The 271,216-nt window shown below is 47.6% G+C and overlaps 5 protein-coding genes across 16 annotated transcripts; 3 read left to right on the top strand and 2 right to left on the bottom strand.

Moving 5' to 3' along the window:
* Positions 1,027-29,127, bottom strand: CHURC1 (churchill domain containing 1). 2 transcript variants are annotated; one of them, XM_013978294.2, is made up of 4 exons: positions 28,973-29,127; positions 22,187-22,322; positions 19,529-19,599; positions 1,027-1,116 (listed from the first exon to the last, which is right to left on the bottom strand). In XM_013978294.2, exons 1-4 carry the CDS (start codon positions 29,090-29,092, stop codon positions 1,042-1,044), a joined length of 402 nt encoding a protein of 133 aa, XP_013833748.1. In that variant the 5' UTR covers positions 29,093-29,127; the 3' UTR covers positions 1,027-1,041. The 2 variants fall into 2 exon arrangements, with proteins under 2 accessions (XP_013833748.1, XP_003128688.3); XM_003128640.6 differs by lacking the exon at positions 1,027-1,116 and adding an exon at positions 10,239-12,621.
* Positions 2,526-6,510, top strand: GPX2 (glutathione peroxidase 2). The gene is made up of 2 exons (NM_001115136.1): positions 2,526-2,902; positions 6,089-6,510. Exons 1-2 carry the CDS (start codon positions 2,681-2,683, stop codon positions 6,437-6,439), a joined length of 573 nt encoding a protein of 190 aa, NP_001108608.1. The 5' UTR covers positions 2,526-2,680; the 3' UTR covers positions 6,440-6,510.
* SPTB (spectrin beta, erythrocytic) lies at positions 59,675-201,429 on the top strand. Of its 4 annotated transcripts, XM_021099376.1 has the most exons (37): positions 115,215-115,529; positions 115,879-115,974; positions 120,772-120,970; positions 141,043-141,194; positions 142,878-143,051; positions 144,288-144,379; positions 144,758-144,838; positions 145,138-145,253; positions 145,678-145,790; positions 146,565-146,752; positions 148,890-149,007; positions 150,955-151,113; positions 152,277-152,579; positions 153,312-153,462; positions 154,321-155,221; positions 156,860-156,997; positions 160,894-161,650; positions 162,414-162,616; positions 162,712-162,802; positions 166,864-167,010; positions 168,745-169,008; positions 169,387-169,593; positions 170,009-170,098; positions 175,646-175,924; positions 177,355-177,485; positions 178,431-178,635; positions 178,948-179,322; positions 180,937-181,181; positions 182,348-182,486; positions 182,949-183,033; positions 183,957-184,153; positions 184,455-184,504; positions 185,260-185,338; positions 195,261-195,520; positions 197,758-197,931; positions 198,187-198,229; positions 198,370-201,429. In XM_021099376.1, exons 3-37 carry the CDS (start codon positions 120,823-120,825, stop codon positions 198,535-198,537), a joined length of 7,023 nt encoding a protein of 2,340 aa, XP_020955035.1. In that variant the 5' UTR covers positions 115,215-115,529; positions 115,879-115,974; positions 120,772-120,822; the 3' UTR covers positions 198,538-201,429. The 4 variants fall into 4 exon arrangements, with proteins under 4 accessions (XP_013833744.2, XP_020955035.1, XP_013833745.2 ...); XM_013978290.2 differs by lacking the exons at positions 115,215-115,529; positions 115,879-115,974 and adding an exon at positions 59,675-59,886; XM_013978291.2 differs by lacking the exon at positions 115,879-115,974.
* Positions 203,150-249,670, bottom strand: PLEKHG3 (pleckstrin homology and RhoGEF domain containing G3). Of its 8 annotated transcripts, none has more exons than XM_005666312.3 (19): positions 249,422-249,670; positions 219,309-219,695; positions 217,665-217,762; positions 216,205-216,274; positions 215,904-215,950; positions 215,650-215,800; positions 215,427-215,558; positions 215,004-215,186; positions 214,698-214,790; positions 214,353-214,439; positions 214,074-214,107; positions 213,642-213,734; positions 210,909-210,998; positions 210,421-210,459; positions 209,954-209,973; positions 209,133-209,489; positions 208,556-208,669; positions 204,987-206,376; positions 203,150-204,533 (listed from the first exon to the last, which is right to left on the bottom strand). In XM_005666312.3, exons 2-19 carry the CDS (start codon positions 219,654-219,656, stop codon positions 203,800-203,802), a joined length of 4,080 nt encoding a protein of 1,359 aa, XP_005666369.2. In that variant the 5' UTR covers positions 219,657-219,695; positions 249,422-249,670; the 3' UTR covers positions 203,150-203,799. The 8 variants fall into 8 exon arrangements, with proteins under 8 accessions (XP_005666369.2, XP_005666370.2, XP_020955039.1 ...); XM_005666313.3 differs by having other exon boundaries at positions 219,309-219,732; positions 249,422-249,636; XM_021099380.1 differs by lacking the exon at positions 209,133-209,489 and having other exon boundaries at positions 249,422-249,666.
* LOC102158547 (translation initiation factor IF-2-like) lies at positions 247,396-250,403 on the top strand. The gene is made up of 4 exons (XM_021100073.1): positions 247,396-247,457; positions 248,923-249,162; positions 249,313-249,852; positions 250,171-250,403. Exons 1-4 carry the CDS (start codon positions 247,396-247,398, stop codon positions 250,223-250,225), a joined length of 897 nt encoding a protein of 298 aa, XP_020955732.1. The 3' UTR covers positions 250,226-250,403.

The raw sequence follows: 271,216 nt of genomic DNA, 5'->3' as shown, positions 1-271,216 counted from the left end.
TACTCTGGGGTCCAGAGAATGTTTGGAGGTAAGGACGGAAGAAGGAAGGAGTAAAACAAGGCCTTAGGCTACAACGGTAGCCTAAGATATCTAAACTTGCACCGTCCAATGCACTTAAAACACTTCATGGGAACAATCAGACAATCAATCTGTGTGAGATAAGGAAGGTGATTATCCAAGTTCAACAGATAAGGAAACAGTGTCTAGGAGCCCCAAGGAACAGTGGCAGAGTCATGGATGGAAAAGGACCAACCACAACTGAAATCTCTGAACAGGAAAGCCTGACATCTCTATTTAGAAAAATCTCTACATGCAATTCTCATTTGTGGCCAGAGTTGAGAACCACTGACCTAGGCATTTTGCCTACTAAGCTAGTGCAGTTTCCAGAACAACTACTGTCCCTGTGGAAAGCCATGTTAGTACACGTCCAAAGTTATAAGCTTCTGGAAAGTGGACCAGTTTGAAGTAAAGTTGGAGACAGGTATTTTAGGGGCACTGCAGCAATTTTATTCAATTGGGAAAGGTGAAAACCTGAGTAGCTCAAAGTGTCCTGGGTTGCCCCTGGAGAAAAGGGGTGCTGTGTACGTAAGGAAGAGGGCACCCCAACTCTTCAGCTCAGGAACTTCCCCAGTCTTCCTGAAGAGGGGTCCCAGAAGGGCAGCCAGTAGAGGCATCCAGAAGAGTCCCCAGGCATACTAGGGAAGCACTTGGCATGCGGGTGAAACTGGCAATTTCACGTTAAAATTTATCCCACTGTCAAGGCCAAGTTCTGACTCAGAGTTTTGGGAGGGACATTTATTTGCTTTTTTGAGGAACTCCACCCAATCTCAGCAGGGGACACACTTCACTCTGCATTTCCTGCTGCCTCTTCTACTGAAGAAAGATTCCATTTCCACTTAGGTAAGGGAGGCTTGTTTTTAGGGAGTAGCCAGTTGAGACCGATGTGTTCCCGCGCGTTGCTATAAACAGCCACACACAGGCTACAAAAGACAGAAAAGCTGGGCGCTCCCTGAAGAAAACTTCCTCCATCTTCTCAACAAATCAGATCCTCAAGACCAGCTGCTCCCCAACCTGGCTATTCTTTGTTCTAGGAGACAGTTCCCAGTGGACATGTACCTGTGAAAGCACCATCTAGTAAACATTTGCATTGTTATTGAAATTTCACTCTCAAATCCCAAAGCCAGGTAAAGCCTAATCGCCAGCTTTACGGATGGAGAAATCCAGGCATTTTAAAAAAACACACACAGACAGAAACCTTATTTGTTGCTTTGGTGAATGTTTAAAAGAATGAAGGTCTTTTTAGTTTCTATGGGCTCCCAGTGCTGTGCACCCACAATAGCCCTTAACAGGTCCCCAGATGTCCAGCAATACACTGCATGCCGCTGTTGAAAACATTGTGGGTGGCCTAGCTGGGTCTAGAACCATAGCAGCTTTGACTCTGTGCACACTTTCTTCTGCAGGAATGACCAGCACAAGCCCCTCTAGAAAGTCTTTAGGACTGGGCTTTTGTCTGAGAATAGGTAGGGGCAGCTCATGCCGAGTTTACCTACCTTCTCTGTGACTCCTCTCTGTTATCCCAGCCACAACCGACTGCATGCTCATGACCTTGTGGGGGCGGGGTGTGGGGCATTAGAGGAGACGGTACAGTGCAAGGGATGGGACAAGTACCATCACTCACTGAAAGACTTCAAGACAAACACAACTTTACCTCTGTAGCAGGATGCAAGGTGAGGCCCTGAAAGCCATTATTTTAGAAAAATCACACACCATCCTCCTAAAGTTCTCTTTGATTTTGTGCTTGTGGAAAGCAATGGCCAAAGAGAGAAATGTTGGGGAGTTCCTGTTGTGGCTCAGAGGGTTACGACCTTGCTAGTAACCCTGAGAATTCAGGCTGGACCCCTGGCTTCGCTCAGTGGATTAAGGATCTGGCATTACCGTGAGCTGTGATGTAGGTCACAGATACGGCTCAGATCTGGTATTGCTGTGGCTCTGGCATAGGCTGGCAGCTGCAGCTCTGATTTGACCCCTAGCCTGGGAATTTCCATATGCTGCAGGTACAGCCCTAAAAAGCAAAACAAAACCAACCAACCAACCAAACAAAAACCCAAAACAAAACATCAAGCCAACCAAATAAACAAAGAGAAATGTGAACAGTAACATGTACATTTCAACGGCAGTCTGAGTTGAGGTGTCATGCACCTAATTCTCTTCCTCATCTTTCAGCTCTCCACAGACGCTGACCTCTCAATTACACAATTCAGAGCTCAGCACTCAACAGGTACTCAGTAAATGTCTGTGCCAACTCAAAACCGCTTGCCGGGGCAAGTAAGAGTCAATCCTGCATCCCTCCCTCCCTTTTTTCCTCCCTGCAGACCTTTGGGGCTCTGGTTTCCTGCAAGCAGTGAATTATTCATGTTCACGTCTGCCCAGCGATATCACATTGGCCCTTCCTAGGTTGCCAGCAAGGTGGGGCAGGGAGGTGGCTTTGTTGAGTCTGTAAATAGGAGGAGCAACCTTGCTCAAACAGCACTTACAGGTGGGTGGCTGCTTTTGCTAAGTCATCCTGGGGATGCTCAAAGCCCCACTGTGAAATTCTTCCTGGCTCCTCCTTCCTCATTCCCACTTTAATAGACCCTCAGGTACGCTCACACCACTCTGCCACTCACTCTGCACTTCCACCATGGCTTACATTGCCAAGTCCTTCTACGACCTCAGTGCTATCAGCCTGGACGGGGAGAAGGTAGATTTCAACACATTCCGAGGCAGGGCAGTGCTGATTGAGAATGTGGCCTCGCTCTGAGGCACAACCACCCGGGACTTCACCCAACTCAACGAGCTGCAATGCCGCTTTCCCAGGCGCCTGGTGGTTCTTGGCTTCCCTTGCAACCAATTTGGACATCAGGTGAGAGGTCCCTGGTATTGTACCCAAGGATCTGGGTTGCCATAGTTCTAGTGGGCTAAGGGGACGGGGAGGAGGACTGTGTGTGTAGGAGTGTCTGGAATCATGGGGTATGTTTTGTTAATCTAGGTCTTTAGGTGCCTGTGACTGCCAGGGGGAAGTCTGCATGACTCTGTGATAAAACACTGAAGATGGAGCTTTTTATGGTTTCTTAACTTTCCGCTACACTCCATGAGGGCTGGTAGCAGGTCTGCTTTTCTCTCCATTGTCTTCAGTGCCTAGGGTAGAGAAGGCACTCACTAAATATTTGTTGAATGAATGACCAGAGAAAATAAAAGATCAAGAAGCAAACTGGGATTGAACTGACTCAGATCTTTGTTCTCACTAGACTTGGTTCTGCTATTTAATGGCTCTGTGCCCTAGGAAGAATCGTTCAATTTTTGTTTTAGTGTCTTCATCTACAAAATGCGGATAATACCACTTATCTCACTGTAGTATTGAGAGGTTGAGGGGATAAGATCTACAAAAGTAATTTGAAAAATAGAGTAATACCCAAATGCAAGCAACTTTATTATTTAGATGGAAAGGTTTTGCTTTTTTTGTTTTGTTTTGTTTTTGCTTTTTAGGGCTGCACCTGTGGCATATAGAGGTGCCCAGGCTAGGGGTCCAATCAGAGCTACAGCTGCTGGCCTACACCACAGCCATAGCAATGCCAGATCCGAGCCTCATCTGCAACCTACACCACAGCTCATGTCAATGCCAGATCCTTAACCTACCGAGTGAGGCCAGGGATCGAACCTGCAACCTCATGGTTCCTAGTTGGATTTGTTTCTGCTGCGCCACGATGGGAACTCCAGAAAGGTTTTGTTTGTTTGAGATCAGCCAAGTGAAGAATGAATTTGGGGGAAGGCAAAGGATTTGCAAAGCGCACGTGGCTCCTCCGGGCACCACATGCACCTGTGTGTCTCTGATTAATGGGTCAAGTTGTTATACATATTCAGCCTACACACCTCAAGTTATCTTTTAGGGATTCTTTATTTTCATTTATGATTTTAAGAGCACAGGCAAGCAGAATGTCCCCAAGTGAACCCTTCATACATAATCCCTTTGGTTCAATTCACAGTGGCAGGAAGGCAAAAAAGATTAGCAGAGATAAAGGCAGGAAGGCCAAAGTGTCATTGGCTGGGACAAACCTGAGCCCAAACTATTAGTGCTCTCAGTGTTTCTTCTCTGTCTTCAGTTCTGTTTCTAGGCCTGACCAGGGCAAGAGAGATAGAAAGGGCAAAACCGCTTCAGAGGTGTCTCATTGGCTCTAGAGTTGCACCCAGCCATACGCCATCACTTCAGGCTAGCGGGTTGCTGGACAGAATCCACAACCTACTAGTAGCCAGCCAGAAAGCCATTTGCATTAGGAGATAAGATGTCTAATAGGATCAACTCTGGGCTCAAGATGTCAAGATGGCCTGAACTGACTGTACTAATTGGTTCTAGTAGGTCAGAGGCAGGAACTTTTTCCCAGAAGGAGATATCTGATTCTTAGACTTGGGGACGGGGATGGGGGGACGGGGATGGGGTGGGGTTGGGGTTGGGGATGGTGGTAGCAGGGAAAGGTAGACAACAAGGGTCTCCATGGGCCTTTGGGGGTTGTCGGGGATGGGGAATGCTAACTGGGGAGAGGACAGTGATGGCAGAGAGGAGGAAAGGCAGGTAACAGGTTGAGAGCTAAAGCATTCTAGCTGAGTATAGCGAGTGAGTGTGAGGTACAGGAGCCTAAGTGAAAGGAATGATTTTTGTTTGTTTGTTTTTGTCTTTTTGCCTTTTCTAGGGCCGCTCCTGTGGCATTGGAGGTTTCCAGGCTAGGGGTCTAATTGGAGCTGTAGCTGCCGGCCTACACCACAGCCACAGCAACGTGGGACCCGAGCTGTGTCTGCAGCCTACACCACAGCTTAACCCACTGAGGAAGGCCAGGGATCGAACCCGCAACCTCATGGTTCCTAGTCGGATTCGTTAACCATTGCGCCACGACGGGAACTCTGAAAGGAATGATAATTATGTATTCACAACTTTGGCCCTCAACACTGATTTCCTTAACCTCCCCTTCCCCTGCCCTATTCCAAACCCTAAACCCTCCATCCCATTTAATTCATCCCTGTCGGTCATAAACTAATTCCATTTACAGCACATTCATCGTTGTCTATAACCTACTTTGCCTTTATGGCACCTGAAAACTAGACTTCCTTGAATGGGGTTTTCCTTCATCAAAGCTTCCTCTTTCTTATAACTCAGATCTAGGACAAGGCAAGATGAAAGGAAGAAGCTATAAATCCCCTTCTTCTAGGCCTCAATTTCACCTTTAATTAGAGGAGCTGAATAGGACAGAGGCCAAGACTATATTCAATACTCACTGGGTAATTAGAAGCAAGAGAGGCCAAACCAGGGAGAAGGAAAAGGAAGGTGGTGGCAGGGTGTATGCATGTGTACGTGTGTGTGGGGGGGCGGTAAGTAGAAGGAGGATTCTAGCCCATATGACCTGAGCCTCCTTTCTTTCTGCTACCACAAACTCAAGGTTCCTTGGAGCCTCAGACAGATACCTAAGAACTGCTCAGGGAAGATCAGAGAGGGAAGCAACAGCTCAAAAGTGCTCAGTCCTCAGTACAAGAACAGTCAAGCCAGGATCTATAAGAACTTTCAGAAATGGCCTAGCAAACCATCAAACAATAGCTGTGAGAGGGAAAACTGCGAGTCAAGAGTAGGGCAAAGCAAAGGACAAGAGAAGGAACAGAGGTTAAAAAAGAAAAAAAAGGTACAGGAGTTCTCATTGTGGCTCAGTGGTTAACGAATCTGACTATGAACCATGAGGTTGCGGGTTCCATCCCTGGCCTTGCTCAGTGGGTTAAGGGTCCAGCGTTGCCGTGAGCTGTGGTGTAGGCTGCAGACTCAGCTCAGATCTCGCGTTGCTGTGGCTCTGGTGTAGACCAGCCGCTACAGCTCCGATTTGACCCCTAGCCTGGGAACCTCCATATGCTGCGAGAGCGGCCCAAGAAATGGCAAAAAGACAAAAAAAAAAAAAAAAAAGGAAACAAAAAAGATGCATAGAATGATCCTGGGCCACAAAGGAGGGTGAAAGACCTGTGGATCCTTCACTTCCCCCTTCCCTTGTCCAAACTCTGTGTCTCTTTCCGCCCCCAGGAGAACTGTCAGAATGAGGAGATCCTGAACAGCCTCAAGTACGTCCGCCCTGGGGGTGGATTCCAGCCCACCTTTACCCTTATCCAGAAGTGTGACGTGAATGGTCAGAATGAGCATCCTGTCTTCGCCTACCTGAAGGACAAGCTGCCCTACCCTTATGACGACCCGTTTTCCCTCATGACTGATCCCAAGTTCATCATCTGGAGCCCTGTGCGCCGCTCAGATGTGTCCTGGAACTTTGAGAAGTTCCTCATCGGGCCAGAGGGGGAGCCCTTCCGACGCTACAGTCGCACCTTCCCCACCATCAACATCGAGCCTGACATCAAGCGCCTCCTCAAAGTTGCCATATAAACACTGACCGCTCAGCACACAGATCTCCTACTTCCTCCTGCCCCTGAGTATCCATCCTTAGCATTCAGTGTGCCCTCAGAACACTGAGCTGGACCCAGGCTTTCCCTTGAGATCCGTCCCCTTCATCAAAGAACCTTGCCTTTCTGGTCTGTTTCCTTCCCATCCCTCCAACCTTCTTGTTGGTGATTCAACCCGGGGACTCTGAGACCTGGGTGGGCTCTGGGCTGTCACAGAATGATGGCACCTTCCTAAATCCATATGGGAGGTGTTTGAGAAGTGTGAGGGGCCTGGAGCCAGCCTGCCGGCTGAGTCCAATAAAGGGTGGGTGTGGAAATGGTCGGGCTCTTTGTGTCTTCTTCCTTGACAGAGATGGGGGGATGGTTAAAAAAAAAAAAAAAAAAACTACGTGCAGGGACTGAGGGGCTGGCAGCACACAAGGCTAAGGAGAGGGAGGCACTGATCCAGGGGACACCCAATTACTGTCTGGAAAGTAGGTTCTGGTCAAGGTCTGCGATTGGTCATAGGCTGAGTTTTGGGAAATGTGAATTGTTTTATTACTTACGGCTCTTCTCTAGAACTGGGGAAAGGAGGTGATATCAAGAGGGTGTGGAGGGGCGGAGAAAAGACAGAGGGCCCTTTGAAGGAAAGCCCTGGGAAGTCAGAGGATTGCAGTCAGGAAGAGGCACTCTCACTGTGGGTCCTGGGCTGACTAGGATCTTGAGAAATGTTACCTGCACCTTGAGAAGCTGAATTTGGTTCTCTTTTACTGACAGTAGTGGTGTGGAGGGTACAGTTACTGGAGCACAAAGAGCATTTTACCCCTTTCCCAGTTACGGTGTGGAGAAATGTTTGTTTTGGATCCTTTGTAAGGTTGACTCTCCCTCCTTTTTAAAGTTCATGTTCCACTCTTGTCTTTCTCCAGCTCACATATCCACAAGTCCAGGAACAAGACAGACATGTTTAGGCATGAATGACTGATTTCATTTCTTTTTCCATGGGGGTGGGGATGGGAGAGGGCCTCCCTTCAGACATTCAGACTGTTCATAACCTGCCAACATGACAGCTGTTCTCTCTGAGAACAGAGTTCTGCTGGATGGCTTTGCAAGAATGGACGATGTCCCGGATCCCTCATCTGGTTCAGGCACACTCCAAAAGCACCACCAAGGCCAGGTCCTATCATGCTCTAGAAAAGATACTTCCTGATAGGCCACTGCCCTCTCACTTTGTCCTGCAAACCTCTTCCTGGTAACTTCTCATTTTGCCTTCCCTTCTCTGACCACTATATGGAATATTTCACTTCTTTTCATTGAAGCCCTGAAGGGCCAGTTCTTCAAATTGGGCACACTGCTTGAGCACCCCAATGCTGAGGGGAAAATGCTTCTCCTATGATACTCCCCGTAACCGTTCTCCAAGGACTTGCCTCATCTGAGAAGTAAATGTGGAATAGAGGTTAAGGATCCCCACGGTCTGACCTTCTACTAAATCTATGGCACCGATGGGGCTTTCTTTCAAAATGGTAACCTGAGTGGTACAGTGGGAATCCCCTGGCATCCTTCTGCAGGCCGCCTGCTAAATTAGGCTGCCCTTAACTTGACTCTCGAAAACTCAAGCCTTTCAAGATTCCTACTCTTAGAGCCAACAACTAGGTTATAGGTTTTGGAGGACAAGACCAAGCACTGATTTTAAAGCAATAACTGCAGCGATAAAGTGCTTCCTTGAAGAAATAAAATACAGAACTCGTGTGGGATACTAGTATGATTTTTTCCTCATCTTTATAGTGTTATTGCCTCTTATGACATCCAATGGCAGAACCAGCTATACCCGATGTTGGCAGTATGCCACAGGCAACTTAGGGGCTGACGTGCCAGAACAATGGGTTGGGTCTTACCCAGGAGGCTCAAATGGAGGGAATAATTTAGAGACTCCCAAAGGAATGGGGATTACAGTCCAAGTCATTTTGCAGAGAGAGTCATAAGCGGCCATAATGCTAGGAAGAGGGCTCCTCACTTGGACAAGGGGAAATGCTGTTTGCTCCAGATTGACTCAGGAAGGACCAGAGAAGGTGGGACTGGAGGAAGAACTTGTTTTACAAGGACATTTTGTTTTATTCAATCCTTAGGTGTGCTGTTGTTAAAATGAAGACAAATGGGAAATTGTTTCCTTTTGTTTATTTCTCACCTTGCCTGTCCCTTTTACATCATCCAAAGTATCAGCTTATGATTATAAACAGACAAGGCAAAGCTTCATATATAATCACCCACTTTCCTAGATCAACAAAATCTTTTAATCAAATGTCCCTAGGGGCACTCAGGAAGTAAGAAGTCTCATAAACAAGCTTTCCCAGAAGTGCTGGGATAATACTACTCGACTTAGAGGAGGGACAGAGAGAATTATTTCTCTGAGGACTTCTACCAAAAAAACAGGACTCGGAATAGGTGATTTTAGGGGGCCAAGACACACAGACTGAAATGGATGAGTATGTCATGATTATGTTCCCACAGCTGTATCTCCTTAAGCCAAACCCTTACTGATGATTTCAAGCCTGATGATTTCTTATAATCTCCATCACAACCGTCATCCAAATTACCATATACTATACTCACACACTGCACTAAGTACTTTCTATATATTAGGTTCTTTAATCCTCATACCAACCCTAGGAGGAATTTTTCTCTCTATTTAAAGAGAAGGTAATTGAGAAAGACACCTTTCAAAGACAAAGGGCTAGTAATTAAACTCAGGTCAGTTTGTCTCCAAAGCTTCTGTTACTAACCATGACACAACCATGCTTCCTTCTATCTCAGAGCTGCTCCTGTACACAGCACTGCATAACTTAATGATGCTTTCGCTTACATTATATCATTTGATTTAAAAACACTGTGAAGGAGTTCCCATTGTGGCTCAGTGGGTTACGAGCATGACTAGTTCATGAGGATGTGGGTTTGATCCTTGGCCTCGTTCAGTGGGTTCAGGACTTGGCGTTGCCGTAAGCTGGGGTGTATGTCCATAACAGACACAGCTCGGATCCCGTGTTGCTGTGGCTGTGGTGTAGGCTGGCAGCTGCAGTTCTGATTCAAGCTCTAGCCTGGGAACTTCCATATGCTGCTGGTGCAGCCCTAAAAAGCAAAAGCAAAAACAAAAACAAACCTGTAAATGAGGCATGATTGCATCTATTTTTCCACTGAAGAAACTGAGGTACAGATGGAGTGACTTACCCAATGTCCCACCATGAGCAGGTGATAAAGCTAATTTCAGACCCAGGTCTGTTGATTTCCCTTCTACCCAACCACAGCATATCGCACAAGAGAGACTTGTACTTCAATCAAGAAACACACGTTCTAAAATTGAGAGCCTCAAATTCAGTCAAGTAATCTGCTCTTGAAACAAAAGAATGAAACTGAAAGGATTCTCATTACACTGAAATAAAGAACAGTGACTGTAATATTTCTTAGTGATGACTTATAAGTAACAAACCATATCTGGTTCTGCCCAGACTATATCATATGTCAATTAATTAGTACTGGGAGAACCCAAGACCATCCGAGGAAGACAAAGCTAGCTAAGACGACACAACAGGAAACATGCTTAGCTTTGAACTCTGAGACCCTAATTAGGTAGACCCCATATCTGTATATCATGGAGCAGGGAGAGAAAAAATGAGGTGCCAGGGCAAGTTCACGTTGTCCACTACAGCTACAGGTGATTTCTTCTCCTTCTTGTGTCTCAGAAGTGGAAGTAAATAAGACCAATGCTTTTGCCTGGTTCCCCTTTACTTAGAAAAATATGGATGCAGTAGAACTGAATTCAAGAAGTCTTTATTCTATTAGGTCCATGAAGAATTCTAGAAGATGATAAAGGAAGTATTGCAAAACATAGTAAGTACAATGTTGGTTTAATAATAATGAAATATGTGGATAGGATCTTATGTTTAAAATGTTTGTAATACATAGTCCAAAAGAGATAACTATACATTCTGCAAGAGATGAGGATATCAGGAGGGGCATATAAAATCATACTTTTGAGCTCCCAAATGACTAAATTGGAAGTACTAGCAAACTCCAAGAAGGGACAATTCAGAGACTATAACAGGCTTAGTGCTGCTATTTAAAGTAATGAAACATTTTCTCTGCCTTCTGGATGAATTTCACAAACGATTTCCTCAGCAGGTCAGATATAGATTTGCAGAAAGTGGAAAACATTTTCCAGGAATAAACAACTGATCCCTAAGGAACAGCTGTCTTAACTTTTCTGAATAATAAATCTTGGTCTGACATGCCTAGATTCCCCAGAGTGCTGTCACTGATTCTCAACCTCTTCCTAACCTTGCCAGACCCGCCCGGATACTTCACGTGTACTGAACACTACTGTCAAGAGGGAGTCACTGTACTAACTGTGTGACTGGAGTCAGTTACTTAATTTCTTTGTGCCTTAGTTTCTCTGGCTCTAAAATTGGGATGACAATAGTACCTACTTCAGGGAATTGTTAATGTGGATTAAACAGGTGCTTAAAAAGCCCTTGGCACTTAGTCCTCAGTAAATCTCAGCTAGTATCATTATTCCTATTACATAATAAAGCTTTCCCTTGATATCAACAACTGTGCTCACTCAGTTCAGAATGTCTGAGATATAAATAGGAAACAATTTTGTTTTTCATGCCTGACCCTTAGGTTTTGATCTCAGAATAAGAACTAACTGAAATTATCTCATTCTATCTAGTACTTTACAGGGCTTCCAAAGCATTTTATGTTCAATATTCACTTGGATCTAACAATACCATGAAGGAAGTAGGATATCAAGTTTTATTAGCCCAATTACAGAAAGGGAACAATAAAGTCCACAGTATGACTTGCTTAATGGTCATACTGCTACCAAAGGGCAGAGGCCTGAATACCAAGGTTTACGACACCCAAACCGGTGTTCTTTCAACAACGCAAGGTAAGTTATTCTAAGATCCCTCTGGAGCAACTGCAACCATTCTATTTATTTCTACTAACTAAAGTCCACACTTTATTTAGATTTCTCCAGTTTTTACCAAGTGTCCCTTTTCTGGCACGGTATCTCATTCAAGACACCACATTATATTTAATGGTCATGTCTCCTTGGGCTCTTTTTGGCTGTGAGAGTTGCTCAGACTTCCTTGTCTTTAATGACCTTGACAGTTTTGAGGAATACTTGTCAGGTATTTTCTTCAAGTGGGATTTCTCTCCCAACAGGGATCTGCCTAATGTTTTTTCTCAGGATTAGACTGGGGTTATGGGTTTTTGGAAGACCACAAAGGCAAAGTGTCATTCTCATCACAGGCACATGCTATCAACATGGCTTACCATCAATGTTGTTCATCTTGATCACTCAGCTAGTGTGTGTCATATATTTCTTTTTCCCACTTTCCATAATACACTCTTGGGAAGGAAATCACCATGCCAACCCACACTTAAGGAGTGAAGAGTATCTACACACATTATTTGGAATTCTTTTGCATGGGAGAGTTGTCTATTCTCTCCAATTTATGTATTTACTCAATAATTTATATCCATATAGACTCATGAATATTTATTTTATAGTTTCGGTTATAATCCAATACTACTTTATTTTCTTGCTCAAACTTTTCCAACGTCGGCCACCGAGAGCCCCTTCAGCTGGTTCTCCTGTCCCTCTGACATACTCCCAAACATTGTGACTGTTCTTTTGAGCACTTCCCTTTTTGTGACTCAAGATACTCCAAGCTCATCTTTCACATTTACTGCCCCAATCCTAGACTCAGTCATTCCCCTGAGGAGTCCTAGTTCCTCTTATTGCAACCAAGATATGGGCACTAGATGTGCTCTCATCCTAGTTCTTTTTCAGCCACCTAACCTCTAACAAAGACACTTCATTCTAGCTGCACTGATGCGCACTGAGAACCTTAGCAGAAGAGCTCAGCTCTAGAGAACAATCCCCTAAATTACTTTTTCTTTCAAAGAATAGGTAAACCTAGGCAGAAAAAAACAATATGCACATAATTTCCATTACAAACTAGGTTAGACAAACCATGAGGCTTGCTGGATGGTAAACCAACACAACACCGTTACAAGAGAACTGCAGAAGGATCCTTAGAATAACAGAGTCATTTGTCGGGGGTCATCGGGAAGAATACTGATAGTATCTTCGGCTTTACCACATAACAGACACAGCATGGTATACTCCTAGAACAAGACAAAGTGCATAATTACCTTGAGGAACCGGGAGAAAGATGCTTCATAACTTTCTCTGGTAAAGCTGATCTCTATAAATTGTCATGGATATGCTGTCTGTACATTAGCTCAATTTCTTCAACACCTATAAGCGATGTCTTAGGTTTAGTCTGTGTAGCCCAGAGCCTTTTATTTATATAAACTGAATATATGCTGATGCTCTATTTACTATGTATGCAAGATTGTCATCTTGGATGCAAACTAGTATGTGTGGTCTGGATAAACAATGAGCTCCTACTGTACAGCACAGGAAACTATATTCAATATCCTGTGATAAACCATTATGGGAGAGAATGTGAGAAAGTATACATATATATAAGTAAAACTGAGTCACGGCTGTACAGCAGAAATTAACATTGTAAATCAACTGAACTTCAACAAAGTAAAAATAAATACATTTTTAAAGAAAGAATGTCATCTTGGAAATGCATCACTATTTCTTGGACTTAGAAAACACACATATTGGGCTTAGTTAGGGCTGCTATCTGAAGTAATGAAGCAATTTGAGTGTGGGCCCCTAACAAATTCTTGTGCTTAGAGCTGTTCCCTTCTGGGATATTCAACACTAACATGCAATAGAAATGATTTTTTTTTTTTTTTTTTTTTTTTGGTCTTTTTGCCATTTCTTGGGCCGCTCCCGCGGCATATGGAGGCTCCCAGGCTAGGGGTCGAATCGGAGCTGTAGCCACCGGCCTACACCAGAGCCATAGCAACGCGGGATCCGAGCCACGTCTACAACCTACACCACAGCTCACGGCAACGCCGGATCGTTAACCCACTGAGCAAGGGCAGGGACGGAACCCGCAACCTCATGGTTCCCAGTCGGATTCGTTAACCACTGCGCCACGACGGGAGCTCCAGAAATGATTTTTAAAACAAAAAAAAGGGAAAAAATTTCCAAACCCAAAAAGCTATTTTTATCTACCCAAGAAAAACAATTATGTATGTTTAATCCACTAGTATGTCATGTCTCATATTTAGATAGTTCTATGGAATTTGATCTATTTAAGGAATTTTATGTTTCTTAGGCTTAACAAATATCCAGACTGGTGATAGAAAATATTTTGTTTTAGGCAAAAATCCTCCGGGCAAAGTTCTGTTCTTAGAGCTATTCCTTTCTAGAACATTTACTATGGTCATAAATTATAGAAATATATTGGGTTTTTTTTTTGTTTTTTTTGTTTTTTATTTTTTTTGTCTTTTGTCTTTTTGTTGTTGTTGTTGTTGTTGTTGCTATTTCTTGGGCCGCTCCCGCGGCATATGGAGGTTCCCAGGCTAGGGGTTGAATCAGAGCTGTAGCCACCGGCCTACGCCAGAGCCACAGCAACGCGGGATCCGAGCCACGTCTGCAACCTACACCACAGCTCACGGCAACGCCGGATCGTTAACCCACTGAGCAAGGGCAGGGATCGAACCCGCAACCTCATGGTTCCTAGTCGGATTTGTTAACCACTGCGCCACGACGGGAACTCCCCAATATATTGTTTTAAACCTTTCACTTAAAACCTTTTTATCTTCGTTAGGAAAACAAGCATCTATATCCAGTATATTGGTATTTCTACACCTGATGTTGAGATTGCTGGCTGTCTGGAAATTGATCAATCAAGGCACTTTGTGTTTCATGGGTCTAAAGAGTTACCAGAGACAGGGTCATGGAGATAAACAATGACAACAGGGCAAAGATGCAGAACCGGGCAACTGCCTTTCCACTTCCTGCTAGAGAGTTCAGCAGATCCAGCTGTTGTAGGGGAAAGACTATTTCTTAAAGACCACATTTAAAGCCTACACACACAGTAGAAATACAGGCTAGAGCTCAGCAAACAACTATGAGTCTCAGGACTCTAAAATGAAAATCCACTCTCTCTGAGGTTTTACAGCTTTCAAATCTTCCTGCTTTCACCCACCAGACACTATTAGTAAGATGTCAACCTCTTACTGGAAATGGAGAAGGAAAAAGTAATAAAATAAAAAATGGGAAAATGTGTGAAGCTAGACAGATATTTGAGTTTTCAACCAATCTATCCATTGACAAGTTTTTATTAAGTGCCTAAAGGCTCTGCAACGTGCCAAGGGACTGGCAGACATGGGAGAAGACAAGGACAAGGTCTAAGCTTAAAAATTTAGAGTCTAACTTGGTAGAAACAACGAAAAGCTAACACATGGTATAATCTGGAAAGACTATCAAATCAGTGAGACTGATTACACCTATTATCTTTAATTTATAGGCAGTCTGGAATCCAAATTTATTGTATGTCAGTTGTTTGGAATTCAGAAGCAGTTTCCCACAGAAATAATGTTATGCATGGCAGTTAAGGTTCCCAGGGAAATCCAGGGAGTCTTTTAAATTTATAGTGCACAAGTACTATAGAATCTAACCACATATAGTCGTGCTTGTGTGGGAAAGTATGTCTAGAATTCTAACTTGGGAGGCCAAAAACATATTTTCCTGTGCTACTAGGAATATGGTGGGATCAGGACACATTTTGTCAAAACCAGCCAAGTCAGGAGAATCAGAATTCCCTCCAGTCATTCCTGAAGACCCTCAAAATCTCTACCTGGGCAAAGCCTGAGGGCAGAGATTTGGAAGGAGAGACGGAGTGGGTGACATCACTTTAGGCATGATCAGATCCTCTGTTTTACAATTTTGAGGGTCCCATGGGCCTTTTTCCTCTATCACTACCTGTTAACTCTGAACCTCAATCCTTTCCTTCTCTGGTTGACAGAGGAACATAAAGCAGTCAAGCAGTCTCAGTTTCTCTCGTTTCCTGAGGCAAATACATAGTCCTTTTAATGGGTTTTCAGGTGATACTAAAAAAAATACAGGATAATGGAGTTTCTGCTGTGATACAGTAGGTTAAAGATCCAGCATTGTCCCTCCAGTGGCCCAGGTTGCTGCTGAGGTGAGGGTTTGATCCCTGGCCTGGCATAGTGGGTTAAGTAGGTCACAGCTGTGGTTCAGACTTGATCCCTGGCCCAGGAACTTCCAAATACCATGAGTGTGGCAAAAGAAAAAAAAATACAGAATGTTTATAATTTTTTTTTTTTGTGCCATTTCTTGGGCCGCTCCTGCAGTATATGGAGGTTCCCAGGCTAGGGGTCAAACTGGAGCTGTAGCCGCCGGCCTACGCCAGAGCCAAAGCAATGCGGGATCTGAGCCGCGTCTGCAACCTACACCATAGCTCATGGTAACGCCAGATCCTTAACCCACTGAGCAATGCCAGGGATCAAACCTGCAATCTCATGGTTCCTAGTCGGATTCATTGACCACTGAGCCACGACAGGAACTCCAGAATGTCTATAATTATTTATAATTTATTTTCCATTCAAACTTTGTATTTATGTCTCTACCTTCCCCCGTATTCTTGCCATCAGAAAATCTTACTTTGTTTAACAAAGGTTTTGCTGAGTCTGGGACTAACATATACATACTACTATGTATAAAACAGATAAACAACAATGACCTACTGAATGGCACAGAGACCTATATCAATATATTATAACTGATAACGGAAAAGAATCTGAAAAAGATTCTCTTTCTCTCTCTATATGTATGTGTATATATATATATATATATATATATATATATATATATATTGCTGTACACCTGAAGCTAATATAACATTTGTAAATTAACTATACTTCAATAAAAAATGGCTAAAAATAAAACAATGGTTTTGTTAAAAATAAATTTGTTTAAAAACAGAATCCTGGAGTTCCCGTCATGGCTCAGTGGTTAATGAACCCAACTAGGAACCATGAGGTTGCGGGTTCGATCCCTGGCCTCACTCAGTGGGTTAAGGATCCGGCGTTGCCATGAACTGTGGCATAGTTCGCAGATGCGGCTCGGATCCCGAGTTGCTGTGGCTGTGGTGTAGGCTGGCAGCTACAGCTCCGATTGGACCCCTAGCCTGGGAACCTCCATATGCCATGGGTGCGGACAAAAAGGAAAAAAAAAGAAAAGAAAAACAGAATCCTTATCTTTTAGAGATATGTACTGAAATATTTATGGAAATAGTAATAAATTGGGGATTTTCTTCAAAGTAATCCTATGTGGGGAATGTGGAGATAGTAAGGCCAAATAAAGCACTGTAACAAACAAAACAAAACAAAACAAAACAGAGAAAAAACAAAGGAAGAGTCAAAGTGACTTAAAAAGAAAGAAAAAGTCTAGCACTAAGGACCCCAAAGGACAAAGTGCTTCAAAAAGACAATGATTAACAAAATCAGATCCAGAAGAGATGTTAAGAGAGCTATGAACTGAGGCAAGTTCACAGGATTTGGCTACATTACAGGAAATCTATGAGAGAACAGTTTTAGAAAAAAAGAGGAAACCAGTTTGTCACTGGTTTAGAGGAGCAGAGGGGGTAAAGAGCTATTTAAGTAAAGAAACAAAAGGAAGGAGAGAGAAGATTAGAGAATGAATCAAAGACATAGCCACATAGCCAAGTGAAACAAAAGGACTTTATTTTTAACAAATAAAGAACTAGGCCTATTTAAGGTAAAACTGCTTTAAGTCCCACAGAGAAAAAGAGGATGCTAGAAAGAGAAGATAAGATGAGATTTCTGAGGAAATGCAGTGGGGGTAGCAGCAGAGAGGAGGAAATTAAAATCTCTACAGTAGGAGGGAAGGGAGAGAGACTAAAGTTGTGGCAAAGCTATGCATGGTGTGCAAGAGAAGAGTAGTGAGGAATGAGAAAGGAAGGCGGGCCAGCCCGGTGAGAACCTTGGAATGGGGAGCCTGGGTATTATACTGTGGCTATGGAAAGGCCAATGAGGTAGTTGGAAAGCATGGTTTTAAGAAAAAGAATCGGGGGGGGGGGGTGTAAGTTAGGAGTTTGGGATTAAGATATACACACTACTACATATAAAACAGATAACCAATAGGGAACTATACTCAGTATTTTATAGTGACTTATAATGAAAAAGAATATATATGTATATGTATAACAGAATCACACTGCTGCACACCTGAAACTAACAGAACATTGTAAATCAACTATACTTCAATAAAGAAAACTAAGCTGATGGCAGAATATAGAATATGGGTGGGAGGGGGAGTGGATGTTGGAGAGAGAAGACTGGAAGAGAGTCCAGCTTAAAAGAGTTTTTCCAAGAGTATTCCACCCTATCCAGGCATTGTTACTACAGTCAACTTCCCTTACCTTCTTCCTACCCCAGAGGAATTTCTAGGTAGCTTTGAAAATGGCTAAGCTCAGTCATAAAGGAAAATCAGTGTGACTTTGGTCTCATGGTGGTGATACACAATGGCTCAATATTGCCATTGCCTGCTCAATAAGCAGGCAATGGCAATATCCACTTAGGGACTCTAAAAAGCTCACAGGAGCTTCAGGAACTTCTAGAAAATAGCTATAAGCACTCCTTCCTCCCATGAACAGATAAGCCCCTGACATGCTTATTCTCCTTTCTGGCCACTACTCATTTACTGAGGTCTTGATTTTGCCCCAAGTGACAACTATCATATAAGTATCTTTGAGGCATAATATTTGGATGCTGAGGAGACGTGGTTACGATGTTGTTTAAGATTAATCACAACATATTAGATTAGATTCTGACAGGTGACTAGTGCCTTCATCCACATTAAAATGAGAATGAATGAAGAGTTCCCGTCGTGGCTCAGTGGTTAATGAACCCAACTAGTAACCATGAGATTGCGAGTTCAATCCCTGACCTCGTGCAGTGGGTTAAGGATCCGGCATTGCCATGAGCTGTGGTGTAGTTCACAGACACAGCTTGGAACCCATGTTGCGGTGGCTCTGGTGTAGGCCGGCAGCTGCAGCTCCAATTCTATGCCTGGCCTGGGAACCTCCATATGCCATGGGTGTGGCCCTAAAAAGACAAAAGACAAAAAAAAAAAAAAAAAAAAAAAAAAAAAAAAGAAGACAGAGAGACTGAATGAAAGTGGTTATACTATTTTATAAGATTCTGTTGTAGAAGATTCTATCACATAAATTATAGCACTAACCCAATATGAAGGACTAAAAAAAAAAAATTCCCCTGCCTGTAAAAAGCTCTTACCTAATATTTATATCCTATGGATGAACATGTAGTTCACACTAAATAACTTGAAAGTAGAGGCAGGGAGGGACAGACACAGGTGAGTGTGTCCCTGAGCTTTCCAATCTGTCCTTGGCTCTCCCTCACTATTCAGCTTTTCTTCCTGACCATCAGACCTGTGAATCTTCAGCAACTTCAGGCCTACACCAGCCTGCAGGATTTTGTAGACTTCCTCACATGCTCTCACAATGGTATAAGGACTAATCCTTATAATATATTCTTATTCTCTACCTTTATAGTGGTTCAGCTTCTCTCTTCCAACCCTGACAAGCCTATCTTGTCATTTCACTCTCATCAAGTATATTAAAATGTCTTAGCACAACTGAGACTACAGAGTTGCTCAACTCCACATGCCTACTGGGGAAATAGAGATAACTTCCTTAGCACAGTTTCCATGCTTAGCAAGGATGGTGGCAGTGGGCAGGCTAACACTTAAAGCCAACAACTGTGCAATCACATAACTGGGTGGAGAAAAAAGGGGCATGATGGTAACCTCCTAAGAAGTCATAAAGTACTAGCTTTTTATAAGCAAAAATGACAGGACTGAGATATCATTTGTAAGACATGTATTGTGCTTTGTGACTCTGTGACGACAAGTTTGAATGGATCTACCCACATCTAAAATATCTCTCAACTTACACAGGTAGAAGACAAGGTTGGTCTCCTCTAGTATTTGCTAGCACTTCATTTACGAAGACTGTACCTAGATTTTTCAAGAGTATTTTTATTATCCCCCTTCCCCACAATAACATACCAAATAACGGACCCGAAATTCTATATTTACCTGAAATTCATCCATGATACTGAACGTATACTCATGCCTGGCTATGACATGATGACAATTCTTACACAGATCTGCCGAAAAAGAGAAATATTTAAATAATTAAGTCTTGGAAGGTGTCTTAAGACAGTAAAATTTCTATTCTTTTTTTTTTTTTTTTGCTTTTTAGGGCCGCACCTGTGGCATATGGAAGTTCCTAGGCTAGGGGTTGAATTGGAGCTGCAGCTGCCAGCCAACACCACAGCCACACCAACGAGGGGATCTGAGCAGCATCTGCAACCTATACCACAGCTCGTGGCAATGCCAGATTCCTCACCCACTGAGTGAGGCCAGGGATTGAACCTGCATCCTCATGGATTCTAGTCAGATCTGTTTCTGCTGTGCTATGAAGGGAACGCCTTAAAATTTCTATTCTTAACACGGCATTGCTTTAAAAGAATCTTAACTCTGTCATATTTAACACAGCGGGAAACCCATATCTACCTTTTCTCCCCCTTTATTTTTTAACTCAATGAATTTTATTACATTTATATTTGTACAATGATCATCACAACCCAATTTTATAGCATTTCAAACCCCCAACTCATCCCCCCACCCCCCAACCCATATCTACCTTGATAAGAAATCCAAAATCCATCACACAGCAATACTATATCATTAAGGTCCTGAACTCAGAGACTAAATGCGCATAAATTAATTCTCACTGAAAGCTCTCTAAGGTAATCAATTAAAAGATATGTACATGTTTTATGGGAGTTCCCACTATGGCACAGTGGAAATGAATCTGACTAGTACCCATGAGGATGTGGGTTCGATAGGTGAGTTAAGGATCCAGTATTATTATGGCTGTGGTGTAGGCTAGCAGCTGGAGCTCTGATTCAACCCCCAGCCTGGGAACTTTCATATGCCTAAGGTGTGGCCCAGGGGAAAAAACAAAGCAAAAAACAAAACAACAAACAAAAGATATATACATGTTTTTTAAACTAGCTGGACCTATTTATGTAAAACCTTTTATTCTCAGCAATACTAGAAATTGTGCTACTAACTAATCATAAACAAAAAGCCAATGCTAGACATTAAAGTGAAATTAGGAGTTCCCGTCCTGGCTCAGGGGTTAGAGAACCCGACTAGCACCCACAAGGATGCGGGTTTGATCCCTGGCCTTGCTCAGTGGATTAAGGACCTAGTGTTGCCGTGAGCTGTGGTGTAGGTCAAAGATAAGGCTCAGATCCCACATTGCCATGGCTGTGGTGTAGGCCAGCAGCTGCAGCTCTGATTGGATCCCTAGCCAGGAAACCTCCATATGTTGTGGATGCGGCCTTAAAAGACAAAAAGACCAATAAATAAGTAAATAAATAAAGTGAAACTAACAGTTAATAAAACGCTAATAAAAACATATAATAACTATAATTTACTGAGTGCTTAATGTGTGCCAGATACCATTTTAAATACTTTTTATCTGTCCATTCACTTAGTCTTCTCAACTCAAAGAGGTAGATACTATTGTTATCACCTTCCTAGGGATAAGGAGACACAGGTACACTGGGTAACTGAGAAGACTACCGAGCTAGCAAGTATTGGAACCAGAATTCAAACCCAAGCTTTCTAGCTCCAGAGCCCTTGCTCTTGACCACTGTGCTTTCCTACATGGAACAAAATAGAGTTTAAAGGGGTATCTGTTAAAACAAAGAAAATGATTCTTCTCATTTAGAACCTTTTTCCATATGTCTTTCACTTCTTTCAAAATATCATTATTTGCACATTTATTCCTCATATATATTCAAAACCAAAAAAAAAAAAAATCCAAAAAAAATAGGGGACAAGCAAAAAGGAAATTCGAACAGTTTAAATAGTCGCCACGATCTCTGGGCACTAAAGTAAACATATACTTAATTTACTCATAGAGATTCTCAGTGCCAACCTCAGAACTGATTTATTTTTTATTATACGAAGTCATTTATTTGATTTCCCAGTATCAGGGATGAGGAACAGCATATGAAGGTAGCCTATTTACAGCAGCCAAGGAAAAAAACTATAGACTGACCGTGAAAAAAGAAACAAAATGCTATAAAAGCAGAATCAAGACTGAAAAAAACCATACTATCCCAGGATCACTTAGTATAAGGCAAACATAAGCCCTAAACACTTTAATAGCTGTGGAGGCCATCATCATATTATACTATAGTAGAAAGTGAAAATTCACGTGGATGACTCTAAGGTTGAAAAAAAAAAGTCCCTCTATCTTGTTTCAGAAGCCATAAAGTCTTTAAAAATAAACAGGAGAGGAGTTCTCTTGTGGCACAGTGGGTTAAGGAACCAGCACTGTCATTGCAGTGGCCCAGGCTGCTGCTATTGTGTGCGTTTGATCCCTGGCCCAGGAACTTCCATATGCAACAGGCATGCCCCCCACTACCCCCCAAAAAAAACCCAGAAGAAAAGCTCGTGCCTGAATCATAAGCTTCAATTATCTGCAAAAGTCATTTATGTGGAATATCTGATGATGCTAGATTAATGAGGTATTCTTTCTGTTTTCCTCTTAAAAAACTAACTAGTAACTGTATTGCAATATGATATTGGAATAGACCTCATAATATTTTGCACAACCTAAGTCTCAAAAGCTGACACCTGCTAACAGACTTGGATGGAAAGAAGGCTACTTACGATCATAGGTAACTATTTCTTCTCCATCTTCCTCTTTGAAAGATTTGTTTGTGATCAGCATAAAATCCCGCTTATTGCATACTGCACAGCCTGTAAAGTTCAGCAAGAAAGATCCATTCTCCAGGCAGATGTTACCCTAAAATATGAAAAGCAGGCATTTAATTTTCTTATATTTCAAAATCCTTGGTGAAAATGATTAACAGACTTAAAATATCTAAAGGCAGGAGTTCCCGTTGTGGTGCAGTGGTTAACGAATCCGACTAGGAACCATGAGGTTGTAGGTTTGATCCCTGCCCTTGCTCAGTGGGTTGAGGATCTGGCGTTGCCATGAGCTGTGGTGTAGGTTGCAGACGCAGCTCGGATCCTGTGTTGCTGTGGCTCTGGCATAGGCCGGCGGCTACAGCTCCGATTAGACCCCTAGCCTGGGAAACTCCATATGCCACAGAAGCAGCCCAAGAAATGGCAAAAAGACCAAAAATAAATAAATAATTAATTAAAAAAAAAAGAAAACAGAACTAAAAAAAATTAAAAAATTAAAAATTTAAAAATTAAAAAAAAAATTAAAAAAATGTATTCCAAGTTCCAAATAGCCAAGTTAATATATATATATATATATATATATATATATATATATATATATATATATATATATATCTAAAGGCAAAAAACATGGCCAGAATTTACTTGTTTGAAGTACACCAAGCAATTTTTTTTTTTTTTTTGTCTTTTGTTTTTTTAGGGCCCCACCTATGGCATATGAAGGTTCCCAGGCTAGGGACTGAATAGGAGCTGTAGCTGCTGGTCTACACCACAGCCACAGCAATGCCAGCTTCGAGCCACGTCTGTGACCTACACCACAGCTCACAGCAACACCTGATCCTTAACCCACTGTTCGAGGCCAGGGATCAAACCTGCGTCCTCATGGATACCAGTCAGGTTCGTTAACCACAGAGCCATGACGGGAACTCCAACACCAAATAATTTTTTAAAGGACTAGCTCTCCTGTAGAAGTATGAGTCACGTAAATAAAACTGAAGCAATGTTAGAGCTGTAAGTCCCTGAGGGCTGCAACTGTGTTTAAAAAAGAGGACTAAATGCAAATAGATATTTAGAAACAACTTAATGAGGTTTTAATAATTTAACATGTGAAAAGGAAAAAAAATTAGAAAAATCTGATAGTCAATAATATGAAATGAGCTATCTTGGTATAAAACCAAGATGAAAATCCAATCAAAATGGAAACACTGAGCCAATGATTAAAAATATCTTATACACTGTGATGCTCAGTTGACTGGTGAAACAGCATTTTCTCAAGCCTTAAAACTACCACAAAATAAACAAAGAAAAATAAACTCTCAGCTCTATGGATGTCAGTCCTTAAGGTAAGTTCTATAATTCATCAGATTGACACCATGCATTTAAGAGAAAAGGTTTTGTTTGTCATTAAGAAACTGTAAATAACATATGCTCCTGGCTCAAGGGAGGTCATTCTAAAGGCTTATGAATAATTGTTCAGAACTGAAAGTCACTTTATCAGCAACCTAGTTCAACCTCATTTTTTAACTGACATGTAGCTGACTTAAAATATTATATTAGTTTCAGGTCTACAACATAATGATTCAATATTTTTACAGGTAATACTCCATATAAAATTATTATATAATATGGGCTATATTTCCTGTGCTGTACATTACTTCTTATAACTTATTCATTTTATTCTTAGTAGTTTGTACTTTTTTTTTTTTTTGTCTTTTTGCCATTTCTTGGGCCGTTCCCATGGCATATGGAGGTTCCCAGGCTAGGGGATTTCATTGGAGCTGTAGCCACCAGCCTATGCCAAAGCCACAGCAACGTGGGATCTGAGCCGCATCTGCAACCTACACCACAGCTCACGGCAATACCAGATCCTTAACCCACTGAGCAAGGCCAGGGATCGAACCTGCAATCTCATGATTCCTAGTCAGATTCTTTAACCACTGCACCACGATGGGAACTCCAGTAGTTTGTACTTCCTAATTCTCTCCCACTCCTCTCCTCTCTGGTAACCACTAGGTTGTTCTCTGAATCTGTGTTTGTTTCTGGTTTTTTTTTGTTGTTGTTTGTTTCTGTTTTGTTTTGTTCATTTGTCTTACTTTTTTGGATTCCACATATAAGTGAAAACATACAGTATCTGTCTTCCTCTGACTTACTTTGTTAAGCATAATGCCCTCCAGGTCCATCTATATTGTTGCAAATGGCAAAATCCCATTGCTTTTTTTTAGGGCTGCACCTGAGACACATGGAGGTTCCCAGGCTAAGGGTGAAATCAGAGTTGTAGCCACTGGCCTACACCACGCCATAGCAATGCAGGATCCGAGCCACATCTGTGACCTACATCACAGCTCATGGCAACAAAGGATCCTTAACCCACTAAGTGAGGCCAGGGATTAAACCCACAACCTCATTGTTCCTACTCAGATTCATTTCCGCAGCGCTGCGATGGGAATCCCCTCCCCCCCCCCCGCCCCCGCCATTGCTTTTTAAGGATGAGATATATATATATTGTCTTTTTGTTCCACTTGTCTGTGACAGACACTTGGGTTGCTTCAACATCTTAGCAATTATAAATAATGGAGCTGTGAACACTAGGGTGCATATATCTTTTTGAATTAGTTTTTTGTTTTCTTCAGATATATACCCAGAAGTGGAACTGCTGGATCATTGTAGTTCTATTTTTAATTTTTTTTGAGGAATCTCCTGTTTTCCACAGTGGCTGCAACAATTTAATACCCACCAACAGTATACTGGGGTACCCTTTTCTTCACATCCTCACAAACACTCACTTGTGATCTTTTTTATAAAATAGCCATTCTGACAGGTGCTATCTTGTCATTTTGATTTGCATTTCCCTGGTGATTAGTGATGTTGAGCATCTTTTTATGTGCCTGTTGGCCATTTCTTCTTTGGAAAAATGCCTACTCGTCCCCGTTTTTCAATCAGGTTATTTTTTTAAAATAGTAGTTCAACCTCATTTCTGACCAACAAACAAACTGAGGTATTTTTAATAGTTAATGTGACTAAAAACCATTCAAATCAATGCCTGACACTCTAATTTAAACATATAACTAGCTTACACTGATTATTTCCCTCTGATTAATCTAAATTTCTGCTATATCTTTATATTGCTATTGCAATTTTAAGAATTTTAAAGCTGAAACTTGAACTATATGAAATATAGGTTTCATTTCCAGTTTGATGTGGAAATATTTTATTACAGTTTTGTGCCTGATTAGTTATTTTAGAAAATGCAGCAGAGTTCTAGTTCCAACTGGTTTGCTAAATGCTTTTCTGAATGAAAAAAATTTGGTTCACAGCTGAGCAAAAAAAATTTGAGTTCTGAAAATGAGTATGGTTCATTTCCAATTTGATTCATGATTGAGTTCAAGTTCTTGGTGTAATATTACAAGCAAATGGGCTGGAGCTCTGTTAGAAATTTTCTAGCCTGTGCAAGACATCTACCATAAAACCCCAGAAAATCTTATGAAACCAAAGATAAATCTACTCATTCTGCATTTAGACCTACCCAACATACTAGACCATTATTTTTCTCTGCCAAATTTTTTAAACAAGTGGACTATTCTTGCTACCACCTCTTTAGTACTTTTCCCTTTGTTAGACTCAAGCAGAATGGCTTCTGCTCTTAATGCCTTAACAATACTGCATGATTTCAAATAATCCCAGAGTTAGAAGGATCCTTGATTTCAAGTAGTCAGTTTTTACCAAACAAGAAGAGTTCAATTCCGTTCCATTTTTAAAAATCTGTTAGAAAGTTCATCATGATTCAAAGTCTGCAATCCCCTAATATCCACCCACTAATTATTTCTATATCTGCCTTCTGAAATTTCAAATAAAAGCTCAATTCTTCCTCATGACAGCCCTCTAATTAGTTTAGAACAGAAAAAAAAAAATCAGAGAAAAGTGCTTCAGGCACTTTCCTAGTTTTCCAATCACCTGAATGCTTTACTCTTCTCCTTATATGTCTATTTTCACTTCTCATATTACTTTATTCCTTGAATCTCAGTTTTGTGTGTTGTTTTTTTGTTTTGTTTTGTCTTTTTGCCTTTTCTAGAACCGCTTCCCTTGGCATTTGGAGGTTCCCAGGCTAGGGGTCCAATCGGAGCAGTAGCCACAGGCCTATGCCACAGCCACAGCAACTCAGGATCCCAGCCGCATCTGAGACCTACACCACAGCTCATGGCAACGCGGGATCCTTAACCCACTGAGCAAGGCCAGGGACCAAACCTGCAACCTCACGGTTCCTAGTCGGATTCGTTAACCACTGCACCACAATGGGAACTCCTGAAGCTCAGTTTTTGATTCTGGTTGATTCTCTACATTCTTTCCCTAAGAGAACAAATCCTTTCTATTTTGATACTTTTATTTGGCTGACTTATCTATTTGAACTTCTTACTCAAACTGCTATCCTATATTTTCTTTTTTTGTCTTTTTGGTATTTCTTGGGCCGCTCTCGCGGCATATGGAGGTTCCCAAGCTAGGGGTTGAATCGGAGCTGTGGCCACTGGCCTATGCCAGAGCCACAGCAACGCGGGATCCGAGCCGCGTCTGCAACCTACACCACAGCTCACGGCAACGCCAGATTGTTAACTCGCTGAGCAAGGGCAGGGACCGAACCCGCAACCTCATGGTTCCTAGTCGGATTCGTTAACCACTGCGCCACGACGGGAACTCCTTTTCTTTCTTTCTTTTTTTTTTTTTTTTTTTTTGCTATCCTATATTTTCACTTGACTCCTGGGATGTTACATTCTCAACTTCAGATGAAACATGATAAAAACAATCTGATTATCTGCCTCCCCAATTTTGGTTCTCCCTCCCATATGGCTCCAATTTCTGTAGTGATACTTCCACATTTCCCAGCTGCCTAGACTGAAAAGCCTGAGATCATTGACAGCTCCCTCATCTTTCCTCCTACATTAAATTGGTTGAGTCCTGTTAATTCCTTGAAATGAGGTCTTCATTATCTCATGCCTACACTACTGTCGCCATTTGGCTCCCCAAATGCTCTGTAGCATTCCCCCTAATCCCAACATCACAACATATAACCATAAGATTCATTTTCCTAAATAGCAGATTTCAGAATCATTTCCCTATTCAGGTTTTTTGGATGGCAGCCCAGTGCCTAAAGTGTAAAATCTAAACTTCTCAATATAATTTTAAAGTCTTTTGGTAGCTCTGCTCTTAAAAATCCAATCTAATTTCTTTTTTTGTATGTTTGTTATTTCACTGTTACTTTCATTACTCATTCACTCATGGTGTTCCCTCCTATGACTATATCACATTTTTCCAGTCTACAACCACAAATAACACTCTTATGAACATTCTCATACAAGTCTCCAAGATCATACTACATACATGCCTTTATTTGTCTAGAATAGAAACTGCCAAATCATTCTGCATGCATATCTTTAACTTTTTTTATAATACTAGAATTTCTTCAAAGAAGTTGTACCATATGAGTGTTTATGTTACGTATACAACCTTTCCAAACACTAATTACTACTCAAAATATCAGAGACAGAAGCAATTTTCTACCTCCCAACCAGTATGAGAATCATTCTAGTTATCCTGCCCCCTAGCCTTCAGCTCCTCCTTTCCTTTTCTACCCTAGTCACAACTATCTTTCAAGTCTCAAATGAAGTCCACCTTTCTTTTAAGAGAACAGCGGTATCACTTACTGCTCTCCCCTTTCTCTAAACTTAAATAGGATTTATGTACTGTACTTGTCAGTTTTTGTTAATCACATTCTCCTGTAAAATATCAGCTCTCCAGCAACACGGTAGCTGCTTTTTTTTTTTTTTTTTTTTTTTTTTTTGGTCTTTTTGTCTTTTTACCTTTTCTAGGGCCGCTTCCTAGCATATGGAGGTTCCCAGGCTAGAGGTCTAATCGGAGCTGTAGCCACCCACCTGCGCCAGAGCCACAGCAACGCGGGATGCCAGCCGCGTCTGCAACCTACACCACAGCTCAGGGCAACGCCGGGTCCTTAACCCGCTGAGCAAGGCCAGGGATCGAACCTGCAACCTCATGGTTCCTAGTCGGATTCATTAACCACTGCGCCACGACGGGAACTCCTGCTTTTTATTTCTTACATGGTATCCTTTTCTGGCCTAGCAAGGTACTAGCTACATACATATAAACTGTTCAGTAAGTACACCTGGAATGAGAGCAAGCAAGCTTAGCAACCTCCTGAGCTCCAAAGGAACAGAGATCTAAAAGAAAGTAACACTCCAGAAATCTGAATTCTACTCTTGCTTCTCATACTAACTAGAACGTGAACTCTGGCATTAGTTTCCTAATGCAATCTCCTCTCCAGCCATTAGTTTCATCTGCAAAACTGGGTTAGAACGGATGAGCTCAGAGGTCTCTTCCGGCGCTAGAATTCAGAAAGAACAATGAACAAGCTTGAGAATAAGACCAGGGTAGGGGTGGGGGTGTCCTTCTGTTGTCGACTGGTTGTAGTTGGGGTTTCATTTTCTTTGTCCCCTGGAGCTCAAGAAAAATGGGGTGACGGCTGATATCAGTCGCCAAAGAAGGGATCAGCGGGAACCAACAGTTTCAGGCCGTCTCCGCTGTCAGGTGCCTAAGTACAGCTACCGGGTCACTGGTTGGGGCGGAGCGGCTGAGTCCGCCCAGCGCCCTGGTTTTTTAGGAAAGACCGGCCGGAGGAGTGAGAAACCTCAGGGGCGATCACGGGCCAAGGGCGCAGGAGGTTCTAGGTGCCCACTCGCTCACCCTGTTGGGATATTCCTTCTCCACACAGTCCCCACACATCGCGAAGCAGTTAACAGGGAACGTCCTCCAGTGCTTCCGGGAAGAGGAAACCTCGCGAGAGCACAAAGAAGGTTGACGCATGCGCCCAGAGTACAAGACCCCGGAGTATTTGGTCCCGGGAACCAATTCCAAGTCTCCGCCCTTTAGCAACTGTTGTCAGGGCAGGGAGTGGTCTCCAAGACAACAATCATAGGCAAGGAGTAGGACTTGAGAAACCTTCCAAGAAAGAGGATGGGACCGTGGACCCTCTGGGGGGAAGGAGAAGGGACTCTTCAACTGAGCAAAGTTCAAATAGACGCCTTCCTGAGTCTAGGCTGACAGAGGACAAGTCACAGAACACAAGAAAGGGAATTCTTTCTCATTGCCTTGGCTCACATTTATAAAGTTGAAATTGTAATTTGGATACTTTTCCATACCATTTCTTAGGGGCAGTGAGAGTGATAGTTCAGATCTTGGCAGGTGAATAAGCAGTAAGTGAAGTGTTTGGCAAGAGGCATTTAAAGCTCTGCAGAGAATCTCCTAAAAACACAAAATATTAATAATCAATGACCATCCTAGAATCTTCTGGAGAACGTAGAGATGGGAAACGTGTTTCTGTCTATGTGTCTTTCCTTTTCGGATGAGGAAACCAAGGACAAGTGGAAACCAAATGGTTAAACGTCTTGCCTAAGATGACAAAACTACTCAGTAGTCAGCCAGGACTAGGACTCAGTTCCTACCCTAGGTTCAGCACCTTTTTAATGCAGTAGCCACATGTGGCTATAAAGCACTTTTTTTTTTTGCCATTTCTTGGGCCACTCTCATGGTATATGGAGGTTCCCAGGCTAGGGGTCGAGAGTCAGAGCTGTAACTGCCGGTCTACGCCAGAGCCACAGCAACACAGGATCCGAGCCGCGTCTGCAACCTACACCACAGCTCATGCAACGCTGGATCCTTAACTCACTGAGCAAGGGCAGGGACCGAACCCGCAACCTCATGGTTCCTAGTCGGATTTGTTAACGGGAACTCCCTAAAGCACTTTTAATGTGGCAGATTTGAACTGAGATGTGTTGTGAGTACATCCTGCACACTAGATTTAGAAGACTTATTATGTAAAACGTTTTAAGGTATTTCATCAGCAATTTTTTTTTTTTTTTGTGCTGCTAAGGGCGAACTGGAGCAGCAGCTGCCCTCTTACACCACAGCAGGCCAGATCCTTAACCCACTGAGTGAGGCCAGGGATGGAACCCACATCCTCATGAATACTAGCTGGGTTTGTTACTGCTGAGCCATGACGGGAACTCCTTCATTAGTAATTTTTATATTGATTACATGTTGAAATAGTTTGGCTAAATACAAATGTATTATTAAAATTAATGTCATCTGTTTCATTTTAATCTGGCTACTAGAAAATTGAAAATTCACATGTAGCTTGCATTATATTTCTACTGGACAGGGCTGGTTTATGCAGTTGTCTTTCAATCCATTTTTAAATATGCTGTTTGTTTTTAAAGTCTAGTGCTGACTTAATTTTGCTAACCACCATATCTATTCTGTTCAATGCTATAGACGTTTGTCGGGTGCCTTCACTGTGCAAGGAACTGTGAGGCCAACAGGAAGATGAAAAAGACATTGTCCTTTCCTATTCTCCAGGTAGTCACAGTAGAGTCTGAGAGAGAAAATTAGCACAAATACTTATAGTTACTGCTAGATTGTGGTATAAGAGCACAAAATGGAGAAACTACTTCCAGGTGGGGACTGGAAAAGAGGAATTTGAGCCTTGAAAAATAGTTAGGATTTCAAAAAGCAGAGAGTTTCAGTATACAAATTTCAGGTGGACCAATGCAAGGAGTTTGGATTTTACTCTGTAGGTAATAGGGAGCCACTGAAAGTTTGAGCAGGAGAATGATAATAAAGCTGTGGTTTAGTAAGATTATTTTAGCAGCATTTCATTGGGACTGATGGGAACTGGAAGAAACTAGACATGGAAAGGTAGACACTAACAAGAACCACAAGAGGGAGATGTATAGCTTTCTGCTCATCACTAATAGAAAAAATGTATGATTAATAAATTCAATAAATAAAAAATTACACTGTAAAGATCTCAAAGAGTATGTTCTTTGGCGTGAAATGATTTCACTTTCTGAGGCATGACAATCTACATATTTACCACCATTTTTTTACCTTCCCAGAGTGATATAGTGTCTTGTTACTAAAAAGGTCATGGGAGGAGTTCCCACTGTGGCTCAGTGGTAACAAACTCAACTAGTATCTCTGAAGACGTGGGTTTGATCTCTGGCCTCGATCAGTGGGTTAAGGATCCTGAGTTGCCGTGAGCAGTGGTGTACGTTGCAGACAAGACTCAGATCCCACGTGGCTGTGGCTGTGGTGTAGGCTGGCAGCTGCAGCTCTGATTCGACCTCTAGCCTGGAAACTTCCATATGCCGGGGGTGCGGCCCTAAAAAGACCAAAAAAAAACAAACAAAAAAAAAACAACAAAAAAAGAGCAGGGGAATAAAAAGGTCATCTAGTTCTTAGGCAAAAAATTTGAGCGCTAATGGTTATGCACTCAGTGAAGTTCTCCATTCAAATTTGTGTATGTCCAGGGAAGAGAGGCAGCATATGAGACTGGTGGGAGGAGGTGAACAGAACCAGAAAATAAATAAAGTATGATAATGGCAATGGGAACATGAAAGTCTCTGAGGTTGACGGGTGGAAGAAAGGAAAATAAAGGCTGCAAAGCAGAAGGAGATTAGCACCTAAAGGGAATAACCAAGTAGGGTGTAAATAAACAAAAAATGTTTCAAGTAAGTTTTCTCTTGTATTAATTATATAAAATAAAGTTTGCAGGAACCATTTAAGTTTTACATTCTAAATACCATTTTCTCTGAGGTAATACCCTATTCATAGGAGAATTTAACAAACATGTGATGCTAATAATGTATATCAAACATACACATGTGTTGCAGTTTATGGTGATATTATCTCTTGGTAAAAGGAATCCATTTAGGAAACTCTATCTTAAAATGGTTCAATTACATATGCTAAACTACATCCCTGGGGCAAGATTAAATTTTCCCCTTAAGAGTGTGGTTTGAATCTCTTTTTAACACCCTCTTTCTAGTACCTTTTTTCTTTTCCCTTTCATGATGCCTAAAGGTGAGAGGCTGCAAGGATGCAATGCTCAGCATAGGTATTCCTGTCATCCTCCTTTAAAAGGAGGAACACTGGAGACTTTATGGTTCCAAAGGCAGACTAATTTCACAGTGGTGGGGGGACCCTCATTTCCAAGCAGAAGCTCATCTACTTGGTGAAGGTATGTGTTATTCTTTTCATTGTTTCAAGTGAAGTGTGAATAGGAGTGCTTGTCTTTCTTTTTTGCTTTTTAGGGCTCCACCTGCAGCATATGGAAGTTCCCAAGCTAGGGGTCGAATAGGAGCTACAGCCGCCAGCCTATGCCACAGTCACAGGAACGCAGGGTCCAAGCCGAGTCTTCAATCTACACCACAGCTCACAGCAACGCTGGATCCTTAACCCACTGAGCGAGGCCAGAGATTGAACCCGCATCCTCATGGATCCTAGTTGGATTTGTTAAGGGTTGATCCACGAAGGGAACTCTGGGAGTGGTTTTCTTTATTTATCTGGCATCACTTGCCAGGGATGAGTGAATTAGCAGTAATTCTGAGTGAACCCAGGTGAGCCTAATTGAGGGCAGAGCCTCTGAAAGTTCAGGGCTGGCCTTTTCTTTCTTTCTTTTTCTTTTTTTTCCAGTTCAGTGGCCAAGTTGGACTTTCTTCCCTTTAGGGTTCTCATAGCTATTGGGGTTGCAAACCCCAGCTTTCAAACACATGGCATTAAAAAGCAAAGGAATAGCTACTGTTGCCTTTTGATTCTGTTTGCTCCAGCGCTCCTCATTTTCCTCTCACATACAGATGATCATTTCCATGTGCAATTTTCATGATATATGTCACATTCTCTGATGTAGTAGCCTTTGGAGAAATATTATCTCTCAGATCTTACATGGATTGGGGTGGATTTAATAATCAAAATGTAGCTGGGTTTTAGATATGCTTTTCTTTTCTTTTGTTCTATTTCTGATGTGTGCCCCAAGGATATAGTAAGACTCAGAGCAGACTTTTGTTCTCTACTACCCATATTGGCTCTGAGAGGTGGAGTTTGGAATTTTCAGATAAACCAAGGGAGTAAGGAGGAACGGGAAGCCAGGAGGTTCCTGTTTTATCCTGGAAAATGGCCAGCAGAGGGAGGGCTTGCTTCAAGGAAATTAAGGCCCCAAATCCTTGAAAAGAGGAGTTTAAAAAAAAAAAGAAAAAAGAAAGCAGTTTCTGTCATGGCGCAGCGGAAACAAATCCGACTAGAACCATGAGGTCCCTGGCCTTGCTCAGTGGGTTAAGGATCTGGCGTTGCCGTGAGCTGCGGTGTAGGTCGCAGACAAGGCTCGGATCTGGTGTTGCTGTGGCTGTGGCATAGGCTGGTGGCTACAGCTCCGATTAGACCCCTAGCCTGAGAACCTCCATATGCCTCGGGTGCAGCCCTAAAAATACAAAAAGACAAAAAAAAAAAAAAAAAAAAAAAAAAAAAGAGGAGTTTCGACTTGGAATAGAGAAGGTGTACATAGACTCTGCAAGGTATGCTTGGGAAATAGCATAATAAACTTAACATTTTATTTTATTTTTTTTGCTTTTTAGGGCAGTGCCTGCCAACTATGGAAGTTCCCAGCCTAGGGGTCGAATCAGAGCTATAGATGCTGGCCTACACCTCAGCCACAGCAATGCCAGATCCAAACCATGTCTGTGACCTGCACCACAGGAATGAGTCCTTAACCCACTGAGCAAGGCCAGGGATCGAACCTGCGTCCTCATAGATACTAGTTGGGTTCATTACTGCTGAGCCACAACAGGAACTCCTAAACTTGAAATTTTAGATTCCAGTCTTAACTGTACCTTAATAACAGTAGGGCCACAAGCAAGGTGCTTATTGACTGGGCTTCACTGTTTTTATCTGTAAAATTATGACAATAATGCATATAACTACCTTGTAGAGTTGCTTTATGAAATGATACACAAATGCTTTAGATATAGGAGTGTATGTGCATGATTCAAGGGTTCTAAGAAAAATAACTCTGGCCATAAGCATAAGGTGGTAGAAGGGAGGATAATAAATTAGGAAAAGGGGATTAGCAACGACTAATGTGTGACTCTGTGTCTGGCTGAATCAGGTAACATGAGACTGTGTCATTCAATTTGTGCATGATGGCTGGTGTGCACTTGAAAAGACTGAGCAAGGGAGCTCCTATTGTGGCTCAGTGGAAACAAATCTGACTAGTATCCCTGAGGGCACAGGTTCGATCCCTGGCCTCACTCAGTCGTTTAAGGATTTGGCATTGCCATGAGCTGGGGTGTGGGTAAGCAGCTACACTTCTGATTTGACCCCTAGCCTGGGAACCTCCATATGCCTCGGGTGTGGCCCTAAAAAAAGAAAAGAAAAGATTGAGCAAGCATGTTGGGTTGGAGAAGAGACTGTGGGGGAAGAATTGTGTTAGGGAGAGAGGCCATAGGAGATGGAGAAAGAGCAAAAAGACTCCTCCAGGAAGCAATCTTAGCAAGGTACCTCAAGGCAGAACGAGGCAGGAGCCTTGGGTGTAAGTGCTACTTTGGGATCATACCTAGTCAACAGAAATCAGAAATAGGGACCTCCTTTTATGTCACTTTAGAAGCTCCATGACTCTCTATTGCCTTCAGGATAAAGACCAAGTTCCTTGGAGTTCCCTTTGTGGCTCAGTGGCTAACAAATCCGACTAGGAAGTTGCGGTTTTGATCCCTGGCCTTGCTGAGTGGGTTAAGGATCTGGCGTTGCGTGAGTTGTGGTATAGGTCGAAGATGCGGCTCGGATCCCGAGCTGCTGTGGCTCTGGTGTAGGCTGGCAGCTGTGGCTCCAATTCAACCCATAGCCAGGGAATCTTGTATGCCGCGAGTGCAGCCCTAAAAAAATAAAATTGGCCCCAGTCTACTTCTCTCACCTATTGTCTTTCGCCTCTCCTCCTCTCCTTTTGTTGTCCTTTCCTTGTCATCATGTCCCATTTGTAGTCTCACCAATCTTCTCATGGCCCTAATCACACCACATTCTTCCAAGCTTCTCCTATTTTTTTTTTTTTTTGTCATCGCTGTTGTTGTTTTTTTGCTTTTTAAGGCCACTTTTGTGGCATATGGAAGCTCCCAGGCTAGGGGTCAAATTGGAGCTGTTACTGCTGGCCAACCACAGCCAAAGCAATGCAGGATCTGAGCAATACCAGATCCTTGACCCACTGAGCGAGGCCAGGTATCAAACCCAAGTGCTCATGGATACTAGTTGGGTTTGTTACTGCTGAGCCACAATGGGAACTCATTCTCTATTTTTTTGTGTGTTGCTCTCTCTGCCCAGAACGGCCCTTTCTTTTCCTGTTGAAGTTACGTAAATATCAGTGTCTCAGATATGATTCAGACTTTACCTCTGCCACAGAGACTGGATATTAGTTTCCTATTCTCAACTCCTATATGACACTTAATTCATCCTTCTATCATGGAAGGCACAGTCACCACTTGACTTTGAACTTCTTGAGAATGATGCTTGTTTACAGTTTTTAGCATTATGCCTGACACGTAATGGGCGCTCAGTAATTTTTTTGATTGGCTGCAGTAGTTGAACATGTAGTTTCACCCATCCCACCACCTTATCCCCAAAAGCAGCCACCATTCCACCTGTCTCATTTAGACTTCACTCTGTTTACTCCAGGTCATTTACTTTCAAAGGTTTTAAAATTTGAAAAGGAAAACAGATTTTTTTTTAGAACAAGTTTTGGTTAAAAAAAATTGTTTTCAGCTTAATATCCTTTTCTTCAATTACTCACCAAGTATTTATTGCTAAGTCCTATCTTCATGCTGTGCCCACTAAATGGAAGATTCTGCCTAAGGAACAAATGACTCAACGAGGAAAACAAAGTACCCTAATATCATTCTATGTAACACCTCATTGCTCTAGGCAATGATCTGTAAACTTAGTTTGTCACCTCATTCCTGGAAGTTTAGCAACATCTTCCTGACTTATTCTGCACACTACTTTTATTCTATTTTATTTTTTTGTCTTTTTAGGGCCGCATCCGCAGCATATGGAGGTTCCCTGACTAGGGGTCTAATTGCAGCTGTAGCTGCACAGACTACAGCATAGCTACAGCAACGCCAGATCCAAGCCACATCTGTAGCCTATACCACAGCTCATGGCAATGCCAGATCCTTGATCTGCTGAGCAAGGCCAGGAATCGAACCTACAACCTCATGGTTCCTAGTCAGATTTGTTTCTGCTGTGCCACAATGAGAACTCCACTTTTTCTTTTATAGTAATTAGATCTCTGATGGTTTGTTGACTTGGGTTGAAGGGGGTAGGTGACTCTTCTAATAAGTGTGATTTCTTGGTCTTCTGTCACCAATTCATATAATACTTCAGACGCCTACATCAAACAACTTTCTATCACAAAATTTAAAATGATGCTCAAAATGTAAATATACCTAGAAGAAGTATTATTATAACATCAAAGCTCAGGGATTTAGTTTGATTCAGTGCACATAACGTTTGGAGTACCTGTTCCATGTCTGCCTCTGAGCAGCTTATAGTCTAGGGGGAAAGAAAAAACAATGATCACAATATAGTGTAATAATTGTTCTCAGGGATGCCACTGGGGCAGATATCTCAGCCTGGGAGAAGCTGGAGAGAGAAGGTACCCAGTGTCAGCAAAGATTTTCCAGAGGAGTTGATATTTCGTTTGATTTTAAGAATTGGTGGACATTAGGGGCTTTTAGGCAAGGTGTTCTCGAGACAGGGGAACAACAATGTTGTTCAAGGCACAGAAACAAGGGAAGACAAGTTTGCAAGACTAGTGTACAAAGTAGGTAGCATTCAAGTGAAGGATAAAGTTTTGACCCTTTGGTCAAAGGAGGCTGACTTCGTAATTTTGCATAATGCAGCCCTGGTGGAAGTTAACATGCAATGAATTTTTATTTTATTTTTTATTTATTTATTTTTTTGGTCTTTTTGCCTTTTCTAGGGCTGCTGCTGTGGCATATGGAGATTCCCAAGCTAGGGGTTGAATCAGAACTGTAGCCGCAGGCCTATGCCACAGCCACAGCAATGGGGGATCCGAGCCGCGTCTGCAACCTACACCACAGCTCACGGCAATGCTGGATCTTTAACCCACTGAGTGAGGCCAGGGATCGAACCCGCAACCTCATGGTTCCTAGTCGGATTTGTTAACCACTGAGCCATGACGGGAACTCCAACATGCAATGAATTTTTAAATTGCTCAGTCTCTTCCTAATGTATATCAGCATCACGTTTTCCACCAAAGTGGTTGTGTGGAGACACGGAGATGTGAATTCACATTCTAGCTCTGGCACTTATTAGCTAGGACATGTGGATGGGATAATTAACTTCTCTATGCTTTTTTCCTCATTTGCAAACTGGGAATACACCTACCTTACTGAGTTGCTGTGAGAATTAAAGGAGATAATTCACTTAGCAAGGGGTCTACTATATGTACCAAGTATTCAATAACGTTAGCTATGTTGGTGCAAATGAGTCCCGAGAATCTAATAAAGATATAAGAACAAGTGGGTGGTAATCAAGGTATGGTAATTAACTGCAGTCCCAGAGAACCCCAGAGGTAGAAGGACCAGAATTTATCTAATATAGAACTCTGCATCTAAGAAGATCAGTGCTGGAGTTCCCATCGTGGCTCAGTGTTTAACGAATCCGACCAGGAACCATGAGGTTGCAGGTTCGATCCCTGGCCTTGCTCAGTGGGTTAAGGATCCGGTGTTGCCGTGAGCTGTGGTGTAGGTCGAAGATGCAGCTCAGATATGGTGTTGCTGTGGCTCTGGCATAGGCCAATGGCTAAGCTCAGATTAGACCCCTAGCCTGGGAACCTCCATATGCTGCAGGAGCGGCCCCAGAAAAGACAAAAAATAATAAGATCAATGCTTAAACCAACAGTACTTGGCCATGCCTGCTACCAAAGGCCCTAAATATATCTGAGGAAAGGTGGAGTGGGGGGATAGAACAAAACAGAATCTCAAGCAGAATGAAGGGAATGAGAGATTAAGGGGAAAGGAAGCAGAAATATCAGACTAAGGGGATAGGAAATAGATTTCAGTGGCACGTCTGCCATTAGTTGTGTATTTCTGGCTTAAATTTTCCAAAGCAGATGGTGACTTTATTTGAGATAATGAAACGAAAGGTTTGGGAACTCTAAGAGGTCATTTATTCAATACTCCCAGAGAGGTCTAGGTATAAAAATATCCTAAGCAGAAGGAAGAAGGGTGTCTCTGGGAATGTTTAGGAGTCTTCTTTTCCAAGGACCTCGTCCTCAAACTCTGGAGAACATTTAGAGACTCCCTAGATAAATCATTGTGTTTATTAAGACTGCTGATGTCAGTCAGGAGGGGCTCAGAGACTGCTTCTTGATAGAAGGGAAAATGTTAGGCCAGAGGTTTACAGATTTTAGAAAAGTAATCCAAGGCAAACTTCCTGTATCATTTCATGTAAAAACAGATGAATGTTGCCTGCTTGGCAGGAGGCATTTTAGTAAGACCCAAACCGTCAGTAGTTTGAATGAAATGGTTTTCCTTCCAGGAGCTTTTCCACATCCCCCCATGGCCCTGTGTGATTTTTTTTGTTTGTTTTTTGTCTTTTTGCTATTTCTTTGGGCCGCTCCTGCGGCATATGGAGGTTCCTAGGCTAGGGGTCTAATCGGAGCTGTAGCCACCAGCCTACACCAGAGCCACAGCAACGCGGGATCCGAGCCGCATCTGCAACCTACACCACAGCTCATGGCAATGCCAGATTGTTAACCCACTGAGCAAGGGCAGAGACTGAACCCGCAACCTCATGGTTCCTAGTCAGATTCGTTAACCACTGCGCCACGATGGGAACTCCCCTGTGTGATTTTGACTTGATGCTCTTTGGTAACATGGCTCTCCAAGTATTTACTCCTCAGAGATGATTCTGTCCTAATTATTTCTTTCCCACATGTCTTTCATTTTTCAGTTTGTGTTCTAGTTTATTTTTGGAGCCTATCATGACCACTTGCTGCCTTTTTCTGTTCTTAGGTCTCCTTCCTTTTCCTCCTTTGGTTGTTGGGCATTTAGCAGGAATGATGCTAAACCGGGGCCAGATGTTAATTAAGCAAAACAAGTCAAGCAAATCAAAAATATTTGGTTTCAGGTTAGTTAGTCAGAGCAGCATGTTCTTTGATGTGGGGTTTTATCTTGATGTGAGTTACATAAGGCCTCCGGTTGGGGCTGTCAGCTTTCTTCTCTGTGGCATCATGACAGTGCAATGGGAAGCAGATGCTGTCAGGGTAGAAGGCAAGGACACTCCTTGCAGAACCATGTGACAGCCCTCATCAAAAACTTGAGAAAACTTTGTTTTTTGTTTTTGCTTTTTAGGGCTACACCTGTGGCATATGGAAATTCCCAGGCTAGGGGTCAAATCAGAGCTGCAGCTGCTGGCCTACAACACAGCTCATGGCAACGCCAGATCCTTAGCCCACTGAGCAAGTCCAGGGATTGAACTCTCATCCTCATGGATACTAGTTGGATTGGTAACCTGCTGAGCCACAACGGGAACTCACTGAGGAAATTTTTTGATGTAAATATCTCTTTCTAGGAACACAGAATTTTGTCTTCCTGCCAGAATAATAATTGGGTGAATTTACTGCTTTTGAAAGTTCATTCCTAGCCCAGGTTTTACTCACTCCTAAATAACAGTGAAGATATCATCATGATAAAAAAAACCAAAACATTTTATTTTATTATTTTTTGGCTATACCTGTGGCACGTGGAAGTTTCCAGGCCAGGGATCAAATCCATGCCACAGCAGCAACCCAGGCTGCTTAGATGACAACTCAGGATCCTTAACCTGTTGCTCCACAAGGGAACTCAAAAAAACCCCTAATTTTTATTTTTATTTTTATTTTTTTGCTTTATAGGGTCTCACCTGCGGCATATGGAGGTTCCCAGGGTAGGGGTCGAATTGGAGCTACACCTGCTGGCCTATGTCACAGCCACAGCAACGCGGGATCTGAGCAGCATCTTTGACCTACACCACAGCTCACTGCAACGCTGGATCCTTAACCCACTGAGCAAGGCCAGGGATCGAACCCGAAACCTCATGGTTCCTCTACAGATTCGTTTCTGCTGAGTCATGACGGGAACTCCAAAACCCCCCAATTTTTAGAATTTATTATGTTCACCAGGCACCAGGCGAACAAAGAGGGACAGTACATGATTTGTGCTCAGAGGATTTACTGTCTTGAGGAGACAAGGCATGTACACTTAAATACAGACATATATTTTAACAAACAAAACCTGCTGGACAATACACACTGAGTGCCAAAAGAGTAACATAGAAGTCACTGATCATATGCCTCATTCCCAGCTTGTTATCCCAGGGTAATTGTGCCCCCTGTAACTCTCAAATATCACAGTTTTTGGGGGGAGTTCCCATTGTGGGGCACCAGAAATGAATCCAACTAGTAACCATGAGGTTGTAGGTTCAATCCCTGGCCTTGCTCAGGGGGTTAAGGATCTGGTGTTGCTGTGGCTGTGGTGTAGGCTGACAGCCATAGCTCCAATTGGACCCCTATCCTGGGAACTTCCATATGCCTCAGGTGTGGTCCTAAAAAAAAAAAAAGTCACTTTTTTTTTAGGGTCACACCTATGGCATACAGAAGTTTCCAGCCTAGGGGTGGAATTGGAGCTTCAGCTGCCAGTCAGCACCACAGCCACAGCACAGGATCTGAGCCAAACCTGTAACCTATACCGCAGCTCATAGCGACACCAGATCCTTAACCCACTGAGGGAGGCCTGGGATCAAACCTGCATCCTCATGGATACTAGCTGGGTTCATTACTGCTGAGTTGCAATGGGAACTCCCTCAAATATCACAGTTTAGATGGTAACTTGTACCTTATGTACAGACCAGTGGTCTAAGAATTAAGGAGAGGGAGTCCTTATCTATGGCTGAGGCAGTTGGTAGGGAGTTCGTGGAGATAATAGATCTTGAGCTTGGCTTTGAAGGAAGAGTTAGGGCAGATGCAAGAGGAGAAAGTTCTACAGGAGAATATCAAGGGTGAAGGGATCACAGTGGATGTGGGAATAAAGACAGCCAGGGCCCAGCTCCAGGGGACACTGTTCACCTTATTTCTCTGTGAATGATGCCCTTTCGGTTGTGCAAGAGTTGGCTCTAAGGGTATGTCTTACTGGAAGAATGATTGAAAGATCACTGCAGTAGAAGAGAATTTGTGTGGAGGATTTGAATAAGGTAAGAGTAGAAACAAGGGAAGAACAACAGAATGGAGTTCCCTGATGACTTAGCCGTTAAGGATCTGGTGTTGTCACTGCTGTGGTGCGGGTTCAGTCTCTGGCCTGAGAAATTCCACATGCTGTGAGAGGGCAAAAATATTTTAAAAATGTATATGAAAAAGAAAAAAACAGTGGAGGATATTAAATGCCAGATTAAGGTTTTAAATGTTATCCTGTGGTGGGTTGGAATTTATCAAAGAGTTCTGATACTTACAACAAAATTGTTTTAGAAGATTAATATTCCCAAATAAAGTGTTCAGTGATTGAAAGAAGGACTGGCTTCCCAAGTGTTGGAAATACCCGAGAGAGATGGTAAGAGTCTTAATAGCCTCATTAGAAAGGAATATGAGGAGGTAGTTCCTGTCGTGGTGCAGTGGTTAACGAATCTGACTAGGAACCATGAGGTTGCGGGTTCAATCCCTGGCCTCTCTCAGAGGGTTAAGGATCCAGCATTGCCATGGGCTATGGTGTAGGTCCCAGATGCAGCTCGGATCCTGAGTTGCTGTGGCCCTGGCGCAGGCCAGCAGCTACAGCTCTGATTAGACCCCTTGCCTGGGTACCTCCATATGCTGTGTGTGTGGCCCTAGAAAAGATAAAAAAAAAAAAAAAAAAAAAAAAAGAAAAAAGAAAAAAAGGAATATGAGGAGACAGACTTGAGTTTGCAAGGACAGGATCAGTAGCTGTTGGTAAGTGGCTAACTGTGCAAGGAGAGGGAGCAAGAGTGACTCAAGAGGAGTCACTGGTAATGGTAATGAATCCAACTAGTATCCATAAGGACAAGGGTTCAATCCCTGGCATCACTCAGTGGGTTAAGGATCTGGCAATGCTGATGAGCTGTGGTGTAGGTGGCAGAAGTGGCTCAGATCTGACATTGCCGTGGCTGTGGTATCAGCTGGCAGCTGTAGCTCTGATTCGACCCCTAGCCTGGGAACTTCCATATGCCACAGGTGTGGCCCTAAATAGCCAAAAACAAAAAAAAAAGAGTAACTCAAGATTTAAAACTTAAGTACTGAGAAGAGGACAGAATCATTGATGAATGTGGTGGAGTTTCAAGAAGTTTTGTGGGGCATAAATGGGCTCTCCTCCAGACATGAGGAGTTGGAAACATTCATTTGGAAGTATGCAGCACAAAATATTAAATTGGAGCTTAGGGAGTTCTCTTGTGACACAGCGGGTCAAGGATCTGGCATTGTCACTCCACAGCTTGGATCACTGCCATGGCACCTGCTGGATCCCTGACCTGGGGACTTCCACATGTCATGGGCATGGCCAACAAAATGGAACTGATGGAGCTGAGGTAAGTAGTTATGGCTAGAGATATGGCTTTAGGAATTCTATGGAGTGTTGAGTAATTGAATGAAAAAATTTTCTCCTTCAAGATCATAAAGAGTAGACAGCCCAAATTATTACTTTGGTTGTAATTATGTTTTGTAGCGTAGGAAGGAATATGACTTGCCAGGGTAGCAGAAGAGAGATCCCAGAGGTAGCAGGAGACAGGACAGTGTGTAGCTAAGAGGACAGAAAGAAAAGAAAGTTTCAAGCTTGGGAGGTCAATTTATAGAGCCACATGTTGGTCAAGGAGGAGGACAAGGAGGACTAAGACCGAGAAAATTCATAGTTTTTGGTGGTCAGGATGAGTGGAAGAGATTAGGTCCAAAGAACCGTATGGTTCTTTGGAGTGAATGCATTTGTTGTGGTTATAGAAATGGGCTCCATGTTATAAGGGTTACGGGATGAGAGATGGTGATTCAAGGGACATAATAAATAATGGCTGATCTTCTGAGAAATTTGGCAATAAAGGGAGGGGAAAAAATGATGAAAGTTCAAGGATTAGCCAGGATTAAGGAAGGATTTTTCGACATATGATAAGGAATTTATGTTCGATGTTAGACTGTAGATAGGGCTTTACTTGCTTAGAATAAATTCCGATTTTTAAAACTGCTTACAGTACCTTTCTCCTTCTGAATTCAAGCAAGAAGCTTACCAGAGCAAGGGAGGAAGAAAATATAGATAGGAAGAGAACCGATAAAGAATGCAACAATTAGTTATCAACAAGTCTTAAAATGGACCTAATCTCTTCCACTTAGCTGGAGCGCCTTTCTGCTTAGGCAGAAACTGTATGTATCTATGGCTGGGGCAGACATTTAGGCTAGGAGAGGACATCTCTAAATACAGAGGTTTGTTTTTTGAGGGTTCTTTTTCTTTTTCTTTTTCAGCTGCACCCACAGCATATGTATGGAAGTTTCTGGTCCGGTCCAGGGATCAAACCTGCACTGCCACAGAGACAATGCCAGATCCCTAATCTACTGTGCCATAGTGGGAACTGAGGGTTCTTTAAGTCCCCCAGTCAACCTCCAGTTAAAAAACCTTCAGTGGTCTACTAATGTCATAGCCTGACATCCATCCTGCTTTCTACTTCCTCAGCCACCATCCTAATTCAGGCCCCCAGTACTTCTCACCTTGACGGCTCTAATAGCCCATCTCCTGCCTCTCCACTCCAGCTATCCTACACACTGCTGGCAGATTAATTTCCTCAAGCACAGCTCTGATCCTATCTGTGCCTTGCTTAAAAGCCTTCAACAAATTCCCATTGTCCACTGAATTAGGCACTGGCTCCTCACCTTGGCTTTTAAAGCCAGCCACAGTATGGCTTCGACTTACCTTTTCTGTCTTAATTTCCTTATTTTCAAACTGATTTACTGTCATGAAAAAGAGGGAGTTGCTTGGTCTTTTTATCTGGAGTAGTGCTCTGAAATTTCTCTATGAAAGAACAACACGGTCTTCTGGAAGGTAGAAGAAGGTATGGGGGTCAGTTTTCATGTCCTGTTTTTTTGTTTGTTTTTTTAGGGCTGCACTGGTAGCATATGGACATTCCCAGGCTAGAGGTTCAAACTGGAGCTGTGGCTGTGGCCTAGGCCAGATCCTTAACTCACTGAGTGAGGCCAGGGATGGAACCTACATCCTCACTGATATTAGTCTGGTTCCTTACTGCTGAGCCACAGTGGGAACTCCCTTCATGTCCTGTTAAATGTGATCTTGATGTCTGACCCCTCCCCCAGATATTTTGTTTGTAGTTTGTATAGGGCATATATCAAATTCTGCATAATTATGGAGTCACTTGTGTGGTTCTCCTATGTCTACCCTACGAGAGTGAATTCAGTCTGAGGACAAAGACCGTATGTCCTCATCTTTGATCCCCTCCAGGGACTAGTACTATGCCTTGCACTAGGGGTATTTAATACATTAAAAAAAAATCCCTGGTTATATTGAAAGGAGATTGTAGATCTTTAAATAACTCGGCTTTGACCCACCACCACTCACACGTACTACCTGTTCCTATGAAAATGCAAATGTTTTTACTTTTCATGTAGCAACTGTTATGTCTTTTACATGACCATAGGGATGTCATATGTTGGGTAATAAATAACTGGAAGATAGAAATTTTATTATTTAACCTTGTGTATATGTCATGCTCAATTTAAGGATTTATGTACGTAGTTCTTAATAAATCTTTTCTAATAATAATTGTAATGACAGTTTTGTGTGCAGAGGGTTATTTTTTTTGCCCATGCCCATGGCATGCAGAAATTCTGGGGCCAGGGGTTGAACCCACACTGCAGCAGTGACCCGAAACACGGCAGTGAAAATGTTGGATCCTTAACCCACTGAATTATGAAGGAACTCCCCAGAGGGTTATTTATTTATTTTTCTTTTTAGCGCTGCACTTGTGGCATATGGAAGTTCCTGGGCTAGGGGTCGAATTGGAGCTGCATCTCCTGGCCTAAACCATAGCCATGGCAATGCAAGGTCTGAGCCACATCTGCAGCCCATGCTGCAGCTCACAGCAAGGCTGGATCCTTAACCCACTGCATGAGGCCAGGGATTGAACCTGTATCCTCATGGATACTAGTCGGGTTTGTAACCTGCTGAGCCACAACGAGAACTCCAGAGGGTTATTTTTTTAATCAAGTGTTCTTTCTTTTTTTGCTTTTTAGGGCCGTACCCAGGGCATATGAGGGTTCCCAGGCTAGGTGTCCAATCGGAGCTGTAGCTGCTGGCCCACGCCATGGCCATAGCAACTCAGGATCCCAGCCATGTCCGTGACCTACACCACAGCTCACGACAATGCCAGATTGCCAACCCACTGAGCTAGGCCAGGAATTAAACCTGAATCCTCATGGATCCTAGTCAGGTTCGTTAACCACTGAGCCATGATGGGAACTGCTCAGTGACATAAAATTATATCATTTTCAGGTATACAACATAAGGATTCAATATTTGCATATCACATATATATATATACAAGGATCTGGTGTTGCCATGAGCTGTGGTGAAGGTTGAAGATGAGGTTCGAATATGGCGTTGCTGTGGCTGTGGCAAAGGCCAGCAGCTACAGCTTTGATTCAACCCCTAGCCTGGGAACTTCCATATGCCATGGATGTGGCTCTAAAAAGGCAAAAAAAAAAAAAAAAAAAAATACAGTATTTGTCTTTCTTTGTCTGACTTATTTTACTTAGCATAATGTACTCAAAGCCCAACCATATCACCACAAATGGCAAGATTTTATTCTTTTTTTTTAATGGCTGAATAATACTCCATTGTATATATGTATATACCACCTTTCTTCACCCACTCATCCATTGATGGACCCTTATATTGTTTTCATATCTTGGCTATTATACATTGGTTTGCATGTATCTTTTTGAGTTAGTGTTTTCATTTTCTTTGGGTAAATACCCAGTGGTACTAAACAGTGAAATTCCTGGATCATACGGTGATTCTATTTTTAATTTTTTGAAGAACTTCCGTAGTGTTTTCCATAGTGGCTATACCAATTTACATTCCCATCAATAGCGCACAAGGGTTTTTTTACATCCTCACCAATACTTAGTATTTCTTGTCTTTTTTGCTAATAGCCATTCTAACAGGTGTAAAGTGACATCTCATTGTGGTTTTGATTTACATTTTTCTGATGATTAGTGATGTTGAACATCTTTTCATATACCTGTTGGCCATTTGTATGTCTAGAGTTCTTAAACTCAGAACTGTAGGTAAAATTTTGTATGAAAATATCCCTTTTCTCTGAGGAGAGGGTCCATAACTTCTACCAGGTACTCATAGGTATCTATTATTGAGAAAAGAGTAAGAATAATTGTTATGAATCAGTACATCTGTAGAAATATTTTTGCTTTGTCCCCATTCATTTCTTTTTTTTTCTTTTTAGGGCTGCATCTGTGGCACATGGAAGTTCCTAGGCTAGAGGTCAAATCAGAGCTGCAATTGTCAGCCTATACCGCAGCCACAGAAATCATATCCGAGCTGCATCTGCGACCTACGCCTCAGCTCATGGCAATGCCGGATCCTTAACTCACTGAGAGAGGCCAGGGATTGAATCTAAATCCTCATGGATGCTAGTCAGATTCTTAACCTGCTGATCCACAATAGGAACTCCTCCCCATTCATTTCCTGCAAAGGAATTATTAAAACATCAGTAGTAGTTCCACAGACAATAGAACCAGTATAGATAGAATCGTTTAGAATATGTCTGATGTTGCTTCTAAACCTCTACTCTGTCCCCAGTTATGCTAAGTGTCTTGCCTTTGTCTGGATTGAAGTACTGAGTAAGGTAGCCCCAGACTTGGTGTAAAAGGACTTCATCATCTGTCACGTGCATCATCTTTTTCTCTCCTTTTAGCATTAGGAGCCCTCTGCAGTTTTCACAGGAGATTTTTTTACCCTGATGCTCACTATCAAAATTCCCAAGTGATCCCTTCTCTCTTATTCCAACACTTCTGGCTGACCCCACAGCTTTGGTTAAAAGTTTGTTTTAAGAGGAATAAAATCTCTTCTAATAGGCCCAGTCTCAACACTAGATCATTAGCTTTTCCTGGTGAACTTTAGAAAAAGGAAGTGGGAAGTAAACTTTTGGCTTATTATTAAAAACCTGTTTCCTGCTTAATTTTCTGCAAAGGCACTCTCTCTCTCTCTCCCTGATTATTAATGATTTTTCTATGTCTTCCTCCTTTTTCTCTTATTCCCTTTGAGATTCATTTCCCCTAAGTGACTTAATTTAGTTAATGTTCTCATTAGTGCAACTTCTACTCCAGCAGACTTCCTGGGCTTTCACATCACCGAGTTTCCATATGATAAACTCCATTAACAATCTCTGAACATTCAGGAAAAAGGAAGCAGTCACTTAATTCAATGGGCTCTACCTCATTTGCTCCCATCTTCTGATCTAACATTCTTGGCCCTCTTGTAGCATCTTCGGCAGATAATTCCATCAGCAAAAAATTAGGGCTGAGCTGCGGCATCAAAGCTGATGGCTGAACAGATTCATTTCCTAGTAGGTACTGTCCATATACATCATTGGTATAAGTAAAAAAAAGTGTTTTTCAACCCAAGGAAGGCACAATCCCTTAGAGAGATTTTTAATGCCATTTTTCAAATAGTGATGTAGATTTGTTCTGATACACTCATCTTTTTCATCCAATCTCCAAGGCTTCTCCAGACATGATTAGGAGCAGAGTATCATCTGGGCTATAGAATCAAAACACTAAACTAACCACAACAGACTATTTGATCTGACAGTCAAATAGCAATGTTTCTCAACCTTTCTCAACCTTTATTGTACATTGGAAGCAACTGGGGAGCTTTAAAAAAATTGACACTTGGGTCTCATCCCCAAAGGCTCTGATTTAATTGCTCTGTGGAGGCAGTGAGGATCTTAAAAAAGCTAATATAGGACAGGAGTTCCTGTTGTGGCACGGCAGGAAATCTGATGAGTATCCATGAGGATGAAGGTTTAATCCCTGGCCTCGCTCAGTGGTTAAGAATCCGGCATTGCCGTGAGCTGTGGTGTAAGTGGCAGACTCAGCTCAGATCCCGCGTTACTTTGGCTGTGCCATAAGCTGGCAGCTACAACTCTGATTTCGACCCCTAGCCTGGGACCTCCCTATTCTGCGAGTGCAGCCCTAAAGACTGAAAAAAAAAAAAAAAAAGCTAATTAGGACAAACAGGCAAAGTTGAAAATCAGCCCTCTAAAGTAATCAATAGGACTTATACAATCAGCTTCAATCAATGAAGACAAAATAGTGCCATCTTCATGATGTCATAATACTGCTGTAAAACAGTAGAGGGCAGAGTTGACAAATTTATACAGAGATAAATTATGTACAGATAATAGGAAATAGCAATTAGTAGTGTAATCTTTGCATAATCTAACATAATCTAATGTAAACATTGTATTCTGTGGTCATCTACTGTCATAAAGCTTTCATTTACTGCTAAAGCCAAATTACTTTTTGTATGTTGGAATTTACTAGGAAGCCCCTTAGTGATGCCTGATCAATAGTGTCATGATATAATTTGTGCATTTTTGAGAGTGCAAAGGAGCACTATTAATGATTTTGCCAGGACAAGTGTAAACCAGGATTGTCTTAGGTAAGCTGGGACATATGGTGACCCTTGGTCACCATGTCTTCTATGGGATCCAGGAGAAGAACTAGAATCTGTAAAATGGCTTTACTAATTAACCAGTAGTAACCATGTGCTTATGCTGATTATTAAGTCTTCAGTATTATTTTATGTATATCCACCTATCACTGTTTATGTACCGTGGACAACTGAACAGAAACCGAAGAGGTCTTTTTAAGTATCAGGCATTATACAATCTAGTTGGGAAGAGAAGATTCATACATGAAGCTGCTCTGGTAAGTAAAATACAAGAACCTCAAAAATTCTTTCAGGAAGCAGAATATGATTAATAAAAGAAAGATTAAATAATTCATAAAAGCTATCCTTGGAGTTCTTGTCGTGGCTCAGTAGTTAACAAACCCCAATTGGTATCCATGAGGATGCGGGTTCAATCCCCGGCCTCACTCAGTGGGTTAAGGATCCAGGATTGCCCTGAGCTGTGGTGTAGGTGGCAGACACGGCTCAGATCCCATGTTGCTGTTGTTGTGGCATAGGCTGGCAGCTGTAGCTCCGATTCGACCCCTAGCCTGGGAACCTCCATATGCCACAAAAAAATACTATCCTTAGTATAAGTTGGCTCTCTTTGACTTGAAGTGATTCCGCTTACAGTTTCCCACCATGGTCCCTGCATACCTCCGGAACTGCCAGCAGGCAAAGACAGTGGACTTCCAGAACTGCTCATGATTTGAACCTTAGAAATTCTCTTCCTTGTGAGCATAGCTCCTCTCAGGTGCCCTCTCTAGCTCCTGGAGAGTGAAGTTCTATAACCATTGACCCCAAATTGAATCAAGGAATTTAATTTTAGTCTCGAAGGCATGACACAACTGAGGACAAGCAAGTAATATGGAACTAGTCATTTAAGTTGGCAACAGAGGGATCCCTCAAGTTGAGCACATCCAAAGCTGAGCCCCTGAGATTCTCCTGCTGGGTGTGGCAGCCATTGATGTACTACTTTTTGAATGACAGCTGCAGTGCTGACCTGTATTTAACTTAGGATTTCCCACAGGATTTGGTTTTTTTCTTACCAGTTTTCAACTTGGGTCAATAGTTAACTTGTCCTTAACTATTTTGGGTTTAGGAAGTTTATTCTTCCTCCTTTGCTGACTCAGCATGTAGGAATCCCTCATCTACCTTCTAAGTAGTTCTGCAATTTTTCTCAAAACTGAGTGATAGTTGATAAATAGCAAAATTGATTAGGCAACCTCAAGAAACTCAGATAACTAAAGACAAGTTAGTAGAGAACACAAAATTATGAAATTAATCCTCCTAAAATGGTTAGGCTTGGATTGGACCCAATGGCCAATTTCATGGCTTGACAAATCTTCCCACTGTGCAAGGGGTGGGCTGGTGAGGGAGTGAGCGTGGGTTGGTCAAATTCACCTCCAACACGTGATGACTGAGATAACAGAGCAAGAGACATCAGCTGTGCCTAATTTGTGTAACAAGAACAGCTTTTTACTTTCATATTTATTTCACTATCTGAGTTATTGATGAAAATATTCAGGCATTGTTTTCCTTCAGTTCACTGCTCTTTTGTTCTTGCCCTACCTCTCTACGCTATCAAAACTTGCTCACAGGAAAGAATCTAAAAATTGCCACTTACGTTTAACTGCATTTTCCCCAAATTGAAAATAATTTCGTTGTTTATTATGAATTCTATAATTATAAACAACCAAACATTATAGAAAAATAGAGGTGGAAGGAAGAATTACTCTTCATCCCACCATCTAGAAATAACGAGATTTTTAGGACTAGCCTTCCTTTATAAAGTGCTTTTTTTCTTAGTCAAATAGAAATTATTTGAAGGCTACTTAAAAAAAAAAAAAAAAGCTAAAACAGTAGGGAGTTTCCATTGTGGTGCAGCAGAAACGAATCCAACTACTATCCACGAGGATGCAGGTTGAATCCCTGGCCTCCCTCAGTGGGTCGGGGATCCAGCATTGCCATAGTGTAGGTCTCAGACAAGGCTTGGATTCTGCGTTGCTTTGGCTGTGGCATAGGCCGGCAGCTGCAGCTCTGATTTGACCCTGAGCCTAGAAACATCCATATGCCACATGTGCGGCCCTAAAAAAGCAAAAAAAAAAAAAAAAAAAAAAAAAAAAAAAAAAAGCAAAAGCAAAATCACAGTATGTCATGACATCTTTCCCTACCAATAAATACAAAACCACATCACAGGGCGTTCCCGTCATGGAGCAGTGAAAATGAATCTGACTAGGAACCACAAAGTTGCGGATTCTATCCCTGGCCTCTCTCGGTGGGTTAAGGATCTGGCATTGCTGAAAGCTGTGGTGTAGGTCGCAGACATGGCTGGGATCTGATGATGCTGTGACTGTGGTGTAGGCCGGCAGCTACAGCTCTGATTCGACCCCTAGCCTGGGAACCTCCATATGCCGCAGGTGCGGCCCTAAAAAGCAAAAACAAACAAAAACAGCAACAACACCCCCCCCCAAACAAAACACAAAAACAAAAATCACATCACAGGTATTCCCTGGTGGCCTAGTGGTTAAAGGGTCTGATTGTCACTGCTGTGGCATGAGGTTCAATCCCTAGCTCAGGAAATTTCACATGCCACACGTGTGGCAAAAATAACCAAAACATGCCACATCATCACTTAACTGGTTACATAGAATGTCTATGTGTATGTATACACTATTCTTGATTTCATCAATTTCATCGTGATGAACATTGAAGTAAAATGTTCATCCAAAAGTTTTTCCTTTAGGAACATTATTGTAACGAACACCTAGTATGTTCGTAGTATAAGCTGGAGCTGAAGGAATCCTTAGAGTCCGATGCCATCATTTTGCAGAAGAAAAGGTAAGGCATAGAGAGGATAAAAGGGAATAGAAACCAGGTCTTTGCCTCTACATCCGCTGACCATTTCAATTCCCCCTACTACCATCTTTTTTTTCTTTTTTAAATGGTTGGCTATTAAAGCGCCATTAAGTGGCACTGATTTTTTCTTACTCCAGTAGCCAAAAGGCTGTATTTTAAAAGCTAACTCTTCCCAAGGTCATTTGCATTTAGTGTTGATTGTTAGTTATAGAATAAGTCAGCAGATTCATATAAATAAAATATATAAAATCCTTGGAATGAGGGCAGGGAATGCCTCCAGTACTTAAAATCATATGGGGCAAGCTCCTGCTTCAGTATTTGGTAGAGGTGAGGAGTGGGAGTAGAGAAATAGGTCAGGGCAGTTGCTGGGGTCAGTGATGGAATACTGATGCTCATTCGGCTTTGAGATCCTTCCAAAAGAAGGGTTGAAAGCATTCCCTTATTTCAGTTTCTGCCATGGAAGGTCCAGAGCTAGACATTTACTTAAGTGTATTTTGATGATTAAGATGATGAATAGAACAAGAAGGATAGAGTTGTTATTTGCACATGCTCAGCATACTTGGGGGCTAAATTCTCAATCTAATTATCGACTTAAATATTAGTCTATGATATAGATCATCTACACTAAATATCATGGGGATCTGTTAATTAAGAAACCCATGAGACACTGCTTGCTGGATAAATAACTCTTTCATAAGAAGAGCTTTGGAATGCTATGTGATTAATGGAAAATTACTTGAACTCTGAGTTTCTTGGTTTCTTTATCTAGCAATGAGGATAATGATAGCAATTTACTTCATGAAATTGAATAAAAACGATTATATGGCATTTGGGCAAAAGAAAATGATAAATAATCTTTTAAAAATAAAATTTGCGATACACAAAGGAAAATGAAGAAAAATGATGTTTTTGATAAGTACCAGTTATTCTAGAAAATAAATCATGTTTGAGTTGAATCATAGTTTCCTGTAGACTTTAAAGCATTCAAGAAATATTCAAACAGAAGTTGAGCAGCTGCAGAAATATCCCACAGAATAGAAAATGAGATGAATCTGCAGAGGTAATGGAATCTTTTATTGCAGTATCTTTCCAAACTTTACTGAAAATTTCCCAAAGGTTTTGGTTAATAGTATGTAGAAAATTTTGTAAATTTGGAAACTGCTCACTAACAAAAGCAATTAACAAGATCATTTATGCTGGCAATAATTATCACATAAACACAAAATTGTTTAATTGGTTGAATTGTTAGCACTCTAGCTGTCATTCCTTGTTGACAAACTTAAAGTTTTAAATTATATTTTCTCTCCTTGATTTGAGTTCCTGGCTTGATTAATATTTATAAAGGAAGAGAACAAAGGTTTCAGCTTTACCCACTCTTGATTGGCTCCACGCAGATTATCCACTTTGTGGAGTACTCAGGATAGAGCAAGCTAATGTCAAAACAACATCAACCCACTGCTTATAATGCTTTTTGATCCACCTTCCTACATTCTTAATCCTGTGTGCTCAAGGCTTTGGCAAATTGGAGCTTGGCTTGGATTGGGGCCACTGCCCAAGGATGAAGTCTGAAAATGGCCCTGAGAGAATGGAACAAAGTCCACATAGGTGAACCATCACTATTGTATTTGCTATATCTCATGAATGAAACACTGGAAAATGGAAGGCACCTGCCCCCATAGGTGAGTTTGGTAGTGGGTGTGAATGTAAAACCTATATAACTGACTCTATTTCTTTTTGTTTTGTTTTGTTTTCACCATTTCTTGGGCTGCTCCCTTGGCATATGGAGGGTCCCAGGCTAGGGGTCCAATAGGAGCTGTAGCCGCCGGCCTACGCCACAGCCACAGCAATGTGGGATCCCAGCCGAGTCTGCAACCTACGCCATAGCTCACAGCAACGCTGGATCCTTAACCCACTGAGCAAGGCCAGGGATTGAACCCGAAACCTTATGGTTCCTTGTCGGATTCGTTAACCACTGAGACACAACAGGAACTCCAAACTGACTCTATTTCTCATTCATAGACAGTAATTAAGTGCAGATATGTCAAGATGGGCTGAGGAGCTGGTGAAATTCATGCACAAAGATTGCCAATTATGTCTCAGAGAATGTGAATTTTCTTAAATAACTTTACTCAAACATAAAGTGATTCTCCTAAAATAAATCACAAATATATAGTTAAGTCAAATAGAAATGACCTTGGGGAGTTCCCTGGTGGCTTCATGGGTTAAGGACCCAGCATTGTCACTGCTGTGATGCAGGTTCAACCCAAGGCCGGGAACCTCTGAATGCCATGGACTTGGCCAAAAAAAAACCCTGAACCCAAGAAACAACCAAAAAAAAAAAAAAAAAAAAAAAAACAAACCTGAAATGACCTTGAACTACCTGTTTCTTGGCCTCCAGAATTGAAACTCTCTTTTGTTTCCATGATTCGTTTGTCCATTAATTCACATATTCACTCACTCACTTGTCAGGCCTTTATCAAGTACATCTGTGTGGTCAGGAACTGTGCTAAGTGCTAGGAAACTTAAAACTATATCCTGAAAGCAATGGGGAGCCATTGGATGATTTAAAGTAGCAGAGTGACATGATCGGATTTCCTTTTTAGAAAGTGTACTTTGGCTACTACGTAGAAGAAGAATTGAAGGAGAGTGAAACTGGGCGAGCAGCTAGAAAGCTTACAGAAGCAATTCATGTTCAAAGAGACGATACCTGGGTTATGGACTGAATTGTGCTCATCCCTCCCCCCAATCCCCTATGTTAATTCCTAGGCCCTAGTAGCTCAGAAAGTGACCAGACTTGGAGATAAAGCTTTTTAAGAAGTAATTAAGATAAAATGAGGTCATACGTCCAGCCCTCATCCAATATGACTAGTGTCCTTATAAGAAGAGATTAGGGAGTCCCCTGGTGACTTAGTGGTTAAGGATTTGGTGTTGTCACTGCTATGGCTCAGGTTTGATCCCTGGTCAAAAAAAAAAAAAAAAAAAAGATTAGGATACAGACACACAGAGGAAAGGCCATGTGAAGACAGAGGGAGAAGACGGCCACCTATGAGCCCAAGAGAGGGGCCCAGAAGAAACAATCCTGCCAATAACTTGATCTCAGACTTCTAGCCTCCAGAACTGTGAGAAAGTAAGTTTTATTGTTCAAGCCAGTTTTTGTTGTTTAAGCCAGTTAAGTTTGTTGTTTACCTAGTCTGTGGTATTTGTTACGGAAGCCTGAGCAAACTAATACAGCCTGAACAAGGCAACTTCAGAAGAGCACAAGCACCTTCAGACACTAGCTTATCAGCACACCCTAATATAAACCTTCTGTTACATCTGCACAAGCTCACATCCCTTAGGTAATGGAAAAGCTTATCCTGAAGAGGGAGGAAGGCTCAGGCACAGCTATAGAAGGAAAAATACTCCTCCATCCCAAAGCCTGGTTAGTGCTTCCATGCACTGATGGATGACAGGGTGTAAGGCTTGCTCTTTTGCTTCTTTCCATTATTGGTGGAGGGAAATTTGAAATTGGCGCCACTTGCTCCTTTAGAGGGTGGTCAGTTTGGTATTGACACACTTGCTGCCGGCTTTCAGATTCCTTCCAGGGACCATTCTGTTTGCGGCCTGGGAACGGGAAGTTTGGTTCTCTATCCTCAGCGCCTCCATATTGTGAATGGTGGGGTTTTCCAATGTGTCCTGCTGCTGCTTTGTTTTTGCAAGTTGTGGAGGCTGTGTGGTTGCCTTACATGTTTCCAGAAATGGAATGGAAATTTTATCTTAGTTTTATAAAATGCATCTCTTGGTGACAAGGTAAAGGAAACGCATTTTGAGCTATAGGTGCTAGATTGAGGTTTTCTGTGCATTTCTATGAGTTCTTGATTTTTCCACTGTTAGCAGGGAATTGAGTGAGTGGAACATTGGGCAGGATCAGGCTTATTTGATTTGGCATTTCTGTGAAGTAGCTTTCTGATACAGGTTCATTTCTAAGTCAAGGCAGTTTTTCAATTTCAAACAACAGGCTGTGTGATTCAGTAAAAATAATTTTAATGACTAATTTAATTCAAAGCATGGGAAGTTTAATCGGTATTTTTGGTTTATGATTTAATTTTGTTCAAGTTCTTGGGATTTATAAATAAAATCATAAACTTTAAAACCATTCATAAAATTGTAAACACTCTTAAAATTTTCATCCTGCTTACAACTGCTTTTACTGAATTTGAAAATTCATATTTTTCTTCAGCTCTGAGAAATTTTATTCTACTTTCTCCTTATCTCGTCTAGTCTACTCTCTCTTTTTCTCTCCTTTTGTAACTTCTATTAGAGAACTGGACCTTGAGGCACTCACTTCCTTGGCTTTCAGCCATGCTCACCAACCTTCCATCTTCTTGGTTTCTGTCCTGTGTTTGGGGAGAATTTCTGCTTGCACTAGTCTGCTCTTCAACTTGATCAGTTTTGCTGATAAGCTAATAAATTTTACATTTCAGAAACTACTGTTTCAATTTCTCTGTTTTCTCCCTGATTATTTTTCATGGGTACAATGTCCTTTCCAAACTTGCTGAATACAATTTAAATTTGTTTAAAATTTACCTTCTGTTTCCTTTATTCATTTAGTTTCCTCTAATATGAGTTCTTTGTTACTTGAGTTCAAGGCTTGTCTTTCATGGTATTGGTTCCCTTTCCTCAACAAAATCTTTGGTGATTTTGGCTCTCCAGTCATCTTTTATTTGCGAATTGGTTGGTCTGCCTGTTCTGTTCATCATAGCCTCTCTTCAGGAACTGTGAAGGAAGGGCACAACATGCTACCCAGACGGAGTGAAAGTTCCCTATCACGTCTAGGGGGTCAGTTGATAACTTTGGCTCTGCCTTTCTGGTCCCAGGGTCCCCACTAACTTCTTCAGCCCATAGGCAAACATTTGATACGTCATGCCAGCAGGGAAGAGGAGGCTCCTCAATGAATTATTCTATCCTGGGTTCCCCTCCTCCTTTTGTAACCTTGACTCTTGCTTGGAATTTCCCAGAAGGATTCCTTCTCCTGAACCTGTTTTGGTTTCCTCTCATTTTGTTTTCCTCTAGGTCAGATCCTGCCTCTCTCGTCTGTATTTCAGGATTCCCTAAAAATATTTGGAAACTTGATCACATTGTAAAGTTTCCCCGTGCTGTTAGATTCCTATTCTCTTTAAGATATATCTTTTTTACGAGATTCGGGATGTAAGAGAAGGTAAATGCTTGTGCTCATTCCACCATCTTGATCCAATCTCTAGTATTTTCTTTATTATCTCTACTGATTATCAAATAATACAAGCTCAATGTGAAAAATTCAGGGAATATAGAAATAGACGGTGAAAGTTCCTTTTTGGGTCAGACTCCTCTAAGGTCCTGACTTCTGTCCTCTTGGCTTCATCTATTGATTTTAGCTAGAGCAGGGTATAGTTGTGGGAGGGCTTCCCCTCGCTTCTTGGCTAAATAGAAGCCCCAGTTCCTGGCTGACAACATCTAGTCTCCAATGCACACCCTCCCTCTGGCCCCAGAACTGCAAATTGCCTGCTAGGAGCCTGCTAGGTAGCTTGGAAGTGTGCGTTGTCAACATGGATTCGGGGTGAGGAGGGGCAGCCCCTTGGCCAACCAGGGTGAGGGCCAACCTCTCACTTTTCTGAGGCTTTATGTACCCTTCTCAGGAAGTCCCTGCAGAATTAATCCCTGCTGCTCACAACAACGGCTACAGTTATGAATCCTAACATCAGCTTTTCCTTCTTTTCCCACCCTCTCCGGTTTCTCATTCCTATTCCCTGGAATCTGCCATTTCTCCCCATTCTTATTTGCCAGTACCCTTTTCCTCTGTGCCTCTAAACTTCCTCTCTCCCTCAGTCCTAATTTATCATTTCACTGTAACTCTATTAGCTGTAAAGCATTTGGGGATGCATCAGGATAGCAGGCTCTGTAGCAAATGAGGTTGTATTGAATTATTTAGCTTTCAGCTCAAGTGGAGATAACTAAAGCAGCTGAGCTGGTTTGTAAAATTCTGGGGTAATCTGTCCACTGATTTGGTGCTTTTATCATATTAATTTTTTTCTCATGGTTGAAAATTATACATTTTAAGGCCACAAAGAGTTGTGTGCAACTTTTCAGTTCAGTGCCACAAACTAAAGCTAAAGAATTATCTATTTCATGTAGTATATAATTATGTAGCTGCAGAGCTGCAATTCTAGGGAATTGTGCACTTATTTAATAAGTTTATTCACACAAGGCTTTTAAAAACATAAAGTCATAATTTCTCTCTATTTTTTTCTTTCAAAAACAGATCAAGGATTTCTACTTGAAATATAGGATAGTCTCAGCCTTTGAAGTTGGCCTGTTTTTCTTGAGTTTTCCTTGCCAGAATTTGATTCCTAAATGATCTTTAAATGAAAAGACCTTTTTGTTTCTAACTCAGTAAGAAAAAAAAATGGATTCTTAGATGTTACCAGAGAGAGGGAAGAGTGGATCACTATAAATACAATGGATGACCACACACTTTGATAATATTCATCAAAGATCATAGAAATTATCTTCCTTATATTGTTAGTGCATCTTGGGAAATTGAACTTAATAAGGGTCCAGACAACAGGGTGGTGGGGCGAAGAGTTCTGTGGCTTTGTAGTTTGTAGTATCTGTGGCGTTTGCCCCACTTAGCACAACTCACTGTCTAAATGCCCACTCTCACGAAGTGTTACTGCAGCAGGAAGTGAAGTATCTTTGCATATGTTCAATGTATAAACTAAGCACGCACATCTGGCACTTAAACACCCTTTTCCTGGTGAATCCTGGAAAACAGCATAATTATACTCCCAAGCAAATAACTCAGGAGTAAAACTGTTCCGTTGTTCAGAACACCAGGCATCATCCAAGTTAAAATTCTTTTCTATAGCCTTGCGTTTTAAATCTCCACAGCCTTCTCCAAAACACCTAAGATTACCTAGGCTGATGACTGGTGAGAAACCGTCCCTGTCCATGGAGAAAAGATGAAAGTGACAGCAAGGTGTACACTATCAAACCTTACTGAACAATGACCTTGTATAGTAAGAAAGTCAAGAAAGTGGACAACCTTGCAAGCTGCCCATATGCTTCTGTGAGTCTTTCCCGAGGTGACTCAGAGGCGCTTTGTCTTTCCTCTTTAGTACGGTCATTGGCTCTAGAGTTTTCTCTGGCCTACAGCATCCCACCCCACCCAGACTTGCAGTGAGAAAGACTCCGTTCACCTAGAAACCGGGGCTGGCCAGGAGGTGCTGGGGGGCTGGGGTGGTAGCTTGCCTGTTGATTACAGCCCCAGTAAGCAACGAGCGAACAGTGGGATTGCGGGCTGTGCCCCGCCAGCATTGCTGGGTCCTGCTGGACCACACCAGGTTTGCAAACAGAAACGGAGACACCCAGCCCGCGGGCTGCGGGCGGGGGGCTTCGGGCCCAAAGCCTACCCCTGCCCTCTCAGCCAGGAGAAGCCAGCCTCGGAGTGCGCTTTCTAACACACCAGCCCCCTGGAACAATCTGTCCCTCCCCAAACGCGCCGCAGCGGGGGCGCACTGCTGGGGTGCCCGCTTCATCTACCTTACGGCCTAAGCATGTCTTTTAATGTCTTTTTAAGACCTGACTGTATCCAGTGGGGACTCGGGGCGGGAAAGGCTGGAGGGCTCATTTTTGTGGCCAGGCTCACTGCTCTAGGCGCAGGAATTAGGCCGGAGCTGCAGAGTCAAATCCCTTTGCTGCCTCAGGGGGCTCGGGATAGCGCGCGGTTATGGGAGGTGAGCGGCGATGGGGGCGCTGCGGGCCGCTGGGGCTTCTGGCGTCTCGGACAGTCCTCTGGGAGGCGAGGCCAGCTTGCGGAGCCGGGCGGAGGCCGGGCAGGTGGCCCCAGGCTCGGAGGCTGATTGGCAGGTGCGGGAGTGGGTGGGGAAGGCGGGGGCTGGGCCTGGCGCTGCGGGAGGCTGCGGCCCCGCCTCCCCGCCCCCGCCGCGGGACTATCTGGTCCCGGCAGCAGCGATGTCCCCCGGCAGGAATGTCCCTCCTCAGATAATGTTATTTATATCTCTGGGCGGGTCCGCGGCTCGGCAGCACCAGGCGCCCGGCGGCCGCTGTGCCAGGAGCCCCACGCTGCCCTCCTCCCCCTGCGCCGCCGCCGCTGTTGCCCCCGGGCTACGGGTGGCCGCTGCTACAGCCCCAGCTCAGGTGAGTCCCGGGAGGGCCTGGCCGCCGGAGGGTGCTGGGAGCTGGGAGCTGGGTGCGGGTGCAGATGCGCGAGGCTGGGGCGCGAGGCTGGGGCGCGCGGCGCGAGCGCAGAGGAGGCGCTGGGCCCAGGGGGCGCGTGACGCGCGGGGCCCAGGGGACTGGGTGGGGGCCCAGCCCTGGGTGCCAGGCGTAGAGCAGCTATCTGCGGCAGCTATCGCCCCAGGGCGCGGGAATCCGCGTGGGCTTTGGAGGCGCTTGGCGAGCTGGGTGCTTGCTTTGGAGAGCCGGATGCTGGAGCATCGCCCGGGGGCGCTGGGAGGGTGGTGAGGGGGTGGTGCGTGTTCTTGTCCCGGGCTGCCTCCTCCAGGACCCCGTCACAGGGAGGAAGGGGGTTCTGCCGCTAGCCTCTCCGACCTCCGCGCCGCCCTCTCTGCCTCCGGCTGCCGGGTTTGTCAGCCCTGGGACTACTCAGATTCTCTTCTGGGGAACTTGTCTACGCGCTCCCAGGGCAGCCCAGGTCCCAGGCAGGGAGGGCAGGGTATCAGAGGGACCCCGGTCCCCGGGAGTTGGGAACGACGCGGAGAGTGGACAGATGCAGCCCCAAGAAGGAAAGATCGAGGTGTCCCAAGCCATCCCCCAAGGACCCCCACCCTTCCTCTCCCAAGGAGTTACACTCTTCCAAGCTTCTACAGTCCACTCTACTCTCACCCGCCTCACCAGTTCCTCTTTCTCCAACAACTTGGTCTTGAGAAATAGCAGAAAGTGGGAGGAATAACAGGAGCACTAAAACAATCCCCAACTCCCACCAACTCGCCCAGACTTCCAAGAGTAGCTAAGGGCTTGGGTACCGTTTCCGTGACAACCAGCCCCAGGTAGGGTCCTGATTTACTGCCGATTAATATCCAAACCACTGTTTTCAGTGAGCAGTTACAAGCGCCAGGAGTTAATAATAACACGCTTAACTGGCTGAAGGAAAATGAAGAGAAGCCACAGTTTTGTTTTTAATTTTAGATGCATCAGATGGAGGAGGGGGGGGGAGATATATAGTGACAGTATTTTTGCACCCAGAGCTTGTGTGAGGAGAAGCTAGGCTGTCACTTCCAGGTAGGAGGCAGCGGTGCAAAATCCATAGCTTTGTGTTAGTCACATCTATACTTCAGTTCCTAAGGAACATGATTTAGGCTTCTCTTGAATGAGAGGAATCTGCAAATCAAAAATTTTAGGCACTTCTATACTATCCACTAACCTTTTCTTAGCCTCACAGATGGTACCAAATTTTATTTTAGAATTCCCTCTTTGACCACCCTTCTGATCCTATGACCTAGGGCAGGTCATTTCCTATTTCAGCGTCAGATTTTAAATTTTTTGCTAGGAGCCCTGGGTTCCAGAATGTCTTTAGAAACTTTTTTTTTTTTTTTTGTAAGTGCAGGATGTTTAAGAGTCCTGAATGCTCAGCACCCAAACAGCTAAGCTTGTATTTGCCCAGAGGCTGTGAGCTAGTTAGGAAAAGGAGTATTAGGCTCACGTTGAAGAAGAGCCCATCAGCCTTGAAACCAACTGACTTCTCAGAGGTGGGTCATTTATACAGGATGTTATCAAACCCCAGAATAAAGTACAGCTGAAAGACATAAGCCCTACATTATGAAAAATGGCCCTTAGACCCTTTTAGCTGTTGCCCTTAGCTTTATCAGTGACCTAGTCACAATGATTGGGGATGAGCCAGTCCTGTTAATCTCAAATTCTCGGAAGACTCGGTCCACTCATGGAATTGAAAGCACCCCAAACCTCCCAGGCATCTAGGACGGGCCTTGGAGCCCAGGCAGATCAAGTTTTCCTGAGTGGCTTGCCCAGCTGAGAGCCAGGCTCTGCTTATTGCTGCTTCGAAGTGTTCTCAAGGGGAGAGTCTTCTAGCAGACCACCTGCTAGATGATTAGCTTTGGGGTAGGTCAAGGCATGGCAGGAGATCCTATATGGCAAACTAAAAATGACTATTTGGGCAAACTAGCTGTGAATGAAAGTCTTGAACTTAAGTCAAAATCGGAGGGCTGTGTCAATTCTGGAAACGGGCTGTTTTTGGTAAATAGTGATAGCTTTAGTTTTTTCCTGTCTTTAACATACCAGTGCCTAGCTCAGTGCCTGGCTGGTGATGGACCGGACCCTCAGTTAATCTTTGCTGAGTGAATAAGGGAATGAAATAAAGCTCAGAGTTTTCTTTATTTTATCCTATTGTCACAATAACTCTGCAAGGCAGCTCATAGTATCAGTACTTTACAAAGTGAGGACCCAGGTTCAAGGAGATTAAATAATTTGCCTTACATTACACAGCTGATGATAGGTGAGGCCAGGAATCAAACTCAGCTGTTGAGTTCCACTGTCTTTTTAAGTTTTGACAGTTGGCAGGGGATATAGAAGCAAGCTGGAAAGATGTGGTTTATAGGATTGTCTATTAGCGTCACAGTCTTTGACTCAAGAACTCGGGAAATAATTCTGCTTATATCAGAGAAGCTTTAAAAATGTTGCCTGAAGAAGGTATTGGACACTTACTTGCTCAGAGATATTTAGCCTTGCCCATTATGTTCAGGTCATTGTTTCAAGGACAGAACTGTAATTTTGGCAGTAGTCAAAGCATGGATTTTTTGAAAACAGATTTTCCTTTCAGTCATGGAAGTGGCCAGGAGGGCTTGATGATGCATGGGGACAGCGTGATAGGATGGAAGATGACTATAAAAAATTCATGAGGCAACTGCTGTTGAGTTGGGAGGGGACCTTGGAGGTCATTGAGTCTAGCCTTCTATTTGTGTAGCCACTTGCTTAAAGGTGGGACATGACGGTAATTTACCTGGTCATTTATGGGCAGCTATGGAATGTGTCTTGTGTGTGTCTTATCCTCCTAGTCCATTTCTTTCCTGTGTCTCTCTCAAGGCCAATTTTGGGTTTATTTCCTGAAGTTCTGCCTAGTATTAAACCACTGAAGTTCTCTTTCCTTGGAGGAAGATTGTGAAAAGATATAGTTTAATATCCAATACTTTCATCCTGGTGAAATTTAAAAAAAGAAAAGAAAAGAAGAAAGGTATTGGAGATAGAAGACATTAATGAGCATTCAACTCTAAACTGTTACACTATTTCCCATTGCCTGTTAGGTGTACAGATGTATGCATTTTTGCATAATAGGTATCTGGAGACAGTGCAGATTTTAAGACAATTACACGGCATTTCTGGAGCAGTGGAGAAGGAAAAGACTTTAGGGAATTATTGGGACTGTGAGATAACCTGTTTAATCTAAACCCAGTCACTAAATTGCTCTTGAAGTATGTTATTCCAAATTTCAAAATCAAATGCAAAATTCTACTCTCTGATAGGAAACATGACCAGTGGAAGGTTTAAAGTGATATAAAGCACATTTCTTCTTCTTTTTTTTTTTTTTTTTTTTGCTTTTTAGGGCTGCACCCGTGGCATATGGAGTTTCCCAGGCTAGGGGTCCAATTGGAGCTATAGCTGCCAGCCTGCACCACAGCCACAACAATGCAGGATCCGAGCCTCGTCTGCGACCTATACCACAGCTCATGGCAACGCCAGATCCTTAACCTACTGAGCAATGCCAGGGATTGAACCTGCAACCTCATGGTTCCTGGTCGAATTCGTTTCCACTGCCCCATCATGGGAACTCCCATAATTTTTTTTTAATAAACTTGACCTGCAGATTAACATTTATCAATTGATTTAGGAGGATCAAGAGTGAAAATTACTGTGCTGTGTGGGCTAATGAGAAAGTTGATTTTGTAATGAGGACTGGCATGGAAGTTTATGGATACTGGGTTCTGAAATCATATGAATATGACTAGCTGAAAATTACTGTGGAAAGACGTATTTTATCCTAAAAGTAGTTCATATTGACAGTTTTTTTACAGATAGCTCTTTGGTTACTCCTCTACTTTAGATAAGAAATCAAGGGAGGAAGAGTGAATGCAGTGGCCTCTGTGCCAGCATCATCACGTAGCATTTCCTGGGTTTGTCGCAGAGAGGCAGTTTTTCCTCTGACAGCCCCAGAGGTGAAGGTCGCCTGGTTTTAGAGATGGAGATGGTGATCCATGGAAAGGTGTAGGAGGCAGGAGAATTCACTGTCAGATCTGGCTCCACTCACTGTATTGTCAACTCCCCTTGGTAAATATTTAGAAAATGTCATAGTATGTTTTCCTTTGTTGCTGTGCTTATTTCTTAATTCACAGCTGAGCAATCCACCTTCTTCCAGCCTTAGCTGAATATCAAACCACCAGGGGCTTCCCAGCCCTATAGTTCACACAGTCTTAGAGATGGCCATAGACAGAAAATGCTTCCTCTGGATTGCTAGCTAGTTTACTGACATTCCCAGATCTCCTTTTCATCTTTACCTTTCCTTCTCCTAGTGGCTGGAAGTATTACAAAGCTGTCGGGTCTTCCTACTTCAGTGATGCCTTTTTAGGCTTTGCCATAATGTTTAATTTCTGCATTATGCCTGTGCAGACCTGGCCAAGGGTATAATTACAAGGGCAATTAAAACCCAGATATATATCATGTTAGCAGTGGGGGCAAAAGTGGGGCTTACTTTTTTCCTTTCCTTTGAATGCCATAAATTTAGCAGCCCAAAAGATACAAGGGTAGAAAAAAAAAAAAGATTTTTCATTGAACTGGGCTTAGATCATCCAGGATATCTATGAAAAGAATAACGGGGTACCTTGACAGCTCAAGAACAATAATTACTTTGAATTATAATCACTTCAGGAGTTTCCTCCATCATGAAAAGGAGAAACTAGGATAATCCTGAAAATGAATAAGTTGAAAATCATTTCCTTTTGTACCAGACTTAAATATGGGTGTGTCTCACTTGAGAATTCATAGCACCTCAAATAAAATGAAGCACATCTTAATTCACAAGGATGAGAAAGAGGCCCCCTAGCCTCAATCTGTCCCTCTGCTCAATTCCTGCCTGTTTTCAGAAACCCCCCTGAGTATTCAGTCAGCTTTACCTTCCAGAATATTTCCTCAGGGGTGGAAGAGTAAGAAAAGACCTTTCATAATACTGACTCCAAGTCCTAGAGAGTTAGAGCTGGAGGGGCTGAGAGAGCCATTTAAGAAATATTCAGAAAGAACAAACATTGGCTGCCTACTGTATGCATTGCCCTGTTAAACTGAGGACACAAAAAGTGAACTAATGAAGACCCAGTTCTGGTGGGGGAAAGGACTTCAAACAAAGTGATTCAATAGGGCACCTGAGAAAAAGCTCAGGAAGAAGGATCTTATTCAGGCTGGGGAGTGTCTGGGCTTTCCCTGATGGGAGAAGGAAAGATAGGCAGGCGTAGAGCCCTAGGCATGTAGCCTGGCAGAGACATGCAATAGAGCATTTGATTAGGGGATGAAGAGTGTAGGCCATAGTCCAGGAATAGGCTGGAAATATGGCCCTAAAAATGGTTTGGGTTTCGTTGGTGAAGAAGTTTGAGCCATTGGGGGTTTAAGTTGAAAGCAGTAATTGTTTTGAGCAGGGGAGGGATCCAATCAGATCTTTGTTTAGACAAATCTCACCCGTGGCAGTGAAGGGAATGTGACCTGAGGTCAGCCGGTGCAAGATGACGATCACACACGACGTATGGTGGACTTAGTTTTTAGGAGCCCTTCGTAAATGCATCATCTCATTTTAATCTACAATGACCGTGAGAAAAAACAGGGAAGATGTCATCCTTCCTGCTTTATGGTCAAGGAAACAGGATCGGAAACATACAATGATTTGCCCACAGTCCCTCAGTTTGTGGAGAACTTGACTTCGACCCAATTTCCTAGTTCCAAGCCTGGGGCTTTGTCCAGATCTTCTCAGTGGAATAATTGAACAGTCGGGGCCTTCAGGTTGAGACAGTGATTGCCTGCTTTCTTCAGAACTTTTCATTCCACAGTCATTGGTTCTGGAGAAAGGAAGGAGGAAAATTGTTACAATATTTACTCCTTAGCCACAAAACCTTAAGATTGGCCCTCCAGTGTGCAAACAGGTGATGTTGCGAAGTATGAATTAATGTCAAGCATACATGTGAATTCTCAGAATGCTGTAGGTAAGTGATGAATTTATATGCCCGTCAATTAACGTTATGACTTTTGTTCTCTTGTTCCAAATTTACCTGGCGCTATTGTCTAGATGCCTTATTTGGGGTTTGAAAATTTTCTTTTTATTGGAGTTCCCATCGTGGCTTAGTGGTTAATGAATCCAACTAGGAACCATGAGGTTGCGGGTTCGATCCCTGTCCTTGCTCAGTGGGTTAAGGATCCTGTGTTGCCGTGAGCTGTGGTGTAGGTTGCAGACTCGACTTGGATCCCGAGTTGCTGTGGCTCTGGTGTAGGGCGGTGGCTACAGCTCCGATCAGACCCCTAGCCTGGGAACCTCCATTTGCCACTGGAGCAGCCCTAGAAAAGGCAAAAAGACCAGGAAAAACAACAAAACACAAACTTCTTTTTATCCAGTGATCTTGGGTCCCTTGATTTGTGCTTACTTCAGTCTTCAACAAATATTTATTGAGCTTTCAGTTCTTTGCCAGACATGTTCTAGGCTCAGGGACATAGCAGTGAAGATGGCAAAGAAAGTCTGACATCATGAAGCACATGACGCTAGTTGGGTGAGACAAGTACTAAACAATAACAAACAACAGATGCATATAATAATTTCAGGTGATATAAAGAAAAAATAGAGGGAAGTGGTTCTACTGATTGATGTAGGGTGGTCAGGAAAGGTGTCTCTTATGAGTTTTCACTTGAGTAGGGACCCACGTGAAAGCGAGAGAGGGGAAAGGGATGTTTCGGGGAAAAGATTCAGGCGGAGTGGGAAGGTCTGGAGGTGGGATTGCTGCCCTGTCCTGAGAGGGAGCAGGAGGCCAGTGTGACTGGAGTGGAGGGAGCCAGGGGAGGCACAGGATGTGACGCTGGGGAGGAAACTGGATCGGATCATGCAGGCTTTGCAGCCAGGCAAGGCCTTTGGCTTTTATTCTTGTGATAGGAAGTTACTGGAAGTTGTGGGCAGGGGAGTGACTTGTTCAGATTGGTGTTTTAGGAGGATCTTTCTGGCTGTCCTATGGGAGATTGTTTGTAGGGAACAAGAGTGAAAGCAGGGAGTGGAATGAAAGCTGCTCTAAGTGGTTCAGGTTAGAGATGGTGGACCAGGGGGATGGGGTGGGGGGTGGTGAGATGCATCTGGCTTCTTGATAGATCTTTGAGGTAGAGTTGATGGAACTTGCCTAGGGAAGGTGAGAGAAAAAGAATAAGTCAAGCTTCTGGTCTGAGCTACCAGAAGAATGAAAAAGCCATTTACTGCGATGGGGATATGTCTTGTGAAACGTACTGTGGGCTATTATTTTTGATTTTTGTTTTCATTGAGGAGTTGATTTGGAATAGACTCAGGCAAGACTTTTCATTTACATAAACCAAAAAGGAGGTGTTTTATTATGGGTGACTCATCTGTTTGTTTTGAAGTGAAGCCTCAGATGTGCAGTTAGTTCTCTGTGCTTTGTACTATTGCTTTTCGGTCATTCTCACAACATCTCCACTATATGTGAAAGAGCTTAAGATATGGTACAAACAAGATTGAGAGCCATTTCACTTTATAATTAGAACTGTTTTGAATTTGTTGGTTAAGAGTCCTTTTTTTTTTTTTAACACTGTCTGGTTGTCATATTAAAAAGAATTTTAAAGTTATAAAATGAATGTGTGCCATGGTTGAGAAGTGTATCCACATTGTACAAGGGTGTACAATGGCAGGTAAAAGTCTGCCTTCCCTTCCTCTAGTCCTACTCCTAACAAAGTTACCGATGTCAAAAAATAAGTTTCCCATGTAGCCTTCAAGAAAAATTCATTGCTTCTATATGCATATGGCCCTACCCATTTTAAAGTCATAACTTTAACCTAGCAAACGCATGTGCTTGGTTTCATTTTTTGTAACTTGGTGGGCCCCAGGTATATCATCAGTGGCCTGGAGTTGAGCTTTCTTCTTAAGGGTCTCCCTCTCCAAAGCCACCTTACATGGGACCGCCATATTCATCAGACACTGCCCCGTCTCAGAAATCTCCACAATGGGTTCCTCTCTCTGGGTAGAGGTGGACATCCAAACAGAAGGTTACTTTTTAAGAGCCATTGCAATCGGGCAGCTATTTCTTTCCACTCTCATATCTTACGACTTCCCATCACAAACCCACTGCTTGAACAGGGTTGATCTGCTTCTGCTTACTGAATCCTGAACATTTCTTCCAGAGTGGTTTCCATCAATCTTCCTGGAACACTCCAGCCCCCAGAAATCTCTCCCTTCTCCAAGTTTGCTAAAGTGCTAGTTAACACATACTGCTTACTTGAACATAATCATAGACTTGTTTTATTGCTATTTAACTCTTTTGTCCTTTATTATTTGTTCATCTAGACAGCTCTTTTTTCCCTCCAGTTTTTATTGAGATATATTTGACTTACAGCACTATATACATTTAAGATGTAGAGCATAATGATACGACTTACATACATCATGAAATGATTATCCAAATAAATTTAGTGGACACCTATCATATAGACACAAAAGTAAAGAAATCGAAAAAAGTTTTTTTCCTTGTGAGAACTCAGGATATACTCTCTTTAACCACTTTCATATATAACATGCAGCAGTATTAATTATATTTGTCATGTACATTATACCTTTAGTATTTATTTTATTTATAACTGAAAGTTTGTACCTTTTTTATTGAAGTGTGGTTGATTTACAATGTTGTGTTAATTTCTGCTGTGTGGAAAAGTGATTCAGTTATACATATATGTATTCTTTTTCCTATTCCTTTCCATTATGGTTTATTACAGGATATTGAATATAGTTCCCTGTGCTATACAGTAGCACTTTGTGTTTTTATCCATTCTATATATAATAGCTTGCATCTGCTAATCCCAAATTCCCAGTTTATCCCTCCCCCTTGGTAACCACGAATCTGTTCCCTGTGTCTTAAGAGCAAGCACTGATTTATGAATTATACTCATGGGTCTTACATAAAGCCTACCCAAGGTAAGAAGGACTTAGAAGTTCAATCAGTAATTTTTGGAATGTGCACTTTGCCAGTCATTCCCTAATGGGGTGATGCTAGTTCATGGGGAATTATATTAATTAAAACTTGTGAGATGACGGCTGCCCACAAAGCCACCTTCTCAGTGGGTTGCCAAGGTGTCCATTCCCAGGGAATGTTCACTTGGACGCTGCTCCTTTAGATAAAGAACTTTCTAATGTGCCTGGTCTTAGTCTCTCTTCCCCTCTTGAGATGGCATTGTAGCTGAATGTCAGAGATAAGGTGTCTTTATTTGCCCCTAAATGATGAGGAACACATATTCAATAAGCATGGCAACCATTCAATTTTTAAAAATTGTTTGACATGATGGTAAGTATATATAACATGAGTTACCATTTTAAGCCTTTTAAGTATCAGGTCAGTGGCATAGGCGCTTGTATATTGTTGTGTATCTATCATCACCGTCCATGTCCAGAACTTTTTTCATTTCCCAAACTCAAACTCTGCACCCATTAGACACCAACTCCCTCCACCCGCAGAGCTGGCAACCACCACTTTATTTTCTCTCTGTATTTGACCACTCGAGCTACCTCAGATAAGTGGGACCCTATCATATTTGTTCTTTTCTGACTGGCTTTTCTCTATTTTTTGTTTATTTTTTATTTTATTTTTATTTTACGGCAATGAGGCATATGGAAGTTCCTGGGCCAGGACTGAATCTGAGCCACAGCTGCGGCAGCTGTGGCAATGCTGGATCCTTCAACCCACTGTCCCTGGCTAGGATTGAACTCACACCTCTGCGTCCACCTGAGCTGCTGCAGTCAGATTCTGTTTTTTTTTTTTTTTTTTTCTTTTTAGGGCCGCACCCGTGGCATATGGAGGTTCCCAGGCTAAGGGTCTAATCGGAGCTACAGCTGCCAGCCTACACCACAGTCACAGCAAAATGCCAGATCCAAGCCACATCTTCGACCAGCACCACAGTTCATGGCAACTCCAGATCCTTAACCCACTGAGCGAGGCCAGGGATCAAACCTGCAACCTCATGGTTCCTAGTCAGATTCGTTTCCGCTGTGCCATGACAGAACTCTTGCAGTTGGATTCTTAACCTACTGGTGTCACAGCAGGGACTCCTGTATTTTTTATTTTTGGCCACGCCCATGGCATGTGGGAGTTTCCTGGCCAGGGATGGAATCCATGCCACAGCAGAACCCATGACAACACCAGATCCTTAACTCAGTGTGCCACCAGGGAATGCCATGACTTGCTTATTTCACTTAGCGTGCTATTTTCAAAGTTCACCTATGTTGTAGCATGTGTCAGAATTTCCTTCTTTGTAAAGGCTGAATAATATTCCATTGTATGTGTTTTTCACATTTTGTTTATCCATTCATGCATTGATAGACCCTTGGTTGCTCCCACTCCTGGCTGTGGTGAATGATGCTGCTGTGTACAAAAATCTCTTTGATGCCCTGCTTTCACTTCTTTTAGGTATGTGCTCAGAAGTACAATCCAGCATATTGCTGGATCATTCTACTTTTAACTTTTTGAAAAATCAAACCATGCAATTTTAATATTTCTCCCTGTTATTTTTTCAAAGGGCAGAGCCAAAAAATCTATTAATATTTTCACCTTTGAGACCAAAACTGAACTTGAAAATTGTTGCTTTGAGAACACTATTGTGAGAGGATAGTTTATCATCAAAGTTCTTGAATTTTTCTACATGTTTGAGTTACCTATCTTTAAACAGCAGAGTTTTAGAGGACAGGCAGGACATGTTTAATTTGCTTTGTATAACATAGAGCCCACACTCAGGTGGGAAGGGTGTAAATATTACGTGATGATTGTTGCAGCCAAAATATCTCCTTGAGCTGGATGACAAGAGTCTGGGTTGCTTCCAGCTCCTTTTCTCTTGCTGTTTGCCCTTGGGCAAAGAACCTTCTTTCGCTGACATTTTTTTCAAGGGGTGTGTGTGTGTGTGTGTGTGTGTGTGTGTGTTAGTGGCACCTTGATATTTATCATTATCTTAAAATTTCTTTGCAGATTTCCTTATTAATGCCTGAGTGTTGCCTCGTCTTCATAGCCTTGCCTAGTGGCTTCTCTCCCTCCCAGGCCCTCTGGTAGCATCAGGTGTTTTCTCCTGCATGTCTTTGAGCACTTTTCTCATTCCTTTGTTGCAGAAAGGATTATCTTTTTTGTAATTGTCAAGTTGCCTTCTACATCTTTAGGGTATGCTTCTTGCGATGGAGAACTGGGTCTTACTCCTTTTTTTTTTTTTTTTTTTTAATATTCCCAGCACCTAGAGCCATGCTTGGCACGTGGAGGGGAATGGCTCAAAAATAGTTATGTATTACAAAATTAAAGAATAATGAAACTATTATAATAATTGCATAGTTATAATAATATCAACATTTATTATGTGCTACACACTATACTGAGAGTTTTTGTATGTATCTGTTATTTTATCACTATCCTAGTTAGATGAAAAAACTTGGCTTAGAGAAGTTTAATTACCCAAGATTACACACCTAGAAGATCAAAGCTGGACTTGAACCCTTGTGTGTATATTGTAGAGTGCTTGCTTGGATTCACTGTGCCACCATATTTGGGTGGACATCAATATTCCAAGGCTCTTAATTTTAAGAGTTAATTTTTTTCTCTTATCCTACATCTTGAATGGTCTGAAGTTAGGCAATTAGTTGTATACCTTTATATGTTTCTTTATGTTTTCAATGATTTAACCTATTAGACTTGAATCCCCTGATTAGCTCTTAATAATTAATGTTCTGAATCCTACTTCCGACATAGTCCTTTGACATCTGAGGATGAAGATGCTAATTAGTACTGCACAATATCCTCACTGTCATAAGGCAGCTCTCCCTACTGTGATACTAAAGCTGCTTTAGTATCTAAATGGGGGTCTGAGGTCAAACGTGATGGCCTCCTTCTAGACCCAAGTCACAGATTCTCTGCAATAGTTGACTGTCAAGCATTCTCGCTTTGAAACTATGCCTTTCCTTGATCTTCCTTTTTCTCCTTGCAGCTTACTTTCCATTGTGCCTTTCTTCTCTTTTTGTTCCTTCCTCTCTACTAGTTTTTAATTGTTGGCGTTGCCAATGCATCTAAACCATTGTCTCTAGTCCCCATCTCCTCTCTTGGTTCCAGGTCGGCTTTATCACTGTCTGCTGATGGTCTTCATTTGGTTGTATCAAGAGGTCTCAAACTCACCAGGTAGCAATAGGACCTCTTGGCCCCTTCTTCACCCCCCAGATCTGTTTTCATAGCTAGGTTTTTGTTGTCACCATCCTCCCAGGTAAGAAACTCAGCAGCTTTTTTGGTTTTTCTTCTTGTCACACTTCCACATCCTGTTGGCTGCCAGCTCCTATTCATTTTTCCTCTAAAAATTTCAAGTTAGTTCCTTCCTTTCAATTTCCACTGTCCCTATTCTTATCTTATGTTTAAATAATTGTCCTTCAGCCTCTATCCTTCTGACCCATCTTATACCCTGATCTCAGAATTATTTTTGGGTCTGACTGAGTCATTCACCTGCTTTAAAACCTTTAATGGCACCCTGTTGCCCCCAAATAAAGTTTAAACAGGCAGCCAGGGACCTTAACAACCAACCTGTTCCAACCTCCTTTCTGGGCTTCATTCCCTCTCTATATACCCCCACATTGGGTGCTTATGACTATTTAAACGTGGGGTACATTTTCATGCCTCCATGATTTTGCTTCTCTTGTTTTCTTGGCCTGGAGTATGTTTTTCCCTTTCCTCAGCCATGAACTCTCACACAAATATCCCTTAAGGCCGTGCTCAAACATTACCCTTTGATGCTTTCCTTCTTCCCTAACCCAGGAAGACACCTCTCCTCTCCTTGCCCTGTCACTTTTCACACTGTACTGATTGGTCACTTACAGCTGTGATTCTCCTCCAGATTATGCGTTCCTTGAAGAAGGGACATTCGTCTTGGTGTCCATGGGGATGCAGGTGCTTGACATGGCGTCTGCCTTGTGTGCAGTGCTCAAGAAATGCTGGTTGAATTGGGTGATAGGGGAAGTTTGAAGAATATTCTACACTGTAAATAATCCCCCTGATTTTACCTATAGAAGATGATGAAGAGGGGCTAATGCGGTGGTTCAGGGGGTTAAGGATCCAGCATTGTCACTGTTGTGACTCTGGTTACAGCTGTGGTGCAGATTCTATCCTTGGCCCAGGAACTTGCACGTGCTGTGGGCAGGGCCAAAAACTTTAAAAAGAAGAGTGGTTAATGAAGACCCTCACTGTTGATGGGGTGGAGGGGGAAGTAAGGAGGAATGCTTTAGACCTAAGGGGGCTATCTTCCCACCTCCGTGTTCCCCAGTTGTTCTCCAGTGTAACAGCTGACTTTTAACTTACATCAGCAATATGTCCATTGCTAGAAAAATTTAGTTATTCAACAAGAATACAGTCACTCCCACCTCATTTTTCAGTGGATGTTTGAGGCTGACCCTCAGAATACAGCTATGAAAAGCCCTCTGAGTGGGTGTCTCAGACCAATATACACAAGATTGGCTTTATCATAGCAAAAAAGTTAAAAACATTCAGAACCCCCCGCCCCCACCAAATTCCTGTATAGAGTGCATTTTCCCTGGGTGCATTTAACTTTATTTGTCCTTTAAGGCATGTCAGAGTAGAAACTACCTTGTCAAGGATGACAAGGTAGTTATTATTTGGTTGGTGCTGCCTCCTTTCTGCCTTACCCGGACAGAGAGTGAGTTTTACCCGTGGTTGGACTCCCCAGCATACTGCTTGCTCAGGCCTTTGAGAATGTTTTGTTTCTTTCAACAAAACTCTCTGTCATGGACACACTCCCACTGCAATCCAGCCGCTCTCTTCTTTGGCTGCATTCTGGGCCCAGTGGTTCATTGGAGCTGCGTTTTAGCTTCCAAAGGCGGTGAGTGGGGCTGCTAGGCCTTTATAAACATGTGGAGGGGTTCTGAGATGAACCGAAAGATGAAAGGCCTTCAAAAGGCCTTGGAAAGATGTGCCCCAGGATCAAGAGGGGGCAGAGGACAAAGCTAAGTCTCATGAAGGGACCTGAGTAGGGAGACAAAGGAAGGGACTCCGCAAGACAGCTGATGGCCCCAGTGAGTCCTGAGGGGCATAAAGAGGCCAAGGAAGCAGTCAGCAAACTTGACCCAGATGTGACAGTGAGTGTGGAGTCAACTAATACTTTTAGAAGGTCTCAATAGAATGCCACAGATGCCAGTGGCCACTATCCCCTCTCAAGGATCACTAGGTACCACAGCAAACTTACCAGCATGCTGACTACTGCTTAGTGGTCTGATTGCATGCTTTTGGATTTTTTTTTTTTTTTTTTTTTTTTTTACTTCCCTGAAGCATCTGGAGTTCCCAGACCAGGGATCAAATGTGAACCACAGTTGTGACCTATGCTGCAGCTGTGGCAATGCCCTTAACCCCCTCTGCCAGGCTGGAGATTGAACCTGCGTCCTAGCACTGCAGAGATGCCACCCATCCTATTGTGCCTCAGTGGGAACACCAGCATGCTTTCTCAGTAAACACAGCTTTTTTTTTTTTTTTTTTTGTCTTTTTGCTATTTCTTTGGGCCGCTCCCACGGCATATGGAGGTTCCCAGGCTGGGGGTCGAATCGAGCTGTAGCCGCCGGCCTACGCCAGAGCCACAGCAACGTGGGATCCGAGCCGCGTCTGCAACTTACACCACAGCTCACAGCAACGCTGGATCATTAACCCACTGAGCAAGGGCAGGGACCAAACCCGCAACCTCATGGTTCCTAGTCGGATTCGTTAACCACTGCGCCACGATGGGAACTCCTTTTTTTTTTTTTTTTAAACACAGCTTTTAATTTTATTTTCAGGGGCGATTTACTTTGTAGGATGTTAGCTGTCCTCTGGTCTTGGTTTTCCCACTTAAAATCGAGGCTACTGCTAGTGAGGTCGGTGGATTGGGCTCTTCCTTTCTTTGCAAGCACATTCTTTCGTACTTTCTGCAATTGCTGGGAAATCTTGATGCCCAGACAATGAACTTAAAGCCTGAACCAGGAGGATCCCTCACGGTGGAAAGTTACCAGAAGAATGGAGAGTTGAGATATAGGGTTAGAACCAAAGCAAATGCTCTAGGGTAGGAGTAGGTACCCTTTGCAAGGCAGGGACCCACCCTGTGAGCAGAAACAAGGTCACTTGTCTTCAGAGCTGTGTGAAGTTGCTTTGCCCAGAGACTGGAAAAATACCTGACCTGCAGGTTGATGGGTGAGCTGGTGGGTGAGTGGGAGAGCAGGTAACTCAGTACCCTGCCCTCGGTGTAGCAACTCCATCAGCAGCCTCGGTTTAGCTGCTCTCACTGCTTCTGACCCAGAAAACGCTCAGAAAATGACTGCAGTGAAATGCATCTTCAAGGTGAAGCTTTCAGTCCAGGTGGGGGAGGGATGTGGAGTTGATCCCAAGGGTTCAATACCTACTTCCTAAATGTGCTAGGAGTGAGCCTTGTTTATGCCCTGACCCAGGGGGAAGTTGCTTTACATCTCACCCTCTTTCCACCAGCCAGGAGTGCCTTCAGCTTCTTTTGCATAAGCCTTGTGCCTCCTCTGCCGAAGAGCTCAGAACGAACTGGGAGCTAAGAAACTCCTGGCGTCGTAATTCTTTGCAAACAGCAGTCTGGTGAGCAGTGTATTTGGTTGGCAAGTAATCATCACAGTCTATACTTGGTTTCTCTGCCTGTGAAATGGCAGGAACGCTTTCTCATTGAAATGTGAAGGAGGTCAAAGTGAAATAGTGTATGTATTTTCCTTTTTGAAAACCTGATGCTTAAAGCATCAAAACAACTTAGAGATGTTCTGTGGATAAAAGGTACTCTCAGAGCACCTTGCAGACATCATCTGATGACCTGGAAATCTCCGAAGAGCATTTAGTTCAACTCCCCTATTTCAGCAGAGATGTGCAGAGGGGACGTGATTTGCCTGAGGTTGCAGGACTCCTAGTGAACCCAGCTCTCTTGATCCATGGCCTAGCCTTACCTCTCTCCCTGTCTCTCCCTCTCCTTTTCCTCCTCCTTCTCCTACTGTTTTTAAAAACTGGTTTTAAAAAATTATAGCATAGGGGTTCCCATCATGGCGCAGTGGAAACGAATCTGACTGGGAACCATGAGGTTGTGTGTTCGATGCCTGACCTCACTCAGTGGGTTAAGGATCTGCCATTGCCATGAGCTGTGGTGTAGGTCACAGATGTGGCTCGGATCTTGTGTTGCTGTGGCTGTGGTGTAGGCTGGTGGCTATAGCTCTGATTGGACCCCTAGCCTGGGAGCTTCCGTATGCCGAGGGTGTGACCCTGCAAAGCAGAAAAATAAAAAAATTAAAAAATTAAAATTATAAACACATATGATGATAAAAATAATTCAAACAGTACAGAAGAGTGTAAATGGCACTCCTAGACCTATTCCTAGAGATAACCACTATCAACAATTTCTCATATATCCCTCGGAGGTTTTCTAGGCGCAAATGGATGTATACATAGATATAGGTGTGTGTTTGCGTGTCTATGTATGTATATGTACTGACATATTTATGTATGTTGTTATTTTCCACACTATACTGTAACTTGCCCTTTTCACTTAATGATGAAACACTTTGGGTATCTTTCTATATCAGGAAATTATTAGATTGACCTCTTTCATTCTTAGCAGCCATAGAGTATATCTTATGCTCCTTCTAGTTCTCCATGATGACTTTGACATATACAAGCAGCACCATGGAATTTGAATCTTGAATTCGTGTTGCTGATAGAAGAATCTTTATTTTATATGAGCATCTAGGGAGGGGAGCAACTTCTGAGAAGGTCAGATGGTTGGGGAAATCTGAGGCCTTGCTTCTGTTTCCTGCTACCACTTACTTACAGGCCCCAGTCACATGCCAGGTGCCAGGCTCAGGACTTTAAATGTCCTAACTCATTTAATTCTCACAATGGTCCACTGAGTTAAATATAATTCCTATTTTACTGATGGAGGAGGTTGAGGCCAGTCAAGCCAACTTTGCTTAAGGTCACATAATCAATTCAGTGCAGGCTTGAGATTTGAACCCAGTTCGGCTTGACTCCAAAGCCTATGCTCTTTTTCACCATTCAAAACCTAGGAAGAATGGTTAAGGTGGGTTTGAAGCTCAGCATTTCTCATAGCTACCAAATTTAGTTGGTATAGACCTCATTAAGGGTCCTCTGCACACACCATCAATAATGTGGGGGGACACAGGGGTGGGGGGGGTCTGTACTTCAGGGCACATTACTGTCTGTCATGTGTGAGACTGGGTGGAAACACAGAGGTGATTGACTGGGACATGGTTTCTGCTCTTGGGAAGCGTATGGTTTGGCAGTGGAAGGACTCATGGGGGTCTGAGTGTATCACAAATTGCTCCAGGGTCTCAGGAAACTAAGACTGGGCCAGGGACCCTGGGAAGGCAGTCTTCCCTGAGGTGCAACCATATGAACTGATCCTTGAGACAAGGGCCAGTTTTCCAGTGGGAGTCAGGGGGAGGGCATTCCATGGGGCAAGAGGGGGTACAGGGAACATTGGAGTCTGGTGTGGCTGCAGCAGAGGAGGAGTGGGAGGATGTAACAGAGGGGATAAGAGGTAAGATAGGGCTAGATTGAAGCAGCCTTGAATGCCACGTAAAGAGCTTGTTTACATTGCAGGTCCTGGGGGCACTATCCACATTTTTGAAGAGGGAGTGATGTTTATCAGTTGTGTTTTAAGACCCCCTGCAGAGGAGTTCCCATTGTGTCTCAGTGGGTTAAGAACCTGACTAGTATCTCTGAGGATGCTGGCTCAGTCACTGGCCTTGCTCAGTGGGTTAAGGATCCACTGTTGCCGAGAGCTGTGGTGTAGGTCACAGATGTGGCTCAGATCTGGTGTTGCTGTGGCTGTGGTGAAGGCCAGCAGCTGCCCATCTGATTTGACCCCTAGCTGGAGACTTCCATATGCCACAAGCGTGACCCTAAAAAGCAAACAAAGAAGACCTGCAGAAATGTAACAAAGAGCTCAAGAGAGTCTGAACCAGAACAATGGGAATGGAAGGGAGGAGGTAAACCCAAGAGACCCTGTGAAGTCAAATATCTGGACTTTCTGTGTAAGGTCGGACCCATTGTGGATCTTTGTAGAGCCTGCTACATAAAGCACCAAACGTATGAAAGTTTACCAGTATCCTGTATTAAATATAATTTTTAAAATTATAGTTGATTTATTGGAGTTCCCGCCATGGCTCAGTGGAAACGAATCTGACTGGTATCCATGAGGACAAAGGTTCAATCCCTGGTCTCGCTCACTGGGTTAAGGATCTGGCGTTCTGGCAGATCTGGGCATTGCTGTGGCTGTGATATAGGCCAGTGACTACAGCTCCAATTTGACCCTGAGCCTGAGAACCTCCATATGCTGCGAGTACAGCCTTAAAAAGACAGGGAAAAAAAAAAAAAAGGTATGGTTGATTACAATGTTCTGTCAATTTCTGCTGTAGAGCAAAAAGTGACCCAGTCATGTGTTTGTGTATATATGTATACACATACACACATTCTTTTGCTCTTATCAGCATCTATCTTGTTTTATCCCAAGAGATTGGACACAGTTCCCTCTGCTATACAGTAGGACCTCATTGCTTACCCATTCTAAATGTAATAGTTTGCATCTACTAACCCCAAACTCCCAGTCCATCCTACTCCCTCCCACACCGGCCCCATCCCCCGCCCCTGGCAACCACAAGTCTGTTTTTCATGTCTGAGTCTGTTTCTATTCTGTGGTTAGGTTCATTTGTGCCAAATTTTAGATTCCACATATAAGTGATATCATATGATATTTGTCTTTCTCTTTCTGACTTATTTCGCTTAGTATGAGAATCTCTAGTTTGCATCCATGTTGCTGCAAATGGCATTATTTCATTCTTTTTTATGGCTGAGAAGTATTCCTTGTGTGTATGTACCGTAGCTTCTTCATCCATTCATCTGTGGATGGCCATTTATGTTTTTTCTGTGTCTTGGCTATTGCGAATAGTGCTACTGTGAACATACAGGTGCGTGTATCTTTTTGAATTGCAGTTTCGTCCAGATATATGCCCAGTAGTGGGATTGCTGGATCATATGGTAGTTCTATATTTATAAATTTATTTGAAGGGATGTTTAAATTATTCTTAATTTTGATTTTACAATCTTGTTTTATACTTTGGCACCAAATAATTTTTTTCAAGCCTTAAGAGCATTTTTGGAGGTCCTTAAAATTCAATGGCACTGAAGTGCTGGGATGGAGGCGGAGCTGTTGACTATGACTTAGTGTTTTCTAGCTCAGGTATCTGGAATGTTGGCTTTGCAAATTGACTGAGATTTAAGTCTTAAAAGAAGAAGCAGCTCTGAGGGTGGGGACGAGGTGCAAAGAAAGAGTTCAGATGACATGTTGAGTAGGAAGCACCATCAATATGTTTTGGGGGAGCTGCTGCTGCAGTGAAATTGGGGGCCTGGGGTGTTCATCTGACAGCCCTCAGTTGGCACAGAAAGGGGAGAAGATCACGTGAGGGAAGAGACCAGACTTTAACTTTGGGTGATGCCCACATTTAAGGGGTGGGCCGAGGAAGAGGATTCTGGAGAATATGGTTGCGATGCAACAACATACTGAGGACAAGGAACCAAGGGAATCCAAAGCCACAGAAATTCAGCTTCGAGAAAAGGATGGTTAAGAGTGTCTAAGGCAGGAGAGGGATGAGAGGAAAAGATGGGGGCCTGTGAGAGGCTCAAGTGACCCTCAAGAGTGTAGTTTTAGTGGAGGGTCCAACTCAACTATCAGGAATTAGAGCGAAGCCATGGTGAGGAGAAGAAAGCAGTGAATGCTGACTGCTTTTTTGAGAACTTGATAGAAAAAGGATTTGTTTGAGAAAGATTTGGATGTGGGGGACAGGATTTGGGGGCTGAGAAGGTGAGAAGCCCTTGGAAAGGAAGTTGGGCTGAGAAAGGATTGGTGGATGGTGGGAAGTCTCTGGGAGGCTGGAAAGCACTGAGTGGTAGGAAGGCCGACCAGCCCAGTCCTCCCTGTGCCCTGACATGGATGAAGTGTGAGCTCATGAATGTTGCCAAGCACTTCTACCCACAGGGCGCCATGGTGGGTCAGCCGGTGGCATCCCACACTTCTATGAGGCTCTGAGGTCACTGCATTCAGCGCCAACACACTGGTGGACTAAGGGTGCCTGTCTCCCATTATCCTGAGCCAGGCTCTGTACCTTCTCATTTCTCATGTTCTCTGTTGTGGGACATATGATGTAGCTGCTGCATATGTAAGTATGGAAACTTAATTATAAATCAGACATTTCTGGGAGTTCCCATCATGGCACAGTGGTTAACGAAACCCGACTAGTAACCTTGAGGTTGTGGGTTCGATCCCTGGCCTTGCTCAGTGGGTTAAGGATCCAGCATTGCCCTGAGCTGCGGTGTAAGTGGCAGATGTGGTTTGGATCCCACATTGCTGTTGCTTTGGCATAGGCTGGCAGCTGTAGCTCTGATTGGACCCCTAACCTGGGAACCTCCATATGCCACAGGTGTAGCCATAAAAAAAAACAAAAAGACACGCACAAAAGCAGACTCTATTTTTTTTTTTCCCCCGGTCTTTTTGCCTTTTCTAGGGCCGCACCAGCAGCATATGGAGGGTCCCAGGCTAGGGGTCCAATCCAAGCTTTAGCCACTGGCCTATACCACAGCCCCAGCAACGCGGGATCTGAGCTGCATCTGCAACCTACACCATAGCTCATGGCAACGCCGGATCCTTAACCAACTGAGCAAGGCCAGAGATCGAACTCACAACCTCATGGTTCCTAGTCGGATTCGTTAACCACTGAGCCACGGCAGGAACTCCAAAAGCAGACATTTTTGTGTGCACAGTTTTGTACCTATCTGTAGCCCCTCCCCCTTTCTCAGTGCCCTGCCATCTCAGGTCCTGTTTTCTCTTGAAAATGTGGACAAGTTTGTACTGGGACTCCTCCTGTGCCTCTCAGGGCTGAATTCTGGGGCACCTGGACTTTGCGTAGAAGCAGGGAAAGAATATATGATGATCCTTTAGGGCAAACAAAGGGGCTCATTCAATGAGTTGGTGAAAGATGAGTCTCCTTGTTGATGAAGATAAGAGAGGATCTTGTTTCCTGAAAGCTCTCTGGGTGTGAATGTACTTTCTTTACTTGGTTCATGTCACTGGGGGATTTCCTTGATGCCTCATGAACAAGAGGGATCTTGGCTAGAAGTCCAGCTCCTGCCACCCCAAACTATTTTGGAGAAAGGCAGAGGCCCAAGGATCAGGCCATATTTTTGTAATTCTCTTAGATTCTAGGAGTATGAAACATTTCATTCAGTGGGAAGTATCTGACTTACATTTTGACTATTTTACTTTTCTTCATTGAGATGAGGTGGGAGACCTAACTTTTTATCCATGGTCTTTTCAGAGATCCTTACATTTTCTTTCTTTTTTTCCCTTTTCTACTTACGCATATAATACAAAGTTTTACTAATGTGAAATACTGCAGAAATACAGACCATAGAAAGTGAAAGCCCATCACCTGTTTTCCTTGTCCCCTGGGTAAACATTCATTACAATTTGATCTTTTTTGTACACATACTAATAAATTATATGGCGCTATTTAGTTCCAGGGAAGGATTTATATTATGTGTACTACTTAACGGTTTATATTGTTTTATTCATCAGTACATAGGTCATCTTTTTGCATATGTATACCTATAGATTTTCGTCATTTAGAATGTTGCTATTGTATGGAAAAACCATTTTTAGGTAACCACATTTTTTTGGCCATGCCCATGGCATGCAGAAATTCCCAGGCCAGGGATCAAACCCATGCCACAGCAGTGACAACACAGGGTCCTTAACCCACTGAGCCATCAGGGAACTCCACCAATTTTTAACTGATGCCAAAATAGGTTGTTTTTATTTTTGTGTGTCTTTGTTTTGTTTTTCCTCTAACCAATAATATGAAGCTAGTTTTATTTATTTATTTATTTATGTCTTTTTAGGGCCACACCCATGGCACATGGAGGTTCCCAGGATAGGAGTCGAACAGAAGCTATAGCTGCCACCCTACACCACAGCCACAGCAACACGAGATACGTGCTGTGTCTGTGACCTACACCACAGCTAATGGCAATGCCAGATCCTTAACCCCCTGAGTGAGGCCAGGGATTGAACCTGCGTCCTCATGGATCCTAGTCAGGTTTGTTTCTGCTGAGCCACAACCGGAGCTCTTGAAGCGAGCTTTAAACTGCTAAAGGGGGGTGGGGGCGCCTGTTTAAGCTATGGGGCCTGGGAAAAGGAGGCCAAGTTTGTGGGGACCGGGGACGGCTGTCTCCATGGTGACCTCCATTCTTCCTGGACAGACAGAGCAGGGAAAGACCTCTCATGCAGCCCAGGGGAGTCACCTGTCCCTTCTTGCAGGCAGGACCCAGGCACAGAGCATTAGTCATAAAGGGTACTTGGACCGAATTACACTGCCATTCTGTCCTGCTTCTCCCCTTCCTTCCTTCCTCGTTTTTACTTTGTGTCCAGTGGCAGCTTCCCCCTCCTTCTCCTCTCTTCCAATCACCCATAAGTGTCCAGGCTCCACGTGCCTTCCTCTCCCACAGCGGGCCTCCCACCGTTCCTGACTTTGATCTCCTTTCACCTCCTGCTCATGTTTCCAGTTTCACTGGATGGTGCCTGCATTACTATCTGCTGGCTCCCCTTGTAGTCTCATTTGCAAAATACTTTAAATCTACTGCGTCCCCAAGTCACTCGCCCTACTCTTTAAAGGATTTAGATACAAACCAAGCTTAAGACAGCTGTCCCTTTGCCCCAGGTGCCTGGTACTTATCCTTCCCCTCAGTTCACTGTACTCTGAATAGTACATTTCCATTCCTTGTGAGGTGGCTTTATTTCTAGTGGAAACTCTTGCCCTGTGTTGTGGCAGAGAGAGTACATGCTTTGGCTGTGGTCTGACCTGGCTTTGAATCCAGGTTTCAACACTTACTAGCTCTGCGGCCTCAGCAGGTAATTTAATCTTTTTGATCTTCATTTTTCTCTTCAGTAAAAGGGGGAATAATGGTACCTTCCTTGCTGGTGTGGGGGACTGCACAAAAGTGCATGTCAAATGGCTGGCACATGATGGGTGAGCAAAATGGTAGCTATTGTTGTCCTTATAGCTTGGTTTTTCTTTAGCAAATTTGTTCATTTTTAGCAGATCACATGGTGTGTTATAGGAGAGTCGTAGAACCAGTGCATCCAAGGTCCTCTGAAAAATGGGTCCTATAATGATGTTAAATTTTGAACATAGATATTTTTTCCAACGAATGGTTCTATTCCTGGTGATGGTAAATAAAATAATTAGTAAAAGAAAAACTTAGAACAAGAATTTAGATGTCCCTTGTGCTAGAAATAACCTGTATTTTCCAGAGAATGTCTATTTCCATTTATTCCAAATGGTTCCCAGAATCCAGATTTTTTTTTTTCTTCTCTCTGAGGCCCAGCAATTGAGTTAAGGGATGCTCGTTTGATCCTTGCCGCAAATGTGCCCAAAGAGTCTCTAAGCAGAGACATTCCCAGTTCATTCGAGAGTCTGTCAAAGATTAAAATGGCAGTGGTTTTCTGGTACCCTCGGAAATCGGTGCTCTGGTTGCTTGCAGAAGGCAGGCTGCATTTTTGGGTTCATACTTAGCATTCTGAAGTCAGTTGGTTTGGAGTCCATTCTTCGTTTACTGGGTTTCTGGTGCTAATCGCCCAAGTCCATAAGGCACTGGACCACATGGCAAATGATAAGGAAATTAAAACATGGACTCTCTGAGTCCCATAGGAAAACTAAGTATTTGTTCTCTGCACGCAGAGGTAGTGAATTGTCCAAGGTCCCACAGCATTTCGACAGCAGCTATAGCTTTTGTCTTTTTTTTTTTTTTTTTTTTTTTTGTCTTTTCTAGGGCTGCACTTGCAGCATATGTAGGTTCCCAGGCTAGGGCTCCAATAGAGCTGTAGCTGCCGGCCTTCACCAGAGCCACAGCAAGGTCAGATCCGAGCTGCATCTGCGACCTATACCACAGTTCACGGCAATGCTGGATCCTTAATCCACTGAGCGAGACCAGGGATCGAACCCACAACCTCATGGTCCTAGTTGGATTTGTTAACCACTGCGCCATGACGGAACTCCAGACAGCAGCTATAGCTTTTGATCTTTTGTGTCAGCGATACTTATGGCCTCTTCCACACTTGGGGAAAGTTGCCCCTTCTCTGATGCCCACTGATTTCTCGAGGACTCCTGTTCTTTAGGCAGAGCCCATCTCTTTTGAGGTGTTTTGAGCTCCTGCATGGACAGTCATTCCAAAAAGCCTGGGAAGCTTTCATCACTCAGGATGGAGGGATTAGAAAACTCAAGCCATTCTCGTTGTAAAATTTGCTCCTGCTAATCCTCTGGGGGCAAGTTGGGTATCCAGTCTCTTCCTTTTCAAATGTAAGTAGGCTTTGTAAGAGAAATGACCTGCTCAGAGCCTCCCAAAGTTACCATCAGCAGGACTGAATTTTCCCATCAGAACCCCTCAACTCTTGCTCCCTGGCTGAACTTGGCTGAGCCTTGAGGGGCGTCATGCTGAGCTTGCTGAGCAGATGGCTCAGAGGCAGATCTGTGGAGCTGAGGAAGTTGGACTCTCTGATGCTGAGGAAAGAACTCGGTGGGCTCCCTCCATTCCTCCCTCCCACCGGAGCTTTCCTCTTGGTGGCAGTTGTGGAGAGTCCTGGGGAGGAGGCTCAGGGAGGGCTCTTGGCCTGACCTTGTAACCTGAGCTTTAGGAAGCTCCCCCCTCTGGATGTGAGCTGCCTTGTAAAACAAGAGCAGGCCTGCCTGCTCCTGAAGCAAGGTGCCTGGGAAGAGAGCCTCCTGGGCTCTACTGCCTTTTGCCTGCTTAAGCGGTGGAAGTTATAGACCCTGACCTGGCATTCTCACAGGGCTTTCTTTTCTTCCCTCCCTTGAACCAGGCAAGGAGGCTCCGAGGCCAGCTGGGCTATGTATGTCCTTGCCATCTGCCAGGCCTCAGTCCTTGGGCCAGAGCCTGGGCCTCGGCCAGTGCTTCCGCAGCACTGCCCAGCGTCCAGCCTTGCAAGCCCCTTGGTGGCACTGCACCGGTGTCCTGCCAGTCCTGCTCCAGCCCGGTGGGGCAGAGTGGCTAAGAGAGGATGGGAAGGGGTGGGGTGATTGGACTCTCACCAGTTTCTTGTTTGATTCGTGTGTGTGTGTGTGTGTTTTGAGTTTCATGGTCCCTGTGGCCACAGGATGAATTGTGTGGAAGGTCCAAGTTTGGAGGCCACTTACTAAGAAGAGCTCATGTGTCTCTTCAGCCAGTTACATTGGGTTAGAGCACAAGGGGCCATGACGTCTTGGGACAGAAATACTTTATCTAACACAGTCTTGCTTCTTCATCTTCCCAAATTATAAAGAACACTTTTTGAGAGTGTTTTTGTATTTCATAAAGAAGAGTGTTTAGGATGAGTTCCAGTCTGGTGACAGATCAGGGTCTCTGTGCACCTTTATTGAACCACCCAGACTTTTCTTCTTCTCCTGGGCACTTCCCACCTCCCTGATGGTTGCTCTGTCTCTTTCTCTCTCATCTGTTTTTCCATCTCTTGCTGTTTTTCCCAAGCTGCTGCTGCTTTTTTGTTTTACTCATCACTCCTTAAAGTGTTCTCCCAGTTGGAAAGCGCTTTGCCTGGTTAGTGGCTCCCTGGGGCCACCCTTCTCCTCCACAGAGCCCCAGGGTTCCAGGAGTCCCTGCTGCCACTTTACCACGGATTGGTGGTGGGAGGCGCCTGCTTTCTGGCGAGTTGCCGTCAATGAAAGGCGGGGGCCCCAACGGTGATCTCAGGCAGGCGCCACTTCCTGAAAGGGGTGATCACGGAGCCAGGCCCATCGAAGGGGTATCAGCACCCTTCTCAGCCAGCCTCTCGCTGTGCACAGAGAGCTCGTTTGTAGGAAGCTTTCTGGAGTGCAATAGCGCTGTTATTTTGTTCAGCGGAAATAATACCACATTTCTCAGTTTTCCCTTAATGAAGGGCAGGGCCTTGGCCTGAACAGGGCATTGAGTCTCCCAGCATCCTGGAGGATGGGTGGGGAGGGACGGTAATTGGACAAGCTTTCCTCTCCCTGTGTGGCTTTCTGGGTCCAGCCCAGCTAGTGGGAATTCTAAAGATTGGCTAAAGCCTAATTGATAGAGGGAGTCCAGAGTCGAAGCCTATGGAGGGAGACAGAACAGTATCCTATCAAGGGTCTGGAAAGTTTTGGCCCAATGGTAAGTGCTAAATTTTGCCCTATGGGTAATCCTAGTCTCTTCTGGTTCCTCCATTCTTCCCTCTCTCTTGCTTTTTTCTTTGAGCCTCCAGACACATCCAGGTTTTTCCCATTGGGTAAAACTGGTCCTTTGAGCAGGAGTTCTCGTTGTGGCTCAGTGGTTCATGAATCTGACTAGCATTCGTGAGGATGCAGGTTCGATCCCTGGCTCTGTTCAACAGGTTAAGGATCCGGTGTTGCTGTGAGCTGCATTGTCAGTCACAAACTCGGCTCGGATTCCACGTTGCTGTGGCTGTGGTGTAGGCTGGCAGCTACAGCTCCAATTTGACCCCTAGCCTGGGAACCTCCATATGCCTCGGAGTACAGCCCTAAAAAGCAAAGCAAAACAAAACACAACAAAAACAACTGGTCTTTGGCCCTGCATCTCTGTCTACCCAGCCTCAACGCTCCATACCTCCCCCATCGATCATTTCCAAGGAACAAGCGATGCTCATGATTTTGCTCTTATTTATTCACTCCCTACCTCCCTGGACTTCCATCCCTACAACATTGCAGAAACTGTTCTGTGATCACCGGTTGTGGATTACTAAAGCTCGCTGTGTACTGGATGCTGTTGTTTTCTCCCTGCTCCTGGAAATTGTCTCCCATCAGGCTGTCAGATGTGATTATCTCCTGACTCGCCTTGTGCTTTGCTGGTCCTTCTTCCTCAGTGCAGCCCAAGGATGGAGTTCCCTGGGGTCCATCCTCAGCTCCCCTTCTGGACACCTGTACCCCCTCTGGGGAGAATCATGCCCACTGTTGGTCTGCTGCTACCTATTTATTGCTGATGATTCTAAAATATCTCCAGCCCAGGTGACTCCCTAGGACTCAAACACCCAGCCTCAGGCTAAGCATTTCTCCTGGTTGTCTCTCAGGGTATCTGAGACTCCCACTGCTGGCCTTGCACGAGCTATTGCCACATCTGCTGCCCAAATCTTATTTGTCCCATGGCTATCAGTGTAAGGGCCATTTCCTCAGGGAAGGGGTCCCGTGTACCCCAGGCTAGGCAAGGCTTCACTGTTAACCTTTGCCTACTGCTCTGTATGTTCCTCTGCAGCATCCTGTAACTTGTAAATTAATTATTTGTAATAATTCATTGGCTACTTGTCTCCTCCACTGAACTGAAAGCACCGTGAGAGCAGAAGGTCTCTCTATTTTGCTTTATTATTGCATATCCAACACCTAATACCATGGCTAGCAGAGAGTAAGGGCTTGAGGCGTATTTCTGACCCATCAAAATCTTCATGCTTCCCCTAAACTTCCTCCTTCTCTGGTAATCACTCTCCTGGCTGATAGACCCACCATCCACTTAGTCATTCAGGTTGGAGAAATCATTCTTGACTCTTCTGTTTTTCTAACTTGCCATTTCCACTCACCCAGCAGTATCCTAAGTAGTTTTATAACCTGATGGTTCCTCACCACCCTGACTACCAAAACCCTAGTTTGATGGCCCATGTCATCTCTTGTCTCAACTCCTGCAGTAATGTCCTAATCATTTTCCCTGCCTGTAATCTTGTCCCTCCTTTAAATCAGTCCCTCCAGGAGTTCCTGTCATGGCTCAGTGCTAATGAACCCAACTATCATCCACGAGGATGCGGGTTTGATACTGGCCTCGCTTACTGGTTAAGGATCTGGTGTTGCCATGAGCTATGGTTTAAGTTGCAGACACAGCTTGGATCTGGTGTTGCTGTATGTAGACTGGCAGCTGCAGCTCTGATTGGACCCTTGGTCTGGGAACTTCCATATGTCACAGGTGTGGTCCTAAAAAAGCAAAACAAAACAAAACAAACAAAAACAACCCTCCATACACCTACCAAAGGAATCTTCCTAGAAGGCAAATCTAGCTGTTCCAACCATTTAGACGCCTTCATTGATTCCCCATTACTCAAGTTCCCCATTACTCAAGGGCCTACTGTGATAGGGCCCTTGTCTGTCTCTCATCCTCCACCAGGGTCCCATCAGTTTCCCATCAACTTCAGACTAGTTCTTACTTCCTTCATACCTAGAGTATGTTTTCCTCTTTCTTGGAACATCTTTGCCTGCTATGCCTGCCCCGCATCTTCTCCATCTCCCTCAACTGTACCTGCATAGCTCATGTTCCTGGATACCTCATGTTCCTTCTGAAAGATTCAAATCTGAACCTTACCCATCCACCCTTGCAGAGGCCTGCTTCCCTTCTGCTGTGCTCCCATAAAGCCTCAGGTATTTCTCTCTCTCCATATTGGATGACTTGCCACATTATTTTAGGACCTAACTTGTTTTTTTTGACTGTCTCACATACCTATTTGCCAGCTCCTAAAGCAGGAACCAGGTTTAAATCATCTTTGTAACCTCCGTGCCTACCAAAGCGCCTGGCACATAGCCTGCCTTTTAAAGGAAAGAAGGAATGAGCTCAGAACAATGGGATTGAGGATAGGTGACTACTATTGCTATTAGCACTACTACTGATGTTAATAGGTATTTTTTTCACTCTATCTAGGTGCCATTTTTCTGGGTATTTTTCATATTTGAAGTCCTTAATCTTTACACCTACCTCATATAATAGATAATGTTAGTATTCTCATTTTATAGTGGAATAAACCCAGGCACAGAATGGTTAAGTTATTTTGTCCAGAGTTGCACAGCTAAGAAGTGGCAGAGCTGGAATTTGAATTCTGGCAGTCTCCTCTGGGGCCGTTTCTCTTAATCCTGTCATTATACTGCCTTGTCATTAGCAGAGATAACACACAGGAAATTTTTAAAACTGTGCATCTAACTCCTTGTGTTGCTTGGTGGGTCTCATAGGGGTCTTGGAAAGTGAAATGAATCCAAAAGTGGACTAACAGGGCAAGGAATGGGTCTCTCTGGGCATTTCTAAGAGAAGTGGGTTGTTACCACAGAATTTGTGTCAGGTTCAAGAGGAATATGACACGTAGAAGGCAGACTGGGGAATTCTTGTCGTGGCTCAGCGGTTAGTGAACCTGACTAACATCCATGAGGACGTGGGTTTGATCCCTGGCCTCGCTCAGTGGGTTAAGGATCCGGTGATGCTGTGAGCTATGGTGTGGATTGCAGACATGGCTTGGATCCCACATTGCTGTGGCTGTGGTGTAGGCCAGCGGCTCTAGTTCCGATTGGACCCCTAGCCTGGGAACCTCCATATGCCGAGGTGCGGCCCTAAAAGACAAAAAGTCAAAAAGACCAAAAAAAAAAAAAAAAACCCAAAAAACAAAAAACAAACAAACAAAAAAAAACAAGAAGAAAAGAAAAAAAAGCAGACTGGATCAGGCCAGCTTAGTCCTATGTTTAACACTTCTGTCTCTGATGTCTTAGAGACCACCTTCAAGCATCTGGCCCTCTGACTGTCACCTGTTACATGAGGGTGAAGCACATTAAACTCTGGCCTTGTTTGTACCTCCAGTCAGAGTGATGGGAGGAAAGGAAAGGGGGAGAGAGGAAGAAAGAATTACAGTAGCATCGGGGAAGGAGGCTATAGAGAATAGGGAAGGCTGAGGTCCCCGTAAAAATAACTTTACTTCGGAGTTTTCACAGGCAACCTAAAGAATGAGAGGAAAATACAGACTGCTAGTGTTGTGCCTGTTTGGCTTCTCCCAACAATTGGAACCTACATTTAGGGAAGGGGTTGCGAGGGTCTTAACCCAGGTGACAGTGCAGGTCTGGGCTCTGAGAGCAGCTGGGCTGGTGAGCGGGCCCTGGGTGAGGGGCCTGATACCTGAAGGTGTTTGTCAGGGTGACTGTTTTGGTTATTGGGGGAAAACTTCTGCAGGAAAAAAAGTGGGCTGTTTGAAAAATAAATCTGAGATGGAATCAGGGAGTCCTAAAATCCTAGGATTTTAGTAAGTTCCAAGGTGGGATTCCAAAGAAACCATCTACAGGTATGTGTGGCCAAGGTCTGGGGAGGCTTTTATCTTTTTAAAAAAATTTTTATTGAGGTATAGTTTATTTACAATGTTGTGCTAATTTCTACTGTACAGCAAAGTGACCCAGTCATGTATATATACATTTTTTCTTATATCTTCTTCCATTATGGTCTATCCCAAGAGATTGGATATAGTTCCCTGTGCTATACAGAAGGACCTCATTACTTATCCACTCTTTTTTTTTTGTCTTTTTAGGGCCACACCCACAGCATATGGAGGTTGCCAGGCTAGGGGTCGAATTGGAGCTGTAGCTGCTGGTCTACACAACAGCAACACAGGATCCAAGCCTTATCTGCAACCTACACTACAGCTCACAGCAATGCAGGATCCTTAATCCACTGAACGAGGCAAGCAGTCAAACCTGCATCCTCATGGATGCTAGTCAGATTTGTTTCCACTGAGCCATGACGGGAACTCCTGCTTATCCATTATAAATGAAATAGTTTGCATCTACGAACCCCAAACTCCCAGTCCATCCTACTCCCTCCTCATCCCCCTTGGCAACCACGAGTTTGTTCTCCACGTCTGTGAGTCTCTTCCTGTTCTGTAGATGAGGGTCATTTATGTCATTTTTTAGATTCCATATATAAGTAATATTCTATGGTATTTGTCTTTCTCTTTCTGATTACTTCACTTAGGATGAGAATCTCTAATTGCATCCATGCTGCTGCAAAAATGGCATTATTTCATTCCTTTTTATAGCTGAGTAGTATTCCATTGTGTATATGTACCACATCTCCTTAATTCATTCGTTTGTCAATGGACGTTTAGGTTGCTTCCATGTCTTGGCTATTGTGAATAGCGCTGCTATGAACATAGGGGTACATGTATCTTTTTGAACTGTAGTTTTGTCCAGATATATGCCCAGGAATAGGATTGCTGGATCAGGTGGTAATTATTTATTTATTTAGTTTGCTGAGGAACCTCCATGCTGTTTTCCATAGCGATTGTACCAATTTACATCCCCACCAACAGTGTAGGAGGATTCCCTTTTGTTCTATAGTGCTGCAGAGGGTGTACTCCAGCATTTGTTATTTGTAGACTTATTAGCTATTCTGACTGGTATGAGGTGTAACTCATTGTAGTTTTGATTTGGATTTCTCTAATAATTAGTGATTTTGAGCATTTTTTCATTTATCTGCTGGCCATCTGTATGTATTCTTTGGAGAAATGTATATTTAGGTCTTCTGCCCATTTTTTTGATTGGGTTGTTTTTGTTGTTGAATTGTATGAGCTGTTTGTATATTTTGGAGATTAAGTCCTTGTCAGTTGGATCATTTGAAACAATTTTCCCCCTTTCCGTAGGTTGTCTTTTTATTTTTTTGAATGGTTTCCTTTGCTGTGCAAAAGCTTGTAAGTTTGGTTAGGTCCCATTTATTTATTTTTGTTTCTTATTTATATTGCCTTTGGAGAGTAACCTAAGAATATATTTGTATGGTTGATGTCAGAGAATGTTTTGCCTATGTTCTCTTCTAGGAGTTTTATGGTGTCATGTCTTATATTTAAGTTTTTAAGCCATTTTGAGTTTATTTTTGTACATGGTGTGAGGGTATGTTCTAGTTTCATTGATTTACATGCAGATGTCCAGTTTTCCCAGAACCGCTTGCTAAAAAAACTTTTTCCCATTTTATATTCTTGCCTCCTTTGTCTAAGATTAATTGACCATAGGTGTCTGCTTTTATTTTTGGACTCTCTATTCTGTTCCATTGATCCATATGTCTGTTTTTGTATCACACTGTCTTGATTACTGTAGCTTTATAATACTGTCTGAAGTCTGGGAGAGTTATGCCTCCTGCTTTGTTTTTTTCCTTGGGATTACTTTGGCAATTCTGGGTCTTTTATGGTTTTGTATAAATTTTTGGATTATTTGTTATAGCTCTTTGAAAAATATCATGAGTAATTTAATAGGGATTGCAATAAATCTGTAGATTGTTTTGAGTAGTATGGCCATTTTAACAATATTAATTCTTCTAATACAGGAGCATGGGATATATTTCCATTTCTTTGAATCCTCTTTGATTTCCTTTATTAATATTCTATGGTTCTCAGTGTAAAGCTTTTCACTTCCTTGGTCAGGTTTTTGCCTAGGTGTTTCTTTTTGGTGTAATTTAAAAAGGTATTGGTTTTTTATATTCCATTTCTATCATTTCATTGTTGGTATACAGAAATGCAACTGACTTCTGAATGTTAACCTTGTACCCTGCTAGTTTGCTGAATTCATTGATTGGATTGAGTTGTTTTTATGTGGAGTCCTTAGGATTTTCTATATATAGTATTCTGTCATCTGCATATAGTGACAGTTTTACCTCTTCTCTATTAATTTGGATATATTTTATTTCTTTTGTTTGTCTGACTGCTGTGGCTAGGACTTCCAATACTTTGTTGAATAAAAGTGGTGAGAGTGGGCATCCTTGTCTTGTTCCAGACTTTTTTTTTTCATCTTTACCTATGGAGTATGGAAGTTCCTGTACTAGGGGTCTAATTGGAGCTGCAGCTGCAGGCCTGCACTACAGCCACAGCAACACCGTATCCAAGCTGCATCTGCAACCTACACCACAGCTTGTGGCAACACCAGATCCTTAACCCATTGTGCAAGGCCAGGGATTGAACCTGTATCCTCACAGAGACAACATTGAGTTCCTAACCCACTGAGCCACAACAGGAATTCCTTGTTCTAGATTTTAGCCTGAAGGCCTGTAATTTTCTTTTTTGGTAGTATCTTTGTCTGATTTTGGTATTAGTGTAATGGTGGCTTCATGAAAGGTCTTTGGGAGTGTTCCTTCTTCAGTCTTTTGGAAGAGTTTAAGAAGGATTGGTATATGTTCTTCTTTGTATGTTGAAGAGAATGTGCCTGTGAGGCTTTTATCTTGTCACCGTATCCTTTGTCCTGCCCTCTTCACAGGCAAGAAAGCAGGAGTTGGCAAAATTTTTCTGTAAATATTTTTTATTTTGTGGGCCACATATAGTCTCTGACATATACTTTGTTTTACATACCTTTAAAAATGTGCAATCTTGGAGTTCCTGTTGTGGCTCAGTGGTTAATGAATCTACTAGGAACCACGAGGTTGCAGGTTCGATCCCTGGTCTTGCTCAGTGGGTTAAGGATCGGTGTTGCCATGAGCTGTGGAGAAGGTCACAGACACAGCTCAGATCCTGAGTTGCCATGGCTCTGGCATAGGCCAGCGGCTACAGCTCCAACTACACCCCTAGTCTGGGAACCTCCATATGCCGCGGGTACAGCTCTAGAAAAAGGCAAAAAGAAAAAAAAGTGTGTAATCTACTCTTAGTTCATGGGCTGTACAAAAACAGGCTGAGGGCTGTCATTGGATTTCTCCTGGTCAAGAGTATAATCCATCTGTGGCTTTAGGCTCTGCCACCTGCAGAGTGAATGCTCCAAAGCCCCCAGGTTATGTTAAATAAACTTTGTCTTTGAGTAGTAGAGCCCTCATGGCAGGAGATGGGTTAATATTCTACACCAGGGTCTTTAAACCACAGCAACACTGGTCAAATCTAGAACTTAGGAGTTTCTAGTTATTGCCGAAGGTGAGCAATATCTCCTCTTCCAAGTTTCCTGGTTACAATGTCAACAAAAGTGAGTTTTGGTTAATGAAAACAGCAAATGTCTGACTCTACTCTGAGGGTGACTTCAAACTAGGAATGGCCCTCTTTGTGATAAGATGTGAAGCCCTGACACTGGAGCTGGAAGAGGGCCTGAAATGAAGAAAGTTCCAGTCAGTAGGCAAAAATGCAAAATCTTCTATTCTTTTTTGTTTGTTGGTTGGTTTGTCTTTTTAGGGATGTACCCACAGGATATGGAAGTTCCCAGGCTAAGGGCTGAATAGGAGCTACAGCTGCCAGCCTATGCCACAGCCACAGCAACACAGGATCTGAGCCACGTCTGCGACCTACACCACACCTCAGGCAATGCCAGATCCTTAACCCACTAAGCGAGGCCAGGGATTGAACTGCATCTTCATGAATGTAGTCAGGTTCGTGACTGCTGAACCATGACAGGAACTCCCAAAATCTTCTATTTGTAAAGAGGAGATGCACAGATATTGCTCTGTCTGTATTGAGTTAGGTCCAAGTTTTTATCAAATGGGGCCAAAAATTCTAATTATATTTTTGCCATCGTCTCTATCTTTTCTAAAAGGACTAAGGTAATTTAAATAATTAAGGTAATTTGAATTTGCTATGACACTCATTCATCACTTATAGAGAAGTCTTTTAGAATTATTAAGAACTAAGAGAGTAACAAGGCTAACCCATCTTTTGCCCAATTCCCCACTCCATGGATGCCATTAACTTTGACTTCTGGCGTTTTCTTTTTCATGTTAGTTTTCAGGTCCGTGGTCAACTTATTTGATGCCAGCAGGGGATATGTGTTTCAAATTCAGAATTTATTAGATTTAGAAACATTATTCCATGTTTGGGGTGGCACCCTATAATTGAGCATGTTATTTTGGCAGCAACTTATATTACATGAAGATGGATAAATAAACAATATAAATTAGCCTAACTTCAAGGCATATTTTGCTACCAAATGAATTACAAAATTCTCTCTGCTTTCAGAGCTTTTTGAATTTCATAATTGTTGCAGATAAAGGATTATGATTTATATTATGTCTCTTAAGTAAGATTGGAAACTGAGTGTAGAGGTGTGCCCTGGCATTGCGCATGTACATAGTAGGTGCTTGTTAAAAATCAGTTGATGTTTTTATTTTTTTGTTTTTCTGTCATGCCCATGGTAGGCAGAAGTTCCTGGGCCAGGGATCAAACCTGTGCCACAGAAGTGATCTGAGCCCATAGCAGTGTCAACTCTGGATCCTTAGCCTGCTGAGCCACCAGGAGACTCTTAGATGATTTTTTTTTCTATTAACATAGGCATGATGATGTAAGTCAAGAGTATGATGCTGCTGTTAAACAACTAGCCCTTATTTATTTTTCCATTTTTCTAATTTCAAAATATATTTTCAAAAATGTTGGCATTCTCCTATAAGCTACCTTGTTGGGTCATAGGTTGAAAAGTAGAAAATAAAGTAAAAGCACTTGGACTCTGTGTTGATGGGTGATTGGTTGATGGACTGGCTAATTTGTGGAGGTGTCTTACAGTTTTGTAATCAGTAGCTGTAAAATGCACAATAATTGACTTATTAACAATATTGATAAAAATTGAATATCAGAGAAGCTTTATTGAGCTGTAGCTTTAACTACTTATCTAAACCATGAACTGAAAATGACTAAGTGATATACTAACAATACTGAAAACATTGTTGGAGTTCCCTTGTGGCACAGCGGATTAAGGATCCAGCATTGTCACTGCAGTGGCTTGGGTCCCTGCTATGGCCTGGGTTCAGTCTCTGGCATGAAAACTTCCACATGCCATGAGTGTGGCCAGAAAAAAAAAAAATTGAAAGCATTCTTATCAACAGAGGAGGGGTGATGAGGTCATACTCTCAGAATGAATGTCTGGACAGCTCTTCACACAGGGCTGAGTCTCATTGGGGGAACTCCTAGTTAGAGAGAAGTGAGGGGAATTGGGATTGGGTGTTCATAAGAGCAAAGAAAATGAATGTGACTTTGAAGGATCCTACATAAAAGGCAGAAGGGATTTAGAGCGTGATATTAGAAAGTAAACAGAATGAGAGTGACTTTTCTTTAAAGGTGTGTCTATAATCAGATTTCTCTCTTTGTATTGAAGGTAAAATAGGAGGAACCATCATTTGGTTGTTACTTTTTTAAAGGTAGATTTAAATGGCAGTAAGAGAATTAAAACTTATAAATGTGATGATTGTGAGTCATTGGAAGAGATCATCAGAATGTTCCATAGATGCCTCTATTCTCAGAAGATATTTAAGGGTGGCCTCAGTATCAATACGAGGATGCAGATGAGAGGGATGAGAGCACTTTACAGAGAAGGGTGTGTGGGGTCACCTGGTCAGAAATTGTAGAGGAAGTGAAAGTGTAGGTTGATGTGATCACCTTCCTTTGCCTCATCCACCAACAGGGTGGCGTTGAGGGAAACAGGGCAGCTTTCTTTTTTCCATATTTATTTTACTGAAGAATAATTGATTTATAGTGTTGTATTTCTGGTGTACAGGAAAGTGATTTATATACACATATATTTTTCATATTCTTTTCCATTATGGTTTATTACAAGATATTGAATGTAGTTCTCTGTGCTATACAGTAAGTCCTTGTTGTTTATCTGTTTTATATATAATAGTTTTATTTATAGTAGCTAATCCCAAATTCATAATTTAATCCCTCTGTTTTCCCCTTTGATAACCTTAGTTTTTTCTCCATGTCGGTGAGTCTGTTTCTGTTTTGTAAGTAAATTCATTTGTATCATGATTTAGATCCCACATATAAATACTATCATATAGTATTTATCTTTCTCTGTCTGACCTACTTCACTTAATGTAATAATCTCTAGGTCCATCCATGTTGCTGCAAATGGCATCATTTTGTTCCTTTTTATGGCCAAGTAGTGTTCCATTGTGTATACATGTACCACATCTTCTTTATCCATTCGTCTGTTGATGGACATTTAGGTCGCTTTCATGTCTTGGCTATTGTAAATAGTGCAAGGCAGCTTCTTTTTAAGAACTGGTCTTTGCTGGTTGGCACAATGGCAAAGGGTAGATGCCCTATTAGGCGTGAATTCCACTTTGAGTTTCAAGCAGTTTATTTAGAATCTGGCTGGAAAAGGAAGGGAATTTAACAAGTCAGCATTTTCCAACAGCTGAGGCAGTGTCTCATGGTAGTAAATGCTCTCACTTCAGACTCTGAATCCTGCTTGCTGTTTTGACTTAGGAGTACAGCGGTTTCTACCAGCCCAGGATTTATATATATATGAGTTGGTGTTCTGATTTAAGGCCAGTGTCACTTGAAGAAGCCATAGCCAGTCTGTGAAGGTACCTGAAGGCTTGATGAATAGGCTTTTCCCTACTTGTCTTCCCATCCCCCAGTGCCCACTGGACCCAGCTTGGAAAAGTCTCCCTAGATAATTACATTAGGGTCTTCTTAGCCTGAGCTCTGGTTTATACTTGAAAGAAAACTGTCTGCAGATATGTTCTGCCCATTCTCTTTCCTATGGATGGACCATACGTTTTCATGTGGCCAGGATTTTGGTCTTTGATGTTTTTTTTGGAGAAGACCAGCAGCCAACGTGGGTCTCGAAACAGGCCTGATGGATCATTGTTTGTCTAGTGAAATTCTATTTCAGTTTCCAAGGGCTTCAAGGACTAAATGCTTATCCAAAAACCAGCTAGGCTTGATGCTGCAAACCTTGTAGAAAACTGGGGAAATCACACCCCGAGGTGATTCTACACATAGACAAGTGGCTTTAATGGCTGTTAAGACATATGAATATGGGGAGCCACTGGTAGATGGTGGGCTCCTGATAGCTTAGTGGGCTGACTGCAGATCACCCTGGACCTTAATATCTATGCTTTTGGCCAGAACTTCTGCACATGTGTACACACACACACACACACACACACACACACACACACGCACATGTACACACACCCCTCCTCTGCCCTGAGGCTGTGGCCAGAGCTCCCAATGTCCTCCTTCACTTTATCAACAAAACTGGAGGAGACTGGGATTTAATTGCTGAGTTGATCTCTTTCTTATGTCAGCCTTCAAGAATCTGAAGGGTCAGTGAGACAAAGGTTGTTTCCAACAGATGTTTAGATACAATTTAAACAAGCCCTGCATGTATATGGTTTATATGGTACTTGAGCGTACTCTGTTATATCATCTCCTTGTCATCATCCTATTGTAATGAGATCATGCGTTCCTTGAAGGCAGGAATTAGTGTCTTTCTTTCCCCATAGTCAGCTGCCATGAGCCCTGCAGGGGCTCCATAAATAGTAATTGAGTTCATCAGCCACCACAACACAGGTACACACATTTAGCCTCTTTGTGCTTTCATCCTGCTGCAGAGGTGACCTGTGCATTCAGCTGCCCCGGAGAGCATGGGTTTCCTGTCTCCATACCTACGTGGGCTTTCTAAAGTTGGGCATCATCTAGACCCCTATGGCCAGACAGGCTCTGCAAAGTGAGAGAGCCCAGCAGTCCTCTTACATACAGCTTATGTACTACATACACTAGCTTTGAGGGTCTTTACAGCCCCCTTTTCTCTCCCATCCTCAGTGTTTCCTGATCCTTTGAAGGGTTTCAAGGATAATGAAGTCCAACTCCCCACTCCACTTCTGGGCCAGGGTTTTTAATTACCACGTAGGCTTTTGTTTTGTTGTTGCGATCAGGCTTCTCAGTGTAGGGAGAAGGGAATTCCAGTCATCCTGCTGCATTATAATCAAGGTACTCACCACAAGTCAGGAGTAGCAGTTCTCTGCTTTCATTCTGATCATAGCAGGTGATACAGGAATGAAGCATCTTTCGTTTCACTAGGTGCTTTAGGCTGTGGCTGCAACAGTGCTTTACAGTGGTGGTTTTTAATCTTTTAAGAACCTTGCAGTCCATACACATTTTATCTTGACTCCATGATCTATCAACTTTATGCATAAAATATAGTCTTATTTTTTTTTAAATCAATATTGGTCCCAAATGTCTGACCCCAAAATATATTTAACAAATAACAAGCACACATTAAAAACCAAAATGATAAACTTTAAAGAGAGTCAAAAATAATGTGACTCAGACATGGAGTACATGAGGCCGTCACTGAGCTCATCATTTTCCCAGAGGCGGAGACACACATGGGAACCTCTGACCCCTGAAAAATATGATAATTTCACATTGTCCAAGGCCCTTACCTCTTGGCCAGTCTGTGTGCTGGGTGATCCTTCTGTCTCCTGATATTAGCGACATAAAAAGACTTCTCATCTCTAGACACTTACAGTGTGGTAAAACTTTACATTGGAGAGCACAGCACAGCGCTCAGAAAATATTGTGGAATGAATGAATTGTTTAGAGAGCTGCAAGTTTTATTCTTCCCACTTTCCAGTTGATGGGGAAGAGGAGGGTGGCAGGTATTTTGTAATAAGGTGGGCAGTTTCCAAAGACGCATGGCTGCTTGGGCCCTGTGGTCAATGTCTGTTCTGTGTTTGTGAGCTTTATGCACGTGTTTGCAATATATGTACCCATAGGCACACAGCCTTATTGCTGTTTGGCGGGCTAAACAACTACTCCTGTTCAAAGGCAAATGCTTGTTAAGCGGCTGTTTTCTGATAAGGCTGTCCATACGCAGTGGGTGTAGCAAACTGTGGAGGCTCAAAAAGAGATAAGTCGGGGGAGTGGGCCTGTTCTGCTCAGTCCAGATAATGGGTGGGGGCTTAGAGGCATTTATTTCAAATAGGCTGTCTGGGGCTGGTTTGGTTTTGGACTCCTTTGGATCTTTCACTTTTCAGTGTTCTGCTTGTCTGTCCACCCCTCTGACTCCTCTTGGACAAGGGAGTATCATATGTAGAGGGAACAGTAGCTCCAGGCTTCTGGACTTACAGGTCTTCCTTCTGGTTGGATTAGTGGCCTAAAATGCTCAGGCTTTAGGAGTGTCCGTTGTGGCTCAATGGAAACGAACCCGACTAGTATCCATGGGGATGTGGGTTCCATCTCTGGCCCCACTCAGTGGGTTAAGGATCTGGCGTTGCTATGAGCTATGGTGTAGGTCGCAGACGTGGCTTGGATCTGGTGTTGCTATGGCTGTAGTGTAGGCTGGCAGCTGCAGCTCTGATTCAACCCTTAATCCAGGAACTTCCATATGCCACAAGTGTGGCCCTAAAAAGAAAAATAAATAAATAAAATGGTCAGGCCTTAAGGGACAGCAGCATGCTCACCTTCTCTGAAGTGGCATGCTGCGGTCACAAAAGGAACAGGAGCCAGACAGACATCTAAAGACCATGGGGAAGTCTAGGAGTAGGTGCAATCCCTGGAACGTGGTTTGAATGTATTCTGGTGATGTTTGCGTACTTTTGGTGGGTGCAGCATGAAGGAGGTGAATCTGACTTTTACACATGGGAGGTGTTTACAGGGAGCCCTAGTCATCCTCATGTTTCTTTTCACCTGAAGCTCAGCTAAATGTTAAAATGGATTACTGGACTATTAACAAAGTTAAAATGTGTCATTAGCAGCAGTTCATCCAAAAGTTATGCTATCAGACCAGGGTCAGATCAGGTATAGGTTGCATTTCACCCCTTGCTTCTCACGTTTGTGTGACCTGCATAAATTCCTAGACTTCAAATAGGCATTCTGGGGCTGGTTTCACTTTCTTCACTTGTAAAATGGCAAAAGTGAAAATTGCTCATAGCTCATTTTATCATCAGTACACTCCTATGTAAGTGTGTATGTCTCATGGACTAAGTCCTCACTAAATATGTTTGTTACTGTTTTTGTTATTGTTATTATTATGCTGTGATGGTGTTCTACAGAGGTTTGCTGTTGAAGATACAAATTCCTATTTTTAAAATTTTATTGAAGTCTAGTTTTACAGTGTATTAATTTCTGCTATACAATGAAGTGATTCAGTTACACATATGTGTGTATGTATGTATGTATATAATTTTTCCATTATAGTTTATCACTGGATGTTAAATATAGTTCCTTATACAGCAGGACCTTGTCATTTATCCCTCCTATACATAATAGTTTGCATTTGCTAACTCCAAACTCCCAACTTCCCTCCCCAACCCCCAAATTCTAATTGTGTGTTGGCACATGATTCCTTCACATGAGCAGCCAGAGGTCTGGCTGCCTGCAATACAGGGAGAAGGTTTGGACAGGAATAGTTGTGGACAGTTCACAACTGAGGGCATTCCTTCACTGGTGATCACTGGCAACTGCAAAAATAAAGGATGGTTGGGTTTTCTAGCCCATCGATTGTACATGAGGATGCTTCTAAGCAACGCTTGGCAGGCACAACCATCACATATTCACATGAGGATTGTCTGCTCAGTTTGCGGGCACCATTTTGAGGATGGGCAGACTGTTCTTGTTGGGTCTCCACTTCAACCTTTTTTGTTTTGACTTTTAAGGCCTCAGCGTACAACACTTTTATAATTAAAAAAAATCTCATAAGACACATTAGGTTAGCTAAAAGGAAGTACACCAGATTAATAATGATTCTGTGTAAGCTAACACCCAGTTCTGTTCTGGGGTGGGGGGCTGGTGGTGGTGGAATGGTTCAGGTCAAGGCACAGGAGCTAATGCTGAGAGAGAAGGGTGAATATTGATGCTCTCTGAGCCTGTCAACTGACCCTGTGTGGGAAAGCTGCCGAAGTTTCCCCTCTGTGCAAACCCACTCTGCTCTCAGAGCCCAGCTTCTCAGGTTGGTTTGATAGCTGATGGCTTTTATCCAGAGAAAGCAGCCACTTGAGCAAGCCTGAAACCTGTACTAATTCTCCACAGAGCATCACTTGCATCCCTTTTTTCTAGCATGAGAAGCAGGGATTGTGATGGAATAAGGGCATTGTGATGGGGCTGTGACCAAGGAGAAATGAGAAAGTAAGGAAGTTACTGCTGTGTGGGTTGTGAAGACTTGTGGCAAATAATATTCAAACACTGATTTTATTTTCCCCCATGGCACAAAGACATCTTGCTCCTTTCATTGACAACTCTTTTTTTTTTTTTTTTTTTCTTTTTACAGCTGCACTTGTGGCATATGGAAGTTCCCAGGCTCGGGGTTGAATCACAGCTGCGGCTGCCGGCCTATGCCACAGTCACAGCAATGTGAGATCTGAGCCATGTCTGTGACCTTCACCACAGCTCATGGCAATGCTGGATCCTTATCCCACTAAGCAAGGCCAGGGATCGAACCTGCAACCTCATGGTTCCTAGTCAGATTCATTAACCACTGACCCACGACGGGAACTCCTAGCCTGCTTGTTTTAATCAAAAATCTGTCTTCCAATATTTAGGGGCTCTCACAGAAAACCCAAGATGGTCAGTTCCTGAATAGATGCCATGTAAACACCAGATAAAACTTCTGAAGATTAAGGAAATCCTCAACTCCTAAGTATCCCCAGATTTTAAGTGCCACAGGCAGATGGGGAGTGGGGCAGGGGAGGGTGGGGAAGAATACTCTTTTTTTTTTTTTTAGCACCCGTCTTGTGGCATATGGAGGTTCCCAGGCTAAGGGGTCGAATCAGACCTGCAGCTGCCAGCCTACACCATGGGCAGAGCAAGACCAGATCCGAGCCACATCTGTGATCTAAACCACAGCTCACAACAACGGCAGATCTCCGACCCACTGAGCGAGACTGGGTATTGAACCTGCATCCTCATGGATACTAGTCAGATTTATTTCCCCTTAACCACAACGGGAACTCCCAAGAATACTCTTTTATTTCTAGAGAAATTGAGGTACAAAAGAGGGCCACACTTCATTCTTCTGAGTTGTGGAAGCAGTCAAATCCTGTGGAAGGTGCAAGATTTAGTGGCCCACACTCAGGGCTGTGCTTCGTGCCAGGCATTCTGTTAAGAACTTTTAAGTATTATCTTCTTTGATTTGTGAGGTGATGGCTATTATCTCCACTTTATATATAGATGAAGAAATGGAGGCTTAGAGAGTTTAAATAAATGGCCTCAGACTACGCAACTAGTGAGTGGCTAAGTCTAGATGCCCCCAGCCACTGCACAGCACTGCCTGGCCCACTTCCCCAGATCAAAGTCACCTTGGTCTACTATTTCTGGCACTAAATCCCCACGTGCTACCCTCTGGTTCTTTCTGGAAGCTGGCTCAAGCCCTTGCTGAATGGTTGAGTATTGCTACCATGTACTAGAGAACGCTGAGGCGTGGCAACTTTTTGGAGTCCCTTGCAGACTATTTTAGCAATGATCACTCACTTCTCCACGCTGTTCAGATGACCTACCCTGGCTTATGTGTCCACCACCCTGGTCACACGCACGTGCCTCCCTGGGAACGGCAGGCACTTGGCACCTCTTGCCGCCCAGGCCCCAGCCAAGCTCTTTGGAGTCAGGCCTCTTTAAGAGAGGAATGTGGTAGCAGTTACTTTACAGGCAGCTCAGCCTGATTATGGGGTGAGGCACTTACGTGCTGTCCAGTTGGGAGCTTCTGGGTAGCCCATTTACAGTGCTCAGAACTGGGGGTACCCTTGTCTCGGGTGCTTTGAGGTGATAACACTTGCCGCGCTCATTAACAGATAGGCGGAGCATGCTATCAAACTGTGGCACCTTGGAAAACCTGCAGAAACCCTCCTCTGGTTCCACACATAGGGGTTTCCCTTCTTCTGAAAATAGATATGCATTGTGTTAAAGAGGGACCCTAAAAATAGAGTGGAGCTGAATGGAAGAACTAAAGGACTAAACACAGACATTTCCCTTCTGATGTATTTGCTGCTTGTTTGTTCTGGGAAAGTCATCCTACCCAGCTTTCCTATCCTGTCTGTGTCTGTGATGATTTGGGGGGAAGGTGCTTGGAGAGTCTCAACAGGAAATGTGGGTCTGATGCTGGCTAGATCCTCAGTGCATTTGTGTTCTGAAATCTCAGGGCTGGATTAACTGTGACCCTAAAGGGCCTCTTGGCCTCCCAACCTAGATCATCTTTCTTTCCTGTTGCCTTTCTTGATGTTCCTGTTGCCTGGTGTTGAGCTGGATGTGGAAGACTCTGTCCCAGATGATTTAAAAACTGTTTATAGGCACCCTGCTCCTTTGATCTCCCCATTCCTCCCGCCAGTGGGCTTGGGTCAGCCAGGGATGTGATCACAGTGGTTAAGGGCATAGGTTCTGAGCCTGAAAGCCTGGGTTTGAATCCTGGCTCCATTACTTACTGGCTGATGGATAAGGACAAATCACTGAACTCTCTGATAAACCTCAGTCTCCTCACCTATAAAATGGGGATAATAAGAGTTATAAATAAATGGGTCTTAATTAAACTTGAAAAACCTTTGCACAATAAAGGAAACCGTTGACAAAATGAAAAGGCAACCTACGGAATAGGAGAAAGTTTTTGCAAACGACATGACTGGTGAGGGCATATCCAACATATATAAACAGCTCACAGTACTCAACATAAAACAACAACAACAACAACAACAACAACAACAACAAAACTCAGGAGTTCCTGTTGCTGCTCAGTGGGTTAAAAGCCTAACTAGTATCCACGAGGATGCAGGTTCAATTCCTGGCCTTACTCAGTGGGTTAAGGATCTGGTGTTGCCATGAGCTGTGGTATTGGTTGTAGACGTGGTTCGGATCCTTCACTGCTGTGGCTATGGCATAGGCCAGCGCCACAGCCACAGCAATGCCAGATCTGAGCCACATCTGTAACCCACCACAGCCCCCAGCAGCGCTGAATCCTTAACCCACCAAGTGAGGCCAGGGATCGAACCTACGTGCTCATGGATGCTAGTTATGTGGTTTGTTTCCACTGAGCCACAATGGGAACACCTCAGGTTTTTAAGTTAGCAGTGAAAAAAAGGATTGAGATAGCAGCAAAGTGTAGAAGCCTGGTAATGTTTCTTCCCTAGAGGGAGGTGGTCGCTAGCCTAATGGTTAGCGCATAGATAGCCTCCAGAGCAAGGAGCCTGGTGTGTTCCCATTGAACTCTCACACGTGGGAAGGAATGATAGATAACAGGCTCTGTGGGTCACGGCTCTCCAGATGATGTGTATGAATAGGTGTCCTCCTTCAGGTCACAAGGAGGCTTCCTGGAATAGCTTCAGAGTTCTTTGGGGGAGCTGATCCCCTTCAAGAGTAATATGCCTTATAAGGCCTGGGGTTGCATCTCAAACAATTTCAGGCTTATGTACATGGCCATACATTTGAGGCTATCCATATTAACCTTGTAACTTTCAAGGCTTTTTTTTTTCTTAGTATTTATAAAAGGTATTTTGAGATCTTTAAGCCATGAGTTTAAACAAATGCCACAGGAAATCTCACCTCTTCTGGCTCTCATTCCATATGCAGGAAAGACTCAAATATGCATATTAGCCATGTAGGGTATTCTCAATGGCCAGATAGGCCATTGTCTTGGAGAGATCCTAAGGTGGAAATCCCTCCTTCCCTGCCTCCTTCTTTTCCTTCTCCTCCTCCTTCTTCTTTCTTTCTCTCTCTCTTTCTCTCTCTCTCTCTCTCTCTCATGAGAAGGAAGAAGTTTTTTTCTGGATGGGTGTACCATCTGGGAACAGAGTGTGAACCAAACTCTCAGAAAACCTGAGTTCAAGGCTTGGCTTTGCCACCCAAGTACTGGGAAAGGAACTTGACCTTTTAATTTAACTGAAACTGGTATTAATGGTACTTTCCCCACTTCCATCCAGCCTCCCAAGGTTGTTAGAAGGATCAAAAAGAAATTGCATGAGAAAATTTTCTGATAAAATATTGTTTACCTGGACAAGAAAATCACCACTTCCTGTCATCAGCACTCAACTCAAATGCCATCTCTTCCATGAAGACTTCTCTGGTTTCTCCAGCATTTGATATTCTCTCCTGACTCTGAAATCCTGTGATATTTTGCTTATGCCTCTCTCTTGACACTTAATTTTATCCTGTTGTATCATTACTTATATCCATGTCTTAGGCAACCGGAAGGCAGAATCCATGCCTATACCATAATTATGTCCTCATTATAGTACACTGAACTAATTATTCTACATCACTCTTATCAGAGAAGTTCATAACAGTGCACCTACACATGGTAGGTACTCAATAAATATTTGTTTTAGGTTTTTTTGTGCTTTATTTTTTTTTATTACTCAATGAATTTATCACACCTGTAGTTGTACAATGATGTTTTTAGTATTTTTGCTTATGCTATGTTTTTAGTTGCAGTTTTGTTTTTAGATTTATTGTATAATTTAAATACAGTAAAATTTATTCTTTTCAGTGAACATTTCTATAGATTTTAACAAATACATATGTAGTTATATAACTGCCACCACAATCAACCTCCAGAATTCCCTCATTCCCCTTGATTGTCAGCCTCTTTCCCCAGCCCTAACCCCTGGCAACCAGGGATTTGTTTTCTGTCCTTATAATTTTGCCTTTTCCAGAATTTCATATAAATTGAATCATGCAGTATGCAACCTTTCAAATCCAGCTTCTTTCACCTAACATAATGCATCTGTAATTCATTCATGTTATGTTTAGTTTATCTATTCTTTTTTATGACTGAGTAGTATTTCATTATTTGGTTATACCACAGTTGGTTTATCCATTTACCAGTTAATGAACACTTAGGTTGTTTCCAGTTTTTGGTCATTATAAATAAAGTTGCTGTAAATATTTGCATAGAGGGTTTTGTGAGAACCAGGTTTTTATTTCTTTAGGGTAAAAATGACTAGGAGTATGATTGCTAGATCATATGTAAATTTAATTTCATAAGAAACTGCCAAACTCTTTGCCAGAGTGGCTGTACTATTTTACATTCCCACCAGCAATGTTTGATAGTTCTAGTTACTCTGCATCCTGACTGGCACTTGTTACTGTCAGTTTTTTTAAAAGTCATTCTAGGAGTTCCCGTCGTGGCACAGTGGTTAACGAATCCGACTAGGAACCATGAGGTTGCGGGTTCGATCCCTGCCCTTGCTCAGTGGGTTAACGATCTGGCATTGCCGTGAGCTGTGGTGTAGGTTGCAGATGCGGCTCGGATCCCACGTTGCTGTGGCTCTGGTGTAGGCCGGTGGCTACAGCTCTGATTTGACCCCTAGCCTGGGAACCTCCATATGCCGCGGGAGCGGCCCAAGAAATAGCAAAAAAAAAAAAAGAAGCCATTCTAGTAGACATGTAGTGATATCTTATTGTAGATGTAATTTGCATTTCCCTAATGATGAATGAAATTGGGCATCTTCATGTGCTCGTTTGTCATCCATATATCCTTTGAGGAAATATTTGTATAAACCTTTTGCACATTTTCTTTTGGCCACACCTGCGGCATGTGGAAGTTCCTGGGCTAGGGATTGAACCCATGCCACAGCAGAGACCTGAACCACTACAGTGACAATGTGAGATCCTTAACCCACTGCACCACAGGCTAACGCAATTAAAAGTGAGTAAAAGGTAGAGTTTTTTTTTAAATTAATGAATTTTGAGAGTTCTTTATATATTCAAGTCCTTTATCAGATACATCTTACAAGTATTTTCTCCCAGTCTATGGCTTATATTTTCATTCTCTTAACAATATTTTTCAAAGAGCAGATATTTTTATTTTTGGTGGTCAAATTAACTCAAATTTGTCTTATATGATACCTGATCTTCTATGGATCAAACTTTTGGTGTTGTGTCTAAAATATTTTGCTTAACCCAACATTACAGAGACTTTTCTCCTGTTTTTTTTTTTCTTTTTCTAGAAGTTTCAGGTATTACATATAGACCTATAATCCATTTTAGGTTAATTTCTGTTTGTGCTGTGAGTTAGAGGTTCATTATTTTTCTTTTGGTGTCCAGTTTTTCATGGAAATATTGTCCTTTCTCCATTATGTTATTTTTGCACCTTTGCCAGTAACATAGGTATATATCGGTCTATTTCTGGATTTTAGTCTAATCCACTGATCTGTATGTCTATTCTTTTACCATGCTATGCTAGCTTGATGGCTGTAGCTTTATGGTAAGTCTTAAAATCTGGTAATGTGAGTCCTCCACTTTTGATCATTTTTTAAAAATAGTTTTGCTGTTCTGTTTTCTTTGCCTTTCTAGAAAATTTAGAATCAGCTTGCTGATTTCTAACCCCCCCCCAAAAAAAACCCGTGGGTATTTTAATTGGCATTGAATTTATAGGTCATTTTCAGGAAAATTTACATCTTAATAGTATTGAATCTTCCAATCCATGGGTGTGGAGTGGATCTCCATTTATTAGACCTTTAATTTCTTTCATGGGTGTTTTGTAGTTTTTAGCCTCTTGATCTTGCACATATTTTGTTCTGTTTATACCTAAGTATTCCATGGGTTGGGGGGGTGTTTTTGTTCAATACCAATTTGTTGAATTTATTAATAAGCAGTGCCAGCCTACTTGTGAATGCTTGTCTTGAGTTCATCAACGTTCTTGGTTATGGTCAGATAGCAGTGAGGCTTAGAGGTCTGAGTATAACTCTGGAAGGCAGGAAATAGGGCTTCATTCTGTACTCTTCTCACCACATTCTCTAACGTTGGACAGCTCCTTCTCCCACTGAGGGTCTGCATCCTAGCACACGTCACACATTGAGTTAAGGCTATACTTTTCAGGAGCCCTTTAGGTAAAGCTGGCTTTCTCTGTAGGTGCAATTTACAGTTGCTTTCCTTGCTCAATTTGAATGTGCTGAGTAGCCTGTCTGACCAACCATTTCTCATCTATTTGGCTCCTATACTATCTCTTTCATATCCCTCTTTTCTTTTCTTTTCTTTCTCTCTCTCTCTCTCTCTTTTTTTTTTTTTTTTTTTTGTCTTTTTTTTTTAGGGTCGAACCCAAGGCATATGGAATTTCCCAGGCTAGGGGTCCAGTTGGAGCTGCAGCTGCTGGCTTATGCCACAACCACAGCAATGCAGGGAGGATCTGAGCCAAGTCTGTGACCTGCACCAGAGCTCACAGCAGCACCGGATTCTTTCACCCAGTGAGCGAGGCCAGGGGTCGGACCTGTGTCCTCATGGCTACTAGTTGGGTTCATTATCGCTGAGCCACGACAGGAACTCCCATATCCCCCTTTTGGATAAGGTAACCTGTTTCCATATGGTGCTTATTAAGCTGTGCTCCCTGGGGGAGATGCTCTGCCCCTTGGAAGGTAGATACATCTGTTTCATCCAATTAACATGTCCTAATTGAGTCCCTACCGTGTGCAGAGACCTCCAAGGTGAAAAATGTCATTATTCCCTTTTCGGAGTTTACTTTGATGGGGAATTAGGTTGTCTGAATCCATTTTATTTTGAAGTAGGGATGGAAGTAGGTCTGAAGGAGGAGTTCCACTTGGGTTATTCAACTCAGTGGAGGAACCTGGTTCAAGGGAGTTGGGAGCTTGGATGCTTGAGGCAAGGGTGAGAGAGAAAGAGAGTTGCAGAAGGGCGATGGGCTAATGACAATGGACTCCACCTACTATGTGCTTTCCTTCTTGCTAATAGTGTATATACTGAGCAGACCCGCAAATGTGATACTGAGGTTTCTTTGTAAATAACAATACCTTGGAGTTATATGATACTATAGAATTTGTACATTGTTTTCATGTAACTGCATATAATCTGTTCAACTCCTTGATGTGTGTAAGTGGCAGGTATATTGATGAGGACATCCTAGCTGCTCAAAAAACGAACTGTAAAAGAACATTGTTTTTTCTGGCTCACATCACAGACGAGTAAATGGGTATAAACTGAGGGGGAGACTTTGATCCCCACCGTCCTCCAGGAAATCAGATTCTTTTCATCTTGGTCCTTTAGTCTTGGTCCTTTAGTTTAGTCCCCTAGGAATTTAGGGGAAAGAATAAGGAGTCATGGGAAATATTTTTGTAAGATCTTGAAGTGTTGTCACTTGTGCTTCATTCAGTCACACAACCGCAGCTAACCACAGGGGTGACTGGAAGATGCCTCCAAGCTGTGTGTAGAAAGAATAGAATTTGGACACGGGCTGGCCCGATCCTGTGCCACAGAATCACAAAGTATTTCCCTCACTTTACAGCCAGAGGAACTGAGGTCCAGAGTGGTTCAGTGAGAGAGAGAAGAGAACACAACTGCTAAGCACACGAGTTAGGATTTCAGCCCAGGTCTGCTGTTTTGATGGAACAGGAATAATAATACTAATAGCAGTAATAATAGTAATACGATCTACCAGCCTGTGAGTGTGAGTGTGTATTAAATGGGGCGATATATGTGAAAGTATGAGTAAACTCCAGGTTCCCTTCCTAGCCTTGGGCTTTGCTGCATAGTCACATAAAGAACAAGTCTTTTTCTTGAGGACTGTGGGCAGCAGAGTGATTGGGTGAGTCAGCAGCTGGTGCCTCCCCATCCACAGACCCCAGAGAAGAAAGCTCAGTGGATTCTAGTGGCTGAGGGGTGCCCTCTCTGCAGACTGGGAGATTGTGCACAGGAAGAGCTGGCTCTGCTGGGCCAGAAGAGGCTGCCCTTGCTATTGCTTCAAGACTGGAGCCTTGCAGGCAACATCCTGTTTGTCCCCAGAGGATGGCCCCTTTGCATCAGGCTCGTGCCCTGGCTGAGGATGGGCAGGTCCTCCAGCCAGCACCTGTTCCCTCAGGACTCCTTGTGGGCCTGAGCAACTTTTAAAAGATTAATTTTAATTGAATTATTTTAAAAGCTCTAACATGAATGAATACCAAATTGGCACCCACAACTTATGTATTATTTATAGGTTCAACTTTTAAAATAGCTTGCTTTGTTTGTGTAGCAGAGATGTATGGCTAGAAACCATTCTCTGACTGACATTTCTGTGACACATGAGAAAGAATATATAAAAGAGTCCTCAGCTCAGTGGGGTGGGGCCTCCCTGTCTAGAAGAGTTCTGGGTGAGGAGTGGAAACTTTCATCAGGTTCAGGTGAGGAAACTGAGATGTGGGTTGAGTCAGAGCTGCTCTGCCGGGAAGGTTGGAAGGCGTTCGTAGGAGTTGGGTGCTGCTGTCTCTGCCTGTTCCTTATGATACCACAGTCCAGCAAAAGACAGAAATGGTGGGGATGTGTGGCTGAGGCGGCAGGGGCAACAGTGACACTGTCAGGGCATCAGTGCCCAGCCCGCATCCATAGCACTCCTGCTGTGTGCCACATTTCCAGCCCCTTCAGCACCTTGACCTCCAAGCTGGCCTTCCAACAGTGCATCCTCTCTAGGAGCTGCTCTCATCCTCTTAAGGGGCGACGCTCTGCATTTCTCAGTTCTCACCCATTTGTTCAACATTTTCTAGCCCCACTTCATGTACCTGGCATTATGCTGGGCAATTGAGACCAAAAGAATGAATGAGGATATCCCTGCTTCAGCAGCTTATGGTTTATTGGAAAAGACTGAGAGATAGATTCTTTTCCTACCCTGTGGCTAAGTGCTTTGATGAAAATGAGCACTGAGTGTGATAGATCCTGAAAGTAGAGCTCCCACCTCCCACTGCTACAGGGGGTCGGGGTGAAGATGGGGAGCTTTCTTTGTTTTTTTTTTTTTTTTTTTTGTCTTTTGTCCTTTTAGGGTCACACCCTTGGTGTATGGAGGCTCCCAGGCTAGGAGTCAAATCAGAGGGGCAGCTGCTGACCTATGCCACAGCCACGGCAACACCAGATCCGAGCTGCATCTGCGACCTACACCACAGCTCATGGCAACTCCGGATCCTTAACCCACTGAGCGAGGCCAGGAATCAAGCCCGCAACCTCATGGTTCCTAGATGGATTTGCTTCCGCTGCACCAGGATGGGAACTCCTGATGGAGAGCTTTTTTGAAGGAGGTGAAAGCTAAGATGAGTCTGAAGGATAAGAAATTATTCTGAAAAAGAGAGAGGGTGTTCCAGGTTTAGGGAACAGTGTGAGCAGAGAGCATATCCAGAGAGAGCTGGAAAGTAGGATTGGGGAAGTAGGGAGGGTTGGATAGAGTAGTATTTAGTAGGGGATAGATTATGAAGGGCTTTTGACTCTTTAAGATAGAGAGGTGCTGTGAAATGGAAGTGACATAATCATAGTTATATTCTAAGATGATCTTTCTGGCCATGATATAGAGGGTGGGTTGGGATGATAGGCAAAAGAGCAAATATGGGTGCAGAGAAGTCAGCAGGAAACCACTAGACTTGAAATGACATTGGCCAGAAGTGAGGGGGAGCAGTGGAGACAGAAAAGAAGAGAGATTTGCAAGACATTGAGGGGACTGAGTTGATGAGATACTGGGTCTTCCACCACTGTAGGTTTGGGTTTACACCATTGGGATATTGGTGGACTAAGAACATGTCAGGAAGGATGAACATGTCGGATGGTGATAGATTCAAATGGGGATGATGCTGAATATGAGAGGCCTGAGGGCACTTCAGTTAGATGTTCAGAAGGCAGCTGGTTGTGATGGATGGGAGTTGAGGAGACAGACTTGGAAGCATTAGCATGAGGTGGTCATTCAGGTAATGGGAGTACAGGAGATAGTCTAAGAGGAGCACACAGACAGAGGAAGAATGGAAGGGCCAGGAGAGAACCCTGGGGAACACCATCATTCAAAGGAGAGGAGGAGGAAGGGTAGCCCACAAAGCAGGCTAAGGAGGAAGAGCCAACGAGCTAAGAGAGAACAAAGAGCACGTCCTGGAAGAAAAGGAAGTGATTTCAGGAAATTTTGGAAGGGCCAACAGAGCTTAATGCTGCTGATAAGTCAAGATAAGACCTGAAAAGCATCTGTTGTTTTAAGGAACAAGAAAGGGAGGTGTCAGTGACTTTTGGCAAGAATAGCTTCATGAACCAATGGGGGAAGCCAGCTTTCAGTGTGTTGAGGAGTGAATTGGGTGTGGGATGAGGATGTTCTCATGAATATAGACAGAAATACTGTATCTGTTCTTAACCTTAGGAGCAGAGGCCTCATCATACTTCTCAGTTCATCATCATTATTTTCTAGGCAAGTTCCCTCTTCTGGTTGGTTTGTTGGTTGGGTGATTAGTTTCCTTTCATCTCCATGTCCCTTTTCCATTTCCCTCACTCCACCGAGAGGCAACAACGCTTAAGAGTTTTCCTTTGTATGTTTTCTTTTAATATATATGTTGTTTGATAATGCCTATGTTTTGAATTTATGTCAGTGGTGTCTCGTAGATCTCATTCTGTTTATTTATCTTATCCAGCACCATGTTTTTAGATCCTCCAGTGCTGCCATGTGTCCTCCATATGTGCATTCACCACATTTTACTGTCCGCCCCCCCAGTTATGGACACACAGGTTGTCTTTACCTCCCCACCACTGTAGTGAACATCCTTGCACCTGTCCCCTTTTTGACCTGTGAGAACGTCTTTGGTCTATATGACCAGGAACAGAGTTGTAGATATATAAGCTGCCTGAGAACTGCAGGCTGCCTTCCAGAATGGCTGAGCCAGTCCACACTCTCACCAGCAGTGCACGAGGGTCCAGCCATGCACATCACCAGCTACAGCTTGTGTTATCCAGCTTGATAATGTTTGCCCCTCACATCTCCTTATCTTAGTCAGCATTTCTGGGTTAACGAATGAACTCAAGTGCCTCTTCTTAGGGTTTTAGCCTTTTGGATCTCCTCTTCTGTAAATCACCTCTTCATCTCCTTGGCAACTTTGTCAAGAAATTCGACTTGGAAAGGGAGGAAAGAAGGGATGGCAAAGAGGAGTTTTATTTAAGATGAGAAAGACTCGAGCATGTCAAAATGAAAATGGAAGGGAGAAAAAGCTAAAGATTCATCTTCTCCCCAGGAGTGGAAAGATGGCCTGAGGCAAGGATCTGGCCTCACCCAGCAATAAAAATGAGACTGGGGGAGGGAGTGGGACAGATGAGGGGGAATCGGGGCACAGACCATCAGTAGCTTTCCCTGATCCCAGCTTTACTGCCCCCTCCACTTGGTTGTAGAGGCAGTGGAGGATCCATGGGGAAAGGTGACCTCCCTCAGATTCTAGGAAAATGTTATATTGTGTTTCTAAATGTTGGAAAATCGTATTTGTTTTAAATTGCAGGGAGAGAGGAGAGATGCCTAAATTTCAGCACATGGGTTATGACCCAAATAAAGTTGTAGAGGCACGTGACACACAGTGGGGTGGGAGATATGCAAACCCTCTAGGTTGGAGCAGAATTGGCGTAAGAGAGAACATGAGCTCAGCGCTGAATTGTGTAGGGCTCTGGATTAGACTGTGCTGAAATTCTGGAGTAGAGGCATGTCTTTATGAAGAAGGCTGTGTCCGGGGTGGAAGAGGCCAAGCACAGACAAGTTTGGACCATTACACAAGTCCACAAGTCCATGCAGGAAGTGGTTAAGCACCTGGAGTGGAAACTTTAGAACATAAAAGGATGACAGATGCAAGACACTTGGCAGAGTCTTCATGACTGGTGGTGGTGATGGATCCATATTGAATAAGTGCTCCATACACATAAGTGGGCTATCTGCATGAGTACCATGTGGGTCAAGGAATAAGGTGGGATAGAGGCTCCAGTGTTTGAGCTTAGGTCTCTAGGAAAAAGAGAATATTTATTGAGCACCTATATATCCCAAGCATAGTGCTAAGCACTGGAATACAGTAATGAACGAGACAGACTTGGCTGCTGTCTGCAAGGAACCTATAGTCTAGGCAGGAGGAGGCCAAAACGAAAGTAAACCGACAGATGCATGAGTAATTCGTTATGATGTGGGCTATGAAGGGGTCACATGAAGTGCCTACATTGAGGATGGCAAAGGACTCAGCTTACATGGGGTGCTTGGGGAGGACTTCCACAAGGGAGTGATATCTCAGAGGAGACCTGAGGAAGGAGGAGGAGCCAGATACCAAAGATGCTCCAAGAAGTGTTCTAGGCCAGAGGCACAGTGTGTGCAAGAGCCAGAGCTGGGGGAAATGGCAATTGAGAACTGAAAGGAGACCTACAGGTTGCAAGTTGTTGTCCTGTTCTTAGTGATGTTAAAATTCATCAGTGAATTCAGGTGTTGGGAACTTGATCCCATTGTATAATTCTCCATCAGTCTGTTATCTAATGGTTTTTTTTTTATTTTTCTGAATCAATTGTTTTAGGAGAGCCTATTCCCAACTATTATTTCAACCTATTCTTGACCACTTCCAATGTTGAGACCACATTAGCTCCCTGTGCAGTTTTCATCAGAGAAGAAAGAAGAAGAGAAATTAGACATTCAGCTTTTCACTTGGAGTACCACAGAATTACTACGTATTCTGAAAAAGGTGGCCAGTGACTGTCTTGAAATAAGTGAGTTGGGAGAGATGAGAAGTAGGAGTGGATTTCAGTAGTTTTCTGTAAATGTGAATATCGAGTCCAAGGATCCCAATAGAACATAACCTTTGAAAACTATATACTAAGAGTATCATCTCTCCTCTCTCCTTTAATCATTCCCAGCAGACATTTGCCTCTGTGTTGGACGTGAGGCGCTGATGGATGTTGTTAAGAGAAAGGGCTGATGGGCCAGTCCCCATAGCAGAGCTGAGCAGCACCTGTTCCCCAGTCAGATCCCTGCAAGAACTCTTGGGGCCAGGATCCCACACTCCTCCCCCATCCAGGCAGCTGCAGCAAAACTGAAGCCAGTTCTTAGTAGGATATTTTTCCATGATGAGGGTGGACAAGTTGTGACATGTGGGCCTGAAGTCCCTGCCTGGTGACAGACACTGGAGCAGAAGAGTCTGGGTAAAACCTTACCGAATAGCAATGGACTGGCATGACCAGGATGTGATAAATACATGAAGATCCTGGATAGTGGCAATGATGGATGGGAACCTTGAGACATTAAGAACCCATGCCACACCCCGGTAAGGATGCACTGGCAGCCAGGCTGGGTGGGGATGGGAACTGTGGACTGTGGGAAAGCAGAATGTGTTCTGGGGAGAGGAAGCAGCTTGGCCCAGGGACTGCTGGTGACATCCATCTCCTGGAAAGGTCACCTGCAGGTGGTATGCTTGCCTGGGTCTCACTGTCACCCCATGGTCCTGAAACTCCCCTCCTCTGCTGTCCTGGGAGCCTTCTGCTCAGGCTTAGCCATATTGAGACTGAGCTGTAATTTCTAGGTAGAGGCATCTGCTAGACAGATGGAGGTTGGGGATGGAGATGGATTTAGAGTACTTGACACTGGGTGTCTCATTGGTTCTCATGCTCTTTCAGCGTGCATTTCTATACGTGACTGTTCTTTAAGGTGTCTGTGAATATGCAATGAGATTACGGTCAAGGTCAAAGGGAGCAGAAGGATGTTCCATTTTGGTAAGTGCATTGGCAGAAAAGTTCCAGAGAAGTTTTAGGATTTAATCTTCTGACCTGGGTTGCCATAGTACCAAAATATGTTTTATTATTGTTATTATTATTATTTTGTCTTTTTAGGGCCACACCCACAGCATATAGAGTTTCCCAGGCTAGGGGTCTAATCAGAGCTGTAGCTAGCAGCCTACACCACAGCTCACTGCAACGCTGGATCCTTAACCCACTGAGCGAGGCCAGGGATTGAACCCACATCCTCATGGATACTGGTAGGGTTCATTAACCACTGAGCCATGACAGGAACGCCCCGAAATATGTTAAAAGCAGGTTTGCAGTAGCATAAAAGGAAAAAATAGGAAGTAGGCAAGGGATCAAACCTTACAGCTAAAGAGAAAATAGAGTCTACATTCTCTGTTTAAGGAAAACTGTATTGAAGCTCTCACAACAGCCTGCACCTGTGACCCTGCTAAGGTAGCATGGCATCAGACTGTATGTCCCCTGTTTTCCACTCCTAGACTTTGTTGCTGTTCACATTTTCGTGGTCCAGGAAAGAGGAGGTGGGGAGGGGAGGGGAAGAAAAGAGCATCCATCCTCTTCTGCTCAGCACTGCAGGGAGGGCTGAAGGGAGCTCTCATGAGGGCTCTGGCAGCACCCTGCAGACAGGGAGAGAAGCTGGCACAGCAGCCAATTCCTGGGTTTCTACCCGCCCCAGGGATTGGCTGGGCAAAGCATGTGGGGTTTGCAGTTCCGAGGCCTAACACCTGATCTCTGAAGCGGATGGGTCCCTGGGCATGGGAGCGAAGGGTGGGGCTGTGGGTTGCATCAGTGATGTTGTGAAATCCATTTCCCAGGCAGGAGTTCCTTGTGCAAGTGGGAGTGCTGTGCAATTCCATGGGCTTTTCAGTACTGAGCTGTGGGCCAGTCTTCTATGGACCCATGCTGCTCAAAGCGTAACCTGGATAAGGCTGAGCCTTGGACTCTGTGTTTGGAGATAGACCTGCCCCACTGCTGACAGGCAGGCAGATGGACAAGGGCAGGCAGGATCTCCTGGGCACAGGCCAGAGAAGACCCATCTACCCTCTGACAAAGGTCTGGTGGGTTATCAGAAGGACTTCTAGGGGACCTGAAGGTGAATCAGAGGGTGAAGGAACAAGGAACTCCTTTTTACATCTTTTTTCCTGGGTTCGCTGGCAGGGAATTGAGGGGCAAGTTGGGACCTATTTTCAGCTGTGGGATTGCTGTCTGCCTTGCTTCGGGAGGCCCAATCTGGCTGCATAGATGAATTATATCCCTAAAAAGGTGACTGAATTGTGGCGTTGTCGATGCTGTGGCTCGGGTTCAATCCCTGGCCTGGGAACTTCTGCCAAAAAAAAAAAAAAAAAGCCCCCAAACAAAAAACTGTGACTGAATCACCTCAACTCCAGGTTCTCTTCCTGTATCAACTTAAATGTCATTTTCCTGACCCCCCCATTCGGTTAGGTGTCCCCACCATGACTGCCCAGTCTATGCTCTTCTTTTTGGTCCTGGTGGTTTCTTCGTTGCCAGGCTTTGGACAGTTATGGGTGCCCCTGGGTTGAAATTGGTGTTCCAGGTTATCTGGTGGGAATAACCATCTGTATCTTCCCTCTTTTCTTACTTTGCTCTCTTCTGCTTCTCACACCTGATTCTCCACGCTTCTCCCCTTGGCACTGAACACACTGGCCGCCCCACCCCTTTGGCGCTGATGGGATGCCATCTGGGCAGGCCGCTGGGGTGGGCACGGCTGGGGGGCAGGAGGAAGAGGGCCTCTCTTTAGTTTCTGAATCTCTTTCCTGGTGTTTGTCTTCAGGGACCTGACCCTTCTTAAAAAAAACAAAACAAAACAAAAAAACGGAGATGTGTATTTAGACCCATGCTTGTGTTTTTTCACAATCCCGGCAGAGCCACTGCCTGGCTGCTGCCTTCTCAGAGCTGCGGTCGCAGGAGGCCTGGCGTTTTTAAGCAGGATGAATTGCTGTCGAGTGGCTGCTCTCCCGCACCCGGGGCCATCAATCTTGTCTTGAACGCCGGGGCCTGCTGGTCTGGCTGCTCAGGCTCATCTTTCTGGGGCAGACTTATTTACGGAGCCACGCAGCAAAGGTAATCTCACTCCCCCCCGGCCCCGCGGCCTGGGCCTCTCCCAGCCACTCTTAAAAATAGCCCGAGCCCCGGAGGAGCGCCAGGGTCCGGTTACCTCCTGCCCGCAGGATCTGATCTCACCTCGCTTCCTGAGCCTGGCAGTTCAGTCCTGCTCAGGGGCCAGTGGTCAGCCTGTCAGTCCCTCTCCCACCCAGAGCTCCAAGCAGGCAGTAGTTTCCCTTAAGGGAGGTGGGAAGGGCATGGGGAGCCCAGCCCAGCCACCTCTGCCCAGTGCGATGGACATTTCAGCGCTGGAAGCAGCATGTCTGTCTGTCTGCCTGTCAGGAGGGACAAGGCTGTGGGGGTCCCTGGCCTGGAATCCCAGGATGTACCTTTTCGGGGTGATGGCTGGCTCCGCCACCTCCACCTTCCCTTGCCCTGCGTAGCGAACCCCTTGGCCAAGCGCTGGAAGCTGGGGAGTGGCCTCCGTCCCCACGTGCTGTGTTCTTTCCCCACCTGCTTCCCTAAAACCCACCCGCTCAAGGGGGATAAAGTGGCCTCTTCCCAGCACAGCAGAGATTCCCGGCATGACCTTGGCGAGCCTCGTCCCCCAGGCCTTGGTTTCCTCCCTTGTGCCGTTAGGGTGGATCGTTCTGGCTGCTGTTGTACCTCAAAGGGATGTGGTGGGATTGATTAATCAGACTGGGGGAAAGAGTCTGAAGTCTGAAGAGACTGAAAAATAAGGGCTCTAGCGCTGCAGTTACGCTTGGGCTGGTGCGCTTGCTTCATTTCTTCCTCAGGCGTGTGCCTGCTTGGGTGGGTGGGTATGCATTGGATCAAGTGCGTGTGTGTATGTGTGGTGTGTGTGCACACGCTCCTGGAGGGCGTGGCTTACCTCACAGCTCACTAGTTGTCGGCACTTGTTATTCGTCTGCCTCACAGCCTCCCCACCCCCACTGCCTTTGTTCTCTTGGCTGGGAAGGCTCTGGGCTCCCTGTCCTCTGTTATAGACTCAATCTTGGGGTTCCGTAAGCAAGCTGGGGAGATGACGGAAGGGCAGGTACAGGTAAGGAAGTTAAGACTGAAGGGAGGGGAGTTCCCGTCGTGGCGCAGTGGTTAACAAATCCGATTAGGAACCATGAGTTTGTGGGTTCGATCCCTGGCCTCGATCAGTGGGTTAAGGATCCGGCATTGCCATGAGCTGTGGTGTAGGTTGCAGACGTGGCTCGGATCCCATATTGCTGTGGCTGTAGTATAGGCCAGTAACTGTAGCTCCAGTTGGACCCCTAGCCTGGGAACCTCCATATGCCATGGGTACGGCCCCTAAAAAGACATAAAAAAAAAAAAGGCTGATGGGAGGCTAGTTTTGGGGCAAAGGCCATAGGACATCCAGGACCAGCCTGGCCTCTCTAACCTCCTGTCCCACTTTTTCCCTGGCCTCACTCCACCTCCAGTGGCATTTTGTAAGGTTCCTAGATTTTGCCACACACTTTCTTACCTTCAGAACTTTGCGCCTGCCCTTTCTTCCCTTTGTTTGGACTCGTTCCTTTCTATCTGTCCTTTTCCAGGATGCCTCCAAGCTTCCTTTAGGAATCAGCTTAAACTTTCCTTCCCCCAACACCCAGCCCCTAGCATGAGTTGCTCACGTTCCCTCGTCGTTTCTCCATTGTGGCACAAGGTCACACCTTATTGTTATTGCTTCTTTAATCATCTCTCTTGGTGCGAGTACAAGCTCCATGAGGACAGGGCCCTTCCTGTCTGGCTCATAATTGCCTGGCACAGGACCTGCCAGCTGGTAGGGATTCGGTGCATATTCACATCAATCAGGAACGAATGAATGAGCATGCGTGGTAAATGACAAGTAAGCGGGGACCCCGTGCTCCTGATGCCCGTGGCCACCGCATAGATGAACACACACTGCTCTATTGTCTGTGGGCTCCCCTCCCCACCCCACCCCACCATCATGCTGATGGTCTTGAGGCGACAGCAGGCTCATCTGGCTCCTTGGTCTGTCCTGAGATGCAACAGAAGGACTTGTCCGAGCACCTAGTCCCGCTTCAGGGAAGGCAAAACCAAGGGCTCAGTTTTCTCAATGTTTGCTGCAGGGAAAGAACTCTGGGGCTCCTGGACAGCCTCCGGGAGGAGTCAACTTTCCCCAGTGCAGATGCTAGGGCTGGTGGCACCCGTGTCCTCTTAAAGCTCACGCTTATCTCTCTGCCCACTGAGTGATGGTGGAGTCAGACTCAACCAACTCCCACCTTCTCCCCTCTCCTTCCTTGTCCCTGCACCCACCAGGTTGGGTCCTGGCCCCAGTCCACGGGTGGGACTGCTCCTGCCAGTGTGCCCCTGCCAGCCTCCAGCTCCCAGGAGAGCTGCTATCGCTGCCACCCGCGGTAGCAGCAGGTTTGGAGGAAGCAGGCTTGCTGCGACTGACGTCTCCACCTGCTGGTCGTCCTGACCCTGCATGCAGCTCTCCCTTCTCTGCCGCCACTGCTGCTGTTACTGTTGCTGCTGCTGCTGTTGCAATATTTTATAACCGAGGACCCAGAGACCCTGGGTAGGAAGCATGGCCAGGCAGAGGGCACTGTGCGCAGCTCCTGCAAGAATCCACTCCTGTTGGAGGCTCCAGATGAGTTCTCCCTGAGACAAAGTCCAAGGGGGTGGGAGCTAACCCTCTGACTGTGTTGCTGTCACCCCCCCACCCAGGGACCCTTCCATGAAGACTGAGGCAGGCGTAGCTGCTGAGAGCCTGCTGACATGACGTCGGCCACGGAGTTTGAAAACGTGGGCAACCAGCCACCGTACAGCCGGATCAATGCCCGCTGGGATGCCCCGGACGATGAGCTGGATAATGACAACAGCTCAGCCAGGCTCTTTGAGAGGTCCCGGATCAAGGCCTTGGCAGGTACTCTTTGGGGCTGTGGGGGTTAGGGGAGCTGCCCTCTCAACACGAAGGTTCACTGCCCTTCCCACCTGCGGTGAACCGTCTGTGTGTGTTGGCATGGCGGGGATGGAGACGTGGTTGCATGGCTCAGAGAGGCCAGGTCCCCTTGGGAGGGAGCACAGATCAGGCAGCCTCTGCTCCCACACGTCCCCCACCTCCTTCCAGGCGCGTGGAGAGGGGGGCCCAGTGGGCCCTGCCCTCTACCTCTGTTCCAAATGACCTGTGGCCAAAGTCAGAAGTAAGAGACAGTCTGGGCAAAGGAGTATGTAAGGGGTGTGTGCCGGGCAGAGGTGCTGGGGCCTCATTCTGTACCTCCATCTCCTGCCTCGTCCTGGAGGGAGGAACTGTTGTCTTCTTCTCTGTGGCCCCAAAAGAAAAGAGTGATTTGATAGGAAATTGAGAACAGATAACATCCTCCCCACACTGCCTCAGAAAGGAGGATTTTCTGGACTAAACCTCTTATCCTTAGACTGGAATTAGATTTTTATTTTAGCATGTTCGTGATAGATGTGTGTGTGTGTGTGAGAGAGAGAGAGATAGAGAGAGAGAGAGAGGACCTTTAATCTCTAGTAGAAATGGCTTCTCCCCCTGTTGGCCGAGATCTGATTGTTGGGACCCCTTCCACCCCCACCCACCCACCCACCCCTGTGCCTCCCTGGAGCCCGGCCCCAGGTAGCTATGTTCTGACCCTAAGTCTTTGTCCAATAAAGAAAGTTTGGGGAGTTCCCGTCGTGGCGCAGTGGTTAACGAATACGACTAGGAACCATGAGGTTGCGGGTTCGGTCCCTGCCCTTGCTCAGTGGGTTAACGATCCGGCGTTGCCGTGAGCTGTGGTGTAGGTTTCAGACGCGGCTCGGATCCCGCGTTGCTGTGGCTCTGGCGTAGGCCGGTGGCTACAGCTCCGATTCAACCCCTAGCCTGGGAACCTCCATATGCCGCGGGAACGGCCCAAGAAATAGCAACAACAACAACAACAAAACAACAACAACAAAAAAGACAAAAGACAAAAAAAAAAAAAAAAAAAGAAAGTTTAGCTTCCATAGGGTGGTGTGGTGTGTGGGTACATATGGGAAAAAGGGGTCCTTCACCTGCTCCACCGGAGACCAGCCCAGATCACACTTGTTTTCCCATCACCAATTGTCCCCATCTTCCACCCTTTCCCATGAGCACTCTCTGGGTTGATTCTCCCACTGCCCCCTCACTCATGGCCCCCCTGAGAGGTTCCTGGTATGACTTTTCCACCTTCCTGCCCTCCACTCTGCTCCCCAGTGCAAGGTCTCCAGCTGACGTTGAGGTGTGAGGAAGGTCCAGGCATGAGACCACGATGACCTTTCACCTCAGTGGGTCTAGGCTTCCCAGCCTCACAAAAGGGATAGAGTACCTCATTCCCTTGTCACTGCGGACTCATTGACATCTCAGCCATCACCCTTTTGGTCCTTGCTCTTTGCAGGAAAATCCCTTTCTTCTTCCTTCATCTCCTCGTCACCACCCGCTACCCCACCGATCCTTCCTTGGTTTTCACTGGGGATGTATAAGAGCACCAACCCCTTGCTTTTGCTTAGGTAACTTTAAACTCTTTAAATAACCAAACGCGGAACCCTTGCCTTTGCCAGTCTGGTTTGACCTTCTTTGTGTCCTCTGCTGACTGGATCTGGCTGCAGTGACCCTGGCGATAGAGCTGGAGGGTGAGGGGTACCGTGTTCCATAAAGTTTGCCAAAGGACAGCTCGAGGAGTGGGGCTGTCTTTTGTACAGGGATCCTTTGATCTGTTTCACAGAGAACCTGTTTTTTAAGAAACGAGGGTCAATACCATTTTAACAATTACCCATTGTGTTCCTATGATGTATAAAGCCAAACCCCTACCCTGACTTGAACATGGAGGCAGGGAACACAGAGTTGGATTCAAAGTCGTATCTGTCTCTGAGGAGTTTATGATCTGGTAGGAAAATGACCAATGTGTATAATTAATTAACATGAATAGAATTAGAGAAGCACTATAGGAAAGATACATAGTTAAATAGCAATGAGAGAACAAAGAGGGAAGAGTGGGGAGAATCAGGGACTTGTTTATGGAAGAGGTCATCCCTGGGCTTAAGATTGAGGGGTGTGTGTGATCTTGACAGGTGGGTGGGCTGAGAATGGGTCTGGTTGGCCAATAGGGAGGGTGGCCTGGTCTGACCCAAGTGCAGCCTGGGAAACTGGTGGAAGTGGGTGGAGCAAGTTGATCAGGAAAGAGCCTCCGCCAGCCTTGTCTGGTCCTCATGAAGAGTGTGCATCTGATCTGTCAAAGCACCTGAAAGCCCCCAGAAGAAGTGGAACTGCAGAGTTGCATGCCTGGATCTTAGCAACTCAGAACTTCTGGCTAAGAAGTAAACACACAAGTTTGGAGTCCATTCAGGATTTTTTAAAACAAAAGCCTAGCCAGTTTACTGACATTCCTCTCCTGAGAGTCCACTTGGAGTGACCAGTGGGAGAAGCCAAAGCTTTGAGAAGGTCCAACATAGAGTGGCCAGATGGACCATTCTTGGGTAAGCCGAGCAGAGAAAGGAGGTGTCCGTCTCCCCAGCCCACCCTGGATTTAACTTCTTGACGATTTTCTCTTCAGTGCCATTGCTGGGGCTCCTTGGCACTCTAGGCAGAGGTCAGCCTTTCCAAAGAGGCTTAGGGAGCACAAGCTGCCTTTGTCCCCATCACTCCCCCACTCCTAAGAGTATTAACAGTAAGGAAGGCACATGGCTCTATGTTCTTATAAGATGGTGGTGATCTGCTTTGCAGGTATATGGGGCAGGGTTGGAGAGGTCGGCCAGGCCTCTTCTGTCTGAAATTGAAGGTCCTGGGATAAGGAGGAAAATGGATTCAGATCCTGGATCCATCAGTAAAGCTACCGCTGTGGAGCATGGTTGAGTCCATCGCCTGTTTTACAAAATGGAAACAGTAGTTTTTCCCAAAGAGGTTGTGAAGCTCCAGTAAGATCAGGTGTATGAAAGTTTTCTTTTAATAAATGCTAGGGGAATATTAGTGTTTACAGGGAATCTTCTTAGGAATAGTATCTTTCTGTCCCTTCTCTTTCCCCAGCTCAGATATTCAAGATCATCAGCTCAGCCAGCATCCCAGTTACCCTGGCCTGGTACAGGGCCAGTTTCTTCCTTTTTAACCCCCACTCTCTTTTATCTTAGCAGGTTTAAGTGGAAAAAAAGAGCCAGGGACCAGTGAAATGAGGCTAATGCTTGTGCTTGGAGCATGTGGTTTGGTCCCCAGAGATCCAGTGTCCATGGGGATGAAGCCCCCTGCAGTGCAGATCTTTCTCCAGGCTATTTAGCCAGGATTCCAGCTGTGTTTCTGCCATCAGTTGGGTGATAGGAATGACCCTGGAAACCAAAGGACAATGAGGCCCTGTTAGATGCTCTTCCTCACAGTCCTTCTGAGCTTAGTGACCCAGAGTTAGAAGACTGGCAGTTAACTGGACTCCGTCTGTTCTTCCTCTCAAGTCACCTTCCTCTCAGCTCCAGAGGAAATATTTCCTAGTCTGCCTTTCAGACCAACCCCAGCGCTTCCTCCTGGGGCAGAAATAAATAAGCCATCTGGTTATTCTGCCTGAAAACTGCCACGTTGGTATCCAAATACCTGCCTTCTCTCCAGAGTGAATCACCCTGGATTTGAAACTGTGGATCAGCCTGACAAAAAGCAAAGGGGGAGGTGGGTAAGCAAATGCTGTGGGAGGCTCCTGCATGGGGCTGGATTTGACCTTGGCAACGCCAAGGGGAGGGAGGGGGGCCCGGCAGGAGTACTTGCCCAGTAGGTCTCTGGGCAGATGTTGCTCTCAGCGTCAGCTTCTAAAGCCAGCAGCACTTCCTGAGTTTGGTGGTGGGTACGTCCTGAGACTTCTTCCTGAACAGCAGGCCGTTCTCTGACTTGATGGCTGCTTCTGGCACCTTCCTACTTTGGGGACCTGCTTTGAAAGATTAGAGGAAGAGGAGCAGCTGGAAAGCCCAGGTTCCTATCCCTCCAAAAGGTTTCAGCCTTCGTGTTTCAGTAAAATGTGTCCCCTCCCCAGTGCCCCTCAAACCACCTCATTGTCACTCATCTCACTTCTTGTCCTTCATACTGGAAGCCGTAAGGTAAACGTTTGCAGGTCTGGATGAGGGACAAAGCACTGCAGGCTACAAGGAATTTCCAACCACAATATCCGCTTCCTTGTCCCAGAGGAGGCCTCCACCCGCACACACCCACATACCTGGTTGTGCATGCCCATGAGGCGGGTGAGGATGCTGCCTCGGGGCAGATGTTGGCCCAGCTGGGAGAGGAGGAAGAGGAGGAAGTCAATAGAAAGATGCCCTGAAAAGAGAGACCCTGTGCATTAGTCCCCTCCCCACACCCCTGCCTTATGCATGCACACAGCACAGCATCCCCAAACCCCAGGTGCCTCCGTTGTGTGATTTCCAGCTCTCTTCAGAGGCATCTGGAAGGTTGCAGTGCAGGGGTGGGGGTGGGGCAGTCCGAAGCCTTCTGAGAAGGCTGAGAGGAGGGGAGCACCCGGCATGTCCTTCCTCATCTTCTTTGTCTCATGGAACAATTACTGAGGGCTAGACTGCACAGAGCCGCCCCTTTGGACACAGGGCACAAATTGGTGTTGCCCCTCTGGTTTTGCCTTTCCATCGGAATCCTGGCAAGATTCCACACGAGAGATGTGCTCCCTTTCTGCATTCTCTCTGAGTAGCCTTCTTACTAGAATTGACCTGAGTCCGAGTGGGGAGGTTGGTTGAGGACAATGCAGGGACGGCAACAGGGCAGCAGGTGCACTGCAGGCTTGGTCCCTGTGCTCTGAAGCACATGGCTGCTGCCACTTTGAACCTTGAACGTCTTCCAGACCCACTGTGCCTCAGGCCCCAAGGTTACGTTCTCTCACCAGCAGGTATTCCATCAAAGCTTTAGGATAGTGGTCTTCAGACCCAGCTGCTCCCTGCCCACCAGGTTTGACTCCCTGGAAACTTCTCAAAGAGGGTGGTATGGCCTCCATCCTGACTTTGGTGGCAAAATGGGGTGCTTAGGCTCATCCCACCTACTCGTTTCCCCACCTGCATCAGATAACACTGAGCCCAGGTGCCCCAGTTGCCTAAGAAGGAATTTGTAGGAGTTCCTGTTGTGGCTCAGCAGCTTAAGAACCTGACTTGTATCTATGAGGATGCAGGTTTGATCCCTGGCCTCGCTCAGTGGGTTGAGGATCTGGTGTTGCCCCAAGCTGTGGCATAGATCACAGATGCAGCTCGGATCCCGTGTTGCTGTGACCATGGTGTAGGCTGACAGCAGCAGCTCCCATCCAACCCCTAGCCCTGGAACTCCCATATGCCGCAGGTGTGGCCCTAAAAAGAGAAAGGGCGGGGGTTCTTTATGTCCAGAGAGTGAATGGTTTCTTCTGGAGAGCAGGATTTCACCACAGTTGTGCAGGGAGGGGTCAGCAGGTTCTGGGCAACCTGTTACGGTGACACTTTCAGAAGCAGCTGCTGGAGACCAAGGCCTCAGGTGTGAATGGTCCGAATGTCTCTATTCAGCCACCTGTGAGGACAAAGATCATGTCATTAATGAGAGGTTTTTAAAATGTTTTCCTCTCATATTTCAAAATGTGGAACGGAGGTCTATTTAGAGACTGTATATTGGGAAAATGTACTATTCATGGAAATATCTTTAATCATCAGCAGTCATTTTAATGTACTGTCAGAAGAAAAAAAAATAATTGGCTCAGCAGCTTTCTCTTGGAGGTCAGCCACTGTGAGTCCTCCTTCCTCCCCTGAGACAGGCCACTGTGCAGATAAAGCTGCCAGTTACCTGTGCAAAGCGACCTGCGAGGAGGCCACTGTTTCCCCTGCCCAGGACATAACACTTTCCCCCATTGTCCCCTCTGGATAAAAGCTGTTCTTCCTCTTCTAGAAGGCTTTGCAGAACCAAGACTCTTCCCCTTCTCTGGGTGACTGCTATCTATCATCATGAAGATGCTTTATCAAATATTAATACGCTGAGGTTAATAATAAGACTCTGCTCCTTCCCCATGGGGTGCAGTCTGAGCAAGTCATGTTAATAGCCTCCTCTGTCTTTGGGACATTCCTGTGGGCTGTCAGCTTCTTTCTCCAGGGCAGGCTCTGACCCCAGGCCTTGACTGAGCTTTTGGCTCCTGGAAGCAGCCAGCACCCCCTCCCTTCTCCCCCTGTGGGCCCCCCCTGCATGCTGCTTGGCTAAAGAGGTGCCAGGAGTGCTGTTTTCAGAGCATCTGTAGCAATTGTTCATTTCCCCCTTTTATCATGTCACTGAGAAGGAATGACAAGGAGGCTGAGTAGCAGCTGAGTCTCTGGGAGCATTTTGCCTCCAAACCCTTTGGCTTTCAGACTCTGGAAACTGGATCAACTAGGAAATTTTGTTCTGAAGTTTAGAGAGAGAAATAGATCAAATAATCTCACATGTGTCTTTGTACATATAGATGTGTCCATCATGACAAATTATTATAAATGCTCTGAAGATTTACTGGGAACTGTGCATTTGTAATATAACCTACAGTTTAACTCGCCCAAGGATGAGCAGGGACTTGTTTGAGTGAGAGTGTGAGGGGAGTGGTGGGTGGAGATGGGAGGGTGGGTGTGAGGTCAGGAGCCACGTCACCAGGGGCCTTGAAGGCCATGGGTATCTCCAGGGTCCTGGAAGGAAGCAGCGGGAAACTCAAAAGCTGTGGCTGAGGAGTTTAATGCAGGGATTGTTTGCAAAGGAGTGGCAGAGTCGGAGCATCAAAGGGTGGGAGCCTTTAGCAGGATGAATTGTAGGCTCTTAGGACCGAAATGGTGGTCTTCAGTAAAGCCCAGAGAGATGGCATTGCTTCCTATCCATCAAAGTGCTAGTCACCAAGAAGTGACATGGTCGCATTTAGCTTTGAAAGATCACTCCAGCCTCAGGGGCGGGGGAGAATAAGTTGTGGAGCGGCCATAGAAAAGTCCTGTTGTGTCTCAGTGCTAACGAACCTGACTAGTATCCATGAGGATTTGGGGTCGATCCCTGGCTCTGGTCAGTGGGTTAAGGATCCGGCGTTGCCTCGAGCTGCAGTGTAGTTTGCAGACGTGGCTTGGATCTGGCATTGCTGTGGCTGTGGTGCAGACCTGCAGCTACAACTCTGATTCAACCCCTAGCCTGGGAACTTCCATATGCTGCAGGTGTGGACCTAAAAAGACAAAAAAAAAGAAAGAAAGAAGGAAAAGTTCAGGAAAGCGAAAGTGACAGGCTCAGCTTGGTGGCCACAGGAAGGAGAAAGTGGTCCATCCATCAATGTCACTCCTGCTATCATGGATTTCCCCAGTTAGGTGACCTTGGCTGTCATACATTTCTGCTCCTCAGGCCTCAGTTTCTTTTCCTGTAATACAGGGGGCTTGAACCAGATGATGCGGGAAGCCTTTCTAACTGGGGGGAAGCCCACTTGAGGCAGCACTGACCTTGTGCTTCTACCCTGAACTGCGGAGCTTTGGTTCCTGGCTTGGGGGAAGGGAATCAATCCTTTTCAGTAACTTAATGGATTCTCTAGAAGTTTTCTCTGTTCATTAAAGGCTAGGCTGAGGCTGAGTCCTGGTCGTCTTGACTTCTACAGCCTCGGGTTCTCAGCAAGTGTCATCTCTCTGTGCAGCCACCACCTGCATACGTGACAATAGTGCTTTTTATACACATGTTCTCACTGGCCCTTCAACCACTCTGATGTAGGCAGGGCATAGCTATTGCCATCCCCTTTGTGCATGAGGGAGGTCACATGTCAGAAAGTGCCAGGATAAGACTAGAATCCCAGGGTATTAAAATCAGCCCTGGGAGTTCCAGCTGTAGCTCAGTGGATTAAGAACCTGACTAGTACCCATGAGGATGTGGGTTCAATCCCCGGCCTCACTCGATGGGTTCAGGATCCTGTGTTGCTGCAAGCTGCGGCATAGGTTGCAGAGATATAGCTTGGATCTGGTGTTGCCGTGGCTGTGGCATAGGGTGGCAGCGGGGGTTCCAATTCGACCCTTAGCCTGGGAACTTCCATATGCCACAGGTGCATCCATAAAAAGAAGTAAAATAAAATTAAAATTAAAAAAACATCAACCCTGTGCTGTTTGGGCTACAGCACTTGGACTTTCTCAAATGTCCTTCAGACCTACTTATTTCCTCCTCTGCACCCCACTTGAGACATCTCTTTCCATTTTTCCTTTCACCCTCAGCCTTCTGAGCCTCTTTGAGTGAAATCCTGAACTCATTTTTCCTGATGTCTTACAGCCTCCAAATGCTGTCACCTGCCAGGACCAGCTGACCCTTGTTCTGTAATGTTGTCCAAATCAGCTCTTGTCATTTCATTTCTGTAGTTCCCATATCAATAGGGCCACAGCATCTCAGACAGACTTCTGCAGCTGCCTCTGAGCTGGTTTCCCAGGCTCCAGCCGTTCCCTTGTCCAATCCCATTTATGCAGAGCAGTTAGAATCTTTAGCCTCCAGCAAATTTTGAGTGAGGTATCACATTACTTCCAGGGAGTTCCCCTCATGGCTCAGTGGAAATAAATCTGATTAGTATCCATGAGGATTCAAGTTCAGTCCCTGGCCTGGCTCAGTGGGTTGGGGGTCTGGTGTTGCCATGAGCCGTGGTGTAGGTCACAGACGCAGCTTGGATCCCATGGCTGTGGCTGTAGCATAGGCCAGCAGCTGTAGCTCTGATCTACCCCTAGCTTGGGAATGTCCATGTGCAACAGGTGCAGCCCTAAAAAGCAGAAACAAAACAAAACAAAAGAACTTCCAGGCTCTTCTTTACCTGGAGCATAAAGTTCAGATTCCCTAGACTGTCCTTTTACTTATTCGTCCCAGTAAGTTAACTGCTTCTCACTCTCACCTCAAACATGCACCCACGTACTTATATGCACACACGCGTGCACACACCTTTGCCAGAGGCTTTGATCAAGACCTCTTCTTCCTTCCCTGCCATTCTAAAAACCATTATCATCCTCAAACCCTCAAAACTAGCCTTCCTCAAAAATTTTTTTTTTAGTTTAAACAGATCTATGATAACATTTCTTTTCCTACAATATGTACTCTATTCTATTTTTTTTTTTTAAATAGGGTGATTGGAGTTCCTGTCATGGCGCAGTGATTAGCGAATCCAACTAGGAGCCATGAGGTTGCGGGTTCGGTCCCTGGCCTTGCTCAGTGGGTTAAGGACCTGGCGTTGCCGTGAGCTGTGGTGTAGGTTGCAGACACAGCTTGGATCCCGCATTGCTGTGGCTGTGGTGTAGGCTGGCTGCTACAGCTCTGATTAGACCCCTAGCCTGGGAACCTCCATATGCCGTGGGAGCAGCCCAAGAAAAGCCAAAAAGACAAAAAAAAAAAAAAAAAAAAAAAAAAAGAGGGGGCGATTACTTTTATATCTTTAACCATTTTTATTATGCAAGAATATATATTTAGTGTAGAAAAGATTGGGAAAGCAGATAAAGAGAAAACTAGAGACATTGTTAATATCCCTATATAGATACTATGAAGGCCTGTGGGTATATGATTATGTATATGTATAAATATTAACATTATCTTTCATATTATAGCCTTACAACCTTTTTCACAGAGAAATATATTCTGAATATCTCTTCATGTGTGTAAACATGCAGATTATCATTTTCTTGGCCGTAGAGTGTTCCTTTGTATTAATGTCCCCAGATTTACTTAACCGGTATCTTAGTGTTCAACTCTGATCACATTTAGAGTCAGTCTTATGTGCTTTATTCTTGCACTTACAAGAATATGTATAGGTGCTCCATGGTGGCACAGCAGGTTAAGGATCTGTCACTGCTCTGGCTTGGGTTGCTGCTGTGGCCTAAGTTTGATCGTTGGCCCAGGAAGTTCTGCGTGCCAGGGGCGTGGCCAAAAATGTGTGTATATTCAAATATGAATTTGCATATGTAGTAAGTATCTTAATGTTCTCTTTTAGAATCAACCCTAGCTGTATCTTAAGTCCTTATGGGCAGGGGAGTTATCTTCTAGCTGTTCACAATGCCAATATGATGAAGGTTGGTTGGTTGAAAGAAAAATTCCTCTCCAAACTAAACCAGAAGAGTAGATTTTTGGGCCAGCAGCATCATTTATGATGTGTCACTGAGGAGCTGCCCCTATGCTGGGCTTTATAATGGAGGCATATGCATCATTTAGGTTTGTCACAAGTTCATGGGCGTTAAAGCAGCACTCACTCAGGTTCCCTAAGCTCTTGGTTTTCTGGCATGAGAAGGAGAGAAATCCCAAGTTATAAACCTGCAAACGGCTTAATATTAAACGATTGTTTCCAGGCCTAGACTAGTGGTCCATGGCTTCCCACGGACCCACTTGCCTTTCTGACCTTCTAGATTTACCCACAGCTTAAAGCCATGTGCTGGTAAAAATGCAGATGTGCTCAAGTAGGATAGCTTTTTTCCTTCATCAGTCATTTTTCCCTCAGTGTTTGTATTGTATATCCTATTTTTTTCTTTATGACAGCTGTTGTTTCTTATTATAAAAGTAGGACATGTTCATTGCAGACATTTTATTAAACATAGATAAGGAGGGAGTTCCCTGGTGGTGCAGTGGGTTAAGGATCAGCATTGTCACAGCTGTGGCTTGGGTCATTGCTATGATGTGGGTTTGATCCTTGGCTCAGAAATTCCACATTCCAGGGGTGCAGTGAAAAAGGGGGGGGGAGAAACATAAACAAAAAAAACCTTATCATCCACAGTCTTAACCCCCAGCTGAAACAATGACCAGCGTTAGCATTTTTCTATGATTCTGTGCATATGGGTCTAAAAAGTAGGTTCATATTATACATGTAGTTTTATAATCTGAATTTTCCCTTGTGTATTTTAATATCCCTTCTTGCCATTGAAAGTTCTTCTTCTGCCTTATTTACATACTTACAAATGTACCAAAATTATTGACTAATCCCCTATTGAATATTTAAACTACTCTTCTCTACTTTGAGAGCAGACCTTTAACAGAAAAGAGGGAGAGGCATGAAGCAGTCAAGGAATTTTATAGGATGCCCTGGGTCTAAAACTGGGAATAAATAGATGGGCCTAGAAATGGGTGATTAAATTTCCAAAGATATTTCATCTTTACCACGTAGCTCAAGAACAGCCAATAGGTAACAAGGCTCTTACTTTTATAACAGCCCCGCTGGGAACTTTTACCAACAAACTTCTAGAATGCTGGTGACTTCAGGAGGAAAAGCAAGTAGCAGAGTGGGCAGGGCTAGCAGCTGATGTGCTGTTGCCAAGAATGGTGCTGAGAGGTTGAAGGTAGAGCCAAGAGATCTGGCAAAGTGTAACATAAGAGAAGGAAAGAGCCTTGTCCCCTGAGGGGAGAAGTGTGTGCTTTGGTACCCCTGTAGGGAAAATCAGAGGGTAAGACCTCAGTGTAGCTGTGTAGCCACAGCAGGGTGGAGTGTACCCCGCCGTCTTTAGGACTCACAGACCTCACTTCCCAGGCTCGGGATGGGTTGGGGGGTACGCCTAGGCTCATAAACCTTCTCCCTCTCCCTTCCACCTCTCTCGTGGGCTCAGGTGGTTAACTATGCTTATGACTTTTGTATGGTGAAAAGTCCCTGAGGCGGGACATACCAAGGAACCAAACTATCTTGGAGAAAGGGGGGAAGGAAAAAGTTTAATATTTCCTTTAGAAAAAGGGAGTTCCCTTGTGGCTCAGTGGGTTAAGGATCCGGCATCCAGCATCCTGTAGCTCTGATTTCAGCTGTGGCATGTGTTCCATCCCTGGCCTAGGAATTTCCACATGCTGCAGTCATGGCCAAAAGAAAAAAAAGAAAAGTGCATATGTGGGTTTTTTTTTGTTTTGTTTTGTTTTTTTTAGGGCCACACCTGCAGCATATGGAGGTTCCCAGGCTAGGGGTCCAATGGGAGCTGTAGCTGCCAGCCTGCGCCACAGCCACAGCAACACGGGATCTGAGCTGCATCTGCGACCTACGCCACAGCTCACAGCAACACTGGATCCTTAACCCACTGAGCGAGGTCAGGGATCAAACCGGTAACCTCATGGTTCCTAATTGGATTCGTTAACCACTGAGCCACAACGGGAACTCCCTGAAAGTGTATATATTGAATGAGTAATACAGACTCCAGGTAGTTAAAACTTTTTTTATCTTTTGTAAAGATACAAAAGGGCAAATAATAAGTGTTATTCCCATCTCAGTCCTCCAGACCCATATCTTTCCCTGTAACTAGTGTTATCAATTTATCATGTATTTTTCCAGGAATATTTTATGCATATATTAACAAACAGTGGATATTGTTTTTCTCAGCTTCTTTTCCATACTGTGCTTTTTCCCCCCACCCAATATATCTTGAAGATTGTTTTATAGTAATATGTAAACAGCATTATTCTTTTTTGCAGCTGTATAGTATTCCATTGTATGGACATACAATTTTAATTTAACCACTTCTCTATGGGTAGTCATTTAGGTTGTCGTCATCTTCTGCTGTTTCCAAAATGCGGTGAGTAAACTGGTATGTAGGTCATTTTGCAAAAGCGTAAGTCTATCTATGGGATAAATTCCTAGAAGTGGAATTACTGGGTTTAGAAGTACATACAGTTGTAATTCTCTGTCTTGCCAAATTGCCTTTTATACCCTCTCCAGCAACATAGGAATGTTATTTCTGCTGACATCCTTGCCAACGTGGTATTTTATCATACTTTGGGATTTTTGCCAACCTGTTAAGGGAAACATAGTGTCTTGGTGTACTTTCATTTTACTTTCTGACTTATGAAAAACTTCAAACATCCACGAAAGCAGAGATAAAGTATAATGCATCATCACTTAGATTTAACAACTGTTCATATTTGGCTATATTTGCTTATCCATTGGGGGATTGAAGTATTTTTAGAGTAAACTCAAGATTCTCATGACATTGTACTATTAATACTTTAGTGTTTATATGTGTGTGTATGTGTATACCTGAATATCTGAACAGCAAGAGCATTTCCCACCTAGCTATAATACCATTATTATACCTAATAAAATGAACAATTGATCCTCTAATACAATCTAAGATCCACTTAATATTCAAGTTTTCCAGTTGTTTCAAAAATGCCTTTTATGATTAGTTTGTTCAAACTAATTAAGGCCTGTGTATTACGCTTGTGTGTATACTTTGAAAATTTTTCATTGAGGTACAATTGATTTGCAGTGTTGTGTTAATTTCTGCTATACAGCAAAGTGACTCAGTTATACATATATATTTTTTCATATTCTTTTCCATTACGGTTTATCACAGGATGTTGAATATAGTTCCCTGTTCTGTACAATAGGACTTTGTTGTTTATCCATCCTATATATACTAGTTTGCCTCTACTAATCCCAGACTCTCAATCCTCCCTTCACCATCCCCACCTTGGCAGCCACATGTCTGTTCTCTATGTCTGAGTCTCTTTTTGTTTCATGGATATGTTGATTTGTGTCATTTTAGATTCCACATGTAAGTGGTACCATATGATATTGGTCTTTCTCTTTGACTTCACTTAGAATGATAATCTCTAGGTCCATCCATGTTGCTGCAAATGGCATTATTTCATTGTTTTTTATGGCTAATATTCCACTGTGTATATGTATCACATCTTCTTTACCCATTAATCTGTCAGTGGACATTTAGGTTGTTTCCGTGTCTTGGCTATTGGAAACAGAGCTGCTGCGAACATAGGGGTGCATGTATCTTTTCAAATTATAGTTTTGTCTGAGTATATGCCCAAGAGTGGGATTGCTGGATCATATGGCAACTCTATTTGTAGTTTTTTGAGGGACCTTCACACTATTCTCCATAATGGCTGCCCCAGTTTACATTATCTTTGTATTTCTATTATAAATCACTTGGACATCTTTTTCTGTGTTTAAGAGACTTATTGTTATTTTTATCTTTTAGGGCCGCACTCCCGGCATATGGAACTTGCCTGGCTAGGGGTCATATCAGAGCTACAGCTGCTGGCCTACACCACAGCCACAGCAATGCCAGATCCGAGCCACATCTGTGACCTACACTCCAACTCAGAGCAATGCCGGATCCTTAACTCACTGAGTGAGGCCAGGGATTAAACCTGCATCCTCATGGATGCTAGTCAGATTCATTTCTGCTGTGCCACAATGGAAAGCCTCATTTTTTCTGTTAACTCTTTGTTCACATTCTTGTCCATTTTACTATTGGATTATTGGTTTTTTCCTCATTAATTTGTAAATATTCTTTACACAGTAGGTAAGTTTGCCATTCGTGATGTCAATTACAAATACTTTTCCTCATTTGTTGAATTTGCTTATGGTATATTATCTCACACAAAAAAAATTTTTAAGGCGCTTGAACTTTCAATCTTTTATTTTATGGGTTTTACATTTTGTGTCAGAATTAGAAAGCCCCTCTTTATACCAACATTATAAAAACCATTCTCCCATGATTGATTTTGGTATTTTTATGGTTTCATATTTTACATTTCAATTTTTTTTTTTTTTTTTTTGTCTTTTCTGGGGCTGCACCTGCAGCATACGGAGGTTCCCAGGTTAGGGGTCTAATCAGAGCTGTAGCCACTGGCCTACGCCAGAGCCACAGCAAGTCGGGATCCAAGCTGCCTCTGTGACCTACACCACAGCTTGCGGCAACACCGGATTCTTAACCCACTGAGCAAAGCCAGGGACCAAACCCACATCCTCATGGATACTAGTTGGGTTCTTAACCCGCTGAAATAGGAACTCCAATTTTTATTTATTTTTACAATGAGCATTCTAATCATTTGTCTAGTTCCCCCAAATTTAAATTATATAAATACATTTTTGGAGTTCTTTGTGGTGCAGTAAGTTAAGGATCTGGCATTTTCACTGCAGTGGCTTGGGTTGCTGCGATGGTGCAGTTTCAATCCCTGGCCTGGAAACTTCCACAAACTGAGGGAATGGACACACACACACACACACACACACACACACAAATATATATATATATATATATATATATATATGTATGTATGTATTTTAAATAATACTAAATATATAAATTTACGGTAAATTAACATCTTTATGATATTGAATTTTCTTGTTCAAGAATTGGGTACGCCTTTCTCTTTGCTCAACTCTTTGGTGTGCCTTGGGAGACTTTTTAATAGATTTGTGCAGATTTTGCACAGTTGTCTTTAAGTTTATGCTGAAATAGTTTGTCTTTTTCTTATCGTTAGGGGCCTTCCAAATTCCCATTTCAGGAACTGATTCTGTCATCCCTTCAAGGATTTCTTTTGGCCTATAGGATTAAATCTAAACTTCTTAGTTTTTTACTCAAGGCTTTTCACATCCAATTCAAAAACCCATTTTCCACACATCTTCTTCTTACCTGTAGCCACTCAGCAGCCCCTGAGCAAGCTTTATCCTTTTCTGTATCCCATCTCCTTGGCTTCCCCACCTCCTCAGCCTGGACAGGGTGGTTTTCTTCTCAAGCCTCCTCTGCTTAACTGCTCCAATTAGAACTGACCTCTGACCATTTATTGTATGTGCCATTTATCTGGTAACTAATGCAATATTCCCTTGTGTCAGCTTGTGTATTATTTAAACCAACTGCTCTTTATCTGTTGTGTGGTTGCAGAACTATTCGTGGGTCTGTGTCTTGTTTCCTCAACTAGATTGCGAGGCCGCTGGGGAGAGTGAGCCCACCTTGCGCTCCCTGCAACATCTGGGACAGGGCCCTGCACGGAGTCATAGCAATGATACAACCATAGTTAACGTTTACTGCAAGCTTTCTGTGTGCCAGCTGCTGTTTTAAGCACTTTCCGTGTATGATCTCATCAGTGGATAAATATTTGAGTTTTGTTGGGTATATTTAACCTCAAACTAAACCTTTAAGGGGGGCATACAAAAAAAGGGCACCCAGTCACGATACCCAGACAGTGATTTTAGCTAGCTGGTAAGAGAGGAAGGTGAGTTTTCTCGGAAAGAAGGAGGATGGCCACAGCCTGAGAAGGAGGGGGAGAGGAACAGGCAGAAATGGAGACGTTCTGGGCAGAGACATGAGTATTTTCTGAGGTTCTGGTGGCTTTAAGTCAGGCCATGCTGGTGGACTTGCACTGACAGGTCAGGGAAATAAAGCCTGGCTCTTGGCAGGGCCTTGCTGAGGCCTCTTTTCCACAGTGATTCCCTGCAGGATAGCCCGGGGCCTCTGGGGACAGCAGGCCCAACACGTGGCTGCCTCCCTGGCCTGTCTGCACCTCCAGGCTGCCCAGTCCAGCTGGCTCTGGGCTGCCCGCCTCTCCTGCACTGGGAAGGCTCCACTGAGTGCCTGGACATTGCTGGGGGTGGATGTGGTGACAAGCAGCAGCCAAAGCTACTGAGCCGATGGGGAAATGAATCCCCACCCCTGGGCCTTTCTCTCATGACCATCGTTCACCTCTCAAAATCTCTCCCATCTCAACACTGCAAAATTTCAGGGGGCTGGGGATTCTGGGCAATTCCACTCCAGCCTTCAAGCAAAAGGCAGCCAGGAGGCTGCCTGCCTGAACTGGAAACCTGCAGCTCCAGCATTTTGGGGTCCAGGAAGCCTTGTTCAGATATTGAGAACTAGCGCTCTAAGGGTGATTTATACTGGCACCGATTTGTGTGCCAGCCCAGTAGCCTAGAATTAAATTCCACATCCAAGCCAGAGGCTCTTCCTTACAGTCTGCTGAGCACAAATACATGGGCCCCAGCACCCACCGTAATGAAATCTTTGGATTCTTCAAGACAAGAAAGGGAGAAAGAAAGAAAGGACTTTGGCTTTTTGAGACACTTAGCCCTAAAGGCAAAAAGATTACAGCCCCTGAGACAAAGCTCCACAACAGATGGGAAGGGCTAGCCTCTTACAGAACAGATCTGGTCTCTAGGGAGAACACGGAGGGATTGTGGCTGGCTCTGTTGAATCTAAACATCTTTCAGCATAAATGCAGTTGCTTTCTGTCCAATGTGTCATCAAAACTTCAGTTACGTTTTCCCAAAGCAGTCCTTGAAATCAGGGAAGTGGCCTGATAGAGTAGGGTTTTTTTTTCCCCCTGAAACTTTGCCCAGAGGTCCAGAATGAATGGATGCCATTTTAGTTTTATATTTATTTCAGATTTGTTTAGTCAGCAGTAGCATTTTTTCCCCTCTTCTTGGAAATCTTATTTAGATGACTTCCCTGGAATTCTTTTTTTTTTTTTCCCCTTTTTTTTTTTTTTTTTTTTTTTTTGCTGCCTCATGGCATATGGAGTGCCTGGGCCAGGATCAGATCTGAGCCATAGCTGCAACCTGAGCTGCACTGTGGCAGCACAGGATCCTCAAACCTATTGTGCTGGGCAGGGGATAGAACCTGCATCCTGGTGCTGCAGAGATGCCACCGATACCATCACGCCACAGCAGGAACTCATGGAATTCTTTACATGTGACTCTCCATCATATTTATAATAGAGTTTGTCTCCGTTAAGGATAGAGGCTCTCTTTCCTGTCCTTGAATGCCCTCCGCCCCCCACCAAGAGCCTGGTACCTAATGGTTATACAGTGAACATTTGCTGAATGAATGAATCAGTGAAGAAAGCCTTGAGTTCCTGACACCAAAATAGCCATGAATAGGAAGGAATTTGATGCCGTGAGCCTCAGAAACTGCTGGGATTATACCCTTGAGGCTGTGCTGGCTGGGCTCCTCCTTTTGTTGTTGTTAAGTCAGACATTTAATAATTTAAAAAGCCAACCCTTCCACTGTTTGGGCTCAGCTGAGCAGACATCTAAGCTGCTCCCACAATGCTGACGTTCCCTCCTGGCTGGGCTGTTCAGAGTCTGCTTTGGCTGTGACCAACCTGAACACACTCTCCCCAGGGATCCTCCGTGGTCCAGAAGCAGCCACCCTGCCAGGTCAGCCTCTGCCTGGAATCTTCAACCAAGATGCCCAGAAGCAGGTCGCCACAGACTATTCACTAAAACACACCTCTCTCCCTGTTTCTATCTTTTCTGCCCTTCTCTCTCTCTTTTTCTCCATTTTTCCTTCTATCCCAGCCTCTTATCCTCTCTCCAGCATCTTGATCAAACTTCCCAGCCCTAATTTTACAGACGCCAGCCTTTATTGTATAGTATTTATTTTATCAGAGGTTGCTCGCCTGAATTGGTATAGCCTGGGCCAAAAGCCTGGTTTGGGCTGAGACTGATTTAGGGTGGAGGTATCGTGTCAGCTTCCAAATCTAAAGATGGAAAACTCTGTCTGCCATTCTGGAGGCAAGAGAGAAAGAGCCTAATGACATGCACAGCCCCCAGCCCAAACCTCCTCTCCCCCTCATGGTCTCAGTGTCTCCATGCTTATCCTTCTTCAAAACCTACCAGCAGCTCCTTGAGAATAGGAAGTTTGTTTTACTTTCATGTGTCAACAGGCCTGCCACCAACAGGAGCTGAAAAAAACCTGCACACCCAGCTAGAGTACAGCTCTGGAGACCTACTGTGTGCTGGGCTCCAGGCCTTGGGGATACAGAGGTGAATGAGACAGACAGACTTCACCAGGCTCAAGGAGCCTACAGTCTTTTTATTTATTTATTTTTTTATTATAGTTGCTTTACATTGTTCTGTCAATTTCTGCTGTATAGCAAAATGACCCAATCATGTATATATACACACACACATTCTTTTTCTTATACTATCTTCTATCATGGCCTATCTCAAATGATTGGATATAGTTCCAGTATACAGTACAGTAGGATTTTGTTTATCCATTCTAAATGTAATAGTTTGCATCTTCCAACCCCAAACTCCTCATCTAACCCACACCTTCCCCTCTCCCCCTTGCAGCCACAAGTCTGTTCTCCTTGTCTGTGAGTCTGTTTCTGTTCTGTAGATAGGTTCATCTGGGCCATATTTTAGATTCCACATATAAATGATATCATATCATATATTTGTCTTTCTCTTTCCGACATACTTAGTATGAGAATTTCTAATTCAAATGGCATTATTTTGTTCTTTTTATAGCTGAGTAGTATTCCATTGTCTGTATGTACCACATCTTCTTAATACATTCATCTGTCAACAGACATTCCGGTTGTTTTCATGTCTTGACCATTGTGGATAGTGCTGCAATAAATATAGGTGTGCATGTGTCTTTTAGAATGCAGGTTTTGTCTGGATATATATCCAGGGATTGCTGGATTGTACAGTAGTTCTCTATTTTGTTTTCGGAGGAACCTACATACCGTTCTCCATAGTGGTTGTACCAATTTACATTCCCACCAACAGTGAAGGAGGGTTCCATTTTCTCTGCTCCCTCTCCAGCATTTGTTATTTGTAGATTTATTAATGATGGCCATTCTGACTGGCATGAGATGGTACCTCATTGTAGTTTTGATTTGCATTTCTCTAGTAATTAGTGATATTGAGCATTTTTTCATGTGCCTGGTGGCCATCAGGATGTCTTCTTCAAAGGAGCCTGCAGTATTAGAGGAAAGACAGACTTTCAGTTAATCTGAGCACAAGGAGAGAGAAATGGGAAATTCAGATGCAGGGGTTGGGGGCCACAGGGGAGACCGAACCTAGATGAGGGGTCAGGAGAAGCTTCCCAGAGAAGTGCTGTTTCCCCCAACTCCTAAAGCATGACTGGGAGTTAGGTGAAGGGGGTGGAGTGGGGTGGAGGGACCGAGGGAGACCATTCTAGACAGAGGGAATAGGTGTTGGATAGATGAGTGAATCTGGCATTGAAATCTGAGTTCGCTGGCCCAGTGGTTCCGAGTATTCCGACAGCACAGGAAAGCAGATGATGGGGTTAGGGGGTGTCTTGATGCCGCAGGGGGTGAAAGAACCCCCTTCATTGTCCCAGTTGTGGCATATGGGCAGGTGTTACCAAAAGGCTATGCTCTAGTCACACATGCTCCTCGGAAGGGAATGGAATAGATACACAACCTCCTCTGTGGGGGATGGGGGGAGACCTGGGATTAAGGTGAAATCCTTTGGCTCCTTGTCACATTGCACATGGCTCCTGCTGAGCTCAGGCACCTCACCCAAGGCTCTCCTCCCCACCCAGATGAGCGGGAAGTTGTTCAGAAGAAGACCTTCACGAAATGGGTCAACTCGCACCTGGCGCGCGTGTCCTGCCGCATCACCGACCTCTATAAGGACCTGCGGGATGGGAGGATGCTCATCAAGCTGCTGGAGGTGCTCTCTGGAGAGATGCTGGTAAAGCCCCTCTCTGTGCCATGGCCCCTTTCCTTGAGCCCTGTGGCTGGTACCCTGTCCCCTCTTTCGGAAAGACATGGTCTGGGGGCATCTTCAGTTCTCACGACTTGCCAAGGTTTCCCCCTCTCCTTTCAGGAGGTTTTAATACTGATAATGCGAGGCATCCGTGTGGCTGACTGGGTTCTCTGAACATGTTCAGCTAAACATGTCCCAGCAGAAATGCAATCGTTTTCCTTCCAATAGATCATCAAAACTTTAGTTACATTTTGCTGAAGCATTTCAGAATTTCTTGCCTCTTTCTGGTCACTCCCATCCCTTCATGCTCCTCCCAGAGGCCACACAACACACTTGGCTCTTGAATTTCTCCACTTGGGATCTGGGCATCTGTGGCGGGCCTGTAGTGGCGGCGGGGGGTGGGGGGCTCAGTCTCCTTGCACAGGCTAGGATGGATCTCATTACTCAGCTGGAGAAATTTGCCTCCTTCTTGGAACCAGGAGGAAAGCATGAAAGATATTTTCCTCTGTATCCAACACTCTCACAAGTGGAAATTTATTACAGGCCCTCTCAGTTGTAACCCACCCGGCAATAATGCTGCCCCTGCAGAAGAACCAGATCGAGGCTCAGGTCTTGCTCAGTTATTTCTCTCATGACCTTGGGCCTATCAGGATCTTCTTTGCCTTATTTCCCACGTTAAAATGATACCTGTAGGAGTTCCTGTTGTGGCTCAGCAGGTTAAGAACCTGACATATAGTGTCCATGAGGATGTGGATTCCATCCCTGGCCTCACCCAGGGGATTAAGGATCTGGGGTTGCCACAAGCTGTGGAGTAGGTTGCACATGTGGCCCGGATTCCGTGTTGCTGTGTCTTTAGCATGGACCGGCAGCTGGCTGCAGCTCCGATTTGACCCCTGGCCTGGGAACTTCCACATGCCATGGGTACAGTGGTGAAAAGGAAAAAAATAAAAAATTAAAAAATAAAAATTAAATCTGATTAGACCCCTAGCCTGGGAACCTCCATATGCTGCAGGAGTAGCCCTAGAAAAGGCAAAAAGACAAAAAAAAAAACCCAAAAAATTAAAATTGAAAAAAAATGATACCTGTGCTTAATGAAGTAGTCAAGATCCGTGGTAGCACATTCTCCTGTTGCCTTTTCAACCCCAGCTGAAATTAAAGAATGCATCTTGCCCTGCACTGAAAACCCACTAGAGAGAGTTACCCTAAGCACCCTTCAGATGAGGCAGTTACTCATCAGCGGTGGTAAGGAGCTTTGGCTGGGGGCTAGAGAAGAAGAGAGTAGAGAGGAAGGTTAGGTGGTGGGATGAACCTGCTATCAGACACCCAACTAAAAGCCACTCTTATCACCAGCCAGAGTTCCCCAAACTGGGCCTGGCACATAGTAAATGCTCAATTAACTGCCTGTTGCATTCCTGGGTTTGAATGCCATTCATCACCCACTCAGAAGGCTTGGATCAGACTGGGAAGCGGTACTGAGGCAGCCTAGTTGCAGAGTTAAGAGAGGGCACCTCTGAATGTTGCTGAAAGGTTGGGGTTAAAAAATGAGAGGAGTGAGCATAGGAGTTGAAGTTTGGCTTAGAGGGTGAGGGGTGGATGCTGATGAGAGGAGCTGGTCCGGGTAATGCCCCTGAGGTCCTTCCGTGCCCACGGGGCGATGCTGTCCCTCAGCCGAAGCCCACGAAGGGGAAGATGCGCATCCACTGCCTGGAGAACGTGGACAAGGCCCTGCAGTTCCTGAAGGAGCAGCGTGTGCACCTGGAGAACATGGGTTCCCACGACATCGTGGACGGCAACCACCGCCTGGTCCTGGGCCTCATCTGGACCATCATCCTCCGCTTCCAGGTGGGCTCCCAGGGGGCGCAGTGGATGGAGGCGGCCTCTCCGGGCTGGATGGGGCTTGGGAACCTTATTCGGTAGAGACCAAGTGTGTGCATGTTCTGGAGGCCAGAGGCCTGTCCGTTGGCACAACTCTTGTGGGAAGAAAAAGCCATTCTCTGCATCGCCCTGTTGCCGAAGCTCAGAACGAGCTGTTCAGTCAGCAGTGCAGGCTTTTGAGAGAGATGATAGAAATTGGTGGCTGGCCTGAGATCTGGCTGTAAGATCTGCTTTTGGCCCCTCCCCTTCCCCACACGTGTAACTTTTTTTTGGTTTTTAAGGAGGTTGTTTCAGAAATTGCAAAAACAGTACAGAAGATCTGCTTTTCTGTTTTTCGGTCAGAAGCTTTTCTCTTCCCACCCTGAAACTCAAGGTTCACAATTTGCAAGGCCATTTAGAAAGCGCAAGGGAAGGAAAGCAGATCCTTCCCCCTGCTGGTCTGAGGACAGAAAGAACCTCATGGCAGGAGGTAAAGGGAGGGAGGATGAAGAGAGAGAGCACCCAACTCCTGGCCTGAAGGTCTCACTCCGGTGGCCTTGATGTCCAGTCTCACTCTCCGTGGGCGCAGAGGAGAAAATGGTGTTCACAGCAGAACTGGGGAGAATGAAAAGGCAAAAGGAGCTGCTCATCAAAATACAATACCTGGAGTTGCCACTGTGGCTCAACAGATTAAGAACCTGACTAGTATCCATGAGGATATGAGTTTGATCCCTGGCCTGGCTCCGTCGGTTAAGGATCCAGTATTGCTGCAAGCTGTAGCATAGGTTCCAGAGGCGGCTGAGATCCACCATTGCTGTGGCTGAGGTTTAGGCTGGCAGCTGCAGTTCCGACTTGACCCTTAGCCTAGCAACCTCCATATGCTGCAGGTGCGGCCTTAAAAAAAAAGAAAAATATAATACCTTCTTCCCACGCTCATGCTGTTCCACGGCCCGCGTGGCAACCTGCCTCTGAGGAGGAATGAGGACATCATGCTGTTTATTCTCAGCATCCCCTTAGAGTTTCGAGTTGGAGCTTTCTCCTCTGACTAAGGCAGGGAAGCAGGCCTCCAGGACCCGGGGCCCGGGCTGCAATGTGGCTGCAGGGCTGGTGACCAGATGGAGGCTCCAGAGGAGGAAGGAGAGAGGGGAGCCTTCCAGGGAGAGCAGGGAGGCTCTGGGCCACATGCAGATCTAAGTCTTCCCTCTCTTGTGGCTGTGTCCGCAGATTCAGGACATCGTTGTCCAAACTCAGGAAGGTCGTGAGACACGCTCGGCCAAGGACGCGTTGCTGTTATGGTGTCAGATGAAGACGGCAGGGTATGCGCTGGGCACCAGCTCCCTCCTCTCCCTAAACACCACCATCCCCAAGGGACAGAGATTCCATCACCCAGAACTATAGCAGCTTCAGCGGAATCAATACAAAGTCTATCCTGACCTGATGCCTTGAGGCCCAGAGTATAGGATTCTCTCCCAAAGTTGCCCAGGTCAGACTGTGGGGTCTGTTGGGAGTGAGAGTCTCTTGGGCCCACCTGATGGGGGAGCATCATTGTGTGGCTTAACAGCTGCCCTCTTATTAAGGGGGCTCAAGAAGGGTCAAGTCCATTCCTCCCCTGATGCGTTGGTCCTTGGTTCACACACCTATTCACATGCCTGAAGAGTTTGTTTCTTAAGTCTTAATGTTTCTCTTGGATATAGCTACCCCAATGTCAATGTCACCAACTTCACCTCCAGCTGGAAGGATGGGCTGGCCTTTAACGCCCTGATACACAAGCACCGGTAAGAGGGAGGGGAGGGCTGTGGGAGCCAGGAGACCCTGGGGGAATTGAGACACTTTGCACTGCACAAGCTTCCCAAGACCGTTCCACCTGCTGTGCCTTCTCCTCTCACCTTCAGCATCCTGCCTCCCTTAAAATCCATCACTCCGCTGCCTCTTCCCCACCCGCTGGTGCTCACAGCCTCCCGTCTTTTCCTCTCACTTCTCTGGCTCAGCCACCTAGCTGTGTCTGCCCAGGGCCTTGGCTTCCTGCTGGGGCTGCCATACCCCCTACCCTTTAACAGTCTGGTTTTGCCCCCAGGCCCGACCTGATCGACTTTGATAAGCTGAAGGACTCCAATGCCCGGCACAACCTGGAGCACGCGTTTGATGTGGCCGAGCGGCAGCTGGGCATCATCCAGCTCCTCGATCCTGAAGGTGAGCTGGTTCCCACCCCAGCCCTTTGCTGCAGCAACGGGAGGTGGTGCCCATGCCCAAGGGAGCACCAGAGCCACAGGGCACCTGGAGGAGTGCAGCCAGTGCTGGGCAAGCTGTGGGCACAGCGAGGCTGTGGTGGCCGGGCCAGGGCTCTGCTCTGGCCAGCTCTTCAGACCCAGCGCCTCCTCCCCTGCCTAATTTGGGGCCCACTGTAGTCTCCGTCCTTTTTCCTTCTTTCATGCTTTGTGGTCCTAATATGCATGTCCTGTTTCCACTAAAATCACAGCCCCATTTCTCTTCTGCTCTTGCCATCACTTGGTACCTATAGTTGAACTTTGTGCTGGAGACACAGGGAGGTGAACTCCTGTGCCTGACATTTCTGGCTTCCAGTTTGGTCCTGAGCATGTACCCCTTCCCCTTGCAGATGTCTTCACAGAAAACCCCGACGAGAAATCCATCATTACCTACGTGGTGGCGTTTTACCACTACTTCTCCAAGATGAAGGTGCTGGCAGTAGAGGGCAAGCGTGTCGGCAAGGTAACCAGAGAGTCACTGTTTCCCTGTTTGCCACACACCGGCCAGGAACTGAGATGCTCCTTTTTGTCCTAAGAGCTTTGTGTCTGGGGTCTAGCCATGGGGAAGGGTGCGGATCAGCCCTCACCAACTTTCTCTGAAGTCAAGCATTGCCGAGCTAATGGCTCCTGAGCTGAATTGCAACGCAGGTTGTTGGTCTGAATGATAACATAGCCTGTGGCTCTGAGCCAACCTTCCACCTGCAAGCCCATGTCTCATGAACCCTCCCACGGGAACGAAACAGGTTCTTGCTTGGTGGTCTATTGTGGTGTCAGGCCTCTTAGGCTCCTACAGCATAGCAGGGAGCCAACCTCATGCCAGACTCCCTTCCTCTACTGGGTCCTTAGCTCCTACAGGGTAGGGACTGTTTCTCATTCATCCTTGTGCATCTGGTGGTTAGCAAAGACAGTGCCTGGAAGCCCTCAATCCCTGATACTCATTTTTCAATAAATAGGGCCTTGGCCTCTCTGGTGGCTGGTGTCCTGGGACAGTGAGCTTTCCAGTCTTTTACAGGGTTAGGGAGCGGGAGCTGCTCGTGAGCCCGAGCACGGCCGGGCCCTCCTGACATCGGCGGTGCACTCGCAGTCCAGCCCTCTGCTCAGCAGTGGTCTTGGGCTCAGGGAACAACCCCAGTATCAACACTCCAGTGTTTTGCAAAGCGGAGGAGCACCTCGATTGTGGTCCCCACTGGCACCCCCTGCCCTTCTGATGAGGATGAGTCATAAGGTGATTCCCTAGGTGATTGACCACGCCATTGAGACCGAGAAGATGATTGAAAAGTACAGCGGGCTGGCCTCGGACCTGCTCACCTGGATCGAGCAGACCATCACTGTCCTGAACAGCCGCAAGTTCGCCAACTCCCTGGCAGGTGTCCAGCAGCAGCTGCAGGCCTTCAGCACCTACCGCACTGTGGAGAAGCCACCTAAGTAAGGGCCCTGGGCACTCAGGAGGGTATGGCATCAGTGGCTGAGAAACCACCTCCCAAAGGTTGGCGGGGCTGGAGAAGGGATCCGGGAGGTGTGTCCTGGGGCTATGAGAGCTGTGCATCTATCCCCTCGTTCATCCCATCTTGCTCCCTGCTCCTAAGTCATCAGCCCACAGAAAGGGGGCTGACTCATCCCTGAGGGGGAGCAGGAGTGAAATCTCAGGCTTCAGAGTCTCCTCAAAGAATGTGTGCTGGAAGCTTCCTCTCTTCTGCGCACTGAGCTGCGGGTTTGTTCTCTGATAAGGACCGCTGTATCCACAGCCCCGGAGCTCTCCGTGTGGGGCCTTGTTGCCCATCAAGCACATCCTTCTTCTTTTCTCCCATCTGTCACGGCTCATCCATCAGCAGAGCACTTAGCTTGCCTCTCGGGACCTCTGCTCCACTCCAGTGTGTGCAGGGCCTGCGTGCACATAGGCACAGGCAAACACAACCGTGCATACGCCCATACACGCACGTACGCACACAGAGCGTTCCAGCTTGCCTGTCCTTCACTTGTCCAGCTCCCCTGACACAGATTTCTAGCTCATCCGTGGTACCCTCTACCTTCTTCCTCCCCCACTCATTCATTCATGACTCCAAACAGGGAAACGGGAGACACAGCGTCCAGAATGCGCTATAAACAAGTATCTGATTTCTGACCTGACATTAACCCACTTTTAAGGTCCCGAATTCAATACAGACAGCCTTCCCCATGAGTCTACTGGGCACTTCACACAGGGGTGATATCACTTGGCTGTGTAGACAGTGCTCAAGGCCACAGCCCTCTTTTCTTTTTTCTTTCTTTTTTTTTTTTTTTTTTTTTTTTTTTGCTTTTTAGGGCCACACCTGCAGCATATGGGGGTTCCCAGGCTAGGGGTCTAATCGGAGCTGCAGCTGCTGGCCTACACCACAGCCACAGCAATGCCAGATCCTTATCTCACTGAGCAAGGCCAGGGATTGAACCTGCAACCTCATAGTTCCTAGTCAGATTCATTTCCCCTTCGCCACAATGGGAACTCCCAAGGCCACAGCCCTCTTGAAGTTCATGTGAGTCGTCAGATCTGTTAGCCTGTCCTCAGGGTGGGGACCTTGCTTACCAGCTGATCTTTGCTGCCTGAAGGAAGTAGAAGTGGGTAGATACTGGGTATATGCAGTTACCTGGAGCTTGGACCTGGGTTCCAGACATCCACTCTGCTGCCGGTTCTCAGCTGCTATACCTAAGATCCACCCGGAGCCCAGCCTTTCCTTCCCTCTCAAAAGCACCTGGCCTTTGGGACAGTTGTCAGGAGAGCCGACTCATGAGCACTCAGGTGAAAGTTGCTTTCAGTGCAATATGTTCTTATGTGGACAAGGCTGCTTCAAAGGTTTTATTGACTCCATTAAAAAAAAAAAACTGAGTCAAGAGCTAATCAGAAGCCTTCAATGTTTGCAGAGCAGGAGAGAGCTTCTTTGTATCGATTAGTAAAACCTGATACCTACAGGAATTATCAGTACATTCAGTTAGCCATTCTCCCTGTGGAAGCAAATGATAAGCAATACTGTGGGAGTTGTATTTTCTCTGATTTAGGTTGGAAAAACTCAACCCATATTAAATCTCAGCTGGTGAGTATGATAGATTAGAAGATGTTTTAACAGATAAGTATGTCTATATAGATCCTCTCTCTCTCTCTCTCTCTCTCTCTTTTTTTTTTTTTTTTTTTTTTTTTTTTTTGTCTTTTTGCCTTTTCTAGGGCCGCTCCCGTGGCATATAGAGGTTCCCAGGCTAGGGGTCTAATTGGAGCTGTAGCCGCCAGCCTACACCACAGCCACAGTAACGTGGGATCTGAGCCACGTCTGTGACCTACCCCACAGCTCACAGCAACACCTGATCCTTAACCCACTGAGAGGCCAGGGATCGAACCCACAACCTCATGGTTCCTAGTCGGATTCATTAACCACTGAGCCACGGCGGGAACTCCAGATCCTGTTTATTTTTTGCTTTTAAAAAAAAATATGCTTTGCTATCCAAGCTCCAGGATGCCAGGGTTCGAGATTCTCTTCATAAAATACTGGCTGTAGGAATCTCGACGCTCACGTCTCTCTCTCTGTTTTCTCAACAGGTTTCAGGAGAAAGGGAACCTGGAAGTCCTCCTTTTTACCATCCAGTCCCGGATGAGAGCCAACAATCAGAAAGTGTACACGCCCCATGATGGGAAACTGGTGTCTGACATCAACCGGGTATAGCAGCGTTTTCCATTTCATGTGGCCAGTGGAGGGATTGAGCTCCTGACAAGGGCACAGAGAATGGTTCCTGTACAGGATTAAACCGAGCAATTTCGGGGTTATTAGTGTACATCTGGCTACTGAGGGTGCCCTCTGAGCCTAGCCGTGAGAGGTCCGACACTACTCAGTGTCCATCAGTTCAGCCCCTGTTCAGGGGGGCAAGACAGGTGAAAGGGATGAAGAAGTACAAACTACTAGGTATAAAATATATATATATATACATATTTTTTGTCTTTTCTAGGGCCACACCCACGGAATATGGAGGTTCCCAGGCTAAGGGTCTAATCGGAGCTGTAGCCTCTGGCCTACAGCACAGCCACAGCAATGCAGGATCCAAGCCACGTCTTGCCACCTACATCACAGCTCACAGCAATGCCAGATCCTTAACCCACTGAGCGAGACCAGGAATCGAACCTGCAACCTCATGGTTCCTAGTCTGATTTGTTAACCACTGAGCCACAGTGGGAACTCCTCCTAGGTATAAAATAAATAAGAGGAGTTCCCACCATGGAGTAGTGGGTTAAGATCCAACCACAGTGGCTCAGTTTGCCATAGAGGTGCAGTTTCAATGCCCGGTCTGGTGCAGTAGCTTAAAGGATATGGCATTGCTGTAGCTATGGTATAGCTCACAGCTGTGACTCAGATTCAGTTCCTGGCCTGGTAACATCCATATGCCACAAATTAAATAAATACATAAATAAATAAGATACAGAGTTTTTTTTTTTTAAGGGCCACACCCATGGTATATGGAGGATCCCAGGCTATGGGTCGAATCAGAGCTGTAGCCAGCCTATGCCACAGCTCATGGCAACACCGGATCCTTAACCCACTGAGCAAGGCCTGCGTCCCCATGAATGCTAGTCAGATTTGTTTCTGCTGAGCCACGATGGAGACTCCAAGATACAGAGATTTAATGTACAGTGCAGGGAATGTAGCAAATATTTTATAATAACTTTATACAGTGTATAATCTATAAAAATAACTGAATCGATATGTTATACACCTAAAAAAATACAATATCATAAGTCAACTATTCTTTAGTTTTTAAAATTACAAAAGAAAAAGAGGCAGTTGCTGTATAGTTTCAGGTCAAAATTGCTGTAGGAATGAGGATTTAGTGGGTTTGCCATTGTGTTGATTGAGTTCCTAATAAGGGCACAGAGAATGGTCACTGGACAGGGCTAAACCAAGCCACTTTCTATGGTGTTTTTTGTTTTTTGTTCTTTTGGGGTTTTTTTGGCTGCACGCACGGCATGTGGAAATTCCCGGGCCAGGGACTGAACCTGTGCCATAGCAGTGACCCAGGCTGCTGCAGTGACAATGCTGGATCGTTAATCTGCTGTACCACAAGGGAACTTCATCTGTGGTATTATAACGACACATCTGGCTACTGAGGGTACCATGTGCACCTGGCCCAATATCCATTGGTTCAGCCCCCTGTTCAGATACCCAGGATCTATTTTTGGGGCCATTTTTATAGTTTATTCTCCATAGAAACTTGAGGTGTTCGTTTTGTTTTGTTTTGCTTTTTTTGTTTCGCCTTTTTTTTTTTTTTTTAAGAATATTATCTACTTATAACCGAAATACCTTGACATCTTGGAGGTTTGGAGGCCTAGAAGTTCTAGCAGAGTGGAAGTGGCTATGTAGTCAATAGGAATTTACTCAGCACCCACAGAAGCAATTCACATTACATTAGACCAGGAGTCTGAGGCAGCTTTAGGCAAGAGGGCACTGGTAGGGCCCCAGCAGTGCTCCCTGAATCTTTGGTCGGCCCAGACAGGAAAGCCGAAGGGCTGTCGCTGAGCTTTAATCTAGGTTCTGCCTAGGTTCCTAATCACTCAGTGTTGGATGAAAGAGTTAGGACTCCCAAGACCCAAGAGCTCTCCTCTGTCCCTCGAGCAGGCCTGGGAGAGCCTGGAGGAAGCCGAGTATCGGCGGGAGCTGGCCCTGAGGAGTGAGCTCATCCGGCAGGAGAAGCTGGAGCAGCTGGCCCGGCGCTTTGACAGAAAGGCTGCCATGAGAGAAACGTGGCTCAATGAAAACCAGCGTCTTGTGGCCCAGGTAATGGGGGCTGCCCTCGGGGGTGCGGGAGATGGGAAGCCTTGCAGAGCTCCCCGCAGTCAGCGGGATAAGCCTCTGCACAGGCCTTGTGGCCCTACTCCCTGTGATTGGATGGATCAAGATTCACATCTGAAAAAGAACTCTCCTGGATTTATTTGTTTGTTTGTTTGCTTTGTAGGGCTGCGTCCGTGGCATATGGAGGTTCCCAGGCTAGGGGTCTCATCAGAGCTACAGCCACCGACCTCCACCACAGCCACAGCAACACCAGATCCGAGCCACGTCTGTGACCTACACCATAGCTCACGGCAACACCAGATCCTTAACCCACTGAGCAAGGCCGGGGATCGAACCCGCACCCTCATGGTTCCTAGTCAGATTTGTTTCCACTGCGCCACAGTGGGAACTCCTCTCCTGGATTTGTTAAGTCTTATATTTAGGGAAGGGTCACACAGTCCAAAAATGGCCTCCAAAGTTGTCTCATATGAGCCAGTCGCATCAAGCAGAGCCAGAGTTGGAGCTGACATTTCAGGGGTCCTCTTGGGATGTTATTAAAGCATTGCACTTTGAATGTGTCAGCCATGCTCCCCGGCCTCTGGCCTCTGGGGCCCGTGCCATATTTCACTCGCTAAAAGTTGACCCCGGGGCCGATTCTCCATGAGAGCATCTGTTCCTTCCCACTTGGAGCTTGGAATCAAATTAAATTCTATCCAGAAAAGGGAAAGCAAGCGTTCTGAGTGACTTGGAGTGTGTGTGCGCCCCAGATAGCCCAGGGGCTGGTGGGGAGCAGGGTGGGGGGAGCCGAGTACTGCTGCTTGGTTTCCTTGTGAGAAGCCCCTTCCGCCCAGAATGGGGCAGGTCTGCTCAAGGCAGGGTGGTGAGTGCCAGCAGGTGGTGGATAGTGCTCTTAGGAATAGTGACCCAGTGTTAGCCACACATATGGCACAGCTAATAGCACCAGAGCTTCTTATAAAGGTGCTTTCAAGACATGTGGTCTTTGGAACTTGGCTCTGATGAGATAGACTGAAAAAAATGGCACAAGGAGCCCTTTGGGAAAGGGCTTTCCCATCCAACAGTTGTTCTGAAGGGATCTGCCATTTCTTTGCCTTTGGGGACCAGCCAAGGGGAGCCTGGCTGAGCTACCTGTTTTCCTGCCTCTGGGACAGGATAACTTCGGCTATGACCTGGCAGCTGTGGAGGCCGCCAAGAAGAAGCACGAGGCCATCGAGACAGACACGGCTGCCTATGAGGAACGGGTGAGGGCCCTGGAGGACCTGGCCCGGGAGCTGGAGCTGGAGAATTACCACGACCAGAAGCGCATCACAGCCCGCAAGGACAACATCCTGCGCCTGTGGAACTACCTGCAGGAGCTGCTGCAGTCCCGGCGCCAGAGGCTTGAGACGACCCTGGCCCTGCAGCAGCTCTTCCAGGATATGCTGCATAGCATCGACTGGATGGATGAGATCAAGGTGGGTGCCAGAGACCCTGTCCCCCACCCCAGTCCACCTCGGGCTGCAGTGCCCGTCCTGCAGTTGGGGTGTGCTTCTGTAGGCGTCTTCCAGCCCCACCTCCCTGAGTCAGAAAGGGGACTCAGAGGCAACACAGCATCTGGCTGCATCTGCCTGTCCACAGCTTGACTCATTCTGCTCCAGCCCAGGTCCACTGTACCCCCAATGATCAAGAAATCCATGGTTCACAGTGGTACAAATACCAGCCTGCAGGGCCTAGAAGAGACAGACATCCATCAGGAGCCTGGACAATCAGGCTCTGAATGATCCTGATTTGACTCTGGTTAGAATCCAGACCTCCGGGTACAGGACCACCAAGAAGTCGAGTCTCCCCGCCCTCTGCTGCAGTGGTTCTCAACTGAGGACACGCGCCACACTGACCACAGAGCTTTCTAAAAATGCCCATGCCTGGGCCCCAAACGTGGGGCAGGTACAGGAGATCCAGTGTAGGGCTTGAGCTTCTGAAAGATGCTCCCTGAAGGATTCCAATGGGCACCCCAGTGGGAACTCTTGCTCTGTAGCTTCTTCCCTGCTGAGCAGCAGCCGTCTTCCAGCTGCATCTGACTCACCCTGGTCCCAATGCCATGGTCACTCCAATGCCATGGACACTTCCTTTGGAGGGGTCTCTTCTTCTCGCTTGTGGGTCTCTTCACCTCTTCTCACTCCCTCTACCCTGTCTGTCCTCTTTGCCAGGCTCACCTCTTGTCTGCCGAGTTCGGGAAGCATTTGTTGGAGGCCGAGGACTTGCTCCAGAAACACAAGTTGATGGAGGCCGACATCGCCATCCAAGGGGACAAAGTGAAGGCCATCACTGCAGCCACCCTGCAGTTCACCGAGGAGACAGGTGAGCCTGCAGGTGTTCCCTACTGAGGCCTCTGGCTCAATGCCCCAGGAGCCTGGCTTGAAAAAAGTCTAGCTGTAGAATTCTGCTTCTTCCATCAACTAATGATGCAAGAGAGAAGTTTGAGGGAGAGCACAATTCTCCAGAGATCAGGCAACTGCTTTGGCAGTCTATATTCGGAGGGTGGTTTTTTTGTTTTGTTTTTTGTCTTTTCTGGCTGCACCCAGGCACATGGAGGTTCCCAGGCTAGGGGTCCAATCAGAGCTGTAGCCGCCGGCCTATGCCAGAGCCACAGCAACTCGGGATCTGAGCCACGTCTGCGACCTACACCACAGCTCATGGCAACACCAGATTCTTAACCCACTGAGTGAGGCCAGGGATTGAACCCGCAACCTCATGGTTCCTAGTCGGATTCGTTAACAGACTGAGCCACAAAAGGAACTCCCAGAGAGTGTTTCTAAGCACCCATAAGACATCCTCTGTCTTTCATTCTCTCTGCTAGTTCAAGTTACAGACAATTTAGGTTTATAGCTTCAGGTCTTAGAGAGGAGTTCCCCACTGCCTCTTTGAGGAATCATCTTGAAATTTGTGCCTGGGTCTTTTTAAAAAAATCATTTCAAGTTGTGAATTTCTACTGAGAGTTGACCCAACGTTGAACTCCCTTATTCCTGAAGTGTTAGTGGGAACTCAGTATAAAGAACTAATTTGAAAGCCTGTCCTCTGAGCACCAGGGACCCACTGCATCCAATCCCAAAGCCCCAGAGAGAGGGAGGTTCTAGATGGTTTGGCTCTAGCCTGGCGCCTGGTCTGAAGCTTCCCCAGAGATGAAGCCCTTACCCTTTATGTCCTCCTTCCTCCCAGGGTACCAGCCTTGTGACCCCCAGGTCATCCGGGACCGCGTCAGCCACCTGGAGCAGTGCTTTGCGGAGCTGAGCAACACCGCAGCTGGGCGCAAGGCCCAGCTGGAGCAGTCAAAGAGGCTCTGGAAGTTATTCTGGGAGATGGATGAGGCCAAGAGCTGGATCAAGGAGAAGGAGCAGATTTACTCCTCCCTGGGCTATGGGAAGGACCTGACCAGCGTGCTCATCTTGCAGCGCAAGCACAAGGCCTTTGAGGATGAGCTGCGCAGGCTGGACCCCCACCTGGACCAGATCTTTCAGGAGGCTGAGGACATGGTGGCACTCAAGCAGTTTGGGTACCCGAAGAACGAGGCCTGGGTCAAGGAGGTGTCTGCCCAGTGGGACCAGCTGAAGGAGGTGCCTGCCCAGTGGAACCAGCTGAAGGAGCTGGCTGCCTCTCGCAAGAAGAACCTCCAGGATACTGAGAACTTCTTCCAGTTCCAGGGTGATGTGGATGACCTGAAGGCCTGGCTGCAAGATGCCCACAAGCTGCTCTCAGGAGAAGATGTGGGACAGGATGAAGGAGCCACACGAGCCCTGGGGAAAAAGCACAAGGACTTCCTGGAGGAGCTGGAGGAGAGCCGCGGGGTGATGGAGCATCTGGAACAGCAGGCCCAGGACTTCCCCGAAAGGTTCCGGGATTCCCCAGATGTGACCAACCGGCTACAGGTCCTCAGGGATCTGTACCAACAGGTGGTGGCCCAGGCAGACCTGCGTCGGCAGAGGCTGCAGGATGCCCTGGACTTGTACACGGTGTTTGGGGAGACGGATGCCTGTGAGCTGTGGATGGGTGAGAAGGAGAAGTGGCTGGCCCAGATGGATATCCCAGACACGCTGGAGGACCTGGAGGTTGTGCAGCACAGGTGAGAGCCCACCCTGCCCTCCTCGCTTGCCCACACCCAGTCTGCAATCCTGATGCTAGAACAGCCTCTAGGTCAGCAAAGGTCTCTCTGAGAGGCTGTAGGATGCCGTTTATCACAGAGGCCAGGCACCGAGAGTCATGAGTTCTCCTCCAGCACTGTGGCTTTGGGTACTTCACCCCCTGGAGCCTTCCCCAAAATAAAACAAAGGGGCTCTTCCCTCCTTCCTTCCTTCCTTTCTTCTTTCTGCCTTCCTTCCTCCATTCTCCCTCCCTCCCTTTTTCTGTTTTTAGGTCTGCACCTGTGGCATATGGAAGTGTCCAGACTAGGGGTCAAACTGGAGCTGCAGCAGCTGGCCTACACCACAGCCACAGCAACAGGAGATCCAAGCCACATCTGCAACCTACACCACAGGTCAAGGCAGTGCTGGATTCTTGATGCACTGAGTGAGGCCAGGGATTGAACCTGCATCCTCACAGATAGTAGTTGGGTTCATAACTTGCTAAGCCACAATGGGAAGTCCCAAAGGGGCTCTTTCCTGTCCAGGTATTGGATTATTTTCAGCTACAGCAGCCTTTGTTCAAATGAATTGTATATGGAACCCCTGACATTTAATGCAGAGGAAAGTGGAGCTGATCTGGTTAAGGGTGGGGACAAGAGGCTGGACCCCACAAGCTCTGCTTTCTGGGGCCAGTCCTAAACCACAGAACCCTGAGGGGCCACAGGGACCGGTTTGTATACCACCAGTCTGCAAGGCTAGTGGTTTCCAGGCTTCTCATTTCCAGTATTCTGATTCCATCAGCATTCTGGCAGGGGAAGGCGTGCCCCCAGTCTGTGAGGCATCCCAGCACCCTGAGTGCAGAATTCGGTTGTTGAGAAGAGGTCACTTGTGGCCCCATGCGGATGATGGAGGGACCTGGGCTATAACTCCAAAAAGTCAGCTTTCGTAACCACACAAGGTCCCTCCCTCAGCAGCTCTCCTTCCTGCTACCCAGGGAGGGCTGGGGAGGTACCCTCCAAGTAAGCTGTCAAGGCCGTGGAATTAGGGTCCACAGGCAGCAGCCGGGGCAGGGGAGACATGATAGGTGATGTCTGTGGAGATGAACAACCCCCAGACCTCATTTTCCCCCGTATCTCTCTGTTGAGCCAGGGGCCCATGTATATGTAACCAGCTCTCATCTAACATGATCCAGGTGGAGAACCTGTCGTGGCTCAGTGGTTAACGAATCCGATTAGGAACCATGAGGTTGTGGGTTCGATCCCTGGCCTGGCTTAGTGGGTTAAGGATCCGGTGTTGCCGTGAGCTGTGATGTAGGTTGCAGACGGCTGGGATCCCGTGTTGCTGTGGTTGTGGCGTAGACCGTCGGCTACAGCACCGATTGGACCCCTAGCCTGGGAACCTCCATATGCCACAGGAATGGCCCTGGAAAAGCCAAAAAAGGCAAAAATAAATAAATAAATAATAAATAAATAAATAAATAAATAAATAACGTGATCCAGGAAATGCTAAACCATGACACTGGACCCATGAACCAGAAAACTGTGTGTGTCAGCACACCTTCTCCTTTCTCCCCTCTTACCTGGTCACAGGTATGTGGCCACTGCTGCCTTACTGATCCTTGTTTTCTCTGTCCACATCAGGTTTGACATCCTAGACCAGGAGATGAAGACTTTGATAGCACAGATTGACGGCGTGAATGTTGCTGCCAACAGCCTGGTGGAGAGTAACCATCCACGCAGCGCGGAAGTGAAACAGTACCAGGACCATCTGAACACCAGGTGGGCTGTGGGTAGGGCGCGGAGCTGGGGGCTTCTTTGCCCAGCTTCTGACACCCCCACCCACCAAATCAGGATGCCTGCTGTGTGCTGCCACGTTTGTGCCCTCAGAGCTCCTGCCTCGCTCAGCCCTGCTCTCCTTCCATCATAGGGTCGAGGAGGACCTGGGTGGTGAGCAGCCAGGGGAGGGAGGGAGGGAGATGTGTTCACAGAGCTGCGAATGCTGTGCCTGGGGCGGGAGTGTGCTGAGTGATGCAGGCCATGCTCTGAGTGCAGAGTCAGAATCAGGCGTATATTTCCCTAGACGTTCTTAGGCCGGGAGAATTGCTTTCTGAGAGCTCTTTAGTACTGTCCATAAAAGAAAGCTCCTGCTTGCACCCAAATGCTGTGTGGATAATGAGACTGGCTTGAAGAGGAGAATTAGCAGGAAGACTTGAGCATGCTTTGTGGCCAGAACAACAACAACAACAAAAAAGGCCCTGAGGAGCCTTTGGAGAGGAGCTGCTTTCAGCACAGAGCATAATTGCCCACGAGTTCCTTGAGGAGCACTGAGGCCAGAGCACGCGCCTGTGTGCCATTTGTTACCCTGGGCCCTGCAGGCACAAGGTCACGTGCTCACCACCTCCCCACACTTGTGCCTGAGCCCCCCTCTGCCCAAGGCCCTCTGGGAGGTGGGGTTAGAGAAGATACAGCTGTAAAGCAGAGGAGCAGTGCAGTGGAGGCTTCAGGGGAGGCAAGGGGTGATCCCCCCAGGTGTTTTGGAACCACTAGAACAGGGTCAATTATCTCAGCATCCAGAGAAGGGATTGTAGTTCAGGAGGGCTCACTGATCTGAGGTTTATGCAGAGGAGGAGGATGCCCCCTTGCTCTTGTTTAGGCTCGGAGGGAACAGGGGTGTGTGTGTGTGGGGTGGGGGGGGGGGGGGGGGGGAGCTCGGAGGGAACAGGTGTGTGTGTGTGTGTGTGTGTGTGTGTGTACACTTTGCTTTTTTCATTGCTGTTTCCCTGGAGCCTAGAACAGTGCCTGGCACAAGGCACATAATTGTTGGGTGATAAATGCTTAGTAAATAAGTGACCAGGGACAAAATTGAAATATCTTCTGCCAGACTTGGTACATATGAGTCATTCAAATACTTGTCAAATGTATCATTACGTTCCATCATACACTTTCTGGTTGACCAAAATTTTCTTATTAATCTGGGGCCCCAGCCTAAACCTGGACTCCTGTCATGACTTGGCCGGGGCTGCCCATCACAGCTCTATCAGCTTCCTCCCTCTTGGAGATGGTGCAACGAAGGGGAAAGTGGCTTTGGGAGGCAGACGAGACCCAAACCCCAGCCTGTCCCCTGCGTAGCCCCCACCTGGTGGCTGCCACGAGGCCGCACCAAGAAAGGTCTAGGAAAACCACTGTGGGGACTCTTGCCCTGGGGCACAGCCAGACCCTTTCCCATGGCTTCTGGGAGGGTCCAGACAATCTCAAAGCCCTGGAGCACCTCACCATCCTTTCACAGTGGTCTCAGGCCACCTTGGAGAAGACGGTCAGCTCCTTTCCCCTGACCTCCCAGCCCCAGCACCACCCGTGCACCAGACACCGAACCCCCAGAGGTCAGGGACATCATATCTAGCAGAGAAGCTGAGAAACCTCTGGGCGCTCGCTCCTCTCTCTCCTGTATTCCCGATCCTTGCCGGCCCATCTCCCACTTCTCTTTGCAGACCTGTCTTCCACCCAGACTAGCAGCTGTGGTCACCCTGGGGATGCCTGCAATGCGCTCTATCCAGTCCACCTGCCTTGTCCCTCCACCTCCATCCTCCAGGTGCTGGGAATACAAAGATGAGTGAGATACTCAGGGCCCAGTCCTTAAATAGATCACTCTGACGGAGGCTCTGGAGGTCTGTTCCTTAAGATACAGCTCAGGTGGGACTGCCACAGAACCTCTCTGCCTGGTGTGTGCTCTGGACCCAGGACTTTATACTGCAGTTTTTTGCTGAATTTAATTTTTGTCTAAGTCATACACGCAGTAGGGCAAAGTCTGGCTGTGATTGTGTCATCCCAAAGGCTAACATAGTGCTTCAATGATGTGGCTATTCAAGAGAGGTGGGCTCAGTTAGGGAATGCGTGTTCAGCACATCCTCATGTGCTTATAGGTCACAGTGATGCAGGATGAGTAAACCCAAGTTCAAGGGAGGTGTCCTGGTGATCGGGATCCAGGCTGATGGGCAGCTCATTAGAAGAGGTTTACAGTGGGAGTCAGATCAACCCCAGGACCTCTGCATACTCCCCAGTTTCATTCCAGACGTCACATAAAGTTTATGTTCTAATTATAATCCCAGCTCCTCCTTCTTCTCCCTTCTCTTTGCTAAGACTCTTTTCTTTTAGAGCCACAGTGGCTTTTCTTGGGCCCTGGGCACTTAGAACGTGGTCTTGGGCATTTCTGTGGTTCCTCTGGGGCAGCTGGAGCCCTATGTTCTAAAGAATTCTTGAAGTGGATAATTCAGGCTTTCTAATTATTTTCAGTACAGGTCTACCTCAGAGATACTGTGGGTTCAGTTGCAGACCACCTCAGTAAAGCAAATATAAAAATAAAGCAGGAGTTCCCGTCGTGGCGCAGTGGTTAACGAATCCGACTAGGAACCATGAGGTTGCGGGTTCGATCCCTGCCCTTGCTCAGTGGGTTAACGATCCGGCGTTGCCGTGAGCTGTGGTGTAGGTTGCAGACGCGGCTCGGATTCCGCGTTGCTGTGGCTCTGGCGTAGGCCAGTGGCTACAGCTCCGATTCAACCCCTAGCCTGGGAACCTCCATATGCCGCGGGAGCGGCCCAAGAAATAGCAACAATAACAACAACAACAACAACAACAACAAAAAAGACAAAAAATAAAAATAAAGCAAGTCACACAAATTTAGGGGGTTCCCAAGGCATATGAAAGTTGTGTTTACATAATACTGTGGTCTATTAAGTGTGCAACAGTATTGTGTCTGGAAAAACAATGTGAATACCTTAATTTAAAAATATTTATTGCTAAAAATTGCTAACCATCATCTAAGCCTTCAATGAATCATATTTTTTGTAATAGTAACATCAGAGATCACCGATCACAAATCACCATAGCAAATATAATAGTGAAAAAGTTTGAAATATTTCAAGAATTACCAAAATATGATACAGAGACATGAAGTAAACAAATGCTGTTGGAAGAATGGTGCTGATAGACTTCTCAGCAAAGGGTTGTTACAGACCTTGGATTTGTAAAAAAACGAAAACAAACATAATATCTGAGAAACACAGTAAAGCAAACACAAAAAAAAGGCAAGGTATGCTTGTATTTCAAAAAACCTGGGGAGGGAGATCCTGTCATGGCTCAGTGGTTAACAAACCCGACTAGTATTCATGAGGACACAGGTTCGATCCCTGGCCTCGCTCAGTCAGTTAAAGACCCGGCATTGCCATGAGCTGTGGTGTAGGTCACAGATGCAGCTGGGATCTGGTGTTGCTGTGGCTGTGGTGTAGTCCAGCAGCTGTAGCTCCAATTTGACCCCTAGCCTGGGAATCTCCATATGTCACGGGTGCGGCCCCAAAAAGACAAAAGACATTTAAAAAAAAAAATGGAGATATTGTATGATTGCCTGAAGTATAGAGCTTACAGAGAGAGCATCACGTTCCTTTACTGATGGAATAGCATCTCAGCTCACCTCCTGCTGGTAGAAAGCTCTGATTGGCAGTTAGGTTGTTTTGGATGAAAATGGATAAACAAATTTTACTCCTCACAGTTTGGTTGATAGGTGATTTTTTCCCCATCGTGCAAGGTCCGTCAGGAGAGACTCTGGTGGGAAATCTGGAAGGGACATCCCATGGGAAGAGTGAAGAAAGAGGGTGTCACTGTGTCCCTGTTCCCCTTGGCAGGTGGCGGGAATTCCAGACCATGGTGTTGGCCCGGCGGGAGGCGGTGGACTCCGCCCTCCGGGTGCACAACTACTGTGTGGACTGTGAGGAGACCAGCAAGTGGATCATCGACAAGACGAAGGTGGTGGAGTCCACAAAAGATCTGGGCCAGGACCTGGCGGGGGTCATGGCCATTCAGCGCAAGTTGTCGGGGCTGGAGCGCGATGTGGCTGCCATCCAAGTCCGCGTCGGGGCCCTGGAGCAGGAGTCACATCGGCTGATGGAGTCACACCGTGAGCAGGAGAAGGACATTGGCGAGCGGCAGGCGTATGTGGAGGAGCTGTGGCAGGGCCTGCAGCAAGCCCTGAAGGGCCAGGAGGCCTTGCTGGGGAAATCCAGCCAGCTGCAGGCCTTCCTGCAGGATCTGGATGCCTTCGAGGCCTGGCTGTCCACAGCCCAGAAGGAAGTGGCCTCTAAGGACATGCCCGAGTCCCTCCCGGAGGCCGAGCAGCTCCTGCAGCAGCATGCGGCCCTCAAGGATGACATTGACAGGCACCAGGAGAACTACCAGCATGTCAAGGCGTCCGGGGAGAAGGTGATCCATGGCCAGACAGACCCGGAGTACCTGCTTCTGGGCCAACGGCTGGAGGGCCTAGATAAGGGCTGGGATGCCCTGTGCCGGATGTGGGAGAGCCGTGGCCACACCCTTGCCCAGTGCCTCGGCTTCCAGGAATTCCAGAAAGATGCCAAGCAGGCTGAAGCCATCCTCAGCAACCAGGTGGGGAGAGGCATTCAGGACTCCGGCGGGGGGGGGGGGGAGGGGTGGGGGCGCAGGGGGTGTCTCTCGGGGCAACAGGGAATTTGTAAGTCATGAGACTGCAAAAGTGCTACAGGGCTCAGGGACCAAACTGTGCTTTTCTTGGATTCTCTCTAGCCACTAGTCTAGGGACAGTTCTCTTTGGTCCTTCTCACATGCCTTTTCCAGCCCTGGGTCCCAAAGTGTGTCTTGTTCTTGGACCAGTTAGAGGCCAGAGAAGTGAGTTTTCCCCTGGGTGGTTATCCTTCCATGTGGCTTTAGGGTCCCTGTTGAGGCGCCCCTGGGCAGGGGTGGGGAACACAGCTCAGGGAGCTTTTTTTTTTTTTTGCTTTTTAGGGCTGCACCCACAGCATATGGCAGTTTCCAGGCTGGGGGTCAAATCAGAGTTACAGCTACTGGCCTATGCCACAGCCACAGCAACTCTGGAACAGAGCCTCATCTACAGCCTACACCACAGCTCACAGAAATGCCGGATCCTTAACCCACTGAGCAAGGCTAGGGACCGAACCCATATGCTCATGGATACCAGTTGGATTTGTTTCTGCTGCGCCGCCATGGGAACTCCCGGCTCAGGGAACTTCTTCCTTGCACAACTCTGTGGGGGCAGGGTGCCGTTCCTGTTGTAACCCACATGGCTGCACATGCTGCTCCTGCCTGGCAGGTGCCCCCCTACCCCACCTCCTCAGCTTGTCTTCATGCCTTGTCTGGAAATTTGCTTCAACAGGAATATACTCTGGCTCACTTGGAGCCCCCAGACTCCCTAGAAGCTGCAGAGGCCGGGATCCGGAAGTTTCAAGATTTCTTCACAACTATGGAGAACAACCGAGATAAGGTCTTGAGTCCTGTGGACTCTGGAAACAAGCTGGTGGCCGAGGGAAACCTCTACTCAGACAAGATCAAGGAGAAGGTGCAGCAGATAGAGGACAGGTACTGTCTGTCCCTGGCATCACAGCCTGGAGCCAGGTAGGATGGTGGTGCTGTGCTCAGCACCCTTGTGACTTCCGTTCCCCCTTCCCTTCCAGGCACAAGAGGAACAACGAGAAGGCCCAGGAAGCCTCAGTTCTTCTGCAAGACAACCTGGCGCTCCAGAACTTCCTGCAGAACTGCCAGGAGGTGAGGCTCCAGCCAGGCTGGCCACTTTGCAGGAGATTCCTTCCAGGCGCAGAGGGCCCTAGAGGTGGGAGGTCCTTTCTCACTTAGGAACCTGAAGTCCATGAGTAGGGAGTCTGGGCACTTGATGGCTTAAGTCCTTCATTGTCTAGAACTTTGCTTCCACAGTTCTTTTTTTCAAATCTGTAAAGATATTTTCATTGAAAAAAATTTTTTTCATTCATTCATTTTTTTAAAATTTATTCCTTTTAGAATATAGTTGGTTTACAATGTTGTATTCGTTTCAGGTATACAGCAAAGTAAATCAGTCATGCAAATACATACATGCATTCCTTGTTTCCACATAGGTCCTTACAGACTATCAAGTAGATTTTCCTGTGCGGTACAGTAGGTTCTCACTAATCATCTATTTTATACAGTAGTGTGTACATGTTATTCACAATTCTTCCCTATCCCCAACAGTTTTACCTATAGTAACCATAAGATTGGTTTGGAAATCTGTGAGTTTGTTTCTGTTTTTTTGTCTTTATTATTTTTAATTTTTTGATTTTTTTTTTTTTTTTTTTTTTTTTTTTGCATTTTAGGGCCACACCTGTGTCATATGGAAGGTCCCAGGCTAGGGGTCCAGTCAGAGCTGCAGCTGCCAGCCTACACCACAGCCATAGCAGTGCCAGATTCAAGCGGCGTCTATAACCTATACCGCAGCTCATGGCAACACCAAATCCTTAACCCCCACTGACCGGGGCCAGGGATCGAACCTGCCTCCTCATGGATAGTGGCAGGCTTTGTTAACCACTGAGCCACAACAGGAACTCCTGTTTCTGTTTTTTAAATGAGTTCTTTTGTAATGTATTTATTCAGTTTAGCATGTAAGTGATATCATATGATATTTGTCTTTCTCTGACTTCACACAGTGTGATAATCTCTAGGTCCATCTATGTTGCTGCAAATGGCATTATTTCATTCTTTTTTATGGCTAAATAGTGTTCCATTGTGTATATGTACCACATCTTCCTTATCCATTCCTCTGTTGATGGACAAATGATGGTTGTTTCCATGTCTTGGCTGTTATGAATAGTGCTGCAGTGAACATTGGAGTGCATATATCTTTTTGAAATAGAGTTTTCTCTTGATATACGCCCAGGAGGAGGATTGCTGGATCCTATGGTAGTTCTATATTTAGTTTTTTAAGGACCCTCCGTACTGTTCTCCATTGTGGTCACACCATTTTACATTCCCACTAACAGTGTAGAGGATTCCCTTTTCTTCACACCCCATCCAGCATTTGTTATTTATGAACTTTTTGATGATGGCCATTCTGACTGGTGTGAGGTGATACCTCATTGTAGTTTTGACTCACATTACTCTAATAATAAGTGATGTTGAGCATCATTTCATGTGTTTTTTGGCTATCTGTATGCCTTCTTTGGAGAGTTGTCTGTCCAGATTTTTTGATTAGGCTTTTTGCTTTTTAATTTAAAGCTCCATGTGATGTTTGTATATTTTTAAGATTAATCCCTTGTCAGTCGCTTTGTTTGCAAAGATTTTCTCCCATTCTCTGGTTATCTTTTTGTTTTTTTATGGTTTCCTTTGCTGATGCAAAAGCTAAGTTTAATTAGGTCTCATTGGCTTATTCTTGTTTTTATTGTGATTATTCTAGAATGTGACTCAAGCAAGATGTTGCTGTGATTTATGTCAAAAGTGTTCTGCCTGTGTTTTTATCTAGGAGCTTAATAGTATCTGGCCTTATGTTTAGTTCTTTAATCCATTTTCAGTTTATTTTTATGTATGGTGTTAGAGAATGTTCTAATTTCATTCTTTGTTATATAGCTGTCCAGTTTTCCCAGCACTGTTTATTGAAGAGACTGTTTTTCTTCCACTGTATGTTCTTGCCTCCTTTGTCATAGATTAGTTGACCATAGGTGCTTGGTTTATTTCCAGGCTTACTCTCCTGTTCCACTGATCTATATTTCTGTTTTTGTACCAGTCCCAAATTGTTTTGATTACTGTAGCATTATAGTAGCACTGTAGTGTGAAGTCAGGAAGCCTAATTCCTCCAGTTCCATTTTTTGTTTTTAGTATTGCTCTGGTGATTTGGGGTCTTTTTTTTCTTTCCCCCATACAAATTTTAAAATATTTGGTTCCAGTTATATGATGAATGTCATTGGTAACTTGATAGGGATTGCCTTGGGTAATGTAGTCATTTTGACAATATTGATTCTTCCAATCCAAAAGCATGGTGTATCTTTCTGTTTGTGTCGTCCTTGATTTCTTTCATCAGTGTCTTAACGTTTTCAGAGTACAAGTCTTTTATCTCTTTAGGGATAAAAGAGATTTATCCTAGATATTTTATTCTTTTTGGTGCAGTGGTAAATGGAATCGTTTCCCTAATTTCTTTCATTGTTAACCCATAGAAATGCAATAGATTTATGCATATTAATTTTGTATCCTGAAACTTTACCAAATTCATTGATGAGCTCTAATAGTTTTCTGGTTGTGTCTTTAGGATTTTCTAGATATGCATCATGTCATCTGCAAACAGTGATAGTTTTACTTCTCCAGTTTAGATTCCTTTTATTTCTTTTTCTTCTCTGATTGCCTTGGCTAGGACTTCCAAAACTATGTTGAATAACAGCAGTGAAAGTGGACATCCTTGTCTTATTCCTGATCTTAGTGGAAATGCTTTCAGTTTTTCATCATTGAGAATGAAGTTAGCTATGGGTTTGTCATATATGTTCTTAAAGATATCTTTTAATTTGTCAAGTCCAGAGCAGGGTTTCTCAAAGAATGGCCTGAGGACTATCTATATTAGAGTCACCTAGGGCCTGGTCAGGGCTGGCTTAAAGGGCATGTGGTCTGTGCATTCACATGGAGCCACCTGCCAACAGGGCCCCATGTTTAGTTTAACCCCCTGCTGTTACCATCTTGAAATTCTTTTTTTTTTTTTTTTTTTTTTTTTTTTTTTTTGTCTTTTTGCCATTTCTTGGGCCACTCCCGTGGCATATGGAGTTCCCAGGCTAGGGGTTGCATTGGAGCTGTAGCCACTGGCCCAATGCAGGATCTGAGCCGCATCTGCGACCTACACCACAGCTCACAGCAATGCTGGATCCTTAACCCACTGAGCAAGGCCAGGGATCGAACCCGCAACCTCATGGTTCCTAGTCAGATTCATTAACCACTAAGCCATGATGGAACTCGTTGAAATTCTTAATAATTTTGAATGTTTCCATTTTCCACCAGGCCCTGCAAATTATGGAGCCAATCCTAGCTCTAGTTAAATGCAGATCCCTGGGCCCCATTGGGGCCCAGATGAATCAGAACTTAGGGGTGAGAAAGAGCAGCAAGCCTCTGGCCTGGAGAAGTGCTGACTTAGAAGGTCCACACTCAGCCTGGGGTGAGCTGTACAGGAAGGTCTTTAACCTGCGCTCCTGGTTCCTTTGGGGAAGAGTACTCCCGTGTGGGATGGGACACTCCCTGCCTTCTTTCTTACTCCTGTCCTCATACCCCTTTCCTCTCAACCCATGTGACTTTTTTTCATCTACCTCTGTCCTTGGCACCAACCAGGCATGGCATGATGCCAGGACATCTTGGAAACGTCGGAAGCTCACCACAGTTCTTCCTTCATTGTTAGTTATAGGAACTGCCCTTGGCTTTTCCCTCAGATAACATTTTCTCTGTGTATTAATGATTTCTCACCTTCCTGCCAAAGAGTGGATTTATCCATCCATTCAGTAGACACTTGCTTGAGTTCCTACAATAGGCTAGGCCCTGTCCTTGGTCCTGGAAATTCAGAGAGAATATATATTTACATAAACCTGGTGTCACACTGCACATTCTAGTGGGGAAGACACAGTAGGGCCCATATTTTAGCCCTGAGACTACACAGATTAAGTTGCCTCTGCTGGGAATTAAGGATCCAGAGTTGGAGGGTCATACTCTGCTGTGTTCACACTTCCTCCCCTTGGCCTTCTACTGTAGCCAGAAGTGGGCATCAGGCCCTGCCCAGAGCTCCTGGCCAAAGAGGGACACTTGGGGACCATTGGATGCACTCTCTCTGCCCACAGCTCACTCTCTGGATCAATGACAAGCTGCTGACATCTCAGGATGTCTCCTATGATGATGCGCGAAACCTTCACAACAAGTGGCTGAAGCACACGGCGTTCGAGGCGGAGCTGGCTTCTCAACAGGGCTGGCTAGAGAACATTGATGCGGTGAGTAGTGAGTGGCAGGGCCCTCTGCTCAGGGATGCTTCACGTGGGCATAGACACAGGTCCGAAGCTTGCTGGACAGTATAGAACCTGGACAAGAAAAACTTCTCCATATAGTAATAAAACTGATACATCCAGTCTGTTAAGCCTGGTCAGAATGGCTGCCTCCTCTGGGTCACCTATGTCTGGCAAAGTCCAAGACACTGAGGACACGGAGTTAGAGCCTCAGTGTCCAGTGCCAGGACAGCAGTTATCTCTGTCTGCCTTCCATCATCCTCACTGGGGCCCCAGTACTGTCCTACCCAGGGGCAGGGGAGTATGTGAGAAGAGCAGAGTGGGACAAAGACTATTGACCCTCACTGGATGGGCAGAAACACATCTCTTGTCAGTGAGGAACCAAGGGTCCCTTCTCTAATGAGTTTCCCTGGGTCCCGAGTCACAATGTGGCTGAAGTTAAATCTGGGATAGCCTCTCTCTGCTGGGGCTATCCAGAAGGATCAGGCCTAGGGGCCACACGAGGCTGCATCCACAGTGGTTAAGGGTGCAGGCTCCAAACCAGACTGACTGCTCAACCTCCCTGCACCTCAGTCTTCATCTGTAAAGTGAGGATGATAACAGTACCTACCCAAGGGAGTGATGAGCGTTAAAGCATTTAGGATAACACTTGGCAGTTAACAGGCACTCAATAAATATTGACTATTATTAGCAAGTTTATAGTCCTACACCCAAATCATCTCAAACTATAACCTTCCAAAAAAAGATACATTTATGTAAGAGAAAACTGGATAAGACAAACTCAACTACTGAAAGATATCACTGAAGGTCGATGCACAGCTTCTGGGAAGACAATTAAGAAAGGGTAGAACTCACAGGGAGATTTCCATGATGCTTGTACCTAAACGGTTTTTTTTTTTTTTTTGCTTTTTAGGCCCACACATGCAGCATATAGCAAATGGAAGTTTCCAGTCTAGGCGTTGAATCAGAGCTATGGCCACCAGCCTATACCACAGCCACAGCCACACCAGATCCAAGCCGAGTCTGTGACCTGCACCACAGCTCATGGCAACACCGAATCCTTAACCCACTGAGCAAGGCCAGGGATCAAACTCAACAGCCTCATGGATCCTAGTCAGTTTCTTTACTGCTGAGCCACAATGGGAATTCCCTTGGATGGATCTTGAATCTTTTTATTTTTAATTAAAAAAAATTTTTTTTTAGGAGTTTCTATCATGGTTCAGTGGAAACAAATCTGACTTGTATCCATGAGGGTGCAGGTTTGATCCCTGGCCTTGCTCAGCGGGTTAAGGATCCGGCATTGCCGTGAGCTGTGGTATAGATCACAGATGCGGCTAGCACATGGTGTTGCTGTGGCTGTGGTGTAGGTTGGTGGCTACTGCTCCAGTTCAACCCCTAACCTGGGAACTTCCCTATGCTGCGGGTGTGGCCCTAAAAAGACCCAAAAAAAAAAATTTTTTTTTAGTACTAGCTGGTTCTTGTCTGCAGCTCCGCATACCACAGTCTCCCTGGGTCATTTGGCCCAAATGTACTCTCCCTGTCCCACCTCCTTCTGCCGGTAACTCTGGGGGTGCATCATCTTCCAGCTGAACCTCACCCGAGTTCTATGTAGGTCCGTTGCCTCAGTGACCATCCCTTGGTTAGCCCTCTGCAACCACCTGAGCAGGGTTCTCCAAGTAGCTCTCCAAGGTCAGAGGGTGAGCCCTGTCCTTGGCCACACAGGAAGGAAAGCAGCTGATGGAGGAGAAGCCCCAGTTTGAGGCCCTGGTGTCCCAGAGGCTGGAAGCTTTGCACCGACTCTGGGATGAGCTCCAGGCCACCACCAAGGAGATAGGCCAGCGCCTCTCAGCTGCCAGGAGCTCCGACCTGCGCTCGCAGACCCACGCCGACCTCAACAAATGGATCAGGGCCATGGAGGACCAGCTGCGGTCAGACGACCTGGGCAAGGACCTGACCAGCGTCAACAGGATGCTGGCTAAGCTGAAGGCAAGTGCATGGGTTGTAGACTAGCATTTTGGAAGGGAGAAGGTCTTGGAAGCAAATCTGAAACCTCAAAGTGAGTACTCCTCCTGTCCTCAGCACTGGGCTGGCTTTTATCAGGTCTCCGAGTTCATAACCCAGCTCCTGAAACCCCTTGGCAGTGGGTAAGCCAGAGAGGGATGCAAGCAGGGTAATAAAGGCACACATGAGCCATATAGGACAGACACTCAGAGGAGCAACAGGGAGGTGGGGAGACCCAAGTAGACGTCTTGGGAGAGGCTGAGCTCCCAAGCCTTTGAGGATGTGTGGGATGCCGGTGATGAAGAGGACGAGGGGCTGCCCAGGTGCCAGGATTGGTGCCACCACTGTCCCCTTGTGTCCCAGCGCGTGGAGGACCAAGTGAATGTGCGGAAGGAGGAGTTGGGGGAGCTGTTTGCCCACATGCCCTCGCCGGGAGAGGAGGCTGAAGATGAAGATTTGAGCATTGAGAAGCGGTTCCTGGACCTCCTGGAGCCTTTGGGGAGGAGGAAGAAGCAGCTAGAGTCATCCAAGGCCAAGCTGCAGATCAGCCGGGACTTAGAGGATGAGACGGTGAGTGGGCCGCAGCTGCCCCTGCCCCCAGGGACTGAGCCGGCAGCTGCCATCAGGATGCTGGCCGCTGCCCAGGGCAGTTCTTGGCAGCAGGCATCTGGTCATCTCACCCCCTTGCCTCAGAGGGTGGTTGCGATGATTACATGAAACACAAAAGTCAGTCAGTGCCTTTTGCATGGTAGCTCGCTCATGGATTTTGGGATCAGACAGACTTGGGCTCAAGGTGCAGCCGCGTGACCTTCCCCTCAAGTGAGCGGGAGCAAGCTACTTGGAAGCTCAGTTCAAAAGATCAAAATGCCCCCATTTTACAAAATCTTGATGGGGAGGCAGAGCTCTGTCTGGCCCATGGTGAGTGACGGGGAAATTGTGAGTGACGATCCTCAGCTACCCATCCCCCCACCTCTGGTCTCTGCAGCTCTGGGTGGAAGAGAGGCTGCCTCTGGCCCAGTCGACCGACTACGGCGCGAATCTGCAAACCGTGCAGCTGTTCATGAAAAAGAACCAGGTGAGTCCTGCCACCTGGCCAGTCCCACTTGCCCTTTCCCCACTCCAGGAGGAAGGCCCAGCCCTGGCCTGCAAAAGGCCCCCAGTAGCAGGTTACAGCTTATTGCTCCTGTCGATCCTTATAGCTGCCGGATCTCCAGTCTGTATTTGTGTTCTCATGACAGAAGGAGCAGCTTTGGTGATGGCAGAGAGATTTCTGGGAGGACCACAAAGGGGGGCAGAGGTGCATGGGCGTAGGGGGGTCCAGGTGCTTTGGAACTGGGAGCCATTCAGATCCATCAGGACACAGGGGAGTGCAGGACCTGGAGGCCCTGGTCTGGGGTCCCAGGTGCTCTACAGCTTCTGTGTTCCTTGGCCACTCTGAGAGGAGGTGCCCAGCTCCTGGTGTCTGCCCCATCACTGCCTGGTCCCACTTCCAGGGCTAAGCTTGGCTTCTTGGGTCCCCTCAGGGTAAGGAGGCCCCTGTCCTCTGGGCACATAGGGATATCTGTGGGGCTCCAACCCCATGAGGAAGCCACTAAACTTGGACTCTGAGCCATTAGAGCAAACATCCGTTGGTGATTCTGCTATCTTAGGCCTGGCTAGGGCCTTCTGTGGCCTGGTCAGCATCCTGGAAGTGAGCAGGTGCACTTCCCCTGTGTCAGGGCTGCAGGGGAAGCCCGCCTCTGTCCAGGAGGCCAGCAGCATCAGGCCATGGTCTGGCCACAGGTTCTGCCCAGTGGGTGGCCACATCCGTGCTCTTGAGCAGGGAGTCTCCTCCTGCCTGGTCTGCTCTTTGGCTCAGAAATGAGGGCAGCTGCAGCCACAGTCATGATCGAGGAGAGTCTGGCAACTCATCGCCAGGAAGGGCAGTGTGTCCCAGAGTGCTGGTCGGTCCTGCAGCTCCTGGGGAAGTAAGATCAAGGCAGATATACTTCCTTCCCCTCAGATATCAGCAGCCACTATCTCACAGAACCCAGCAGCTGTTCAAGGACCTGAATGAATTACGTTTACAGAGGGGTTTTTTGGTTGGTTCATTTGTGGGTTTTTGTTGTTGGTTTTGTTGTTGTTGTTTTGTTGTTTTTGCTTTTTATGGCCACACTCATGGCATATGGAAGTTCCCAGGCTAGGGGTCGAATTGGTACTATAGCTGCAAGCCTACACCACAGCCGCAGCAATGTGGGATCCAAGCCAAGTCTGCAACCTACACCACAGCTCACGGCAACGCCAGATCCCCAACCCACTGAGCAAGGCCAGGGATCGAACCCGCATCCTCATGGATACTAGTCAGATTCTGCTGTGCCACAATGGGAACTCCCTCAAAGAAGTTTCTTAAAAGCTCCCTTGAACTCTCTGCTTCCAGTCAGCATGATGGAGTCACAAAGGCTCCAGTGGCCACGTGTCGGGACCTGAGTGAGAAGGTGATGGAGGTGGGGGTTCCACCAGCACCGCCACCTCCAGTTTAAAGGGGTGGCTGGTAGGAGACAGTATCCTCAGGGCCTCTGTCTCCTCAACTATAAAATGAGCCAGCTCTAGTCCTTCCTACAGTCAGGACTTTAGCCTCAGTAGGTGTTATTGCCCAATGATTTTCTTTCCTTTTTTTTTTTTCCCATCTGTGACTTATTATTATTTTTTTGATAGTTATTTCCTCAATGCATTTTTTTTCCACTGTACAGCATGGTGGCCCAGTTACACATACATGTACACATTCTTTTTTCTCATATTATCATGCTCTATCATAAGTGACTAGACATAGTTCCTGGTGCTACACAGCAGGATCTAATTGCTAATCCATTCCGAATGCAATAGTTTGTATCTATTAACCCCATGCTCCCCAACCATCCCACTCCCTCCCCCTCGGCAACCACAAGTCTATTCTCCAAGTCCATGATTTTCTTTTCTGTGGAAAGGTTCATTAGTGCTGTATATTAGATTTCAGATATAGGTGTTATCATATGGTATTTGTCTTTCTCTTTCTGACTTACTTCCCTCAGTCCGAGTCCCTAGTTCCATCCATGTTGCTGCAAATGGCATTATTTTGTTCTTTTTTATGGCTGAGTAGTATTTCATTGTGTTTATATACCACATCTTCCTAATCCAGTCACCAAGACACCAAGAAACAACCCAAATGCCCAATGATTTTCAACTCTCTTGGCTGAAGGTTGCTATTTCAGGAGAAGGGCGAGACAAATATGAATGGGGTTCACCTTAATGAGAAGGAAAGGATAATCTCGTGTGAGCGCATGGCTGCCCCAGTAAAGACTATTTTAGCCCGCCTCACTAAAGCTGAAATCCACTTTTATCATTTCTTCTGTTGCAGTGGTCATTGTGCATCAGACTCATACTGAGGGCTTGTTAAAACACAGTTGACCAGGCTCCACCCCAGATCTACTGCATCTGACTCTGGGAGCCGAGCCTGATAATATGCATTTCTAGCAAGATCCTGGGTGATGGTGATGCTGCTGGCCTGGAACCCTACTTTGAGAACCACTGCCCTAATGGTTGTCACTGCAACTAGAACAGAACCTTGCAAGGTGCCACATGAATGGTCCTCAGTGCTGGCTGCACTTTAGAATCATGTGGCATAGCCTTTAGACATTTGAATGCCGGGGTCCACTTCAAATCAATTAATGAGGATCTCTGGGGATGAGGCCTGGGCTATGTCTGTTTTCTCCAATGATTCAGTATGCACTGAATCATTAAGAACCACTGTCCTGCCTGAACTGGTGCCTGCCTCCCCTTGAGTCTCCTCCCTTATCTTCTTCCCCCTCCTTCACTGTATTCTCTGCCCAGCCCCTTGGACTGGCCAGGTTTGCTTCTGTCCATGGACTTCCCGGTCACTTGTTCTCCCCTCCTGCCTGCAACACTTACCCCCCAGATCTCTGTGGGGTTGCCTCCTTCTCATCATTCATGTCTCGCTCAGGTGTTCTCTGCACAGAAAACCCTTCCTGACTTCCCCAACGAAAGTGGCAGCATCACTCCTTGGAAGACAGGCCTCATCTTATTGGTGTCTAGTCTTCCCAGCACCCGTTGTCTATGTTCATTCATTTATTTACATGCTTACCATTTCCTCTACTAGAGTGTAAGCTTTATGAGGGCAGGGGGTTTGTTTCTCTTGTTCCCGTGTTGTCCCTAGAACTGGACCTGATACATTGGAAATAACTTAATAACCATATGTTGATAGAGTTCCCATTGTGGCTCAGTGGTGAACGAACCTGACTAGCATCCAAGAGGACACAGGTTCAATCCCTGGCCTCGCTCAGTGGGTTAAGGATCTGGCATTGCCATGGCTGTGGTGTAGGCCGGCAGCTACAGCTCTGATTGGACCCCTAGCCTGGGAACCTCCATATGCTGCGGATGTGGCCCTAGAAAGAGAAATACCTTTTTAGGCTACCTTGAGAGGTCATAAGATCTCAGGGAGATTAAAGAGGCAAGTGAAGGTGACACCATGGGGTGTTTGAATGCAGTTCATAGACCATGGGAAATTGTCAGAATCGAGATTCTGAGTATAAAGTGTAATGATGCATTTCAGCAAGTTAGGTGACATGTGGGTATTGCTAGTTCCATGTATTTTATTTGTTTATCTATTTACTTATTTATTTGCTTATAACGATTTTTATTGTAAATATGCAGAACATAAAATTTACCATTTTAACCTTTTATGAGTGTACAGTTCAGTGGCATTTAGTACATTCACATTGTTGTAATAACCATCACCGCTGTCCTTCTCCACAACTCTTTACCTTCCCAAACTCAAACTCTGTACATATTAACCAGTAAATCCCCATTCTCTTCTAATCCCTGACAATCACTGTTCTACTTTGTCTCTATGAATTTTTTTACTTAATGAATTTTGTTACATTTATACGTGTACAACAGTCATCACAACCAAATTTCATAGCATTTCCGTCCCAAACCCTCAGTGCATCCCCCACCCTAGTTCCATGTATTTTATTTTAGTTTAGTTTTATTTATTTATTTATTTATTTATTTGTCTTTTGTCTTTTTAGGGCTGTACCCTCTGCATATGGAGGTTCCCAGGCTAGGGGTCTAATAGGAGCTGTTGCTGCCAGCCTACACCACAGCCACAGCAATACAGGATCCAAGTCACATCTGCGACCTACACCACAGCTCATGGCAAAGCTGGATCCTTAACCCACTGATCAAGGCCAGGGATCCAACCCACAGCCTCATGGTTCCTAGTCAGATTCATTAACCACTGAGCCACAATGGGAATAAGTCCTAGTTTTCCGTGTATTTTAAATGCTGACAGTCAGAGCACTGGCTGTGGGTACTGCTCTTGTCCCACCCCAGGAAGGTTTGAAGGCCATGGGAAATTGTAGAAAAGGAGGAGATGAGGGGTAGGGAGCCAAGCGCCCACTCATAAGAAGCACCCAGGCTTGGGCCTCTAGGACCCAGGAAGCGAGTGACAGGACACAGGTGTGACCTGGTGAGTCAGAAGAAAATGCCATTTTGATGACCGAAGACTCAAACAGGAGATAATATAAAGCTCACAAACTGAGAAATAGAAATGGGGAAAAACAAAACAACGAGCAACTATCAATGATTGGTTTTTTGTTTTGTTTTGTTTTGTTTTTTTGTCTTTTGTCTTTTGTTGTTGTTGTTGCTATTTCTTGGGCCGCTCCCCCGGCATATGGAGGTTCCCAGGCTAGGGGCCGAATCAGAGCTGTAGCCACCGGCCTACGCCAGAGCCACAGCAACTCGGGATCCGAACCGCGTCTGCAACCTACACCACAGCTCACGGCAACACCGGATCGTTAACCCACTGAGCAAGGGCAGGGACCGAACCCGCAACTTCATGGTTCCTAGTCGGATTTGTTAACCACTGCGCCACGACGGGAACTCCCTCAATGATTGTTTTATATGGAGTAAAAGCTACTAAAATCAGATCTCAAAGGCCATTTAAGAATTGTTTTTCTCTCTGCCACTACACACAGCTAAGAAATCAAGCTCGGGAGTTCCCATTCTGGCTCAGCAGTTAATGAACCCAACTAGCATCAGTGAGGATGTGGGTTCGATCCCTGGCCTCACTCAGTGGGTTGAGGATCTGGCATTGCCATGAGCTGTGGTGTAGGGACAGACAATTGCTGTGGCTGTGGTGTAGGCTGGCAGCTACAGCTCCAATTAGACCCCTAGCCTGGGAACCTCCATATGCTGCAGGTGTGGCCCTAAAATGACCAAAAAAAAAGAGGAAGAAGAATAAAGAAATCAAGCTCCTCTGAAACATTGGAAAAGTAAGGCGCCATCAGGAGCACAGACTCTGGGACCCAAGAGAGCTGTGTTCCCGTCCTTCTCTGCCACTTGCGGTCCCACAGTTACTTGGCTGCTCTGTGCCGATGCCTGGGTGCTGACCTCAGAAGATCACAGGGGCATGAGAGGAGAGCAAGGTGGCATGCCCAGCACCGCACCGGGCATGTGGTCACAGTCTTTACAGCCACACCTGCTCCATTCAAGCTTCCCTGAATGGTCTGGAGCAAGAGATGCCGGGGCATGGCCCTGGGCTGCACAGTGGGAAGGCCACCCCTGACCCCTTGCCCTCTGGCCACAGACGCTGCAGAACGAGATCCTGGGCCATGCGCCACGGGTGGAGGATGTGCTGTACAGAGGGCACCAGCTGGTAGAGGCGGCTGAGATTGACTGCCAGGACATCGAGGAGCGCCTGGGGCACCTGCAGAATTCGTGGGACACACTGCAGGAGGCGGCAGCCGGGCGGCTGCAGCGCCTGTGGGACGCCAGCGAGGCACAGCAGTACTACCTGGATGCCGGCGAGGCCGAGGCCTGGATCAGCGAGCAGGAGCTTTATGTCATCTCTGATGAGATGCCCCAGGTCAGCTTGGGCATGGTGCCAGGCTGGGTGCCTGGACCACCTGAGAGAAAGAGCTGTGGGTGGACAGTCAGGGCTGGGGGCGGGGGGGGGGGGGACCTGGAAGGCCAAGTGTGTGAGGGGTGAGCGCAGGGACGGGTGGTGTGCGAGGAGCCCTCCTTCTCAGGTTGTCGCTCCTCTTGAGAACATGCAAATCACAAGCTGTGTATGCCCTGTTTGCCAGCTTAAGTTTGCCCTAACTGAGCCTTCTTTACTGTTTTTGTGCCATGGATTCTGTGCAGATGAATCTCTGTGGGAGGGGGTGAGAGGTGAGGTGAGGGCATCTCTAAAAGCTGGGCTGATGCAGGAAGTTTTCATGGGGACAGAGGTTAGACCTGGGCCTAGAAGTGGATGTCACGTAAGAATCAGGGTACTTTGTGAATACAGACATAGACGTACTTGGCACAGAGTAGATTCATGCAAAACTTTTTTTTTTTTTTTTTTTTTTTTGTCTTTTCTAGGGCCACTCCCGCGGCATATGGAGGTTCCTAGGCTAGGGTTTCAGTTGGAGCTGTAGCGGCTGGCCTACGCCACAACCACAACAACGCGGGATCCGAGCCACGTCTACAACCTATACCACAGCTCACGGCAGCACCAGATCCTTAACCCACTGAGCAAGGCCAGGGATCGAACCTGCAACCTCATGGTTCCTAGTCAGATTCGTTAACCACTGTGCCGTGATGGGAACTCCTCAAGCAAAACTTTTAATGAAAATGTGTTACGTGCCATGCATTCATCAATTACCACTCCCTGCTAACGTTTGCATTCAGTAATGGCTGATACAAACAATGGCTTAACTCAGACAAGTAACTCTATTCTGGGATTTGTAGTGAGTGTCTTTCATGACATTCAAATTCAGCCTCTTACTCTGTAAGTAAAGGAAACCCTTCTAGATACACAGTCTTAAACCCCATCCCCGGAAAATCAGGTTAGTAGAATGTTCTAAGAGTTAGTAAGTTCTGTGTGGGCAAGGATTCTGTCTTATTTGTTTTCACTTATCCTAATGCCTAGCATATATTCAGAATTCAATTAGTGAGGGACAAATGCTGAAATCTACTGCCCTGAAATTGTCAATACATAAGGGGAATATATATATAAGCAGCTTCAAAGCTCTGGTATGCTCATCATTCACTCATCCAACAAAAACGGGTCAGCCAGTGTTCTAGTACAAAAGACACAAATGTGAATAAAGTAGACAAAATCCTAAAAAAAAAAAAAAAAAAAAGAACCGGGGTCTTTGAGAGGAAGGTAGATGGGGTGTTGCCGGGACACGGGAGTAGCAGAAAGGGACTGTGGGTTTCTCCTGTGGGTGTCCTGTGAGCCTGGCTCCTCCAGGAGCTGGGCTGTAACCTGAGCCAGGTGAGCTAGTGCCCTGACAGTCCACTGCCTCCTAGGATGAAGAGGGCGCCATCGTGATGCTGAAACGGCACTTGCGGCAGCAGCGCATGGTGGAGGAGTACGAGAGGAACATCAAGCAGCTGGCCGGCCGGGCCCAGAGCCTCCTGGCTGCAGGCCACCCTGAGGGGTGCGTGTGCCTCCTGGGGTGACTTGGTCAGGTCCTGGGCCTCAGGACAGGGGCCCTGCCAACCTGGGTCCCTTCAGGTCCAAGGGAGAAAACAGGAACAGTTTTCTCCAAAACTATGTCCTTGAGAAAGTTTCTGGACTGCTGAGTGGCCCAATTCCCTTTTATGCTGTGGTTTTTGTGTCTCTTCAATCAGCCTGAGGCCTGATGTGCAAAAATGTAAGGAGGTGGAATAGCAAAAGTACCCTCTTGGTGATTGGAGAGCTCTAGTCTTTTGAAAAGTTAGTCTTTAGTGTCTCTTAGCATAGTCTTAACTTTGCTTTGCTTTGGGGGGTCCAGAAGGTATCTAAGGATCGCACATTGTCTCAGCAAAAAATTATGTAGAAGTGAAGGTAGAAAACCTATAAGGAAATCACCTAAACTATTCAGTTGTGTGGGTTCTGTGTAAACGGGAGCCCACTGGGCCAGACGCTTCAGGCTGCCCCCAGTCATGACCTTGTTCTCAGTTGCCTTTAGAATATCCATAGCTAGGCATCCTCAGCAGCCACCCCAGCATATCCCAAGGAGCCCCAAGAATTGGACCCTGGTCTTACATAGCCCTCAGGGATATGGTGGAGCTCAGGCAGCCTGGCCCTCAGCATCCTTGGAAGCATAGTGGAGGGGTCCTCCATTTGCACTGCTGTCTCTGAGCTTCCCCGAGTCAGGGGAAGGAGTGAGAGGCACCGGCTCTGGGGTACACATTCCATCATCCCCTGAAGCATCGTGGTCCAAGGGATGGTTCTTTCTCTTCCCAGCTCTTCCCTGTGACACATCTCTGCCATTTCTCTGAAGCTGCACTTCCCTACCTGTCCCTGGCACGGGGCTGGCAGGGAGGAGGCTGGCTCCTCCAAGCTTGCTGCCCTGGGCTGTCTGTTGCTGTCTATGAAAGCTTCTTATTCTGAATTCCAGGGAACAGATCATCAGACTTCAGGGACAAGTGGACAAGCATTATGCAGGGCTGAAGGACATGGCAGAGGATCGGAAGCGGAAGCTGGAGAACAAGTACCGCCAATTCCAGATGGAGAGGGAGGCAGATGACCTGGAGCAGTGGATCTTGGAGAAGGACCTGGTGGCCTCCTCCCCAGAAATGGGGCAAGACTTTGACCATGTGACTGTGAGTACCCATGGCCACCACTTATTTTGTCTTCCTCTAATGCAGTAGACAGGGAAACTGTCATTCCAGACACACACACGGACGCACGCATGCACGCACGCACGCACCCTGCCAGCGGCAAAGTGCCAAAGAGATGCAGGTAGCCCCTTGGGAGTTCAGGTACCCCCTTGAGAGCTCAGGCACCCCGGGGAAAGTGTGAGAGCCCAGGTCCTGGCAGGTTTGGCCTGGGAGAGTCAGCAGCTAGTGTGATGCCACCACTATAGCCCTGAGCCTCGATGACTGATAATCGTGTTTCTGTCTACCTCTGTCCAGCTACTCCGGGACAAGTTCCGGGACTTTGCCCGGGAGACAGGGGCGATTGGGCAGGAACGGGTGGACAATATGAATGCCCTCATTGAGCACCTCATCGACGCGGGCCATGAAGAGGCAGCCAGCATCGCCGAGCGGAAGGATGGGCTGAATGAGATGTGGGCGGACGTGCTGGAGCTCATTGACACACGCATGCAGCTGCTGGCCGCCTCCTACGACCGGCACCGCTACTTCTACACTGGCAATGAGATCCTGGGCCTCATCGATGAGAAGCACCGCGAGCTGCCAGAGGACGTGGGGCTGGACGCCAGCACCGCTGAGTCCTTCCATCGTGTGCACACAGCCTTTGAACGGGAGCTCCACCAGCTAGGCGTGCAGGTGCCTCCTATCCCTGGCTGTCCCCCCACATCTTCCCTGTGACCAGCTTCCCTGGGGCCCTGTGGTGTCAGGTCCTCTCCTGGCTTCTAGAGGAGAAACTTCTGGAACAGGCACCTCCTTAGAGAGGCAACAACTCCAGGCAGAAAGGCAGGGAGCAGAGGTTTTTAGATATTCTTCAGCTTCAGAACTAGTCCGTCCATCCTTTCTTTCATTCATTTTTATTTTTCTGCTTTTTGTGACATATGGAGGTTCCCAGGCCAGGGGTTCAATCAGAGCTACAGCTGCCAGCCTTCACCATAGCCACACAATGCCAGATCCAAGACATGTCTGCGACCTACACCACAGCTCATGGCAATCCTTAACCTACTCAGTGGGATCCTTAACCCACTGAGTGAGGCCAGGGATTGAACCCACAACCTCATGGTTCCTAGTGGGATTCATTTCCATTGCACCACAACGGGAACTCCCAGAACTAGTTCTTTAAACAACCCTTCCTGAAGTCCAATGGAAAATTGTCTTAAAGTGCAATTTCTCTGATTGTCGAAGTAATACTGTATCTTTAGCACATATACATGTAGCACTTTTCTAGCACCAAGTATTGCTCATGTAGACACCCTCTCAGGAAAGGAATAATATCATCTGCCTTTTCTAGATGAGGAAAGCAAGGCACAGAAGAGTAACTGACTTGTCTAAGAACATGCATCTAAGCACTGGAGCCAGGATTCAGATCCTGGCAGTCTGGCTGCAGACTCCGTGCCCTCAGCCACCAGGCTGTTCAGCCTTTCCACATGGGAGCTGGAGGGGCCCCAAGATCTGCCTAGACTCCCTCTATCCATCGAGGTACCTCCACAGGCCCATAGGGTTCCAGAGTTCAGCATGATAGAAAGGGTGAGGGGGTCAGCTGCTGGAGGCTCACCTGGCTTCCGGTGGAGCAGGGCTGTGTAGTCCTGCTCTGGCCCAGTGGGGTTTAGGGGAAGAGCAGCAGTGTAGGTTGGGCCCCTGGTTCACCAAGAAGGAGACCACCTAGGGCTCTGTCCTCCAGAGATGCCTTGGGGTACAAGACCCCTAAGGCAGGTACACCTTCACTGAGGTCCCAAGAATGAGGCTTCACTACCCCTGAGCCAGCCTCAGACGGGGTTGGGGGTGGCAGCATGCAGAGTGGTCACAAACAGGAGTCAGGCGCACGCCCCTAATCACAGCTGCACCCTCTCCAAGCGTGAGTGACCTGGGGCCAGTCACTGTGTCTGTGCCTATTTCCTCATCTTGAAAACAGAGATAATAATAGTATCTCTTTTATGGGGTTGTTGCAAAGATGAAGAGAATAATAAAAAATGTTTAGGATAGTGCCTCCTTATCTACATCATACATCAAAGGGCACAGAGCCCCTCACTCCCAAATCCTTATCAGAACCCAAGTGATGCTTTGGATCGGCAGAGGTACCGAAGCTAGAAGCCTTCTCTCCAGCACCCAGTGGGTGGCACCTAAAGATCTGCCTTCCAGCAGTGTCCTGGAGAGGGAGGCCCAAGGGGTGGGGGAGGGGGCAGACAACCTTGCCCATCCAAGGCCCAAGACGTATCTGCCTGAAAAACAAAGTCCGGTTTTGCCCCGTCACAGGTACAGCAATTCCAGGATGTGGCCACCCGCTTGCAGGCAGCGTACGCTGGAGAGGAGGCAGACAGCATCCAGAACAAGGAGCAGGAGGTGTCTGCTGCGTGGCAGGCGTTGCTTGATGCTTGTGCCGGGCGCCGCACACAGCTGGTGGACACGGCAGACAAATTCCGCTTCTTCAGCATGGTCCGAGACCTCCTCTCCTGGATGGAGACCATCATCCGGCAGATCGAGACCCAGGAGAGGCCCAGGTGAGGGGGTGTCCTCAAGGCAGCCCCACTGTGGGCCATTTTGTCTCAGAGGCTGGCAGACCAGGGCGCTGCAGTACGGAGCCTCCCTGGAGGGATAGTCCTGGACCATGGGTGCTCAGGAACCCCCAGGGGCACTCGAGGCTGGGTCCAGACAGGACCCGAGTGGCTCAGCTGCCACTGGGAGGACCTACCATCCCAGAGTAAAGGAAGTCTTGAGTGTGGCCAGAAAGACACCTGTCATTCAGATTCTGCAGTAGGGGCAGTGGCCATGGCTGTCAGTGAAAACAAGCTGTTCACACATCCACAGCTGGTCAGGTCCAGAAGTGGTCACTCTTCCCCCATCGTGGGCACATGGAAGCCACTTCCCTAAAACTCAGGAAGGAGCTCTTTGAGCAGGAGGCGGGGTGAGGGCGTAGGAGCGGGCACATGGCGGGTGGCTCTTTACACACTTTGTGTCATGTTAGCAATTATTGCTGGCCCGTCTCTGTCTCCCGCCCCTGCCCCTACGGTGCCAGTCCTGGGGGTCAAGCTCTTATATTTAACATCTTAATTGAGCTGTAATTCACATGCCATCGATTTCAGCCTCTTCAAAGTGTACCATTCAGTGGGTTTCTTCATAGTCATAGTTGTACAACCCCCACCACCATCTAAGTTTAAAAGATTTTCATCATCCCTCAAAGAAACCTTGTACGCTTCGCAGTCATCACCCCCAACGCCCCTCTCTTCTTAGCCCCTGGCAACCACTAATCCATTATCTGTCTCTAAATTTGCCTGTCGTCAGTTTTTCACATGAGGAGAATCATACATAGCGTATGTGGTCCTTTGCAACTGGCTTCTTTCACTCAGCATACTCTTTCCAAGGTTGTAGCATGGATCAGTACTTCTTTTTATTGCCCAGTTTAACTTTCCCAGGCGGCTTTTGGGGTCCCTGCACCCCCTGCCCATGTCCTGACCACTGACAAGGGAGGACACTAGGGCATCAGTGTTCCTGCTGAGGCCAGGTTGGCAGAGGACTTCCTGGCTGTCCAGAGAGAGAGGAGGGACCGGGGTCAGACTCCCAGGCAGGTAGGGGCACCCCTCTGGTTGGGACTTGGTGTCAGATGGCCCAGAGTCACCCCCTCCTTCCTTTTTCCCCCAAACTCCCACCCTGCCCCCATCCCCCACAGGGATGTTTCCTCAGTGGAACTGCTCATGAAGTATCACCAGGGCATCTGGGCGGAGATGGACACGCGGAGCAAGAACTTCAGCGCCTGCCTGGAGCTCGGCGAGTCCCTGCTGCAGCGGCAGCACCAGGCTTCAGACGAGGTAGGAGGGACAGCAGGACAGGGACGAGGCTTCTCCTGTCCTCGCCTCCACTGCCGGCGGGTCCCAAAGCTTCCTGGGAGGGAACCTGAGGCTCTGAGGAGGCTCATCTTTCCTTCACCCAGGGAGCATCGGGGCTGTGTACAGGTCCAGGGATTACAGCGCCACCACCCTGTTTGAGGAGCTGGCTGCTCTGTAGGGAGAGCAGGCTTATAACCCACCTCACCCCCACATGTGTGCACGCCTTGGTGTTGGTGACAGCCAGTTCCTGGGTGAGGCACATGTTAAGCTCAGAGAGGTTAAGTGACTTACCCTAGGCTACACAGCTGGCAAGTGGCAGAGCTAAAACTAGAAGTCAGATCTGGGTGACCAAGCCCAGCAGGCTTTTCAGGGCCCTTCCGGGCACCACCTCAGATGGGGGGAAGGGTTACCAGAGCCTGAGCCATCTTCCCTTCCTCCTCACAGATCAGGGAGAAACTGCAGCAGGTGGTGTCCAAGAAGAAGGAGATCGATGAGAAGTGGAAGGCCCGCTCTGATCGGCTCAGCATGTGTGAGTGCAGCCTGGGCACCAGGGAACCTGGGGGCGGGGGGATGGCACCACGTGGTGGATTTTCCCTGCCAGCCGCTGGGAGAGAGCCCCCCACAGCACAAAGCTCTGGGGCCAAGGGCCTTGGGGGTCCACAGAAAGACCCAGCTTGAAGCCCACCTCTGACCAGCCAGGACCAGCTCACTGTCCACCCCCCTACCCCCTGCCTCCTGCTGGGCTGCTGTCCCTGCAGGGTCAGGGTAAGGCTCTAGTGCACCCCAGATGTTTCATCTGAGCCACGGGGGGCATAGATGGAGCTCTGCCTTCCACAGCTGGAATGTCCCATGGCAGCTTGTGCACGGCTGTGTGAGACACCCAGGGGCTGGAAAGGGAACGTTCAGAGCGGAAAACTGTTCCTGAAAGGGAAACGTGGAAACCACATTTTGTTTTCAAAGTAGAGTTTGTTCTAATCAATGCGTTTTAAAAATATCACTATTGAGGAGTTGCCGTTGTGGCTCAGTAGGTTAAGAAGCCGGCTAGTATCCATGAGGCTGCAGGTGCAATCCCTGGCCTTGCTCGGTGGATTCTGGCATTTGCCACAAGCTGTGGGGTAGGTCACAGATGTGGCTCGGATCCCGTGTTGCTGTGGCTGTGGGGTAGGCCGGCAGCTGCAGGTCTGATTCAACCCCTAGCCTGGAAACTTCCATATACCATGGGTGCAGCCCTAAAAAAAGACAAAAAAAAAAAATCGCTATTGATGGAGATGCTGTAGGGGCCCAGCCATGGGGATGGATGGAGTGGCCTCAGGCAGCAGGTCACCACACAGTTCAGGGACACCTGGCAGCTCAGACTCACCACCAGCTCCGTGTCTGTGAGTGACCCCAGGGTCCTGGCAGGAGCAGTCCGCTGGGTGCTAATGGGCTCCCGGACCTTGTTCTCTGTGCCAGTGCTGGAAGTGTGCCAGTTCTCTCGGGATGCCTCTGTGGCCGAAGCGTGGCTGATCGCCCAGGAGCCCTACCTGTCCAGCCGGGACTTTGGACACACAGTGGACAGCGTGGAAAAGCTCATCAAGAGGCACGAGGCTTTCGAGAAGTCCACGGCCAGCTGGGAACCGCGCTTTGCTGCTCTGGAGAAGCCCACCACGGTGAGCTGGGAGGCTCGGGGCCGGGGGCAGCCAGGCCTGGGCGTTTCTCAGGCCAGCAACTCTTAGGCAGTTACTGGGCACCTGCAGACAGTGGAGAAGGCCAAGCAAGGCGGGCGAGTGGGGGTGGAAATTGGAGTGGGAGACAGTGCTGACTTTTGAACACAAGAGACCAAAAGGGATAATTCCAAAAGGAACAAACAAGAGGCGTGGTGGGTACAGGGAGCCTCTTTCAAGGAAGGTTGTCTGAGGGAAGGTTCCCCTCTGGGGCTGCTCTGACCCTCTGGCCTTTCCATCCCCTTAGCTTGAGCTCAAAGAACGCCAGACCCCGGAGAGACCCAAAGAGGATGCTGGGTAAGTGAGGGGAGGCCACGGCTGGAGCCTGCTGCTGAGGGCGGTGAAGGAGGGAGGGAGCTTTTAATCAGAAACAGGCCCCCTGATGTTTCAACAGTCCACGTGTGACCTCTCACCCTTCGGCCACTAGTTGGAGAAAGCCAGAGTGTCTGGAGCTTACAGGCAAAGAAGAGCTTACGTTTTCCCCAAATGATGGGTGGCCTGAAGGCCTGTGGGTGGAGGGAGGGGAGGGGCTGCTGCAGCGTAGCCCCCACACTCGGGAACTGGCCGGAACATGCCCAGAGGCTGGCCCCATGGAACCATGTCCACTTCTGAAGCATCCGCTTTCACTTTGCAGGTTGAGCAGCTCCTTGCTAAGTGTCTGCCAGGCTGCAGACTTGGCTTGTGTTCCCTGGGGAGGAGGTGGGAAGCCAGGCCTCAGAGATGGGCTCTAGTCTCGGAAGGGGGCTCCTTTCTAAAGCAGGACCATGAGAAGTTCCCATCATGGCTCAGTGGTAACACACCTGGCTGGTATCCATGAGGATGCAGGTTCAATCCCTGGCCTTGCTCAGTGGGTTAAGGATCCAGCGTTGCCTTGAGCTGTGGTATAGTTTGCAGGCAAGGCTCAGATCTCATGTTGCTGTGGCTGTGGGGTAGGCCAGTAGCTATAGCTCTGGTTTGACCCCTAGCCTGGGAACTTCCATATGCCTCAGGCTCAGCCCTAAAAAAAAAAATGAAAAACATAAGTAAATACAACAGGACCCTGTCTTCTGTAGGCCTCAAGAGGAGGAAGGCGAGACAGCAGGGGAGGCTCCCCGAGGTCCCCACCGAGCAGCCACCGAGAGAACGTCCCCGGTCAGTTCCCTGTCCCATTTGTCTAGTTCCTGGGAGTCGTTGCTGCCAGAGCCCGCTCATCCCTACTAGGCTCCGCAGGGCAGAAGGCCAGGATGGGCACGTGCCGCCCCCGCCCCTGAGGCCCCTTCAGCCAGTCTTCCTTTTTACCGAGCTTTTCTTCATTCCTGGAATAATTGCCCTCGTCCCTTCAACCCAGAAGAAACTGACACGCCAGCCTACTGACATGACTCTCTTAGTTTGGTTTTATCTGGTCTAATAAATTTTATTGTATAAAAATACATCACCCTCTACATCGGGGGGCACAGTTTATAGGGGGCTGATCCCATTTTGTATACTGTCCTTTGGCCCGTTTTCCCTCTAATGTCATCCTTAACTCAGTAGCCTTCACACACAGACACACACACAGACACATATGCACGCATGCACCCATGCATGCATGCACGTGCACACACACACACACACACACACACACACTCATACACTCACAAATGGACCGTTTGGTCTTGTCTGCCCCAGCGTGGCATTTCGGGCAATGAAGCTGGTACCCCCACCCTCTGGCAGCTTCCTCCCCCTAAGCAGAGACCCCTCCCCTTGGTACCTTCCTGGCCTGATGCCTGTGGGGCTGTGAGTTGGAGATGGAGGTGGTTCTGGGGCAAGAACAGTCTTGAGGGAGCCCTTCGGGAGTGAGGAAGAAAGGGCTTCTGGGTTACATGCCTCCAGCCTGGAGAAAAGGAGGATGTTGGGGGTATGGGGGGAGGGACCCAAACACTCCTGTTGCCAGAGGCCTGGTGGATGGCTTCAGGACCTTGCCTGGAATAGATCTTTTAGCTAAAAGGATCCAGGAGGTCTATGCAGGAAGTCTGGGAGGCTGTGACCCAGGTTTTGGGGAAGTGTCCAGGGAGCAGCTGACTGAGAAGAAAGCAAGAATCCAGCATGTGCCTTGCACGGCTTTGCCACTGCAGGTAGACCACCTGTCCAGGTGCCCAGGTGAGTTTGCCCGAACCTTTAGGAGTTCTTGCTGGAAATTTCCACTACACCCACAACCCCAGAAAAATGCACAACACCGAGCACTTCCTGGGCAGAATCCCTGTCAGATTTAGCTTTCAGCCCTTCCCACACTTCTGAGACACACACACACACAAACACACACACACACTCTCTCAACACTCACACTCTGAGCTCCCTCTGCCACCTCCAGCTGGGCCAGAGGCCTCCCTTTCTGAGCTGCACCAGCTCTTCATGTCCAGCAGAGGGCACCTAGGCTCCCACCAAAGGGTCTCTCCCAGGAGTTCCCTCTGAAGTGCCCATCGTCCCACTGGGGGTCTCTGGTGGACTTCGTCCAGGTCCCCTTTTCTCAGAGACAGCCCTCACTGAAAGGAGAGAACTCTGGGGCCTGGCACGGCCTGTGGACACGTGGGCTGGTCTCTGCCACCTGCGCTTGGGCTGTGCGTCTCTGTGTGTCTGCGTGCAGTGGTGTCCCAGGTGACGGCCTGAGCCATCCCTTCATCATTTGTGTCGTGTCCGTCTGTGCAAATGTAATTATGTGTGCATCAGAGCCACCTCCATCCAGTACCTGAATATCGCTGGATTTGGGGGGAATAAAACCTGCTTGGACCTGAGTGTCCCTCTGGAAAGAGGGAGTGAACCCACATTCGAGACCCTTCCCAGAGAGCCAGCCATCCTGCCAGATGGGGAAACCAGCCTGTGCCCAGTACCAGGAGGAAACCAGATGGCGAATCAAATGAACAGCGGGCCCAAGACCTCATGGAAACAGATTTCCTGCCGCTTCCTCCTTTCTGAGCGCTTTGTTGAGTTTTCATGAGGATCCACAGAACTCCGACGCAGGGCCAGACACCCAATTGGTCTCTGATATGAGAAGAGAGGAGAATGGGTCCCGTGCAGGTTGGGAAACCTTTGCAGAAACCACAGGCCTCCCCCAGGAAGGCGGGCTGTCTGCTGAGCCTTCCCTCTGGGGTTGGCCTGGGTCTGGTGGCTCTCCTGCTGTCCCACATGTGGTCTGGTGTCGGTGCCCTGTAGAATAGAGCCGTGCGCTGTGGCTTCACGTCGAACTCACCACTAGTGCATGCCGCCTTCCTGCTTGGGGGAGCGGACGGGAGTGGATCAGGCGCCTGAACCCCTGTCTGGACCATGGCACATGGCCGCCTGCCAGCCCCGCCCGGTCCTCCCCTTCCCGGGTGTGTGCTTGTACACACATGTGCACATGCAGGGACTGGGGTACCTCCAGTTCCACACCTTCTGCTTTGCCTCCATCCCCTCTTCCCTGTCCCCACGAGAGCATGTTCTGATTAAAAAAGCAACCTGTTACACAGGTAAGTGTGTAAGACTGAGGCCAAGCAGAAGACACGGGTGTCATGAACAGCAAAAGTCCTGGCGTGGAAATCAGGACGCTGAATTCTAGTCCTTAATTCTAGAAACTCTGTGCATGATTTTAGACCCATCACCTAAGCCTTCTGGGTCTCCTTGCCCTTAGAAAGCTCTCTCTGTGGGATTACAGAAAGTCCAGAACATTCCTTTATGTGGACAGTATCCCTAAGTAAAAGGAGGGTTGGGAGAGACAGGTTTTCTGACTTTCGTCATGTTCTCAGCTCTGAGGAACCTGCTCCAGTGGTCAGGTGCCAGCTGGTGTGAGGCTGGGGATGGCAGAAAGGTGGCAAAGGGCAGGCTGATTCCTTTGTGTCTGTTTGGGGAAGACAGGAATGTAGCATTGGACCTTGACACCTGCCAAGGCCAGTGCCCTGAAGGTGGCCTGGGGGGCCTGCCATGGGCTGAGCCACCTCCACACCCTGTACCGTACGTGTCTCCCCTGCATCCTGGGCATGGCTCTGGGAAGGCCAGGGGCTCCTACTAAGCATCCTCATCTTCTAGGCTCCGGTACCTCAGACCCCACAGTGTACCATTGGTGTAAGATGCTGAGGTTGATTTCAGGGAGATGAAATGCTATTGCAGAGGATCCAAGGCAGCCCAGGCTTAGGGGCCCCAGCCAACAGGCCCTGGGACCTCTCTTGTGCACGCTGGCTGTTCCCTGGCCTCCGCTGGGAAGCACGGCCTGCTCTGGGAACACTCCTAATGGGGCTGCTGTGACGGCAAGAGTGCCACCCCTGGGAGGGATTGGTGCCACTAGGGGCTGTGACAAGAAAGAGTCTGCCTTCCAGGTTCACTGTTTGGGGCCATCATGCCCCCTCTGCCTCTGAGCCTCAGGCCTAGATTCCTCTGTGGTGCGGGGACCCTGGGGCGAGGCTGCTCCTGGGTGCCCTGGATTTGCAGGCCTTCATCAGCTTGTCAAGGAAAACTCCTTACCCCCGTGCAGCTCATGGATATCACTCTTCCCGCGACCTTCCAAGACTGCCTGCAGCTGGCTTCTCGGAGGGAGGACTGGGCATCTTATTAGGGACCAACAGGGGAGTCCAGACTCCTAGGGCCCTGGCCTCTCCTTTCCAGAGTCTTTTCAAGGTGGTTGTAGCTTCATGGAAATAACCAGCACTTGGGGACCTGAGGGATGGTGCCCGAGGGCCCAGCGGGCCCTGGGTTGTGTCAGGTCACCTTTCAGCCAATGCCTGGCTGGCTCCCAATTGCCGTCGCCCCCTTGGCAACTCCCCCCACCCCCTCTCCCACAGCAGCCTCCCCTGCAGGCAGCCTGGAGCTTTAATCCGCGGCCAGAGGCTGGGCTCTGAGGTCCTTGGAGGGAAGGGCCGTGGGTGTGGAGGCAGCAGCTGTGTTTCTTCTCGCCTGAGCAGGCTTTCCCAGGCCTTTCTTCCCTCCCCCCATGAGGCCGACCTGAGCTGCTGGTTCAGGCATTTTGCAGTGAAGGCAAATGGTGTGTTTGTCCGTAATGAGCAGACCCGGCCTGGAAAAAACGTCAGTTTCCCCATGACCCTGGGTGTGTCTGTCTCCCCAGGCTGCCTGAATCAGCGTGGCAGGGCTGCGTCTGCCTACTGTCTGGTGCAGCGCCTTGCTACTGCAGGCTCCTCAGAGACACTGGCTCTGGGCTCTTTCCGAACATCTGTCCGCCGCTGAGTGTGCCCAGCTCTCTCTGCTGTGGTCAGAGGAGATCTTCCTGGTCCCGCTGCTCCTAAGGTTCCTCCTGTGTTCATCTTCCAAGCTGTATTCAGAGCATCCCAGATACTGTTAGACCCAGGATGGGACTCCGTTCACATTGGAGGCATCTTGGAAATGGGGTTTGAAGCTGCCCCATTTGACTGTCGGGTGTCAGATTGGGATGGGGGAGTTGGTTTCTTCTCTTTTTAGTCTAATTCTGAATCACCAAGGAATCGAGCAGCTGCCAGCTCCTCCAGGGCAGGTACCCGAAGAGTCCACACTGGTGGTGGGAATGGTGAAGACAGCTCTCGAGGAAGCCTTGTTCTTTCCCCCAGGACAGCTGTGGACCAGGTCTCCCCTTCCAGCACGAGGGGACCTGCATACTCCCCCTTCTCTCCCCCTCACTTTACCTGGTGGTCTTCTGCTCTATGTCCCCTCCCATTGTCTTCCCAGGGGCCGTCTCAGACAGACAGCTGGGCCCTTGGGCATGGCACTGAGCCACTCTGCATCCCCACCCCACTTCTCATGAGATACCCTCACCATCCCTGCCACTAGCCCGAGGGACCCCTGCCTGCTCCAGTCTCAGCTCCTCCCATGCTCTTTTCTCTGTTCAGCAGCAGCGTCTCTTCATTCTCTCTTTAGGCATTTGTCTCTGCTCAGCCCAAATTTCCATCTCTTCATTTCTTTGTCTGCCCTCAACTCAACACACCATCTCTTTCTCCTCTCTTGCAAACAGCTGTCTTCCGAGCAGCCTTCCCAGCCTGTCTGCTGACAGCCCTTCTCACCCAGAGGACGAGAGCCCAGACCTCTGACACTGGGGGAGGCTGCAGAAGTCTCATGGGGCCAGCTCCCCCCATCCCGCAGTCTCACAGGGCCATTCGATTGCCTAAGGCATTCAACAGTAGGTCTTGGGTGCCCTCAAGCCTTTCTTCTGGCCCCTTCCAGAGTGGCTGTGACATAATCATGCTGCCTCAGCCGATCAACCATGTGTCTTATGGAAGCCAGACTCATCCCATTTAGACCATGAACCCCATCGCCTAGGCCCTCTTCTCTGGGCAGTAGTACCACCTCCTTCTCTTGCAGGAGGAGCATAGGGACCACAGACAGATCCTCATCCTCAACCTTCCCTTCACTAGCCTTGTGGCTGTGCAAGTTACTCATTCTCCTTGACCCTCAGTTTCCCTCATCTGTAAAATGGGGTAGTGATACCCACCTCACAGAAAGGGCGTAAGGCTAAACAGAACACCTGGTAGATGGTTGTCTTCATTTTTCCTTTCATTTTCTTTCCATACCTCACTGCAGTCCTTCGTCTTTCTCTCTCTCTCTCTTTTTTTTTTTTTTTTTTTTTTTTTTTGTCTTTTTGCCTTTTCTAGGGCCGTTCCTGTGGCATATGGAAGTTCCCAGGCTAGGGGTCGAATCGGAGCTGTAGCTGCCGGCCTACACCACAGCCACAGCAATGCGGGATCCAAGCCGCGTCTGTGACCTATACCACAGCTCACAGCAGCACCGGATCCCTAACCCACTGAGCAAGGCCAGGGATCGAACCCGCAACCTTCTGGTTCCTAGTCAGATTCGTTAACCACTACGCCACGGTGGGAACTCCAGTCCTTCATCTCTTAAAGGAAACATCCTCTATAAGAATTCTAGCATCCATTGTCAACCCCCTCCTAAGCCAGTCTTCCCAGAGTGCCCCTCCCTGGAGACACACACCCCGGGCTCCATCCTTGCTGTGAGGGAGGCGGGCAAGACCAAGGCTAAGGTCGAACAGCCTCTGGGGTGCACCCTAATGCCCTGGTTCTCACTTATCGGCATTTCCTTTAGAGAGAAGTGCACTTGTGTTTCCTTGCTTGTTAATCATCTGGGTTCACTGAGCATCTTGTAGAACCTCCCAAAGACCCGGTTGGTCGCACTCCACGTTATTTTTCTCCGGGAAGCTGGAGAGTTAGTTGTCTGTGTGCTGCCCCTGCGCCACCTTCTGGCTGGGCCTGGAAATACACCTTCAACACCTTGGGTCCAGGTAAGAAATGTACCTATCCCACCCCTCTTTCTTAAACCCCCTTTGGGGAGGAGACCTCTGCCTGCTTCTCTCACCCAAGCCAGTTTCCTAGCAAGGCAGGCCCCTAAAAAGTCAAGCTTACAGGACTCTGCAAAGACTCTGGGGTGGCCATCCCGTATCCATCAGGATCTCGGGCCTCTCTGACTATAGTCCTGTGAGATCTTCAGAGGCTCTCTTGTCCATGCCCTTTCCTCCCTGGATGTCCCCCTATCAGCCAATGCTGCCTGTCCCCTACCTTCCTCCCATATTGTGATCCCAGCAGCCAGTACACACACCTATCTCAGATGCCACCCACACACCCATGTGTCCCCCAAACCCTCAAACCAGAGAGCATGAGCTCCATGCTTATTCCAGGCCCCATCCCTGGGCTGTTCTGCCTCCCATTTAGGGTCTAGATTCTCCACCCACTCCAATTTGACACCCAGAATTTCCTCCGAATAGCTAGATCCTTTTTTCAGGGTCTTTCCATTCCTCTGGGTGATGGCTCTAGGCTAGGTTACCCCTCCATGGTCTAGGTATAATCTGTGCTTCTGATGACCCCAGGTCTTCTGCCAGATATCAGAGGAGAGAAGGGAGTCAGACCATCTCAGCTATGCAGGGCCTTTGGCAGAACCTGCTGGCCCCTATGGCCACACGAGCAGCCAGCACCCCCATCTGGTGCTCTGCTGTCCACAGAGCCCTCTGCCTGTCGGACAAGACAGAATCTGTATCAGAGCATAGTATGGGTTCAGGGGCAGCAGAACTGCCTCCCACCCCCACTTGCTTAGAAGATGGCACAAAGCACATTCACCCCTGGGACTGATAAAAGGACGGCCCTTCTGCCTAAATCATGCCCCCACCAAAACATGACCCCCATCTTTCTTCTGTGTTCTCCAGGCCCCCCAGCCCCATAGGGAGAGAAGCTCTGTCAGCCCTGGGCCTGGGAAGCGGGGTAGTTCAGCTGCTGCCAAACACCTCCACCTCCCATCCTCATTCTTGACTCCCTGTTCTCAGGCCTTGCCTTCTGGAGAGAGGGGAGAGGGTGGGTTTTAAATTGTCTCTGAGTAGACAGTCAAGAGCACAGAAGAAATCTCTGCATACATTGAAAGACCCCCATGTTCCAAAGCCAACCCATGACCTGGCCATTTAACTTTTGATCACACTGGCCATGGCCTCTAAATGTCCCTGCCAGGGAATGTGGGTCAGGCACCCATTAGGAGGAGACAGAAGAAAGGTGAGATTAAGTTGAGTGGCAGTTCTGGAAAAATCCGTCTTCGGAGGAGAGTTCCCAAAAGGAAGGAGCATGGCAATGAAAGCATAGGAAGAAAATTCGAGCTTACAGACCCCTAGTAAAACCAGTCCTGGGAGAGTAGAGGCCAGGCAAGAGGGGCAAACATGACTACAAGGGTCTTAAGGCCCTGGCCCATCACCAGGAGGGGCAGCCCAGCCAGGGGCAGAGGTGAGGGATGAAAGGTTTTGTTTTCCTACTTCCCAACGTTTATGCCCAGGTCAGAGGGCTGGCCTGATTGGGTCCACAGAAGGACCCCAAACCCAGGCTCGCAGACCCATTCCTGCCACTCCCACTCTTCCTCCCTGGAGGGTGATCCAGGCAGGGCTTTGGGGCCTCCAAATCCTTGTGGTCAATTCTGGCTCATTGCTGACCCTCAAAGATATAAATACTGCAAGATGCATAAAGATGAGTGTTGGCCCAGCCACAACTCTCAAGGGGATCTAAGACAGAAAAAGATGAGAGCCCTAAAGATGTGATTAAAAAAAAAAAAAAATTCAGGGAGTTTTGTGGCTCAGGGGTTAAGGAACCTGGCTAGGATCCATGAGGATGTGGGTTTGATCCCTGGCCTCAATCAGTGGGTTGGGGATCCAGCATTGTCATAAGCTGTGGTGTAGGTTGCAGATGCGGCTTGGATCCCACGTTGCTGTGGCTGTGGCATAGGCTGGTAGCTGTGGCTCCGATTTGACCCCTAGCCTGGGAACTTCCCTATGCAGCAGGTATGGCCCTTAAAAAAAAAAAAAAAAAAAAATCAGGCCTGTCCGAGTCTGGAGTGCATGCTCTTAACTGCCTCTGATATCTATTAGCTCTGTGACCGTGGGTAAGTCACTTAACCTCTCTGAGCACAGGTTTTCTCATCACAGTGTTAGATGAGGGTAGTGGTCTCCAAACTTTTCCAGCCATCTTATCCTTTCTTTAAATGAGATCTTAGAGAAGCCCAACATAACTGTTCATTGAACAGTCCTAATTTTATGGGATTCAAATATGACCAGCTGTACCTTTCTTCCAACCCCTGCCTTCAAACATCTCCACTGAGCCTCCCCTTCCCATCCTTAGTGCCATCTCAGGCAGACCTGGGTCCCTTTCAGCTTGGTAAATAGAATAACCAGTCTGTTTCGGTTTGGAGCTTCAATCTGATGTCCAACCTGGTGCCCATATCTTCTCCTGTTCTCCATTTCTCTATTTTGGGTTTGACCCAAGGTCTGAAGGACCCACAACAGGAAACACAGGGTCTGCTCTTTTCTGGCTCCTCCCCAACACTCTTCTGGGCCTCCATCTTCAGTGGGGACAGGGAAGAGACAAGGAAGCAGTCTCTTTATTGCCTGGGGGTGGCTCTGGTTTTCCTGGGGCATTGATGCCCTTGGGCCTTCAGGTGTCCAGACACTGCCAACTTGGGGACCTACAAGACCCTTCCCATCTGGTGCTGTAAGGCCTGCAGCAGTCAGGCCTTGGAGACAGAGTTCTGGCCAGACGTCTGAAGCTAGGCTGCCTTCCTTGGTGCTCGTCTAGCACATCAAAGATGCACCCGTTCTTGCCCCAGCTGGCATTCTTGTGCTGCACCCAGAGGCTGCCTGCTCCTTGCTGCCCCAGTCTGCCGTGCCCTGTCTTCTGCAGCAGGCACAAAGGTGGACCAACCTCTGCACAAGGAGGTACCCAGCTGGGGCACAAGAAGCCTGCCTTCCCTTCTCATGGGCACTTGACAGCACATGGTCCCATTGGATGTCTTGGGCAGGGGCTGGGAGTGTCCTGCCCTCCATGGGGTGGTGTGGGGAGGTAAAAGCTGCAGCCTTTCCTTGGAGCAGCAAGTCCTCAGTTGGTGATTCGCCACCTCTGCAGCGCATTGAGTGCATGCAAAGCTTATTAAGAAATACCAATGTGCTGAGCCCACTCCAGGCCAGTTAACTCAGCATCTTTCGATGGGTCCTGGGCATATTTTGTTAAAGCTCCCAAGGTGACTGTAAAAGGCAGCCAGGGTTAGGAACCACTGCCCCTAGTCCCCACCAAATGAAGGGGGGCAGGACCTGAGAGGGGCTGGGTCTCCCTTTGGAAGGGGTGACGGGGAGACCAAGGGCCTTGTGCCCTTAGCTTTGGAGTTTTCGACACATTTGGAAAGTGACAGAAGAGTTCCTGCATCTTAGGGCAAATATTTTTCCAACCTATCTTAGCAACAGAATGCTTTTCTTCCTTTGAAATCTTGCCAGAGCCCAGGTATAATGCGTGTATTTGAGCCGAAGCAGGGGGGGGTGGGCGCGTCTGGAGCAGGCAGCAAGCAGCATCGGAACCCCCCGGAGGAGAGAGAGCATCACGCAGGCCCATTCAGCTTACTCTGAGAACCTTCTGTTGCTGTGAGATTGGAGACAGGGAGTGTGGGTTTGGAGCCAGAAACAGCAGCAGCCTAGCAAAGCAGGCCAGGTGGAGGGAGGGCCCGGGGGAGCACAGGACAAAGGAGCCAGACTCAGGCAGGGCCCGCCGCCTTCCCAATTCTGCCACCCCTGGGTCCGAACCCCCAGCAAGGTGTGCCCCTCCCGTATGCCCCTGAGCAGGGGGAAGAAAGGCGGTGGCCTCAGGACCTGCAGCCGCCACCCCCGCCAGGGCCGCAGGAGGAAGGGCAGGAGGAGAAATCCAGCGCAGATGAGAGGCCGGCCACGGAGCCCCTCTTTAAGGTCCTGGACACGCCTCTGAGCGAGGGCGAAGAGCCGACAACGCTGCCATCCCAGCGGGACCATGGGCACAGCGTGCAGATGGAGGGCTACCTGGGCCGCAAGCACGACCTGGAGGGACCCAACAAGAAGGCATCCAACAGGTACGTGGGGGCGGGGCCGCAGGGTTGGGCACCACAGGGACTTCAGCAACAGAGCCTCGGTAACACAGGGATGTTTGTGGGCAAGGGTGCCCTCGGAACCAGCCCTGGGAGCTACTTGGCATGACAGGAGAAGGCCGTCTCCAGTTGGCGGTCCTGAGTTCAACTCCTATGACCTTGAACAAGTTACTCAGCCTCCCATTTGTAAAATGCGGGTGATGGGGGTAGCCTGCCTCTTCAGCGCAGATGCCATGCTTGGTGCCAAGCATGAACTCTGTGGACCCTAGCTGTTTTCATGCCAAGGTGGGGCAACAGGTAGGTCTTGGTGCTAACAGCACATCCTTAACCAAGTCTCACTTTCTACCCAATCTGGGCCCCAGTTTCTCCAGCCGTAAAAGAGGAGCTGACCTAAATGCCTTCTGGAGGTTCTCCCCAGTAACTACATGACCCTGAGGAATCCATTCAGAGACTGTGTCCTTTCCTGACCCCAAAGCAGTCATGTCCTTGGCTGTGGTCTATCCAGGGATGCCTCTACCAGGCAGCAGTCCAGGGTCCCAGGGAAACAAGCAGCATCAAAAGGTTGAAGGCAGCCCTCTTCCCAAGGCCAACTGGCAGCATAGAGAGAGCCTGTTCTGGGGGATACAGCAAAGCTAATCCAAAACATGGGGAATTCTGTGGTGGCTCAGTGGGTTAAGGATCCAACAGCGTCACTGCTGTGGCTCAGGTTCGATCCTTGGCCCCGGAACTTCTGCATGCCATGGGCGTGGCCAAAAAAATCATTCCAAAACTGAATTTGGGAGCCCAGCCACCTCGAAGAGGTTTGCTGCTTATAGGGAGAGTCTACAGGAAAGGAGAAATTAGCATTTATCAAGCACCTACTATGTGCCAGCTGTTATGTTAGCACTAGTAAAATCGTCACAACCGCGCTGTGATGATGTTTCCACTTCCCAGATGGGGAAACAGAGAAGTCATTTGTCCAAAGCAGGACTTTGAGCCCAGCTCCTCCTTAGCCACTGCTTTCCTTGGGCTACAAGCTCGGAGAAGGTGGTGAGAGGCAGAGGAAAGTTCCCTGAGCTGGTGTCAGAAATCTGGGCTTTGTGGAACGGCTCTGCAGCCAGCTTTGTACGGGTCACAGTCTCTTGGACCTTCCAGTCCCTCCTGCCTATTGGCCTGCTAGTTCTCCACCCTCCTGCCCTCAAAAGGGAAGAAGAGGAAGCCAAGCTTAATGTTCCTTGGCGCGCATTACTGTGAAGGAGCCACATGTTCCCCTTTCTCGGGGAAGAGCTCAGATGAGGCCACACAGGAGCTCGTGAGCCTGCTGGCCTCACCAAACGTTCCAGTCGAGAAGAGCCTTGATTTGCACAAATACGTTTCTTTAAAAAGTGCTCGTACTGTATTCTGATCATATATCATCAACAAAACAAAATATCCCTACCACCAAGACAGAACCCTGCTCTGTTCTGATATGCGAATCAAATATGCTAGTGGCTGTGGAAATGCTTTGAAAAGTTGTTTACACTGTTGGTCTTAGACTCGATAATTCTACTTCTAGAATATTTCCAGGTAAGATCAGAGTTATAGACAAAAGATTAAAGCATAAGAATGTTTATCATATTGCTCTGTAAGTTGTGGATAAATTTCCCAGTATGAAAAGATCTACCAATAAAGGGATTATTTATATATGTAATAGGAGACCATCGAGCTATTCAAACTCATTTTCAAGAAATACTTGAGGATATGGGGAATACTCAAGATATAAAAGGACATAAAACTGAATGTACAGTATAATCCAATTTGGCTATATATATGTGAATAGAAAAGACTAGAAGGAAATATCTAAAATGTTAACAATGGTAGTGGAATTACATGCAGATGAGTTTTATTTCCAAATTTTTAACAGTAACGTGTTACTATTGATTAGGGCAAAATTGGTATAATTTTTTTAAAATGATAAAGCTTAGAAATTGATTAGAGGGATGCAGTATCAGAACTGTAGGTGAGAAGTTCCCACTGTGGTACAGCAGATTAAGGATCCAGCATTATCTCTGTGCCCAACAGGGTTTGATCCCCAGCCTGGCACAGTGGATTAAGGATCTGGCATTGCTGCAGCTGTGGAGTAGGTTACAATGCATCTCAGATTTGACTCCTGGCTTGGGAACATTCCATATGCCATGAGCATGGCCAAAAAAAAGAAAAGAAAAAAAGAATTGTAGCTGACCTGCCTGTCTGTACCTTTGCAGGTCCTGGAGCAACCTGTACTGTGTACTCAGGAATAGTGAGCTGACCTTCTACAAGGATGCCAAGAACCTGGCCCTGGGGGTACCCTACCATGGGGAGGAGCCCCTGGCCCTGAGACATGCCATCTGTGAGATTGCTGCCAACTATAAGAAGAAGAAGCATGTCTTTAAGCTGAGGTGAGGCCCCAGCTGTCATGGCCCCTTCCCTGGTGACTTGATTTGGCTTAAGTGGCTGGACAGGGGCCCACTGTATGTGACCAGCTCCAGGCCTAAGGTGCCCCTCAGGGATTTCTCAGGGAGGCTGGTGGTCCTGATTTTTGCCTCTCTCAGAAGATGCTGTGCTGCTTGACAGGGTTCTGGGCAGGGGCAGGGGGTGCTGCGAGAGCAGGGGGCTCCAGAGATGGCCACGCAGGAACCCCTTTGTCCTCCTAGGCTGAGCAATGGCAGCGAGTGGCTCTTCCATGGCAAGGATGAGGTAAGTGCAGGGCTGCCCAGCCCAGACCCCCGCCAACAAAGGGGCAGGTAGAAGGGACCCAAGCACTTGACCTCAAGGCTCCCTCAGGCTCCTGGAGGCACCCCCTTCTTTGCGGGGGCCCTGACCCTCCCACCCTGCAGGAGGAGATGCTGTCCTGGCTGCAGGGCGTGAGCACGGCCATCAACGAGTCCCAAAGCATCCGGGTCAAGGCACAGAGCCTGCCCCTGCCCTCCATCACCGGCCCCGACGCCAGCCTCGGCAAGAAAGACAAGGAGAAGAGATTCAGCTTCTTCCCCAAAAAGAAGTAGCCTCTTGGGCGCCCCGCGGGTGGGGCCAGTGCGACGACGGGACGTGCAGGGCCGAGCGCCTCCCTCCTTGGTCGGGTCCTCCGCAGCTGCCTGCCGCCTGCCTGCTGTGAGTCGCCGGCCGGGCCTCGGGCCCCGCTGCACTGCAACAGCTGCCTGCTCTGCGCGCCCTCCGCCGCCGCAGCCCGGAGCCCCCTGCAGACCGAGCGCGGGCTCCAGGGCCGAGGCTCCCAGCGCTGCTGCTGCCCTCTGGGCTCGGCGAGGGAAACAGTCTTCGAGGTCCACGCCCTTCCCTCCCTGCCCCTCCCTGCCCTTGGCCGAGGGGCGCCCGCACACCCCCTCCCCACCCTGCCCCCCGACCTTGAGCCACACGAGCTGGAGAAGAAGGCTGATGGGCTTCCTCAGATGCTGCCCACTCCCAGAGCAAGTCGTGCTCGGGCACCTCCCACGAGGTCACAGCCAGGTAAGGGGAAGGGGATGAGGACTCTGGAAACGCCTGACCTGCCCCATAGGAGCGTGAGGAAGGAGGCTGGGCGTGGTTGTTCTGGGCCAGGGACTGCTGGGGACTGGGGCAGCACACGATGGCCTCTTCCCCACTGGGCTTCCTCAGACCAGGGACTCTCACCTCAGGGGCCACGGCATCCCCTTCTTGCTCCTCCTCCCACCAAAAGATGGGGGCACCCTCCAGGGTCTCTGGGTCCTGAGTGCCAGGGGACTGCCACTGCCTCTAGCATTCCTTGCTGCCACCACACGCAGTGGTGGGAACAGTAAGCTCTCAAGCCGGCCCTCTTTTTAAACTCGTTAAGGGTTTAGGGCTCAGGCCAGAAGGAGGCAGGTCTCCATGCTGCCTAAGGCTCCACCTGGCCACTCTGGGACCCTCCCCACCTCCCAGTTGCCAAACCAGCAATATCCCACTCAGACCCCTTAGGGAGACAGTGCAGGTCCCCAGATACAAGGTGGACACCCCAGGGCCTGGAGTAGAGCATCCCAAAGCCAAACACCCCAACGTTTCCTACCTACAGCTGGTCCCATCTGAGGGTGCTGGCTGGATAGACAGCAAAGTTCATGACCTGTCACCCTGGGGTGGCAAAGGTGGCCCTACCTGGGTATTATGACCCTCACAACAACTCCTGGATGGCTGGGACAAAGGCTGGGGCCAGAGCCATGAAGCTGTGGCACCCTTGCTCAGCTTCTCCTGAAGGTTCTGGCCTTCAGGCTTGGGTGGGGGCCACATGGGTATTTACCCCCCATCCCACCCCACCCCATCTCAAGCACAGCCACCAGGGGCCCTGCAACCTCTGTCCCCTGGGATAGCGTTCCTCTGCTGCTAAGATCAGACTTCTGGAGGGAAGAGGTACCACAGGGACTTTCTCTGCCACTCTGAAAGCAATACAGTTCCAGCCCAGCATCTTAACTGGGGTTAGGTCCAAAAGCGGGGTTAAGTTGCAGGCAGCAGCCGTTTCCCCTGAGCAGACCACAAAGGACCCTGGGGCCTGCAACTGCTGTTCCCATCACCTTCCCCATGGGAAGGAGCCTTAGACACACTGAGATGATCCCCCAGGAGTGGGTGAGGCTCAGGTAGAAACCACAGGCATAGGCATTCAGAGTTACTAGGTCTTCCTAGGAGCCCTTAGTGCTCGAGGTCAGTACCACTATGTCAACGGAAGGTACCTTCCGCAGCCAAGACCCACAGGAGACGTTCTCTCATTGAGCTGACAAGGGGCCCCACCTCTGAAGCCAGGTCCTCATTTGGCCGCTATGCATCTAACCCCGCTGCGCCCCCAACAGGGAACTTAATCCATCCCGCTCTCACTCGCCTCTCTACAGCTGGGAAACCAAGGCAGGGGGCAGTGAGGTGACAACACTCACCTGGCCGTATAGACGGCCTCTAGCGCATCAGAGGGCATGTCCTACTCCAGGGCTGATAGCATGTTCCTTGCTGATGGTGGCAAGAGTCTCCCTCAGCTAGTTCCATGGGCCAGTCGTTCGAGAGCCTGGGGGCCACCGTCTTCCACCCACTTGTGCCAAAGTAGCACCTGTAGGGAGGAATTTCAGCCAACTCCGCCATCCCAAGAAGGAAAGGACCTCAAGGAAGAGCTAGGCTATCACCACGCCTGGGCCCCCGGACTGGGCAAGGGCAGCAGCTGCATGGGCCCCGCCAGCTACGGCCTGCACACGCCCCCCCCCTCATATCACACAGGCCCCAAGACACTCAGCCAACTGCACTGAAACTGCAGGCACCCCACTTTGGGACTCCGTGCCACGCTGGGGTGCTGGGGAGGCAGAGAGCTAAACCCCTGGTGCCCCGGCAAGGTTGGTTTGTTTCCCCTCCTCCATTTTCTACTTTTGCAGTCTTTAACAGTACCCCCCAAACTAGGTTGGCACAGCTCCAGTCCACACCAGCATACCAGGCTTCCTCCCCCGGGCGGTCAGAGGACGCTCCTTCTGGGCTTGGTCAGGCGGTCCCTTCCCTCTCGCCTTCCCCTTTGTCCCCTGGCCTCACTGACTGGTAGAGGGAGGATGGGTCAGTCCTTGGCTTCCCTCCCCCGACTAGCACCCTTACCAGGAGGCCTGGGGGAGGGGAGGGGAGGCTTCCCTGCCACCCCACTCCTCCTTTCTGCCCCTCAGAGGGCAAATAGAGTCCCCAAGGCTGGCCCTGGATCTCCCTCCTCCCTTCCATGGGAGGGGGCAGAGATCCAGAGGACCCGTGGCTCGGTCCTTGGACAAGCAAGCTCAGGGAGGATGCACGGGAGGAGGCGGCTGCAGAGACTGCAACCCTGTTGGGCACAGACCATGCAATCTGAGGCTGGGCCTTGTCCTCCACCTGCTCAAATGTGCTTCCACCGACCAGAGGACACCATTTACTAGTTTTTCTAATAAATCAATAATGCTCCATGTTTCTGTTTCTTATTCTGGACTATTTCCCTTTGCACGGGGCTAGGGAGGGCTGGTTGAGTGAGCAGGGGGTAGGGAGAGAAATGTGTCCACAGGACCACCGTGGAGACAGAGGGAAAGCCAGAGTCTCTGGCTTGTCCCTGGAATCTTATGGGAACAACTGCCTACATCCAGGTCCTATGCGTCACTTGAGACCATGAGAAATGCTCGCTTATTCATGCATTCAGCCATCCCGAGGGCCTGCTGCAGGCCTTTCCCCATGGATCTCAGTCCTCACCGAACAAAATCTACACGCTTGGGGTTCACCTCCGGAGGGGCAGTTTCAGTGGATCTGAGTGGATGAAACCCAGGCATCGCATTCTTCAAAACATTCCCTCCCCTGGTGGTTCTAATGGGCAGCCAGTGGGAACCAGTGAGCTGGTCCAAGGTTCCCAGGTATACCAGCTGGCTGTGTAAGGGTCACCTGGGAAGGCGTCCACTACTACTTCCCGGCCTGGCGTTCTTACCCTTTGAAGAGTCTGAGTCAGAGAGCTTGAGGAGCAACAGCGCATCCATATCCAGTTCATAGAGGAGGAAAAGCAAAGGCTCGGGTGACCCAGCCAAAGGCAGGGCTGGGTTGCCTTGACTCTCACTCTAGTCTGTGGTTCCTTGTCATAACCAGACTTGCCTGGTAGGAGCCAGCTCTCTCCTCGGCGACAAGTGCAAGTGGCCATAGACCATTCAGGGCAGCTGGGAGAACAGGCTTTGCTTCTACTCAGGAAGGGCCTGCACAGAGTTCCTAGCATGGCGCAGCCGTAATGAATCCGACTAGGAACTATGAGGTTGCGGATCTGACCCCTGGCCTCACTCAGTGGGTTAAGAATCCGGCGTTGCCGTGAGCTGTGGTGTAGGTCACAGACATAGCTTGGATCTGGTGTTGCTGTGGCTGTGGTGTAGGCCAGCAGTTACAGCTCCAATTGGACCCCTAGTGTGGCCCTAAAAAACAAAAAAAGGAGGGGGGGCCTTGCCTCTGATCTTCCCTTGACCTTATTAGACTCAGCAGACCCATCTTCAGGCTGGGTCTGTCCTCCTAGGCCAGAAGACCTGGAGGACAGCTCCACCACCTGGCCCCACAGCCCCACCTCTCCCAGGCCAGGACAAACAGAGGAACAAGCTGGTCTACAAGGAACAGGGGCAGAAAAGCCAGTTAGAAGTAAGGAGGTAATTCCACCCCTTTTTACACAAAGACCCGTTTGAGAGTGGGCTGAAGACTGAAGCTGCACCCCAGAAAACATATACTTGTATTCCTCACCCAATACTGCAAAGCCACCTAAGACATTTCTAGGCTCTGTGTTTAGAATCCTTGCCTCCTAGGTTATCTCCTGGGAACTAGAGAGAAGAAAAGGCACCAGACACAGAAACGATGGCCTGTTGGAAAAATATTCTCCCCCCACTCCACCCCACCCCTTTCAGTCCAACACCGGCCCTTGGGAAAAAGAGCGAAAGGCTGGCATGGTGTCCCCGACCTCACCCCAGACAGGACGCGAGGCTGAGGGTCAAGAGAAGTCCATGGGAATAGAAGTTGCAGAGGACAAGCCCCCTCCTGCACATCCTGCTGCCCCAGCTCCCCCAGCAGCACCTGCTGCCCTGAGCTTCCTGGAAGCAACCAGTCCCACCTCCCGAGACAGCGGGATCGGCTGGCACGACCCAGCCAGACCCCAGTAACGAGGCCACACACAGGTTGGTTGGTCAGCAGTGGTTATTACACCATTGGCAAATAACAAAATGTGTGTACATGAGTGACAGCCACAGGGCCAGCGAGACAACCCACAGGAGTACCTGAACGAGTCTAGGACATTCTTCCTGGGAGGGGGAAACCACACACATTCATACGCACGCGCACACACGTGGGCATCCTGACATACCACGGGATGGAAAGCAATAAATTATGGGCCTCATTCCTGCCTGGATCCTAAGAAAAGGCACAGTTAAAGATCAAAGCCTCCCCAGGCCACCTTCCTGGGTGTCCCCTGGGCGGGCCCTTGGTCTGGCAGCGGCCAGGCGACGCTGGAGGCCTGAGCAGGGCTTGCTCTTCCTGGGAAGAGATGAGCTTAAATATTGGGCTTCTTACCAGAGAAGAACTATATACAAGGGAAGCGGCCACACTGGCCTCAGAGGGAAAAGGGGCTCATCCGGGCCGGTGGCAAGTCACCAGCGCATTCACAGCAGGTGAGGACCCTCGCTGGGTATACCAGGGCCCTCTCCCGGGGGTGGCCTTTCGGAGGGCCCTGGGTGGAGCTCGGGTGAGCAAGGTAAGCCCAGGCTGTGGGCAAGGATGCCAGAGTTCCCTCCCATCTCTCGGCCTGGCTGCTCCCTCCCCAGGCCTCAGTGTCAACCTGTGGAGTTCAAGGCTTGGAACTTCTCCCTCAGGCTCCTCACTCTGCCCAGCTGGCTTGGGTCCACTGGGTCCCTGGGACTCTCGTCCTTAGACCGACATGCTGCGGACTCCTGGAACTCCTGGCCCTGCCCCACCAGGGCGGCTGGTGAGCTCAGTCCCTGCCCACCCGCTGCCTCCAGCCCTGCTGCAGGGCCGGGCAGGGGCCCCTTCTCCATGACAATCACCCGCCGGTTATCCTCCAGGATGAGGTCCGCAGTGACGTACAGGGTCTCCTCTTCGGCCAGCCGGCTTGGGGGCGACCCCCGAGGAGGCTGGGGCTCAGCAGCCTCCGGGCCTGCAGGGCTCCTCCTGGTGTTCAGGCTGCCGCAGCGGCCCACCCTGCCCGAAGGAGGCGGCTCCACCATGTTCTCCGGCAGCGAGCGGCTCCGGTTGACGGGCAGGCTGTGGGGCCGGCTGCCCTTGGTCTGGAGCACCTCATCATGGGAGGCATACTTGGAGCAGAGTTCTCGGACGTCGGGCCAGTGGAAGGTCTCGGTGTCGAAGGGGCTGAGGGGGCTTCGGGGCAAGGGCCAGGCTCCTGGAGAGGTGGTCTTCGGGCTGGAGGCCGAGGGGCTGAAGGAGAAACGCCGTGGCGACGTCTCCCTGGCAGAGCTGGGCTTGGGCGGGCTGAGCTCCTGGACCACGGGCTGCTCGTGGTTGAAGAGAGATAGCACGGGCTTCCTCTTACCTGCGAGGAGAGAGCGAGCTCCCTGATCCACTGCAAGGGAGGGAGCGGTGGACACGAGGGCTCTGAACTGGCTTCAAACCTCCTTTCCAGGCAAGCCTGGTGGTTGAGGTCTTGGGAGGGATGGGAGAGAAATCTCATTTACCATCCATGGCCCCCTGATCAAAGGGAAATGGGAAGAAGGAAGAAAAGGCGGGGGACGGGGGACCAGGAGTCAAAGGAGGAGATAAGAGCTTCTGCTTTCCTGGAAAGGAGAGGCCCAGGGCCACATTCCTTCCAAAGGTCTCTGCTCCAGAAGAAGGGCTTGGCTTGGGGTGTTAGACCAGCTCAGGGCTCACACCAGGCCCCCCTTTTGGTAGGGGTCCTTTAGGGGACACTCTCCCAGAAGCCAACTGCTAAAAGGCGCTTCCGCCCTAGTTTGCAGGAAGAGCCCCCTCCCCAACCCCCTTGTCATACCTTTGCCACCCAGTGGTGCTCCAGCCTCCTCCTGCAGCTGGGGGTTGGTGGAAGCCACCTTTTCCCACTGCAGCGGTGGCCTGGCTGTCACCGACTTGCTCTTGATTCGGAGGCTGTACTGGCGGGCCAGCTGGTAGACCTTGTTCTTGACGCGCTCACTCACATGGCTGTCCATCACATGGGAGAGCTGCAGGATGCGGGGGTGCAGCGGGGTCACCAGCTCCCCCTGGGTGCCACTGCTCAGCTCCTTGACCAGCTCTTTCAGCTCCCGGGCCAGGTGGGCCGCGCTGGGCGGCTCGGTCGGGGAGGCGCTCTCTGGCGAGATAGCAGCCGACTCCTCGGTGATGGCCCCCAGCTCGTGCTCCTCCAGGATGAAGAGGGGCTCGTGCAGGTCAAAGCCATTGGCCTGGCCTTGGCCTGGCCCCTTCCCAGGGCTTCCCTTGGGGGCCTCCATTCCCTCCCAGATCTTCACAATTTCTGAAGATGGGCGGAACTCGGCATCGGTGATAGGAGCTGGGTCCCCAGCACCAGTCTGGCCTGGTCCCGGGTGGTCAAAGAGGGCCCACGAGGCCGCCCGGGAGCCCACCTGTCTCTTATGCCTCAGCTGAGCCATTGGCTCGGGGTCCGGCCTGGGAAGGCTGTTGATTCTGGAGACTGAGTTCCTCACCAGCCCTTTGGGGATGAAGGAGAGGCTCTCCCGGCGCCGGACGCTGAAGCCGGCATCGTGGTGCTCTGCGTTTTCATAGTAGCTCTTGATTTTGTCCAGCAGCTGCCGGTCTCGGGAAGAAAGCTTCGATTCCTTCTTGCCAGAAGACCTGTCTGGCTCTGCTGGGCAGCCTGGGCTCGGGGGCTCTGTCCCATTGACAGAAGGTTCACTCTCTGAGGCCACCCCCGCACTGATGTTCGCTTCTGGGGGGAGCTGAGAGTCCAGAGAGTCTGTGGTGCTGACACACGGAGCTGGGCCCTTCTCACTGTCCTCTAGGCTGAGCACACTGCTGCTCCGGCTGGTCAGCCTCGGGGTCCCGAAGCCACTAGACTTGCCATCCTCCAGTGCCAGGCTGCTCCGCCGAGAGAAGCTGCTAACGAACCGCTCAGCAATGACGCTGGCCTGGTCCAGCACAGAGGGAGGCAGGAGGCTCTCGGGCTCATGGGTGGCCCCTATCTCCTCCTCCTCCTCACTGCTCAGGGCCTTAGGGTCCTCGGTGCTCTCAGCCACCATGAAGTCCACTATGTCACCAGGGGGGTCCAGTCCCAGCAGCAGCTGGTGGGCATCAAGCTGCATTTCCAGGACCTCTGGAGCCTCTGTGTCTGAGGCCATCTCCTCAGTGCTGGGACCTTCCATGGCAGCAAACACCTCCTGCTCTGTCCCAGACTCAGGGTCTGGCTCCACCTGGGGCAGCACAAAGACCTCATATGAGCCAAAAACCTCCCTCAAGTGACCTGCTGAGACATACAGGGACAGCACCATCTGCTCAAAGCCTAGTGAGAGGGGTCTGTGGTTTGGGACTAAAGGCTATCAGAACAAGCAGGCATCAAGAGGGGGTGGCAGGTCCTTGGGGAGAGGAATGTGATGATGTCTCTTCGTCACCCTGCAGCTGGGGTGCTGGGCCCACATTCAAGGAAAACGCCAGGAACGCAGGTGGGCTAGAGTGGAGGCACCTCTCGTGGCAGCCTGCCTGGGAGCTTCAGGGACAAGGTGGGAACATGCAACACGGGGTCACAGCCAAGGCACCAGGACACCCCTGACTGATGGTGAGGCAGCCCCCTCAAGCCCTAGAGGCTTCCCACTTGGGGGCTGTTCTGGGTTGAAGCCCAGGCCCGAACACCGTGAAAGGCCATTCCAAATCACTGATGAGCCAGGGCCACCCGTGGGGCTCAGAGTCCAGAGGACAATAGGACCATGTGCAGGAATCCTGTCAGAGGGTAAAGATGGGGACCTGGCTGCTACCAGCCTCTGTCCCTGTGCACGACTCCACAAGTGCCCAGAAGGTGGCAAGGAAGGAAGCAAAGCTAACGACTCCCCCCCACCCCTTTTTTTGGGTCTTTTTAAGGCCACACCCGTGGCATATGAAGGTTCCTAGGCTAGGGGTCAAATCGGAGCCATAGCTGCTGGCCTACACCAGAGCTCACGGCAATGCCGGGTCCTTAACCCACTGAGCAAGGCCAGGGATTGAACCTGCATCCTCAAGGATGCTAGTCAGATTCGTTTCCACTGAGCCAAGACAGGAACTCCCTGACAACTCCCTCTTGACCACCTCGAAAGTCATCTGAGTCATAAAACTGGCCAGAACAGGGCCACATCCCAGAGGGGTCTTTAGGGAGAAGACAAGACCACACTGAGGCTGAGGAACCAGACCTGATTCCAGTCACTCTAGTCTGCAATCCACAGAGCGGGACCCAGGAGCCAGGCCTGCACTCTCCAACCCAGGGGCCACCAGACACACTTGGTTCCTGAGCTTCTGACATGTGGCTAGTCCCATGCTACAAAAACTTCATACCAAAAAGTACAAAACACTTCATGAATAGCTTTTTAATAATGACTACATGTTTGAATATATGGGGTTAAATAATTATTTAAGGACGCTACTAGAAAATCTAAAATCACACAAGGCTTATATTCTATTATAGCTGGATGGTACCCCCTAAACTCTTTTCCAGTGTCACCCGGGCTTCTCAATCGCCGCCCAGGGGTTTGGCCTCATGAGTTTTTCTTTTTTCTTTCTTTTTTTCCTTTTTAGGGCTGTACGCGCAGTATATGGAGATTCCCAGGCAGGGAGCTAATTGGAGCTACAGCTGCTGGCCTACGCCACAGTCACAGCAACGCCAGATCTGAACCACGTCTGCAACCTACACCACAGCTCACAGCATTGCCGGATCCTTAACCCACTGAGAGAGGCCAGGGATCGAACCCACAACCTCATAGTTCCTAGTCGGATTCGTTTCCACTGTGCCACGACGGGAACTCCCACATGAGTTTTTCTTTATAACTCTGGGAAAGAACTCAAAGGACTCTGTTCCACGCAGGCCAGACAGTGGGGGCAGGGAGAAAAACTGTAGGCTTGTGGCTCACAGACCCAAGTCTAATCTGAGCTCTGCCCCTCAGATGCTGCCCATGTCACCTAACCTCTCTGAGTCCCTCTCTCCCTGCTAGAGCTGGTACAGGGAGCAGAAGGAAGAAAGAAAATATCAGGCAAGCAGGAGGTATTCAGTAGATACCAACACGCTTCTCCTTTGCAGGTGGGTCAGGCAGGATTGAAATGTCTGGCATGCTAGCAGCACAGGGCCTTAGGCTCTAAGCAAGAGGGCCTGGCCAAGGGGACCTAAAATCTGGTCGTTTGCATTATACTGTGTTCCTTAGCAAGAGAATGCACCTACCCAAAGGAAGGGGCACCTTTATCTAATTCACAATAAGAGGCTGTCTGTCACCAAGCTATGTGCCCACAGGCCAGATAGGCTTCCTGAGGACGTGGGAGCCTCCCTGCCCCCAGGGGCCCAACAGGAGAGCCCATGAGATCGGGGCTCAGGTTCCTCTATGCTATCCTCCTTCTGCCTGCTGACCACTCACTCACCTCTGGCAGGGAAGAGACGGACTCAAAGCTCAGGAACTTCTCAGCGGTGGTTGGAGACCGGCTGCTGGGCCTTCTGTAGCTCTTAGGGTCCTCAGACTCCCTGCGCCCCTTCCCCTGCAGCAAGCAGAGGGCAGTCGTCAGCTCCCAGGACAACCAGGGCCTGGTCCCTTCTACATCCCAGCCCTGGCAGCACCTCTTGAGCCCCAAGGGGGATTGGGCTGCACTGAGATCCAGCCTTGGACCTGAGCCATTCCAGAGTCAGCCTGAACTGCCAGGTCTGGGGGACTCAGAGATCCCTGTCAGGCATGTGGCCTGGCTGTGGGTTGGCCTCGCCCCCCTCCCCCACCCCCACCCCATTAATCATGCTCATTGAGCAGCATGCTGGTTAGCACCCAGGACTGGAACAGCACATGCCAGGGGCTCACCAGGGCGTGACAGCGAGCGAGGGGTTATGCTGATGGCAGGAATGAAGGAACAAGGACGGAGGGGTGAGAAGGGCTGGGGAAGGGACTCTCGGATGGGCATGCACGTGCCAAGGAGCATGCAAGGAGGAGGGGAGATCAAAGAGACACCTCACCATAGCGCCCCGGGAGAAAAGTAAAGCGTTGGCCCGATAGTGCCAGCAGTGGAGGGCGGCCAGTAGGGAGCTGGCAAAGTCGGCTACCTGCTCCGCCACTGCCAGGCTCTCCTCCTCCTCCTCCTCCTCCTCCTCCGAGCCTGGGGGCTCTGGCCTGGCCCCCTTCTCGCTGCCTTCATGCCCTGCCAGGTCCTCCAGAGAGACCTGAAAGGCCTGTTCCTCCTCCTCCTCCTCCACCACCTCCTCCTCCTCCTCCTCCTCCTGTTCCTCCCGGGCAGCCCCTTCAGCCTCCGACGGCAGGCCCCCAGCACGGGGGGGCTGTCCAAAGTCCAGGAGAGTGCCAACACTGCCCGCGTGCTGTTTGGAGCACAAGGCCCCTTCGTGACAGGCCTCTGGGCAACCCCCCTCCTCCTGCAGCAGCCGGGGCTGGGGAGGCTTCACTGACAAAGCCACGTCTAGCTAGACCCCAGCCCCTGTTTCCACTGGGCTCCAGTGAGGAGCAGCGGGGGCGGGGCTCAAGGTGGGAAGCTGAAACTGGGATCTGGTGAGGAATCGGGACCCAGGGAGAGCTGCCCGCCCCAGAGAGAGGGCAAAATGAGAGGATCCGGGCCGGACGAGCACCACCAAGAGGCCACCCCAGGAAAAGGGTCCAGAAGGGCCCTGGGCACTGGTCACGGCTTATTCATCTCCGCGACCCTCATGACAGAGCCTGGCACATAGTAGGTGCGTGATGGGTGCCTGCTGAATGAATGAAGATGGTGGGGACTAACCCGAGCAGTGCCCCAGCCTGTCCAGCCAGTGCTCTCTTCCCCTGGCCTTACCTTCATTCCTGCTGCTCTGGCTGCTCCACCACCGTCGGGTCCCAGCACACGGGTGGGGGCGAGGGGGAGAGGGAGGGGAGATCAGTAAGCAGGAGAAAAAAAAAACCCTTTCTAGAGGCCTGAGGCTCAGAGTCCCCTGGGGAAGGCTCATCGGGGGCTCCTGCTCCCAGAACCCTCACCTGGTCTCCTGGGCTTTCAAAAGGAATGATCGACAGACAGGAGCCGGGGGTGCAAAATAGCACGGTCCCCTGCTCCTGCTATTACCCCAGGACAGGGAGGCAGGGTGCGAGGTGTTGGGGGAGAGCCCAGACAGCAAGGGATGAGGCCCACTTCCAGGGAGGACCAGAGGCAGAATCCCCTCTGAACTGTTCTCGACACCCCTACCCTGCTGGTCGCCTGCCCCCGGCCTAGAGCTCACCTTAAAGGGGACAGGGAACGGCTGTCCACCCCTCCCCTCCCACCCTCACCTTTCTCGCTGAGTTGTCTGAGCAGGTGCCTGGATGGCTCTGAGGAGGAAAGTGAATGGGCAGAGTCAGCGCAGGCCTGAAACAGCCCTGCCTGACCCGAGGTCCCATGCTCGCAGCGCACTGGCCCATCACCAGCTCAAAGTCCACTCCAGCCAGGCAGCCCCCACCTCCCCCACCACGGCCCGAAGGCCTGAGCAAGGCTGCCCTCATGCCTGAGCCACTGCCATCCAACCCAAAGGAATTCCACTGTTCCGACGGCCCCCAGAAGCGGCACTGCCCATCATCCCCGCACGAGTGCACCTGCCCAGGGCCCTAGGTTCTGGAGCCAAAGCCCCGTGCCGTCCCCTTCACAATAACTAGCCTCTTGGGGGGGGGGGTCCCGGCTCCACTTCAAGCCCCACCCTCCCCGCACCGAGCACATCAGCGCCTTGGCTACACCCAATGCCAAGCCCCTTCACAGCACCCCGGCTGGAAAGCAGAGGTCGCACCCGACTTTCTACGGCCCTTAAGGCCTGGCATCACGAAGCCTCGCCGCCCGCTGGGGAGTGTTGCCCGGCTGAACAGAGGCTGACCAGGCTCTGAGGACAGAATACAAAACACATCCATTAGGCTGATGGTATGTATCAGCACCTCGTACCCCAGCCTTGCTGGGGGGACAGACCGGGGGCAGAGACACAAAGACAAGAGGATTGTCTCAAGAAGTAACCTCTCTACAGAGCCTTGCCCTTCCTCAGCCCATACTGTCCTTGACCACGGGGTGCTGTACACTTGGAGCCAGAAGGAAAGTCTAAGGAGTCTTGGCTGTTCCTGGACAGGAGAGCATATTGAAGAACTTGCTTTCTACTGACATGCACAGTGTTTCCTTTGTCTATATCATTGTAATCACTGTAAAAAGACATCCAATTGTTTTTGTTGTTGTTGGGTTTTTTGCCTTTCTTTTCTTTTTTAAGGGGCCACACCCACAGCATATGGAAGTTCTCAGGCTAGGGGTTTAATCAGAGCTGCAGCTATTGGCCTACATCCCACGGCCACATCAACAAGGGATCCGAGCCAGGTCTGCCATCTACACCACAGCTCACGTCAACGCCGAACCCCTGACCCACGGAATGAGGCCGGGATTGAAGCCACATCCTCATGGATACTAGCTGGGCTCTTAACCTGCAGAGCCATAACAGGAACTCCCATCCAATTGTCTTCAAAGTGAGAAATACAAAAATGTTTGGGAGTTCCAGTTCGTGGCACAGTGGTTAACGAATCTGACTAGGAACCATGAGGTTGCGAGTTCGATCCCTGCCCTTGCTCAGTGGATTAATGATCCGGCGTTGCTGGATTCGACCCCTAGCCTGGGAACCTCCATATGCCGTGGGAGCGGTCCAAGAAACGGCAAAAAGACAAAACAAAAAAATACAAAAATGTTCGACCCTTTCATTTTAAAAGCTCGTAATCAAGAATATTTAATAAGTGACATGTGATGACAACGGCACATTCCAGCTGCCTGGCAGTAGGAAGCTGAAAAGGCCCTGAGGCAGTGAGAGTAGTCAGTAGGCTGAGACCAAGCACTCAAGCACTTGCACTGGCCTGACTTCTCCCTCTCAGTGACTTGCTGGCCTGATTTTACACACACTTCTCTTACATTCAATAGATTCATTTCTAACAGAAGAGGGAAGAAGGAAGGGCTACTACAGAAAAGCACCCTAAGACTGATGAGAAGGAACGCTCTGCAGTGTAAACATGGACAAACACCTCAAGGCCGGCTGTCTCTACGGCAACCTGCAGCCCCACCTCCTCCAGGGACCCCAGAGAATGGAGCCCATTCACTCGCCACAGAGATGCTGCTGCGCCAACTGCAGAAAAGAAAAGTTGAACTGCGTGGCCTCCTCTAATGTAAAAGGATCGTGCATGTGGGGCATGTTTTAGAAAGACGTCCGGCTCATGAGAGTTCACACTAAAACACGGAAACATACTAAACTCAACCCTTTTAGTTTTTACAGGCTAAAATCTGAAACGGCTCATTTCCTCAGTGCCTTGCTTGCTGCAGTTTGGATGCTGATGTTATGACAGGTGGTATTACTATTACCACCCGTATCACTTACTGAAAACCTCCACGTGCCAGAAGCTTCCAATTCAAAACTACAGCAAGTTAAGAGGGAAAGTTAGAGGGACAGGAGATTTATAGGAGAAGAAAGGAGAAGGAACAAAGAGGGCGAGATGCTTAGGAAGTAATACCCACCCACCCCCGTCCCGAATGGGGGCTTTTAACACATGGCGCTATAGAACTTTGCAACCATGGCCAAGTGTGCCTAGGGTTCGAGATCCATTGGGAGTAACATAAACAAAACAAAAGCACAAACGCTTTCCAGAGATAACTCAGCTCCATCCTCCAGAAGACCAAAGCCCATATGTCAATCCACACAGCAGTTCAGGGAACCCATGGGTCATGCCAACCAAACCCAACACACTGGGGATCCCAGCCAGGACACAGCTCCCATCACTCCTGAATCTTTTTCTCTAGGGCTCTCTGAGATGATTCTCACCCTGACTCCCACCTCGTGTGTGTTTGACAGGTGCCTGGCCGAGGCTAAATCTGTCCCTGGGCCTTGGACTGAAGGAGAAGGTAAAAACCAATGTAGAAAACACATACGCTAATCATCATGAGGCCCAAATAAAAGCAAGGTTTTTTCCTTCTCAGGAGACGATTCATTCCAGTGCCTTCAAGCAACAAGCCCAGTCAAGGAAGAAAAGCCAGGGGGGGAAAAAAAAAAAGGAGAACTTTTCTGAGACCCAAAGTAAATATTTCCTGTCTGGATCTGGTGCCACTTGAAGTCTAACTCATTTTTCCCCACGTCCTGCCGCCTCTGCTCTGTTCCAGAACTGGGCTGGGGACCATCCATGATGTCTGAGCATTACTCTGGCTGACTCCCAGTATTTCCAGTGGGCAAGGAGGGAGGTTTTGATTGCAGGGAAACTAAGAAAGGGTGCCCAGAACGAGCATTGCCAGGGTCTTGGAAAAGGCAGGCTGTCCAGCCACGGTGGGCAGGAAGGGCCAGGGGTGCCTGGTGGAAGGTAGGCTGCTCCAGACACGCCCATCTGCCCTCCCTCGTGCCCTTGCCTGGGATTTCTGGAGAGGTGAGAGCCAGCCCCAGATGCTGCTGCAGAGGGTTCCCCACCTGGGTCAAGGGTCCTGAAAAGAAGCCTCTCTGCCCACAGAGCCCCTGCCTTACCAGACTGCCGGCGCCCCTGGTGCATATGGCCGGACACCTCATCCTGGGAGGCCTTCTTCAGGCGCTCTGGACTGTGGCGGTACCGATTGGGATCTGTACCCAAGAGAGACAATCAGACCTTTGGGATACCACTGGCCTTGGCGTGGACTCTGCCCGTGCCCGGCCACACCTCTGCTGCCCAGCCCAGCTCTAGGGGCCAGAACCTCCAGGGCTCCATCCTCTTTCATCTGAGAGCACCAGGCACAGAGAGTCCCACCCATAAGCAGCAATGAGCCCCTAGTCTTGCAGTGGACCCTGGGCCTTGATAAAAGGAGCCTCCCCATCCTCCTTGCTCCCCAGAATATAAGCATCAGGCAAAGCTTCCCCGGGATCCAGCCTGACTTAAGAGATGTGCCCCATTAGGGGCAAAGCAAGCAGAAAGGGTACACTTACAATAGGAATCCATTTCCAAGATGGCTTCTTTGGCCTGGAAGGGAAAGAGACCCACCTCATCACTACCTTGCTGCATGTTCTTTCTCCCCCGGCCCACAGACTCCCTCTGACTGCACCAGGACACCCGACACTGCTGCAGTGAGGTCTGTGGCATCCACTGAACCGGTCCCCACTAGGCAGTGGAGCCAATGTCCAGAGGGTGAGGCCCCAGTGTAGCTGCACAGCTGGCTCTGAGAGCTGGCCCCTCTCTGCACCCCCTTGGGAGCCCCGGGAGCTCACCTTCTGGGGGATGGTGGTGTGGTGGTTCTCCAGGATGAGCCTCTTGATGTGGTGAGTCCAGCTCCGCTTCTCCTCCACTGTCTTGGCCTGGAAGGACCCAAGGGAGAGGGAGCCGGGGGTCAGCATGCCTGAAGCCATTCAGTGTGGCTGGCTTCCGAACCCAGAGGGGCAGAGGTGGAAAGGGGGCCTGTGCTGGGGGCCATGGGAGGTGACCTGGTCCCCTCAGCCCCAGCCTGAGAGGTGCCCACAATGACCTCTGCCCTCCAGAGAGAGACCCTGGGGCCCGCGGAGGTGAGTGGAGGGGCAGGTTCTATCCCGGCCCGCGCCCCTCCGTGCGCCCCTCACCTGGATGTTGTACTGCTGCTTGCTGTGCTTGTAGTGGGTGACGGTGAAGCACAGAGACTCTCTGGTGCTTTCGATCAGCATCAGGGAGGAGCACTGGGGCAGAGGGAGAGGGCGGTCAAGCATGGCGGAGGGGGAGCTGACCGGGACCCCAGCCCCTCAAAACCATCCAGGGAGGGAGGGAAAGTAATCTCAGAACAGGGAGGGGGGGAGCTGTGGCCACATCAACCCGGGGCCCAGTGAAGACGGCATGGAGTGAGGGGCCCGCCCGCTGGGAAGGGGGCAGAAGAGATGGTGTGGCCTGGTTACCGGGATGTGACCCTTGTAGACAAAGTGGTCACCCCTCTTCTTGGTGACGAGCAGGGCTTTGTCAAAGAGGAAGAAGGTCTTCTCGCTGCGCACACGGTGCACGCGGAACGTGCCCTCCAGGACAAGCTCCCCGTAAGTGGTCAGGTCTGGCCCCTTCCAGTTGATGAGTAGAGACTGAATCTCCTACAGCAGAGAAGCCCCAACCCCTGGGAGTCAGGCTGCTTGTAACTCTGCTGAGGTCCACACAGGGCCCCAGGAGCCACCACCGGCCTGTCCCCCAAGAGCTCCCCCGCAAAGAAGCCCATCCTCATGGACACGATCCCTCAGCTCACCCCAGCAGGGTGGCCGCATCCCCCCTGCAAGCCTTGCCCCACCCCTGCCCCACCCCTGTGCCTGTCGCTCCAGATTCCAGCCCCAGAGCACCTGGAGCCGGACGGCATGCTCGTGCCTCCTCTTCATGTCGTTGATGTACCAGGCCACGCAGGTCATGGTGTCAATGGCATCCTCCACCACCTCAAAGCCATCCTCCTCCTCGTCAAAATGTTTGGCGATTTCCTGTGCGGGAGATGGGGGCTTAGGCAGGCCAGATGCAAGGGCCCCGTCTCTCCCCCAGCCTTCCAAGTACTCGGGAGGACCCTTGGGTTACCTGGAGGAGCAGGTGGTACTTGAGGATGCGCTGGACAGGCTTCAGGAGGTAGGAGCCCAAGGGCAGCGAGTGCTGCAGCAGCTCCTGCCGGTCCCGAAAGAACTTGGCCTGCTGCTTGTCCTGCATGCACTCCGTCAGGGCGGCCACGGAGCTGGGAGTGGGGTACAGGGTGTCACCAGAAGGCCTGGATGGAGCGTGGGGTGCTCTGGACTCACCAAATGGCTCTGCCTCCCCTCTCCACCCTAATTACTCACTTGGGGTAGTTGTTGCAATACTGGGTATAGATATCAAACTCTTGGCTCTAAAGAAAGACCAAAACAGTGATTTCAAAGAGAGTCCCATTTGACGGCAAAACCTGAGTGTACCAAAAATGTGCACCTGTCCCTCTTTCCCGGAGCATCTGGAGACCCACTTCTGTATCCACCTGTCATGGATATGCTATCCACCCAGCAGGCCCTGGCTCCACTTCCCATCTAAGGCAGGGCACATGGCACGTCCCCTGGAGAGGAGTCCCCAGCAAGGCGCAATGGCAGGCAAGGACCCAGCCCTTCTTACCCTTTCCACAAAGCAGCTGGCCACAGCCACGGGGTCGCTATTGCAGCTGTCCAGGTCTCGGAGTAGCTGGCTGGGTGAGGGGAGAGTGGTCATCAGACCCTGGACTGCTCGCAGCCTCCACAGCCACCAGCACACCCCTGCCCCAACCTCTTGGCGCCCAGACACAGGCCAGCCCTGCGGTCAGCAAGTCCTGCCCAGGGCAGCAACCACAGAGAGTATCCAGCAGCACCCCAAAGATGGGGGCTAAAAAGGGCCACGTGTTCTGCAAGCAGGAGAGGGAGAAGGGACCCCAGTACCCACCTGGGGGAGGGGTCACAGCTCCTCTGCAGGCAGAAGGAGTCAAACACATAAAAGCAGATATTAAAGGGGGAAAGAGAAAGGAGGAGCTCACTAAGGGACCAAGTTTAGAAGGATGTGGGAATGGGGGGGAAGCCAGAAGTGCTTGCTAATACATGGGGGGGGGCACTAAAGGAAGCCCTAGAAATGGTGCTCCCCCTAACTCTTCCTCCTGTGCTCCTCTTGCCCACCCCCCACCTTACCCTCCAACCTAAGTCTCACTTCCACCTGCCCTCCCAGACTTCAGCTTGCCCCACAGAAGTCCTGCCCATCTTAAGGGGCCTGCAGTAAGGTCCTATCAACACTGTCCCTCAAGCTCTGCTCCTCCCAACCAGTGTCCTTTCCCTGGAGAGTCTGGGGGCTCTGGCAGCACACTCATCATGTGTGATCTATTTTTTTTTTTTTTTTGTATTTTTAGGGCTGCCCCCTCGGTATATGGGGGTTCCCAGGCTAGGGGTCGAATCAGAGCTGTCGCTGCCAGCCTACACCACAGCAATGCCAGATCTGAACCACATCTGCAACCTACACCACAGCTCATGGCAACGCCAGATCCTTAACCCAGTGAGCGAGGCCAGGGATCGAACCCGCAACCTCATGGTTCCGAGTCGGATTCGTTTCCACTGCGCCACAACAGGAACTCCATGTGTGATCTTCGTGGAGCCCCTTGGCCCTGAAGCAGCCCCTCGCCATGCCTTGCTCAGCCTGCCTCATCACGTCTTGCCTGGCTTGTGTGACCCTAAGGGGTTTAATCACCTCCAGGGAACCCAACTTCCACAGAATCAATGGGAAGGTGGAGAAGAAAAGAAGGGATCTACACATCAGGGAGCCAGATGAGAGGGACAAAAGTGCCTCAAAGGGACAGAGGGAAGAGCATCACGGGCAAGGGTTCAGCAGTCCCCTGAGGGGCACCGGCCCAGGCTAGATCCAACAGGTACATGGTCCCCAGTGATCGCCCCTGCAGGGAGCTACCGATACCGCTGTACAGGGATTGACCACCTTCCCCCACCCTCAGAGATCAGGCCCATGTGTCACTGCCTATAAGACCAGGGACATCCAGGGCTCCTCCCTGGGCCCTCAGACGGCCTCACAGGTGGCAGATGATGTGTGTCAGCCCCACTCCATACCTGTTTAGCGCGTAGATGCTCTCTATATTCCCAAAGAGGGCGCTGACTTGCTCTGGGTTCAGCAGCCCAGGCGTGTCAATGATCTTTAAGAGGTAGTCCTATGTGGAGAGACGCATCAGAGCCCAGCCCCCCAGGCACAATCCCGCGCCACCCCCTACACACACTCATCTTCCTTTTTGTACTGCATTGTACAGCTATGACAAAATCTCACAGACATCACCTACTGTACTGGGTTGACAATTTCCCCCTCAAAATTAATATGGACTTGGAACCTCAGAATGTGACCTTATTTAGGAATAAGAACTTGGAGTTCCCTTGCAGTACAGTGGGTTAAAGGGCTGGCCTGTCACTGCAGCTCAGGTTGCTGCTGTGGCATGGGGTTTGATCTCTGGCCTGGGAACTTCCGCATGCAACCAGCAAGGCCAAAAATATTAAAAAATAAAAATAGAAATAGGGTCTTTGCAGATGTAACTAGTTAAGAATCTCAAGATGAGGGCGTTCCCATTGTGGCTCAGTGGTTAGCGAATCTGACTAGGAACCATGAGGTTGCAGGTTCAGTCCCTGGCCTCGCTCAGTGGGTTAAGGATCCGGCGTTGCCGTGAGCTGTGGTGTAGGTTGCAGAGGCGGCTCGGATCCCGTGTTGCTGTGGCTCTGGCATAGGCCGGTGGCTACAGCTCCAATTAGACCCCTAGCCCGGGAACCTCCATATGCCGCGGGTGCGGCCCTAGACAAAAAAAAATAAAAAAGAATCTCAAGATGATATCATACTGGATTTATCCAGTGACTGGTATCCTTTTAAGAGGACACAGGGAGACCCAGAAAAGATGGAGGCAAAGACAGGTGATCCATCTACAGGCCAAGGAACACCAAGGATTGCCAGCAACCACAGAAGCTAGGAGAGCACCCTGGAATGTGCTCTCCCTCAGAGCTTCCAGAGGGAAACTTGATTTTTGACTTCTGGCCTCCTAAACCAGGACAGGATAAGCTTCTGCATCTTTGGTAGTTAGGCAGGTCTAAGAAATGAATACACCTTCCTGCAAAGCAGGCAGAGAGCTTCCTCAGTGGCGACCACAGTCCCCTCCTCCTGCCGGCTTCTGGATGTGAAACACTCAAGTGGCCCTGCAAGGTCCTGCATCGTCAATTACACATAAGGACCCTGAGGTCGAGGGAGTTAGGCAGGTGCTCAAGACCCCAACAGGCAGGAAACAAGAGGGCAGGGAGTTGGGCGGGTGCTGGCGGAGGGGCATCCAGAGCCAGTTTCTTCACTGTGGTTCAGTTTCCACTAGGCACCATGGTCCCCCGCTCCCAGCCAAGGATGCCTACTTCCCACCATCTACAGGAAGTTCTGCTCCTTCAAGCCACTGATCGGACCCCAAGTCTAAAGGCAGGGTGAGCAGCCAGCGGCTTCCTAGGGCAGGAGCTCTGGGGTCTCCCCACTCCACCATGGGAAGCTGATCCTGGAGACAAACCTATCAGGGAGAACTTTCCTACCACGGATAAAAGGTTATGCAGCGGATAAAAGGTTATGCAGAAGAGCTGGGCCACCTGAAGCCAGAGGCCAGCCCCAGGCAAAGAGGAGACACTCGTCCCCTCGGTCATCTGCTCCCAATGTCAGCCCCGAAGCCCCGCGGAGGGGAGCCTCACCTCCACGATGCTGCGCAGGTCCTGCACATATGTGCGCTCAGTTTCCACGATTTCCCGCACCACTCGGCCCAGGTAGCTCAGCTTGTGCGCAGGCGCCACCGAGGCCCGGCTGTTGAATGGGGACAGGGAGCCCCTCATGTTCCGCCAGCTGCTGGAGTTGTTGTTGCTGTTGGGGTGACGGCGGGCGCGCGGGGAGCCCGCCCCGTTCTCGGCCGATGTTTCGGAGCCACTGGGCTCCTCCATGGCCCCGTGGCTGTCACGGGAGGAGCCCGATGAGGAGGTGGTGGAGGTCAGGCTCACGGGCCGCTCCTGGCTGCCATCCTGGCGGAGGGAAGTGGAGACGGGCATCCTGGCATCGCTGCCTGGCGGGGACGCTCCCGGGAGGTTCTGGGCGGGACAGACAAAGGGTCAAACCTAGGGAAAACTGAAAGTAAAAGGGTGGTGGCCAGAGGCTAGGGGAGAAGGGAATGGGGAGTTAATTGTTTAATAGGTACAGTTTCAGTTTTGCAAGATAATGAAAGTTCTGTGGATGGATGGTGATAGTGGATGCAGGACAATGTGAATGTACTTCATGCCAGTGCACACTTAAAAATGTTTAAAGCGTGGGATTCCCGCTGTGGTGCTAGGGGAACCGTGGCATCTTGGGAGCAGCTGGGACACAGGTTCGATCCCCAGCCGGGCACAGTGGGTTAAGGATCCGGCATTGCCTTCAGCTCAGATCTGATCCCTGGCCCTGGGAACTCCATATGTCCCGGGGGAACAGCCCCCCCCAAAAAAGTGCTGTATATTTTAAAAAAAAAAGTTAAAATTAAATTTTATGTATTATTTTACCACAATTTTTAAGAGCAACAACTCTGAATCTCAAGTCCCTTCTTTCAGACTATAGGAGCATCTACAGAGATGCCTAAGTTACATTCCTGCCTGCCTCCAACAGCTTTCCCAGGATGGAGGAATGGTGGGCCACACCTGGGGACAATAAAAGGCTCAGAAACCCAAGGCCCAGAAAAGCAAAGAGAGCATCTCTGCCTGAGCAGCAGTCAGGAGTGCCTTCTAATGGAATCCGAAGCCCAGCCCCTCCGCTCCTCCCAGAGTCTCAGTTGAAACCATCCACCCCAGAGTTGTGCTCCCAAGGATCCAGCAACCTGCTGGGTGTACATCTCGGAGCATGGGGCCTGCACAGAGCAACAGCTCCATCTACCATCAAAACGGTGGATGGATAATGGTGGTCATCAAAAAAGTACTTTCCGAGTGCCCACTTGTCAAGGATCTGGATCTTAACAATCTACATTCCAGAGAATGAGAGTCTGCCCAGGATTGCAAAATCACTTGGGCACCAGTGGCTTCACCATGGACCTGAAACCTTTTGGATATTAATGAGGAAGGAAGAGCAAATGGTATGAAGGCAGAGCCCACATTACCCCCACCCCCAGCACCTGGAGCAGGTCCCTGACTCACCCCGGCTCTCCGGACACAGGAAATTCCCCAGGGCTGAGCCACAGATGAGTCTCCTTACTAAGCTCCCCTGTGCACAGTTAAGCCAGGGCACCAGAGCAAGCAGGAAGCTGCTCCCAGGTGAGGCAAACACAGCCTCACCATCCTCAGGTGGACTTTATTCCCTTGAGCAGATGGTGCGGCTCACAGGTTGGCCAGCTTGGAGCCACAAGTCAGGGGTGAGGGGATGCGGGCTTCAGAAACATCAAGAAAATTCCACCCCCACCACAGAGCGCCAGGGCTCACCAACACCACTTTCCAAAACATTCGTCTGATGGCTATTTCCATCCGTCTCAGCCCCACGGACCCAAAGCCTTCCAACCTCAGTGCTCAGGCTCAGAAGCTACTGGACCACAGAACTGTAAGGAGAAGGATCTAGAATGTGCCATCATTCTGATAGCCTTGAATTTCCCTCTGGTGTTCTGTGCCCCTGCCTGTGCCAGCACCCCTGGGCTCTGGCTTTTGCAAATCTTCTCTCTGCCTAACCATTACTTCCTCCACACTTACCCCAGGCCATATGCCACCCCCCCACCACCACCGTGTCATCTATACCAACCCTCAGGTCTCAGTTAGAAGCCACCCCCACAGACACATCCCCAGAAACTCAAACCTGGAGGGGGGGTGGCTTTTATGTACTTTTACAGCATAAGGGCAGGGTTACCCCTATGGTAGCACTCACTGTGTGAGACCCCCCCCACCCCCCGCCTTAGGCTGTAAGTGACTTAAGGGCAGGAGCCTTAAAGGTGATCTGGCAAAAGGATAAGGATGGTAGACAAACCAGTATCACTACTGAACTAAAGACGGGAGCATTGAGACCCGTTTGCCATCCACACTAGCCCAGCTTGGACCCGCCCAAGTACAGCACCGTCTCACTACGTGTCTCAGATGGGGAAAGCGGTCACCTCTGAGGCACTCTACGTGAGCCTCACACTTTGCAGGTGAGGACACCATTGGCAGCACTGCGGCCAGTCCTGTTTCTCCCTCCTTCCGGGTGCAATGAATGCGGAATTAACAAACAGGATCACCCTGGTGAAACTGAGCATCTCAGAGGAGAGCTGCTTGGGAAATGCAATGTTGCTGTTTTTTTTCTACCTCCTCAAAGAGCTTGTAGGATTAACCAGCTAGTCATTTCTACCCACCATGTCATCGGGTCACTCCAGCACAAAGACCCAAACTCCGCCCCAGCCTTTAACCTCAGCCCTGTGGGACTCTGGTGTCCTTCAAACCACCCTCTCCACTCCTTCCCCCTCCCACCCACCCACCCCCACTCCTGTCTGTCCCAGCTGGAACAATGGGGCGGGATTTATGACCTAAGACCTTTCCCACATCAAACCTGGGGTCAGTCAGCCCCTATGGGGACGCTAAGCGGAAAAGGCTCAAGTCCCTAATGGATTTCACAGCTGGCCAGGTCACGACCTTAAAGTGAAAGATTAGTCACAGCCCCCTACCCCCACCCCACAATCACCCTCAGGGAGATTTAACCCTGAAGGGTACCTTCTGTGGGTCACTCTTTAGGGACCCCATTGCCATGGAGTGGTGACAGCAGCACATGTCAAGCCCAGGAACGAAACCATCCTTTTGGATTTTGTTTTTTGTCTTTTTGCCTTTTCTAGGGCTGCTCCTGCGGCATATGGAGGTTCCCAGGCTAAGGGTCCAATCGGAGCTGTAGCTGCTGGCCTACGCCAGAGCCACAGCAAGGTGGGATCCGAGCTGCATCTGCAACCTATACCACAGCTCACGGCAACAGCAGATCCTCAACCCACTGAGCAAGGCAGGGATCGATCCTGAAACCTCATGGTTCCTAGTCAAGTTCGTTAACCACTGAGCCATGACGGACACTCCTGAACCACTCTTTCTACTTGGAGAATTTTCTCTGACTGCACGTAGCCGTTTCCTCGCAAACCATGTTTTCAGAATAGCGCCCATGCCTAAATCCTCCTGGGGTTAAAAGTAAGCATGGCGGCTGACAGCTAAAATGTTCCAAGTGCTGCAGACATAACAAGACATTTTTATCTCATAACTCTGCGAGGTGGGAATTAAATTATCACCATTTTACAGATGCAGAAACCGAGGCCACAGAAGTTGCAGAGCCTGGATTTGAACTCAGGTGCTCAGGCTTCAGTGTTACTGCTCTCGTGTCCCCCTGGCTGTCGGCTACCTCCCTGATGGATTTCACCCCAGCTAGAACCAGGGGCAAAGGATTCGTCACAGCCCTGGATGCCACGGCTTGGCCTCAGCATGAGCTATGGGGGGCATATGAAGACGGAAAGGTCAGGGCTTTTACCAAGACATTTCGTTCATCCCTCAAAGGCTGATGGAGAGTGAAGATGCCTGAAGGCTATGTCCAGACCTACTACTATGTGACCTTTGGCCATTTACCCCTTCCTTGGAAAAACATGGTAGAAATAAAGATTCCAGGTCAAAGGACGGCAGGTCATGGAGAAACGGGAAGACACACGAGGTACCGGGATTGGACTGTAATTCCCCAGATGATAAGAGCTGCCCTGCAGTGACCGTGAGACCTAGGAGCCCAAGGTGCTCTCGCTTTCTTTCCTCTGGGCAGGAGGACTTACTGGAAAAGCACAGAAAGCCAGAAAGAGGGATAAAGGGCACACGGGGCAGTGAGAGCAGCCAAGGCAGAGTCCAAGGGGGACTGTGAGCAGACACCATTAGATAGTGACGGAGAAGGGACATCACACCCAAGTGACAGCACTCTGGTCCTAAAAGCCCGATCCCAACTGTTACTGGGTACCATTCAGACTCCCCCAGCGAGGCGGAAGCATCCTTTCCTTCTTCTCCATGGAATACGATCCCACATTGTAAGATTCACCCCAAAGCCAACATGAGAACTCAGGTCTTCAAACTCACCTTGGAAGACAGTGTCTGGGGGAAGTGAGAGCCTAGAGGAGGAGGTGATGACAGCAGGCAGATCCTCCAGCCAGATGCCCACGCCCTCCCCATTCATTCCAGCACACCCAATACCAGTGCCCTTAAGTATCCCCCCAAAGTGACCTCTTCCATCTTTCAACATTCATCCATCACTGAATTAGGCTTCTCAAAAATTCTTTATTTCTCACACCTGGAAGTCCTCTTTGATAGGGTTCTGATGGGCCCAAGAAGCTGCTCAAACATGTACCTTTAAGGGTCCAGGCACAGGAGAGGAAAGGAGATCAGTTCCTTTCTTCTTTTTAAACTTTCTCTAAATTCCCCTTTTCTTTTTTAGGGCCGCAGGTGTGGCATATGGAAGTTCTCAGGCTAGAAGGCAAACTGGAGCTGCAGCTCCAGGCCTACACCACAGCCACAGCAAAACTGGATCCTTAACCCACTGAGTGAGGCCACGGATCAAACCCGCTATCCTCACCGACACCATGTTGGGTTCTTAACCTGCTAAGCCACGATGGAAACTTCTAAACTTTCTCTAACTTTAAACATAATCCACACCCTTTCTCCCCCTCACCTCTTCAGGTTATCGGCCCCATCTACCTCCCAGGGACCTTTCCTGGACATCCTCAGGCAGGGAGGCTGCAGCAAGCCCCTTGGATTCCCTGCACAGCTGACTGGGGCCAAGTCCCACATCCTTCTCCTCCCACTACGCCTCAGCACCATGCCCTCAGTCTGACCTGAACTCCTGCCTCCAACAGAATAAAAGTGACTACCCCAAACCCACCAGAACCCCCAGGTTCTATCCTCAGGCCTCTTGTCACTAAGGCAGTAGGATCCTGCTTCCCAATCCTGCCCTAACTACAGAAAGAACAGCCCCACAGGGGCACTCACCCTGGAAACTTCCGGAGAACCTCTGCTTTCTCTGGTCCTGGCAAGTCCCCAGGACTCACCAACATTCCCTTCCAGCCCTCCCTCCAGGGCCAGCGGGCTGAGAAGGCATGTGAAAGGGAGAAGGCTGTGTGGGCCAGCGCCCTGGAGACGCCCCAGAAAACAGTTTGGTTCAGAGGGGCTGGGTCCAGGTGCGGAGGCGGCTGCCGTCATCCTCTCACCTACCATCCTGGCCCCACACCCAAGAGGCGGAAGCCCGACTTGCCACACCCGCTCTGGAGGCAGGCAGGTGGGCAGGACGGAGCCAGGGGGCTCCCCCAAGGCAACTGCTCCAAGATCCAGCGGAGGGAAGCAGAGGAACGTGCCAAGTACCCAAGGCTTTTGACCTTCCGCAGGACATCCCCCCAACTGCGCTGTCAGGATCCTCTCAGAGAGGGTACCAGAAGGAAGAAACAGAAAAGCTACAGCGTTTCCAGACAAATTGGGCAGGAGCAGTGCGAATTTCCACAGCTTCCCAAGCTCCCTAGTCCCATTGTGCTCTCCACACACACACCCCCACCCACCCAGCCTTCACCCCAGTGCAGCAGCACCTCCCCAGCCACCTGCTGTCCAATGCTGTCCCCACAGAAGCCAGGCTCTCCCAGGTCTGTTCCTATGGCTCCCTTGGCCAGCAGAGGGAGGGTATGGAGAGCTGAGTGAGGTCACACCAGCGGAGGACACCTGTCACCACACCCTAGAGGCTCTCCTGAGGATGGGGAGGATCCCTGAGAGGGTCAGGCTTTCTGCCCCACCCCTCCCTCCCCAGAGACACAGGGGCCCTAAGCACCCTAAGAGAGGACAAGGGGAGGCTCCCCAGGGACAGCCTTCAATGTGAGCAGTGTGACTGTTGCAGAGGCGCTACGAACGGTGTCACCAGGGTTTCTGGGCCATCCAAACCCAGGCCAGCTAGCTCAAATTTCTGTTCCCCATGAATTCCTTTTCCCACCGCCGCAGAACAGCAGGGGGCCACCAAGTGTGGCTGGGTCAGCTGCTAGGAAGGAAACGCTATGGTTGCCAATGGTTCCTCCCACCTGAATTCTGGGAGGAAGTCTGGCCCTACAGACTGAAGTCCAGAAAACTCCCTCGGCCTGGCCTTGGAAAGCAAGGAAAGCCCCTGGCATCTAGTTTCAGTGGGAGGACCACTTTCGCACACCTCACTGTCCCCACCACCCCAACATTTGCTCATGTTGCTCCTCAAACCTGGAAGGTGTCCCTAAACAAATATGGTCAAATTATCTCCTTAGAAAGGCGGCTTCAGCCATTACCAGCCATCCAACACACACGCTGTCGTAGACTAAATAATGCTTCTCCCCAAGAATAATCACATCCTAATCCCTGGATAGGAGGAATCTCAGCATGTTACCTTATATGGCAAAAGACTTTTTGCAGATGTGATCAAACAAAGAATCTTGAGATGAGGAGATGTAGACCCAAAGGCATCACAACGCACCTTATGAGTGGGACACATCAGGAATCAGAAGTTGACATGACAGCAAAAGCAGAGAGACAGGGAGTAAGAGAAGGGTAGGTGCTAGGCTGCTGGTTTTGCAACTGGAGGAAAGGGACCCAAGTCAAAGGATCTGGGCAACCTCGGGAAGCTGCAAAGGACAAGAAGACAAACTTTCCCCTGGAGTCTCCAGAAGGAATACAGCCTGTGGGCCCAGATTGACATCTGACCTCCAGAACTGTAAGGTAATCAGTGTGTGCGGGTTTTAAGCTGCTAAGTGTGCAGAGTTTTGTTACAGCAGCTGGGGGACACTGATACACATTACTTCTTTGAACCCTAATGAGGATCACATAAAGCACTGGTCATCAGGGGTGCATACGTGCAAGCTTTTCTTACAGACTAGGTAGCAAAACCCAATTGAGTTGGGCCTTCTTTCACCCTCAGAAGGCAGTGCACACACTTACCGGGTGCTCAAATTCCTGTTGCTTTGGGCCTAGAGCACCTCACCACTCCCATAGTCAGGTGAAAGATAAACAGTGGTCAAAGTCAAGACCTGAGCCAGTTCCTCTTGGACGAATAAGTTTCCACATTAGTCACTGCCAGCAAATTTCCATTCCACCAAGAGGCACCCAGGAGTGGTGACTGCTCACTTACCCCAGCAGTCCCGTCCTACATGGGCCCCCAGACAAGGGACCAGACAGAGCAGGGGCATGGCTGCCCTGCTGTGCTCATAGTAAGAGACCAGCCACAAAAACTGGGAGGAAGGGAAGGTGGCCAATGGGCCACTTGGGAGTTTGGAGAAGGGACAACAATAAAATTGCCCGACAGATATCCCAGGAAAAGCAGTCCAGCAGGAGGTTTCACAAAAACAGGTACTGAAGGCAAATGAGAGCCATTACTGTTGATGAGAAATTGCTATCGCTCACAGCCAGAGTAGGTCACCTCGCTCCCAGCACAACTTGTCACTAAGCAGGAAAATGACACAATGTCCCCAGAAAATGGAGGATCTAAATAAAGACCATATGAGGAATCAGACACATCCAATGGTCCCAGAGGCCCCACCTCTCTCATCTCTAGGTCAAAAGGGTCACAGGACCACTCCCCCTTATCAATAAAACTCAGGGACCCCACCCTACAAAGGAGTCACCTAGTGCCCACTGAGGAGCCGCTTGGTTTGAGGCCTCTAGGCTTGAACTACACCTTCAGGAGTTGCAGCCCTTACTACTGCATCAGGGCCAAAGGCACTGGAGAATCTCAGTGGGAAGCAAGGGGGAACACTTGCCCCTCAGGTCCCCCTGAGTTCTCAGAAGAAAAGGAATGAGCAGGTAGGTGTGTGCTTGGGAGTCCACGGAGCTGGGACTGAATGCGCTGAACAGACTCATAGGCTTTAGAGTCAGGCAGAAGAGGTTTGAACCACAGCTCCTCCACCTTTACGGGCTGTGTGTGGCCTTGGGCAAGTCACTTGACCTGACCAAGCTTCAAGTTCCTCACCTGTAACATGAACACAGCAATACCACCAACTTCACTGGTCTCCAAGATTGAGATGATACAAGGAGAGCAATTTGTACCACATCCGACCCTCAGGAAACCCTCCATACATGGTAATGAGAATGAGGATGGATGAATTATTTGTTCCAAGAGCACCAGGACAAGAGACTTTTCTGATGTGTGCCTTAAAAAGTTGATCCATGGAGTTCCCATTGTGGCTCGGCAGAAACAAATCCAACAAGGAACCGTGAGGTGGCAGGTTCAATCCCTGGCCTTGCTCAGTGGGTTAAGGATCCAGCGTTGCCGTGAGCTGTGGTGTAGGTCAAAGACACGGCTTGGATCCCACGTGGCTGTGGCTGTGGTGTAGGCCTGCAGCTGTAGCTCCAATTCGACCCTTAGCCTAGGAACCTCCATATGCCATGGGTGAGGCCCTAAAAAGCAAACAAACAAACAAACAAACACAAAAGTACCCACATCTCAAATTGAGAGAGGTTAGATGTGGAAAATCAGCATGACCTACCACTTCCCTCCCCACTCCACCCTCATCCGCCAATCATCCATCATCTACAATCCCAACGTGGATTTGGACCATGATCTCATAAGGGCAAATAGAAAGCAATTCGGTTGGAAAGGAAACAGTCTGCTATCCATGCCCCACAGATCAAACCAGAATATGATGTATAAGTGAGTCAGAGTCCTTTGCCGTAGCAGGTAGGGTGCATTCCTCAGGGTTCCACGGGGATAGACAGCGTGTACGGCCAGAAACTGGAGAGAACCAGAGCCATGGGAGGCAACAGGCCTGAGCAGGTACAGAATTTAAGGTGATGTGAGGCAGCAAAAGCACAAAGAAGTGATGGATGGAAACCATCCTTGACACTGGTACTTGGGTTTTAACGAAAAAACACAATCTAGGTGTTCCCTTGTGGTGCAGCAGGTTGAGGTACCGGTGTTGTCACTGCAGCAGCCTGTGTTGCTGCTGTGGCGCATATTCGATCCCTGACCCAGGAACTTCCAGGCACAGCCAAAAAAAAAAAAAAAAAGGGAAAAGAAAAAACAAACAAAAACCAAAACAAAACCTCACACAAAATGTATACATGTGTGTGTCGCTGGGTCACTTTGCTATACAGTAGAAAACTGACAGGACACTATAAACCAGCTATAATGGAAAAAATAAAAATCATTAAAAAAAAAAAAAAAACACACAATCTAACTTCAGAGTGGACATAGGGGAGAGCCAAGACGTAAGACAAAGATGCAAAGGTCTGGGAAAAGCCCTGGTGTCTGCCCATTTCCAAGTTCACGGGGAATATAAGAGAGTGGGAAGCAGCAGAAGGTGTAGGAACAGCCCCAGGACCCCGGCTGGCACAGCTCAAAGCCAGCGCAAGCTCTGCTTCTGACCAGCTGGATGACAAGGTGCAGGACGATGAGCAAATCTGTACCGCAGGGTCTACCCTCTCATTTAGAGATAACACTACTGGCCCTTCCCAAGTCATGAGCTTCAGAATTCACTGGACAAGTAGATTCAAGCACCCACTTTGCACAAAGACACTGTGGCAGCCTTGTGGGTGATACAAAGATGAATCACACAGAGCCGGCTCCCAAGAGCTGATATTCTATCAGGAGACTCGAGACAAGTGCATCAATAACAAAAGGGAGCAGAGGGTGGTGTCGAAGCAGTAGGGGAGGTTCAGAGGGTTTGGGAATTCATTCAACACTTCAGAGCATGATGCTAAGCCCTGGGGATACTGAAAGGAATAAGACACCGTTCCTGTCTTTGAGGAAATGGATTCTAGAACGGAAAATAGGGACTTCCCATTGCGGCTCAGGGGGTCAAGAACCTGAATAGTATCCATGAGAGTGCAGGTTTGATCCCCAGCCTCAATTCAACCTCTGGCCCAGGAACTTCCATATGCCGCCAAGTGTGGCCCTGAAAAAGGGGAAAAAAATAAATTAAAAAAAAAATGTAGGGAGTTCCCTTCATGGATCAGTGGTTAATGAATCCGAGTAGGAACCATGAGGTTGCGGGTTTGATCCCTGGCCTCGCTCAGTGGGTTAAGGATCCGGCTCAGATCCCGCGTTGCTGTGGCCCCGGTGTAGGCCGGCGGCTACAGCTCCAATTAGACCCCTAGTCCTGGGACCCTCCATATGCTGCAGGTGTGACCCTAGAAAATGCAAAAAGTAGAAGGAAAAATAATCATATAAACACACTACCCACAACGCAGTACCTTGAGTGCTGGTATAGATGTACAAACAAAGAAAAGAAGGTGCTTTTGTCTTTTCTATGGCCCGACCTGCAGCATATGGAGGTTCCCAGGCTAGGGGTCGAATCGGAGCTATAGCCACCGGCCTACACCGCAGCCACAGCAACTCGGGATCCGAGCCACATCTTCCATCCACACCACAGCTCATGGCAACGCCAGATCCTTAACCCGATGAGCGAGGCCAGGGATCGAACTTGCAACCTCATGGTTCCTAGTCAGATTCATTAACCACTGAGCCACGATGGGAGCTCCAGGAGGGTGCTTTTACAGAGAGCTTCAAGGAGAAAGAAGCAGGGAGCATGTGCTAGAAAAAAGAATGAGCCTATTCCCAACCCTTGTGAAGGGGGAAGAAACAAGGCCCCAACTAAGTGTGGAGATGCGAAGCTACACATAAATGAAATGCTCCTAAAAGCAGAATGTCAGGTGGAGAAATTGAGCTACCAGGACGATCACGGGAAAGGAATTTCCCGCTGGGATTCCAGAACAGCAACTCCCAGCTGGGTGGGGAACCTGCCAGTGTACATCCCACCACCTAAGAGTTTTTCCTTCCCAAATTCTCACTTTCTCTCTCCAAGCAAATCAGAAGTAAGGGGCCAAGGGTGGCTCCCCCAAATGTACTTTGATCTCTAGTTCCAAGCAAGAGCACCCAGGCCCAGGAAAGTATGTGAATACGAGCAGCCCCCTTTTAGGACACGCTGCCATCAGTCACATGTCGCCCTCCCTCTGGCACAACAGCAAGAGGGCTCCAACCAAGACCCCACCCCCTCTTTGCCCTGGACATGACCTTGGGCCTGACCCAAAGAAGTTAGGAAAGTGTGGATTTTTCAAGGCAGAGTTTACACACTCACACAAGGTCAATTCTCAAAAGCAGCTGGTCCTTCAGAGAACGGGGCCTCCCGCACTACCCCACCCTCGGGGATCCCTAGCTCACGAAGCCCAGGAGGGCCCCCTCCCTCCCACAGCACCTTCCCCCACCCCCCAGGTCCTCGCCTTCCCCTCTGAGGGGCCTCAATCAGGGAGGCCCCGGAAACTCATCCAACCAGTTCCCAGGTGGGAGGAGAGCAGCTTTCTCCCTTCAGCTGAGTGGTTACACAGGCCAGACTCGGGGGGTGGGGGGACTGCCATCAAACTCCCAATTCTGGGGCAATTCTGGGGCGAGCAGGTACACAGGGCATGGAGTGGCATGCCCCAGGCAGCAGAGTTCTGCTCCTGGTAAAGCAAGGCCTGGACTCGGGGCTGAAAGTCAAGCCAGGGCAACGTAGGGTGATCTGCTCCCTGAAGCCCCCACACCTGCAGCCCAGAGCCCAGGGAGTGGTGGGCACTGCCCCTGCCTGGTGGCCTCCCTCCATCAGGAAAAAGACATGGTGAGGGGTGTTGGGGGAGAACTTCCTTTCACCTGCTCAACCTGCCCTTCCTTGATTTTATCCAAAGTAACCACCCTCTGTGGATTCTGGGAAAAGGCAACTTCGGCAGAAGGGGAGATTAACTCTGCTTTCCCCCCTGTCTTCTGGGTCCCTCTGGGAACAAGCCCCTTCTCTAAGCATCCAACTCTAAACATTCAGAGATCAGAAGACCTGCTGCAGCCCCCTCGCAGAACCACCTGCAGTCACCTCTAGGAGGAACTCAGGATTATCTCCCTCTTGCACAAACCCACTGGAAGAAGCCAGAGCAGGTTTTTTGTTGTTGTTTTTTTTTTAAAAAAGAACTCTCCTACGCCTGTTCTCAGTTTCTGAAGCTCCAAGGGAGAAATGCACCTTTTGCCCCAAAGCCTGGGGCTGGCCAGCTTTCAGGGGAGAGCCTGGACTTGGGATGGTCCCGGTCATAGTCACGCCCCACTCGGCCTGGCCCAGCTGGGTACCTACCGCTTTCCTCAAAAGGGCTCCCATCCGAGCACCGAGAGGGCCGCCTGGGGCCGGGGAGCCGCATTCTCCCCAAGCACCGGCAGCCCAGCGGTTAACAGGCCTGGGGCGAGCAGAGCGCTGCCACCAACAGCCTCGGGAATTAAAGCGCCCGCCGCCTCCTGCAAAACCTCTTCAATAAACGTCCTATTCAGAATCAGTTCCGCGTGTGGGTCATACTTTCTGCATTGCTTTCATTCCTGATTCCTGGGGGGCCCGTAACAAAGGAAATGGAGCTTCCCAGCCCAAAGGCACGTCCCCGCTGGGTGAGGGCCATCCAGCCACAGCCCGCAGGTGAGTGCTGTCAGCTGCAGAGGACCTGCAAATATCTCCAGCAATTAGAGTCGGGGGACCCTAACTGCAGGAAGTCAAATACTAAAGACGCTCAAACAAAGCCAGATCATTCACCAGCACAACAATAACCCATTGATGCGGCTCCTCCCCCACCCCAGGCCCTCAAAGCTTGAGGATATTAATCCTTACAAACAGCCAGAGGCAGAGGGGAGCGGTGGTGGGCAGGGTTCGGTCCGGTACTGTTACCCCCCCCTTTTTACAGATCAAGAAACTGAGGCACAAGCGGCTCCCAAGATGATGGGCTGGAATAAAATCAACTAGCGTTGCATTAGGGTGTAGAAGCCATTGTGCTAATAAACACATTCTTGATGAAATCTCCTTACCACAACTGTATGAGGCAGAACCATTTACTAACGCATCCAGGGCTGTGCAGTGAGGGAAGCGGGAAAGCCAGGGGTGGCAGGATCTGTACTTCCGGGGCTTGACACCATTCCCTAACCCCCAACCTCACCATCCGTGGGGCCAAGAGATAGGGCCAAAGGCAGATGGAAAGGTACCATACCTAGTCTTCCTCATGAAACACCCATGAGCACTTTTTGCCTTTTTAAGTAACACTTTGCTCAGAACAAGGCGGAGGCCAAAATGGAGGTGGCTGGGAATTCATAATTCGCCCGTAGATGCCTCCAGAAGCCACTTATGGGATTATGATCCAGGGCCAGGACACAGGTCGCCTTCTCTACTGCAGGTTCATAGCAAGGGTGCTCATCTAGGCAGCTGGCTCAGTGGGAGGGCAAGCGTCCTAACCTGTTTCCTATGAGTGATGCCTTCTTAACTCACAGCCTCCTAAAGGAAAGGACCAGACCTCCGAAAGGTCAAGACCAGATCTCCCTGGGGTTTTGTGCCTTTTCTTCTCCCAGGGCTCCTGGCATGTAAATCCCTTCTGATTTTGGCAGCTGTGCAGTTCAGGAGGCCAGAAGGCTGAATCAGAGGATGGATAGTACTTTATGGGCTCTTATAATGGGTGAAAAAGACATCTTCAGGGGAGGCCCAGAAGAAGGTTTGGGAATGGAGAGGCCAATTGTTCACCTCTTCTCAGCTGCCTGGTCAAACTCAGCCCAACGGAAAGGTGTAGCATCAGCACTGAGATGACTTCCCTCTGAAAACAGAACTACTCAAACGCATTCGTATTTATTGACAGTATAAACCACATGGTACGAGGGACATCGCAGTGAATAAGACAAATCCTTGCTATCATGGAGATTACATTCCACTACAGAAGAGGGCCACGAAAGATAGACAAGTAGCTAATATATTTCTGGACAGTGGTAAGTGTTATGAAAAAATAAAACAGAAAAGACAGTATGACTAGGGAAGTGGCGTGGAGACAAGGAGGCCTGGGAAGGTTTTGAAAAGGTGGCTCTTGGGCAGAGACCTGTATGACAAGAAGCAGCCAGACATGCAAAGTTTCTCCGCCAATCTTTTCCTCTACCCCACCCCAGCCTCCCACCCACATGTTTGATATGTCCTAGACCTCATCATCACAGTAAGTGCAGACTCCCAAAATATCTTGCTTTTAAGCATCTCATTCTTTGCAACCAATGAAAAGGAGCACAGTATAAAAATTATAAACCACATAATAAAATGAACCATGACAAGCAAGTCAGAAGATAGAACAAACTGGTATTCCAAAAGCTACAAATACAAGAAAAATCTGAAAATGACTTTGAAATATACTAAACGGAAATAAAATACAGTTGACCTTTGAACAACGCAGGGCTTAGGGGCACTGACCCCTACCCCCTCCATGCAGTAGAAAATCCATGTATAACTTTTGGCCCTTGGTATCCATGGTTCCTCATCTGCAGATCCAACAAGCTGCAGATTGCATACTACTGCAGTATATATTTACTGAAAAAAATCCACACAGAAATGGACCCACACAGTTCAAACACAGATTTTTTTCAAAGGTTAACTATGTACAATATTGACATTTCAAACCCAACAGGCATGCTAAATAGAAAATTAAATACAGCTAAAGAAAGAATTAGTAAAATGGAAAAAAAAAAAAAAAAAAAAAACCTGAGGAAATCATCCTGAAGTTAATGCAAAGAGTAAGATAGAAAAGATGAACATTAATGAGACATAGAAGGGGGAAAAAAGAGAGACAGAGAGGTCCATGGAGTCCCATAGGAAGATAAAGAAAAGAATAGGGGCAAGGCAATTTTCAAAGATAGAATGTATATGAATTTTTCCAGAGCTGAACATAGACATTTGTCCTAAGATTGAAAGCACAATTAAGTTAAATTTAAAAAGTGCACATTTAGACACATGATACATAGCATAAATGCAGAACACTAAAGACAAAAAATATCTTGGAGTATAAGGAAGTATAAGGAGTATAAGGAAATACCATGAACAACTATATGCCAATGAATCAGATAACTTAGATGAAATTCCTAGACAAACTCCTAGAGTGGCATAAACCAGTGATGACTCAGAATGAAACAGAAAATCGGAAGAGACCTATTAACAAGTAAAGAGAGTGAATTAATAATTTTTAAACTTCCAATAAAGAAAAGCCCAGGACTAGATGATTCCACTGGTGAATTTACCAAACATTTAAAGAATTAATCCCAAACTGCTCCAAAAAATAGAAAAGCACACTTCCCAACTCATTCTATGAGGCCTAATATCAGGATCAGTTAAGACAGCAGAAGAAAAGAAAGCTACAAGCCAATATCCCTTATAAATATGGCTGTAAAAATCCTCAACAAAATACTAACAAACTAAATCCAGCAACATATAAAAAGGAGTATACACTATGACCATATGAATTTATTCCAGAAATATAAGATTGGGTGAATATTCAAAAATCAATTAATATAACTATAGATATTAATAAAGCACAAAGGCCACCTGATCACTTCAATAGACCCAGAAAAAAAAAGATTAACAAAATCTAACATCCTTCCATGATAAAAACGCCACATGAACTAGGAATAGAAGGGAACATCTCCAGCCTCATAAAGAACATCTACTAAAAAACCCACAGGTACTTCATCTTAACGGCAAAAGAAGGAATGCTTTCCCCCTAAGATTAGGAAGACAAGACTGTCCCCTCACAACACTTCTGTTCAACACTGTACTGGAGTTCTAACCAGAGAAATTAACCTAGAAAAAGAAATAAAAGGGAGTTCCCATTGTGGCTCAGAGGGTTAAGAATGTGACATAGTCTCTGTGAGGATGTGGGTTCAATCCTTGGCCTCCCTCAGTGGGTTAAGGATGTGGCATTGCTTCAACCCGTGGTGTGGATCACAGATGTGGTTTAGATTCATTGTTGCCATGGTTGTGGCATAAGCTGCAGCTACAGGTCCAATTCAACACACCTGGCCTGGGAACTTCCATATGTTGTAGGTGCAGCTGTAAAAAGAAAATAAAAGTCATCCAGATTGAAAAGAAGCAAAACTATCTCTATTCATAGATGACATGATCTTGTATATACAAAATCCTAAAAAATCCACTACCAAGATGATTGAAACTAATGCAAGAATCCAGTAAAAAACAGGATCTGCACACAAAAATCTGCTCTATTCCTATACAGTAGTCATGCACAATCCAAATATGAAATTAAGAAATAAAACAATTCCATTTATAATAGCAGCAAAAAGCATTAGAAATTTGGAATATATTTAACAAAAGGAGTAAAAGACTGGAAACTACAACACACTACTGAAAGAAACTAAAGAGCTGAATAAATAGGAGGACATCTTAGGTTCATGGATCAGAACACTTAATATCCTTTTTTTGGGGGTGGGGGGTGGCCACACCTGCGGCACGTGCAAGTTCCTGGACCAGGGACTGAACCCATGCTGCGGCAATGCCGTATCCTTAACCTGCTGCGCTACATGGGCACTTCCAGAACCCATGAACATTTTTTTTTTTTTTTTGGCTTTTTGCTATTTCTTCTTGCCGCTCCCACGGCATATGGAGGTTCCCAGGCTAGGGGTCGAATCAGAGCTGTAGCCACCGGCCTACGCCAGAGCCATAGCAACGCAGGATCCGAGCCATGTCTGCAACCTACACCACAGCTCACGGCAACGCCGGATCGTTAACCCACTGAGCAAGGGCAGGGATCGAACCTGCAACCTTGTGGTTCCTAGTCGGATTCGTTAACCACTGCGCCACGACGGGAACTCCAACATTCTTGAAGTTAGCAATATTCACTAAGTTGATCTATAGGCTCAATCCAATCTCTTTCAAAATTGTAGCTGGCATTTCTGTAGAAATTGACACGTCGAATGTAAAATTTATATGGGAAAGGGAGCCAGAATAGCTAAAACAACCTGGAAAAAGAACAAAGTTGGAAGACTCGCAGTTCCCGATTTCAAAACTGACTACAAAGCTATAGTTACCAATGTTGTACTGTAATGGCATAAAAATAAACATAGAGACTAATGCAATAACATTGAGGGTACACAAAGAAAACCTCCCATTTATGGTCAACTGATTTTCATTAAGGGTACCAAAACAATTCAATAAGAATAGTCTTTCCAACAACTGGTGCTAGGAGAACTATATATTCACATGCAGAAGGATGAACTTGGACATCTAGTTCACACCATACACAGAAATTAAGTCAAAATGGCTCACGGGGTAAATCTTTGTGAACTTGGGTGAGCAATGGTTTCTTAGATACAATACCAAAAATATAAGCAATAAAACAAAAAAATAAATTAGACTTCATCAAAATTTTAAATTTTTGTGTTTCAAAGGGCACTATCAAGAAAATGAAGAAACCAGACTAGATCATTTCACAATGTATACAAACATTGAATCATTATGTTGTGCACCTGTAACTAATATCAATTACACCTCAATATTTTTAATTTTTAAATTTTAATTTTAAAAAGAGAAAAGAAAGTGAAAAAACAAAGCACAGAATGGGAGAAAATATTTGTACATCTGATAATAGATTTGTATTCAGAATATGTAAAGAAGCCTTACAATTCAACAGTTAAAAAAAAAAAAAAAAGAGTTCCCTGGTAGCCTAGCAGTTAACGATCCAGTGCTGTCACTGCTATGGATCAGGTCACTGCTGTGGTGTGTCTGATCCCTGGCCTGGGAACTTCCACATGCCACTGGCACGGCCAAAAAAAAAAAAACGAAAAACAAAACAAATAACCCAATTTTAAAATGGGCAAAATTTGAATAGATATTTCTCCAAAGATGACAAACAGCCAATAAGCATGAGAAAAAAATGCTCAACACTGTTACTCATTAGGGAAATGCCAATCAAAACCACCATTAAACCCACTTCAAACTCACTCCAGGATGGCTAAAATCAAAACCACATTCAATAACAAGAGTTGGTGAGGATGTGGGGAAATTAGAACACTTGTACACTGCTGGTAGGAATGTAAACTAGCGTAGCCTATTTGGAAGACAATTTCCTCAAAAAGTTAACTTGTGGCGTTCCCTCTGTGGCTCAGAGGTAACAAACCCAACTAGTTTCCATGAGGATGCAGGTTTGATCCCTGCCTCGTTTAGTGGGGTAAGGATCCAGCATTGCTACGAACCATGGTGTAGATGGCAGATACAGCTTGGATATGGCTGTGGCTGTGGTGTAGCACAGCAGCTATAGCTCTGATTGGACCCCTAGCCTGGGAACTTCCCCATAGGCTGTGCAGGTGTGGCTCTAAAAAGAAAAAAGACAAAAAAACAAAAAAGTGAACTTATAAATAATTGTCTCCAGTACGTCACATAGAAACTAGGAGATCTATATGCTGTATACAAAAATTTGTACACAACTGTTCATAGCAGCATTATTTATAACAGTAAAAAAGTGGAACAGCTCAAATGTCCCTCAACTGATGAACAGATAAACAAAATTCCATACACTGGAATGTTATTTGGCCATAAAAAAAGAACTGATAATATGCCACAACACAGTTGACTCTTGAAAACATTATGTTAAATGAAATAGGCTAGCCAACAGAACTATGTACATATGACTCATTCATGTAAAATGTCCAGAATAGGCAAATCTAGAGATAAAAGTAGGTCAGTGTTGCCTAGAGCTAAGGAATGGGGGGAAATGGGAAATGACTGCTAAAGGTACAGGGGTTCTTTTAGAGGTAATAAAAACGGTTTAAGATTAGATAGTGGGGATGGTTGCACAACTCTGAATATATTCTGAAAACCACCTTACATGGGTGAATTTTAAGATATGTGAAATGTATCTCAATAAAGTTACAAATCAATCAAATCTTAAAAGTAGTAAGTCAGCAGGAAAGGTAGAGACTGTTCAATAGCTAGTAGTGGAAAAATTGGCTAGTCCTCTGGAAAAAAATAAAATCAGTTCCATCTTATAAGGTTGAGTGGTTCTCAACCTTGGCTGGACATAAAAAGTCACCTCGGGTGTTTCATAACCATGCCTGGGCCCCACCCCAAGATATTTTTATTTTATTGGTCTGATCTGAAATGAGGCTCAGACATCCCTTTTTTTTAAGTTCCTCATGAGGCTTTAACATGTAACTAGAGTTGAGAACCACTGTCACATAAAGGAAATACATTCCAGGTAAAACGTAAGTGCAGAGGCAAAACTTAAAAAAGAAAATATACTAAGGAGTTCCTGTCGTAACTCAGAGGTTAATGAAACCAACTAGTATCCATGAGGTTGCAGGTTTGATCCCTGACCTTGCTCAGTGGGTTAAGGATCTGGCATTGCCGTGAGCTGTGGTGTAGGTTGCAGACACAGCTCAGATCCCGAGTTGCTGTGACTGTGGCGTAGGCTGGTGTCTACAGCTCCAATTGGACCCCTTGCCTGGGAACCTCCATATGCCACGCACGGGAAGTGGCCCTAGAAAAGGCAAAAAGACCAAAAAAAAAAAAAAAAAATCAGGATAGAAAAAGATTTTTGAACAAGCTGTAGAAAGTACAAATAAGAGACTGGCAAATCTGACATTAAAATTAAAACTTCTCAGAGTCCTCTTGTGGTACAGTGGGTTAAAGATCTGGTGTTGTCACTGCTGTGGTTCGGGTTTGATCCCTGGCCCATGAACTTCCACACACCATGGGCGTGACCAAAAAAAGAATTAAAGCTTCCCTTTGAAAAAGACATTGATACGGTTAAGACAATCCAGAGCTATATGTAATCAATATAACCTACAAAAGAGTATCATTTAACATACTTGCACACATATATATATACATTTTTTAACTCCTAAAAACCAACAAGAAAAAGACAATGATAATTATAACTGAAAAAGTACCAAGAATCTCTAACTTGTAGGGTGGGGAGCAAGAGGACAGAGGTTGAAGACTTTTCTCTGTATCACCTTTTGAGATTTGAATCATGCGGATGTATTATCTGGTTAAAAAGTTGTTTCGTTTTGTTTTGTTTTTTCATTTTAGGGCCTCACCTGCAGCATATGGAAATGCCCGTGGCCAGGGGTCCAATCAGAGCTGCAGCTGCAGGCCTGCATCCCAGCAACACCTGATCCAAGTCACATCATCAACCTAAGCTGCAGCTTGCCGGATCTTTAACCCACTGAGTGAGACCAGAGATCCGACAGACACTGTGTTGCATTCTTAACCTGCTGAGCCGCAACAGGGACTCCAGAAAAAGATTTTTTGTTTTTTGTTTTTGTTTTTAATGTAAAGGGCAAAGTTTCAAAGTTCCCTGGTGGCTCAGTGGGTTAAGGATCCAGCATTGTCACTGCTATGGCTCAGGTAGCTGCTGTGGCACAAGTCTGATCCCTGGCCCTGGAAATTTCACATGCTGCCATGGCCAAAAAAAGAAAAAATGGGCAGTCTCACAGAACAATAAACATGGCTAGTCAATAAACACAAAAAGTGTTCATCCCTACCTTTAAACAAAAGTGCTAATTTTAAAATATAATTTAAAAATAAAATAGGAGTTCCCATTGTGGCTCAGTGGTTAATGAATCTGACTAGGAACCATGAGGCTGCGAGTTCAATCCCTGGCCTCGCTCAGTGGGTTAAGGATCCAACGTTGCCATGAGCTGTGGTGTAAGCCGGCAGCTACAGCTCCAATTAGACCCCTAGGCTGGGAACCTCCATATGCCAAGAGTGCGGTCCTAGAAAAGACAAAAAGACAAAAAATAAAGAAAGAAAATAAAGATACCATTTTAGGAGTTCCCACTGTGGCACAGGGGGATCAGCAGCATCTCTGCAGCACCAGGACGTATAATTAATCACCAGCTCAGCACTGGGTTAAAAGGATCTAGCACTGCCGCAGCTGTGACATAAGTTGGAATTGTGGCTCAGATCTGACCCCTGGCCCAGGAACCCCATATGCCAGAAAAAAAACAAAAACAAAATGCCAAAAAAAAAACAAAAACATTGTGTATCTACTAGATTATAAGACACAATCCAAATGTTAGTGAAATGGGGCTCTTTTATTTCTGCTAAGAACAGGAATCAGTTACAAATTTCTTCAAGACCTTATTTGCTCGTATCTTTTTTTTGGCTGCTCCCACGGCACATAGAAGTTCCCAGGCCAGGGATCCAACCTGGGTCACAACAGCAACCTGTGCCACAGCAGTGACAACGTCAGATCCTTAGCCTGCTAAGCCACTAGAGAACTCCCACGGCTATACCATGAAAAGCGTAACTTACAACCCAGGAATCCCACCCCTGAAACACACGGTGCAGAAGATTACACGGATGGCCAGTACGGTATTTCTTATAGTGGTAAGAAAATAGAAACAACCTAAATGTCCATCCATAAAGGAGCTGTAATATAATTATACAATAGATACTAGGTGACAGCTCAATGAACAAATTAGACTTAAATATATCAACAAGGATAAATCTAGACCACAATGGATTTTTAAAAATGCAAGTTTTTGGAATTCCTCTCATGGCTCAGTGGAAACGAATCTGACTAGTATCCATGAGGATGCAGGTTCGATCCCTGGCATTGCTCAGTGGGTTAAGGCTCTGGCATTGCCATGAGCTGTGGTGTAGGTCACAGATGCGGCTCAGATCTGGCATTGCTGTGGCTGTGGCATAGGCCGGCAGCTGCAGCTCCAATTCGGCCCTTAGCTTAGGAACCTCCATAGGCCTTGGGTGCAGCCATAAGAAGCAAAAAACAATAAAAAAATAAAAATGCAAGTCTGGAGTTCCCTGGTGGTGCAGTGGATTAAGGATTCGTCGTGGTCATTGCTACAGCTTGAGTGCTGCAGTAGCACAAGCTCGATCCCTAGCCTGGGAACTTCTGCATGCCATGGGTGCGGCCAAAAACAAAAATGTAAGTTCAAGAAGAATACACTCAATGTAATGCTACATACGTCAAAATCAAAACAACACAATGCTATACTTACAGATAATAGTAAAAAGTATTAAAATGTGCAAAGAAACGATAAACACTGTATTCAGGAGAATGTAACTTGTGGGGAGGGAGGGCTAAGAAAGGGATAAGGAAGAAAAAAGAAGCTTTATTTGCCTCCCATAACATTCTATCTCTATAATAAAGGAGAGAAGTAAATAGGATAAAATTGCCATTTGCCAGATATGGGTGATGGGAACACGGGGGGTAGGGGTTCCTAGGCAGGAGTGGGCCCCCACCACACTGGAGACGAACTGGAACAACCAGCACTGAGACTGCATCTTTCAGCAGCATCCAGAACCAAAACAAAGGAACAAAGCTCCCGATGGAAAGAGGCCTGGGATTTTTGAAACTGCAGCTCCTCCCCGTCATTTTCTGACCTCAGACAGTGCTGTGTGGCACCTAGGTAAATGCTTAACATGTAAATGTACTGAAGGCATTCTAATTTCCACTGAGGCAAGCACCCTTTGGGATCACTGGCAGTCTGCTCTGGGTGGAGCAGAATTAAGTGTGGGCTCATCCTGGCTCTGCAGTAACACCATGAAGCCTTGACTGGCCAGAACCCCTGCAGAGAGAGCTGTCCAAAAAGCCATGGTTTCAAGAGCATGCCCAGTTTCCAAACAGTCTGGGGCAGAGCTCAGATCATGTGCTCCAGAGTCATTCAGAAGTTCAAACTCATCCCTGCCAAGTCTTAGCCGAATGATCCTAGAAAAGTTACCCATCTTGTGTGGACCCGGTTTCCTTATCTGTAATTGGGGGTACCACCGCTTACTTTGCCTTTTTGAGAGGACTGGTGATATTATTACCTAAGTAGCCACAATTTTAAATTTTAGTCAATCGAATTGGGACATCTTTCACAAACATGTTAGGAGTTCCCATCGTGGCTCAGCAGAACCGAATCTGACTAGTACCCATGAGGACGCAGGTTCGATCCCTGACCTTGCTCAGTGGGTCAAGGATCCGGCATTGCTGTGAGCAGTGGTATAGATTGCAGACGTGGCTCGGATCCCACATGGCTTGGCTGTGGTGTAGGCCGGCAGCTATAGCTCCAATTCGATCCCTAGCCTGGGAACCTCCATATGCTGCGGGTTCGGCCCTAAAAAGACCAAAAAAAAAAAACCCCACATTACACACTTTCTTCCCTGCCTTCCTAAACGGTCAAGGGAAGATAATTTAACCTTTTCTTGATGACTCAGGATCGCCATTACCAGCAAAGCATCAATTATCAAAATGATGATCCCCCAAGGGCCGAGGCATGCCAAGCCATTCCACCTAAATAAATGACCTCCAGCTCTTATGCTTGAGGTTGATTTTTAGTGTTTTGATTTCCCTCCACGCTTACTGTCAACTGTAAGTTGCACGAGGGTCATTTTTCCTCTCTATGCTGGTCTCTCGACACTCTTTCCTTTGCTGCTTCCTCTCAGTTGCAGGCTTGGAAATAGGATGACACAACTCCTATTAGGGTCTGAGGGGGCTGGGGTGTGAAAAAAAATGCAGGAACTTAGGTCTTGGCCATATGCATAGAAGCAAAGCTGCTGGAGAGCCATGTCCTAAATAGGGTAGGAGTAGGAGAGATGGGATATTACAGGATGAACCATAAATCAAGCCCACAGTCACACCCTACCAACCACTTCGGACCCAACATGCATGGGGGCAAACTCTCAGCAGGCCTGGGAGGATTGGTCCCAGTGACCACAGGCACCCTTTCACTTGTCCAGGCTGGAGGAATACAGAGCTGCCTGCCCCTGGATCAGCGCAGCTGACCACAGGTTCAATGGCTTAGAATCTTATACTGTATCCTAGACACTTTCAGGCAGGAATAGACCATTTGCAAAGAGCGTGAAAACGTCTCTAAATCCTGAAGTTTCATCACAGAGTAGGGTCTTACTTATTTAACAAATATTTATCGGACTCCTACTGTGCAGCATCCATCCTGGCAATGGATAGGATAGATAAAGGCCACAAAAGTACCAGTTCCCTTTTCCTTTCAATAAACACTTGCCATCTACTGCTCAAGAATCTCTGACTTATACACAAACACATACACACACAGTCTTGTGGCCTGGGAGGAAAGGATATGAGTTTTTAAGAGCTTCCAGTACCTACAGAACCCTTCTTTCCTCCTAAGATCCCATTACCACAATAAAGTAGACCTGTTACTCCTCTAGCCTCCCTCCCTCCATTCTCAGCCAAACTCCAGCAACAATGAGAGCAACCCCAGTACCCTCGAATATCTGTTTCCCAAAAGGCTACATGCACAGTCACCACTGTGCCCACTGGAACCTCAATCAGGTCCTGTGGTCAGCCCCAGAGCCTGCTCAGCACGAAACAGAGTTTGAGAGTCCTTAAAAATCCATTCCTTAGAGTTCCTACTGTGGTGCAGGACGTTAAGAATCCGTCTGCAGTGTCTCAGGTCACTGTGGAGGCACAGGTTCAATCCCCGGCCCAGCATAGTAGGTTAAAAGATCTGGTGTTGCCACAGCTGTGGCGTAGTTACAGCTGCCACTTGGATTCAGTCCCAAATCCAGGAACTTTCACATGCCTTGGGTGCAGCCAAAAAAAAAAAAAAAATCCATTCCTTGAGCTTAAGCCAGGAGGGCTCCCTCTCCAAAGGCCAGCAAGAGAACTAGAAAAAGCCCCATTCTTCCTTAGCTGGCATTCCCATATAGCAACAGCCCACCCAGGGCTAGGCTTAACCCACCATTGCCTTCTTCCTCTGGCCCCATGGAACAAAAGCTGAAGCAGGTGAAATCACCAAGCCTAGACTACTCTCAAGATAGGACCTCCCCCCCCCCCCAGGAGTTCCCATTGTGGCTCAGTGGTTAACGAATCTGACTAGGAACCATGAGGTTGCAGGTTCAGTCCCTGGCCTCACTCAGTGGGGCATTGCCATGAACTATGGTGCAGGTCACAGATGCAGCTCGGATCTGGCGTTGCTGTGGCTGTGGTATAGGCTGGCAGCTACAGCTCCGATTAGACCCCTAACCTGGGAACCTCCATATGCCGTGGGTGCAGCCCTAAAAGGACAAAAAACAAACAAAAAAAGATAGGACCCCAGCACAAGCTCATCATACTCTTTTGATTATGGTTTACTCTGTTCTCCATACTAGGTGTGCGCAAAGACAACTCAAGCACAGTCTCTGTCATCAGACAGCTGCTAAACAGGGTACAAATAAAATAAATAGAGCAGAGACCCTGCTAACAAGGCCAGCCTTTATCCTCGAGGGCCAATACCCAGAGGGGCTGCCAGCGCCTCTGGCTGCACTTCCTTCCGATCACAGGTTAATGGACCCGGCCCAGTTTTCATTCTCTTCTCTGACTTGAGGTCACACAACCGTCATAAAAATGCCTGAGGCGTTCTGGGGCCCTATTGCCACTTCCTCCGAAGCCAGATTAAAGCTGGCTTCAGCCAGGCTCCCAGCACTGACTGGCGGGCCGGGAAAGTTCCTTCCCCACAGGGCCAGCTGGGCTATCCTGCGCGTGGAACGGGGCTCTCAAGGGGAGTGGTCTGGCGGATGACCGCTTCCCCAGGCCTCGCCCTCCGCCGCCCAGCCCCGCTTCCTGAGCCAGGGCCGGGCCCCCAGGAAACCGCTCACCGCAGCTTTTGACAGCAGGCTTTGAGATCAGGCTCCTCCCTTTGAGGTCTAGGTTCCAGCTCAGACAAGACGAGGATCCTCAGATCAGCTGGCGGAAGCGGCGTCGAGCTGAGCCGAGTCCAGCCAGACTCTGGGTGCTCGTCGTGTCTGTCCATTCCGTCAACTTGAAATTTCGGGTCCACGGTGGACCCTTTTTGAACCTTTTTCTGGAGCTGCCTCTGAGCCGCCATCGGAAGCCTCCTGCACCTCTGGGCTCCTAAAACAACTCCACCCGGCATCTGCCAGCTTTCCCCTGCCCCTCCTGCGTTTTCGCCATCCCGTCCTCTCCCTCTCTGAGGGTTCATTTATCTACAGGACGCTGGGGGAGGGGCAGAGAGCCTTCCCAGCTGTGAGGCAGAGTGAGTGGCAGGGATGGAGGTGTGATTCATCCTGGCTGGTTGGAAGCAAGGGAAATTCCAGGGCAGGGGAGGGTTAGGCCGCCCCAGCTCACCCAGGCAGCAGGGGAAGCAGCGCACACACACCTGGGAGTCCCACATCCTCAACAAATCCAGGATAGGGTAGAAAAGTCTCACCAGCTCGAGAGTCAGCACTAACTAGGGTTTCTATTGCCACCTCCCTCTCATGAATCCCCCACATGCCTAAAACGGAAAGATTTCCATCTAGAGGCTTTAGCAATGATGGCATTAAATAACGTGGGCTCGCCCTGCAGAATTTGGTTGGAGAAATAACAACATAAAAGACTCTCACTAATGGGAGTTCCCGATGTAGCACAATGGATAGGCAGTGTCTCTGGAGCACTGGGATGCAAGTTGGATCCTCCCCCGCCCAGTACTGTGGTTAAGGATACAGTGTTGCCACAGCTGCTGCTTGGGTTGCAACTGCTGCTCTGATCTGATCCCTGGCCTGGGAACTCCATATGCTCTGGGACAGCCAAAGAAGAAGGAAAAAAAAAAAAAGACTGTCACTTACTGAATAGCTCTATAAGCCCTAAGAAGTTAACACATGTTAGCTCACTGTTCAGTCTCATAAAACCATACATGGTAGGTATGATGACTAACTCCACTTTACAGGTGAGAAACACAGGCTCAAAGGAGTTTAGCACCGCAGGAGCTAGCAAGCTGTCAAGCCGGGATCTGAATCCCAGTATATGCAATTCCAAGCCCTGCTCCTCAGTGCTGCAGTGAGTTGCCTGAACTGGGTTTCAAGAGGACATCAGAGATGAGAGGAAATTCCTCCTTCAGTAATTACCAAATATCCCTTCCTCAGGATGCCTCCTAGGCACCCCAATCTGAAACACCCTCTCCCCTCACCCCCATGACAATTCCATCCACCTTCCCCATCAGATTTCACTAATTATCATTAACTTACCTTCCCTTTCAATTGTCTGTTCTGCTTATTGTCTGCTTCCCCCACTAGAAGTCATCCACGAGGCCAATGATTGTTTTTTGTTTGTTTTTTGTCTTTTCTAGGGCCACTCCTGCGGCATTTGGAGGTTCCCAGGCTAGGGGTCGAATCGGAGCTGTAGCCACTGGCCTATGCCAGAGCCACAGCAACTCAGGATCCGAGCCGTATCTGCAACCCACACCACAGCTCACGGCAACGCCAGATCCTTTACCGAGCAAGGCCAGGGATCGAACGTGCAACCTCATGGTTCCTAGTCGGATTTGTTAACCACTGAGCCACAACGGAAACTCCAAGGCCAATGATTGTTGTATGTTTTGTTCACTGCTGTCCCCTGCGTCCAGTGATGCTTCCCCCCCCCCAAAAAAAACCTGTTGAATGAATACTTTAAAATACAGCTAAGAGCAGTGAGTGCAGGAAGCAAAGGAGGACAATCTATCCATTCAGGGGAAGAAAGGAGAGGTGGGAAAAGATGGTGAGAGAACCTGGTCAGGGGCAAGGTGGGGGCTCCAGATGGGACCTCCAAGAGGAAATGAAGGTCTGCCAGGTCCCCTGTGGACTCCAGTAAAGCCTTCCTGCTGGTTAGTAGTAATTTCCAGCTGCCAGGGCCCAAGCCTGAGGACTTCTGCTGGGGAGGGCGGGCTTACCACTCTGAAACAAAGGCCTATGGACATGCAGCTGGCCAGAGAGACAGGACTGCACAGTGGCCGGGTCAGAGGGGGAGCCTGGGATTGTGATGGGGGGGTGGGGGTGGCTGCTAGTGAGGAGCTGAAGACAGCCCTCAGTGCAGCTGCAAAGGCAACACACACAAACCCCGTCCGCCCAGCGCCCAGAGTCCCCTCCACACAACAGGGAATAGCTAGATGGTTTCACCAAGAACCCTTCAAAGTCAGTGCTTAGCCTGGGCTGGCAGCAACCCCCCCACCCCACCCCCAGGCGTGGAATCTGAGCTTTCGCAAGGTTCTGAGAGGAGAGTGGGGCTGAAGGCGCAAGCCATACATCTGGAACATAGGTCCTCTTCCCCTCCTGCCCTTGTCATCTCTCAGGCCATGGCCTTTGGCCACCTCCAGTGTAAACACAGTGACCCGGGGATAGCTGTGGATCTGGTAAAGCAAATGTTTACTCTGGAGCTGAAATACTAGAGGCCAGGGTATAAATGTCCACTATTGGCTCCTGGTTATCTACTCTCTCCTTGGCACATATGGGACACATGCACTAAATTGTAAAGCTCTCGAGCCCCGCCCCACCGTTGCCAGCCACAGTGAGCCCTTTATTCTGCACAGGAGTTTTTGCAGCTCTCTCCATGTACAGGACACATTTTGATCCTTACCAGAGCCTCTGAGGAAAAGCAGGCAAGGACCCAATTCTATTCATGTGGAAACTGAGTCAGAGAAGATATGTGACTTGCTCAGGTCATGTTGGAGAAAGCACAGATTCGACAGTGAGGAAATCTGAGTTTTGGCCCCTATTTGGCCAACAGGAGGAACCAGGCTCCCATCTCTGGGCTCTGCTGCCTTCATGGGCAGGGGGCATAGGCTCATCTCAGGTGCCTTCCAGCCCAAATGACTCTATCAATCCCTGATGCCACAGAGTAGAGCCAGGACTAAAACTCAGGCAAAATCCTGTGCTGGACTCCTACCCAGGCCTGGGGTTGTCCCACTATCCCAGATATGCCACTTCTAATAACAGGCAGTAGGAAAGCTCATGGCAGCTCCTAGGCAAACCCCCTCCCTCTGACTCAGTTCAGCCCATGCCCACTCCCTGCCTCATCACCAGAGCAATATACCTGGGGAGCCAAGGGGTTGCCCGGCCTTCTGGGAAGGGAAGGGGGCAGCAGAGGCAGGAGTGTTAACAGCAGGAGCAGGACCACAGCGAAGAGGGTGAACAGAGAAGGGGTACACCTCTTTGCGGTTCTTATTCTCTAGGTTTTCTGCTGGAAATGATTGGGGTGAAGTCACTCAGGATTCCACTCCGAATCCAGCATAGGAGAGGCTGGAAAGGCACTTTCCTGAAGGGAGGCAGACAAAATGCTCTGTGGGAAGGCCTGGGGGCTGTCATTACTCTCCCTGCTTATTATTTCTTAAGCAAGGCCGGTGTGGCTGGGCAGCGCACAGAGGCAGGGCTGAGGAGACCCTGGGAACTCCCAGCCCGGGGTTCCCTGTAGGGTGATGCAGTCCAGATCGTCTCTTGGGAGCCCCAGAACAGGAGACCGGCCCTTTCATCTGCCAACAGTTTAGTGAGTGACTTCAAGGGTGCAGCTCTTAACAGTGGCCACTAACATCGCCCCACCCCAGGCCACACCCCTCCAGCCTCCCCCACTATTACAGTTCCCATTCGGTTCTTCCTTTTGTTTTCAAAAGCAGCTCCAAAGAGTAAAAAGCAGCTCCCTAAAAAGTCTTGAAATTTTCAAGTTTGCACCCCTTCTCTTAGCTTTCCAAACCAAAGGGCTAAGAAGAGGGAGAAAATTAACCGAACCCACTTTGGGAGTGGGCGAGGTTGAGACCGTGGCGGGCAATCGCCTATGTGCTTTCGACTCCCCGACGCCCCTTTTCTGGCCCCCAATCTAATCCCTCTAGGATACGATCTGAGATTCCCAGAGCGAGTACCGTGTGGCACCAACCCGGAACAGGCTGCTGGCGCCTCTCGAGCTACCGGGACCAGAGGCTCGGTTCCTTGCCCAAAAGAGTTTACCCTGCCCGGGTCCACAGTGCGAGGCAAAGACCAGCCCTCCTAAAACCTCCTGCCGTGGGCGCGGGTGGGCGCAACCTCGCAGGCTTCCCAGATTTCAAACTGAGCCTCCTGGAGTCACCCGGCGTGTACGCTCCTTTCGTTTCCGGGGTGGGGGCTAAAGGACAAAAAATGTCTCCTGGCAGTAGCCTCCCGAGCTCCAGCCCTGGAGGGTCGCCCTGAGAGAAGCCCATGCGGCCCTGGGCCCCCCACTGCCATCTCTAGTCCTCACCCCGCAGCGGGCTGGGGCGAGCACCCTGGAGGGTGGGGGCTTCAACACCCCTCCAGGAACTGCCGCCCCGCCGGCTGCACTGGCAGAGGGCGCGGGGAGCAACGAGGGACACTCACCGAGCAGTGGTCGCCTCGCCAGGTCCGGAACGCCAGGCGCGCGAAGCCACCCAGATGCAGCCGCAACGCGAGCGCGAGTTTGAAAGTCGCTCTGGGAAGGGGCCGAGGCTGCGGGCAGTTCCCGCCCACTGCCAGCCCCTTGGCGGCCGGGGCGCGGCCAGCTGTGAGCGCGGCCCCCCGGGACCCCAGCCCGCGCGCGCCTTCCCAGCGCCCGGCAGGAAGTCGGGGCCGAGCCGAGAGGGAGCTGCAGCGGGAGGGACGGAGGGCGGACCAGGAATTTTTCCAGTGGGTGGAGACTCTGGCCCGCGGCTGGAATCCCGCGATTGGCGGCTCGGCGGGGGAAACTTCGCGGTGCTGCGAGCTGGAACATGGGGTAAAGGCTGCGGCGGCGGTGGTGGGGCTCGCGCACCGCTAATGATTAACGCCCGCAGGTGAGGCGAGCGCGCGGCCCCGGCGGTGTGGGTCCAGCCAAACGCTGGCCGCCTCCCGGCAGCCTAGGTACGCTAAGACACAAAAGACGCACGTGGGGGCAGGGGGTTACCCCGGTGTCACAGACCTGATATCACCACTTCCCGATGGCCCAAAGAGCCCCCACTGTATGGACACGAAAGGGGACTCCCTAGTGAGTCATTAGCTGGAATCGGATTTGGGACTCCTGATCCTACCGGAGCAGGTCATCTCGATTTTTTGAGTCAGAAAGGCACGTCTTGAATTCCTCACCGAAATTCTGTCCCCGTGACCATTTACAGATGTAAAGCCAAACCTCGGAAAAGCTGTCCAGAGATGAAGAAGCCGATAACTTAGAGGGAGTCCACCTAGAGACTGCTAGGTGGGGAAAACAAGAGGCAGAAAGCTGTGTAATAAAGTTCATTTTGGTAAAACGAAGAGAACCTGTCTCCTGGTTTTGTTTGTATGTAATCATACGGGCGCGGAAAAGTGCACACCTGGAAAGTGAGAGGCTGAAGGGCGGAACAGGGACACACAATAAAGACAGACCGGGTTTGGAGCAGGAGCATAAACTTTAAAACCTGAAATAATACATCAGCAAAGGTGCTGGGGGGCGGGGGGAAGATGCTGCCACAGCACAAGATAGGAAGAGGAGCCCAGCATGGGAGGAGGAAAGGGACAATGACATCAGAACCACTGGGTTTGTTTGACATCCAGGAGAGATAAGTGCGTCTAGTAAACGACTTAATAATAGAGTTCATTAAAAAAAAAAAAGCCAGAAAAAAGAAAGACAAATAAGCTACTCCAGGCAAACGCGAGCCCCAGGTGATTTACAGGGAGGGGGAGGGGCGTGCGCGGAAGGAAATGGCTTTCAGGTGACTTTGAAACTGGATCCTGGCGGAGGGTGGGGTGGAGACAGCGGGGTTCCTGCCTACCTACAGCGGTGGGGTGGAAAGAGGTACGCGCCGGGCATGACCGGCAGGGGAAGCCGGACGCACATTCCTCGGAGAGGGAGGGTCGCACATTCCTCAGGGAGGGAGGGTCCGCTCCAGCCCCGGAGGGAAGGTGAACGCCGAGATTGGAGAGCGGGGCGGGGAGATCGGAGCTAAACAGCCAACGCGGTTCTGCCCGATACAGCCCGCCACGCAGCGGCCGGGGTGGGGGGAATGGGAAGCCCCAGTCCCCGTCTGCTTGCCCCAGGCAGCCCATCCTGAGGCTTCCGCTTCTCTTTGATCCTGCTTTCTTCTCTGATCACCCTAATCCTATCAATCCCTTCCTGCCCACCTCAAATTCTAGCCTCCAAAGAAGGCCTCGGACTCAACTAAGCCATTGGGGAGCAGCATCCGCAGAGGTGGTAATGCCTTACCACAGTAATAATAACTCATTTAGTGAGTGCTTACTGTTTGTATAGGGCTCCTGCCATGCTATTTACAAACTTAGTCTCCCTCCATACTCACAGAGGCCTTGTGTGCGAGTGTTAGGAAAATCAGGTTCATCTGCTTGCCACAGGAAAGCCAATACTCCAGAAACAGGTGTTGTGTTTTGTTTTGGTTTTATCTTTTTAGGGCCCCACCTGCGGCATATGGAAGTTCCCAGACTAGGGATCGAATCAGAGCTGTAGCTGCCGGCCTACACCACAGCCACAGCTACTTGTGATGCAAGCTGCATCTGCAACCTACACCACAGCTCACAGTAACACCGAATCCTTAACCCACTGAGCAGGGCCAGGGATCAAACCTGAATCCTCATGGATACCTGTTGTGTTCGTTACCGCTGAGCCACATTGGGAACTCCGAGAAACAGGTGTTGATTGGAAAGGAAAGGTTGCTTTATTCAGGAGGTGGGCAACCTGGAAAGATGACAGACTCCTGCCCCAAAACGAACTCTGGAGATTCTGCTGGACCATCATTTGAGGAGGAGGTCTGAGTCTTCCTTATCTTCCACTGTATGCAGACTTTCTTCTGATAGGTTGATGGTAACAGGGCAGTGTTCCAGCAGTCTTTTTTTTTTTTTTTTTTTTTTTTTTTTTTTGCCTTATTGCTATTTCTTGGGCTGCTCCCGCGGCATATGGAGATTTCCCAGGCTAGGGGTCTAATCGGAGCTTTAGCCACCGGCCTACACCAGAGCCACAGCAACGCGGGATCCGAATTGCTTCTGTCAACCTACACCACAGCTCAAGGCAACGCCGGATCATTAACCCACTGAGCAAGGGCAGGGACGGAACCCGCAACCTCATGGTTCCTAGTCGGATTCGTTAACCACTGCGCCACAATGGGAACTCCTCCAGCAGTCTTATGCTCAGCCAGAGGTTACCATCCCCAACCTGGATGGGGGCTTTAGTTCCTGCAGAAGAACTCAAAGATATTGTTATGCGTATTCCTTGATTAGAACCTGGACTCTGCTTTCGCCGCACTATTGTTTCTTTTTCTTTCTCTCTCTTTTTTTTTTTTTTTTTTTGTCTTTTTGCCTTTTCTAGGACCACTCCGCGGCATATGGAGGTTCCCAGACTAGGAGTCTAATCGGAACTGTAGCCGATGGCCTACACCACAGCCACAGCAACGTGGGATCCGAGCCGCTTGTTCGACCTACACCATAGCTCATGGCAACGCCGGACCCTTAACTCACTGAGCAAGGCAAGGGATCGAACCCGCAACCTCACGGTTCCTAGTTGGATTCGTTAACCACTGAGCCATAATGGAACTCCAGTTTCTATTTGTTTTAATGTATATCTTATTTCCTAAAAAGAGTGTAATCTTTCCTTATGGCAGAAGTCATGTAGGGTGTACTCTGCAGAACAATGCTGAATTCAGAGGAAAGAAGCCAGTTTGTGAGAAATCACGCAGTCTCACTTCTAAGAATAAAACTCTGGGTCTGGGCCCAGGAGTTCTAGACCGAGGTCGCTCCACAGCCCAGAGCCTCTCTCTTTCTGCCTTTTGCTTTAGTATCCTCACCCCCTCCGCTATTAAGTCATTTATTATTATAATAATACCTTGTAATGCCTTTAATCCAGAATCTCAAAGTGTTCTAACTCATCTTCAAAGTGCCCCCACCTGAGATGGAGAGATGGCGGTATTTTCCCCATTTTATGGGTGAGAAAACCAAGACAACACAGAGTTGAAATGACTCACCCTGGAAATCAATGGCAGGGTTTCTTCTCCCAGCCCTTCCCCTCCTCCTTCCAAACTCTGGGCTTGCCAACATTTGCATCAAAATTTCAAATCTCAGAGACAAAGGCCATTGAGTTTTCACAATAAAGGACATTTCCAAACTGTCCTCTCAGCTGCTCTATTGTGGTAGACCTCAGGAGAGGAGGGGATGGAAACCTGCTGAAGGGCTCCGTGCTTCCAGCCCAGAGAAGGAGCAAGGGCTGGCCGGGTGGGGAGTGAAACCCCCAAACTGGAGGAAATCTCTGTCATAGGCAACCTATAAAGCACCACCAAACTCCCAGGTCTCAAAGCTTTCAGAGTTTCAAGTTGCATTTCAGCAACATTTCCTGCAATGTGAGCCGCAAGCAATGACAACAACAAAGCAGATACATTGGACATCATCAAAATGTACACTTTTTATGCTTCAAAGGATGTCAAGAAAGTGAAAACGTGCAACAAGTGGGAGAAAGATTTTGCAAATCATATATCTGATAAAAGACTGTACTTATAAATTGTAAAGAACTCCTAACAACTCAATAAAAAGTCAAATAATCCGAATTTATAAATGGGCAAAAGATCTAAATAGACATTTCTCCAAAGAAGATATACAAATGGCCAGTAAGCACCTGAAAAGATACTCAATATCATTAGTCATCATGAAAATGCAAATCAAAAAACATTATGAAATTATCACTTCATACCCTTTAGAATAGCTAAAATCAAAAACACATTCTAGGAGTTCCGTCGTGGCTCAGTGGTTAACGAATCCGACTAGGAACCATGAGGTTGCAGGTTCCGTCCCTGGCCTTGCTCAGTGGGTTAAGGATCCGGCGTTGCCGTGAGCTGTGGTGTAGGTTGCAGACTCGGCTCGGACCCTGCGTTGCTGTGGCTCTGGCGTAGGCCGGCAGCTACAGCTCCGATTCGACCCCTAGCCTGGGAAACTCTATATACCGAGGGAACAGCCCAAGAAATGGCAAAAAGACAAAAAAAACAAAAAACAAAAAACCCCACATTCTAAAAAGTGTTAAGATGTAGAGAAATTACAACCCTCGTACACTGTGAGTGAATGTAGAAAGGTACAGTCACTTTGGAAAATAGTGTGGTAGCTCCTCAAAAGGTTAAACATGGAGTTACCATATCACCCAGCAATTCTACTCCTAGGTAATAAACCCAAGAGGAATGAAAACATCTGTCCATATGAAATTTTGTACACAAATGATGCATAGCAGCATCATTCATAAGAGCCAAAAGGTGAAAACAATCAACTGTCCATCAAGTGGTGAATTGATAAACAAAATGTATTATTCACTCATTAAAAGGAATGAAGGGGAGTTCCGTGGCACAGAGGAAATGAATCCAACTAGGAACCATGAGGTTGCGGTTGGATCCCTAGCCTCACTCAGTGGGTTAAGGATCTAGCATTGCCATGAGCTGTGGTGCAGGTCACAGACGCAGCTCAGATCTGATGTTGCTGCAGCTATGGCTGTGGTGTAGGCCGGCAGCTGTAGCTCCCATTAGACCCCTAGCCCCTGGGAACCTCCATATGCCACAGGTGGGGTCCTACCAAAAAAAAAAAAAAAAAAAAAAAAGGAACGAAGTACAAATTCATGCTACAACATAGATGAACCTTGAAAAGATTGTGCTAAGTGAAAATAGCCAGTCATGAAGGACCACATATGTGTAACTCCATTTATATGAACTGTCCAGAATAGGCAAGTCTACACAGACAGAAAGTAGATTAATGGTTGCCTAGAGCTAGAGTAGGGTAATGGGAAGTTGAAGGAAATGGGGGTGACTGCTGACAGGTTGGGGGTTCTTTTAAAAGTACAAATACTCTTATACTTTAGTACAAACACTAAAAATATTTCATATACTAAAAGTCATTGAATTGCATACTTTCAATGGGCAAATTTTGTGGTATATGAAATATATCTCAATGAATTTTTTTTTTTTTAAGTGTGCCACTACCACATGTTCCAGAGTTACCCAGGCAACCTATAATCAGAATCCATCAGAACCCTAGAGTCCCTGGCAGCCTAGTGGTTAAGGACTCAGCATTGCCACTGCTATGGCTTGGGTTCGATCCCTGGCCCAGGAACTTCTGCATGCTGCAGGCATTGGCCAAAAAAGAAAAAAAGGAGAAAGAATTTATCAGAACCGTATCAAAATCTTCATGGGCAGGACCCAACTCTGCAGTGCCCTGGGCAAGGAGCAGTGGGAGGAGTGGGGGGGGGTGCTTTCTGAAGCTCTTTATCAATAAAAGTTTTTTCCCTCAGTCTGGACTCCTTAGGCGTCAGGAAAATCTGACATCAGGAAGGGGAAGAAAGGAGTTCCCTTGTGGCTCAGCAGTTTAAGAACCTAACTAGTCTCCATGAGGATGTGGGTTGGATCTCTGGCCTTGTTCAGTGGGTTAAGGATCTGGCATTGCTGTGGCCATGGTGGAGGTTAGTGGCCCTAAAAAAAGAAACAAAACAAAACAAAAACAAAAAAAAAGGGGAAGAAAGTGTGGGGCAAGGAAGAGGAAGATGTCACCCCTCCTTACTACATTCAGGCTCGTAGCCACTGCTGTGGGCGCTCTGGAAGGAAATGAGATGTTTGAGTTTGGGTCTGCCACAGAAACATTTGCCAATCGCTTGTGGTTTTTCAAGAACCTGGGAGCACATGTGAACCATTTCTGGAGAACACTTATGTTTGCTATCAGTAGATAAAGGAGCAGTAACTCAGCATTTACAACACCTGAGACCAGGGAGCTGGTCCCAAGACATCCGCCTTGAATGATCTAGGGGTGATTTACACACAAACATGATGTTCCCTCTTTAACTTCTGCCCTTTGGGCCTGAAGTTTTTCGCTTTGCCTCACATCACTACCTGTACATGAATGAAGTGTAAACATGGGACAGCGAAGCTTTATCTAGCCTAGTGTTAAAGTGAAAGATTTCCTGGAGTAGGTTTAAAAACTATAAGCTGGAGCTCCAATTGTGTCTCGGCAGGTTAAGGACCTGATAGAGACTTTGTGAGGAGGCAGCTTCCATCTCTGGCCTTGTTCAGTGGGTTAGGATCCGGCATTGTCGCAAGCTGCAGCATAGGTCACAGATGGTGCTGGGATCCGGTGTGGTACTGTGGCTGTGGCATAGGCTGGCAGCTGCAGCTCCAATTCGACCCCTAGGCCAGGAACTTCCATATGCCTCAGGTGTGGCTATAAAAAGAAAAAAGAAAAGACAAAAAACAAAAAACCCAAACTATAAGCTGAGATGATGTTTTGAGTTGTCCGTATGCTTCTTGTATCTATGTGGTTAATAGACTTTCCACTTCTATGTAAGCTTTTTCAGACCTAGGTGTTCATAAAAATCACCTGGAAACTTTCTGACCCAGGACAGAAACAGGAGTTCCCATCAGGGCTCAGCGGTAATGAACCCAACCAGTATCCATAAGGATACAGATTCAATCCCCAGCCTCACTCAGTAGGTTAAGGATCCAGTGTTGCCATGAGCTGTGGTGTAGCTTGCAGACATGGCTCGGATCCTGCATTGCTATGGCTGTGGTGCAGGCCAGCAGCTGCAGCTCTGATTCCACCCCTAGTCTGGGAACTTCCACATGCCATGGGTACAGCCCTCCCCTCAAAAAAAACCCATCAGGACAGAAACAGAACCCAGGAATCTGCCTTTTTTTAGTAAGCAAGTGAGTTAGATGCAAGAGAGATCTGTAGACTACACTTTAAAAAAAAAATTGGCCTAGGAGTTCCCTGGTGGCACAGTGGGTAGAAGATCTGGCTTTGTCACTTATATCTGTCTGGTGGCTGCTGTGGTGTGGGTTCCATCCCTGACATAGGAACTTCTGAACGCTGTGGGTGTGGCCAAAAAAAAAAAAAAAAATTGGTCTGAATTCTGCTTTGTATCTTTTCCTCTCCTGGTGCTTCCTCTTCCTCCCCTGAAACACAGGACTCAAGATAAAAACCCTGCAATCCCTCCCAGTGCTCCAAAGATAAAAGCGCCTGGCTCTAACACCTCATGATGCTGGACTAAATCAGGCTATTACATTTAATCAGATGGAAGAATTCCACCTTGATTGGTGTGAAATGCTTGATCTTCAACACCTTGGTGACAAGCAGGGCGGGGGACACCTACCAAGTACTGTACAGTAACTTTCGGAAAACAAATTAATGAGAGCTTAATTAGGAGGTAATTGCCCTGCTACTTGCAGATGGAGGCATTTCTTCCTGGCTATAATTTTGGTTGGTGTTATTTCCCTCCTGGCGGGGGTGGTATAGATTCCCCGGCTTCTCCGTCTTGTCCAAAGAGCACAGAGCAGCTGTGCCAAGGAAACAATAGGGCCCAGGTGCAGGTGCAGACCCCTCCTTTGGCTTCTATGCCAGACCATACAGGAAACATGGGTTGGTTATAACCAGATTAGGGCAACTGGGACCAGCTCCATGTAGTTTCCTATCCACTAGCATCTCCTCCAGGGGGAAAGAAGAATCAGCCCAAGGGGAGATGGGCTAACGTTGTTTCTCCGCCTGAGCAGTGACCTGGCTCACAGACCCCACTCAGTTCTATTCTGTTCTTGGCTGTCAGGCATTCCCATCAAAATCTCAAATCCCTGCCTGAGTGGTGCTTTGTGGAGGTCAGCCTAGCCTGCTCTCTTTCTCACTCTCCTGGTATGTAACTGCCCTCTTTGCAGTCTTAGAGGATGTCTAAGATTTCTTCCAATCCTGAAAATCTTGAATTCTACCATCTTTTTTTTTTCTTTTCTTTTCTTTTTTCTTTTTTTGGGCCAGCCACACCCTCGGCATATGGAGGTTCCCAGGCTAGGGGTCTAATCAGAGCTGTAGCTGCCAGCCATGGCCACGGCCACAGCCACAGCCACACCAGATCCAAGCCACAACTGCAACCTACACCACAGCTCACAGCAATGCCGGGTCCTTAACCCACTGAGTGAGGCCAGGGATCAGAGCCCACCTCATGGTTCCTAGTCAGATTCATTTCCACTATGCCACGATATCTTGGATTCTACGATCTTAAAGAACCCCAAATCGGATCTTTCAGCTACAGCAAGCTCTCTTTTCCTTTCACCTCCAAGCTTGTCTAGCGAGGGAAGCCTGGCTTTGTTACTCTTGATTCTATGATCCAAATACCCTTATCCTGGGCCTGTGGTTGTCCTCAGCCTGCTCGGAAGATATGGGGATAACATAGGACCAGGAGCAGTCAACCATCATTTGAGGACTGCCCAGCAACCTTTTGAGTCAGGTAGTAGTTTCCCCCCATTTTACAGATGAGGACATGGAGCCTTAGCGAGATCAAGTCCCAGGTGATCGTTATTTATTTATTTATTTTGTCTTATTTATTTATTTATTTTTGCCATTTCTTGGGCGGCTCTCGCAGATTCCCAGGCTAGGGGTCAAATCGGAGCTGTAGCTGCCGGCTGACGCCAGAACCACAGCAATGCGGGATCCGAGCCGCGTCTGCAACCTACACCACAGCTCACAGCAACGCCGGAACCCTAACCCACTGAGCAAGGCCAGGGATCGAACCTGCAACCTCATGGTTCCTAGTTGGATTTGTTAACCACTGAGCCACAACGGGAACTCCCCCCCAAATGCTCTTTAAATGTCAGACCCATATGAGCTGTGGTGTAGGTCGCAGATGCGGCTCGGATCTGGCGTTGCTGTGGCTCTGGCGTAGGCTGGCAGCTACAGCTCTGATTCGACCCCTAGCCTGGGAATCTCCATATGCCATGGGAGCAGCCCTAGAAATGGCAAAAAGACAAATAAATAAATGTCAGACCCAGGACATGTTCCCAGGGCCCTCTGCAGCCTAAACTCATACTCTTAGCCACCACTGGGCTACCCTAATACCCCGCCCCAGCTCCCAAGGAGCCACTAGACCCAGGCAGAAGAGGTGCAAGCAACTTAAGCAAATTAAACCCAAGATAAGACATTTCCCCACCCTATTCTGCCCAACCAAACCTGTCTGAATTGCTTCCAACTCTCCAGAAAGCGTCTAGGCTCACAAATGAGTTACAGACTTGTTCAAGGGGCTGGCCAACTGAATGACGGGGAAAAAAAAGAATGTGTTCAGGGTCATAAAACAGATGAGAGGGGGAAAAAGCCAAAGTCTCTAAATGCTTGTGACGTGATGGCTTAAGCTAGCCAGCTATAAAAGGTGAGGCAGGGCCTTTGCCTGGCAACCACAGACTTTTAAGCCCTAATGACAGCTCTACTGCCTGTTTCCGAGGAAGAGTTCCACCGCTAGAACTTCTGAACATTCTGTCCTGCCTGCCCTGGGAGAGACGGAGGGAGCAAAGCTGCTGTTGAAGGGAGTCAGGGGTCAGTCTTCCTCCCGCTGGGCTCAGAGGCTCCTGCAGAATTGACTCCAGAACTTTCCTCCGCCCCAGCTGTCCTGCGTGCCACCACTCCTCACTGTGAGTCTCACAGGTCCTAAGACAACACTCTTCTTCCCCCGGCTCCCTTGCATCCCCGTGGCCCCAGGGAAAGGCACCTTCTCAGGCATCCAGACCAGGAGGGAGGGGGCTCTGCAGTCCCTCTGGGTGTCCCAAGGATGGTTAAGGGCAAGCTTTGGAGTCAACAGAATCTGAATGCCAGCTTTCCACTTCTCGGGCAAGCCACTTATCCTCTCTATGCCTCAGTCTCCTCATCTGAAAATGGAATGAGGGGTGGTAACTGTCTCAGGGTTTACTCAGGAATAAGTGTGAAAATATCTGCAAGGTACTTTAGCACAGTTTCTAGTGGTAGAAAGGGGTAACTAATAATGTTGTTTTTATTTCTGCTTCTGGGTGTTAGGTTCCCCACATTTCAATATCCTGGTGTCCTGGACGACACGTCAAGTCAAAGGATCTTATGGGAGTTCCCGCTGTGGCTCAGCCAGTTAAGAACCTGACATAATGTCTGTGAGGATGTGGGTTCAATCCCTGGCCTTGCTCAGTGGGTTAAGGATCTGGTGCTGCTGCAAGCTGCAGAGTAGGTGGCAGATGTGACTTGGATCCTGTGCTGCCATGGCTATAGCCCAGGCTCCAGCTGCAGCTCCAATTGGACCCCTAGCCCGGGAACCTCCATATGCCGCAGGTGCAGCTGAAAAAGAACAAAAAAGAATCTTATAACTGGAAAAGACCCTAGAAGTCACCTCATATAGGTATTTTTTCCTCTATTCTCACATATGTATATCTCTAAGAATGAGATAATATTAGTAAAATACTTAGCACGTGCCTGGGATATGGCAAACACTTGGTAAATGTTAGGGTTTGTGAGTTAATTTTATGTGTATACTTGACAGAATCACAGGATGCCCAGATATCTGGCTAAATGTTTTTGGTGGTCTGTGAGGATGTTTCCAGAAGAGACTAGTATTTGAACTGGTGGACTGAGTGTGTGTGGCCCTCCCCACTCTGTGCGGATCCAATGCAGGTGGGCCTCATTGGATCCACTGAGCACCCACATAGAACAAAAAGTGAAGAGGGTTTGAATTCACTCTCTGCCTGACTGTGAGCTGGGGCATTGATCTTCTGGTGTCCTCTGTACTCCTGGTTCTCAGGCCTCCAGACTTGGCCTGGAACCTACGCCAGTGGTTTTCAAGCCACACCACCAGCTTTCCTGGGCCTCCAGTTTGCAGATGGCAGATCATAGGACTACTTCTCAGCTTCCAAAACACAGAAGAGCCAGGAGTGCCCACATGGCTCAGTGGGTTAAGGACCCAGTATTCTCACTGGAGTGGCTCAGGTGGCTGCTGTGGGGCAGGTTCAGTCCCTGGCCTGGGAACATCCACATACTGTGGACATGGCCAAAAAAAACAACAAACAAACAGAAAAACAAAACCAGAAGGGCCAGGAAACAATTAGAGACCAGCTGAGGGCCTAACTGTGCAGTAGTTTCTATGGTCTCAGGTGTGACTCTTGGACACCTGAAGGGAAGGAAATCCTCTCCCTTTTTATGAATGACTCAGAATGTGTTTATTCAACTAGCACTGGCTTTCAAAGAATAAGGATAGGTGTTCCCTTCATGGCTCAGTGGTGAACAAACCCGACCAGGATCCATGAGGATGTGGGTTTGATCCCTGGCCTTGCTCAATGGGTCAAGGATCCGGTGTTGCCATGAGCTGTGGTGTGGGTCACAGATGCAGCTCGGATCTGGTGTTGCTGTGGCTCTGGTGTAGGCTGGCAGATGTAGCTCCGATTCAACCCCTAGCCTGGGAAATGCCATATGCTGCAAGTGGGGCCCTAAAAAGCGAAAGAGAGAAAGAGAGAGAAAGAGAGAAAGAGAGAAAGAAAGAAAGAAAGAAAGAAAGAAAGAAAGAAAGAAAGAAAGAAAGAAAGAAAGAAAGAAAGAAAGAAAGAAAGAAAAGAAAGAAATGGATCCAAAAGGAGTGAGCATGAAGTGAGGACACTGGTTTCTCCGTGTGGCACCTGCCCCATCTCTGAAGATGTTTGCAAAGAGTTGCTGATTGACCTGTGCCTTTCCCCACCCCATGCCCACCCTCCTGGTCTGCACTCCACTCTCAGGGAGTTCAGAGGTGTCTGAGGCACGGAGTCATTTTTCTTCTCCATTATCCCAGGGGACCCAGGAAACCTGCTCTGGAAGGGCCCAGCCATCAGCAAAGACCTACATTCTCACTTCATCGCCATTCTTTTGGGCTGCTCCTCCTCCTCTGGCCTCTCTCCCTGATGTGAAAATGAGTCTTTTTTTTTTTTGTCTTTTCACCATTTTCTTGGGCTGCTCCTGCAGCATATGGAGGTTCCCAGGCTAGGGGTCCAATTGGAGCTGTAGCCTCCGGCCTACGCCAGAGCCACAGCAACGCCAGATCCTTAACCCACTGAGCAAGGCCAGGATCGAACCCACATCCTCATGGTTCCTAGTTGGATTTGTTAACCACTGAGCCACAACGGGAACTCCAAAATGAGTCCTTTTTTATGGAGAGTTTTGCTAGAGGGAATGTAACCCACTGTCATTCTGGACACTTAGGCAGAGGAGTTTATTTCCCACGGAGGAGAGCTGCATACAGAGTGGACTCCTGTGGCTCCCACACTTGTACCCACAAGTTTCTAAATCATAAACATTCACTGAGGTGCTATTATGCACCAGGCCTTACACTGGGTCCTGTCAGGGACACAAAAGCATCAGACCCCATCTCTGACCTTCACCAGGTGTGAGGTGACAAACTGTAAACAGATAACATGAAAGTCTTTTTTTTGTCTTTTGTCTTTTTTTTTAGAGCTGCAACCTCGGCATATGGAGGTTCCCAGGCTAGGGGTCAATTGGAGGGAGCTACAGCTGTCAGCCTACAACACAGCTACAGCAACGAGGGATCCAAGCTGCATCTGCAACGTACACCACAGCTCACGGCAACGCCAGATCCTTAACCCACTGAGCGAGGCTAGGGATCGAACCCACATCCTCATGGATCCTAGTCGGGTTTGTTCACCACTGAGCCACGACGGGAACTCCCAAAGTCTTTAAAGTGCCATTCTAGACAATGAAAGCAGACGTGGGTATAAGATAGTTCACAGTCCTTTGATAATTATAATTGATACTAGAAGTCAGAGGGTAGAGGCTGGGGTGGGGTCAGGGAAGGATTCTTAGAAGATGTGGCTCTAAGAGAGACTTCAGAGATAAGGAGGATTTGGGGGCGCTGACGAGGAAAGGAAACATCAGGAGCAGAAGGCAGTGCTGGAAAGGCAAACCCATGGTCAAGATTGGCCTGTGGGTGACCCTGCTGGACGTTTGACCCACCTCTGGTCCATTTGTTACTACAATCTGGTCATTTCCAGAGGGGAATCTTAGCAAGGACCTGAACTTGGTCTTCCAGCAGAGCCTTCCTCCTCTCGAATGTGTGGCCCTAATGACTGTATGGGTGAGGATTTTTTAGGTTGCAAGTGTCAGAGACTCGACACAAGCTAACGCCAGCAGAAAACGGTCTTTTATATTGTCTTCAGCTGGGCCAGGGATTGAACCTGAGCTCAGCTGTAACTAGAGCCACAGCAGGGGCCACTGACAATTGTGGAAAGGAACAAAATGTCTTTTCTATCAAAGGAAATCTTGGTTACTCCATTTTGCTCCGGTTTTGCCTTCCTGCAACCACCCCCTCATCCCCTTTCCCTCTTCTCCCAGTGACAATTTGTTACAAATTAGCCAACCGGGAAAAATGTGCGCCCTGACATGACCAATGGGAAGGGGACAGGTACATCACCTGCGTTAGGGATAAATAGGGGAGGGTCCTTTGTTTGGAGCGTGCACTTTTTGGGGTACCTGCGCCCTTCTGCAGAAGTAAAGAGCCTTGTTGAGATCTCCCCGTGTTACGTATGTCTCATTTTTTTTGACACTGATGATCCAAGCCATGTCCCCAACACAATGCCAGGTCCTTAACCTGCTGAGCCAAGAGGGAACTCTATCTATTGTCTTCAGCTTTCTTCCCTCCTTCCCTTCCTCCTTCCTTCCTTCCTCTTTATAACCACACCTGCGGCATATGGAAGTTCCTGGGCTAAGAGTTCAATCGGAGCTGCAGCTGCTGGCCTATGCCACAGCCATAGCAATGACAGATACAAGCCACATCTGTGACTAAACTGTAGCTTGTAGCAACACCAGCTCCTTAACCCGATGACATTATAAGTGGTTCTTAACCCACTGAGCCACAACAAAAACTCTTGTCTTGGCTTTAATGTCTCTCTCTCTTTTTTCTTTTTTGGCCACCAGGAGCATATGGAGTTCCTTGGCCAGGGATAAGATCCAAACCACAGTTGTGACCGACACCACAGCTTTGGATCCGTTAACCCACTGTTCCTGCCAGGGATCTAACCTGTGTCCTGGTGCTTGCAGAGATGCCGCTGATCCCGTTTCACCACCGTGGGAACTCCTTAGTTGTTATAACTGGAAAGTCCAGGTATGGAGGTAGATTCATTTGCAGAGTATTGAGGCACAGCTGGCTCTAATAATACTGCAGGGCTCTGTTTTCTCTCCCTGTTCCTATTCTACCATCCACTTTACAGGCTGGCTCTCATTGGGAGGCAGGAAAGCTGGCTGGTAACAACCCTAGATTCATACTCTCTGAATTTATCTAGCCCAGTGGAAAGAGAGAGTATCCCCCCATCCCAGCCTCTTCTCTGCCCCTTGCCAGGATCCCTGACAAAGCAGGTAAAATTGATGGAGTCCCAAAGTTGGCTGTCCTGTGCGAAACATGCAGTGCCGTGAGGTGGGGTCTGAAAGAAACAAGGACAACCTTGGACTGATATGGGGAAGCAGGTGAGGCTGTGCTACATTATGCTGGAAAACCTCATTCCCTGTTACAGACTTCTCAGATAGACACATACCCCTACCTCCTCCCAATCCTAATAGCCAGACTCTTCCCAGGGAAACAAATGGCTAATTGCCAGGCGAGCTCACCTACAGACAAGAGCTATCTAGGAGTTCCCATCGCGGCTCAGTGGTTAACGAATCCAACTAGGAACCATGAGGTTGCAGGTTCGGTCCCTGGCCTTGCTCAGTGGGTTACGGATCCGGCGTTGCTGTGAGCTGTGGTGTAGGTTGCAGACGAGGCTCGGATCCCATGTTGCTGTGGCTCTGGCGTAGGCTGGCAGCTACAGCTCCGATTTGACCCCTAGCCTGGGAACCTCCTTATGCCGTGGGAGTGGCCCAAGAAATGGTAAAAAGACAAAAAAAAAAAAAAAAAAAAAAAAAAAAAAAAAGCTATCTATCACAGGACACTGCAGCAGGGTTAGTAAATGGATAAACACCCAAGGAGGTATGGTGGTTTAGGAAAGGGATCTGGATCAGAAGACCGGGTGAGCAGGAACACCCTCACAGCCTGGGAAAATTCATGAAATGGATTTGGTGGCAAGCAGAACAGAATTCCTGCTGCAGGCCAGAACTCACTTAAAGGGTCTGAGTGGCAGCTTCAGGACTGTAGGTGTCATTACTCAAGAGCAAGATTTCAGAGCCTAAGCTAAGGCTGCCCTGGACTCAATTCTGAGTGGGGGATGGAAGGTATTTCTACATTGCTCATTCTCTGCTTTTATTTTACTTTTAAAATTTGTTGCCCATGCACACAGCATGTGGAAGTTCCCAGGCCAGGGACTGAAACCACACCACAGCAGTAACCAGAGCCACAGCTGTGGCAATGCCAGATGCTTAACCCACTGAGCCACCAGGGAACTCCTCATTCTCTGCTTTTACATTCTCAAGAGGCAGCACTCTCTGGGGCCCCAGCCTCAGGGAGCAGCAGCTTCCAACCACTTCAGATCAGAATCATAGAGGAGAAAAAGAGAGGACACTTAGGGCAGAGCTTCTGTGATGGTAGAAATATTTTATGTCTGCAACGTCCACTTCGGTAGCCACTGGCATTGTGGCTAGTGCAAGTGAGGAATTGAATTTTTCATTTTATTTAATTGAAATGAATTTAATTTTCAATCTCCACATGTGGCTAGAGGCTACGTATTAGGCACAGAGAACATATTTCCTCCACCCACCTCCAGGGCTTGAAAGAGAAAAGGCAGGATAAATCAGAACGCAACATCCCAATCAACGAGCAACGTCAGGAAAGGCAGATGGTGTAGAGTGGGAAATGAGGAAGACCCCGGGTGTCAACTTCCTTCCTAGACAAAGACATCAGCTGCCTGAACTCTGGCAATTGCCACCCAGCCTCCCCCTCCGAGAGCCACCGCCTCTGAAGAGGACCTCACAGAAGGTCATCTGAGGCTCCCAGGTGGCTCCAAAGCCACAGTCCAGCAGGAAGGAAATAACTTCCACGCCTCCCAATAGCCCCATATGGAACTCCCTGCCCCCACTTCATGATTTTTGGAGACCCTATATCCCACACACATCCCCCGCCCCCTGCTATGGGAAGTACCTCATTCTGTGCCAGAGGACCCCAGCTCACATGTCCATTCATGGCCAGGTCCCTGCGGGGTTTCAGTTTCACACGTGTTGACTGAGGGCCTCCCAGATCATCGGAGGAAAAGCTGAACTTAAATAATTTCCTGTCCAAGAACCATCTGTCACCTAACACAGCGGGGAAACCATCCAAGACCGCCAGCACTAGGGACATGGCTCCACCCATAGCCTCCAGCCTAGAGAGGGATCTGCTCTACCAGGATGATCAGAAACTAGGTGAAAGAGTCCTGATAACCCAGGAGAAGCTCAACTGGCCCTGCAAATTAACACCAAGATACAAGCCTAAAAGGAAAAAAGTGAGCTTGTGGGAAAGATTAATCGAATGCCTTTGCATTGATTACAGCTGAGTTAATCAAATGCTTTTGCATTGATCCCAGTTGCTCACAGGCGCCATAAGTCAGACTAGGGCACTGGGTAGAGAGGGGCAAGACCAAGAGAACACCCACAGTGGGACGTACTGAAGAGGTGAATAGATGGCAAAGAGGACAATGTGCCAGCTGATGCCAGCTTGGCTCCTTTCCATCCACCTGCCATGCTATTTGTGCTTCCTCCAGCTTACAGACCATCTCAGGAAGCCAGGCTTTGACCACCTCCCTAGCTGTCGGAGACTGAAGGCAGAAGCCCAAGAGTGCATGCCTTGGGCTTTCTTTAGGGACTTCAGTTCTGAGCCCCTTCTCTGACCATAGTTTCTGCATCTATTGGGGGTATGCTTTTAAATAAATTAAGCTTGCATATCCATGTTGACTGCAGCATTATTCGCAATACTCAAAAGGTGGAAGCAACTCAAGGGTCCCTCCATAGATGAATGGATAAAGAAAATGTGATATATACATACAATGGAATATTATTCACCCTTGAAAATGAAGGAAGTCCTGGAGTTCCCGTTGTGGCACAGTGGTTAACGAATCTGACTAGGAACCATGAGGTTGCAGGTTTGATCCCTGGCCTTGCTCAGTGGGTTAAGGATCCAGTGGTGCCGTGAGCTGTGGTGTAGGTTGACAGAAGCAATTCGGATCCCGCGTTGCTGTGGCTGTGGCATAGGCTGGCGGCTACAGCTCCGATTCAACCCTTAACCTGGGAACCTCCATATGCCGTGGAAGTAGCCCTAGAAAAGGCAAAAAGACGAAAAAAAAAAAAGAAAAGAAAATGAAGTCCTGTCACATACAACATGAAATCTGAGGACATTATATTCAGTGAAATAAGCCAAATATTGTATGATTCCACTTACATGAGATATCTGAAGTAGTCAAGTTCATAGAAATAGAAAGTAAAATGGTGGTTGCCAGGGGCTGGAGCAAGGGGAAATGGGGAGTCCAATGCATACAGAGTTTCAGTTTTACAAGAGGAAGAAGTTCTAGAGGTCTGTTGCACAATGATGGGAATACAGTCAATTAACACTCCTGAGGTGTAAAAAATGGTTAAGATGATTTTGTCATGTGTTTCAACCACAATAAAAAATGGACAACAAGAGGAGTTCCCCTGTGGCCCAGCAGGTTAAGGATCTGGTGCTCACTGCAGCAGCTTGGGTCACTGCTGTGGCACAAGTCCCATCCCTGGCCTAGGAATTTTTATATGTTGTGGGTGTATCCCCCATAATTTTTTTACAAATAAATGATAAATTAATTAAGCCCTTCCTATAGTCTCTGATTCACTATCATCATCATACATGCCCATTACAGAAAAGGTGGAAAACTAAGAAAGAATTTCTTATATGTTTTATGAAAGGAAAACCTGCCCATCATTTAAAGGTGGTAGAGGAATTATTGTCCTGTCTCAGTGGTTAACAAATCCGACTAGGAACCATGAGGTTGCAGGTTTGATCCCTTGCCTTGCTCAGTGGGTTAAGGATCCGGCGTTGCCATGAGCTGTGTAGGTCACAGACGCGGCTTGGATCCCGAGTTGCTGTGGCTGTGGTGTAGGCCGGCGGCTACAGCTCCGATTAGACCTCTAGCCTGGGAACCTCCATATGTCTAAGGAGCGGCCCAAGAAATGGTAAAAAGACAAAAAAATAAAATAAAATAAAGGTGGTAGAATAGGGATTACAGGGAAAAGTAACAGTCCCCTGCCCCACTCTGACTTTCCTTTCCAGAGACCAGCTGGTTTTTCTACGTCTCTGCTTTTAGATGGTCATCACCCCACCACAAAGTAATCTGCTGCTCAACTTTGATTATCAACTTCAGGTGTCTATGACTCCCACCAAAGAAAGATGATTTAGCCCACTCACCCAGCTCCCACCCTTCTCCCCAGTCCTCTTGTTTGGAGTCATTACAATTTTCATTTAATCTACTGGTTATCTTTGTAACTTTAAACAACATACTTAAAGCTCATTTGATTTCTGGTTGAGTCAATTTTCTTTTTTCTTTTTTTTTCTGCCTTTTGGAGCCCCACTCATGGCATATGGAGGTTCCTAGACTAGAGGTCTAATCAAAACTATAACTGTCACTGCCGACCTACACCATAGTTCACCGCAACACCAGATCCTTAACACACTGAGCCAGACCAGGGATCGAACCCACAACCTCATGGTTACTAGTCAGATTCGTTTCCACTGTGTCACAAGGGGGACTCCCTGAGTCAATTTTCAATAGTCTTGTAGCTCCATAAAATGAGTTTATTAGGGCCTTTTACCAATATCTTTCCGCAGTGCACGATGTCCCCTTCCACTCCCAACTTCTTTCTGTCAGCTGTACTCCTACATTTCCGTTGTTATGGTTGATAACATTCATTTCATTTTTCTCTTTTACAATAGGCGGCTTCTAGGAATTGAAAACCAGCCCATCACATGACACCACTGTGAGTTTGCCAGTGTGGTTTCCTCTGTGCGGCAGGAGTGCATTTACCATGCTATGAGTCTACTGTCGCAAGGAAGATGACTTTTCAGAAGGCGAATTTGGGGGGAGTTCCTTCCCGTCATGGCTCAGTGGAAACAAATCTGACTGGTATCCATGAGGACACAGGTTCAATTCTGGCCTCGCTCAGTGGGTTAAGGATCTGGCATTGCCGTGAGCTGTGGTGTAGGTCGCAGATGTGGCTCGGATCTGACGTTGCTGTGGCTGAGGCTGTGGTGTAGGCCAGTGGCTACAGCTCTGATTGGACCCCTAGCCTGGGAACCTCCATATGCGGCAGGTGTGGCCCTAAAAAGACCAAAAAAAAAAAAAAAAAAAAAAAAAAAAAAAAAAAAAAAAGGAGGAGGCAGGCAAATTTGGGGAAGATGAGAGACTCAGAACATGAGAGGCTCCTGTTCTTAAGCAAATGTTTCATTTCTACAGATTCCTCACAGTTAAAACAACAAAATAGGACGGATGTGATGGCAGATACCCTCTTAACTGAAGTCACTATTGTCAATATGAGAAGGTCCCCTCTGAGCCACCCAAAGAAAATCTTCCCACAGGCCTGAAAGGCCTCTAATTAGCAATTCACTCCTTTGCCTTGTGTCATCGAATATGCAAATATTCCTGGGAGGGCCACCACATTAAGTGGCTGACACCATGGTGCAACCCAGTTTTATCAGATGGCTGCTTTCCTGTGTGGCAGGAAGGGTGAGCCGCCCCTGATAAGCCCAGCAAGTCCTTGCCACCAGGAAGGGGAGTGGGTGGCAGACGAGCTCCCAGTCTCACTGGTGATCAAAGCAGCTCTCTGAGGCCAGTGAGTCTGATGTTGGGCAGCAGCCACCATGGTTTCTGCTGTGCCCTGGGGCAGCACCCTCCTCCCCAAGGCAGCCCACAGGCCCCCAGCTACCCAGAGCAAGCGAGGCTGGAGGTAGAAAGAACCAGAAAAGAAGGTAGAGCTCTAGCGAGAGCCTTTCTTTTTTGTAGGGGGGCGGGGTGGAGGGAGGCCACACCTGCGGCATATGAACGTTCCTGGGTTAGGGATCAAATTGGAGCTGCAGCTGCCCACCTATACCACAGCCACAGCCACAGCAGATCCAAGCCACATTTGTACCTAAACCTCAGCTTGTCCTGTGAAATTGGATTGTTATGATCATTATACAACTACAGATGTGATAAATTCATTTGAGTAATAAAAAAATTTTTTTAATTAAAAATAAAAAATAAAAACAAAACAAAACAAAACAAAAACCTCAGCTTGCCGCAATGCCAGATCCTTAAGCCACTGAGAGAGGCCAGGAATTGAAGCTGCATCCTCATGGACACTAGTTGGGCTCTTCACCGCTGAGCCACAATGGGAACTCCCTCTAGGGAGAATCCGAAGGAGCTTCAGAAAAGAGTCAAGGGATACCCCAGCCTGTCTCAAAATTCTGGGGTTGACCTGAACTGAGGAATGCTCCTTCTGCTCCAGGCTTTTTTGGTCATGGCTCCTATTGTTTGTGAATTGTTTGCCTTGTGCCTGTCTCCACCACATGACTGAGGCGCCATGAGGGAAGGGGCTGCCCCGCCTTGTCTCCACCATCTCTCCATCCTCTGCAAAGTGCATGGCAAGGCATGTGTATCTGAGGACTCCCTGCTGACTAATGCAGCAGTAGGCAAATACTTGAGCACCTCGCTCTTTGGTTGGCCAATGCCCTTCTCCTCGGCACATCTATCACTTAATTTATCACTGTCCTTCACCATCCTAGCAGTGTTGGCTCCTTACAAGTGGATTGAATTTGATTGATATGCAAAGAATCAGAAGGACAGGGTTGTCTCTTCAGCCAGAGCAAGGGTCTTGGTGGGGGGTGGTGTACGGCACTGGGAAAATCCAGCACTCCCCAGTGTAAGGACTATCACCCATCAGACGTCTTGGTTGTAGAAGTGAGTGCCTACGAGAGAGGAGGGACCCACGTGCCAGGAAAAGCATTGGCATCTGTTTGACAATATTTGTTGTATTAACGGATACACTCACACCCGTGGGAAATGCTGTCTGTACAAGATTGCTCACTGCACCTTTGTTTGAAACAGCCAAAGGCTGGAAACAACCTAAATGTCCCATTCATTGAGACTGGTTAAATAAATGATGGTACCTCCACATAATGGAATGCAATGCGGCTATAAAACAATGAGGAAGCCCTTTATGTACTGATATAGAACATTCTTTAAGATATGTTGTTGAGAAGAGTGAGGCACAGAGCAAGAGCAAGCCCTGAGGTTGTGGGGGAGGAGGCTGGGGGGTTTGGGAATGGGAGGGAGACTTCACCTGTAATCCTTCACCTGTACCCTTTTCTGCCTTTTGAATTTTGAATCATGTGACTTTTTTCCCCTCTTTTTTGGCTGTCCCGCAGCCTTTGGAGTTCTCGAGCCAGGGATCAGATCTGAGCTGCAGTTGCAACCTATGCTACAGCTGAGGCAACGCCAGATCCTTAACCCACTGAGTGAG

Source organism: Sus scrofa, chromosome 7, assembly GCF_000003025.6.
Source record: "Sus scrofa isolate TJ Tabasco breed Duroc chromosome 7, Sscrofa11.1, whole genome shotgun sequence".
Lineage (NCBI taxonomy): Eukaryota > Metazoa > Chordata > Mammalia > Artiodactyla > Suidae > Sus > Sus scrofa.
This window is presented reverse-complemented; position numbering and strand designations above follow the sequence as displayed.

Coding starts and splice junctions, on each gene's coding strand:
- CHURC1 (XM_003128640.6), bottom strand. CDS start 29,092: ATGCGTCAACCTTCTTTGTGCTCTCGCGAGGTTTCCTCTTCCCGGAAG. Junction 22,323..28,972: donor AGAAGGAATATCCCAACAGG/GTGAGCGAGTGG, acceptor TTCATATTTTAG/GGTAACATCTGCCTGGAGAA. Junction 12,622..19,528: donor GTATCATGGATGAATTTCAG/GTAAATATAGAA, acceptor GTCTTGTTCTAG/GAGTATACCATGCTGTGTCT.
- SPTB (XM_013978290.2), top strand. CDS start 120,823: ATGACGTCGGCCACGGAGTTTGAAAACGTGGGCAACCAGCCACCGTAC. Junction 143,052..144,287: donor CCATCATCCTCCGCTTCCAG/GTGGGCTCCCAG, acceptor CTGTGTCCGCAG/ATTCAGGACATCGTTGTCCA. Junction 152,580..153,311: donor ACTGGATGGATGAGATCAAG/GTGGGTGCCAGA, acceptor CCTCTTTGCCAG/GCTCACCTCTTGTCTGCCGA.
- PLEKHG3 (XM_005666312.3), bottom strand. CDS start 219,656: ATGCCCGTCTCCACTTCCCTCCGCCAGGATGGCAGCCAGGAGCGGCCC. Junction 214,440..214,697: donor AGCAGCAGTACAACATCCAG/GTGAGGGGCGCA, acceptor GGGTCCTTCCAG/GCCAAGACAGTGGAGGAGAA. Junction 208,670..209,132: donor TTTTCTCCCGGGGCGCTATG/GTGAGGTGTCTC, acceptor TGCTTGCTGCAG/GGGAAGGGGCGCAGGGAGTC.
- LOC102158547 (XM_021100073.1), top strand. CDS start 247,396: ATGGCCTTTGGCCACCTCCAGTGTAAACACAGTGACCCGGGGATAGCT. Junction 247,458..248,922: donor ATAGCTGTGGATCTGGTAAA/GCAAATGTTTAC, acceptor TAATCCCTCTAG/GATACGATCTGAGATTCCCA. Junction 249,853..250,170: donor CTAATGATTAACGCCCGCAG/GTGAGGCGAGCG, acceptor GACCATTTACAG/ATGTAAAGCCAAACCTCGGA.